This window comes from Opisthocomus hoazin, chromosome 2, assembly GCF_030867145.1.
Source record: "Opisthocomus hoazin isolate bOpiHoa1 chromosome 2, bOpiHoa1.hap1, whole genome shotgun sequence".
NCBI classification, from domain to species: domain Eukaryota; kingdom Metazoa; phylum Chordata; class Aves; order Opisthocomiformes; family Opisthocomidae; genus Opisthocomus; species Opisthocomus hoazin.
The window spans coordinates 74153189-74441546 of NC_134415.1; the positions used below are offsets into that span (position 1 = coordinate 74153189).

At 40.8% G+C, this 288358-nt stretch overlaps 1 protein-coding gene across 1 annotated transcript; it reads left to right on the forward strand.

Moving 5' to 3' along the window:
• The first annotated feature begins 73532 nt into the window (after positions 1 to 73532).
• On the forward strand, positions 73533 to 229566 carry MAN1A1 (mannosidase alpha class 1A member 1). Its single transcript, XM_075414151.1, has 12 exons — positions 73533 to 74360; positions 113453 to 113549; positions 124057 to 124172; positions 136489 to 136569; positions 162011 to 162105; positions 197503 to 197626; positions 199974 to 200067; positions 204255 to 204370; positions 217365 to 217584; positions 218395 to 218567; positions 223968 to 224083; positions 225422 to 229566. Exons 1-12 carry the CDS (start codon positions 73755 to 73757, stop codon positions 225546 to 225548), a joined length of 1965 nt encoding a protein of 654 aa, XP_075270266.1. The 5' UTR covers positions 73533 to 73754; the 3' UTR covers positions 225549 to 229566.
• The last annotated feature ends 58792 nt before the right edge of the window (positions 229567 to 288358 follow it).

Sequence of the window (288358 nt, forward strand, 5' to 3'; positions counted from 1 at the left end):
AAGTTTTGGTTAATCTGGGTCTTCTAAAAGTCTGCTGAAATCTGCTTCAAATGAGTGCTCAAGAAACAAGGAATAACCAACTGTTTGTGGACAGAATTGCCTAATAATAGGGGAAGAAAAATGGTGATAATTAAGCAGGAAAAAATGTTTTGAACAAATAATAACTAAAAAAATGTCTAAGAAAAGAGTAGAACTCTGGAGGGAAACTTTAGTCTACTCTGTTTAGTTAATGCATTTTGGCACTGATTTATAGCGCCTTCTTCTCGGTCAGCACTAATATTTAAACTAGTATAATTCATTAAGCTATGGGTAAAAGCTGAGTAATGCTCATTATTTGGACCGGAAAACTGGTTCAAATATTTTTCATACAGAGATTGTTTTGTCCCGTGGCATAACCTGCCTTTTTTTTTTCATCATCTGTGTTCTAAATTTGCAGTGCCTTCCTCTCTTTATTTCATCATTGTAATTATTCTTGTTCTGGAACTGTGTTATTGTTAAAAAAAATACTGACCCTAATTTGCTTTCAAAGTAATTTTGCTTTTAAACACAGAGATATTCTTTAAAAGGGGTTATATTTCACTGTGTCACATCTTAATCCAATCTACTGGTTTAAAACCTGTCACGTTCAACACAACACCTTGCTCACATTTTTCGAAGCGCTTCAGACACCATGAGAACTTTTAAGTATGCCATACTTACTAAAATAGGCACATTTCTTTACATAATTCTTAACCTCTTCATATATCCTACACCACCTTGATGTCCAAAAGCCATGTCTGAGCTTAAACTTTTATATGTACCCCTGCATACAATATAGTAAGAAGGCTTTTTGCAACTTATCTCAACCCAATTTTTAAAAAGACTCAGCATTGCTATTCCTCTTTTGTAGACAGTGAAACATGGTCAGAGGGTGCAATGTCATAACTGGTTAAGCCACAATAAATTCATGCTTCCCAGGAACGGAGGGCTCCTTCACTTCTTCCTTCACTCCAGGTTGCGTGTTCCTGGCCTCTGGGGGTCACAGAGGGGCAGAGCAGCTAACACATCTGGCTGAAAAGTAGGCAAGAAAAAAACTGAGAGTGAACAAAAATTGAGACAGGAAGTATCTTTTTAGCATATATTGATGCTTTATACAATGAAACGTCTAAGAGATATAGATTCCCCAAGGTCTTACAGCGTAGAATCGTGTCCCATGATACACACTCCCTGCACACCACTGCTGCGCCCGGGCTTGTGTGCCAGCTGTACTATGCAAATATTACCACAGCATAAATGTTTGATAATGGAGTGAGACAATGTGATTGATACAACTAGAAAGCAAATCCAGTCGTGTATTGACTGCACTATTCCACTTCCCTTGCAGCCTAACTCTGGGACTTAATGAAACAAAAGGAGTACATTAAATTTGTGCTGACAACAAAAAAACAAAGCAGGGATCTTTTAGCTAGTCTAGGAATCCTCTGTAAAGGTTAGCTGTCTTACAGCAGCAGTAAGCCAAAACCTTTATGGGGAAAACATGTGATGATGTAATGTGGTCATCCCAAAAGCACAACACATCATGCAAGGCACTATAAAGACTTTATGGCCATTCATTTGGGATGAGTGTTTTGCTCATGAGTGATGGAGACACCAGTGAGTTATGCAAGTCTTTGCCAGAGGAATGGCACAGAACATGAACATATTTGTAGCACTTCACACCATCTCATGTAATAATTTGGGGATGGACCCTTTCAGTTTCCCTTTTACATTATTTTTTTGTCCTTGTTGGAAGAGCTCTGATAAGAAACAATGTTATATGAGGAAAGACAGAACTCATTTCCACCAACAGCACCCTTCAGCAGCCATTTACATAATAAAGTTCTGTCAATTCTGTTTGTAAAGTTGAAATGTGACTTACAGATGCCTGTGCTATTGCCATCACCACAAATGTGGTGGGAATGTGCTCAGGAGGAGTAAGGAAGACAGCAGTGACCATGGTCCTGGCAGACTTAACCTCCCTCTTCTCCCATACTCTGTACCTCTGTGAACACATTGCATTGTCCTTTTTACAAGCTCTGTGCTTTGTGGGGTTTCTGTATATCAAGTTATCCAGTCAATATACAGCACAGTCCCTAAGATAAAATTGCCCCTGTACAAATTTGGGCACCATAGCTACACAGTGATTTTAATAGAAGGAAATTAATCTCTGTCCCCTTCCCCACCTTACACTGGGCAATGTTATCCAACAGCCACTTCCTCAGAGACCTACTTGAAAGAAAGTGCTGCTAAATATACCCAGGAATTCACCTCACAGGCTAAAGGGAGCCTGAATGCACCTTCAAAGAAGTTCTTGGGAAGTTATCCAGTCTGGAGGCCACCACAGAGGGTCTGCAGACGATTCTTCAAAGCAAACAAAACTAAACCTCTAAAATTCAAAGCAAGCACAATTTTCTGAAATTACTTCATTTATTCTTTTATGCTTGTAAGTTGTATTTGTCTCTCTTTTGTGCAAGCATGCTGGTGGGCTGCTTCGGGGGCCAGAATTCAGGGTGCATTTGGCTGTTTCTTCCATGCGTCCTTAGGTACAGGCAGCTTGGCAAAGAGCTAGGCAGCACACATTAGTCTAGGTGGCCATCCTGAATGGGGAAATTCATCAGCCAGACAAGGTCTACTGTACCCTTTTTTCAAAAATGGAGTTTACTTGATTTTTAAGAGTTTTGTATTCTTTCTTCTCCACAGTCTGGTCAAACTATCCACCAATAAAGAAAGACTACTTCAAATTGCATGCATTTCCTGTCATATCACTCTCTTTGACAGCTGAAGTACTACTGCTGGGAAGTGCCATCAGTTTTACTGTTGCTGAATGTTGGGAAACTGGTTTGTGAAAACAACTATTTGAAAAAGACGTTGCAACATGCACACTTCTGCTACATCTATAATATATGTGTTGCTTTACATATACATGTATAAAACATATTTTAGTTCTTCAAGTCAGGGAATAGAGTGCAGAACAATATGAACAGCAAATGTTTTCAACCTACAGAGAGATGGGAGGGTGCATTCATCAAATGGGGTGTATATTCTGTGACAAGATTACAGGGGGCTACAAAAGAATGTAAACAAAAGTACAAAAGAACAACAGGAAAAACAAGACCAAGTAGTTCATACTGAGCAAGAAAGACATGCAAAATATCAAACAAGCAAAGCACAGTAGTTAAGACTGTGTCATATGGGGAGTATTATTCCTCTTCTGCAGTGTACAATTTTGATCTGAAAAATACTACATGAAAATCCATGACATTTTCCCCCACAGACCTGAAACCTGTGCATCCTACTTTAGAGAGGAAAAAAATAAAATTTCTGCTTTCCACCTTTGTTCACGTACCAAAAGTGGCAAAAAACACAGAGCTGATTTGTATTTCCTGTTGCCATGCATCAACAGGGCTGTTTAATAGGTTCCAGCAACCTAAGCAAAACTGTGGAAACCATGGGGCTTTACAGGTGCCAGCGAGGGCCAGTTTAAAGACAGTAGACTTACTACAGTATAACTGAAGGCTTAATTTGGCCTGTCAAGCGCTCCATTACCAGCAATTACAGGGAAGAAGAAAAGAATCTGGTGTGAACTACAAGCCCAGGTTATGTTCAGTGGGGCTGACAGACAGGAACAAAATTAAGTGTCTTTTTCATTGCTCACAGAAGACATCTGATATGGAAATAATTTAGAGATGATAGGCACGGAATTCTGCAGTGCCTTTTTTAGAATCATTTTTCAGCATAGAACTGCACTTTAGACTACTGCCAGATAATCAAAGGATTTGGGAGCTTCAGATGATACTACTACTACCTGGTGCTATTACCTTTCTGCCAGAGACCATCAATTTATGTCACTGAAGAGGAGGAAAAGCAAACAAACAGAAGAAGACAGATAAAAAGATGAACCAACTGCTTTCCCTTTTCACCCAGCAGCATGATCTAAGGGGCACCCTCAACACCTGGCTTCACAAAATAAGGTTAGTGGAGTCCAGAGCCACCCTCACTGGCAACGTATGTCTATCAAATGCTTTGGGACGCATTCCTGAAAACTGTATGTGTGTCTTGCACAACACAGAAACCAGTGCTTCATGCCTCACCTTCGACACTTTGCTGAATGTCTAATATCCCTCCATAACAACCTTAAAGCATCAGCACTGGGAGACAACTCAATCAGAGTTGAAGAAGTAATTTGGGGGGAAGATGTCCTTTAATCACTAGCCATAAGGCTTTCAGAGCTGCATATGGCCTGTGCATGGGTCTTATATAGCAGACTCTAGTGTAAAAAGGGTGAACCTCAGTCATACAGTTCATTGCCAGCACATGGGTAAACTGAGCAATACAATATGTAGAAACATATTCGGAGGGCAAATAATGGAAGGGCACAGAGTCTTTCAAAAAACACAGAAGAGTCAGGCTCTCACACCCATAAGACACCCTTTCTCAGCAGCTGGCAGCAGGTTCTGCTCTGCCGCTTTGAGGGAAGCTTATCTAGCTTCACTTGCAGTGAAGCGTGAGATTAGATTAGACAAAATATTCACATGGCTGTTTCAAAAACCTTTCTCTGCTGCTTTTCTCTATTGCTGAATGACAATGGCTCTCTATGAAGAAGGATGCTGGTCAAATATCCCAGTGTTTCAGAAGTGAGGTATTGCAGGTGCCTGGAACATAGAATGTATAGGATGTGAGGAACCCACTGAGGTACAGCAGTAACCTTATATTCTTGTCCTGAAGATGAGAGCAAGGGGCTTGGTTTGGGTTGGATTTTCACCTTAGCATAACTTGAGTGCATTAGTTCCTTTCAGGTCACAAAAACACACACACACACCTTTTCAGCTATGCAGACAAGCCTACAGAAAGGAAACAGAGATATAGCACTGAAAACACAAACAGATCTGAGAGCTCCTTCCACAGCAATGAGCATGGCAGTAAATCAGTCATCTCTAGGGGCCCAAGCATATGACGACAAGAGGTGAGAACATCATGTATGCCAGCACTCAGAGACTTGGTGCCCACCAACAGTTTTTTTCAAAGTGAGCATTTAACATTTAATATTTTCAAGCCCTGTTGCATATAAAAAAAACCCCAGATACCCACAGCTTATTACCATGCTTTTAGCAATACGTGGGTCAACATGGAGCACCTCGGCTTGCCACTGGGAGTTTGCAAATGCTCTAAAACAGACTTGGCAAATTAAGCACAACACTAAAAGAGATTGACTAGTTCTCAAAAAGGAAATGTTAAGTGCTTTGATTGTTCAAGCCCCATCTTCTGTCATCAGACTTCTGGTGAAAACTAAAACTCTGAGCTCTGCAATGGGATTGGTGGTGCTCAGTGCACACCTTCCTTGATGTTCAAGGTGGACGACTTGCTACCTCTCCATGCAGGCCTCTGCCTTTCCACTACCCTTGCACTTCAGTTTAAACTGATCATTTCTCTGTTAACACCCTGCTTACCTTGTCAACTGGGGAGAGGTTTGTCTATTATTACCTTTGCCATTCAGAAATATGCACTTAAAAGAAGAAAAAAGACTGACAGATAAAACGGACAGTGTGCAGAATCCAAATTTGAAAACTTCTGTAAAACTTCCCATTAATCTCATGATTTAAACCAATGTGTTTTCTTTGCACATGAAGTCAAATTAAAATACTTTCAAACTTGCTTGAGCAGATCTAACATCCTGTGTGTTCTATCTTCTTGTTGTACGTGATAGGGAACTGAAAAAGATTAGGAATATGACAAAGAGTTAACTATGAGTTGCTAGGCTGAGTGATGACACAGTTAGGGCGCAACTGCATCCCAACACTTCAAACTAGCCTGTGAAGTTTGGATGTTGTATTGAGTCCAGATTTGAGATATGGCTGGTTTGAGATCTATTGTTTCCCTTTTGGAGGGCATGAAGTAGAAAGAGTTATGGAGGATAACATGAGGGCAAAGAGGAAAAGCAAACTAATATTTTAAAAGATCAAAATAAATTTATCAGGAAAATTCTTCTGACAATGGAAAATCTCCCAAAGGGACGGGGTAGAAGCCCTTTTATTCGAGTCAGCTGATTTGCTCGAGGTGGATGTTCAAGAGATATAAGCTTCCATTGACAGAGCAACAGGCTACATGACCCAAAGCTTTTGTGTTTGCTTTAGGCCAGTTTTTTTCCTTCTACTCACTAGTCCTGAAATTTCAGATTGACTCTGTTGTACCTGAGGAGAACGGGGCCTTGTAATCTGATCAGCTGAGATTCTCCTAGATAGGAGTTTTATGTAGGGCTCACTTCAGTTTTCCACAGCTCTCCCTCCACTGTGGAATGAGCTAGGCCAAAGTGTCCTCCGTCCAGCACATCCCCCATCAGCTTCAAGCAACAAGGACAAACCCCTCCAGTGCCTACAGGAAGATGGTCCTGAACACCCCCCAGGCTGCTGGGATTGATGTTGCTCTCCAAACATCCACATGATATTACACAAACTAACTCAAATTTGCAGTGAAATACCAAAGGTGAATTTCAATCTGCCTGCCCCACTTCCTCACCATAAATACTAAAGCTTAACATTAGTGGGTATTGGGCTTTAAAAACAGTTCTTTCATGAGATCTTTCAGAAAAGTGGTTATATTCATTTTGGAATTGAATATCCTATGAAAACAACAAATAGTGGGCACAGAATTGAACAAAAGAGAATCAAACAGAATTTTTCATTGGGCTACCACCCTTCTAATATGGCAAATCACCCTGAAATGTGGACAACCAAACAGTAACAGCATTTTGGTTAAAGATAAGTAGTTGTCATTTCAAATACTACTAACCAAGACAAAAAACATAACCTAGGACGTGTGGGCTCTTCCTGTTTTTCTGTTGCAAAGCATCATAAGATCTTTAGCTTCTAACCAGTTCCAAGTCACGAACGAACAGATAAACTGATTCATCTTGCTGTCTTATCCAAAGGAAAACATTTTCCAACAAATAACAGAGCCAAAGATGAAAATCCTGAGGCTATATCTGTATCTATACTAGTAATAGAAACTTGCCAGGGCCTGTTTTCTGGCTCTGAGATCAGCTGGCACAATGGGGCCATGCCTCTGCTACTAAGTTCTCTTAGCCTCCAAGATGGTGTCATCCAAACTGCCATAGCAAGTACAGACCCTGGTGTATGCTAAGCCCCATGCTGTGCCTGGAAACTGTCTGAGAAAATGCTAGTTATTCTGGGTGAAAATAGTGCCAGGGACTATTCAAGTAAGTGCCTGGATGTGTTGTGGTGGTGTTTAATTCAGCAGCATAGGTGCAGCTTAAGTATCAGTTATTAGAGCTAGATTTAAATCTGTTTAAGTAACAGCAAGGCAGGGAGTTAGATCTGGGTCTTTTATCTACAGGAATATTTTTTAACTGACTATGACTCATTATGAAAAGGAGACTCACTGTGAAAGTCACAGTAGGATTAAAAATCCTGACATTTGAGAGATGTTCAGATCTAGGTTACCTAGATCAGAGATTATGGTTAAAGTACATCTCAAATTGAAACCGTCTGCTGATGTGTCTTGAGTAATGAGTATAAGGTACTTTCCCCCTGTAACCACAACCGTAAATATTAATGCTAAGAGACTATTTTTACAGTGTTGCTTTGGTAGAATGAACTGATACAGAATTTATTGTACCTGGAGAACGGCCTCCGAAAATCTCAAAAGAAGCATGAAACTGACCTTAAATAGCCTCTTGCTTATGAATGACAACACCACCAAGTCCTTGTATTCTGGTCTGCAAGATTATAGAGGGAGACTGCAGCGCATAGCACCAGTAGAGAGCTATTGCAAACAGCCTCTGATTAGGTAGTCCAGTCTACATCCAAACATTTAATCAAATGCTGAGCAAAAGATCAAAGGGAATTAGCGATGTATAGGTCTGAAAGGAAGACCAGATTGCTTTCCTCTTTGCCTCCTGTGATCCCCAATTCCTTTTAAACCAGTAGGAATTCCAGAAGACTCTGGCCAGCAACAAAAGTTGGTTATGTCTGTGCTCCTGAGCTTCAAAAAGGAGCCACTCTCAAAGTTCAAAATCTGCACAGTTCTTAGAAATCTGTATATTTACCATGTTCTTAAAGTTAAACCTACTCAGTGGGCAAAGCACTTCACTCGGCTACTCAAGAGAAAAGCAGCTCACACAGGGTAAGTAACCACAGGCAAAGTGAACAGTGGAGCATGTCAGCTGCTAAACACAGTCCCAGTCAGGGCGCCAGATTGGTTTTGTCTCTGAAGCTGGTTTTGCCTCTCTGAAGCCCTGTGGCTCCCCTTAATTCCAGGATGCATCTACATCTCATATTGCTCCCACAGCTGTTGCAGTCACAGGCATCATCCCTGCAACTCATTCTATTTCTGCAAAAGGTTATGCATGAGCAAGAGGCTGCAAGGCCATCTGCTTCTCCCTTCGGACGAATGCAATCTCACTTCTCCTTAATGCAATGGCATTAGCATAATCTTTGAGAGAGGGCTGTCAATAAGTATAGGAGAAAGCACCCTGATCAAGCCTATATTATGCAAGGTAAAAGTAATGCCTGTGTGACAAAAAGCCCAGAGGAAGAACACCGGCTGAAGGACAGACCGTGGTCTCAAGAGCACAGCAGTTGGAAAGCTTAGGAGAAGTCTCATAAAAGTTCTTCTCATTCACTGGGATATCTGCATTAGGGACACACTGACGCCCTTGCTTTTTCCTCTCTGCCTATTTGCACTGTAAATCCAAGGTCTGAAATTTAAATGGCTACTTGACACATCTATTTTAAGCAATTTCACCTCAATGGACTTCCTTTGGCTTTGGTTGTTTACCAAAACTCTGACCCTTGAACTTTATTTCCTTACTAATCTTATCTTTTACAGAACTTTGGAAGGCTGACATATGGATCAGTGTCACCAGATGACTGAACAAGGTAAACTTAATAATCCAGTCTGTGGTTTTACATATTTACATAGAGGGGTGAAGCAAATGCAGGAGACTAATCTGTGTTTGATCTTAAAGGAGAGGAGAGCATTGTGTCCTGATTTTGTTAGATAGAGTCCTTCTAATTTCTCTAACAGACTCCTTATTGCAAAATCCTAAAAGTGCTTTTAATAAACATTGTTTGCAAGAGAAATAAATAGTCCATTTCAATGCAATAGCTGTATCCTGGGCTAAATAAAAACTTGGTAACAAAAGGCTGAGAAGTTATTTACTCAGGTTAAAGTTACTGGCAGGTTGAAGTAAGTATCTTTGAGATGATTTTTATTTATTTTGAAATATTTCTGCCTCCAAATATGCCTTCTTTGCTTCTGCTTCACAAACATTGAAATAATCTTGTTTCTGCTTCTGATCACAGATGATATAAGTAGCGGAAAGAGAGAAAATGTTCCTATAGACCTAATTTCTGTTCTTTTCCCATTTACTGAAGGTTAAAATGAGAGAAGTCAACACCCATTACCAAAAATAAAGTGTCAGGAAAACACTGGAAGCTCTCTCTGTATTTGTAAGAAATTCAGATTAAGAAGTCAAGGTGGGAAGGCAGGGAGGCACTTTCCTCCAAGGCAAAACTTAAATGTCAGTATAGATTATCAGTTAAAGCTCTGTTATTTTGTGCTCATTCCCATTCCGAAAAGTCCAAGCACAAGCTTAATTATAGTAACAAAAACATGGAGAGAGGACAGGTTTCCAGAATTATTTTCTTCAGGGAATTGGTATAAGCAGTATAAGCAACCTCCCTTTGCTGATAAATCTGCACCTACATTGGAACATTTTGTCAGCATAGTTATAACAGCCAACCTTTCCCAGCACTGGGTAGGATCTAGTTTGGAAATCAGAGGACAGAGAAATCCTCTGAGATCAGAGAAAGAGAAGAGGAAATACTTGTGTTGATCCCTGCTTTTAAAAAAATGTTCAGCCCTTACATCATGTACATGAGTTATATTTGCAATCAGTATTTACATATGTTAACACACACCCTCTGCCTCTTTTCCTGCAGCCATATTCTCTAAATTCAATGTTAGTCCTGTAATCAGGCAGACACCAAGGCTCAGGTTGCGCAGCTAAGAGTTTTACATGCTATGCTATAGGCTTATACTGAAGAATCTCGTAATTTTATAGATGTCCCTAATCTGCAACAATCTGCTGGGCATGATGCTGTAGGTACAAGGGTCTGCTGTGAAACACTCTCTGTGCTTTATGTTCACCAAGTCCTCTAATAACTGACATTTCCTAAACCAGGCAGCATGGAGAGAGTTGATACCATGTCTAAATCACAACCAGGCACTTCTTTTTCTAAATTATGTCATTCCCTATACTCTCACTGAGAAGTGTTATCAAACCATAAATAAAGGACATGCATAATCACCACCACACATATTTCCAAATAAGTGTATAATGTTTGTGCAAATCATTACCATACATTGTTTTTTATAATGTCTTTCCTAAAGAGTATCCCTGTATCCACTAATACCTCTTTCTAACTGCTACTACAAACAGTGCTTCCACTGTCCACCTCCTCAGTTCTTCTCCATTTTTCTCACCATGTGAGAAATTGTCTCCCAACCCCCAAAATCATGAACTACTTCCTTGTAAATGTTCCCTACTTTCATAATGAGGGTAATACACTCTGACAGCATAGGAAAAGGAGCAACAAACTGAGAGCATGCAAAATGCCAAGCTTAAGTCTTCATCCGAAACTAAAAAAGAGCTTTGGGTTTCGGTTCTGTTTTTCAAAAAGCTCCCACCTTCAGCTTTTAATATCATTTGATTTCCAATATTTTCTGGTGTTGGAAAAATACACAAAATCAAAGACAAAATAAAGCAGTAGCTGGTCCTAATGGTATGTTCAGCATGTTTGGAAAGGGAAAGTGCCAAGAATTTGGGTTTGCAGTCAGCCTAGGTGGTTGGAAAATACATTCATATTCTTTAGGTGTTTTTCCAAACTGAACTTTCAATGCTTTTGACAAGTAAGCTTTAGCAAAATAGGTATCTTCATGTTTTACTGGACCCCTAATCAACCCATACGCAGCTTTTTTCATCATTACACAGTATTGTGGTGTTCACAACGCTTTTGCCTTTAGAGACACAGTCCTCCAACACTTCCATAACAGACATTAACGTAAGTGCAAAATTAAATGCCCAGTTCTACCACTTTAATGCACATCCCATACAATAAACTGTTGGGCTTCAATCCCACCAACTTTTACACACCTAAGAAAAACAGTTTCCTTGAGTTATATGGAAGAAATGAGGTACTTAAAAGTTTCCCCTTCATGTTTTCAGAACCAGGTTGTTAGCCACACACTAACACGTGCTCTTTATAGATTTTATCAGTAAGGAGACGGCCATTTATCACTGACTTTTGCAGTGACAGGATGTCAATCATTTGCAGTAATATCTCCTTTCATGATCTTCTCTCCGCAGGGAGGCTTGATTTGAATCTCTCATTAGCTTTAAACAAAAGATCATGTTCCACTGCATTTCCTGCCCCACCTCGGCACGTCTCCGCCCACAGTGGGGCACGAAGGAGCCGAACGCCTTCCCTCCTGGCTGCAGTTGGGCCTGACATGCCAGTGCACACTTGTCTCTCCTGGGATGTGAACAGCGGCAGGCAGGTGTCATCACAGATCCATCCCAGCACTTGGCCACTGCTGAGAGCAGGATGTGGAGACAGCCAGACCTCTAGTCAGACACAGAGCGACTGCCTTTACCTGCATTTCTTGCTCCCGTGCCTCACATGTCCTATCACTCCACACCCTTGTCACAGCCCCTCTCCAGCTCTCTCGCAGCCCCTCCAGGCACTGGCAGCTGCTCTAAGGTCTCCCCACAGCCTCTTTCTGCGGAGAGGGACCTGGGTGTCCTGGTGGATGACAGGTTAACCATGAGCCAGCAGTGTGCCCTGGCTGCCAAGAAGGCCAATGGGATCCCGGGGTGCATCAAGAAGAGTGTGGCCAGCAGGACGAGGGAGGTTCTCCTTCCCCTCTACACTGCCCTGGTGAGGCCCCATCTGGAGTACTGTGTCCAGTTCTGGGCTCCCCAGTTCAAGAAAGATGAAGAGCTACTGGAGAGAGTCCAGCGGAGGGCTACGAGGATGGTGAGGGGACTGGAGCATCTCTCCTACGAGGAGAGGTTGAGGGAACTGGGCTTGTTCAGCCTGAAGAAGAGAAGGCTGCGAGGGGACCTTATAAATGACTACAAATATCTGAAGGGTGGATGTCAGGAGGATGGGGCCAAGCTCTTTTCAGTGGTGCCCAGTGACAGGACAAAGGGCAACGGGCACAAACTGAAGCACAGGAAGTTCCGTCTGAACATCAGGAAGAACTTCTTCCCTCTGAGGGTGACGGAGCCCTGGAACAGGCTGCCCATGGAGGTTGTGGATTCTCCTTCTCTGGAGATATTCAAGACCCGCCTGGACAAGGTCCTGTGCAGCCTGCTGTAGGTGACCCTGCTTCGGCAGTAGGGTTGGACTAGATGACCCACAGAGGTCCCTTCCAACCCCTACTATTCTGTGATTCTATGATTCTGTGAACAGCTCGCAGAGGAGCAGAGGGCTTGGCAACAGTGATGTCTTAAACCATTTCAATTAGGTCTGCCCCACCCAATCCATCACAGCACTGAGCTCCCTACTTGACAGAATATCACTGTTCTGGAGAGGGAAATAAAGGCAAGCCACACAAACCAAGCAATTAGAGCTAAAGTTTTCAAATCTGTTTGAATCTCAAAGCAACATCTATCAAGGATTATTAGTGTCACAGTGAAGAATTAAGAACCTTACTACTAGGATTTCTCAGCCGCTGCTGTCCTACTTCCTTCTGTCCATTGCCCTGTCCTAATACTTTAGTTTTGCAATTATAAAGCCTTGCCTCATTAACCACATCCCACCTATCAAATCATTTTACCTTCCTAGTACAGTATTTCGTCTTCCTAATTCTATTGTCCTGTGTTATATTCCTTACCATCTTTTATCAGATTTGATGGTTTTTATCCTAGTTCCCTGCATTTCATTTCTATTACATCACAATGTTTATGCACTGCACATGTATTTGCATTGTCTCTGTAGACTATCTTGCAAAAACAGAATATATAAATGAGAAAAAATTCAAAGACAAGTTGAGTTTACACAAAGTTACTCTACAGATTCAGTCATTTTTGCTGAGCTAACTGAACAGTTGTTACTAGTTTACAGCATCAAGAAGATTCCCATACAAAACACAAAGGAAGGCTTGTTCCTTGCCATGGAAAATTATCTTTTAAATTATTAATCAACAATGTAGTTAGGATATACTAAGTATATATTATAATTACACATAGTAAAAAAATTGCAGTTAAATCAGGTGGTTTCTCATGAGCCTCATACCCAGTTGTGCCACTCATATTTAATTCTTCAATTTTTCTTTTATAATGTTTTTGATGATTAGCAAGAGAATGATTCTTTCTGGAAATGTCTAAAATGTTTCCATACCGCAACAAAATTACCTATTTTTAAATTATTATCTAAACTAACATACTGATGCTGTGGTACAGACCGCTTGATAATAAAGACGTAGGCTTCAGGCTACTGGAAGAAGTCTTACACTCACAGACCCTTGTTCTCGTGGGGGACTTGAACCACCCCAATATCTGCTGGAGGGACAGTACAGCAGGAAACAAGCAACCCAGGAGGTTTCTGGAGTGCAGTGGTGATAGCTTCCAGACACAGAAGAGAGGCTTTGCTGGACACTGTGCACTAGCAGATGCTGGGGACCAACCGGTTGGAAAGCAGCTTTGCAGAGAAAGACCTTGGGGTCCTGGTGGAAAACAAGCTGGACATGAGCTAGTAAAGTGCCCTTACAACAAGGAAGGTCAATGTCCTCCCAGGCTGCATGAGAAAGAGCATCACCACCTGGTTGAGGAACATGATCCTTCCCCTCTGCTCAGCACTGATGAGATGCACCTGGAGTGCTGGGTCCAATTCTGGGCTCCCCAGTACAAGAGAGATGTGGAAGTACTGGAGTGAGTCCAGTGAAGAGCAACAAAGGTGACTAAATGACTGGACCATCTGTCATATAAGGAGAGGCTGAGAGAGCTGGAACTGTTTAGCCAGGAGAAGAGAAGGCTTACAGAGAGCTTATGAGCGAGGTGTAGAAGCACCTGATGGGGAAGTGTAAAGAAAACAGAGCAGACTGTTCTCAGTGGTGCCCAGTAAAAGGACATGAGTCAATGGGCACACACTGAAGTACAAGAAAGTCTATTTAAAAATAAGAAAAATGTTCTTAATTGTAAGAGTAATTGAACATTGAAACAGATTACCCAGAGAGGTTGTAGTGTCACCATCCTGGGAGATATTCAAAACCTGACACAGCCCTGACCTGCTCTAGTTGACTCTGCCCTGAGCAGCAATTTTGGACTAAGCAGTTTCCAGAGTTGCCTTCCAGCCTCAGCCTTTCTCTGTTTCTGTGAACTATCTTTATTTGAATGCTTAGCGAGTAGACTCCAATCACCCAGCCTTAGGCATCTAGTTTGCACTTCCTTCAGAGCTGTAAATATAAAGGTCAAAGTTCCTTCTCTAATCAATGGAAAGAGGCTAATGTCTCCAGTGGCAAATTTTATCTGTCTAAGCATGAGGGTCACCTAAGTTAAAGCACAAGGTTGTTAGATGAATTTCATAGACTGGAATTTATCCGTTGATTTTTCTGCTGTCCGAAGGCTACAACTCCAAATACCAAACCAGCAAATTTGACCAAAGTTCAAGTGTTGTGTCTATCAGAGAGTTATTATTCAAATAACTGGAGCTAGCACAAAGGTCTCATCCATGGCCGAGTTTATTGTACCTTACTGACATTTTGCTGATGCACTGTAATGTCTTACCTTAAGTAAACTGTGAGTGTGTCTGAGTCAGTTCTGCATTTGGGGTTACATGGTGCAGATGAGCCCATTTAATATTTGCCATGATCAGAAAGGAAATCCAAGTCACCATGCAAACATGCATTCCTGCCTACATAATCTTTCCTGCCCCCACCATGATACCTCTAGAGCCTATCTGACCAAGCAGTAACCAACTCGCTAACATGATAGAAAAAAATTCTCTTTTTCACTAGATGACTGATTTTCTGCTAGTTCAGCAAGTTTGCATTGGCTTGGAACAAGATCAGAGGAAGCACAGAGACAGCTCAACAGAGAGGTCAGGATTGCAAGACAAAGAACTATAGGTAAAAGGGAGGAAAATGGGACAGAGATTGAGGGGGTCGAACTGCCCTGGAGGCATCACTGAACCTCCAGATTGGCTCAAGCCCTGTCACATAGCTTTACCCTTAGCAACCAGCAATTGTAATTCATAATGCCCCCAGGTATAAACAGGTGACAAAAATGAGATTCTCAGTCACAGACAAAGAAGAATATGGCATTGGAAAAATGAAACCACAATGTGTTTTAAGCACGTGGACAGTGCAGCACAACGTACACAAGTATTTATATCCAGAGGGACACAGGAGAAAGGATGATCAAGACTGACATCACTTATATGAGGCAGAGCCCCATGTCAATTTGACAGTGGAAAAAGGCTGACCAGGACCAAACAGGAGATAACTTTTTTTATCTACACAAATGAGTTGGCTTGATATACCACAAGAGAAAGAGCCAAACCAGGGGAAGAAGCTGTTCCTACAGCTAGTGCTTCATTTCAGACTTGCACTCATTTCCATGAATATTGTTAAACTTTAGACAAAGTCCCACATAATCAAAACAATTGCTGACAGTGGAATGCTACACTAGGCAATACGTAGCCCTGGGCTATATCTCCCAGGCCCTCCTGCAATAAAAATTATCCTTCTAGTGGTATCATGGCAAAAGCATAAATGTTTTCTATCTGAAAATATGAAATGATAAATAATTTAAAAAAAAATCCAGAAAAATACCATATCTGTTCATTTAAATCTACTTATAACCTTTTTTTATCCCAAATCTGAGAGTTGAATCACTCAAGTTAAAGAGATAGAAATGCAAAATCTAATATGTCATTTTTATTTCACTGCCCTGTGTAAACAGAACAGCATATTTTTTAGTGTTTTGTCTATTCTTGTTTAAAACGTGGCCTGGGAAGAAACTGACAGCTGTCTCCATTTTTCTTTCGGTATTCAGCTGTTGTTCTAAACATAAATTGTTCTTTGAACACTTATTTGTTCACCGTGATGAAATACATAGTTGTTACTGTTTAATTTTACTAAAAAAATCGCAACTTGTCATTAAATTTTTCACTCTTCTAAGAAAATCATTGTCTTCCAATTACATGTTACATAACTTTTGGAAAACTGGAGGTTTAAAATTTATGCAAAATTAAGTTTTGATTTATAACAATGAAAGAAGCTTTCCCATTCAGCAAGGATGTCACTGAATAACTAACAACATCTGGAGGAGATACATTTTCTTGGATTTGTATATGCAAAAAAAGCAGTGGGTGTAGAAGTAGTTTCCTAGCCCATATGTCTGTTTTGTTTAACTATTTGAATGCCCCTAGCATGGCTTTCTCTCACACCAGTCTGTACTCTCCTAGGTAACACACAGGCATGATTTGGAGGACGGGACATGCTTGGGGCTAGTCCACATAGATACTTTGAACACAACAAACTCATCTTGGGGCAGAAGTGAGGTTAAATATGGCAAGAAGAACAACACTGTGAGGGACAGAGAACAGTCCTTGTCCTGTTTCATTAAAAACATTAGAACTGGCCAGAGTGTCCCTGGAAAATATTTTGAAAAACTAACAGCCTGCTCAGTGATAGTTGTTTGAAACCTACATGAAGCAAGTAATTTCACCATAGTGGGCCTTGCAGATCAGCCAGTGCCTGTGCCCTGTGGCAGGTAGTGCAGACATACTACATAAAGATTATCTCCAGCTAAAAATTATGGGGTTTTTGGTCTTGATCTTCTTGTTGTCACGGTTTATTTGTTTTACGCATTTAGTCTAGCATCTGTTGGGGAGAGGGGGCTCCAGCTAAAGTTCACTTTCCTGAATTTATGATTAGCAAACAAGAAAACAATCAAGGCAAAGATAGATAAGACAACTGCAAGTAAGAAAACACCAGATAGCTATAATTATATTTGTTTGCTTGATTAGATTGCAAATAGGTGGTTTTCTCTCACTCAGTAATTCTGTGAAGTGAGTGAATCAATAAAAATAAATAAATGATGGTACGGTAGAAAGGCATTATCTGCAGCATGAGCACGGGAGGGGTAAATGAACTTATTTAGCTAGATGACATCAAACAAGTGCTAAGAAAACTTTTAATAGCTCTCCTGCCTCTTTAACTGTTAGTAATTATGTGCTGCTAGACAGCAGAATCTCGGGATTTAAAAAATATTTTCATGATTTTTAAGATACTTTTGCAATCTATGTGTCAGTTTTCTATATTTGTAAACCTAGGTAGTCTCATTACAGCCTCAGAGAGCTCCTGAGATCCATGAGTTCAATGCAGCTCGCACCAAGGTAGCAGGTTTCTTAGAGACTTGGTCATGTCATTTCATGGAAACCTCACTTTGCATTTGGATAAAGGCTCCAGGATCCACATTTTAAAGAGCATAGACACACTGTGCCATGCTCCTTTCCAAAGAAAAGAAGGTAAAAAGAAAGGACTTCAGCTCTGGAACTCTCAGCACTGGAAACACATGGACCTGTTAGAGCGGGTCCAGCGAGGCTACGAGAGTTGAGGTTGTTCAGCCCGGAGAACTGAAGGCTCCAGGGAGACCTTATTGGGTAGATTTAGGCTAGAAATAAAGAATTTATTTATTTATAAAGAAGAAATTTTTCACAATGAGAGTGGTGAAACACTGGAATGGGTTGCTCAGAGAGGTGGTATATGCCCCATCCCTGGAAACATTCAAGGTCAGGTTGGACGGGGCCGAGAAACCTGATCTAGTGGAAGATGTCCCTGCTCATTGCAGAGGGGTTGGACCAGATGACCTTTAAAGGTCCCTTCCAACCCAAACCATTCAATGATTCTAAGTGCAGTTTCTACAGGAGAAGTGAACAGGGAGAAAGAGCAGTAGGTATTACCTTGTGTTGGAAACGCAAGTTGGGTGGCAGCATATACAAAATAATAGATAAGCAGAACTGTCCAGCTAATTAAGAACAACAGACTTGAAAAATGCAAATTTTAAGAAATTCTGAGAACTGACAGCTACGATCCAATAAATCTAAAGTTCCTTGAAGAAAAGGAAGCTATGTCGGTGTAGAAAACAGAAGAAACCAAGGAAGGGTAGGTGAATAAACAGTCAGCCCTTCAGTGATCTTAAGATCCAATCACACAGAAAATATAAATTAGGCAGAACTGACATAGAGGAGTTTGAAAGAGCATATGCAGACAAAAGAATACAAGTACAAAGACCAAGGTCTAAAATGAGATATCACAAGCAAGAGAAAACAAGCATTTTGGAACGGAAGCCCCTGGAAATGTTTCTTGCTCTGTGGTAAGTAGGCACTTACGGTCTAATGTTGCCAAGGAAGAAAAAAAATGCCACTCTCCTGCCAGGCAGTTAGTATAACTAGCATCAGTGAGAAAGGTGTAAGAACTCAGATGTAGCAGGGGTTGGAACAGACCAGAAAATACTTTAATAGATTAGCTATTTTCATATCAGTTGACCTCAATGAATTTTGCTCTCGTGTGAAAAAGAAGTATCTAAACAACCTCCAAAGCATTAGCAGTTGTTACTGAAAGCTCATGGAGGATGGAGAGATATTCAAGGAAATAATACAAATGCAATGCTGGCATTCTTCTAAGAAAAAGACCAAAGAAAATAGTCAGTGTGTAAGCCCCTAGAAAATAACAATAAGATAAATAGCAGTGAAGAACAAGTCAAGTCAAGATAATCTCCCCTCTTCATGTGACAGAGTAATGGTTCTCACAGACAGGGAACAAGCACAATCTTTGAAATACTTTGATTTTAGTATGGCTTTTGACACTCACTTGCATGACTCTTACGAGCAAGCACGGATTAGAAGGTGCAGTACTACACCAAAGAGCTGCATCTAATGGATTCCCTAGGGTTCTGCCCTGGTACTCATGTTTGCAAAACTTAATGCTTCCACCAATGGTTTGGCTAAAGGAATACATACTACCTGTGTCATAGGACAGGTTGCACACACACCAGAGAATGGAAACAGAATTCTAATCTAAAGTCTCATACCAAATATGAAAAGTGGCCAGAAAGAGATAAGAGGCACTGCAGTCAGGACAAATAAATAAAGGTCTGTGCTAAAGTAGGAATAATCCACTACGTAAATACAGAGTATACAATAAGCACTTCAGCGGTTGCCATTGAGTAAAGGATTTGGCATTATGAATTACCATCTGAACTTGAGTCAACAATGTCACGAAGTTGCAAAAAGAGGCAAATAGCAAGTATAAACTAAGGGCAAATAAGACCTGTAAGCATGAGTATCAGCTATCAGCAGAGATGAATGCTTCAGTTAAGACATTGTAGTACAGTAAAACACAAGTACAGCACAGGGGAGGACCTTGTCGTGTCTTTCCACTGGAGGCTTAAAGCGTAAGTTAGATAAGAACCTGTTGGGACCTGTACAGCTAAGGCGGATCCCACAGAATCACAGAATCACAGAATGTTAGGGGTTGGAGGGGACCTCTGTGGGTCATCTAGTCCAACCCCCCTGCCGAAGCAGGAGCACCTAGAGCAGGCTGCACAGGACCCCGTCCAGGCGGGTTTTGAATATCTCCGGAGAAGGAGATATATATACCATATATACCTTGATTTCTTAAAAAAATACTTTTCTTGTATTTTATCTCAGGATTTGGGAGGGAGGAGGGAGCGAAGCTGAGCAGCCTGGCATCTGTTCAAAGACACCAATGAAACACCTGCACAGATGAGGTGGTTAAAGCAAACAGAGTAAAATCAGCACTTGTAGGCTGTGCGGACAAGTTTGACTCCCATCCTCCAAAGAAAATGACAAGATAAATTCAAAATTCACTTCAACATTAGTGCTAGCATGAGTTGGGTGGACAAGACATTTTGAAGACTTTGGACAAAAGAGGTGATGAGAGTTCCGGGAAGTCCCAGGGCGCTGCAGGTGAAAGCTCTTCTCTTTCTCTGACCCCAGGTCAGCAGACATCTCTCTTCCTTCCCCAGGAGGGACTGAACCCCTGCGTCCCCTACATTTCACCTGGCCTCCGAAACCCAGTCATGCCCAAATGACTCTCTATCTTCCTCCTTACCCAGGAGCTTCCCTCCCGCTCCCACTATGCAGCCCCTTTACCTCCACCCCCAGTTTTTCAGATGGGTCCCCCTTGCACCTCTCCGGACAAGGGCAGGCAGGGGCTGGCATGGCCCCCATTGTAAGCAGGAGGCAGGGAAAGGAGCAGGGCATCAGGGCAATCTGTGTTGCCCGCAGGGGCCTCTCACTTGCACCATCCCAGCAGCAGCAGCAACGGCAGCAGCAGGGATCTCTTCAGATGAGGAAAGAAATGAGGAAAGAAATTGCTACCTTCAGCACCCTGCTCCTGCAGGCAGCTGCCTACGTTGATTTTATAGAAAGCCTGTCCTGGCTTGTCTGTGGGGGAGACGTACAGCAGTGCCTGCTGCCTAAATAATCTTTTGTAACAGCTTTGCACCCTTTCCTTTGTCCTCGTGGAGCAGCTCGTCCTTCTCATCCCCAAAACTCTCAGTTTGGGTTGATTTGGTTATTTACCATAAAAGAATTACAGTCTGTAGCAAAGCCTGTACAATGGACCTCCTGATGCTATAGAAATCGTCATCATACAAAGCAAAGCAAACAGAAAGAATCTGAACAAAACCATTAAGAAGAATATGATGCTTCTTTGAAATTGTTACTGAAGAAAATCCCAAGGAAAATAAATTAAAAATTCCCAAATTCCTATTTAATGAAACTGCATAAATAGTACCTGAAGCAACAGGTACCGGAACAGAGCTGTTAGAGCTAAAATAGATAGCTTACATGCATTTTATATATAGACATTAGAATTCTTCCCATCATTGCATTCTTGAGTCCTACACACTAATTTAGCTACAATGCAGCAGAGCTCACGCTGCAGTAATAGACTATTGATTGTACAATGTTCAGAGACAAAGAACTCATGTTGTTGAACTTTATACACATGCATGTTGTTGCAGCAAGAAATCTACATCAATATTCCTTGCCAAATATATCCAACCACCACTGTGCCTGCTGGTGATTTAATTGCAAAATATACAATTTTTGGTGGAACACAGTCAATTTCGCATTAAACTAAAATGTCAGTAATGGAAATGACCCTGAGTAAAGAAAAAGATTAACTGTTCAAACCCAGCAAAGTGTGATGTTCATTTAGTCCTACGTCTTAGCTAGTTTATTAATACATAGGAATATAGTTTGGAGTTGCCAGGAACTTTCATAAAGATGAGTAATGTCCCTGTAGTGCAGACTTTACATCCGAATTCAAAATAGCTTGCATTTTTGTAGGTCGTCATTGTTTTGAAGCCCACTGCTAAACGAGGGATAATGAACTAGTGGTCGCTATGCATGCATTATTCCTCAGAACATCTTCTCGATACACTTCTTCAAAACAAATCAGCCATAATACGGGAGCAATTTGAGAGTAATGCAGGCTGCTCACCTCACACTCCTTGCTCCTACCTCTCCCACAGGCCACATATTCTACCCCACAGCTGGGCAGCACCTCCAGCATCCACCACTGCTCAGTTCATTGCTTCTGTTTCACCGCTGAATCTAACCATCCTTCAGAAGATTCTTTCTGAAGTCCTCTGTGGGATTTCCTCATAGTGCCAATGTTACATGTACTTTAATGAAATTTCTATGTAGCGGTAGTTATACCAAAATGTATGCATAGTCAAATTTTTCTTTGAGGTTTTACTTCATTGTTGACGGTAGAGAGAGGATTAGGCATTTAATCACCTAACACTGACAACTCCTAGACAAAATACTGGACTGATTGTCTGATCCCCTAAGGCATTTTCCATATTTCTGTTTTCTCATTTGGAAGAGAATAGCATTATTCTATTTTGTTCACTGAGCAATATCCTACCACTGATGCATTATGAATGTACATATCCGTTGAGCATTCTCTGGGTTCCTCCAAAAAGTCTTTACACTGTTAAAATCACCGGAAATAACTTCCAGACATTCAGAATACGTGCAGTAATTTTTTGACTGTGCAATGCACACATCTTTATAAGCAAACATCTTGCATATTCCCACATTTTTGACTCCTAGATGTATTTCAGTGCCCCATGGAATAGTGTCTACTGATAAAATAATAACATAGAAATAGAGTGAGATCCTGCCCCCATCCATTTGCTTCTCTCCCATTATGGTTTTAACACCCTTTCATCCTGCAGAGACAGATGTTGACTTCTAGGTCATGTGTACTGTTCCCCACCAATTACCATTTCCCACTACAATATACAGCGGGGAAGCAAAAAATATCACATCCTATGGATTTGTAGTCTCTTCTGTGTTCCCATTAACTGCTAACTACAAAATTTGACTTATGATTAATTTTAATCCGTTAGAGGAAAGCTCAGTACCATTAGCTGTTCAACTTCAACCTTCCACCAATAAAAAATATTTCCTTTAAAATGGTTATGGTTATTTAGAATCTAAACATGTCTTAATCTTACCTGAGAGGAAAAACACAGTATCTGCCTTTTTGATTGGTATTCATTATGGTCTACCATGTAATTACCTTAAAAATGTTTACAGAAGATACTGCTTGCAACCAGCTTTGCATCCCTTTGTACTGTCCCTTCAAGGCATTAGTTTCATATACTATAAAGCACAAGAAAGATGCCTTTATTACCACGATTCATTAGAATGTGCTAAACAGTGCCAAATGAAGAAGCATTTTTTCACAGACAATTGTTATTACCTAGTGCAATTTACATTTTGCTGAATAGAAAAAAAGTTATCTTTTAAAATTAAGCTTTTGTGCAAAATAAGTTTGAATTGAAACCATAGTGCAGAAAAAGCCTGAAGGCTCATTAAATTTGCTACTTTGTATTTGAAATCCATTAACCTGCAGCAGGACCAGCTTAAGTAATCTTGAACATATTTGCAACAAAATGGTGCCAGCTTTATCTACCATCTAGGACACCTACATACAAATATAAAAGGACTTCTGCTGGAAGAGCTAATTTCCAAAAAATATCTTCCGGCAGTTGGAAATATTTTTTTAGTGGATGGACAAAGGACACTAAGAGAGTTTTCATTTTGCATCCCACACTGTAATAGCTGTCAGTATTCAAAAGGCAGATGGACAAACTCCCTCACAAATTGTTGTTGAGCTACTTCTGAGGGAAGAATAATCTGTAGAAGGGCCTACCTGGTGTAGTTCTCTTAGGATTTTGGTTACTGGAAGAGGAAGTCCTGCTGCTACACAGAGAGCTAAGGAGGCCTCACGCGGGATAGTGTTCTTACACTCACTGAGCCAGATTCCCCACCACCTGGCTAAATGAGGGGATACCTCCTTTCACCAGTCTGAACGCTTGTACCTGAGGAAGATGACTTCTGGTAAACAGCAGGCTGTCTCTTTTTGTATCTTCCTGGGGGGACTACAGAAGGAACAAGCTGCAGGACAAGAGATTTAGTCCCAATTACCCAGCACGATCAGATTTTTTGAGCCATGTTCCCCACATGCACATAGTCCGTTGAGCCCAGCATTTGTTGCCAGGCCTCTTCTCCAGCACAGAGAAAAGGTCTGTCTGAAAGACTCTACATTTGCACAGGCAGAGTATAAGGTTGAGAGATGAGCATCGTAAGACTTCAGTAAAAGGAACAGAGCAAAGTCATCACCCTTGCATACTGCACATAAAATCAAGAAACTTTGTCCCAATCATAGAATCATTGAATGCTTTGGGTTGGAATGGACCTTTAGAGGTCATCTGGCCCACCCCCCCTGCAATGAGCAGGGACATCTTCAACTAGACCAGGTTGCTCAGAGCCCCGTCCAACCTGGTCTTGAATGTTTCCAGGGATGGAGCATCTACTACCTCTCTGGGCAACCTGGTTCAGTGTTTCACCACCTTCATAGTAAAAAGTTTCATCCTTGTATCTAGTCTAAATCTACCCTCGCTTAGCTTAAAGCCATTACTCCTTGTCCTGTCACAACTGGCCTCGCTAAAAAGATTCTCCCCATCTTTCCTACAGGCCCCCTTCGGATACTGGAAGGCTGCTATAAGGTCTCCCCGGAGCCTTCTCTTCTCCAGGCTGAACAGCCTCAACTCTCTCAGCCTTTCCTCATAGGAGAGGTGTTCTAGACCTTTCATCATTTTTGTGGCCCTCTGGACCCACTCCAACATGTCCGTGTCTTTCCTGTGCTGGGGGCTGCAGAGCTAGACACAGGACTCCCAGTGGGGTCTCACTACAATGGAGTAGAGCGGCAGAATCACCTCCCTCGACCTGCTGGCCACGCTGCTTGTGATGCAGCCAGGGATACAGTTGGCCTACTGGGCTGCAAGCGCACATTGGTGGCTCATGTCCAGCTTTTTGTCCACCAGTACCCTCAAGTCCTTTTCAGCAGGGCGGCTCTCAATCCCTTCAGCCCCCAGCCTGTACTGATACTGAGGGTTGCCCTGACTCAGGTGCAGGACTTTATAGAATCATAGAATCATAGAAAGTTTTGGGTCGGAAGGGACCCCTAGAGGTCATCTAGTCCAATCACCCCGCCGCGAGCAGGGACACCACTAACTAGATCAGGTTGCTCAGAGCCCTGTCCAACCTGGTCTTGAATGTTTCCAGGGATGGGGCCTCCACTACCTCTCTGGGCAACCCATTCCAGTGTTTCACAACCCTCACTGTAAAGAATTTCTTCCTTATATCTAGCCAAAACCTACCCTGTTTTAGTTTAAAACCATTACCCCTCGTCCTGTCACTGCCGTCTCTACTAAAAAGATTGTCCCCATCTTTCCTATAGGCTCCCTGTAAGTAATGAAAGGCTGCAATCAGGTCTCCCCGCAGCCTTCTCTTCTCCAGGCTGAACAAGCCCAACTCTCTCAGCCTGTCCTCATGGGAGAGGTGCTCCAGCCCTCGGATCATTTTTGTAGCCCTCCTTCAGACCCGCTCCAACAGTTCCATGTCCTTCTTGTGCTGAGGGCTCCAGAGCTGAACACAGTACTCCAGGTGAGGTCTCACCAGAGCAGAGTAGGGGGGGCAGAATCACCTCTCTCGACCTGCTGGCCACGCTTCTCTTGATGCAGCCCAGGACACGGTTGGCCCTCTGGGCTGCCAGCGCACATTGTCGGCTCATGTCCAGCCTTTCGTCTATCAGTACCCCCAAGTCCCTCTCAGCAGAGCTGCTCTTGATCCTTTCCTCCCCCAGCCTGTATTGATAGCGGGGATTACCCTGACCCAGGTGTAGGACCTTGCACTTGGCCTTGTTGAACCTCATGAGGTTCACACAGGCCCACCTCTCCAGCTTGTCCAGGTCTCTCCAGATGGCGTCCCATCCTTCTGGTGTCTCAACCGTACCACTCAGCTTGGAGTCATCTTCAGACTTGCTGAGGGTACACTCGATGTCGCTGTCCATGTCATTGATAAATATATTGAACAACACCGGTCCCAGTACGGACCCCTGAGGGACTCCACACGTCACAGGTCTCCATCTGGACATTGAGCCGTTGACAACTACCCTTTGGCTGCGACCATCCAACCAATTCCTTATCCACTGAACGGTCCACCCGTCAAATCCATGGCTTTCCAATGTAGAGAGAAGGATGTTGTGGGGGACCATGTCAAAGGCTTTACAAAAATCCAGATAGATGACATCCATTGGTTTTCCCTTGTCCACCCTTGTTGTTACACCATCATAGAAAACCACTAGGTTGGTGAGGCAGGACTTGCCCTTAGTGAAGCCATGCTGGGTGTCTCAAATGACCTCCCTGTCCTCCATGTGCCTTAGCATAGCTTCTAGGAGGGTCTGTTCCATGATCTTCCCAGGCACAGAGGTGAGGCTGACAGGTCGGTAGTTCCCAGGGTCTTCCTTTCTACCCTTTTTGAAAAGGGGCACAATGTTTCCCTTTTTCCAGTCACTGGGGAGTTCCCCTGACTGTCATGACTTTTTAAATATCATGGAGAGTGGCTTGGCAACTACATCAGCCAGTTCCCTCAGGACTCTGGAATGCATCTCATCAGGTCCCATGGACTTCTGTACGTTTAGGTTCCTCAGGAGGTCCCGAGCCTGGTCTTCACTTAAAGCTGGAGGGATTTTACCCCCCTGGTCTTCTTCATGCCATCCATCAACTCGGGAGGGGTGAGGAGAGAGGTTGCCAGTGAAGACTGAGGCAAAAAAGTTGTTGAGTACCTCAGCTTTCTCCTCATCTGCTGTTACCAGTTTCCCGGTCTCGCTCATGAGCGAGGGTACGCTTTCTTTGACCTTCTTTTTCTGGCATGCCTGTAGAAGCCCTTCGTGTTATTTTTTTCGCATACCTTGCCAAGTTCAGCTCCAGCTGTGCCTTGGCCTTCTTGACCCATCCCTACACAACCAGGCAGCCTCCCTATACTCTTCCCAGGAAGCCAGTCCCTGCTTCCACCGCCTGTGCAGTTTCCTCTTCTTCCTTAGTTTGACCAGCATCTCTTGCCTCAGCCATGCCGGTCTCTTCCCTTCTCTGCCTGTCTTCTTACACTTGGGGATCGAGAGCTCTTGCGCTCTCTGGAATACATCCTTAAAGAGCTGCCAGCTCTGTTCTGTTCCCCTGTTCCTGAGGACCATTTCCCAGGGAGTCCTTCTGACTATCTCCTTGAAGAGCTGGAAATTTGCCCTCCTAAAATTTAGGGTCCTGACTATGCTCTTCATTATTCCCATTTCCCTCAGTAGCGTTAGTTCCACCAGTGCGTGGTCACTGCAGCCCAGGCTACCTCCAATCTTGACTTCCCCAAGGAGGAGATCACTCGCACTGGTGACCACCAGGTCTAGTATCGCATCCCCTCAGGTAGGGGTGCTTATTACCCGGCTTAAGAAGTTGTCCTCAATGCATTCTAGGAACCTGCTGGATTGCCTACAGCTTGCCGTGTTGCCGTGTTGCTTTGCACTTGGCCTTGTTCAACCTCATAAGGTTCACACAGGCCCACTTCTCCAGCGTGTCCAGGTCCCTCTGGACGTCATCCCGTCATTCTGGCATGACAACTGCACCACTCAGCTTGGTGTCATGTGCAAATTTGCTGAGGCTGCACTCGACGCTGCTGTCTCTGTCACTCATGAAAATATAAAACACCACCAGTCTCAGTAAGGACCCCTAAGGGACACCATTTGTTATCGATCTCCATTTGGACATCGAGCTGTTGACTACTACCCTCTGGCTGTGACCTTCCAACCAATGCCTTAGCCACTGAACAATCCAACCATCAAATCCATATTTCTCCGATTTAGAGAGCAGGTTGTTGTGAGGGACTATGTCGAAGGCTTTACAAAAGTCCAGATAGATTACATCCATAGCTCTTCCCTTGTCCACTGACCTACTCATGCCATCACAGAATGACAAGAAGAAGTCCCAATAAGAATGATAAAAGCTGGAGAAGGCTCTGGGGAAGCTGACTCAAGGAGTTCTGAAAAAATATAAAAGAAATAATGAAAACAGCTTCCTGTGTCTAGAAAACAATGGCTGCAGTGCAGATAGTGGAAGAACCAGATAAAACAAATTTCAGAAGTCTTTAGGACAAGTGAATAACAGCAATTCACAAATAAAAGTAACACAGACCCAAGGAGCCGAGATGCTGTGACATGATGCTTCTTGAGGACTCCCAAAGCAGAGAGATGATATTCACACTGGGAAACAATCAGTTGCTTTTAGCTACATCTCAAACAAAATAAATTAAAATTATGAATCTGCAGTATGAAATATCATCTGTCAGCTATGATGGCATCATCAGAACTGAAAGGGCAGTGAACTGTAGCACTGACTGCATTCTTTAACCTATGCTCAGTCGTAAGGGTCTTTTATGGAATGAGGCATGGAAATCACTGTGCTTAGAGAGCACTGGCTCACCCTTACAGATGCTCTTGCTGCACTAAGGTGTCTGAGAAGTTGGTTACATTTTCCAGTGTGATTTCCCCTGGAGCCACATTGATCCTTTGTGTATTCGGTGGACATCTATATCATCTCCAGAAGCTCAGAGAAAAGAAAAACTCTGACATTAGAGGAGACCGCAATCTATGTGAGGGAAGAAGTTAAAACAATACCAAAGAAATACGAGTTAAGAGATGCCTGTGTCCAGTGAGGTATTACTCCCTTTTCAGTGACAAACAAAGCCTTCTGCAGTTGGCTCATGAATAGAACAAAGGAGGTAATTGAGGCAAACCAATGAGATGAACAGGCTGGATTTAGACCCAAAAGATGATGTGTCAATCACATTTTTGCTCTAAAAACACAGGAAAAAATGTCCAATAGCAAAAAACACATGCCACAAATGTCAAAGATTTTAAAAAACATTTGGCAACATGTGCTGCGATTGACTCTGGACCATTTAAAGTAAAGTAGCATGCCAATGAAAACAATTACCTTATTAAGGGTTTTATGTTAAGGTGCAGTTTATGTAGTCAAAGAAAATGCAGACTTGATCATTTTTTAAAATGGTGTTAAACAGAGTGCATTTCTGTTTAGCCATGATGCTAGCTGCACTGTTAAAACAAGCATGTACACAGGGTAGGCAAAAACAGCACCAGCACTGCCTATCTTGACTGCACATTAGAAGAAATACATTTTAAATAAAGACATTGCTCTTTCCAGTAAGAGAGGAACTGATTTGCAAGCTGTGGTAAAAAAAAAAAGGGGAAAAAAAAAAAAAAGATAGGGTTAAAGCTACAACAACGTTTAATTTAAAAGGTCTGGAAAGATTCATGAGGACTGATTTTCCCCTCTCCTCTTTCCCTGAGTGGACATTTTGCCAGGCCGCTAATAGTTTAACCTGAATAAGGCTCCTCTCTCCTGGGGGTGCAGAAGAGGGCAGCTCCCTTGCTCTTTGAAGTCCCCTCACACAAAAGAGAGGCCCTAGACCTTGACTACCTCTTCCACTCTGACATCCCAAAATAAAGTGCTCCATTAAGACAAACCCACATAACAGAAGAAATCAGATTACATACTTTGAAAGTGACAAAATTTTTCTTCCCCAGACAGGAAAACCATTACTAATAGGTAAGACTGAAACACAGGCCCTCAATTCTACTTCCAATCTAACATACTGTTGGGAAGCCTGGAAATATACCCATGCACAAAAAGGCAGCAAAATGCCTTCAGAAATACATAAATCAGGAAAATACCAGGCAAGTAGGCAATTAATTTTTAATGAATGTTATAGCTGGCCACACAGTTCAACAGCACTCTATTGCCAAAGATATTTAGAAGGAAAACACCTGGGATGTGTTAAAAATGAATGCAGAGTCTGTCAATGTCAGTGTATCATTGGGCAGATAAAGGCACGTTGAGGAGGTTGATGGGCAGTCATCTGTTAAAGAGCGCTTTAAGAGAAAAACTTTTAACAACAGATAACAGCTAAAGGATGCAAAAGAGTGAAGAAACCTAGACAACGCAGGTGGAGCTCTACCTGTGCTTAAAGCAATGTTTGGCCATGCAGGAAAGATTCAGAGCTGCCTATCGGCATTTAGGATAAATGAAGATTTAATTCAACACACTGCAGTAACTGATGCAATACACTGACTTGTAGTCAATTCTAGGAAGCTTCTGGGTGTAGTTTGTAATGAAATCACTGAAAAATGGAATTCAGGAGTAGTCAAAGGGAGAATACTTGAGCAGACAATCTACTTATCCGTCTGCCGAGATAGGAGCAAACAGATTCCAGCCTCATGAGATGTAACAGAAATTCCATTAATTTTGAAAGCATGCAATTGTCTTACAGTTGCAAAGCAGTCTCTTAGGGACAGAAACAGAAATAAGACTCTGAACAAACAACTCAAGATCATTTTTCCTTTTTTTTTTTTAAATTTTAATCACCAGCTACTTTAGTCATGCAAAAATACCACTTGCAACTTAGTACAATTCCTTACCAAGGAAAGCAGTCCTCCCTTTTCAAATATTTATAAAACACACCTTTCTAAAATACTCAAGATTCACTTTGTATGCAAATCTCTGCATATTATTTGATATGCGCTAACACAAAGTTAATCATATTGTGGTTCTTAATTATTTCGAATAATTTTAGAAAATAATATTTTCTGTGTGCTGCTGTACTTCCTACTTTGTTGTGGTTTTTTCTATAGGTCTGAATAAACAAGAACTGCAAATACAACATTGGACTGACACCTTTACTGAACCATTCTTTTCATGTGTTTTTGTAAAGGTTGCAGATGTACATTTTTCTGATGGATTTCAGTAGGTTTTGATCTCTTTTTATTAGCAACTTATCTCAATGACACATTCATAAAAAAGCATTTTTTCTGGTTTTGCAGATTGTGTAAATTTAAAGATAATGTATTCTGTACCAGCTCCCCAATAAGATAAAACATATAATGACATTATACAGTAATTTGGGTATTTTACTGACTTGATATTCTGGCAGTATGTTTCATGCCTCATTTGGTGGAAAACTCGTTAGACTAGTGCAAACCATGTTTTAATGAAATAGGTTGAGATATCTTTCCCAACTAACTTGAGTCTCTGCCTGTTTTCTGTACTTTCATGCTCGAGTTAATAAATTGCAAACTTTTAACTCTTCAGTTTGCTCTGGTCTCCTTTACATATCATTTATTGGTATCTCTATATTTTGAGAGAGAAGGAAGAGATGAAAAGCGAATTATCCCCTTGGGTGCATGGAATAAATTTTGCCTTCATATAATCTGTATTCTTATGGGGCATTATATTTTATTGAGCTCTCAATTTGTGACAAGAGCATTCACTGAAACACAGAAATATCAATAGGGAAGAACACCGAAGAGCAAACAGCTGAGAAGTTTCAAACCCAAACCGAGTTTTAGCCATGATTTTGGAATTGATAGCTGAAAACAATTGGAAGTTCTGCTGCTAGGATCCAGTGTATTCTAACCTCAGACTTAAGTAGATTGCTAAAGTGCTTATAAAGACAACTGATTAATTATAAGTGGTGCATATGCATGCATATAGGTACGCATGTGCAGTGTTATTTGTCCTACACTACGTTTCCTGGTTAATCGAGTGACTATCCAACTAGTGGGAATGCAGGAGTGGGCCCTTCAGCAACACCATGTTGCAAGCTCCAAGATAACCAAGATAGGAGTGTGCCACAGCCCTGGCTCCAGTGTTCAGAGAACTTACCGAGTCTAGACCTGAAAGTACATACTGTAACTGGCAGAACAATCCTGAAATCTTATTCAGGTTATCAATCATGAGTCCCCAGTCAGCAACATATTATTTGTGATTACAAAGCAAGAGCTGACAGGACTGTGGTGGTTGCATCATGCAAATAGTAAGAGGTGGAAAACACCAGTTCTAGTCTTGCAATGTAATTACTTGTGAACAATTCTTGAAATTTTTGGAAGAGGATAAAACTAGTCTCAAGGACCTGACTAGGTTAAAGGATCTAGAACACACAGAATAAAAGCCTCTCTAATATTATATTTTTTCCAAAATTACATCCTTATATAGGATCATAGAATCAGAGAATCACAGAATAGTTGAGATTGGAAGGGACTTCTGGAGGTCATCTTCTCCAGCCTGCTAAAGCAGCGTTACCTAAAGCAGGCTGCCAGATCCGTGTCCAGATGGCTTTTGAATATCTCCAAGGATGGAGGCTCCACAACCTCTCTGGGCAACCTATGCCTGTGCTCAGTCAATTATCACGGGATAATTCTGGCTAGACGGAGGGGTTGCCCTGCCAGCCTAATGGTGAAAAGCCTTTTCCTCACATCCCATCTGAACCTCTCTTGCTTGTTTCAGCCAATGCCTCTTATCTGTCCAGCTCCTTCTCAATCACCTCCTGGTCCCTCAGCCTCTCCTTGCATGGCAATCCTTTTCCAGGGGTTATTGACTATGCAGTTGTCCCCACTGAATTTCATAAAGTTACTGTTGGCCTGTTCTTACAGCCTGTCTTGGTCCCTGTGAATAGCAGCCCTGCCCTCGAGCTCATTAACTGATTGTCCTATTTGCTGTCACTTTCAGACTTGATGAGAGTGCAGTCCATCATCTCCAGATCATTGATAAAGATATTACATCAGACAGGTCCCAGGACAGACCCCTGCAGTACCCCACTTGTTATCAGCCTTCAGGCAGAGCACAGTCCATTAACCACAGCGGCCAATTGTGCAAAATGTCCCATCACATCTCAGCAACTCCCACAACATTGTAGGTTTGAGATGGTTTGAGTTTGAACATGGTGCTTGAGATCCTCCTACTTGTTTCCCTGGCTATGTGCATTTGCATGCATACAGTTAAGGGGGTGTCTCCCTACCTAAATTCTGGAGCAGCCACTGGACCTCCACAGCCATTGGAATCTCTTACTGGAACTCTTTGGCAAGGGTGGAGTAAGTTAGCCACATTTCAATCCATCCCTGAGAAGTACTGAGAAAGCTTTATGAGGAAAAGTATATGTAACTATCTTTGCCGACTTTACCAGGATTTGATACATCATCACTTCTCACGCAAGTCATACTTTTGCCTTGGGTTCACATGTACACAGGACAAATTACTGTCAGTTATTAGGGAGATTATTGTCACCAAAAGGTGCTGTCACATCAGCACAAGTAGAGAAACAAAATTATAGGAGTAATTTATAGGCCAATAAATATCACAGTTGAAGGAAAAGGAAAATGAGCTTGTAGTTACTCAGCATTGTCTATAAAAATTAGAGTTCAAACAATAATGTAAGCATGCATAGAGGTGATAGCCAGGAGGTAATTTCACTCTGTGCCTGTGATACCACCCACATTCTTTTTGTTAATCATTTCAGAACAAAACAACAGAGCTACATTAAAAAAAACAAAAACAAAACCAAAACAAAAAAAACAAAATAAACAAAAAAAAAAAAAAAAACACAAAATGATCTGACAATTAAACACTTCCTTCTTCTTCCCTCAAAGAATACGTATCTCCCAGGACAGAATCATTCAGTTCTGGATCAGCTGCAAACTTCGGAGATATACAGATATCCAATGATTCAAAAACCAAGTGGTTCTGCTAGGCATTGTCTTTTCACTTCACTCACAATGAATTATTCTGGCTCCTTTGGCTTTGAATTCCAAAATTTTGGTTCTCCCACATCATGGCATATGGTTTGTTTGGGTCTACATCATTGCTTATGTTGATCTAAAAATAATATCATGTTGCATCTAGACATAAACCTTATTGTAAATAAAATATCAACTTCTATGTACAAGTAGAAACAAAAAGTCTCAGTAATGAATGCAGAAAATTTTTGTGTATCACATAACAAAGCACTGTCTGCATAAGGTTTGTTTGGTATTTGTTGGGATAACCTACATAATTCAGGTTTGGCTTTTGCTTCTCTTGAGTAATGCAAGCATCTCATACATATGCTGATAAATTCTTTATATTACACCACCATGTCTTCCCTTTATGCAATGCATCACGTGTGGTTTGGATTTTTTTGTTGTGTGTTTTACACACAGGTCCATGCACTTCTGCTTTCCTGAGGGAGATGGACTGAAGAAAATACGTGCACAGAAAAGAGAAAGTGTTGGCACAGAATAGCACGCACTTATGCAGGCACACACAGCACATGTTCTTTTTAACTTAAGTTGTGCAACAGTTGAATAATTCTGGCCCAGCACATCTGGTTTAAAACACTGGAACCACTTAAAAAGTTGTACATTCAGCAGGAGAGGAAGAAATTAAAACAATACTTACTCCAGGGTCTTCAAACACTGCACATATCTTTTTGAGAAATACGTATTCTACCAACTTGATTCTCCTTAACTTACTTCTTCAAACTCAAAAATTACAGGTGAAGGTCACATCTGTAAAATTCTATCAGGATTTTTGAGTGAAAAGTCGTTAAAGAGAAATTGTGCCCCCAGAATATGACAATATGAAAAGCCAAGTTTATGTGCTTTTCTCAGTGTCCCTCTTGTATAATCATTTTACTTCCCTATCATGGACAATGTTTTTCAAGAGCCTTTAAGGTACTGTGACCAAGCTGCAGTAATCTGAAACTAATTAATCTGTGGCGCATTTGTAAGAAGCAACTGCATCTCATTATAGATATATATTGCTGTAGTGAAAGCGCAGCTTAATCTTTCTAATATCTAGTCTTACAGGGTTTATTACACAGCCTCTGGCATGCTAATTTTTCACTTTTTTGACAATTTATCTAATGATTGATAAACATTCTTACAAAGGTACTCAGGTGAGCCCATTACTCTGTTCCAAGCTATTTAAATTGTGATTATTCATGCCTGCGAAGGGTAACGGAGACTAATGTGCAGGTGTGAGGCCCGGATTGGAATCAGAGGACGTGGCACTACCTGGTGTACGTGTCACTACCACGGTGCCCCACAGCTTACTGGGCGCTTGTCAGCTTCACTGAAACATTGCAGGTAAGGGTTCCAAAAATAGTAAGAAAGGGAGAAATAGGACTGTGGTAACAAACATTACGTGGCTGAGACAAATATTAAAACAGTATCACAAATTACTCTGATTTAAGGTACGACAACCAGCCATTTGTGACTGTTGTGCAGATCAGGTGTTAAAATCTCGTATTAAAGAACAATAAAGCAGTACTGAGTTGCACTCCATTAATCTCACTGAAGATAAATGCTTCTCCTTCCTATATCCTCTCTTCCATGCACTAGTATTTTTCCAGTGGTACACGTTAGTACCTAAAGAACAGAGTTCTTCGCAGATGAAGTGGAAATCTTAATTTAAAAAAATGGGACTCTACGGTTAGGTTCTGAAATCTTTTTTTTTTAAATGTTGACCTTTTGGTATTGCTGTGAAAACCCAAAGCTCTGATTCTTCAATGCAGGCAGTGCCTGGATAATTTATATCCTATATTTATGTTCATCTCTTCATAATTTAAACAGATTTTGTAAGTGACTCATGTTACCTATGGCACCTGTTTCACAAAAATATCCTGAAAATCCTGAAAATAATTCTCAGTAGACTTAAATGTTTGGAAGGTAGCTACTTACACAGAAATACCTACAACTATCTGCACACATGATTATCAGTGTGTGAACAATATTTGTTTTGCACTGCTTATAATTTTGTGGTTTGATTTTTGTTGGGTTTTTTTTCCTCTACTTGTTTTGTTTCAGTTACTCTATTAAAGGCTGGATCCAACACCACATGATATTTTGAACAATGTAAATATTCATCGCAAGAAATTGCAGACAACCTTTGTACCTAACAACTACTCAATGAATTTGGCAACTAATTATTGCTAATAAATACTTGCACAGAAACTAATATACAAATCATACACAGAGAAGAAGACCAGTTATAGCCATAACATATTTGCAAGCAGTAAAATACCCAGGTCTGATCCCTACACAAATATCTGCCCCAAATAGAGTTCCCCCACGACACTTATTATTTCTTAAGTTATTTTTGTTTTGCTATCAGCAATAGCAGTATTCATAGTGCATAGCAGAAAATAGCTAATTTAGGAGAACGAATCACCAAACCGTTTCACAGCCTCTCAATATGATTTCAATAATTATAATTGCTATTGTTTATGTCATTAACAACCCATTCAGATAAAGTTGTGTAACCAAGATACATTCTCAGCTGTGATAGGTTGCCGTGACACATTCATTCTGGATTCCAGGAGAGAATTCTGAGGGAAATCTCTCCTTACTCACTTATCAAGCAGAGCTGTTGAAACCTTGACATTTCCAATTTGCAGAGATCTATGCAAACCTCTCCCTTGGCACAGATTCAAGCCTCCTGAATTTCACTGTGAGCTTTAGGTTTGAATTAGTCCAAACCCCACAGTAACACTCAGCCAAAATTGTTAATTTCTGCCAAATTCACAGAGCTTTGAATGGTTTCCATTGCCTGTTAAATCACTGCTACACAGCTGGCTTAAAAATTGGTTCAGGTTTGGCAGTAAACTCGGAAATTAAATCTGACTCAGTTCTGTACCCACACTAAATCATGCCTAGCAAGGGCAAACCTGCACGGGGAGGGGAGAGCAGAGCTTCCACCGTGGGGAAGCTCTCAGAGGAGCAGCCCAAGGGCAGGTAGGAAGAGCACACAGCCCCTTCAGCTGCAGCAAGTGTCCCCTTCCAGCCTGTTTTGTACTGAAATAACTTACTGGGTGCTACTAAGAGGCACTCATCAGGGCAAACATACCCTGCTTTCTGCACATAGATTGCTCCTCCCCAAGCAGTGTCATGTTTTCATTTCTTACATTTCACATAGCTGTTCTGTCCTCATTATGACAGCAATCAATATACCCCTGTCATCTAATGCTGAGTAAATTTCAAGGACAAAAACCTCCAGATACCACTTTTCATCTGGATTAGAGCTGCCTGAGGCAGATTCATAGCTGTGCAAACTACCTGGGATTCAGGGCTCTGACTGACAAATGAGGGCTGTTTACCTTAGGACGCTGGTCATGGTTCCCACATCCAGCTCTCCATTGCCCCTCTCTTCCCCCACAGTACGGGTGACAAAGATGTTCAGGTTGAGGTTACGTGCCAAGGTGAGCTGGTACTCACCCCACATTGCCTCAGTACAACAGGCTATAAGCTATGGGAGCCAAGCAAACAGCGGAGCCATACAACAGGAGGGGTGAGAAGCTCTAAAAAAGAGTGGGCTGAGCAGAGAGAGCCAGGAGCAACTGTGGCTTTCCTCCTGTTGTAAATCTGCATAATTTCTGAAGGGAGCAAGTCAAGGGTCAGGAACATTAAATCACTTCTGCTGGATCTGGGCTTTTTTCCACAGACTGTAAGGTGGGACTTGCTAAAAATCAGACACAATTTCAAAAAATGAAGATTTTCCAATTTTCCAGTAATAGATTTCCCAGTAATATTCTCCAATATAAAACAAAGTACAGTCAACTAATAAATTTAGTTTTCTGACCCCAAATGAAGCCGTTTTTCTTGCTCTCAAAAGGCTGTGATCTATGTATGTAAGTTTCAACACCATGAAAAAAAACTTATTAAAATGTTTGCTTGTCAAAATAAAAGTGGACTCCTAAAACCGTTTCAAAAACACTCTAGCTGTAATTTCTATTAACATTTTATTTCAAAAAGAACATTGCAATAAATATCTCCTATTCTACACAAACTCATTTGAAATATATTCCCTTATTTGACAACATTCACAACTCCTCAAAAAAAGCATATTTAGCTGTATCATAAGGGTAGATGGTTTAGAAAACTCCAGCTGATGCTTAGATTATATCTACTGTCAGTGGCAACCAACTTGAAGACAGTGTGCACTAAAATCTAAGCTGTAAAATCATTTGACGTAAAACAGCAACAAAGTAATACAAAAGGAAAACAGACATTGAAAAACTGTTTAATCTTTCAGCTTCCTTTACAGGATTACCTGGGCAAAGCACACAGCCTCTGTTTCCAGATGCGCTTACCACAAGCCGTGCACCTGCTCTTTGTGTCAGAGCAGTGCAATGCAGATGAACATCAGCAAGTGGTCTGAAATTCTTATAATTTTTAATAAAAAGAAAACCCAAATCTTTTCCTCACAACGGATGTCTTTGCTAACAAGCTCAGCAGGCAAATCAGTGAGGAAAGAGCCTTGGAAGGACACCTGCCCCCCACCTCAGCAGGGTTGTGCTTTGCCTCGCTGGGTAAGTGGGGCTGGTAGGGGCACCTGCAGGACCAGCCTCATGTGGCCTCCACATGGCAAGAGTTTCTCAGCAGGAAGATGTCAGAGGACGATGTTTAACACAGGAGATCTCAGCCTGTGTATGGCTGCTAAGTGCTGCCTTAGTCAAAAGAGCTATTGCTGATAATGTTGGTAGTGATGAGCAGAATGATCAATTTTATTAGCGAAAAAGCAGCCTACGTCTAGGAATAGGGTGAGGAGGGAAGAAAAGCCAGGTGGCAGAGAGCTGACGGAAGATGAGAGATCCCTTCACAGGAGGAGCCATCCCTATCTCTGCGGCAGCAGAACGGGGACCAGTGAAGACTTTCTATTCCCGTGCTCCTTTGCCTTACTCTTATCCTCCTCCCTTTCCCTTTTCTGTCAGTACTCTCCCCTTCCTTTCTCTCACGCTCTGCCCCGTTACTTCGCGCTTCATCCTCACTCTCCTATCTTCTTGGTTCTTTTTTTCCTTCCCACTTTCCGTGTCTTGGATATCTAATGTTCCTCACAGTCGAAACGCCTATCATCCCCTTCAAGATAAGTATGGATGAAATTTCCCTACCTGAGCTGCCCTGTTGTTCCCCCAGACCTGCCTCAACAGCTCTGGAGGGATCTCTCGGCACAGGAGTGTCCTGCTCCAGCAGATGGGCTCCCCGAGAGGCTCCCCCGCAGGCAGTGGCAGCAGATGCTTGTCTTGTTGGGGCGCAATGGGCTGCCCAGGGGCTGTGCTTGCAGCCAGCCACCACACAGGCAATTTCACTGCAATGGTGGGCAGCAGCCTCCAAGGAGCCTCAGCTTCCGAGATCTGCAGATGTTAGAGCGAATCTCCAGTTTGTGTTGCTGGGATGAAAACTGGTGGAGATGGAGTGTTGGGCCCTGAAACTGGCACACATTCCCAGGTACTAGAGATACATCTTTTCCTTTGCGGTGCCTCCACGCACATCCCCTCATGGACAGTACCAAAGGAACTTCACAGAAAGAGCCCAGCAGGGCAGCACGGATCACACAAGAGTGAGCATCAAGGAGCAAATATGTGATGATTTCTAAAGGGACACTGTGTTCCTCCGCCTGCCTGCCTTTTGCTGCTTACAAGAAAGTATTCCGTAATCAAATGCTTGCATTGAACAGATCCAAATCATCCTAATGGAGAAGTAGTGCATTTACTATGTTCTTGGTATGCTAGGATGGTTTCCATTAATCCTTCACATAGTATTACGATTTCAGCCAACCGTCATTCATTGTATTAACACATCCTGGATTTTCTAGTCTTTATCTGCTACTGTTTAACATGCCACCAAGCATTTTCCAGTTCTGCCCTAGGATCTTTTTCCTGCTTTATGCTAAACTTAAATCTTTGTCACACTTATTTTATAAATTCTTATTCTTTTCATAGAATTATTATGCTAATTCCAAGTCAATTTATTTAAGCATGCGGTTGTAATAATATAACAAAATGTTATTGTTTTCACTGAGTTGTAGCATTTATAATACTTTATGAGAGATTAAACACCTCCAAATTTATGAAAGCTACTACATTTTTAACGACAAAATTAAATGATAGTGAGAAGAGATAGAAATCAATATATTCAGAGAAAGAGTAGACAAAATTTTTGATAGAGAGAAACAGAAAACTGATTTTCTACAGTGCTGCACAAGCTTTACATCAGGATAAGCAATGCATGTCATCCAACAGAGACATTTCTGGATTTTCCTGTCGTTACATTTGAGACAAATCAGTGAGAAACCAGCCCAAGAATTTTCTTCAAGATTTGAGGACATAGTGCATAGCTTTGGAAAAAGGACAATTACTCTGTAATAGTCTGGAAAGCTGTTTGTGCAGCAAATTATTCCAGAATAGCTTGGTTTACCATACCCTCATGTTGGTCAGTTAGTACATGTTGACTGTCCCTTACGAACAAGACAAAAATAATAAATGGGTGGAGAGAAACAGGAAAAGAGCACAAGGGGAAGAGAGGCACAGATCTGTGAAACTGAGAGGTTTTGAAGCAAGAAGAGTAAATTTTACATTAAAATGGTGAGCAAAATCATCTGATCATGCAGGAGAGATTATGACCATCTGTGCAGCTGTGCAAAGGGATGTACGTTCCACGTATGCTGCAGTAGGGAAAATTGTGGAAAAGGGGAAACTGTGCTGTCCTCTAGCAACCTGTAGAAGAAATGAACTAGTGTGTTGCTCTTTGCACAGTCACTGATACCAGTACTCTCCCAGCAGAAAAGAGGAAAGGGACCAGTTGAGCCAGAGCTGGGTTACAAGCGAAAATGAAAAACCCTGACTCGAAAACTCAACAGGAGCAGCAAGACCCTGCCACTCACACAGGTCATGCCTTGCTTCAAGCAGGGGCAAAGGGGCAGCCCCTGAGCACTGAGCATAGCCGAGGCTGGGGACCCTGCGCAGACAGAGGCCAGGCCAAGCAGCAGGATTCTCCAGGGCTTTCTGCCACAAGCCCCGAGGCTTTGATTCTCAAAGAGAGAAGAGCATGGAAGATATACTACCCCCAGAGAGCTCTCGGAGGTAGTGAAGAGGGAGTTTCCTTCCTTCCTTCCTGCAAAAACCAAAGGATTTGTTGATTTTTCATACTTCAGCAAGAGATAGTATGTTTTGCTTTCCCTCCAGCATTGGGTGTATGAGCTATCCCAAGAGAAATGCCCTTGCATCGTTTCCCTTTTTTTTTCTGCTGTTTTTCTTACTCTGGTCACACAAAGGTAAATTAGTATGCAAGGTGGAAGGCAGAGGGGAATGAGGCAGGCATAGCAGATTTATAAGAGGAGACTTTGGCATCAGGGATAATGTGATGCAAACAAGAATTCTGAAGTGCAGAAAGAAACTAGAGAGGTACCCTGCCCAAGAAGAGCACAAAGGTAACAAGTCAAAGGCGAAATGAGTTTCCTCAACACCAACCAAAGGCAGGGATATGGATAAAAGACCTTTACATCTTCTTACGGGTGGTACTATGAGTGTACAGTTGAGAACCACCAGCATTAAAGAATGAGATATGAAGGTCACTTATCTAAACTTCCATCCAGCCCTAAGCAATGTAGATTTTAATGTACACTCATTACTTTGAAAGCTCAGATGACTCATAAAATAGGAGCTAAAATCTTCATTTCCCGGCATTATTGTAACATTTTATTAGTTAAGGCTATAATACAGAGCAAATTCTCCCCATCATCAACGTAACTTTTTTTTTTTCCACTTTATTTAAGAAACAAGGAGTTAGCAACAAAAGGTCCATTTCATTATTGTTAATTTTTTTAATTAGCTGCCATGGTTTTAGGCTGCCCCATCATCCAATTTCCATCAGTTTATTAGCAAAGAGCCATGCAACAACAACTGCTTTCTAAAATTCCACAACTGTTACTTGGACCTTCTTAGCAACACTGAGGATCAAGCTTTGGTTGCTTTGTCTCAGAGCTGAAGGAGCAGGACTTGTCTCCAGGTTAAGACACCTAAAGGCAGATACTTTACCTACCAAGTTCACATGCTGAAATCTTCAGTTAGATATCTCACTCTGGAGCTGAATCCCACTCTAAACCTTCACCAGGGGGATTACATGGGATTTTGTTAATATTTCAACAGTATGTATGGCAAATTCCAGCAAGTCTTCTGTTTTCTAGGGGAAGGCAATTGTACACAAGCGCATATGAGGGTCCACATGTTGACTGTGCACAAGTACATATACACACTATAGGGTAACAGTTCTCTCTGTAATGATAAAATTAATTGAGTTTGTACGAGTGCTTTTCTTATTTTCACCCATGAGAGCAAAACCATAGTAGTAGATACCTTCTGTATGGCAACAGAGCTTTTTCTCTTCAGTTGCCACTTTTTGTCTGTGCTGTTTTATCCTTATCGCTGATGTCTGTAGCCACCTCTCTTGCAAAAACCCACTGGCACCACTAGAAGCAAGGTTGTAACAGGTTGATTTATCACTGTCAGAGGTATTTTATTTCATTCTGCCTGAAATGGCTGTTATTATTTAAGTACTTTTCTGATTACAAACTATTTACATGTTCACTATTTGATACTAAGGAAATCATTTGTGTTTTTGCAAGAGAAAATTACAAGGGTCATGTAACTTTTTCACATCTTATTTTGTGTTGTTAGGTAGAAACACAGCACTCCCTTTCTCCATACAGAATAACTGCTGCCTGTAAACGGGAACATTTGCTGCTCCCACTGAAAAGGCCATGTTTTCCATATTGATTTATCATTTTCTGTGGGCCAGTTACCTCAGTGACTTGTAGCTCCTGTGATTCTCTTAATGTGACCCAACAAAGCAGGTAACCTTCCCTCGCAAGGTGCCCCTTGACTGAAAATCCACAAATCCAGCTCCATTTCCCGACACTGAACACTCAGACCTCCCACAGATGCCTGTCAAATCACTCTGGATTGCACTGACAGCTTGCTTTCAAGTTTTCATATCTTCAGGAGATACTTGTAGCCCCACTTCTCCATATACAAAAAAAACATTACCTACACAGAGATCTTCATGGAGCTCCCTTAATACCTTACTTCACCATCAAACACACAAACTAGAGATATATGAAGCATATATGAGTTCTCCACGGAGACTGATTTAAACACAAACAAAACCAAAGAACATTCAGCAACACTGTGAGACCTCAGCTTACCTGATCAACCAATGCAATTAATATCCAGTTGATATTTGTCAGACTTTGAATACCAAGTCCTTTGAATGGAGGGTCTTTGTGAATAAGTTAGGCTATGTCCTGGCAACAAATGGAGAAAGTAATTTCTTCTGTACTACCATGATTATAACTGCATAAACCAAATGCCCAGCCCTTTTGGAGAGCAAACTAACACACTTTATCGCTCAGGGCTTTCCACCAAACTGACTTCCTCTTGATGTGCTAGGGGAAAGGTTCCCTCTGTCCTCTCCTTTCCCAGACCCCCTGTGCAAGGTGAAAGTGATGGGAGCACCAACACAACCACAGCAAACATTGATATTGCCAAAGCTCACAGCCCCCTCCTACCCCCCTCCAGGCCCAGGCAGAGGACTATCAAGGTCCACAAATTTAAGTCTGGTCCTTACAGTTTTACCAGGTCAGGACCACTGTGCTTAGTACTGCGCTGGATTCAGCTGCAAGCCTGGCTGATCTCTCTGGGTCGGCTCTCACCTTGAGCAAGGATGCCTCCGGGAAGTTTCAGCTCCAGTTCACACTCACACCAAGAAAACATGCTGAAGATCCAAACTGAATTATTTTGCCTCTAACAATCACCTTCTGACTACAAAGCTGCTTTGATGTTGTTCTGCTTTTTTCTGATTTGACCCTCCTGCTCAAAAGTAGTCTTCTACCAGCATATAACCTTGTGCCTGCTGACAACACAACAACAGTTAAAGCTGGCTCAGTACTGTCATTAAACTGTCATCTAGTACAGCCGAATTTGAGGACACACTCTTTGCATCTATAATACATTGGCTTATCTGTACCACCCAGAGGGTCCTCGTAACACTTTCTTCTTCATTCCTCAGATGGCAATCCCTCTGCCCCCACCTTCCCACCTGGGCATGCACTGCAAACACAGTGAGTATCTGTAACAACTTGTATCATAATGGGGGTTCTGAATTTCTGGGTAATATTTTTTTTTTTTTTGTCAAACAGAGCCAACACAGGCATATAATAATGTAATTTTCGGTCGAATAAAGCATAAGTGATGTAAGAACTCTGACAGAGTTCACCTGTAAGTCAAAGTATTTCTTTGAGCCACATCTGCCTACATTGGCAGGTGATGGGAAAATTGCACTTACTTGGCACACGTAAGAACAGCGACTGAATCGGTCTCTCTGCGCAGAGGTCGTCTCTCAAGTCCAGAAACTGTGGAGCCATATTTACAGCAGGAAAAATAAATAGCATTGAGGTGATGAGTAATGGCAAAAAAATAAAAGGAAAGCATTGTGCTCTCCGTTCCTTGATGTCTTCTAGAAGTTATTCATTAATCAAAGTTATGAACCTGGCTAAAGAACTGTAAGAAACTCACAACTTGACTTTCATATGAGGTGAAACTAAATGACCTACTGGTTTACTTTTGGCCTTAAAATCTAAGGCTACTTGTCCATCTAAAGCTTTGTGCAAGATCAAATTCATATTGAGGGCTTTTTATATGTGAAGATGCAAAAAAATAAGCAAACTCCTTAACCTGCCCTTGTGCTCTGAAAGAGCAGCAGAGTCCAGCTTGATGCCTTCAGTAACTCGTTGGTTCAATCTGCAAGTAAAAGCGAAAGCACAGAGCAGACAGCTTTCCTGCCTGCCAGCCCAGCACAGTTTTGTCCTTTCCATCACACACAGCGGTAACAATGCAAAGGTTACCAGGCCAAAGTATGCACATGCAGGAAAAAACAGGATCTGGTCCTTTTGCCAGGTGTCCTGTCACAGCAGGGGGAACAGATGGGAAAATCAGCAAAATCTGGATGCACAAAAAAGCTGCACAATCAGGCAGCATGCTACCTATTTGAAAATATGACCTTCCAGAAGAGAGCTTCCCACTAAAACCAGTAGCTTAACTTTGCTTTACACCAAAAGCTAACGTCAATAAAAGAATTTGAAGTAAGTAACAAGTCTGATATTTCCAAGTTTGTTCTTGAAAAGGCAAATTTATAACTGAATCAGTCATCAGAAAGTCAATTTGCAGCTGTGACAAACAAGAACCTTCAAGTCATAGTATCGCCGATGGTATTAATGATCTTGGTAATGAAAAGCTGATGACTTTTAACAAGTGTTATCTGACACACAAGATAAATACTATTTAATATGAAAAGTCTCTAATTACACACGGAGTTTAGAGGCTTGTAAAAACTAAGCAAATTGATATGCCGCCATCTCCTTCACCTGTCACTGGGCAGAATAATGCCATCACTCAATTACTGCCAGCGCCACCGAGGCCTGAGCCCTGGCTTCCCGCAATACGTGGAGGCACAGGCTTCTGTTCTGGATCTTTCCATCAGGAAACCGTAGGTTCGAGGCAATTGCAAAACCAGTACTGAGTAGTTCTGTACAATTGGGTAGTAGAGGTGCTGCAGGTTCCCAGCTAACAAAAATGTTATCACATTTAAATGGTTTTACCTGTGTATTTGTTTTTCCTGTGCAAGAACCTTACAGAGCTGCCTGTGTCGTGTTTTCCTCTGAGACACTGATAGTCATGAAGACATGCTGTATCTCTTGAAGAAGAGTTAAAAAGGCACAGTCCGACAGTCAGCTCCTGACCAGGTTTGTCCTTTGGAATTCCACAGGTTTTTATTTCAGTGCCCATGATAAACACTCTGCTTAAATGCTTTTAAATGCCTGTCCTGCTTTTTACTAAGATGGCAAATGTCTCTTTAAGAAAAAACATCTTTCCCAACCTTCACACTTCTTTACACCTGTATTTCCATACCAAAATCTAAAACAGCAAATAAAAGATGAGTCTTTTTCATTTTAGTATGTTATACACTTTCTTAATAATACCAGTGATTCTATTAATTTCTTTTAATGAATGAAGTTTAACCTACCCTTGTGAATAACAGAGCCACTTCCTACTATTTCTACTCTATAGCAGAAGCGCTGGAGAGAAATATAATTCTATAAAATTGCACCTCTGGCTGCATATTGTACTCCATCCCATCAACAGCCCCATGTAAGAAGTTTCATCTCTGACCTAAAAATGCTAAGTCATCTTCACACTACTTTGGAGGCTAGGCCTAGGGTGCAAGGCTTCTCTTGCTGGGAGTCGGAGGAACCCTCCAGCCACAGATGGATTAAAATCTTGGATGAATGATTTTCTGTGCAGTATTTTCTTAAATAAATCAAATTTCAGTTTTGATTAAATTAGACCCTTGGTCCATTTATGTCTGAAAGACATGAATAACAATGTGATTTGTCAAAAATACGACATTTATAAATTAAATTTCAACTGCATATACACAGTTATCATTGACTTATTAAAAACCTCAGTTTCATTTAACAGAGAACTAAAGTAAAAATACTCCCTAAGTGAGGTCCTCTGAACTCCTGCTATCCAACCTCCTTTTTCCGTTTTCTGAGGAAGAAGAAATGAGCTCCTGTCAGGTATGTATATAAGATGCATATAAAAATATATGGGGTGAGTTTGTATGTATGTCCTCCCAGACTTCCTAGATTCACTCAGCTAGAAAATAATATTTCCTATATGATTTTTTTAACTGTGTTTTTTTTAATTAAAAGGTTAATTCATACTTGACTGAAAACAAATTCTAGCCATGGCTAGAAGAAGGAGGAATAGAAGAGAGGGAATAAGGTAGAGAACAAATTCATGAAGTATCTTCATTTCACTTACCGGTTGTTTGAAAACAGAAGTAAAACCCACTTCTCCTTCCTGTCCTGAAAGGCACTTTAGCTGTAATTCCTATCCTGCTCATTTTCAGTTCTCTGCCACCAGCATTGAAATGCTTTTGTGGGGATCATTTAGCGATGCCTTGAGTAGTAATTTGGGTGTCATACTGGTAAGCATCTAAGCTGACAAACACTAACCGTGCAAACTCCAGTAGGAACTGAGACTCTGTCGTACCTCATAGGATTGATGTTTTACCTTTCATGCTGCCACTTGGTGTGGAGTCACATGTGGTTGCTTTTAATAGGATTATGCAGTACTATACAGCAGACTGTACTCCTAATTGGCAAAAGTTGCAAGACATGACCCTGCAAAATGCAGTGGTTTTCCTTTGAGATGTTCCTGTCTGATGTTGCTGGGAGCTGAGGGCCCTCAGTCCTTCCAGGAGCTACTCAGCTCACTGCAAGATCCAGTGTGTTTGAGCCTGTTACCATTCCCTGTGTAATAATTATCATCGCCATAGAAACAGACAAAAAGTGCCTTTGACTTTAGGAGGAAGCAGGATTAATATTTTGTAGTTCCAATTTAAAATGTCATTAACCTTTCATAATCAGAACCAGATACTCTCAAATTTTGAAATGATACAGTATTTTATTAAGTTTTGAAGCTGCCTCCATTAAAGTCACTGGAGGTGTTAAAGACATGTCTTTGACTTTTAATGGGAACAATGTAAACTCCTAAGTACCTGAACTAACCACAGGAATTTTTTATGAATTATGGTGTATGATGCCCCCATGAGAACACAGAAAGAGTTTCACATCTTTACAATACTAAAGAGCTTTGCTGTGTTTATTACTCACTCTCTCCTGGCCTTAGCATTTAAGATGCCAAAAGGGGATGCTGAAAGGAGGTAGGTCAGCAAAACGACACAGTATGAAAAGGGTGTAAGGATTGTCAGACTATCAAAAGGGGACAAAAATTTTAACATATTTAATTACAGAATTTTTATGGAATTTGTAATCCAAACCATTGGCCACCTTTATTTTGCCAAGCAGAACTGAACGCTGTAACTTGTGATGCCTGTGGGACTGACGACACAGCAGCACTTTGTTAAAAACAACACATAACAGTGCGTCCAAACGGGCCAACCATACAGTCAGACCTTTCTGCCGATACCCATCTGGGTCTACCAGAGGAGGCAATTCATTGCATTACCAGAACTGTCTTTGCCCAGTGCTTCTGGGTAGGAAGATAGATTAAACTTTTTTTCCTCAGTGCACAGCTCATGGGCAGCTCAGAAGCACTGTGGGAAGGAAAGGAGACACCAGACTGCACGATGAGTAGCTACAGCTAACGTGGCTTTAGCATCTCATTATGAGCTCACCATCTTCCTTGGGGAAAATCACAGCTTAAAGGCAACATGGTCCGTGGTATGTTACTGTGCACCAGATCTTTGGGTGCCTTCAGCTCCCTGCCAGCTTAAATCACCAGCATGAACACACGTGCACATATGGGATACACGACACGTGAGTTGTCCCGAGACTGCTGCAGCAACTCGGCTGACATCCTCGATGCAGTGAGTAAAGCCAGGGAAAACCTGATAATATCCCGGTATCTCAGTTCCCTTCACCTGTCGTAAAGCTACACCCTATCAGTTTAGGAGGCTTTTGCTCTGCCCAGAAGGCACAGTTGGAGGACCAGCGGAGCAACGTCTGCACTTAATTCCATCTCTATGTCTATGCTTCTTCAAAGGCAAAACTCCTTCTGACTCCAATGGTGCAGTATCAGACAGAAGGCACTTCTCAGTATCCTCTGGGGATCTGGCCATGTTTGTTAGGTATAATACCATAGACTCCTGAAAAAGATTTTCTCTCTCAGGGAATGGAACTGTAAGAACAAAGTATTAATGTTGCATCTGGTAAAAGCTTCACAACATGTTTGATCACATAGCAGTCAGAAACTGCCTTAACTTTCTCTCTTCTTTTAGTGCAAAATAGAACATAATGCCTCCAAATGCAATAAAGCCTCATGAACAGAGACATGCCTCATACATAGTTGCATTGTAATTCACACAGACGTTGTTATGGTTCAGTTTTTGTACAACCCTGCCTTAAAAATCACACCTTAAAGTCATGGGTAGATATGTAACTCTGAGTAAATGAGACAAATATCTGTAAGCTGCATTGCAAACAGTGAGAAAAATCACCCAAAACTTAATACCTCGAATTATACACTGCAGGAATATTAAGATCTTATGTGGTAACAACTTCATAGTATGCCATCTGGGAAATAAACACAAATGATTGTGAGTGTTTATTTTTCCCAGTCTAAAATAACCCATCGCATTTTTCTTTGTGAAAAAGAAAACTACTCAGAAAACCCTGCAAGGAACCATCAAAAGTTTAACATACACACAAACACTTATGTGAATCTCTCTCTCTCTCTCTCTCTCTCTCTCTACCTGTATGATATATGACGTAGTTTCACTATCTTTACTCCACTATAGAAAGCAAAGTCACAAAAAGCAATAAATACATGCTTATGTAAAATGGAATTAAATTCATTCCAGAACCTGTTGGCATACCTATAGCTGTACTCTTCATTTTGAGGGATATTTCGCATTCTTCCATCTATTTATAAGCTTACATCAAAATGCAGCTGCTACAATCATTGTAAAACATCCCGGAGAAACTGAGGGTGTCTTGCTCCTGGCAGACAGCACTGACAGAAATGTATCAAGCAACAGTCCGTAGGCACAGGATGAACCAGTATTAGAGGCAGAAACCAAATTCAGAGACCTGACTGGGGGAAAATAAGGCATAAAATCTTGATTAGTCAAAACTGCATCTGTTATAGAAACACATTGGGAAAGATCTCCCATATCTCTCAGGGAGCAGGGGGAGAAATGAGTTTTTCATTGTCAGACTCAGAGCTAGAAGAGACCTCTGCTCCAGAATGGCCAAGCAGTTCTGTACTCTTATCGGATGCAAGTAGAAAAGGGTTTTTTCCCCGGGCTAAAGCAGATTATTAGGGTTTTCGGTATCCATGGTTAATTCCCCAAACACTCAACTACTACTCACTGCTAGTGCCTTCACTCCAAATAAATAAATAAACAAAATAAACACAAAAAGGTCTCATTTTCCTCTCAGTATAAACCAGGAAAAATGAAAAAAGTCTCAAAAATTTGCATGGGAGTTAAAATATCCAGGGAGCTATGTCTGGGAAGTGTGAACTACCGAAGAGGTATTTCTTTCTCCAAACCATGCTACTTCTGTATGCTATTACTTCTATATCTTCCTATCAGAGAAACATGGAAGCAGTAGGGCTGGGAGATGCAGCCAAGCGCAGCCACCTGCAGATACTATGAGAAATAGAAAATATTTCCTGGAGCAGCAGATGCCAATGTTTATCTTGCTACAGAGACTGAGGAGAAACAGGGAAGGGAGGGCTCAAGCAGGAAAAAACATGAGAAAAGCTTCTGTTCTTAACTTCGTAAAGGATGGAGAGATTAAATTAAAAGATGGCTAAATAAAAATGTAAATCTGGGTTCATATGTCTTTTCTGGGAGGTATAAAATGTGCAGAATAAGCACGAATGTATAAATTGTTGTTTTCCCTTGATTCAGGTCCATATTAATATTTCTGGTCTCAGAAATCTTCTCTCTCATTGAAACTGAGGTGCTCCTGACAGAAGGAGTTTCACATTTAGAAGTGTTTAGCCTAAGGGTCTGAGCTGAAGTGAGTATGAGTCAATAATGCAAAGCGAAACAAAGTAAATAATGAAATCAATGGAAAAACTCCCACGGAGTCTAGCTCCCAGTGGACTACAGATCAGACCATAAGGCAGTAGGAATACATCCTGTGGAACAGAAATCCTGAGAGGAAAATGTATTTAGGAAAAAATGTCTCTACATTTCTTAGTACAATTAAGGTCTATGGAAGAAATTCATCCATTTGGCACTACGATGCTCCTCATGAGGATGCAATGAACTACCTCACCAAGGGCCCAGGCACTGCCAAGGCTAGTAGCGATGTGTGACATTTGTGCAAGAGAGCAAATTGTTACTGGGGAGAGAAGCTATATTCCTTGATTGTTGTGCATATTGTCAATAAACCCATATTTCTGTCAATGAAGACTTTTAAACTTAGTTTTCAAGGTAAAATGAAAAGAAAATGTTCAGCATGAGATATACGCTAGGAGGAATGAACAGACAGTACTGTAAATAGGAAGAGGTCAGACCTTTTCTTCTACTTGCTGATTTCTTCTCAAAGGTTTGTTAGAACAATGCCTGAAAAAGCTGAACAATTTGTAATGGCTGATTAAAGAGCAATACGGAGTCATTTGAGAAAAGTTGGGTTATGTGCGACCACAGAAAAGGAAATGAAATGTGCTAGGACTGTAAAAATATTTCTGCCTGTCATTTAAAAAAATACATCTGATTGATTACCTCCTTTTTCATCATTTGCCTTTTCCTGTTTTCCAGTTTCGTGGAACTAAAGGAGCTTAATGGGTCCCTTCAGCTCCCTTGTTTCCTGGTTGGCCCCAGGTATTTTTCTGGACAAGCACTACAAGCCGGGGGTTGCTTATCTTCCAGGTTTCTTAGACAAAGCAGTAAAGCACAGACTGATTAAATGACTTGAACACAGCAATACGGGAATTGTGAAGCAGAGCTGAATAGGAAACCCATACCTCCCCAGGCAGGATTCAGCACTGTAACACCTAGACCACGCTTTTGTCACTACTTCAGTGCTATCAAAAAAACAAAACAGGAATTAAATTCTCACAAATAATCAATCACGTAAGCAAGGCAATCTGTCCTGGGGAAGGTCTATTTTAATAACCAGTTTCCCTCAGTCTTCAGCCAAAGGCCTGATGGCTATGGTATTGTGAATCAAGATCTCAGATCTGGCAGAATAAAAAAGATACAAGTTCTTCAAAGTTATGACGTACCTGCACTTCACTGAGGGCAAAAAAATAAAATAATTGTCCTCTGCATAACTGAAAGGCTACAAGGCTCATTAGAAATTCAGGGGATGATTTCTGATTTCTGATTTCTAACTGCTTATTGCTTCCCAGTTCCTGGCATCCTGTTAAGGACAGGAGAAACACTGCTAGCTGGTCACTCTGTTGAAATCACAATGAAAAAGTTAATTCTCTTGGAACTAATCAGATGCTACACACCGTTCTACAATTACTCTATTGAACAAAGGTCCGTCTAAAGCAAAATTAGTCTAACACCTCTAAATGATGCAGTCACATGTATTTTCAGTTGTCACAAATAAGAGATGTAGTCACCCTCTTAGCATCAATTTTTGCTGCATGGCTTTGTGGAAATAGTTCTCTTCAAAACTCGTAAGATCTCTGTATTCTTTTAATTGCACCCATTCTGAAGAAAGATATTAATACTTTGGCAAAGATAGAGAACTTATTGTTTGTAATGAGGGCTGCCCAATAGCTGGATGAGTTCAAAGAGTCTCTGCCTTTTTTAATTCAAGACTGAATAGCATTATATCTTCTTTTGAATGCTGGGCTATAAAACCATCTGCCCGTACAGTTGTTCTAGATTTCTCATTATTTTAGACTGCATACTGTGTGTTTGTTATTTTAAATTACAGTGTTGTAATTCATACCCATTAGCATGAGAGATGGAAACTGAAAAATCTTAATGCCTACTAAAGGCTGATGCACTTAAGGGAGAGCAAGAAGCATAAACAAGTTGGCATTAATGCCCTTGACGGTGATTTTTTTACAGCAGGTGGGTTGAAACTTGTTCTGGCTGATGATAAATACATTAAATCATCGTATCTAGAAGCCTTCACTCAACACGTCCTAGTTGTAAGGTTCTGCTAACCCATCTTGTGGCTCTAACACAGTGTGCAGAATACTTACACTGTGCTGCAATGCACCCAAAGATGGAGGACCCGGTATCAGGCACTCTCCTGGTGATGGACACCAGCACAGGCACTTTGTGAATCAAGCCCCCAGAATTTTCCAGGCTTACCAGAATAATGCAACATCTGATAAATATACAAAAAACTGACATTCTGTGATGTTCCTGCTAATATCTCCTTCACACAGTCCCACCACATTCATGAATTAGTATGAAACAGCATAGGAAGGAAAGGAAACACATATTAAAAGACAAACAGACTCCTTGTTGGGAATCCCAGAAGTCCATATCTGGCATAGCAATTTCCTTTGAGATTTCCGACACAGATAAAAGGCCACTACCTTTATCTTTCTCTCCTGCATCCTATCGAGACCCACAAAAGCATCTGCCTACAACCTTGCCACATGCTGCTAAGAATTTTTCATAACTCTAGTGCATTAAGATAACCTGCATCAGAAACCTGATGGCCTGCTGCAACTTTCTGTTACCCCTTCCTACAAATAGTGTTGACTGTCTACACCGGGCATCTAGGTACAATAGCTATCCCATTTGTAAAGTTGCAGCCTAAGCTGTTCTATATGTATTTCCTTGTGTGGTCAAACCTCTAATTCAAGAAAGTTTATACAGCCTCCCTAAATAATTGTCTCCCTAAATAACTTAAACATCATACTTCTGACAAATCGCTAATAAGCCACTAGTGTTAGCATAAACTTTTTCCTAACAAGAATAAACCAAGTGTGAGAGAGACATGGGAACTGGATGAATTAAATCATAGAATACCAGCTTTATTTAAACAAAGTTAATGCTGCCTGTAAAAAGTTTTCAGTGTTTAAAAGCTGGAGAGATTGGTGAGGGGTTCAGTAAACTACTTGTTGCTTCTGTTACTGGACTCTCCAGGGAGAAATCTGGGAAAAAAAAATACATATCTATGCAACACGTCACTACGCTCAATCAATAGTATGCTCTGCTTTAAAAGTGGTATGGAAGAACTCAGCTGGAAATTGACTGTTGGTGTTCTCCTGCATTGACCACAATAACATATTTGTCTCAGTGCTCTGACAGTCGAACAAGCAGGCATGCATGAATGATGCTTAGGGATGGCACTTGTATATGTAATGCTTCCCAAAACCTGTTCAAGGACACGTTATCCTTGGAACAGGCAATTCCTAATTCTGTCAAGTTTGGTGCCTCCACAGGTTATCTGCCAAGTAATTGTCAGTTCTTTAACCTAAAAGTGTCTGGGGACAACTTCAGAGATCAATGGAAATGGAAATATTTTGTCTTTCTCCTGTCTGCACACTCGCCTCCCTTCAGCTGCAGGTTTTCCCCACATCACACCCTGCTTTCATACACCTACGTCCTCCTCAAAGAGTGATGCAGCCGTAACGTGGAGCCGTATAGGGCAGACCTGAGCTACCCTACACTGAGCACTGCATGGCCAAGGTGACCATGGTGCAAGACCTGTTACAACAAGGGAATGCTTGCGAGCACTCTCGGCCCTCACCCTCACTGTCTCCGCACTCCTGCCACCGTGCCATCACACTTCCACTGCTGCTCTCACCTCCGGCTGCAGATGACCTGCCTGCACACACCCCTGCTCAGCCTCCTCCACCCCATCCTGCTTTGCCTGGAGGGTTCCTGTCTTCACCCCAACACCGTGCTCAATGCTGCGCCGCAGCTCCTGGCAGCCCAACCTGTGGGCACCTCGCCCAAGGCTCTGACCCGGTTCTCGCTACAGCTTTGGGGAGAGGTATGCAAAACGTATCTATTACATCCTCACAGTACAGCACCGCACCTCACCAGCTGCTGCCCAGTCACAGGACCAGACAGACCACAAAACACCAAGCATGCACACTGAGGGTGTGGGAGGCCACTGGCAAAATACGGGGACTCAAAGCTGCCCTGACATCCATAAACTGACCCGGCTTATGAGCAGTGCCCCACGCATACATGCATGAACTTGCCAGCAGGAGCACACATGCAGACCCCAGGGGTGAGCAGACCTCCTCCATCCCCTTTTCACTCCAGAAAGGGACGACACTCATCCCAGAAGGATCTGTAGCCCTGAATAACCACCTCTTCTCCTTGGACTGATTCAGCACACAGCAAAGTGAAGATGATCTGCATGAAGGAACGGAGAGAGAGCTAAGCCTGTCAGCAGGGCAAGGTATTATTATGCATGATTTGGGTGAGGATTTACCCTCTAATTTCAGCTATGACTTCATGAGAGCACAAATGGTACTTTGTCAGCTTGCTTCTAGTTGTCTGCTTCACTCACCTCACCCCTACTTTGAGGATGCAGACGAACAAAGGTAAAAATGTTGTGCCACAACTGTAGCCTTATGGTGTTCAAACAGAATGTCATTTTTCTTATGGCAGAGAAGCAAAAATAACAAGCTTTATGCTTGTTGTAAAAAGTAATATACCATAAAATGTTATTAAGTGCACCTCTATCCAAATACCATTTCATCTAAGTCTCTCTCTTCACAAAAAGAAGCTGAGATTAGTTTGATCCACTACTGGAAAGTGAGAAAATAGCATGTGTTTTGCTCAGTAAAAATTATAGGTGATCTCTGAAATTTCTTGTTAAGACTAGTCTCCCCGTACTATCTTTGTAATTTGTCATTTTTACCCTGTCACTAACCCAGCTATCTGCTGAAGATGCAGAAAATTCCCCCTTACACTGAGAGAAAAGTGTTTGTCTGCACAGCCTTGATCCTGCTTCACTGCCGAGGTGAGAGAGCAAGGAGAATGCCGCCCGGGCGGTGGAAATCAGGTGGTCTGTAGCCAGCTTCTGCCCCAGCCTTTCGAGGAGGAGGAGGCTGCAGGAGCAAAAGACAGACCACTTGGCCTGACTCTGGTCACTTGGGCGAAGGGGACCTGCTCCTATGGCACCTTCCCATTCCCTCCCGCTGCCTGCAAGCTCACAGGCTCGCCCACAGCGCTGCCGAAGGCACTGTCTGAAGGCACTGAGGTGCCACAGGGTGAACCACAGGGTTCTCTGTACTGTGTACCCCGCAATCATATGCAGGATAAGGTGATTATATGATGGGGTAGCTATGCCACAGTGCACTGACAAGTGAGTTCACTGGCACGCTGTTGCTGACCTGTGAGCAGACAGTAATAAAGACCTGGCTTTCAGCCTTATTTTCTGACCTGTGGCTGCAAGAAAATAATCATTCTAACTTCATTTAGGAAAGGGGATTCTGTTCTTCCCACAGGTGCTGCCAGAAATAAAGCATTTATTGGAAAAGAGTTATGTCATATAGCTAAAAGCATATGGATTTTTTTTACAGCAAAAAAGACATAGTATCCCTTCAGCCTGCAAAAATAAAACATAATTGATCGATAGTCTCAATTATTAAGACCTTCTTATGTAAAAATCTTGAGACTCGGGAGTAAGGAACATGACTATGCTCTTTATGGAATGTGCCCATACTGGATATAAGCATAGCACCTACAAGGCCCTCCAGATGGTGTCCCTTCATGCACTGGAAACAACCTAACATGAATGAAAATCTCTCTTAAGTTGCTCCAAAGTTTGGGTTAAAATGAAGACTGAATGTCTAGAGGGCATTCTGTAAGCTCATTCAAGTTTGTTAATAAATGGTACATATTCCAATTTCTGTCTCCTTCCAAAAAAGCTGTAGAGTCATTCTGCCATCTCCCACTGTTCTCTAGAATTACCTTTAAATTTATGGCAGATTGGGAAGGTTGAAAAATTAATTTGGCAACAGATTTTACTTGCATTAAAATAAAAAAATGCATTCAAAACAAGTTAGGAAAACAAGGAATGTGGATTTTTTTATGAATCAGCTTTTTCTGACTTGAGCCAGATTGTGCTGCTACTGGGGGGGTATTGTACAGTGGCAACACAGTAAACAAAATCCATGAAACATAGGTGAAAAAATCTGTAGCTGGGACTAGAATTGTGGTCTCAGATAAAATATATTAAGTAATAAAAAGATAAAATCTCATGAGACATTCAGAGAAACACTTTTACTTATTCTTTTTCTAGAAATATATCAGCACTGACCTCTATTTCCCCTGTCTGAAAGTCAGAAGACAATTTCACTCTACAGCTTCTAGATCAGCAAGTGCCTTCTCACTTCAATTCTGGTGCCATCTTGTTTCCCTTGTACTCTGCTTCTTTGAAGTAACTCTTTTTTAGCCATCTGGCCAAGCATTTTTTTTCTGTTTAAGGAACCCATGTGAAAAAAAAAGAATGCCTGCTGATTTTAAACTATGCAAATGAGGCATCCATCACCTTATTTTCTGGCTATTCTATATATGCTGACACAGAGTTGGCTCTTGTAGGATATAAGTTATTCACAAAGACAGTCTGATCTGCCCTAAACAATGCTCTGCTTTTAATTACATTGTCAGAGAAAAGCTGAACAACTCTCAGGAGTCCAGCTGAAATTCTAAAAAAATATTACTCGGCTCAGACAGGACTTCCTTTTACTGCAAGGTTGTATTTAAACTGTACATATTATATACAGATAGATACATAGTTAAAGATACAGATAATCACCGTGGTAGTGCTGCCCCTTCTTAGCTGGTGTTGCATTAAAGATGCAGTTGCCTCAGTGCACTCCTTCCTGCAAAGCAGAAGCAAAAGAACAGGATAGAGTTGAAAATAAAATCTTGAGAACTTAGACTTTGCTCCTTCCCGGGCACTTCAACGGCAAACCCTATTCACTTGGACCATATAAGTCCCACTGCTATACAGGGTGTTCAAATCTTCTGCTTCTGTTTGCACCAGTTTGTTTTCTCCTAGATCTTTATTTAGATATATAAATGGTGCACCTTAATGATACAATGATATGTCCTGGCTCTACCTGTATAGCACAGCAGAGCTCTTTGCTCTGTGCTCCATAGTCCTGTTGCTCTGATAACGCAGATACACTGTAGCTGTGATTCCCTTGGAAACTAAACTACAGAAAAGAGGGGTAAAGTGTGTGCCCAAGTATAGTGTGCCTGCAGCTCATACCTGAATCACTGAGCTGGGAAGAGCTCCTGGGTGGTACATGTGCTTGCTCTTTCCAAAGGTTTCACAGTGATTTAGGATAGCAAGGAAAAATAAACAATAATATATTAGGTAAAGGTGTTTCTAACCTCTGTGAGACTGTGGTACTGTTCAGGCTACATTAAGCCTGACAGTGAAAAACCTGTTCACTGTAATTGCAGATATGTAAACCATAAAAAGCTAACTTAAATGGCTTTTCTTAGCTGAAAGCTGTGACCTAAGTCTTACTAGAATATTTTCATAACAAGAAGCTTCATTATAATTCGTTTAGAATGGTAATGTAATGAACAGTAAATTAAAATAAACAGAAGACTGAGCTGTTTGAGTCTTAAACACCCATTAAAAGCCGTTCTAGAAAAAGTCTATTTTCTTCTCATAAATCTATTATGCAAGAGAAAAACTGGACCGATCAATTAGTTACAAGTTTAAAAACTGACACTAAAACTGCCCTTAGGTTTTTTTCCCGGCACATCACTTCAGCTGTAGAATCAGCTCTGCAAAGCTATCTTCTGGTTATAACTTGCCAGGATGAAATTAAGTTACTTTTCATGAATATGGTACCTAGAATCTTCACACGAGGCACTATGTTTATTCCTAAAGAATTTCTGAGTTTTAAAAGTCTTATTTTTAAACTGTGTTTTTAAATACATTGCTTCACAAACATTGCATCCATTATAATATAAAAAAATAAATATTACACTATAAAGTAAAGATTTTATTACAGAGTGCAAACATGCTGAACTTTGCCAATGAAATATTTACACGGGATTACAATTCAGTCCTCAGAGATTTAGCTGTCTGGTTCTTTCAATCACTGTTGATATAGAGAAAAAGGAATTGCATAGTTCTACTAATCTACTTTTAACATCCAAACAGTATTTTCTAATCACTTACGCCACCAACATTTGGATGCCTGAGCTTCCTTATTATACTATAGGTGGGGTTATTCACTTTTAAATCAAACCTTCAGCCCAAACCACTTTAGCTGTTCATTGGTTTCCAGTGAAATAGTGTCAGATATTCCCACAAGCAGAAGTTTTCTGCTGTTTGATCATCTCCTGTGTTAGAAAAATAATTTCTTCCACTGAAAAACTACACTTTGTGTTTCGTACAAAGCTGTTATAATTACAAATAAGCAAAGACACATTTTACTAATATCTATTCTACCTTTTCACATCTATTGCAAAACTAGAATATAGCACTTGTCCAGGGGAAGACTTGGGAGGCAGAGCTCAGCCCGATAAATTCCTGCCTCAGCACAGCCTTCAGGAACACAACTCTGTTTTTAAAAAGCAGAACATGACTGTCGGTTTGCAGACATCAGGACCGGGATGACTAGTGCCCATCAATGTGAAGTGATGAATAAGCATGCTATATTTACTCTGCAATAACCGGTAGCTTTCAAATCACAAAAGACACGTGAAAATCACCTTTGTGAAATGAAAGAAGAAAATATCTAAGTCTGGGTACTAAATAATAAATCCTTCAGGGATTCAAATGACTCTGTTAATTAGTAACAGAGTCTGAAATTTTAACCTTTAGGTCACTGATTCAAATCCAGATAAATTCAGTAATAAAAGGTTATTGCTGTTTAACGACAGCTTCCTGAACAAGCGCAAATAGTGTGTCTAAAGGTAGCCTTAAAGGAAGCCCGAGGACAGAGAGAGCCCTTCTATTGCCAATCCCGTGCTTTGAAAGAAAAGAGATTTAAGTTAACGCCAGCTGCAACACATCAGTATTTTTCCCCACACTAATGGGAAAACTACAACAATATTATATGTGAGTAAGCTGGCAAATTTTTCTCTTTGATGCTGTTAAACTATCTCAGTTCTTCATGGCGATACATAAGGAAGGAGCTTTCCCTTGTGCAACACTTCTGTTTGCCTGAGTCACTGCACAGGAGAGGTTTTACATGGAGATAGCTTTTATAAGAAAGAAATAATTTTGTGAGGGTAATATAACAAGCAGTCGCTCGAGGGGAATGGAAAACATCCAAGGTATCCGGAGCCTGACTATTATTTCTTACTTCAGTTTTAAAAAAGCTTAACTGCACAGGCTTTCAGTACCTCTCGTGAACATCTCAGAGCGCAGGGGCACTGCCAAGCCAGACTATGGATACTCTGTTGCTTCCGTACAGGGTAAAAAGCCTTGCAAAGGTGAAAGGCAAAGGATGGTCAGGACTATAGGATTCACCCCAAATAAGGGATAGATGTACACCCTTGGGGGGAAGAAAAAGATCACCTATCAGCATTATGGTCTAGAACACTGATAATGAACTGAAGCTCAGTGCATCTCACCACAGCTTTTGAACCAGCTCTGTGATGGGAACCTGTCAGAGTGTAATTTAGTTACTTTTCATTAAAGTAGTGACTGGAAACTGCATAGGAGACCTACTGTTTTACTCAGTGCTGTGAGAGGACTGTAAGAAAGGAAAGCGTGTTTTCACTAATACTTCATGCTTTATGAACAAGGATACAGAGCTACCAGCATGTATTGCTGTTAGGCAAAAGTGGTGTTGCTCTTGATGTTATATACCAGTTCATTCACTTGCCTGCTTCCCCATCTGATTCAGAAAACAAAATCTTCAGAGCTTTCCTACACCTCCGGAAGAAACCACTGGTGCTTGTCTGCTGCTCCTGGGTGATTATCACAGGCATTACTCTATAAGCTCCAGGAGTTTTCTCTGTTGCTGATGGAGAGAGAGCATCTCTTCCAGAAGAGATACAGAACAAAACGCCAAAGCAGCTGTATTTTATCACATCTGAAAGGCCTTATCTTTCTCCACCAACTACAGAGCCCATGGAAATGGCCCTTACTAGACTAATGATAGCCTTGCAAAATACTAGTTTTCTTCCTCCAGAGTATATCCTTCCCAATTACTTTGTCTTTGTTTATAAGCAGCCAGAAAAGGAAAGAGAAAGCTTACCTACATTATATCTTGCTTCACAGGCTTTTTTTGTTTTATAATGTTTATTAATAACAAACCATGTTGAAAAAATATTCGTAACACATATTTACTGAACTATTTAGTGTCTTGACCTCTTAAATTATAGGCAAGAAGAGCAACAAAGAACAATAGAAGAAAAGAAGCATAAACTGATCTTAATGCTCATACTAAAAGCTAGTAATATCGCCTTTGGAAAGAGATTCTTCTAACATACCAAGACCCAGACCATTTATGAAATCAAGGCATCTGTACCAATAGTTTGCATTTCATCTAAAAATAGCTAGTAGCTATTCCAGACCATGGAGTATGGTAGAATATGTTCTGATACCTAGCTTTGATTGCATCCCACATTGACTGAAATTTCTCAGTAACCTTTTAGTGTATTTTAGTCTAACAAGGACACAACTAGAGTGAGGTAAAAGAGAGGAGGAAGCAGTGTTCTTGACTACCCATATCTGGGCACAAAGAAGAAGCTGGAGATTTAGTGGGATCACAGATCAGGACTTGGTTAAGAACCACTCAAAAAAGTGTCAAGCATAAATTTTCCTCTTCTTGATGTGCTTCTTTACTTATCAGCATTAATTCAGTCTTGTGTTTCACCACATCCTGAAAATTCATATTCACCAAGGCCCAAACAGAGCCAGACCCCTCTGACTTAGTACTTGAGACTGGGTGAAACTAAGACACATTTTATCAGTCTACAGAGCACTACAGCCTGACCTCACGATCCCTTTTGATGACTACAGTCAACCTGAGTATAACTGACTGCAGGATTAGATTTAGGTTTGTAAACATCTGAGTTCTGCACTTAGAAAACAAAACAGACAAGCATATTTGCTTGTCCATTCATTGCAGTTTTATGTCTTTGAATAATGTTCACAACACATTTTTTAGTGACAAGGTACAACTAATAGATTTCTATACAGGGTGAGATAACTTACTTAAAACCTTCATTAATTTGTTTCATTAAAAGCAAACAAAACCAAATGATAATAAATTTTTGTGTTTTATTGCTTTATTGTTGGACCTGTGGGAGAAGAAAGGAAAAAAGTGACTAAAAATGACACATTTTGAGTGAGAGACAAGGCAATCTAGAGTACTTTACTTATGGTCATGCAAGATTCGTGTATTTAATCCTACAAAGCTGTTTTAAGGAAAAGCCTAAACTGAACCAAAACTTATTCAAGTCTCTTCAGTGATACCTTGCTGAGCAAATAGTTCAGTCAGGGAACTCTGTTTTTTCCTACTTCTTTAGGTTTGCTCCTGTGGGAAACATTTAGGCAGGCCATACTGTCTCTGTCAGGTTTGTACAGATAGTATGAGAGAGAAATTTTAGTACCGTCCAGTTGCCATCTCATGAGTCTTTCACTAGCATCAATCTAACCAACAATAAAGGAAAAAACACTGGCAATGGTGTGGTAAACATCAGAAATATCATATAAATGGGTTAGTAATAGCCCTTCAAATGAAATTTATCTTTGTAATTTTTTTAAAGATTATTCATATAATATTTTATTACTATTATAAATATATCTGGCTGGTATTTATTAATTTTAAAGCTGGTTACTTCCCATATACCCAAATGCTTAGACTCTCTTTGGTACCCCGTCTTGTTCTCCATCTCAATGACAGGCAGCTCAGATTAAATCTCCACAGCTAAAAATTGAAGGAAATCAAAGGATAAGGAGCACTAGACAGGTCTGACATAGGACGCAACTCAGCAACTTCTATTTATGGATCCACTTTCCATATCCACCCATCCTGTTTTGGGAAGGACAGTACAGTAACTTATTTTAGACTAATTAAACTAAAGCAACCCATCCAGATTTCCCAGTTCTTAACATTATGCCTGCTTTACTTATGTGTTTAGGCACCCATCTTAGTCTTTAGTTCACTGCATTAACAATTCATGGGCCACTTCATAGGTGAGCATGTCAGCAACCTGCTGCCCTGGTGGCTTAACCTCCAAGCCATGCTTGTAAACAGAACAAGCTGCAGGGAACAGCACTGCTTCTATGAAGAATTTGTTGGTCAAGGCTTCAGAGCACATGGCTGACACTCCATTACACAGATTATTTCCACATCATTGTAAGTAATCTAATTGACTAAAATAGGATGGAATTAGACAGTATCTAACAGTAGTAATGGTAAAAAACTCGCTTTAAGAAAGACCTCATCCATAATTTTGAAAGGCTTATATCGTGTCTGTATTTTCCCTTGTCACTGTGCATCACCCTGGTCAACATCTGGATGATCACAGATCAGTAAGGCAAAGAAATGATAGTGTGTAGAGGAGGTGAGGGGTAGCTGTATTAAGGTCTCCTTCTTGCCTCTGGCTAACTCAAGAGACAACTATAAAGATATCTTGTCCTGGACAACAACTATGTGTTGTGACTTTAGCTGGCAATAAATAATGTCTAGTGACAACATCTGGTTTCCTGACACAGTGCCTCAGGGACAGACTTTTGATCCCAAATGCCGGCTTTCTATTCCGTACTTTACTTTCCACACACATACAGCTCTAAGAACTGCTCTCTACCGTCACCCTTCCAGCAATCCGTGTACCATACGGTCCACATTCCATGGACAACTCATCCACATTCGTGTTGTCAGTCTTGAATTATTCTGGGTCAGGCCTCTTGTTTCCCCTCATGGAAGAGAACTACCGGACAAATGACCCATGCAGGATAGGCCAAGGGGGCCAGCTCCAGGCTGGGAGTGTGTGTGTGTGTCTTCTGTGCAGGCTACAAAAGGATGGGAGAGTGCCAGCTGGTTGGTCCTGCAGGACAACTGGATATAGGCACACAATGTAGGAAAGTCTGTAGCCTGAAAGTCTGGCACCAGCCCATGTTTCTAATCTCTCACTTTTGCTATGAGCTGCTGATAGGCAATGGCTTGAATGAAGCTATTGCCTTTCTACAAGACCACAGGGTGGCTACATGTAGCACAAAAACATCAGTGGTGGAGTGAACAGCCAGAGGTGCAAAAAGACGCTTGGTCCTAAAGGTGTGGCCCCTGAGATGCCTTGTGGAGGCCTCTCTTCAGCCCCACTAGGACTACTAATAGGACAGGACTGGTGGGAGGACAAGTCAACACGAGCCTTCCCCTGTGAAACAGCCCGTCTTGAGAGACCGAACAGGGCAGCACAGTGTCGGTCAGAAAGTAATTTCTCAAGTTGCCTTCCGCTACATTCAGAGCTCTCTGCAATTTTTTCAAACATTCTGATACAACTTTGGCAAATGAGGTGTTACGTTTTAGTAGTGTTGTATAAATGGTTTTCCACTAACACACTGCAGGCAAACACTTAACTACTAATTTTTCTGGCCACCTGAGTTCTGCACTTTCAGATTGTCACTATGAACTGAAACAGAGGAGTAAACGTGAGGCAACACAAGACAGAAAATGTTTCCTTGCAGAGAGATGGTGAGGTTTTAGTAAAAGACAACACGGCACCAAACCACTTCTGATAAAAATCTTCAGAGACAATCCCATCTGTTTTTTCAACAGCAGGATGTTCCAGCTTTTGCAGAAGGCATGGGATAGGTCATGCCAGCCCAAACCGCTAGAGAAACACGACTTTTCCCTACCTGCTAGGTAGGATGGATTTATTCTTTCTTCCACTCCAAGTAAAGAGAAGAATAAACTACCTGCAGCTGCTTAAATGCTAAGTGGTGAACTACCACATACCAGGAAACACTCCTTATTGAAAGAGAAAAAAAATTCCTAATTATAAAGGACTGTTTCAGAGCAGTTTGAAAATCAATGTCTTCCCAATATGGATCAAACAATAAGCTTCACGCCCACAAAGAGAAACTGGCTCTGCGCTAAGCTTTGGGGGAAAAAGGTGGAACAAGGTAAACCTATATTTAACTGGTGATTTTAGGAGCATGACAACCTTACCTAGATGCCTCTTTCTGTTCTGTTTGGAATTTGTCCTCTGTGTTCATGTACATATGTTAACAATTAACTTATTTTGCCATCTCTCATCTGCTGATTCAAATACATAAAGGGAAAGACACAGCAAATTGTTTTCATTTGAGCAAAACAGCTGATGCCACTATGAGCCAAAAATAAGGACCAGGCCATGAATAATTTTCAAATGTAGCCAGTTACTAGATAACTTGAGAAAATACCAGGTATTACCTCCTAAAATAGATATATTATCTAAATACATTGATTTTCAACTACTGTTACAAAAACTAACTATTGACTTTCCACGTTTGCAATTGCCCTGTAGGTTTATTCCAGACAAAGGCAGGTTCCAACCCTGCTGGCAGGGACATTAAAGGAACAAACTGTATAAAAGAGAACTAGAGAAACATACAAAGAGGTATGAAACTATGAAAAGCTTAGAGGACCTCCGCCCACTTGTCCCCTACTTTGCATATTTGATTTACATATAAACATTTACCCTTTTCTCCAGACAACACTCTTCATGCTTGAGGACCTTCATGCTACTGATACCAGTCCAAAAGTGAAAAATATGTTCTTCAGTCTCTAACATCTTCTTTCAGTCAGGAGGGTTTCCCTAAGAAACACTTGCTTCTGATTCAATAATTATCTTCCCTTTGCAGCCTTGGATATTTTCTTGAGTCTCATCCTAAATAGAAATCTGCCTGTCCCAAAGCTGCTCCCCACTAATTCACTCTCATCATTCTTCAGTCTGTGATCCCATACTGCCTGGTGCTTTTGGAGGACATAAAGCGCTCAGAGATGCCTCGAATTCAGGAAACTGTTACACGTTGCTAGCTCAGGGTTGCAGCAATGGACCAGAGCATCAAACGACATTAAAGCAATACAGCTGTCAATAAAGCAGAAGGCTCAGGGACAATTGGACATATGTGGAGGAGAAAGGAGACCTGTGTTTCAGGAAGATAGCCAAAAAAAGTGAAATGAACTAGAACTGGTCTAGGACAGATTGTCAGTGGTGTGCTACAAGTCCTTGGATTAGTAATTGAGCATTCAGAACTAGGAAGAATTCAATTTCTAATGAAAACAAAGCAAAACTTTGCACCCCAAATCAACATGTCATCTAAGGATATCAAAGCAAATTCCATACATTAGGTCTCACTGTGAAATAGGTCAGCTCTTCTTTTACAGCTGAGGAAACTAAGGCTCACTATCACACCGAGAAAAAATGGCAAAGTGATTTCTCTTATCTAGGTTTTCAATAAGGTCCTGGTTTAGCCAAACAGCAAGAGCAAAGGTCAGATTAGCTCTGTTTTTTCCTGCATCATTTAGCCCAAGCAGTAAATCAAACAAGGGAGTTTCAGCAGGATAAAAGATCAGATTGGAACAGAGGCTGAAACTCCTGGATTTCATTTAGAGAAGACAAATAATTCACAACTGTATAGAATCTGAGCAGGCACGTGTGTGCCATGCGCGCACACACCAGCTGGCATTATGCAGCTGAGAGCCACTACTCTGGGAGTGATTTCAGAAAAAAAAAACAATCCACACAGCCCGTGCGGTGGTAGCTGGACACATTTGACGCATTATCACTATGCGTCAAGGTGAGTCAGAAAACACGTGGCATGGCCAGGAAAAGAAAAAAGATTAACTCTCCATCATCAAAGGCTTCTGTGGCTTAGGGTAAGAGAATCCATCGAGGACTGTTGGAACCAGCCACAACAATTTTGAACAAAAGTCTGTGAAGAGGAAATGTGTAGTGGTCCTAATTAGAACCACTGGAAAAAGGTGCACCACTTTTTTCCAGATTAGAGAGCCAGTAAAAAGAAGAATATTTCCAACAGGAAAGATTAAAAAAGAAAATAACTAAATACATAACCTCTGTTGCTTATAATCACAAAGCCATGTAAGACCTACAGAAAGAGAAAGCAGCTTTAAAATAGACTCAAAAATAAAGTTGGAGTAATGCCTCTGTCTTTCAGGGTACAGTCAGTAAGCCACGTCTGTACTTGTTCTAAAAACTGTGCTGCTGAGCAGAATTAACTCACCTAGTTAGGGAAATAACCACTGGGAAGAGAGGCACAAGAACATCACTTCAACTATTACACAAGAGCAATTTACATAATCCACGTGGCATCACATGTGGCTGGGGTGATAAAAGCTCGGGAACATTTTCAGCTTTGTTTTTTATGAAATAGCCAAGGAGTCATTAAATATGGAATTAAAATCTTGTACAAATCAAGCACTCCTAATGTAAAGAGACAGATGAATAGCTCACTCTGCCCTTTGGTTTTAAGATCTTCTGTTTATACTTTCAGTCATCTATTATTAGTATACTTCTACTCCTTAGCACGATTATCAGGTTAGTAATCTCCGCTCTAACCACTTTTCTTTGGGAGCTTTGGTTGGCAACCAAGATGTCCCATTATTCCCATCATCTGACTGCTAAACACAGCTGTTGAATGGCTGTGAAACCCAGCTCCAATGGCCATGTCTTGCTTTCTGCCAACACTTCCCCCTTCTGGTTCAGGAAAATGATGCCACCTTGGAAAGGAAAGTAAGTCTGTTTTCCAAGGGTCCTCTTACAAATTTTCTGCCACCTCATCTTGATCTAATTATACCAGAATAAACTCTAAGTTCATACCTGTAAATGGGGGACAGCAGTGAATGTTGTCTACCTCGACTTCAGCAAGGCTTTCGACACAGTCTCCCATAACATCCTCCTTAGGAAAGCTCAGGAAGTGTGGGCTGGATGAGTGGTCAGTGAAGTGAATTGAGAACTGGCTGAATGGCAGAACTCAGAGGGTTGTCATCAGTGGCACTGAGTCTAGTTGGAAGCCTGTAACTAGTGGTGTCCCCCAGGGGTCAGTACTGGGCCCAGTCTTGTTCATCTTCTTCATCAATGACCTGGAAGAAGAGTTAGAGTGTACCCTCAGCAGGTTTGCTGATGACACCAAACCGGGAGGAGTGGTGGATACACCAGAAGGCTGTGCTGCCATTCAGCTTGACCTGGAGAGGCTGGAGAGTTGGGCACAGAGGAACGTGAAGAAGTTCAACAAGGGCAAGTACAGGGTCCTGCACCTCGGGAGGAACAACCCCATGCATCAGTACAGGCTCGGCGCGGACCTGCTGGGGAGCAGCTCTGCGGAGAGGCACCTGGGTGTGCTGCTGGATGACAAGATGACCATGAGCCAGCAGTGTGCCCTGCCTGCCAAGAAGGCAAATGGGATCCCGGGGTGCATCAAGAAGAGTGTGGCCAGTAGGTCAAGGGAGGTTCTCCCCCTCTACACTGCCCTAGTGAGGCCCCATCTGGAGTACTCTGTCCAGTTCTGGGCTCCCCAGTTCAAGAAAGATGAGGAGCTACTGGAGAGAGTTCAGCGGAGGGCTATGAGGATGGTGAGGGGACTGGAGCATCTCTCCTATGAGGAAAGGCTGAGGGAGCTGGGCTTGTTTAGCCTGAAGAAGAGAAGGCTGAGAGGGAACTTTATAAACGCTTCTAAATATCTTAAGGGTGGGTGTCAGGAGGATGGGGTCAGACTCTTTTCAGTGGTGCCCAGTGACAGGACAAGGGGCAATGGGCACAAACAGAAGCACAGGAAGTTCCGTCTGAACATGAGGAAGAACTTCTTCCCTCTGAGGGTGATGGAGCATTGGAACAGGTTGCCCAGGGAGGTTGTGGAGTCTCCCTCTCTGGAGATACTCAAGACCCGCCTAGACGTGGTCCTGTGCAGCCTGCTGTAGGTGACCCCGCTTCAGCAGGGGGGTTGGACTAGATGACCCAAGGAGGTCCCTTCCAAATCCTAACATTCTGTGATTCTGTGAATCTGTGAAAGGCTGAGGCAGCTGGGCTTGTTTAGCCTGAAGAAGAGAAGGCTGAGAGGGGACCTTACAAATATCTTAAGGGTGCGTGTCAAGAGGAGGGGATCAGACTCATTTCAGTGGTGCCCAGCGACAGGACAAGGGGCAATGGGCACAAACTGAAGCACAGGAAGTTCCGTCTGAACATCAGGAAGAACTTCTTCACTCTCAGGGTGATGGAGCACTTGAACAGGTTGCCCAGGGAGGTTGTGGATTCTCCTTCTCTGGATATATTCAAGACCTGCCTGGAAGATATGCTGTGCAGCCTGCTGTAGGTGACCCTGCTTTGGCAGGGGGGTTGGACTAGGTGATCCACAGAGTTCCCTTCCAACCCCTAACATTCTGTGATTCTGTGACTCTGTGAAATGCAATATAGAAACTTAATGACAATGAAGAAAGTGCTGCTGGGAGAAAACAGTTGCTGCAGTCATAGTGCTGGCATAGGGTATCTTAGTGTTATTGGACATAATTATGACTAAAAGAAAGCACAGTAGTAAATGGTTTTCAGTCACTCACAATCCACTGAGGTTTGTCTCTTAAACATATGCCGTATCTGGTGGTTTTCGACCTTTGCTGAGGATTCTGGGTACAGAATGGGAGACTGGAAGTGAAAGAACATATCAACATCTACGTAACAGCAATCTCTTCAACATTGACGGACAAGGGAAGAGAACAGAGGGTCCTGTCATGACTTTTAATAATCTCTTAAAGATCTAAGGTCCAGATGGAATTTCCTGGGATCTCTCAAAGCAGCTTCATCCTTAATTGCTATGAGAATAATTATATGAGATGCCTACCTGAATCTTAAATGGTGAAATAACATAAATGCTAACTTCCAGTTCTTAGCTCTGTAGCTAAAATTCTCTTCAAGGATGTGAGCATTGATAAACTGTCCTGGAAAGAGGGACAGCAGTTTGTAGTTCTTTTTCTTTCCTTTTTTTTCCCTCCTCTGCCTTGCACACATAACACCATGGCCTTGTTTGCTTGCTCTGAGGGACTGCAAAGACTCTATAACAGAAGCAACAAAATAAAGATGAAAAGCAAGGAGTAACTTCAGTGAGATGTTCTCAAAGATGCTGTCTGGGGTTGAGTATGACAGCTTTATGCTAGTACTAAACACGATCCTGGAAGTGGTCAGAGTTCAAATTCTAGACTCAGGTTTCTTGCGACATTGAAGAAAATGCTTTTAATCTTTCATATTTTTACAGAACAAGAGTCAAATATTTTCTTCAGGCAGCATTTCCTGCAGTTCGTCTTCTGTGCCTTCTGAAATCTTGGGGAAGAGAGAAAGGGCAGAGCTTTTCTGCCCTGAGCTGGATGCTTAGCTGGACACTTTCAGTGAACCCTCACAATAAGCACTGAAAGCCGCATGCATTACAGAGCCCACATTTTTAGAAATGAACGATCCCCTCCCTCAGGTGGGGATGGAAGGAGCTATGAAGCATAATTCCAAAGATATAGGTAGGAAAGAGACCTTTCATAGCATTGATAGGCCATGCCAGAAGAGGGTTGATGGAGTGGAGTGTGAAGTTCTGCAAGCTTACATCTTCATACTCCTGGTACATTTCTACGGTATTTATAAAGTTTGGATATTAGCCACATTCATCTCTTGTTTAATTAGAGGAAATGTCTGAGAAAGGCTATCATAGAATTCCATTTTCTTTCTTCTGTTTTTCATACCCAAATAGGAGACCAGTCTTCAACACCCATTTCATTGGGACAGGAATAAACTGCTGCCTCCCACCTCCCAGATTAGTGCCCTATCTCTTAGGCTGTGGGCTTCTCTGGGAGTGGAGTGTTCTCACTTCAGGGCTGTCGAGCAACACTCCTTACAGAAAGCTTTTCTCCTCTTTGCCCTCAGAGTCCTGCACTCCTCTCTGAGTCGTAGCATTGCTTCAAAAGGAAAAGTGGGGAATGTACACATTCTCCAGGATATTACTGCAAGGCAAAAGAGGATAACTGTTATTCCCTGAGGCTACGAAGCGTGTTGAACTCAGATCTCCAACTTCCTGAGCAAGTGCTCTAATCACAGGATTCCTAAACAAGTGATCAACACTTCTGACCTCTCAAAGAAAAGCGTGAGGCAGTTCCTTATTCTCAAAGCACTGAAGATCAGGCAAAGTTTTTGCGGCTGTGAATCACACTTTCCTCACATACTGAACTCAGAACTGCAGCCAAGCACCAAACCTGGAGAGACAGAGAACATTTCATACACATCTGGTCGTCAAATGGCTGAAGCCTCCTCCCAAACAGCACGCCGGGTGTCACAAAACCAGCTTGTAAGCCCTGGGAACCCTAAGTCTATGTCACACTGCTTACTTACTCTATGAAGAGCTGAATGTCTAACTTGGGTTTGTTAATCACATTCCCAAAGGCAAGCCTGTTAAAAGTATCTCTGAAGAGCGGGGCAAAAGTATTGTATTTTGAAAGGAACTTGTCGCGTCATTTTTTACAGTAGTCTTAACCAGAACGTAACACTGGGAACCCCTTGTAAGGGAGTGGTACCGTTACAAACACCCTATCCAAACAGAGGTATCAGCCAGTATCTCTGCTTCAGCTGAACGCGTCTAAAAACGGGCCAACTGTTAATACCCTGCTTATCTGTCACGTGTATCTTTTACACCGTACAGGCTAATTGCCTATCACTAGGCAAAATCTAAAGGTAGAGCCATGACAAATTAGGTGTAGCTGATTAAAAAAAAAAATAAAAATAGGAAAAGAAGCAGTAGAGTTATTTTTTCCCAGGCCTTTCAGTCAATATGCAGCAAATTTGCCCATTAAGAACATTTATTATAGAAAAGTGTCTTGCCCCTTGATTATGCAAATCTCCCTCTCACCACCTCTCATGAATCAGTTCTACCTTTCTATAAATGCCTGACCTGTGCATGATTGCTGGAAAATGATTCCTGATCCAGCAGCTGAACCTGCAGTAGAGGCATTCCCTCTGCAGGAGAGATGCAGTTTCAGTGTTTTGTTGGCACAACCAAACTGGATCAGACCCAGCCTTATCCAGCATATGAAAACAACAACAACCTAAAGACTTGGGGTTTTTTCCCATTTAGTTTACGTCATCCAGGAAGTAATGCAGCTCAATTAGTTTAAAAAAAAAAAAAAAAGAGAAAAAAAAAAAAGCCCCAAACAGAGTGTCAGCCAGCTCGATGTTTGCACTCGGTGGATATGCTGACAAAGCTGTGTCGAAAGAGGGTCTTCCAGCGCAAGCCCTGGTGCAGGTGGGTGGGCTTTCCACTACTGTCACTAGATTACTGCAAACACCAGGCTCCATTTGTTCATGCTTTATTTGGATTTTTTGACACTGTTTGAGCCCCTGTCAACGTGGTTTAACTTTACAGCTGCAGTGCAGGCTGGACACGGCCAGTCGAAACTGAGCATGTACAACCCTTGGTTCTACTACTTGCATTTGAGGTCTTTTTTTCCAAGATAATCACTGTATTTTCATGTACTTCGGAATATCCTGTACAGTTCTGTATTGTGCCTAAAGTAAACTATTGATGAAAAAACAAGGGACTTGTATAGCAACGTTGGGTTGAGGCAGGTTTGTTTTTTTTTCTCGGTCTCTATTGCCCTCACCTTGTGACCAGCTCTGAGCGCCCGTAACTTTACATGCATCAATAGTCCCGCTGAATAGCTCCCACATGACTTTGCTCATAATGTTAGGTGTTAACAGCAGGGAAGTTCTGCGTACAAAATTTAGGGTCCTGTTCAGAGAAGAAGTCCTGTGTTAGGGCCTAGATGACTGTTGTCCTTGGAATTATCATCTCGTCACACAGGCTAGAGAATTTAACAACTTCTGTCTTCGCACAGAAAACACTGGTTGTTGCTTCCCACTCACTCAGGAAACGAGCGGGATGATCCAAAGACAGTGATGAGGGTGGCAGCGAAACCCCTGGCCTGGATTCACATTCGACCCCTAGCACTTAAGAAGGACACCAAAGGAAGGCAAGAGGCTGGTGAGTTCAGAGGGCCTCAGCTTAGGAAGGCGAGACACAGGAGCAGAACCCCGCATGACGGTGTTTCCAACTCTTGCGTCCGTTCACGAAGTGCTACAGAAATACAGCAACCTCAGGAATGACTTCAGAATACTGAGGAAAGGCACTTCTTCCAGCAATAAATCCTGCCCCCAAATATTATCACATAAGTAGTCATGAGTTTTGAGGGCAATCTGTGAAAAAAATCCTATGCCCACATACACAGCCATTGAAACAGGATATGCTCGCTGAAGCTGGGAGTGGTATTTCACCACTTAGGAACCTTTTCGTTAGTCAACTGTCTTTCAACAGCTAAACTCCACATTTGCTACTTTCAATGATGCACTAAAAAAAAAAGGCAAAAAAAAAAGAGCAGCATAGATTCTTATCTCCTTTGCCAAGCAGGCTGAATTCTTCAGTCGTAAAGTTTTGTCTTGGCACAGCTGTCAGTTACATGTTTCTGGGAAATGTATGTCAAAATCAGAGCACTTATTGTTTAGTTTAAGGAACAGTTTCACTTCTAAATGTGGGGAAATGCAACTCAGGAAAAAATAGGATTTAAAACAAAACCAGAGTAAAAACTGAAGGAAATTACTGATTTTGCCGGGTGCAAAACTGGGCCCCTGATCTTTCAGTTTCACATATAATCCTGAAATTCTACAGAAGCATTTGCTTGTGTGCTTCTGGGAGTTTTGCAGGACTCAGTCCAGCGTTTCTATGTAACTGTCTTCTCTAAACCTGTTTCTAATTAATCTGTTACATATCCTAACTTCTAAAGAATGGGATTTAGAAAAGCGCTGGGCAGCAGCCTCACTTTATTCCTATTAAGTCAATGGTAAAACTCCCCTTAATGCCACTGGGAGCAGAGTAAGGCCCACGCCGAGCCCGTTTCCAAAATCCCGCCCGTCCTTGCGGCTTATGCAATGCTCTCTCCCTGCCCTCGTTCAAAGCACGGACTTCCCTCTAGTCTTTACTTCCCCCCCCGCCCTGCAAAATAAAGTCACGCAAACGCGCCCTCGGCATCGCAGCTCCCGCGAACAACGTCCCGCGCTGTTCTCCTTGAGGAAGCCTTGACGTTCACGGTGCTGAGCCCGCCGCAAGAGCCTCGGTGGGCTTCACGTGCCTTCCAAAGGAGCTGAAGCCAAACCTCTGGGTGTTGGCCGGATTCCCTTTCCCACTCAAAGCGACCCAGCGTTTCGTTGTGTGTTTGCTTCTCACACCCTCGCTGTTTATCGCATTGCTCTGGAACAGGAGCAAAATCACAAATAAATTTGTGTTGTTTTTTGTGAAACTTTTCCTCTCACGGAGAGCTCGGGGCGCTCGGTCTGCTCGCCCGCCGAACACAGCGCTTCCTTGCGCCAGCGCACGCCGGTTGTTCCACTCGCCCCGACGAAAACAAATTTTCCTTCGCACCCCGCGCTCGGCCCAGCTCCCGGCGGCAGAGGTACCCCCGCCCGCGGCACAGGCAGTCGAGCCCAGCGCCCCACTGCTCCGACCGGGAGCGGGGCTCCGCAGGGGACCGCGCCGGGGATGCTGCGCCGCCTGCCCCGCTCCGCTCGCCGGGAGGGCCCCGCCGCCTCCCCCCACGTGCGACCGTGTGCACACGCGTGGGCTTGCAAGCACCTGTGCCGCCGTGCGTGCATGTGTGCCTGCGTGTGCGCGCACGCCCGGGGGGGGGGGGGGGGGGAAGGGGGGTGGCTTGCGCGTGTGCGCGCCCGGGGAAGCCCTTCCCCGCGGCCGACTCACGGGACCCCGCGCGGTCGGGGTGGAGCGGCACCGCCCGCGCCCCGCCCAGCCCCGCCCCGCCCCCCTCGCCATTGGGCCCTCGGGGGCCCCGCCCCGCCCCGCCGCGCCCCGCCCCCGGCCGCCCGGCAGTTCCGCGCGGGCGGAGCGGGGAGCGGCACCCGCGGCAGCGGCCCGGCAGCATGGGCTGGAGCTGACGGCGCCCGCCCCGCAGACGCCGAGCGCCGCCGGCGGGGAAGGGAAAAGTTGCCGCGTCCGCCCGGGGAAACTTTCCGCCGCCGAGGCGCGGAGGGGGCGGCGGCGCCCAGCCCGGCCGTCTGGAGCGGTGCGGTCGCTGCGCGGCGGCGGGGCGCGGTGAGACGGCGCGGGGGCCATGCCCGCCGCCAGCCTGCTACCGCTCTTCGGTAGCGCGGCGGGGCCGGGGGCGCTGGGCGGCCCCGCGGGCGGCGGCGCGGGCGGCGGGGGCAGGAAGGCGGCGGGGCCCGGCGCGTTCCGGCTGACGGAGAAGTTCGTGCTGCTGCTGGTGTTCAGCGCCTTCATCACCCTCTGCTTCGGGGCCATCTTCTTCCTGCCCGACTCCTCCAAGCTCCTCAGCGGCGTCTTCTTCCACTCGGCCGCCCTGCAGCCGCCGCCGCCGCCGCCGGGCGGGCAGCCCCGCGCCCCGCCGCAGCCCGGGGCCGGCCCGGCGGGGGGGGGAGCGGCGGGGGCGGCGGCGGCGGGCGGGGCGGGCAGCCTGGAGCGGATCCGCGCGGACCACGAGCGGGCTCTGCGGGAGGCGAAGGAGACGCTGCAGAAGCTGCCCGAGGAGATCCGCAGGGACATCCGCCAGGACAAGGAGAAACTTCTGCAGGACGCCCGCGGCAGGAAGGAGGCGGCCTCCGCCGGGCTGCCCCGGCGCCCCTTCCGCCAGCCCGCCGGCGCCGTGGGGCAGGAGCCCGCCGACCCCGCCGTCCGGCAGAGGAGGGACAAGATCAAGGAGGTGGGTGGCGGCGGCGGCCGGTCCCGGGGACGCGCCTCGGCACACCCGCGCGGGGCAACAGGTCGCTGCCGGGGCCGGCGGTGGGGGGGGCGCTGCCCTGCACCCTCCTGCCGCCGCCTCCTCCTCCTCCTCCTCCTCCCTGCGGGAGGGGTCCCTCGGCCCAGCCGGCTTCGTCTTCCGCGGTTCCGCGGCCGCGGAGCCAGCGCTGCCCGGGGACCGGGGGGGAGGAGAAGCCACGCCGCGCCCGGGGAGCCCCATCGCGAGGGGCGGCCTGGCCGTGCGGCGGGGCCGGACTTACCGCAGCGCCCGGGAGATGTGGCGACCTGGCTCGGGGTCGGCGCGGCTCGCTGCCCCCGCCATACCGGCGGGCTGAAGGGCTGGGGGGCGTTCGGCGGAACGCGGGCGGTGCGGGCTGTGGCGGCGCGGCGTCCGGGCTGCGGTGGGTCCCGACAGATTCCCGCCACTGCCGTCTCCCTTCGTGCCGCTCGGGCGGTCCGGGTCCCGTTCCGAACCACCCCCCCACCTCCCCCGCAGAAGTTCCCCAAAGTGCGCTTGTCAGGGTGCTCTAATCTCCTTGATAACGCAGTTCAGCTTCCCGCCGTTACCGGGCGGTTTGCGGATTGAACTGGCCGATCCGGCTGCCCGCGGGGCTGAGGGTTTACCGATTAGTTAGTCGCGTACGTGTCCCGCTCTGCGGCGATGGAGGTGAGAACGGAGAGAGACTGGAGCCGCTGCTGAGCGTTTCTGTGTCCGTGAAACGCCGTTATCCCGGTCCGGGCTGGTTCGGTTTTACTGCGTGCCTGTGCGGGGCGGTCGGAACAGCGAGCCCGGACAGCAACGCGGAGCGCCGGGTAATGAGCTCCCGCAAGTCTCAAGTTGTGGTCTGTGCTCTGGAGCCCTTGCGTCGGTTTTAACCATGTTTGCAAATCGTGCAGCAGTCATAAGCAGCAAATACCAACGCAAAGGATTTTTGGGGGGGGAAACTCTCTGGTGCGGACAGTACAGACCGCATCTCGGCGTGCAGAGGCGATGTTCCCTGCTGGGTTAGTCACACAGCCTCCCTGAGCCGCACAGAACCACTGGAGATACCAGGAAACTCTCTTCCCAGTTATCCTGAACTGCCGTCTGGATGTATTTAGAAGTAATCGGGCTCCACACCTGATGTACGCGGTTTTGTGGTAGAGAAGACCGCAACAAGTAAATAAACAGGAGGAGGAAGAAGATAAAACTCGAGTATCCTGCTTTTAGGGGTCCTGCTCTGTGCCGGCTGGTCCAAGTTATCTTATATTATGTATGGATACACGTGTGTATGTGTGCATATATTTGTATGGTTGTGTATATATGTACGTGTACACACATGCGTACCCCAGTATCCCTTAGATTTTTCTTCCTCCCGTTCCTTTCCATCATTCTTCTTTCTCCTCCACTCCTACGCAGGAGCCACCGACAACACAGTAACTCCCCAACCCAGGTTTTTGTCTGTGTAGGCACAAGAGATGGCAGAGAGACTGCACTTAGTTTCCAGATCTTTATTTTTCCTTCACATGTCAGTTTAATTTCTCAGTTCTGTGTGTGGTTTCTGGGCATTTCTTTTCCTCCTGATTCAGTGTGTGATGGTAACATGTTGTTTACTTAAATGCTCTTGCAGTTTTACAGTGCTTTGATGTGGTGGTTCGATTTTCCTTTTTTAAAGAATGAGTGTTGTTTTTTTTTTTTCCCTTCCCTGACTGTAAAACATTGTTTCCTATTCTGTTTTAACTTGCTTCACATTGTTTCTTGTGTTGGCCTTTATGTTGCTTTTCTCTCTCTCTTTGCAAGCTGTTACCTACTTCTTTTATGTTGATGCTTTACTGTCAAGCTGGAGTTCTAATCTGCAGTCTTTTTAGAAATAGTTTTAAACTGTAACATTTTGAAGTGTGAACTTTTGTACTACACTGTAAATGCACAGAAACTGGAATTATCCCCTACAGCTCCTTTCCCTGTGCATGGTGGCTGCATGCTGGAGCTGCAAAGGTAAAGCAGCTTTCTGCTTTTGTACCCTTTTGAGCCTGCAATTTCAGTGTGCATTATGTGATGTATGTTGTATACCTAGAACTCAAAATTTAAAGCTATTCCCGTGGGTACTTCTCGCTGAAGGAAGCGAGCTACTTTAAAGGAAAAGAATGCCAAGAAATTAGGTTGTTCTTCCCTGCATTTCTATCCTGGAAGAGCTCTGTATCACCAACATGCTGATAAAAAGCTGAGGGGAGAGAGAGATTAGAGATGCCGCCGCCTTTTACTGTTTTAAATTTCAAGTTAAAATAAGTGTTTAGAAGTCTAGCCAGTACTAATATGGTTTATGATTACAAAGCAGTAAAATGCCTTGACTGTATAACATTTCTTAACAAGGTTTTGTTATAGAAATTTTAACTACTTTTTTCTATGGCATACTTTTTTGTATGTAAAAAAAAAAGTGAAACTTGAAAAAGGTGGGAATATAAAAGTTCTTGAACTTCATTTAGTATCAAAACCAGCATCATATGACAAATAACTAGAAATATAAGTTGCTAGAAGCTTATCAATCAAGTAAAAGACTTGAGGAGACACGGAGAAGTGGGGTCTGTGTTGCCATCCCTGCCTTCCACCCCACCAGAAAAGCAAGATGGTCTGGCAGTACTGCCGGCAGTGGGGTTTGCCCAGTACTTCCTGCTGTAGAACAGCCGTCGGTTGCTTGTGGCTGCTGAATTTTTTACTGGCTGACCTGATGTTGCCCACTGTCTTCCTCATGCTGGCTGCTTCAGGAAGCCTTGAGCAAAGAGACAAACCTTCTTTTGAGCCTACAAGCATATTCATATTTTGTCAGAACCTGAGTTCTTCGGACAGTTCCAGTGATGCTCTGGTGTCTCCAGGACTCGGGGCAGGGTCTGGGTACCTAGTCCAGCTCACACTGGTCTCTGTTTCGGTGTCCTGATAGGAAGTTGTGGTTTGTATTCCTGCTCTTCCACTCACTGATGTGAGAGGTGGCCCCTCTTCTGAGCAAGGACCTCCTGTGATGTCTGTTCCCCATCTGTAAAATATGGGGAGTGGAAGGCAACAACGACTCTGTTCCACTTAAACTGAACATCTTTCAATCTCTGCTCTTGTCACAGGGGGTTGTGGCTGGACATCATTATTTCTGATCTCCAGGGAAGACTTGCTGGTGCATAGGCAGTGTGGAACAGGTGGCAGCTTGATGTGAACAAAAGAAGTGATTAGAAGAGGACAGTAATAGTAGGGACAGGCTGTGGAGGCAGGAGACACAAAGCTTCGACTAGGCAAATCTGATTTTGAATCTTTTTCAAGTCTCATTCCTCTCTCTTCCAAAAAAAAAAAAAAAAAACTGATTGATTTATTTAGATGTTAAGAAAATGGCAAAATCTGAACTCTTTTTATTTCAGAGGAAAGAAATAAAAAACAACGAATGAGCTAGCTCAGGTACTAGAAGCAATATAATCACATTAGTGCAGTGCTCTGCCCAGGCTAATTAATCCTGCTGGACAGCAAGCTATTGGTGTTGGTGGAGCACCATACTAATGCCACTGTGCTGCTCTTGTACAAGGTAGCTAGCTTGGAAACTGTAGACATTACTGTTCAGAGCTGTTTGGACAGGTTTTCAGGATAAAAGCCTCCTTGGTAAACTGGAATTGATGTCCGAAGAGCACAATCATGCAGTGCTCCAACTGCTTGCACAGCTCTTGATTGTTACAGTCATCTAGTAGAAGTCCTGGAGAGGAGAATGTTACTCAGTGATTCTGCGGTTGTTCCTGAGCAATAGTCCGTTGAGGTCAATGGGGCAATGTTCGCAAGTCTGCAAAACAGACTCCACAGCTGAAGATTGCTTCATGCTGTCTTTCTATGAAGAACTGAACTGAGGTTACACTGCAGGTGTGAATTCTGGAGCTTCCTAAGTCCTCAGCATTCATTTTGTTTGTTTAATTGTTTTCTGTGGTGGCTTTTATGCAGTTTAGTTGAAAGTCATTAGGTTAAGCAAGAAGTCTTGGTAATGTTGCAGGGAAGTTCAGAAGTATCTGGAGGAAAGAAAGCTTGTGAGCATGGAAATAAAGCACTAATCAGAGATGTAATATGCACTTGACATAGCAGCACTTGGGGGTAATCAGAACTCTCCAGTAACAAGGAGCAGTAACGGCAAAATTATAGGAGGTGTCTGGCTGCTGAAGGAGGGCAGTTGGCCCCTGGTGCCTTCCAGCATGCTTCCACTGCTTGCCCTCCTGCTGCCTGCTGTCCTGGTGCTGCTGCTCAGCGGGGTCTGGTGCCGGGTTGAGAGGAGACTTCTTTCATTTTCTTAACTTTTACAAGACAAGGTGAGCTCATTAATACTTGTTGCTGTCAAAAGAGGAGGCGACGTCTCTTCTTACCACTTTGGACTGCCTTTTCCCACTGTCTGCTTTGTGTTAATAACACCATAGCCCTCCATAAGCTGCTTCAGCTTGCGAAATCAGCAGAAAACTGCTAGAACAGAGAAGTTGGATAGTTTTCTGCCACGTTGGTGAGTTGAAGGCCTTAATGGAAGGGTTGACTTGGTGCTAGTTTTGGCTGTGGTGAGGGAACAGTACTATGTGGATTAAAGAGGTATGAAACCTCTCTCAGTGGCCTTGTTTTAGGAGCTGGTGTCTGATCTTCTGGGCTAGCTTCTCCATTAAAATTGAATCTGTACAACGTGACGTTTGCAGAGTAAAGGTTCAGCCTGCTGCAATAATCTTCTATAGCAGGCTGAAGTGCTGTGCTTCAGGAGACTGTTACCTCCCAACCCCTTTTCTCAAAACAGAAAAGGGGAAAAGAAACACAGTGACAGGAATTACTGAAGCCCCAGCTCATCTAGACCAAAATTCAGAGTGCTTCTACTGGGAGGAAGGTTGTGGAGGCCTTCATAGGAAGGGCAAGGAAAGAGTTAAAATACAGCTGGGGAAGTGTTGAGTGTTTTGGGTTTCAAACAGAAAAAGCCACCTTCCCTGATGATACATTTCTTTAAGAACAAGATACAGTGAAAGGAAAGGAATTGACATGTAATGAGTAAGCAATGTGGCGATGCATTGCACCATCAGCATGTTGCCAGGAATTTCGAAAGAAGTTTTCTTCAAGTACTTTGTGATGTTAATGCTGACATCTTGTAGCTGTCATTCAGTTTGTGGAAGGAGTTTAAAATGAATCCTGCCCTTTTATTTTTTCCTCCCAAAGCTTTATTTACCTACCTATAATCTTCAGTATTTTTGTATCTCTAGTTCTTTTTGAGTGTTTTGCAGTGCTTTACTTCATGATAAATACTGCTGGGGTTTGGTGTCTTTTTTTTTCGCGTTTTTTTGGAAATGGTTTTATAAAAGACACTAAGGAGGAGAATAAAGTGCCTAAATACAGGGAATCAGATAGGGGTGTAAGCTACCTACGCAGCAGAAGCTAAGGTCATCCTTACAGAGCTCGCAGACATTTTCCCTGGGTTTGTTGGAACATTTGTACTCTTGTGAAGTGGCAGCTGGAGGTGGCAGGGGTTATCTTATGGTGTCTAAAGTGTCACTTAAACAGTTAAATTGCTTGCTTAGGGATAACGGCACTACAAGATGCAGAGAATCATAGAATAGTTTGGGTTGGAGAGGACCTTTAAAGGTCATCTAGTCCAACCCCCAGAGAAGTTTAATTGGAGTTACTAAGGGTATGATTCAGTGACTCCTGTTAAGAAACCTCTTGTTTCTGTCACTTGCCAGTCCCTATGCAGAGGCAGTTCAACCTGCCAGGCGGACAGAATGCTACCCCCACTTTTGTTGGGTTCATGGCCTGGTGGGGTAGGGAGCCAAAGTGGCTCGGTGGAGGTCTGAGCACAGTGGAAGCAGTGGACCTCCACTAAGCCGATGCATCTGAAAGGAGAGCGAAGTGGAGGAGAATGGGACTGAGGCATTTTTTTGTCCACAAGATATGAAATAGGGTATGCCTTTGCCAAATTAATGTTCTTGCTGCTGGGAGCCCTTCAGGTCTTTTTAGTGGAGGTCATTGTTGCAGGTGAGTTGCTTCAGATGCCTTTTTTTGAGAACCTGGCAGCCTCTTCTCGAGTCAAACGACTTGAAGTTTCTGCCATGCAGGCAATTGCCTGTCTGACTTGAACATCAGTCATGAGATGGAGGGATGTCTCGTGTGTGTGGCTGTGTGCATATTTGACCGGAATAGTATCTGTTCCTGTTGCTACTTCATGTTTTTTTCAGCCTTCCACCTGTTTTCTGTGAGCTAAGAAGAATATTTAGTTTTCTTACATTCGGACTTGGTCTACGTTCTCAGTAGGTAATTTTACCAAAACCAACGGAATATCCTATGTAACTGGATCCTGAGAATTGTGGGGAAAATTAAAAGGCTTTAAATGTTCAGTCAAAAACATCTGGCTTTCACAAAAATATCAAGCACATGATTGATTCTTTAGCTGAAAACCAAAGTGTGCATTTTATGTAAAGGCAAAAACGAAGTTCCAGACACAGAGGACTCTTGTAATGAAAACTAGGTAAGGTGATATAAAGACATGAGGTAAAGCTTAAAATGGAATGTCTCCTGTGTTTTGGCAAAAGTTATATTCTCATGGTGATGGTTTTGTATTTAATGTTAGTATAGAAGCCTATGGCAGCCGTTTAATATAAAGAAATAGAGTAAATCATAATGTTGGGGAGTACAGTTGCTTAAGGCTGTAGTTCTGTGGGCGAACTGAAGCAGGAAAATTCCACCAGTTTATTAAAATCTACCGTTAAGGCCAAAAAATGCCTTATCTCATTCAGAGGGAAAATAAGAGTGGTAGACAGCCAGGCTTTGACAGCTTCTTTGAATGTTAATGAGAGCACAGGACTATGAAAAGGAAATCATGGACAGACAGTCGACAGCACTTCTTGTGGAAGGTAATTAACATTGTTACAGAAGCACTTGTATGACTGTTGGATGGACAGACCTTTTCTTAAAGCTGTCTGAAAAATGCTGCTGTAAAGAACTGTTCAGCGTGTTAACTTTGTTTCATTGCTTTGTTTTTGTTTTTTTTTTTTCTTTTTCTAGCTTGGGGAGCCAGCATAGATGTAAATTTGTCTGCTTTTCCTCTAAGAGTATCTTAACAAGTAGTTCCTTTATTTACAAATGAGAAATTTGTCTTCTAACTTGTTTGGCAGGATAAGAGTCTAATACTTCAGGAAAGTGGCTTTGATTCAGTGTTTGCTGCTGTCTAACGGTGCAGCACTTCTCTGGCAGTGAACTGCTGCCTGAGATAGTACAGAGATGATGAAACACTCCGGTTGTGTGCTTCTCTGGTAACACACTCAGCTGTATGGGTGTGTCTGTATAAAGTACTTTTTAGACATTCAGTTTTGAAGGATTTTGTGGTCTAAGTTATTCCTAGAACTGTCATTTTACAAGTGAAGGAAATAATTGTTTAGGTGGGCCTCTGAATTAAGCAATATGGGCAGTGTACCAGATACTCAGTGTACTGGTTCCTTCTTCTGTGTGAGAATTTCCGTTATACACAAAATTTGTTCAGGGTTGGTTTTTTTTTGCTTTTTTTTTAAGCATGTGACAGAAAGAATGTGTGCACGCTTCTAAGAAGCATATCTGTTTTTCCATTTTCCATGTCTCTTTATAATCAGGTCTGCAAGTCTGTCATGAAAACATAATTGGTGAGCAATAAAGCGCATGCTTGCCTGAACCAGATTAAATGAAACCTTTTACAGAATTGTGGTTAAGTCACTGTTGCATCGCGGTGCTCGGCAGCGTTGCCTGCAGAGTCCAGAAGACTTTACCATTGTGGGAAAACAGTTTGGTTTCCCAGGGCTGAGAGGGGTCTGGTGACTTGTGCAAGGTCACGCAGGTTGATGGTGAAGAGCAGAGCTTGACTACCTGGCTCTGGTTTGGTTTTTTCCCCTCTAAACCGGGGCTGTTGCTGTGTGCTGGGCGAAGGCTGCTACACGCACTGCAGGTCTCTAGTCTGGGCACGTCAGGTCACTAGGGTCTGTTTAAACCGGGATTTTTGGAACCTGGTTCATAGCTGCACATGGGCAGCTGTGGTTTGCCACCGAACTGCTGCTGATCATGCTATTTATTACAGGGGGAGGCTAAAGCTGAGACTCCCTGGTTCTGTGTTTCGATCACTAGCTGTAAGCTTTTTAAGCAATACTTGAAATCAAATGCTCTGGTCCAGTGCTGTTTTGAAGGCAGGCAAGCAGGGCAGTAAAACTCCCAGTTTGCCTTTCTTGCATCTTGAAATGTTCAGCTTGAATTCTGTTGTAACCAAGAAATGCTTGTACGAAATAATATGACAACTTGCTATAACTCTCTGCAGTAAGCTGATTGGATTTTATAGCTGGTGTTTATGAAGATACAGGTATTGCTCATTCTGATGCCTCTAATTTTAAAAGCTTTTCAAACAGATTGGATGAGCACATAACCTGCTGTTATATTCTTATAACTGTTAAAGTTAAACATTCACAGCCCTTGTGGGAACAATCAGATATGCAGTCTCTTATGCAAAGGTAACTACAAGTGTAAAATCTTTCATTTGTCCTCCCACTCCCTCTTGGAAGCTATATGTACCTTGGCTTTTAAATTGTCTTGGGAGTAAAGCAAGTGAATGGAAGCCTGGCTTCTAAGAAACTTGAGTCCTTTTTTATTTTTAAATGCAGATCTCTAATAAGATTAGACATGAAGATCAGAAGAGATGGTAGGCGTTATTGAGCAGAGGACCAAAATGACGCTGTGCAATGGATGAGCTGATGAGCTACGGAACATCTGGCTGTTACAAGACTTCCAGTGCACAGCTCAAGAATTATTTCAGAAGAATCAACGGTTTTCTCTGATGCTGGGCAGAAGCAGAAGTTGCAATTTTAATGTAAAAACATGCAGCTTTGCACTTCTCATGTGAAGATATATATTGCTGGCATTTAGGCTAAAGGCATTACAGTGTATTGTTTATATGAGTAAAGTATAAAGGAAAGAAGGTCTGATACTTTTTTCCAGAATTTTGTATCATCTGACTTGTGTAGGGGTGATCTTATTGCTTAGCAACGTAAACCCTCTTTTTCAATTGTTTGTTCAAAGTCAGTATGTGTTTTTAAAACATTTCAGTAAAATTGCATTAGATCAGTGTGGCTGGTTTCTTTAATCAGTATTCAGACCACTGTGAGGCTATTTTTTTGAAGTATCTGCATATTTTTCTGTCGCTTAGTCCACTGCATAGTAAACATCTCTGTGCCTTTTGAAATTTCTTTTGTTTGGGGACTGCTTTCTTCCAAGGAAATAGGAAGTAGCTCATGTAAAAGAATACCAAGTGAAAAACATTTTACTTTCAAAGTGTAGTGCTTAAGGAGATAGTAATTTTGCTATTCACTGATACACACACGCAGATGCAGACCCAGTCTTTAACTCCACTGTCAGTTTTCTCGCTGCCTTTGAGCGCTGACATCTGTTGGTGCACTGAATGGCGATACTAATGATAAAGCTTTTTCCATACTGCTGTCTGTAGGGAAATCTGCTGTTTGTTACTGTGGTTAGAGTTCTCCACCCATCTGTGATTTTGAGAATTGCACTTAAAATTTTGTGTTCGACCTAGACAGTAATACTAGATTCTTTAAACTGGAGCTTAAAGAAGAGAAATAGATGTTAATCATTTGCAGTGATGGGTTTCCACCCCCCCTCTCCCCCCATGGAACAGAAAACCTAATGACCATTTAGAGAGTAGAAGAGTTATACACGTTACATATTTTAAAAGTCTTAATACTTCAAAGCTGCGTGCTGCTTTCTTTGTTCTGGTGAGATTGTCTGAAGAATCACCACGGGAAAAACTATGCTATGTAAACACAAACTGCAAGTTGACTGATATTTTTATGTCTTATTCTGTAAAGCTCTGGAGTAAGCATGGCACTGAACCTGAACTGACTCTTCATAGAAATGTGTGTGATCTTGTCAAGGGCTGAAGTGACATCACAGATCAAGAAGGGCGTTTCAAAAATGACCTTGCTAGAGAAAAGCCCATAGGTCTCTTCATGCAGTTTCTTTAAAAAAGTCACTCTAGTCATATATGGAGACAGATGTATTTGTATCTCTCTTCATATAAGTTTTACGTAAGAGCCAAATATATTGTACAGTTGGTAAATGATAAATTCTGTTGTCTGTAGCTGAAGATGTAGTTTGTTGGGGGCAAGCTCTGATCTAAATAAACACCTTGAAAACAGTAAAAGGCATAATTGTTTTGGTTTGCTTTTAAATAGTCATCTAAATTGAAAAGATAATTATACATAAGCTGCAAGCAAATCCAGAAAATTAGGATGAAGCAAAGAAATCCTTGTATTTCAATTATTTCCATAATCAGTTCTGCTCGAGTTGTTTTTTATTATATAAGTCTAAACCTTGTAGAAAGTAAATGCTTCATGAGAATGTTTTCAGACTTCGCGGAAACAGTTTTCATATGCCGCCTGATCATCTGAAAGCGTTAGAGACATGGTTGATCTGCATTTCTGCACACTGTAGTCCTGTTTGTTCTTTCTCCCAAACTTCTGCTTACCATACGGTTTTGTTGTTTAGGAGAGAGATTCAGACTTACCAGTGGAACTCTGGAGGTCTTACCTCTTGCTTGGGGCAGGGCTGACTTCAAAATTAAATCAGGTTGCTCAGTGTCTTGTGCACTCAAGTGTGGAAAATCTCTGTGGAGGGAGATTCTGCAGTCCCTCTGGACAAACATTCTAGTGTTTGAAGACCCTTTTTGTAGGTTTTTTTAATTATTATTGTATCTAGTTAGAATTTCTCTTGCTGCAACTTGTGACCACTGCCTTTTCTCCTTTCATTATGTACCGCTGAGAAGATCTTCGCTACCATTTCTCTGTGGACACCCACTAAGTCTATAGGAAGCCTTTTCTTCTCTAGTCAGAACAAACCCAGTTCCATCTATCTCTGCTTGTATGTCATAAAACCAAGAACAGGGCTCCCATTTGAGGCATCAGAAAAGTTGCATAGTAAGTGTTGATTGCTTCCCATCACTAGCAAGCACTCTTTCTAACTCAGCCGACTATGCAGTTAGCCTTTGTCATTGCAAGGCCCTGCTTACTTCTGTTCAACAGGTTCTTCACAGGACTCCCAGGACACCTGTCACAAAGCTGTTTTCTAGCCTGTAAGTCCCCATCATGTACTGTGGCATGGGATTATTCCACATTAGGTGTAAGATTTTTGCGTTTGCTTTTGTTGGGCTTCACAAGGCTTGTCAGCTCACTTCTCCAGCTTGTGGAGGTCCTTCAGGTTGGAGTCCGACTCTCCAGCTTCTTGATCATTGGAGTTTGGTGTTACCCATGGAGTTGGTGAGGGTGTGTTCTGCTGTTGTTCAGATTAACCCCAGAGAAATGTCACTCATAGCCAGTTGCCGTTTAGACTTTGACCTGTTTACTTCTGTCTTGAGCTTGTCAGGCCAGCCACTTTTTTCATCAACCTTGTTGACCAGCTATCTAGTCCATGCCTTTTTGGCTGCTGTAGTGGTAAGGAGGACTGCATCAAAAAGCATGCTAAAGTCAAGGTAAATGGTGTCTACTGCTCTGTCCTCATCCACAGAGTCAGTGGCTCATCATAATAAGTAACTGGGTTCGTTGAGCGCATTTTGCCTTTGGGAAATTATGCTTGCTGTTCGCAGAGGTGTTTCTGTCCTTCGTGTTCCTGGAAATAGATTCAAGGAGGATTTGCTCTGTTTTCTTCTCGGGGTTTGGAACAAGACTAACTGCCTTGTAGTTCCCTGGATCTTCCTTCTTGCTTTTTCTCTGTTAGCAGGGACTTCCCTTGATCACTACAACCTTTCAAAGGTGATCTAGAGAGGCCTTGCAATGACATCAGCCAAATTCCTCAGCACCGTCAGAGGCATCTCATCTGATCCCATGGACTTGTGTACATAGATTTTGCTTAAGTACTCCATCTCCATCTTTGTCTTCATTTACCTGACAGCTTTCCCCAGGCCCTTGCCACTAAGACCCATGAGTATGCCTGGCTGATAAAGACCAAAGCAAAAAAGGTAGACTGCTTGAGTCTTTCCATGTCCTTTGCCACTGTTTTTCTCAACCTGTTGAGCAGCAAGTCCCTGTTCTGTTTGGTTCTGCTGCTGATGTACCTGTAGAGGCCACTCCTGTCGTGGGGCGGTTTCTAGCTGATCTGTGGCCTTGTGTTCCCTCGTGTCTGGGCAGCCCTTCAGTACTGCTGTGGGGCAGCCCCTGTCTGCTCCCTCTCCATGAACTTTCTTGGGGGGTTGGGTTCAGCCAGGTGCTCCCCGTGCAGCCACCCTGGTCTCCTGCCATGGGTCATTCTTGTGCCTGAAGATCAATGAGGTCTCCTGGGCGCCTTTGCCCTCTGGGGAACTCTCCCATGGGATCCTGCAGATCAGGTCCCTGAAGAGTCTGAGCTTGTTCGCTGGAAGCCTGGGGTCTTTATTACTTGTCTTCCTCAGTTTCTTCAGGATCTTAAACTCTCCTGTCTAGCATTTCGGTAGGCTTGGGGTTTAGGCATTTCTCATGCGTGTGTTTATTGTTTTGAAGTGAGCTGTTATTATGGGAGGTGGGGTGATGGAGGAAAAGGACATGTGGCCTTTTGTGACTAATATGCATCTGTGCTATCTTCCTCTGTTTCGTTAGGGGAGCACAGCAGGCAACTGCATGTTAGCTCAGCAGGTGTTTTGAAACTTTTGAAAATGAGGAAATGTTTACTGGACAAACAGGTTAATATAAAGAATTCCAATCTGAATTTTTGGAATACAAACTATTGATGGACAACAAAACTCTTAGCTGCAGCGTTTGCCGTGTTTGTGAGTGTACATGGGTTACTAGCACAGTGACATGGGCTGGGAGACATGCTGTCGAAGAAGCATAATGCTGTTTTGAAGCTTCTTCTGTCTACATACCTCTGATCAAAACATCAGTCATCTGATGTTTGTACACTGCAAATATGAAACTAAGGACGTGAAAGCTAATAGAGTGTCAGTTTTAGCTGAGAAGTTCAGAGTTTGAATTGCAACCAAAATGGATACCACTGAATTAGATCTAAATCACAGTTCTGTTTGATTTTTTTCTTAGGGGTCTAACTTCATTTGTAAACACTTAAAATTAGCAAATGCTCATTGCTGGCTTACGAACTTGTGTTTTTCGATTAAATGTCCATCTGTTTTGTGTAACTTACTATGTGGTTTACAGCAGGCACTGTAAATATTTTTACAGTAGGGCTGTGCTATTCCACTGCACTGCCAGTTCATGAAGGTCCAACTCTTCAGCATTTGATTTTCTGTCACTTTAGACATCACAGAGAGGTCTGACTTTACAGAAGCTTGATTTTGAAAATGAAGTCTGTCTTTATACTGCCTCATGCTCAGCATCCAAACTCAGTAGTCACTTCTAAAGCGGTAGGTTTCCAACGTGATAGCAATACATGAGCATCCCTTCAATTTGACATGCCTAGTCGTATTTTGTGGTGTGAGAAGCAAAGCTCTTTCCAGCTATAGCATGAGCTATCTAGCCTTCCTTTTGCCCCAGCTTTACGTTCCTTTGTTGTGGGAACAGTGATCACTCATAGTTTTTATTTGGCACTTAAAGCAGAAGTGTGAAAAGGTAGCTGTAAAACCTGCATGAGTACTTTTGTTGGGAATAAGCTTGAGGAAAGGACCTCTGAGTTTTGGAAAGGAGTCAAGGGTTCTTTTAACTTTCGTTAGACCTTTTTTCCTTAAATTTTCCACTAAGTCTGTGTATGGAGGTTTCATTTCACCAGGAAATTGTTTTTTGACTCTTGTTAGCAATCCAAAGTGTGACCAGTGACTGCGTCTCCACTTTGATGTTTTTGATCTGTGACTTGGAGTAAAAATTCAGCATTTAATTTTTGGATGTAAAGCAGGTCCTGTAGTCTAAGCTATTGAAGGTCACACCACCTGGGTCCCTTGCATGTGAAAAGAAACTTTGGATGAATGGTCTTCTGACCTGTATGTGCTGGGCATTGGAAAAACATGTGTTTTGTTAGCTGTAGTCTTGATCAAGAGACCCTAGAAGGACACAACTACTACGAGGTTATTTTAAACACATAATAGTGCATTGCAAGATATTAAGTGTGTTCATTTCAAAGTGACTTTATAGTAGCTTCCTGGTGTGCGAATTACCCATCGCTGTGTTCTGTGATGAGGGGATTTTTTGGAGTTTTTTCTTCCCTTCTGTTTGAACACGATATTTTGTGATGCCTATTTTATTCTTTATTTGCCATGAGGACTGTTACCGATTTCAGATTCATGCCACTGTTTGAAAAACGCACTTTTTATTTTCTGAGGAAGGAGCAAGGCCAGGGCTGATGCCAAAGACAAGTCTCAAAAACAGCTTTAAAAGTCCTCTGTGTTCATGTGAACACTGCAGTGCAAGTAAATGGGGGCATGATCTACTATGTCAAGCATACCAAGTGTCTGTTTTACCAGCCCGAATGTCCATGTGCAGAAACGTTTCCCTAAGAACTTTGTGACTGGTTTTACTGCAGCTTCACCAATAATGATTCTCTTATACTTGGTAATTCCATGTTGCTGTTAGCACTGTGTTATGTGGGGAACTTTTGCAGGCTGTGAAATGAGCTGTGAATGTGCTATAATCAGAAAGAAAATAACTTCTTATAATTTCTCTTAGATATTCCTGCTGTGCTTTAATATCCAGTTTCAAATAGGCTGTTTATAGGAAACATCCTGGCTGACATTGTATGTGCTCTAATCAAAACAACTGGGAATTTGTTGTGTTATCTTTTCTGCTCCCCTCCCTCCCCCACAAAAACACCACTCAAATTCCAACTTCTCTCTGTTCCTTAAAGTAGTTAAGGTTTTGACTGAATTCCCCAGAGATGTAATATAGAAGGAGGAGAGAAACTTTGTGGGTTTTCTGATGGGATAAGGAACAATGAAAGTATGTGAAGGAAAACTTGCTTGTTTTTAATTTGAAAACTAGTAACTGGGAACATCACAGATGTGCTACACTTTGCAAAAGAATCTAGTGTATAAAAGTGTATTTGGAGCAAAGTGGAGGAAGCTTTGTGTGTGTGTGTGTATATGTATATACACACATATGTGTTAATGAAAAAAAACCAAAGAAAAAGCTCATACCTTAATAAGTGGAATTATTGCCAAAGCAGCAGAGCCACACTACAATTTTTACTATCTTTTTAAAAATGATAAAGATAGGCTTGTAGCATATTTTTCTATCTATATTTTCTCTTACTGGAATTAGCATGAAAGTTTCACTGTCATTATGGCTTGTATCTGAGACTGAAACCTGGGAAGGGCCTATGTTTGGGCTGATAAGTAGGGAGGAAGTGTTTGGCAGCTGGGATGATGAAAGGTAGTTCTTGAAACTTACTGTATAGCTGTATGTGAAGGTGTACAAATGACTTGATTGTATGAAGTCTGATTAAATGTCCCTTTTATTCATGTTTTTTGCCTTTTGCCTTTTGGACTACTGGGGAGAAATAACATTTTTGACCTTCAGAAATGCTACTGCTAATTAAATATAGACGTCTTTGGGTAAAAACAATATTCGCTTGCAAGTCGCAACGTGTTTGAAAACAAATTTTATTCACTATTTTATAGCTTACTGAAAATCCTAATCAGCAGTTCTTGGTCAGCTTTTTATACAAGGAATTTTATAAAAATTAATTTGTACAGTTAATCCACGTAGTTAATCCCTCTAACTTTGGGACATCACTCAGTTTCATTCATGCTTTCCAGCTTTGGTGATATGGTTAGTGTTACTGAAGTAGCTAGGACCTCAGTAAAACCTCTCAGTGAATCTAAAAATATTTTGGGTTTTTCTTAACAGGATTTTTGTTCATTTTAGCATCTATCCCTAAAACTATTTGATTCTGTTTCTACAGACTAATACTGAAAATATGTATTTTGAAGAAAACCAAATAATTTTTACGTCTTCATAACCTTTTAACATCCATACGGTCAACCACTTTCCCAAAATCAGCACAAGCCCATGTTGCATTTTCTCCCTCAGGCTTTGGCAGTGTACTTAAAATCTAACCTGCCTTGGCTCTGCCAGATCAAAGCTGGAGGCAAATTCACAAAGAAAAACAGAGTTTTTTTGGCACACACCTTGCCACTGAAAAGTCCTCTTCCCTGAAGGCAGAGTGCACGTGCTAGTGTTGATCATAGAAGACAATCGTGACCTTTTGGACTTCAGGGGCCAAATGTATCTGGAAATGAATGCGGGTTGTGGACTACTGGCACTTTTTCTTGAAGCTTTGGTCATATGATGAACATGATTCCTTTATTTGCTTTATAATGTGGATGAAAGCCAAACTAACCACAACTCTAGTGTACTTGGAGTGATCTGTCAAAACATACCTCGCATGAACAAATTGATTTATAGTAGTTTGTTCCTGAGGAGAACACTAATGTGCACATACAGAATCACCAGCAGATTCCTCTAGCTGGGGCAAGGGATTAAACTCTTCTACTGTGTCTACCTTTTAAGTATACCTATGACGTGATGGCATGAAACTGTTTTTTCCCAATGCTTCCTTAAAACATTCCAGTATATTTTCTTCCATTCTAATATACCTTTTTCAATACTGAGAATTGAAACAGATAAGAACTGGGGCATTGCAGTGGAGGAGTGCTGCTTTTTGTTATGGCCGTGTCTGTCAGTTTCAAACAAGGCGAATGCTGCTCCTCAGGGACTGCTGTTTTCGTCTAGAGAATGAAAGCAGTAAGCAACTTCTCTGAAGATCAATGAAAAAACCACGAGACTGCAAATATCAAACGTGTTTTTCAAGGCACGTGTTTTGGGTGACTGTAATTTTTGAATGTGGGTTTATTTAACGCTGTCAGGAAGCTTCAGATGCAGATGTGTTTCTGATGTGTTGCCTCTCTTGCAGACCCTTCTTTTTCCGTTCTGCTTCACCCCCCCTCAGGTTCAGTTTGCAGTCTGATTACAGCACTAGCTTGCACCAGCAGGCATTATTGACTTTTAGAAGCAGGTGTGTACATTTCATGCTGACTTTAAAACTTTCTCAAATAATGTAAAATGCTTGCTAAGTAGTGAAGCTTGATAGTTTCTTGCTGTGGCTTCTGATTATTACCGATCAGCAAATAGCAGTAGCATCATATATAAAGTAGACATGGACTCAGCTAGAGAAATTGGAAGTCTGAGCTGCTGCATATTTTAATTACAGCGATGTGTTTGTCGGACCAGCAACGGGCCTGCTCTCTGGCTTTCAGTCATTGGCCAGAGGCCCTGATATGAGACCACCTGCATTAGCACCACGCACCAGAGCAAAGCCTTCTCTCCTGTGCTGCCCAGCCAAAAGGCTTTCCTGCTGCATCTCGCTGCTCTTGGTTGGGACGTGAAAAGCTCCAGGCTTCAGCACTTCAGCTGTGGGCTCTGACTGGTGTGACACTGTTGGAGGGGTCTGCTGTGATTTATCTGGGGCAATGATTAGTGACCTATTTCAGAGTCAGTCGCAGATGAACACACTGCCTGGTAGCTTTTGTCAAAGCTGCTGTGCTAGTACGCGTAAAAGGACTAAACTCAAAGCTAATCTCTCCTTAAAGAAATGACAGCCTTAAAAGAATATAGGCTATTAATGGGTATAAGTAGAATTCAAGGAAATGAGTCTCTTCTGTTCCGTAGGGTAAGGCAGTGACTGAGTTGGCTTCTTTGTTTTTATGACTGACAGATGGGACAATAAGATTTCCCCTTCAATATCTACATCAGCACTTCACTGACTTCCTTGTATAGTGCAGGTAAATTTTAACTCTCAGTTAACCATGCCAGCTAAAAATTTGTAAATACAATTAACCTAGCCTGGTTGTAACTACATGTAAATTGTTTTGGGGACTGGAATAAGTTCCACTTCTCTCTTAGTGAGTAGCACCTTAATTGTACAGAGGTGTCAAATTCTGATTTTGGCACACATTTCTTTCTACTGCCCTCAGCTTATGTTTCAAATACATACAGGTGTGCTGTTTCATGAAACGCTTATCAGAAAAGTGTATGAAAAAGGTCGAAGTGAAAGTCGGTGGACTTTTGAATGAAATCTGCTGCTGTCTGTCCATAGTGGACTGTAGGTTGCTTTGGTTCTAAATTAATACCATGCCTTTTAAAGAAAAAGACTTCCTTTTACTTCTCCAAAATGGTGTATGTATAAATATGTCCTGGCAATACTACACTGCTAAAAATTAAGAGCAGTGAGGCATTTTAAGGTGTTGTGCAGTAGCTCTGAAAAACATGCTCCAAATGAAGAAAGAATTGTTAAAATTAATTTGGGATATGCCAGAACAGAAATCTGCAAGTTGCTTCTGTAAGTCTTAACAAACAGATTCTTGAAATTTTCCATGTGCTTGGCAGACCTAAATGACGGGATGTAGAGGGTGATGGGGCTTGCTTTTTATTTTTAACAGGAAGCAACTAGGATACATTGTGTCCTACTGTAAACAAGTGATGTCAGGACCTTCCAAAGTATCTTGGTTTTAAACAAAGAAACAAACAAAAAAATTACTGTTACGAATCCAAGCCATGATATGCAGACAAGCTGTCTATGTGTGGTCAATCATCTCCTGTGCATGTGGAAAATATAATTCAGTATTTTGTGAAAGTGAGCAGACAAGACGGACTTACGGATGTGTTGGGAGGTTTTTTTTGTGATGGTTTTCTTTTCAAGTGGTCATTGTGGGATGGAAACCTTGGAATGAGAAACTGACATAGCTTTTCTGTGTTAGTCTCAAGCACAGCAGCAGGGGAGAATTTGGAAGAAATTAAATCTCTCTCTCAAATTCTTTGATGACAGAGTGAAACATTTCATATTTTTTGTGAAAATGTAGTATTAGAATAAACAATTGTTTCTTCCCCTTTCATTTTTGAAGGGTGTCATTATGAAAGAATACGTTCTAGGAATTAAACATATTCCAGTTTTGAGAAGACTATAAGAAGCCATCTGAACAGATAGTATAGTTGACTTTGTTGCTCAAAAAGGGAGCTTTGTGTAGTTCTGGAGAAATGTAATATGCTTAGAAGGACTGAAACCTCTGTTGCCCTAAACTGGCATCTCTAAGGCATGTTTGTTTAATGTGCTAAATGTTACCTTTAAATCCTTAAAAGTTAAAAGGTCTGGATTTCTGTAATTTAATTCTGAAGTCAAGAAGTGTATGGAAACAGCGAGATCATAGGCAGGTAACCTGCCTGTCAGTGTGACTAAAAGGGTGCTGCTTATGAGCATGGTGTAGAAACTGGATGCTATGATAGCACATGGCTATTTTATGTAAGGTTTTAATGGATGAATCTTGTGAAGCATTTTAGAGAAGAACAGAACTGCTTCCCCATTTTAGAATGCAATAACTAAGGTAGATTTAAAGCACTTTAGCTCCTTCTGATAGACAAATCATAATCACAGAATGGTAGGGGTTGGAAGGGACCTCTGTGGGTCATCTAGTCTATCACCCCTGCCAGAGCAGGAGAGCAGCCTGTACAGGACTGTGTCCAGGTGGGTTTTGAGTATCTCCAGAGAAGGAGACTCCACAACCCGCCTGGGCAACCTGTTCCAGTGCTCCATCACCCTCAGAGTGAAGTTCTTCCTCATGTTCAGCTGGAACTTCCTGTGCTTCAGTTTGTACCCGTTGCCCCTTGTCCTGTTGCTGGGTGTTTTGGTTCGGCCTGGATAAATGCCAGGTGCCCACCAAAACCGCTCTATCACTCCCTCTCCTCAGCTGGACAGGGGAGAGGAAATATGATGAAAGGTTCAAGGGTCTAGATAAGGATGGGGAGAGATCACTCACCAGTTGCCGTCATGGACAACACAGACTGAACTTGGGGAGAAAAGGGAGTTTAATTCATCACCAATCAAAGGAGGATAGTGAGAAATAAATCCAGATCTTTAAACACCTTCCCCCCCCGCCTCCCTTCTTCCCGGGCTCAGCTTCACTCCCGTTTCTCTGCCTCCTGCCCCTGAGCGGCACCAGGGGATGGGGAGTGGGGGTTACGGTCAATTCATCATATGTGGTCTCTGCCGCTACTTCCTCCTCAGGGGGAGGACTCCTCACACTCTTCACCTACTGCAGCACGAGAGCTCCTCTCACAGGAGACAGTTCTAAATGAACTTCTCCAACATGAGTCCTTCCCACCGGCTGCAGCTCTTCACGAACTACCCCAGCGTGGGTCCTTCCCATGGGGTGCATTCCTTCAGGAACAGGCTGATCCAGCGTGGGTCCCCACAGGGTCACAAGCCCTGCCAGCAAATCTGCTCCGGCGTGGGCTCCTCTCTCCACTGGTCCACAGGTCCTGGCAGGAGCCTGCTCCACCACAGGGCTCCCCATGGTGTCACAGCTTTCTTCAGGCATCCACCTGCTCCGATGTGGGGTCCCTTTCATAGGCTACAGGTGGATATCTGCTCCACTGTGGACCTCCTTGAACTGCAGGGGGACAACCTGCCTAACCATAGTCTTTCATCACGAGTTGCAAGGGAAGGCTCTCTGCTCCAGCATATTGAGCATCTCCTCCACCCTGCTTCTTCACTGAGTTTGGTGTCTGCAGAGTTGTTCCTTTCACATCGCCTCATTCCTCTCTCTCTACTGCCGTTTCACCACAGAGTTTTTTTTCTTCCCTGTCTTAAATATGTTATCCCAGAGGCGCTACCACCATTGCTGTTTGGCTTGGCCTTGGCCAGTGGCGGGTCCGTCTTAGAGCCAGCTGGCACTGGCTTCATCAGACATGGGGGAAGCTTCTCTCAGCTTCTCACAGAAGCCACCCCTATAGCCCCCCCACTATCAAAACCTTGCCACGCAAACCCATAACACTGGGCAACACTGAAAAGAGTTTTGCCCCATCCTCTTGACACCTGCCCTTAAGATATTTATAAGCATTTATAAGGTCCCCTCTCAGCCTTCTCTTCTTCAGGCGAAACAAGGCCAGCTCTCTCACACTTTCCTCATAGCACAGATGTTCCAGTCCCCTCATCATCCTCGTAGCCCTCTGCTGGACTTTCTCCAGTAGTTCCTCATATTTCTTGAACTGGGGAGCCCAGAACGGGATGCAGTACCCCAGATGGGGCCTCACTAGGGCAGAGGGGGAGGAGAACCTCCCTCGACCTAGTGGCCACGTTCCTCTTAATGCACCCCAGGATACCATTGGCCTTCTTGGCAACCAGGGCACACTGCTGGCTCATGGTTAACCACTTGCATCAAAAAGTTATCACCAATGCTCTGTGGGAACCTTCTGGACTGCCTCTGGCTGGCTATGTGGTCTTTCCAGCAGATGTCAGGGTGGTTGAAGTCCCACAGGAGAACCAGGGCCTGTGACTGTGAGGCTACTTTCAGCAGTCTGTGGAAATTGACTTCGTTGAATTCCTTTTCCTGGTCAGGTGGCCTGTAGTAAACACCCACAGCAGTGTCACCCGTATGAGCATGTCCCTTAATTCTTATCCATAAGCTCTGGACTCATTCTTCATCTGCCCCCAGGCAGAGCTCAATACATTCCAGTTGCTCCCTCACATACAGAACAACTCCACCACCTCACCTTGTTGGCCTGTCTTTCCTAAAGAGTGTGTAGCAATCCATGACATCATGCCAGTCATGCGAGCTCTCCTACCATGTCTCTCTAATTGCAATGAGATCGTGGCCCTGTGACTGCACACAGACCTCTAGTTCTTCCTGTTTATTCCCCATGCTGCATGCCTTGGTGTACAGACATTTCAGGGATGAACTCGAGCATGCTGGTTTCCCTGGAGGGGGTGTAAGAGGATCCACCATAGCCATACCCACCCTAAAGGTGGTTGGTCTTCTGGTTCTCGATTTGGGAGGCAGCTAAGGAACACTTGTCACTGCGCTGGGTGGCCACACTTACTCCCCAGCTGCATGTGATGGCTTGAGCATTGTGACTTTGGACTCCACCCCCCAAGTACTTCATAGATAATTAGAAGAAAGCTAAATCACATACCTCTGACAGTCAGTTTATTCTCTACTACAACGATCTTTACCAAAATACATAATAAAAGCATACTTAGTTTCAAAATTTTAAGGTTAAATAGATTCAGTGTTTTCCAGGAAAGTAATGTAACTGGATAATAAGACATCAATTTTCATGGTGTGTTTAGTGGTGTTCTGAGAAATATTCCTGTTTGTCAAATGTAGGGCACATCAAATGAAACTACTGGGTTACAACATGAGAACAAACGTATTCTTTACACATTATGTTGTAGAGCTGTGGAGTTCTTCCTGCAGGATGTGTGAATAATCAAAAATTTACACAAGTTGAGAAAACAGTTGAGTAATCTCATGAAATAGTTCAAGAAATTCTACTGGGGATTATTAATCATACAAGCATCACATCTGGCTCTGAAAGTCCCTGACTCTCAAGCTGTGAACACTTCTGTTACTCATAGGAAGTATTTCTTGTTTGCTTGTCCTGTTCCTAAACTTCTGTTAGGGATAAGAAGCTGTAGTAGATGCATCTTTTAGACTCTCATCTAGCAGTCATTTTTTGCGTTGAGTATCTGCTGAGAACTGGAGTGGTGGTTGCCTGGCTTGTACTGAGAGAAATCTATTTTTGAGAGAGGAACAGCAACCAAAAAAAGGCCCTGAAGACAGAGGCTGGAATTATTTTGGAATCGCGCAAATGGAATTCCTACCTGTTGTAAGTAAAATTAGATTACTATTACCAAAATGCTTAGTTAATGAGCTATAAGCATGGGAAAGGATTTTTCCATCCTCTACATTGTGAAGACATCAGGAGGTCTCCTGTAGCTGTTTCCTTACTGGCAGGAATTACAGCACCCATGTTCCCCCTCACTGCATAAGCTGGATGCAGATGTGACAGAACATCAACAGATTTATTATCCTGTTCTAGATTGTGTTGATAATGTGCCCCCAAACACCTGATTTGCTTCCCCTTGTATTCCCTTCTCCCATTTTCCCCTTTACACGTTCTTTCCATTTACCATCTTCATCGCTTCCCAATTAAGCATCTCAGCCCTGTTTCCCTTTCCCCAGTGGCCTCAATTCAGTTGACTGGTAAATTCTGTTAAGCTAGCGCTCCCCTTCTGTTATCTCTAGTGCCTGCCTGCCCTTTCTCATGTTGCTATCTTAGTGGTGCCACAGAACAGGATGAGCCATTTGCATATATGCTACTCCTGCTCTGTTATCTGTAGCATCTCGCATTTGTCGGTGTTGTTACCTCCTTAGAGGCACCACAAGCCTGGGCGTGCCACTCGCACGCTACCCTGACGTGCAGAAAGTCTTGTAGTCTGTAATTCTTTGTGTCTGTGCCCTAGAAAAGATTGCAGAATAATGCAGTTTACATATACATCAACATTTACATAACTATACATGTGACTGGGGGTTTACTAAAGTCTTTGTATCAAGATAACCACCGCTGTTTGCATTGGAGATTAGGGTAGCTGAAAAAGGGATCAAGCCCAGAGCTGAACAGAGAACATTTCTTGTGGAAAATTTTGAGATATAGGGAAGAAAAGTGAGACGAAAATAAAATTTGTTTACTTCCCAAAAGTGTTTCACCCAAAAATAGAATCTTCAGAATTTACAAAATTTGCTCATGAGCAGCCAGTAATCCATAAATGAAAATTGACAGGACCTGTCAAGCAGGCTGCTGGGGAAGCTCAGTCCCTGCCTGATTTGCTCCTCACCCATCAGCCTGCCTGGAAGGGACTTGTCAAATTCAGCTTTTGATCCACAGAAAGTGAAGTTGATGTGATTTTGTTTTTTTGGTTGGTTGGTTTTGGTGGGACAAGGGGGAGCTGGTTTTGAAACATGGACAGCTGGGTTTTCAGCAGGGAACTTCTCCACCAGCTCCACTCTACCAGACACTTTGTAGCTCAGTGGCTTGATACAGGTGTTATTTTTTGGAAGCTATTATGACGATTTCAATGTTTTGTTTTCACTTTTGCCATGTAATTGGGCTTATCTTTGAAGTATTTCTTGGCAACAGCGGCAGCAAACTTCCGAGATTATTTTGGATAGTTTCGGCTGAACTGTGCAAAACAGTTTGAGGGAGAGCAAAGACTTTGTCTCTTCTGTATTGAAGTTTTTGATTGATTTCCTTTGGGGAGCTTGAAATAAAACGTGGAACCAGCAGAGCTGATGCAGGAAACTTGAATGGTTTTACATGCCTGCCTGAAAAAAGCAAGAAAATTAAATGAGAGTGTGTGCTGGAAAACAAGTCCCAGCCATGGTCTTTCCTTTCTCCAAGCTTGCAGCTGTGTTAACTCTACAGCTGACTTCCCCATTCCTGCTTAGGAAGGGACAGACATTTCAGATAGTTGTTTGACTGCGTCATATTATGGAGGAGCAGCCCAGCTTCTGTATTCTTTAGAGATACCTTATGTATTTGTATGAGACACCGTATATGCTGAGAAACTGTTAAGTTTAGATGCCAGTGAAAAGCTAAAATTTTTGCTCTTTGTGGGAATAAGTCTCTGCTGGGTGAGTGGGGTGGAAGGTGTCTCCTCCTAATAACACTAAACTGCATGAAAGGCATCACGCCATTAGCTGTGCGACAGATAGCGCAAACTGGTGTTATGCTCCATTTGTGCTGTGAAAGCTATAAGGCATTTGAAGCACTTTTTGTGAACAGCTTAGGAAGTGCTGTATGAAATTCGGGCCACTAGAACCATCCGCTCCCTCAAATCCCTCAGTATCCCATGAAGTTGTCACTGTCTGTATCTTCTGGCAATGATTCCTGAGGGTTTGTCTTTTCAGTAACAAACCTAACGTTTCTGTGTTTCATTTTATCCTTTTCTCTTGTACAAAGATGTTCAGGAGGAGCCCTTACTTTCTGTATGCCTTTACTTTTATCTTGTTCTCTTTTTGTCTATTTACAAATAAATAGAGCTAATTTTTCAGCCTTTCCATTAAGGAAAATATCTCACCTCTTGATTGAATTTTTTCTATTTCTTCTGTATCCTCTACTGCCAGAAGGTGATTGGAAGAGACCACTAGTATTCATCTCGGCTGTTTTAATTGCGTATCAGTTTATGGTTTTCCATTCATTTCTTTGTACAACTGAGCATCTGATTTCTTCTGCCTGTCATGAATGCATGAGCACAGATGTTCTCCATAAGCCTGTGACAGCTATTCTGAAATCCACGTAGAACTGATGAAATATTAATAGTACTATAATTTGCTATCTCATGTATCTTCTTGTGAAGAACACTTGGATATATAAGAAAAATATTGTGTGAAGCATTGATATGCTATGAATAGCACTGGAAGAGATGCTACCTAAAGGTTAATTTACTTCTAGTACATAAAAGCAGATTTGTAAAGATTTTTAAGGTTGTTTTTAAATTGTATTCTTCCTCAAAAGGATTCACTGCATATATATATATACACACACATATATGTGTATATATATATATATGCACCTTTCGGTATAAGGGTGTCATTTCCAAGCTGTCATCCTTAACTCCAGTTTGAATGAAGGAAATTATAGATACCAGTAGGTACATTTCATCTGTTGGGCATGAGGGCAAGTGTCCTATTACTTTTTTGCAGATGTGTTTGTGTGAACTGGAAAGCTAACTTACAGATCTGGTCACTGGGCTGTAACGTATATACTGTGGCAGTGGAAGCAATCAAAAAGTGTAAGGTCTGAGTGTCATGTGTTTTGGGAACTACACCAGAACTGGTTGCATCAGGATTCACAGGCCAGGTAATCACATAAATGAGGAAAACAAATGCCACACAAAGAATGGTAATGTTTGGGTTTACAATATCAATTTTGAGTGCTGTGATAAAACTGCTAAAGGAAAATAACTGATACGCATTTTTTGTTGTGGTGGTTCTTTCACTGTTCATACAAAGAGATGTAATAACTAATTTACAATAACAAATTTTCACTTCAGAAAATTTGCTACAATGTAGCCCATGTTTCCTGGAGATAGTTTGAGGGCTGCAGAAATAACTCTTTCTTAAAATATTTGTCTTCTGAAATCGAATGCTGCCCTGGGTAAGCTGTTTGATCAGTCCTGACCAAGATAAGTAGATGTAAATGTGAAATGGGCAGAAATCATAAATTTGTAAAGGACACCAGATCTTCTTCATGTTTCGCATGGGTATGATTATCTTAATTGTTCTTCTTGAATCTTTCTATACTGAGGCAGTAGGTAGATAGCTGTTAAGTTCCTGTGAGAAAGGAGCTGGCAGTGTTTTGTATAGCTGAGTAGTTTATTCAATATAGAAAATACCTTGAAACATTTCTGAAGGCTGAGAGAAACCTTTAACAATTTATAATTCTCATCTGGAATTTTTTAAACAGCTGCAGTCTTGGGCTTGAATTTGAGTTGTGTCCTTGTTGTTGATGGGGAGGAGCAAGTCAATTTACTTGCTCTGTAAAGTTCAGCTAAGTATGTGCAATACATACGGAACATAATGGGATCGCAGCGTAGCTCTGTCTGGAGGTGGGAGGAGGTCCCTGGCCTGGCCGTACCACAGCAGACTCGGTGCTGAGATCGAGCTCGGCTGCTCTGGGTTGCGACCCCTCAGGGCTGGAACCCCCCAGAGCCAGCCAGCACAGCCTCCCTGGGCAGCCTGCGCCTCTGACCCCCCCGGCCCAGGGACAGCCTTTTCCTTCTGCAGCACCCGAACCTGTTTCGCTTGGTCCAGCCAATGCCCCTTGTCTCTCTGGCTCCCTCTTCTCGACCACCTCCCTGTGGGTACCGGGGGCTGCTGCCAGCCCCCCTTGAGCCCTCGCTCTCCAGGCTGAGTCAGCCCCATCTCTCAGCCTCTCCTCACAGGGAAACTGCTCCAGCTGTGACCAGCTTGGGCCGCCTCCCACTGGATTCATACCAGTTTATTGATATCTTTCCTGTACTGGGAGGCCCAGAACTGGACGCAGTATCTAGATGTGGTCTCCTGAGTGCTGAGAACAGGGAAATAATCCCATCCCTTGATGGGTGGGCTGTGGTTCTGCTGGCCAGGCGCTGCTGGCTCGTGCGCAGCTCCCTGAGCACCAGCGCCCCAGCGCCTTCCCCATAGAGCTACTCCCCAGCCTGAACCATCGTCAGGAGTCAGGGGTTATGGACTTCGCATTTGCCCCTACTGAATTTCATGACGTTCCCGCTGGCCTGTTCCTCCAGCCTATCTTGGCCTCCATGTATGGCAGCTCTGACTCCCAGATGAGATTTTGCTTCCCCACCCCAGTTTGATGTTATTTGCAAATTTGATAAGGGTGCACAGCATCACATCCTCCAAGTCACTGACAAAGATGTTAAAAGGAGGAAAAAAAAAAGTCATAAATTAGTATCATCTGCTTTTGACCTCTGTGTAACTGGTTTTCAGCTGTTGGGAAACAGTCCAATCCTTTTGCTCTAATTTTGGGCTATTAGACTGAAGATACTATTCTAAGGGTGGTGGTAATGATGCAAACTTAGCCCTTGATCCATGCAGTAACTGTATATCACATTAATCTATGTAAATACTTTTCGGTGAACAGGCTCTCTGGCTTCTGAAAGTGCAGTTTCACTGTGGCCACAATAATGAGCTTTAACAGTGGAGTACTTCGGCTGCTTTAACTGGATGGTGGAGAGAGGAGAGGGCAGTGAAAAAAAATATCTCATTTGTGGCAGGGGAAGAGGAGAAAAATACTTACAGCTGACAATTAGTGGCACATGGATAAGGGTTTGATTTGGTATGGTCTGGCCTCTTGTCAAAAGCTGACGGCCTGAGGATGAGGAGAGTATGTATTGCCAGTACGCAGTATTTTGGAAAGCTGAAAGTGCCTTGAACTTTGTGAATTCAGTGACAGCATCAAGCTTAGTGAATTTCTCATTAACTGATATCTAATAGTTTTTATAACTGGCTTGTTTTTTTACTTGCTGTTATTAGCTTCTTAACTAGGTTGATGATAGTCCGAAATCTACTAATAATGCATGGGTCACTGTTTAACTTTTTTCCTTAAGGAAAAATCTACTATGAAAAAAAAGTTTAAAAATGCTTGCTTCCATAGAATTAAATAAAAGGAAACGCAATTAAAGAAATTTTGCGCTTAGAAAATACATGTGAAGTTTTGCCCTTCAGTGCCAGTCTGGCATTCCTATCACAGCTAGAACCTCTTACCAGCGAGGATACTTTCTTGTCCCTCACAATTTCTGACATGTGTTCTGGTAGGGAAGCGGGATTGTAGGATGAATGTAGACTCCGTCTGCAAATGAGAGAAACTTCTAGTGGGTTGTTGCTGTTTTTATGGTTGTTGTTCCTGTTCGGTTTTTCTTTTGAAAGAGATCCTGGAGAGGCCTGGATATACCAACACTTTTCATGTAACGGGGTAGACAAAAGTTTGTTACTTACTGACTTTAGCAGTGGAGTAAAACTTAGAAGCATGAGAAGGGAGACAGAGTTCAAAACGTGGGAAAGAAAAATAAACAGGTTCTTGAAATCAACCTTACTTCCTTATTGTGGATTTTAATCGGGCTCTGAAACAGCAGCTTGCATCACCTTGATGTTAATCGCTTCACCTGGATGTGTTGTACTGCATAGCACTGTGCTTATTTTTTATTTGCAGTACATCTGCTCAGATTGGGAATGTCAGTAGCACCACAGCGATGTAGTGCCAGGTACCCAACGAACAAGTAGGAGATACGGTCCATGCCATGAATAATTTATAATCTAATTAGAAGCAAACCTTATCAAATAACTGTTTAAAGAACAGTAGGAAAAAATAGAGAACAAAAGCATGATTGTATCATGCAGTTGTGGGAGCCTAGCTGTTCACACCGTTCAGCTTGGTAGTTCTTGGAAACTGTAGGAAATCATAAGTAGACCAGGAAAAAAGAAAACTACACTGAGTGGGAGAAGTCTATGTATACCATTATTTTTCATAAGAGTAGTATTTCCACAAATTGCTTTCTTTTTTCTTTCCCTTTTATGACATTAGTCAAATTATGCATGAACTTCAGAGGCTCCTACTAATTCTGCGTAAGATCAAAGAAATAAATTAGGTTTTTGTACAACTCTGCAATGCTTTTCTGCTTTAAGTGAAAATACTTCAGCTTGCTTTCTGCTTACTGTGAGTAATGAACAATGACTTGAGTTTTTGCACATTACCTTATGATGTGGTATGTTTCTCTTTTAGTGGATGTTTCACGCAAAACATCTGTGTGATTTGGTTCTTTACAAATTAGCCATCAGTGACTCTCCTTAGAAAAAAAACATTGGAGCATCACTGATTTGTTCCATCACAGAGGCTGAAAAAAGTAAATAATCTGCTGAAATCATAGATTGACTGAAGAAACATCACCTACCCCTTGTGCTAGTAATAAGGAAATAATTTCAGTTATCTGTTAAAAAATCCATCTGACTTTTTTGTTAAGCGTTTGAAGAGGACTTATCTTTGGAGAAATACAGCGGTCTTGAGTGACAAGCTGTGTAGGCTTCAATTTTTTTCTGAAATGCAGATCTTGGTAACAGTTGCTAAGTAGTAAGATAAGGGCTGTATGGCTTATTCTTTAGACTGCTCTTTTGTTTGTAACTGGATGACTTGGATGGTTCTTTTAAGATTTCCAACTGGTGTATGTGTACAGATGTAAATGGCAACTGAAACAAGCTGAAAATAGAGCATCTTCAAAATTAATGTCAACTCTGCTCAATTTCATAATGTTTATTTTCATTGCTTTTTCCACTGGTGTAGTTAGTGAGAACGTGTCATTGGTTCTCCCACTAGTAACTGAGAGTTGGAGGCCAAAGCAGTTCGAGAGCATCTTAATTGCTGCTTTCAAGGCAGATCTTTTGAGGAAAAATTCTTAAAATGCCTATGGAATGTAGTCAAATCCTAGCTTACCTAGGAGGAGAAACAAACATATATCTCATCCAAACATCCAAATTCCTCAGTTTTAAAAGGAAATAGTGATTTCTTTCACATCTGTTTTCTTTCTGTATGTTGGGTGAAAGACAACTGAAGTTGAGCAAATGAACATAAAACTGAGCTAAAACTGATCTATTTTGGATGGTTCAAGGTAGGATGAATGCTGTTGTAACAGATTTGAGTAACTGCATGGGTAAGATTTTTGAACCACACTGTTTTGCCCTGAAATTGATAATTTCATTTGGCTGAAATTAGCCAGATCTTTGGCTTCAGAAAGTGCAAGGACAGTGTTCTTTGTGGGTAGGGTCGCGTGTTGCTCTTGCCTTCCTCATATTTGTTCAGCCAAGGAAAGGGTCTCAGCTACGATGCTTCTGTGCCGCACCACATATTTTGGTTTTCTTATCTGTGGTGTTGGGATGGCCAGGTAAGAGGCAAACTTTAGATACCAGCTTGTACTGAATATATTTGAAGTATGGAGGTGAACTCTGCTCTTCTTTCAAGTTTCTCTGCCTTATCACTCCATGACTTCTACTAAAAGGAACTGTGCAATAGTTCATAGAATCATAGAATGGTTTGGGTTGGAAGGGACCTTATAGATCATCTAGTTCCAACCCCTCTGCCATGGGCAGGGACATCTTCCACTAGACCTGGTTGCTCAAAGCTCCATCCAACCTGGCCGTGAACACTGCCAGGGAGGGGGCATCCACACCTTCTCTGGGAAACCTGTTCCAGTGTCTCACCACTCTCATAGTAAAGAATTTCTTCCTTGTATCTAATCTAAATCTACCCTCTTTGAGTTTAAAGCCATTACCCCTTGTCCTATCACTACACACCCTTGTGAAAAGTCCCTCTCCATCCTTCCTGTAGGCCCCCTTCATGTAGTGGAACGCTGCTAGATGGTCTCTGTGGAGCCTTCTCTTCTCCAGGCTGAACTCCCAGCTCCCTCAGCCTGTCCTCGTAGGAGGGTTACTCCAGCCCTCTGATCATCTTCATGGCCTTCCTCTGGACCTGCTCCAACAGGTCCATGTCCTTCCTGTGCTGAGGGCTCCAGAGCTAGACACAGGACTCCAGGTGGGGTCTCATGAGAGCGGAGTAGAAAAGCGCTGTGGCCCAGCTTTCACTTAGAAACTAACTGTGAAGCATTCTGGTATCTCCAGTTTTTTGATAAATTTGTACTTCTAGAAGTGCTTTACAGTTCAGCAAAGAGATATGTCTGACAAATGATTAAAACATAGCTTGTTATCATTGAGTAGTTTCGTATGTTGTACAATATTTTTCAAACAAACTTTTTTTTATGCAGTCATATCAAAGCATCAGGGCTGCTGTTCTTATTAGTTATTTCTTACATAAAAAATGATAATTTTTCTAGTGTGCTTGTGCATTGGATAAAATATGCAGTAATAGAATAAGCGTGGAAAGTACCTGCAGATTTCCTGTTAATGAGAAATCTTGTTACAGAAGTAATAGGATAATTTATTCCTTTTAAAATGTGTAACAGAATGAAGCACTATGCAACTTCTGTCCCTGGTTAACCAATGATGCCCAGAACAGCACATGATGAATATTAGTTGGATAGTTTAATACACTACTGAAAAGGCTTACAAGATACTGTGAGGAGCAGAAAATATAAGAATAGAAGCTTATCTGTAACTTAACATAGCATATGTGGGAATATTACTTAGCATTTGTGTCAGGCTTTCTGTTTGAGGGTTTTGAAGTGCTTTGCAATACAAATGGCAAATTAATCCTCAGGATAGTCCTTGATGATTTATTTTCCCTCTTAGTTCATATATGCCGATCTTAGATTTTTGGTTTTAATTTGTTTTTGCAGGCAAGAAGTTAATTATATGTAGGGTCCTGAAATGCTGAGGAATAGCAGGCGTTTGCTCACATATCCCGTTAATACAGATCATTAAATACAAAGCCATATAAAATATTTTGTGGTAAGACGTGTATGTTTAATATTAATGGAGAATCCTGTAAATTGGTGTGGCTACCTTAGCTCTATTGGCACCGTAAGAGTTGTAGGCATTTCCCCTGCTCGGTGTGCGGCAGCGCCCTGTGCTGTGGGCAGCACTCTCAGACGGACTCGTGAGTTGTTACGAGTCCTTCGTTCCTATCACAATGCAAAATGAAGCCGTGAGCTAAATGGCAAGTGCCTAAATGTTCCCGAAATCTCTAGCTGCTGCTTAGTGGAAAACAGCAACTGGGAATTCTTGTTGCTGGCCCATTAACTAATACAAAAGTCTGCACTGGGGTTTTACTTGGCGAAGTGGAAGTCCCATCAGGAAGCCCCCACAGGAGCTCCTCCAGCCTATGTGTGCTTTGGAGCGTGGTTATCATCCACCTGCTAAATTAGACACGGTGACACGTTGGCAGTGACTGTTAAACAAACATTGACAGTGTGTAGCTGGCTTTTAACTCAGGATGATGCCATTAGGAAATGAGGTTATAAACACCAGAAATTGTCAAGCTCCTGATTTCCAATAATCTTCCTGCTGACAGCTAAGAAGTGGTTATGTATATATGAAGGTTCATAGTGACAGGAGCTAGTTTACTTGTCTTGAAGGAGAAAAACAAATTTCTATTGCCGGCAGAGAAAGGGAGCATGTTGTCATGTGTGTCGTCTTCTGTCAGATTCGAGCAAAAAATATAAACAGTATCAAATGAGATGAACCTTCTTTGGATATTTGAGATTTTTTTTTTTTTTACAGCTTTGTTTCTGAAGTAAGAAGTACTAACTAAACGTGAAGAGCTTAGGATAAAATTCTGTCAACTAATTGGTAATTTTTCATTTGATATCAAACTCAAGACACAGTTCTACCTACAGAAAAGCTGCTCTGAATATAAACCAGTTTTGTCTAGTTTTCTAATGACTCTCTTGGTCTTCAATCGAGAAGTTAACTTTGAGCTTTTGTTTTATAAAAAGTTGCTAAAAATTTAATGTTGTCAGTGGTCTAGCATAACAGCAGACAGTGTAACTGAAAAAAAACAAAAGCAGACATGTATCGCTCTTAGTTATATTTGGGTGTCTGCTTAGATAAGGTTATGAACTAATTAGTGAAGAAGTAATTGCAGTAGAACACCCTACACCTTTACCTAGAATTTCCACTATAGAGCAAGTTTGAACAGGGTAAAAAGCTGCAAATACTGATGAAAACTTTAAAAACACAATTAAATTTTTTTAAGGCAATTCAAGGCAGTTATTAGTGATCGAAACAGTTCCAGATAGAAAAGACATTGGAATGTGTTATGATTACGTACAGAACTGCAAGAAAAAATTCAAGTAAAGGCTTTGGAGTACTACTAAAGCAATAATAGTGAATAATGACAAAAGTAACAAAGATCATGCTCTGAAACAAGGGAAATTGTAAAATGATTTCACAATGTAGTTGTGGTTCCTAATCCTAGGAAGAAAGTGTTCTGTATTGAGATCTAGGGAAAAATTAACCTATTACTTCATGTTTCCAAGATGCAAATTATTCAAGACAGGATCAATAAACTCACTTAATAATTTCTGTTTCTTTAGAAGTGCAATATTACATTAAGTATCATTATGAAGATGATGAAACACGAATGTAACCCTTTTGATAACTCAAATAAAAAAGACAGACTGTGTATTGCCAAAAATTATTCACCGTGATAATCAGTAGATTCTGCAAGAGCATTTTAAGCAGAGCATGATTTTATGAAAGCTGATAGTGATTCAGCTGAAGCAGACCATACAATTTTTCACCAAGAAATCCTGATTGATGACACTGCCTTCAAAGATACGGTTATGTTTACTAATAACAGACTTCTGGAATGATTGTGAAGTTTTTCAGATGTACTGCAATTCGGCTGGAACTTGGGGACTGTGAAAACCATTGAGAATGGTCTTTCAATAAGGGCTGCGCAAGAGGACTCCAGAGTCCCTTCCAACCTCAACCCTTCTGTGATTCTGATTGAGTCTCATTTCGGTTCAGTTGTTCATTAACAGTAATGGGAATGAAAAGTAAAAAACTAAGGCTTTCTAAAGCTTGAGTTTTTGCTAATGGTTAATGTAATATTGTCATCAGAGTGAAGAAACCAGCTGGGGGTTGCGTTGTGGTCACAACCTTTCTGCACTGGAGATATTATGAGACATTGTGGTGGGTTCACTTGGACCAGCAGCCAAGCACCCAAACAGCTGTTGGCCCAGCTGATGGGCTGCGGGGGAGAAATGAAGAACAGAAGTGAGAAAACTGTTGGGTCAAGATAAAGGCCGTTTATTAGGTGAAGGAAGGAGGGGGCAGGGACAAATGATGCAAAGGCAATCGCTCACCACCTCCCACAAGCAGACTGATGCCCAGTCTCTGAGCAACAGCTGCTTTGGAAAACCACTCCTTCTGCCTCAGTTTTTATTGCTAAACATGATGCTGGATGGTAGGGAGTATCCCTTTGACCAGCTGGAGTCAGCTGTCCCAGCTTTGTGCCCTCCCAACCTCTTCACCACCCCCCCTCCTACTTGTTGGGGAGAGCGGGAAAGGGGCAGGAGCTGGAAAAAGAGAAAGCCTTGATGTTGTACAAGTACTGTTCAGCAATAGCCAAAATATGGCTGTGTTATCAACGTTATTTCAGCCACAAATTCAAAACTCCATATGGGCGTCTGTGAAGGATGCTAACTCCATCCTGGCCAGACCCAGGACAGACATCAACCATGCAAGTTGTGCAGGATTTGTACAGGAGGAAAGATTAAGTGGAGCATGTATGGAGGTTTCTTACTAATTCTAGGGACTCCATTTCGCTTGCTGATACTGTGAAAGAATGAAGTTTTAGTTACAGCAACAGGAAGGAGAGAAGATTCAGGAAGACCAGACTGAGTGAACATGTTCTGGTAAACAGAAGTTTAAAAGGTGTGAACAACTTAAATGTGTAAAAAGTTCAGAGTAAACTGAGAAGGAGATTATTTAATCTAGCAAAGAGAGTTAGACAAGCAAACTCAGGTTTTGTTCAGAGTTTTGTTTTTGGTTTATTTCTCTTTTTCTTTAACTTATCTCTTCATTTCTTGGGCTTCCAGTACCTTAGTTTTCTGCCTTCCTCCCTTGTCTTGGCATGGTTTGGATGGCTCTGTTGAAGGTCAGGATGACACTATTTCAAGCAATGATTTTTTTTTTCCTTTTTCCCAATCTAGAAGGTGCTTGAATTCTTTTCCTGATGTCCTCTTTGACATCTCCCCAGCTTGTATTAACTGCTAAAAATAAATATATGAACTTGAGGTTCAGTGAACGTATCTTTGTAAAGCCAGAAGGACTGAGGAATACATCTGTGCAAATATAACTCTTGCCTATTGACATCCTGGAGGACTAAAAAGGAATTATTTGAAAGCATTCAGTTGAAATAATTTTATTAGTTACACTGTAGAGGAGTTTGGGAGTATCTGGAATCATCTGGACAAAAGCTGTTAGACTCTTCGTCATTAGGAATTTCTCTTTTTAAAAGGATCCATAATGTGCTGAAATACAGATGTTCTCAGTAATCGTGATGTTTAGACATTTCAAGTGCAGTGCTTGTACAAGTAGTCAGAGAGGTGATCAGAAGGGCCTTTGTGAATTAAAAAAATCTGGAGATACTGGTTTGGGTATGTCTCATGCAAACAAATGGTGAAGACTGCAAAGATAGATTTATTTCTCAAAAAAATCTGTTAAAATTCATGCCTGAGCTACCAGTGCTAGGAGTTTTGCCTAAGCAAAGGCTTAATTATCAGTGAGCTGGGTCTATTCAAATTGCTGCGCAGTATTTTAGAACTTTTTCATTCTTACATAGAAAGTAAAGCTATTAAACATAGGAAATTCATTTAGTAGGAAACTTAATAGAGTTTTGTAATTTCCACAGGGGGGGAAAGCATGTAGAGTATTTCTGATGTACTGAATTACACAAATTGAGACTTCTTGCTAGGTTACAAGCACAAACTCAATTGTCCAGCAGGCAGTGTTGGCTAAGGTGGGTGGGTTTTTAGGCCACCATGTCTGTGGGCCATTCGCACTGTAAATACAGTAACACTGAGTCCTAGTAACTTTTTGCTCAATAGCTATTCATGTTTGTGTCCAGCTGGACTCACTCCTGTCCTCTTCCAACACCAGAGAGCTCACTGACTGCTTTTGGAGTTGCATTTTGCTTTCAATGTTATGTCCATAAACCTCCAAATGTCTGAAACAAGGATGTTCTACAAGTGCCTTTTCTTAGGAGGAATCTTATTACTAAGCTGGGTGTTTTTGTCTAAATCTAGACTTTCTGGAAGAGATTTAAATTAAAACTTTGATTATTCAAAAGAGATTAATTAAATGTTTTGCTCAGTAGATTCTGGTGGGTTTTTTTCCCCACTGAAATATTTCTTAAGCTTTCAGGGATTTTTTTCAAATTACTTGTTTTGTCTGCTTGGGTTTTTTCATTCATGGATTACAATTTCCTGAGAAGCATTTAGACACAGGTACCTGAGTAGTTAGACTCAACAAAATGGGAGGAAAACAAAAAAACAACAACAAAAAGTTGTTCTTTAACACGTAATAATAATTATTATTAGATGGTGATGTCTAGTGTGTGGGTTATCTTCCTGTCTTACTATCTAGGGGTTGACTAGCACCAAGGTAATCGGAGTGGTTCTTCTTAATGGAAGTTAGGAACACATGCATGCATTTACAGTGCAATATGATCAAAATGTTAATCTTTTGGAAAAACTAAAGGCAAATGAGTACATATGGGCCCTCTTGTACTGTTGTGGGCTTTGTGACTGTTTTGGTTGAACTGAACTGGGTCTGGAGCTGTTCCTGCCTTTCTGGCTTGGTAACTCTTGATACTCGTGGCGATCTGACTTGTGGAACAAGACAGGGCAAAAATGATCCTCAAAATAAAAATTTCACTTGCAAAAGTTTCTGTTCCCTGAACGGACTTGGTGTGGGGATAGATGAACACTGCATCTCTTATGGGAGAGAAGGAGCGGGGATGTGCTAGGAGAGAAAGGGGGGGAAAAGGGAAAGACCACGGCAGTACTGGCTTCAGCAATTTTAATTTTGTTGAAATACCACATCTTTAGGCACTTTGATTCAGACCACTTAATTACAAATTTTTTTTTTTTTTTTTTTTTAAAAGAGCCCTTCTGTGTGGTGTTTCCAGATTAAGATTCTGATGTGATTTTATGAGAAAATAAGCTTTGACACAGCGTAGCAAATGTCAGGTTCTGTTCAGGGCAGGATTTAGCCTGCTGAAATCTTTGAGAATTTGTGCTATAATATTCTAAAGCTGAGCTTGCAGGTCTGTCACATGATGGCAGGGCAGAATAAACCTTTCATCTGTAATACACAAAAATTACTGGAAAACTTCAGCTGGTAAATTAGAAAATATTCTGTGGCCAAATGATTAGTTGCATATGATCTTGGTCCCTGTAGCCAGGGACTGGGAATGTCCCATAGACATGAAGTCTGCTACTTGGCTGCCTCTTACGGGTTCTGCGCTGGGACAAAAGACCCTGTCCTTGGAGAGCTGCTACACCGAAGTCGAGCAAAGGATGCCGCTCCTGGCATCCAGCGTGTGGGTGCCATCCATGGCCAAAGAGCGTTTCCACACAGCCTGTTGCTCGCTGCCTTGCAGCCGAGGTCTGGCACCAGGCTAACCCTCTGGCTGAAAATGGTCATGTATTAAATGCAGATACCAAATTTTACATTTGTGAAGATGGGCTTGTAAGGGCTCTAGAGTAAATTAGCATCCCTGAATTTTCCTGAAGGTTAGATGCACATTTATGCTTCTGTAAATAGCAAAGAAACATTTGTTGTCACAAGTGTAGCAGTACTCTAGAAAATCTGTTGTCATTTATTATAGTCTGGCTTAATGCAGATTTTTAGTTAACATAATATCTCTATGTGATTTGCGCAAAGGAAAGAGGAAGGAAAAAAGTGCAGGATTACTATTATCAGTAAGTCCCAAGGCTGTTGCTTTTGAATTTAGGACTATAACTGATATTTAACAGAATTATCCTTGACACACATGGTCTCAAGAAGAGGTCTGAAAGCAAGGGCAGAGCAGTGTTGTCAGCTGACAGCCTGAAGCAATATCTTTGAAAAGGTCTGAAACTGTCACTTTTTATCTAGAAGATGACCTTTGGCGTTCCCAGCGCTGCTCTCCCTTGTGGAAGAGAGGAGGAGGGACAGTGGAGGGAAAGTCTTTCCTTCTTTCCTTCTGTTACGTGAAGTCAGGCTGCTCGTGGTGGCCCTTGAAGAAATGCTCTTCCTGAGAGGGCGTTAAATAAAGGTGATGGTGGTTGGTGAAGGGAGGCATTGGACCCGCCGGAGTGACAGTGGCTCTTCCCCAGGCCTGCAAAGCTGTGTGCGTTGTCCTCGCTGCGTGCTCGGGGAGGGACAGGCGGGGTCCTGGCCACGCACCTGGACCACCCCGAAAAGGGCAGTTCAGGCTAGGTCTGGCTGATCGTTGTGGTAGAGAGTGTGAGATGTCCTTGAGTCAATCTGCTGTCCCAGCTTCTGACATGGATGTCCTCTGAGTGCAGAGCCGCTGTGCTGGGTTCCTCAAGGCAGTTTCCCAAAGCAGTGTTTGTCTGTGCTGTGCTGCACCTCTTTATGCAAAGCACGGTTTTGTAGCGATACGCTTAGTTGTAAAAGTTCTCGGCTATTTGTGCAAAATGACATGTGAAAGTAGCTACAGATGCATACAGTAGCATTTATAGTCATAGAAGGCTATATCATAATAACCTCAAAACCTTTCCGAAGTGTTATGCCTGCCCACTTTAGCTTTCTTCTGTTATTAGCCATACTGGGTTTGAACCAGCTAGTTTTATGCAAGAAAGTCTCTGCCAGAATCTGAAAACTACTGTGAGCTTAATTTTGACCTTAAAAATTCCTGCTCTAGGAGAAAAAACTTCTTTAAAAATGTTTACTTTCCTCAGGTTCAGAGGTGTATGCAGAAGGGAAATAATATCTTGCTTGAACTGATGTATAACACAGTAAATTAGCTTCGTAAAAATTAATTATTTTTGAGCGTGTCATGATCATAAGCATGCAGATAACAGTAGAGGTAGATGGGACAGACATGGAATTGTTATGGTAACCATCCCACTGCCACCCGGAAAACAGTGTCAGTGTTATTATGTATTGAGTATTTCATAGTTCTAGCGCATACAACATGAATTTCATTAAGCATTGAATTAAATATGTTTAATATTGAGAATATTCTCAAGTCAGTATTTGCTATGGCTTCTTGCTAAATCAACATTATAATCCTGCTTTTGTTTCCCTACAGATGATGAAACATGCCTGGGATAATTATAAGCGTTACGCATGGGGATTAAATGAACTGAAACCCATATCTAAGCAAGGACATTCAAGCAATTTATTTGGTGAGTAGAGTGTATTTTTGTGCTCAGTGACGTCAGCATAAAACAGTAAATCAGCTGAAAAGCTTATAGGTGATAAACGTGTTCTTTCTACCCTCTGTCATGCAGTGTGATGCTTCTTGCTTATATTACATATAAAAAGTAACAGTAAATGAAGGTGATGCTTTCTATGACTTTCATAGATTCTCTTCTCAATGAGAATCAATGAAGCATGTCATTGCCGGATGATAAAGATGTAGTTTTGTTGCATTAAATACTGCCCTGCCTTAAACTTTTCCTGTGAAGTGAAACTCACTGACACCACGTTCAATAAGCAGGAAACAAAAACTATAAGGAGGTGAAAAAAATAAATCCTGTACAAGGAACAAAAGATACTCTCTTCAGTCATGAAGGTAGCTGAGGCTGTCTACAGCTCTCAGGAATTTATTTCCATTCCTTAAAAAAAATTGTTAATCTATATCAGTCAGGCTCCCATGTCAGGCTTTCTTGTTAATAACTATAACCATTATTTGCACCTCTGAGTGTTGCACAGCACATGTTTAAATAATGACGAAGTTGTTATCAGCATTGAACAAATATGGGACTGAAAAGTTCTAGCAGGAGAGGCACACTGCAGAAATCCAGTGTAATGAGGCAAGATTTTTCAGTGTCCAAGTGGGACATAGGACTGGATAAATAGCAGCTGAAGAGCAACAGCTTTCTGAGGAAGCAAGTGAAACCAGTCCTATGAACTGTCATCATCTTTAGTTTTTCAGAAAAATGAACAATTAAACTGTTTGACAGCAATCTTTGTATTCAAATAGCCTCTGTTTTACAAACAAAAAGCTGTAAAATGAACTGATTTCTGGAGCTGAGACAAAATCAATACATTATTTTGATTTTAACAGGAACTTATTTTGTTGAATGTTTGCAAAAGATAGTTTGAAGTGGAAACAGTTCCTAAGAAGTTCTAAATAGAGCACTTATCAAATCCTCAACTATATTTGGAAGTTGCTAAGAGACAGCAGTTGTGATTACAAAAATAATTTTGAAAATACATCTACATTGATCTTGCTGCACTGCTTGTCTACCCAAGTTACATCAAAAATGTTACTAGGTAATTATTATATACTTAGTTGTTGGACTTCAAACATTGTTGGGTGCTTGAAACCAAAATAATGTGGATGAACTTCAGGGTTAACTTGGGCTTCTGTTTTCTTGAAAACTTAATATTTTTTATTATCTTCATTCAGAGGATTGATAGTTGTGCAATTTAATATATTTGAAGAACTGTTTAATGCAATCCTGTTGTCTTTGTTTTCTTGGAGGACAACAAAATGGCACACGATGTCTTGAAATTTAAAATGCTTATGCTGGTTTCATTTGGAATCAGAAATTGTATAAAAATTTACAAAGTTTCTGTTCTTAATTATATTTTGTGTATTGGCAGAAAAAAGCTGTAGACGTGTTGACTTGCAAAATTCTTAGGCAGGAGTTCTGTGGATGTTGCGTACGAATAAGTCACTGCAGGCACTATTCAGTGTGGAACAGGACAAGTGTTGAATTTGAAAATAAAACTGCATTTAAAGGAGTAAAAGCCAGAGTCAGTCTAAATGCAGATCACTTTCTCATCATGGTCATCTAGTATAAGATCTTATTGCTGAGGAGATTTCCTTAGGAACATCTTCACTTTTATTGATCTTGGTGGCAAATCAAAATAAGCATTAGGTCTCTTTTTGCTGAATTGCTTTACAGAATACTAAAGAGCAGCGTATCTGCAAGCAGTCGTGTTTCACAAGCTACCCTTTCCTAAATCCATAAGCTCCTTTTGCTTTTTTAGAAACAAATCCTTGTTTCTGTAGTAGTGTCCGCAGATCATTAGATCTGGTCTGTACCTTCATGTCTGAATTCAAAAAATGCCTTCTTTTTCATAAGGCAAGAAAAGGATGATCTGTTTTTTGCCTTATTTTTTGTTTTTATCAAATAGTTGAACCTCTTTTGTCTCGTGAAAGGACAACTTTCCTTATGTTCTTTGTTTCTGGTTCTTTTTTTTTTCTTACATGCAATGGTTGCATTTTTAAGAAATTGCAAATTGTTGGCTACTTTTAAGGTTATTCGGAATTAAATTATTTGAGAACAGGTTACCTCCAGCTCTGAGTCCCACAAATCTCCTCGCAACCTTCAGAAATCAAGTAAGAGCTTCAGTTCACTGTCATTGTAACTATTTCGAGTTTGCCATGATCGTCTTTTCTTCTTGCTTCTAAGTCTCAGTTTTTCAAAAATACAAGTTTCCGATTGTCCTAATAGCAGTAAGATGTAGCATATTTCATTAGCCAGCTATTTAATTTTGGACACTTCCCCTTCTACTAATTAATTGGTGCAGTTATGGTAATTTGCATATATTGGAAGTGTCTGCTATGGGATAGAGACTTTAAGTACCTCACTGTGAGGAAGAACAGATTCCAATGCTGTGGTTCGCTGGTGCTTAGTGTTCTGTATGTTACAGACAGTGTAGCTCTCCTGACACAGAAGGGGAGGGTTGTTTTCAAATGAAATTGTTTCTATGCTTAATTTTGAAACTATACATGCTTCAATCCTTGGTAACATGATAAGGCATTTTGTAGATAGATTATAATGACAAGTGTTGTCTTGAAGGCAAGACACAACCGTCATGATGTGTTTCTCTGAAACACAAAAATAAGGTGGGCTTCTAAGAACTGTAATTACGCATGGATGCGACTGTTGGGCAATACCATCATGAATGTAGCTGACGCTATTGTTAGGCTATGAGTAGAGGAATACGGCCGGTGGGATGACGACGGGAGAAAGGTTGATGACGATGGGAGAAAGGGTAGTGACAACTGGTGGTTCTGGCCTCAGGCGAAGGAAGAGCATCCTGCTTTAGTACCTCGTACAAATTAAGAATAGTAGAGCTCTTCTGTAGCTGAGGACTGCTTGACCAACTTTGAAATGACATTTTACTTGTCCTAAACCCAGGCCATGAAGCCAACTTTTGAAGGACCTGCCTTGATCTTGCTGGTATTCTGTGAGCAGTGTGTGGAGGGTGTATCTGATAAGTTGAGCGAGTCTTAAGACTGGTAGACTGTAGGCATATTCATGGTATGACCAGAAGTTGCTTCCTGTGCACACTAAAAATTATTAACTATTAGAGAAAGGCTGAAACACATGTAAACTGAAATATTTCTGTTTCAAGCCAGAGCCACATACTTGCCTCTGACCATTGCAAAGTCTTTTCAACACATCCATGGAATGTTTTGATTCCCTTTTTATTTGCCACTTTAGCTTTTGCCATGTTGTCTTGGCAAGTAACCAACATTATTGTGAGTTTTTTATAGTTTACTCCAACTACAAAGAATTTGTTTGCAGTAACAACTGTTTGAAAAGGCAGAAGGGAAAAGTCATCAGTTGTTGTCTCTGTAGCATTCTTATTAGTTTAATTTCATGAAGTGTACAACTGTTTCTAGGCTAATCAAGTAAACTGGAATTGCTAAATATCTGTTTGCAACCGTACCTGTGCATCAGCAGAACAAGGCATGTCTCGTGTGCTGGTATGACTTCTGCTCCAAGCACTGGTCACTCTCTGCCCATACCTGGTAGAGAGTGGGCCCTGAATAAGTGCTGTTAGTTTTTAATACTTTAACCTTTAAAGTTTCTGATTACTGTTAACAATGTTTGCTAAAATAGAGCTTTATCCATGTACCCTCCTAGTGTGGGGGAAAGTGGCAAAATCACAATTTTGCCAATTTTTTTTCACAGCACCCCACCACCAGCCTCCCAACCCAGGAGCTATTCCTCTCCAAGCCTTCTGTACTAATTTGAAAACTAATGAACATTGCTGCACTGGTGGAGAGCTTTTTCTAGAAGTATTTGTGCACTTCAGTTGAGTGTTGCTGAAGGGCTTTTTTAATTATCTGTAACTGTACTTCATGTGCAGTATTGCAAGTTTAATAATATTGCAACTTGTGGGCATAGTATAATTAGTCTCTGCAAGTGAAAAAGGACCTTTTCTGTAGGGCAAAAGGGAAGCATTTAATAAATACAGTCTGCAAAGCCAATGTACGATAGTTTAGCAAGATCCTGTTCCTCCCACTTTGAACTGATGTTTGTAGCTTCTTGTACAGAGTATTTAGGTGTATGAAGATTTTTAAAGCTTGACATAATTCATATTCAAAACTCTCTTGCAGTGTGCACCAATATGTATTTTTCAACTGGAAGTTTATTAATATAGCGCTAGAAAATTAATTTTACATGTGTTTAAATAAGAAGTTAATTTAAATTGAAATGCGTCAACATCTTGCCCCCCCCTCCCCAATCTTGTTTCTCTTCACTTTTGCTGCTGGATTCCTTGGAATTTTGAATCCCAGTATGTGCTCAATTTTGGAAGTAAGCCTGATATCTTTCCCAACTAAATTGATAGAAACTCATCTAAAGAATAACATTAGCAGATATGTGGATGAATGACTCAGCACAGCATTTGTGAAAGGAGGTCATGCTGCACAACTGCTTTTTTTTCAAAGTTGGTCAGTACTGAGACAAGGAAGTTTATTGTCTTTTTATATTTCCAAAAAAGCATGTTGGGAGGTTATTACTGGCCTCTTGTAGGGATGCATTGCTGCTGAGGCCATGCCCTCAAATTATTTATCACAGCGCTGGAAAATCAAATGAGCAGAGTGACAGTTTGACAGCACTAACAAGTTACTCGAGGTAGCTACGGCACTGGCAAACTGCAAGCAACTCCATGAACTGAGAAGGATTCCCTGACAGATGAGAATTGCTCTTTAAAATAGCAAATGAGGTCTAACATACCTAAATTTAAACTGGCACATAGTGGCGTGGGAGATACAATTCAAAGTTAATAGACAGAACTAGGAGACTTGAACTCAAGGTAGTAAAGATCGAAAACTTTTCAGTATAACATATGGAAGTACATAGAAGGTAGCAGAGAGTGGGTGAACAGGGATTTATTGTTCCTAGTGGAGAACAGTAGCCTTTGTAAGGGGTGGAAATATCAAATCAGCAGGCAGCATGTTCAGAGAAACAAAAGAAGGCGGTTCGTAAGGAAATGTGTACCTGAGCCACATGGGTGACTGAAGCGTGGTAGGTGCTAAAGGCTTCCACGGAAAGCTGAGATGGGCAATGGAGGAAAAATTCATCAAGCTCTATTAAATACAAAGACACCAGAGCTGGCTCTAACGTGCACAAATGTACAAAATATTAGAGATTAGAAGAGTATTCTAGAAATATCACAGCATTGTTTCATGTTGCACATATGAAAAGCTAGATCTGTAAAAAATTGAAAGTATTGTTTCTTTTCCCACTCTTACCAGCTGGTAATAGTGACTGAAATTAAAAATGTCAGTGTTGCTGAGGGTTTGCCAGTACTTGAGTAAGAGTTTCATGTTTTGGCGTAGCATACTTTAATAATTAATCACTCTTGAAACTTTAAATTGCTAATGATATTGGATAGGAACCTTTTCAGTGAACTTTATATAAAGAAAAACACTGTTTTAAAATCTAAATCAGCTTTTGAAACAATGCTCTAAGAAATCTACAGATTAATCAAAACGTTAATTTTCTCAAACCTATATCAAACCTGTATGTATTCTTGAGTATATTGAGAATAATGTATTTCAGAGTCGTTACTGTACAATGTATATGCATATAGAGCTGAAAAAAATTGGATGCTTGATTTTTTAATTTGCATTTTTGATGTTACAAAATGTATGGTCTTATTCCCCATGTTAAGAAAATCTGAACTATTCTTAATGGGCAGATTAAGAAAAAATTCTGACAGTTTATATTTCTGTGTTTTTGGCTGGAATTAAGATTCTGAAATGACAGACTGGAGGAAGATTTCATAGAATACGTCTGCTTTGACTGAGCTTCTTCAACTTACAATAACTGGAAGGTGACAAGACAAATTTGCCTCACTGGCTGAAAACACTAAAGATTCTAAGACCAGGGTGCGTCTTAAGTGCAATTCAAATACAGCTACCTATAAAATTTTCTTTTCCATAGTAGTACAAAGTAGCCCTAATAAGCAGTTCTTCTGACAATAATAGAGGAAATAAATTTTTGAAAATTTGCACTGTTTTTAAAGGGATATCCATTATTATTTGTATGCACTGAATTCCCATCACACTAAAAAAATGCAAATATGAATGTCCTATATTAATTTTCATACTTTATATCAGAAACACAAAACTGTCTTTTTCTTCCAGAAAAAGACAACATTCTACTGATCCTCCACAGACACACAAGAACAAGAAATCCTAGTTTTATGATTCTTGTGGGACGGTGAACTTTTATAGGTGAGGGACCTGATGTATAGCAGGACCTGAGGCCATTTCGTAGTTCATCTTTCATTATCTTCCATTTTTGTCGTGTGCATTGCTACAATTTCCTTCCAGTCAGAATATGACACATAATCAGAAAAAGCAGTTTAATTCGAGAAGAGTGAGGGACCTGGCTTCCTTCCTGTTATAGACAGTGCATAAGGACACATCTGAAACTTTTCTCCAGGTAATGTTCTGTAGGATATGCTTGCAGATCACAGATCTTCATCTGTTTCACACGTATGTATGAATATATACATATGCGCGTGTGTGTGTGTATGTATATCTCCAAGTATATTTGACAGCAAGGAATGTGGATGTTCTGAAGAACAAAACCCCAAAGTTTGTATACAAAGGATGGGAGGAAAGTGGTAAACAAATTATGAAGTGCACCAACATACATTGATTCTGTCATCCTGGCTGTATTTTATTGCAGTTTCTTTTGGGAAAAATATAAGCCATGTCTAAAAGCCTGGACTAGACAAATAAAAGCTTCTTTTGGCCCACCCTCCAAACAGTTTGGCCATAAGCCAATTGTGGTCCTTAAACCATATGGCCACATAAGTTCAGTCACAGAGCTGTGCTAATAAGCTTGTCATCCATAGCAGTTCTCCATGCAGTGACACTGTGGAAACTCAGAAGACGTTATTCATCTTCTGATCACTTTTTTTTTTATTCTGCTCTGCCCCCCTGCCCCTGAGGCCCTACTCTAACATTATCTCCTCTTCTTTTTTGTGTGCACATACCTTTGTCAGATATTAAAAAGTATGCTGCTTAAATGAAGCCACTGTGTACCCAGGGGTGATCTAGACTGCTCTGTGCTTTATATCACACTATTCTGAAATGCTGTGTAGTCAGCCATCTTCATTAATCATCCACAAATCTTGTTAGCAGTAGGTTCTTTTTATTTTCTTCCAGATCATTGCTAAAGATTTCAAGTGTTAAACTGGAAATGATGCTCTGCAGATGCTACTAGATAGTCCACTTGAAGTTTCATCCTGACTGATTTCTTTTGCTGTCTCTTCAGTTAAATAGCTTGTAGGCTATTTTAAGTGTTCTCTATTAATCACTTACATGGAATAAATGATGCTGTTAGTAAAGAAGAGAGAGAAAAACAGAAGCAGGTTTAACAAAGTAGGTAAAATGGAGCATATAGGTGCTCCTGCACACAGGGTGGGGCAAACCCAAGCACAGATACAGGCTGGGCGGGAAATGGATTGAGAGCAGCCAGGAAGAAGGACTTGGGGGTGTTAGCTGATGAGCAGCTCAACATGACCCAGCAATGTGCACTCACAACCCAGAAGGTCAACCCTATCCTGGGCTGCATCAAAAGCAGCGTGGCCAGCAGGTCGAGGGAGGTGATTCTGCTCCTCTGCTCTGCTCTGGTGAGACCTCACCTGGAGTCCTGCGTCCAGCTCTGGAGCCCTCAGCACAGGAAAGATATAGACCTGTTGGAGCGGGTCCAGATAAGGGCCACAAAAATGGTCAGAGGGCTGGAGCACCTCTCCTGTGAGAAAAGGCTGAGAGAGTTGGGGCTGTTCAGCCTGTAGAAGAGAAGGCTGCAGGGAGACCTTCTAGCAGCCTTCCAGTAGCTCCCCCCTGTTTATCTGACTGGTTATAAATGAGCTGTTCAGCTACACAATTTCCTTTATGCTCTTCAGTATGGATTATCCTGTTGGCTAACTTAGCATAAACTGTAATTCTTCACAAGTCATAGTTCTTGCCTCTAAACTGACACTTTAAAACTGCATTCTGTGTTCTTTTGTGAAGAATTTTGAAGTATAACTGTTTGAGACAAACTTGTCTATTTAATTGTCACATTAATTGCCTTATTCTGTTTTCTGGAGCCTTCAGAAAAATAGCAAAAGTTGTTTCAAATAAAGTAAGATCTACTGGAGATTCTTCCATTTTCTTCTGCCTGTCTGCAGGGAGAGATCTATGCTCTAAGTAGGCCATATAGACCAGATTCCGGGGGGAGTATTTTAGGAAGTGGATGACTCTAAGTGAGATTTCTCAATAAGGTTGAATTTTCCTCTTTTTCTTCTGACTCAGTAGTGAGTGGCAGATCAAGTACGAATTCTTAAAATTGAAAGCTCAAATGTTTAGAGGTGGTGGTAGCCGTATTACAAGAGGATTATCACAAAGAATGTCATTGCATTGTGAGCCTATTGCAGTCCAGTGAGCCTATTGCAGTCCAGTCAAAGAAATCGGGTTATAGATGACTTTTCCGTAAGTAGAGCTCAGTTGTAAAAGTTCACCAGGAGCTGCTTTTGTGGTGAGGGTTGCTAAACATCTCCAGAGCCTTTACAGTAGTGTTCTTGAGCACTTGTCCTCCAGCATTTTTCCACAATCACTCTCACTTTCACATGAGCTCAGGAAAAATACAAGTTACTTAGCCAAGTTTAAAGGAATGCTTTTCATATAATGTGATAGAAGGGCAGCCAAGTTCCAAATAAACTCTGGGAAAATATGATGTCCTTCATACCAAAGTAGGCTGCAGTTTTATTAGTGAAATATCTGGGGGGAAACATATAGATTACTTTCTTCAGAGTAAGAAAGGGGCATTCCAAAAAGGATGGTATAAGCAATTAGCAGCTGCTAAAACAGAGAGCATCTGGTTCTGTTAAATGTACCAAGTAACTGTTATAATAATCTGAAGTATTATTTTGTTTAAGATGATACAAATGGAAAATTATATTCTACCTGGAAACTTAAGAAAATTATGCCAGTCCTGCAAATCTCCAATCACTCCTCCATTTCATTGCAAGGTAGAAAACCTTGATGGTAGTAAACACAAAACTTGACTGAAATAGTGGATTTCCTACTTAAATGTGAATATTTGTTCTGATACTTCTAAATCTATGAAACTAAGTTTACTTTTGGGTTTCCTACTTAAATATGAATAATTCAGTTCTGATACTTCTAAATCTACGAAACTAAGTTTACTTTTTCATGAGGTATTTCAGAGGCAAGATGATAATAAAGTTCTGTAAAGTTAATTGTAGCTACTGTCTTGTGCAATTGATTCCAGAATGACAAGTGGATTATCCACCCCAGTCGTTAGCCCTGATGGGCGAGAGAGAGATTGGACCTAGTGACTTCCTCTGCTCCTTGCTACCTAAAATATTTTGCAATTCTAAATCTTTACTTCTGTATCTAGGGTCTTCTCTAAAGAATATCTTAACAGTAGTTTGCGTTCATAATGAAGATTGCTGGAGCCAAATTCTTAGATATAAAATTGAGTAAAGTGGCCAAAATTGAATTTTTGACACTCTTCAGTAAATAGGAATTCAAACTCTTCTTAGACAAAATGGCGTTTTAAATAGGTCATTGTAAATTTGAAGGAAGCATGGCAAAGTCATCTGGATGGCTTTATTTTCTCCCCGACCCTCCACATTACCCTTTCAGTACAGGATCATGAACATTTAATCCATGCCAAATTGAACATACTGATGATATTTCATCTTTCAATGTTAGGTGAAGGCTAGTAATCTGAGTCTTCTCCTTCTCCGTAACAGAGGCAGAAGGATGCCGCTTTTGCAAACAACCAGAACTTGGGCTGAAAATCAATGTCTGGCAGTTTGTCAGAGCTGAGAAATTCAGATGTGTGCGAGTTTGTCTTTGGTTCCCCAGTGCTATCTTGTGCAGGTTACATGGTGATGCACAGTATCAGAAAAAATGTTTTTCAGAGAGGGTAGGTCTTAAAGGGGTTGCTTGACTGAAATGTAATTGCTACTTATCAGCTTCTTAAAGCTTTACGTATGGTACTCAGTATAAAACCAAAAAAGCAAATTATTTGCTTCGCTCCAAACTGGAAGAAACAGTTATTTCTCCATTTATTGAGATATATTGTCTTCTGTGAATTACATTTTACAGTGAACTGTTCTATCAGTGTTTAAAAATGCAAAAGCATGGCTGAAAATGAAGCGTATCAGAACCGCTCTTCAAAACTTCATTAGTCGAAGAAATACTTAAATATTATGATGCTGTGTTGTGACATGGGAATCAAAGTTAAGGCTGTGAATTACTAGTTGCCCACTTGAATGGTTATATGCCAAATTTTTAATTGGATTAACTGAAATTGGATTTTGAAATTAGAATTCATTTAAATTAATTAGATCTAACTAAAAAGCCTGCTGTTGGAAAGGAAATCACTGGCTCTTCATGTATTTCAGGTAACATTCAAGGAGCAACAATAGTGGATGCCCTTGATACACTATACATCATGGAAATGAAAGAGGAATTCAAGGAAGCCAAGGAGTGGGTTGAAAAAAACTTAGATTTCAATGTGGTAAGTAGTGTTGCTGATTCACATTTAACGCTCTGTTTAGTCTTCAGGGGCCGGTTGAGGACTGGGTTCTAGTACTGCAAGCATGATACAAGGCTACAGAATTTAGATCATTGACAGATAAAGCAAGCCAGGAAGCAGAAACATAATAAACTTACTGCTCTGCATATATGCTGTTTTTCAGTCTGAGAGATTTAGGTAGACAGGAGTCAACAAGCTGGGCTGATGGAAGCGGAAAGGAATAGAGTGTTTACCGCTGCAAAGTAAACAACAAACTTTTCAGCCCCTTTGGATAGAAGAATCAGAACACTTCAAGCATTAATTTTTTAGTTATGTAAACACTTTCCATTTTTGCTTTGTGAAATCTTCCACAAATTAGACTTGCGTTTAAGGAAAGCTGCATGTCATACATACCATTTAAGTTCCTTTGTGTATTCTAGTAAAGTTGAATCCCATGAGTTAGGCTGAACAGTTGGCACAAACTGAGCTACTTTAGTCTTTTGAGGCACCAGGTCGTCACAACTGCACATACAAATCATGCTATTAACTGGTAAATATGCAGCTGACAGCAAAGTTCATTATTAAAATTTCTATTCTAGAAAGACCCTGAACAGGCAAGGACCTCTGTAAAACTTCAATTAAATTGAGAAGTCCTGGGATTGGTCTTTTTTTTTTTTTTTCTTTGGTGGGGCAGAGTGTATATTGTAATTGCTGGGTACAGAGAGCTGATGGAATACCTCTGCTGATTGGTGTAGTAAAGTAGGAGGGCATTATAGGCACAGTACGCTGAGCACTTAAAAGCTCCGATCGTTGACATGCGTAATGGTAGAAACACTTTCTGAAAACAAAGTACTCTTTCTAATATGTTGTGCAAAAGTCAGGATTAATTAGCTTCTCTTACATGCTTGAGAATTAATTACCATTTTAAGGAGGAGTTAATAAGAGTGGATATTATGTAGTTTATATAAGCATCAATTTAGTGTGCGTTTATGTTTACATTAGTAACATAAATACAGGATATTAAACTGTGCTTCCGAGCAGTGTCAGATGTGTGAATGACATGTTAACTTTTATCTTGTGCATAAGATATTTTTTTCTAAAGGAATTTTTGTAATATTAAATTCCTGTCTTATTAGCTTAGCATTATTAACATGTTTAAAAATGTAAGAACAAAACATATAGAAAATAGCAAGCTCCACTTCAAAGAAAGAGCTGAGCTCTGCTTGGAGGAACATCATAAAGCACTGTAGAGTGATTTACATTAATAACACTAAAATCTTTGGGTTTACATAAATCTTACTATGATCTGTACTGGAAAATTCTAGATGTTATTGCCTATAATTTCATCTCCTCTTGTTAATTTATGTACTTTTTAAAATTATTTTTTTTCAGTAGTGCTTAAAAGCCATGAAGTCTTTCAAAATGTCTGAAATTTTGTGTTGCATTAGTCGGTCAAGGCAGCAATCCAGCAGATTTACCAAAGCTACAGATAATACTAATGTGCATCAGGAACAATATCTTGTTCCTGATATTCCTATAAATAGCTGCCTTGAGTTCAACACCTCACAAAGATTTTTGTAGTACTTCATAGTCATATAGTATTGAATTTTACATTGGCATCAGTAATGAGTAGATGAATTTTCCCAAAGTGGAATGAGGAAATGAAAATAAATAACCACAACACGAACTTTAATAACAGACGTCAGTTTGTTTAATGGCTGAATTGTTTGAAGTTACCCAGCTTGTATTCTTATTTAGTTTTCCACTTTAAATACAAATTCTAGTTTCAAATGCCACTTTGTATTTGTGTCTTATAGTATAAATTTGGAAACTACTTGATACAAAGAACAGCAGGGCCCTCTCTTTTGTGCTTAAGCATTTATCATGTATCAGGCATGACTTGACATTTTCTGCATTGAAGTTTTGTACAATTTTATTTGCTCCTGTTTTAGAAACCTTTCTCCCATGAAAGTGATTTAGTTTTTAATAGCCGACACACTGACCTGTCCTTAAAAATTATTTCTTCTGAGTAGTATCAAACATGTTTCTGTTTGATGTTTCTGGTCATTTCCTGGGCAGTGACTGCTTAATCAACTTTTGGGAAAGCATGTTTGGCCTTTGTTTGTATAAATAGGATCAGTTTTTATTTTGATTTAATCTTAGAACTGTGCTTTTTAAATCTTAAATTTTCTTTAAGATGTTCTTTACAAAAATATCTGTGATATTCTCTTTATATTCCTCGTCAATATGGCTGGATAAAGCAAGTTTTCCTCTCTAGAAGTTTGTAATACGTCAGATACTCATTGTAAGTGTTGAACTATTTGGCCAGCACTCAATCATTCTCATCACCTGATCATAAAAGTTTCCAAATGTCTCTTTGTAACGTAGGCATTAGTTTATCCACATAAAAGGATTTGCAGAATAAAGACGACTCAATGGGAAATGGCATCATCTCTCACATGTTGGATTTTAGTCCCTCAATTCAGTGAATTAGTTGTTCGGGTTACTCTTGTTTACCTCTCTGAAGAAAGCAAACTGGTTTTTATTTTGAAGGAAAATTCTAGAAAAGTGCCACCTTTCTCGGCAAACTTTTGGATTTTGGTAAGCTTGTGAGTGGACGTGTTTGGAAGCTTTCCCTTTTGGAGTAGAACAAGCTTAGGCTATTTTTATTATAGCTGGAGCTGGCAGCCCTGTGATTTTATAACCGAGATATCCACATTGAGATGCTTGGAGTTTTTTTCTCTCATAACTGCTGAAATTCCTCGTAATTGCTACCTTGCTAAAGTGTCAGCCAAAGTGAGTGGTCCTTCAGGCATTAAGTTGCATTTTCTGATTCTGTCAGTATTTTAAGAGGTTTAGACATACCTTTGGCAAGAGTTGACATTTAGCAGTGGCTAAATCCGTGGTCTTTGCATCATGGGTGCGTGTTCTGTTTTCTATTAGATGACTTCATCTCCGTGGGGCTGTGTCTTTGCTCTGCAGTTGATGGAGCTGAAGGTTTGCTCTAGCCTCCCCATGCGTTCTGCTGCCTGCACACTCTGCTCGCAGCGCTCGTGCACAGCCCTGCCCAAGGCTGCACGGGGCCAGGCTGTGTGTCAACATGTTGCAACGGTGGAAGAAGGAGCCAGTCTTTCACGGGATCGCTAGGGAGCCTGGCTGTTTCCTAGCTACAACTGCGTGTTGCTGTATGCTTCTCTGTTTTTATTTTTTTCATTATTTGCCTTAGGACCTGCTCACACACAGACCATTCATAGCTTTCTGAAAGAGTTTCTGTACCACCACCCAACTTCTGCTTCACGCTGGGGAGGTAGAAGCTATTGGTCTCTGCAGTGCAAGAGATGAACCGCAAAGAATCCATGCTTGGGAAGAGAGATTGAAAGAGAGGGATCTTGATGAGACGGTGGAGGGGTCAGGAGTCGAGGAGTAATGGTGCAGGAGCTGAGCCACTTGGCACAGCAGTGAAAAGTTGGGAGTTGTTTTAGTTGATGGTGGTTTGCTGGAATTGATGGTGCTTCGCTTCTACACCCAGACACACTTCAGCTTCTTTAGGATGAGAGACTAACTGACCCATCACCCTCTTCTCCAGCCCTGCTGAACTCCTTCCCTGCAGAAGGATAGTGTTGCCCATATTGCGTACTGGGAACAGTCCTTGGCTTACCTGGTGTCCTAAAGCATGCCTAGACATTGGCTGGAGCAACAAGGGCCCATGCCAGACCAGAAGGTGTTAGCCAATAAGTGGTCTGTGGGACAGTGCTTGGATTCATGCTCCGGCCCACTGACCAGCCGTCTGATGTGGTGTAGGCAGGCAGGACCAGAATGGGAACAAGGTACGGAGCAGGAAACCATGCGCTTGTTGGGAGGAGAGGAAAGTGGTTTCTTCTACCAGAAGATTTCTCAAAGGTGAATTTGGATTCAAATTCCTGTTGGTTATTAGTGGATTTTGCTTTGTTTGCCTCATTGCTCTCTATTTTTGGTCAACATGAAGGATGGCAGGAAGTTATGATTGCTGGGTCAGATGAGAGTGGCAGCAGTCCGTGCAATAGCTCTGTCTATGGGGATATAATTTAATTGACTTCAGCTGACATTTTGTGCAAGCGTTGACTCCTCGTCCATTATCCGCCTCATCACAGATACCTTCCCTTGTTAACTGCACAGGGTGGGTCAACCTAGGAAAGAGCTGATGTTGTGCTGTGGGGAAAGTAGAAAGTGTGTTCATTAGTTGCTTTTGAAGTTAGGTACTAAATGAGTTGAGGAACTGCAGAAAGAGGAGGGAGTGAGTAAGGCAGCAATGATGCTTTGAGGATTGTGTCCTGCCAGCACTCCTAAGCAAAGCTGTTGACAGAGGTCAGTCAGTTACTGTGTCTGATTTTATAAGCCACCTTGAAGCCTGTAGGCTTACTTACCGGTTCTGATTTTTGTCTTTGTACTTAGCTTTGCAAATTCGAGTGTCTTTTGAAGTAGCATTCTGTGCAGCTTCATGCAACATAGAAGTTTTTCATGTAATATGTCTACTATTTTGGGAAAGAATGGAAAAAGTATAGAAACTTGAAATTTTGTTTATCTCTATTGCCATATATAGATTGACATACCCCTGTTCCAAGACCCCAGAACAGCAAATATTTGGATTTAACTGTTAATGCTTCCAGAATTTAGTTTTAGCTCAAATCTATCTGTGGTGTGGCAGTCAGTAACAGGACAGACTTTTAGAATCCAGGTTATTTATTTCAAACTTCAACATTTACAAATCTAAGTCCTACTTCTCTCGAACTGTAGATATTATGATTGACTTGTAATTATTTTTAACAGTCTATAACCTAATGTTCTGGCTTCTGGCTTGGAGGCAGATGGTTTTTGACGCTTTATTCTTGTGGGGTTTTTTTTTTCTTTTTAAGTGAGAAAATCAGAAGGTTTCCTAATATAACAATTTGCAACAGGATAACTTTCCTATTAAAAAAAAAAAAAGAGGAAGAAAAAAAAAGGTGTGTGGGAGGTGGGAGTAAATGGACTTCAAGTAAATGTGTAATGGGTCCGTGAGGAAGCTTAAGAAAGCCAGCAGTTGAAAATTATTCTTTAATTTGTGGGACTATTTGTTTACTAGTTTGCCACATAACTTGTTAGTACACTCTAAATGCCAGACTTCAAAGTGACTTGATTTTGTTTTGATTATGAATAAGAAATTATTTTGATGGGCTAAAAGGAGATCCTGCAAATTTATTATTAAATGCAGTTCTTTTGCTGCTAGAGTTTGTTAATGCCTTCAGCAACATTTTATTTTTGTGCCTGTTTAAGATCTTACAGTTTGCCACGTGGGGACTTCAGCAAGGTTAAATAGCATGTTATGCAATAACCAGGCTTTGACACTTGCAATAAAAAGGTGGCCAGAATTGTTTCCCTTGTCTATGAGAACTGAGTATTTTAGCAAGCTGCACTGAATTTCATTTGTGGAATGTGAATGAAACTTTTTTTCCCCCACAACTGCAAGGAATTAAAATGTTGTTTAATTACAGTAGCTTAAAGTGAGCTGTTGTAGTATTCTTTGTGTCTTTATCTTACTTTCTGGACTGCTTGAAAACGCTAAGATTTGTTGTTGTTCCCAACCTTTGTGCTTCAACGGGAGAATATTATTGTTTAATAGTAATAATATTTGCAAATCCCTCTCATTTCACTTGACATGTGGGCCCTTCATGTCCATTTTTTTAGTCTCTGTTCTAGACTATAAAGCTGTACATTATTCAGCTTTGTTCAGTGTAGGGTCCCTGGCATTCTCTTGCACAGCCTGTTAACCTGCAGGATACAGGCTGTTTGTGATGGTACGGTATGGTATGTGGGCGTGGGGGGAGTCGCTGTGTTCCTTGTACATAGGCACAATAGATGGAAATGTGATGACTGAAGTTTTATCTTGATGAGACAAGAACAGGAGAACTGAAGGTAAGAAAGTTTTGGAAAGAATCTGTGCAATAAAGAAGACTGAAACAAATTATTTCATAGGATTTGTGGCCTTATTTGAATCTTTATAAAAACTAAGAGAGTAAGCTCTTTGTCAAATAAAAATTAAGGTGAATTGATCATTGTGAATACATTCATCCACATAAAGAGCGCACAGTATTTTCTACAATTGAATTGTGAATGGCAGAGCAAGTACCATTGCTGATGAGTGCCAGGTGGAAGCTGGTGCTAGACAAAGAAAATTGGGTTGTATTTCAAATGTTGTGTTTGTAAGTGAGGGTGACTTCCTATGAGAAAACATAGACGGAAATTGTATTGGCCTTAGTCTATGAATTTGTGGACAGGAAGACTTTCAGGAAAGAGATGCATGAAGGAAATGATCCAGAAGGATGTGGATACTGATATTTGGGAAGCTGGAGGAGTCCAATAGGAGAAGGGCTTCAGAAGAACCCTGCTGACTGTAGTTTTGCTGTCTGAACAGTGCTTTCAACATTAAATTCAACCACAGCTGGTTGAAGCTTCAGCAGTTTACCAGTTGTAGACTTAATCCTCCAGTTTACGGAAGGGTGAGGCAAGCAAAGTGCTGAGGTGCAGCTGAGACCAGACTGGCCCTGTCATAGGTTTGCAAATATAATACAAATGCAGAGTAACGCAAATTAGCTAATGTCACTCTTGGCACTTCTTGATTATTTTTTCCCCACCCTCCCGTTTGGTAATTTTTGTTGTTTTTTGAAGATGGTATAGTCAGCCTCCCTTTCTTTCAAAGGAGATAGTTTAACGGGTTTAGTAGATAAAACCATCAGGTTCTGCAGCTTCTTGAGTGTTTCTGAGTATTGAACAATCATTCTTCTCTTGCTTAAAAAACCTTATTTTAGCATTTCTCTTATCAAGACAAAATGTGGTAACACTTGGCGGTTTCGTCCTTTGATTATGGAGACCTGCTTATTTGCGTAGCCGGAGTTTAAGAAAGAGCGGTCTCCACCATATAGAAATACGTTCTCTTTGGTGTTGCATCTCTAGCCAGCAATGTAAAGGATGTTACATCTCTTTGTGAAAAAAATAATTTTGTCTTTAGAAGCTAATCATGAATCACAGAATCCCAGAATGGTAGGGGTTGGAAGGGACCTCTGTGGGTCATCTAGTCCAACCCTCCTGCCGAAGCAGGATCACCTACAGTAGGCTGCACAGGACCTTGTCCAGGCGGGTCTTGAATATCTCCAGGGAAGGAGACTCCACAGCCTCCCTGGGCAGCCTGTTCCAGTGCTCCGTTGCCCTCAGAGGGAAGAAGTTCTTCCTCATGTTCAGATGGAACTTCCTGTGCCTCAGTTGGTGCCCATTGCCCCTTGTCCTGTCGCTGGGCACTACTGAAAAGAGCTTGGCCCCATCCTCCTGACACCCACCCTTCAGATATTTGTAGAGCATATATTAGGTCTGCTCGCAGCCTTCTCTTCTTCAGGCTGAACAAGCCCAGCCCCCTCAACCTCTCCTCATAGGGGAGATGCTCCAGTCCCCTCACCATCCTTGTAGCCCTCTGCTGGACTTCCTCCAGTAGCTCTTCATCTTTCTTGAACAGGGGAGCCCAGAACTGGACACAGTACTCCAGATGAGGCCTCACTAAGGCAATGTAGAGGGGAAGGAGAACCTCCCTCGACCTGCTGGCCACAGTCTTCTTGATGCATCCCAGGATCCCATTAGCTTTCTTGGCAGCCAGGGCACACTGCTGGCTCATGGTTAGCCTGTCGTCCACCAGGACACCCAGGTCCCTCTCTACAGAGCTGCTCTCCAGCAGGTCCACCCCAAGCCTGTACTGATGCATGGGGTTGTTCCTCCCCAGGTGCAGGACCCTGCATTTGCCCTTGTTGAACCTCATCAGGTTCCTCTCTGCCCAACTTTCCAGCCTATCCAGGTCAAGCTGAATGGCAGCACAGCCTTCCGGTGTGTCTACCACACCTCCCAGTTTGGTGTCATCAGCAAACTTGCTGAGGGTACATTCTAACTCTTCATCCAGGTTGTTGATGAAGAAGTTAAATAAGGCTGAGCCCAGTACTGACCCCTGAGGGACACCACTAGTTACCAGCCTCCAACTAGACTCAGCGCCACTGACGACAACCCTCTAAGTTCTGCCATTCAGCCAGTTCTCAATCCACTTCACCGACCACTCATCCAGCCCACACTTCCTGAGCTTCCCTAGGAGGATATTATGGGAGACTGTGTCGAAAGCCTTGCTGAAGTCTAGGTAGACAACATCCACGGCTCTCCCTTCATCTACCCAGCCAGTCATGTCAAGAAAACCAGATGAAATTCCATGACATCACAGTTTTGGTCTTGCACCACATAATTAACACATACATTGCTTTTGGTTTTCTGTTTCTCAAAGTACAGTGGGCAGCGGTCACAGTCTCTCTGGATTTTGTGCAGTACTTGGACTATCCCATTTATGATCCACTTAGCAGAAGATCAAATAGTGAATGATAAATTATTGATCAAATGTAAGATGAAAGACCAAATTACTCTCATACTTCAATTAACATAAAAGCCCTGAAAGTAAAACAAAAATACGTTGTTCCCAATCTGCGTATCACTTTCTCAAGCATCTACACGTTTTCAGAATCCTTTATAAAAGGGAGGCCTCCAAAACTAGCAGGTAGGGCAAGATGATACTGCATAGGAACAACAGAGCTTTGCACAGAACATGTACTAGCAAAGGTGTTTCAGATATCGTTGTACACAGCACATGGCCATGCAGTCTAATTCAGGTACTAATGAGAAGACTGTAAAATTAGAGTTTGTATCTATCCAGTTGGTCAGAGCCATCTTATATACTTGGGATCTTACAAAAGGACATTGTAGTCATTTTAAAATAAGCATAGCCAGTCACTTCTCCTTGCAGAAGTTCCATTAGATATTAATGGAATTAATTCAGCCACCTCTCGGACCTGCTATGCAATGATACAATGAAGGTTTGAAAGAGAAGGCTAAACTTAAAAGTAATAAAGCAAGATGAAATAATTCTGCCCTATTCAGCTGATGAAGTAGAAACTTTGGGAAGTGCAGATGAAGGTATTTGCTATATATTTTAGCACCATTAAATGTAACATAAGGTATTTGTGCACAGCTGGATCTGAGAGCAAATTAAAAAAACCCCATTACTTAGGATTTGACTGCTGAGTAGAAATATACGGACTTATTTGTGCAAACTGTATGTGTAAGATGATTAAAATTATGAAAAGAGGGTAATGATCAGGGTGTGGCATCTTAAATATGTAATACAAAAAGATAAAAAACAAATAAGTATTCAAAAATCAAACCAGAATGAAAGCTAAAGTTGATGTAGCAGACATCTACTACTTTAGGACAAGTTCACTTTTTTTAACAGACTACTTCACACAAACTTTCCATGTAGAGATGAATGTTGCTTTGACATGAAATTATAAAACTTCTTTAACTGTTTTGCAACTTGCTGTAATTCTTGTGCTTTATGAGAACACTACTAGCCTGATATAATGAGTTTAAGAATAACTATGTATTTAAGCATACAGCTTTCAAATCGACTGTTAATGAACAGTCTGTCCATGTTGTTAACTGCATCTGCTTCAGTGGCTTGTATAAAGATTTTACGAAGAGATGAGGATTTTGAACAAAGGTTCAGAGATGTGAGCAAGTGGAGTACTGGAAATGTGATAACGTTAAAGCAATGGTTAGCTTCAAGAAATGTCCGGAAAGATCACTAGTTCCAGCAAACATTCAGGTTTACAGTGCAATCAGTCTCTGGTGTTCAATAGTAAAATCTTTATTCACATTACTTCAAAGTCTTCTTTTCGTCTATAGTTGAATTCCAGAAGCAGATGACAGTGCATACATACTGCGCTTTTCTTAAAGGATTTTTGCATTCATTGAAAGATAGCAATGATTTATGAGTTAAGTGGCCATATTAAATGCAGAAAGGCAAAATGTAAGGTTCTGGAGACAAATATTCAGTTCATACATCACTCAATTTACTTCAAGCAATCCAAATTCAAAAAGTAATTTGATTCAATCCTTACAGGACACACAAGTGTCTGGTATATCTGATATAATTCCTTGCCTCGTCTAATACCTACCTCTTTACAGCTTCAACTTTCGCACATCAAAGAAAAGTTCTTGGCATGTGCCGAGGCCCATGACTGAAATGGAAAGAACCTGAACTTCTGAGAAGGTTCTCTGGTAAAATACGATTTGTAGGAGTTTCGGCTAGCTCAAGTTCCGGGGAAGAGAAGCTGCCCACTCCTTTAGTCATCCTTTCTTCAGTCAGATCAGATCAGATCATCCTTCCTGAAGTCAGATCTATTCTCTGGAAGCTGTTTCGTGCATTGGATTTAGTTAAGGTAGACTTCTTTAGTTATTGTAGAGTACTTACATAGGTAGTCTGCTTAGCAGGTGAACAGCTGAACTGGCTAGTTCAGATTTATGTCCATCTCCCCAGGTTAACCGTATACCATGCTATATTAAAAAGAAATGCACAGAAATGCTACTAGTTGGAGTACCTGTTTCCAGTTACTTAATTCTCATTCTTTCTGGGTTCACTGAAACAATGACTGAACATTCGTCAGCAGAAATATCAGATTTATTTTGGAAGCAGAAATTAAGCCTCTTTTTCTTTTGTAGTTTCTTTCAGAAAGAGTAAGAGTAGACCAATATTGGGAGAGCAGTGAGTGAGGAGAAACGGCCAAGTTTTAGTACAATTAAAGTAAACTTGGAAAAATGTTATGTTCTGAACAGTGCAAGACAACAAGATAACTTTCCCAGTTTACAGTCTTAACACGTGATGCCAGGTGTGAGTTTTCAATAGGCAGATGTGTGTAATGGCCATTTGAAGTGTACTCATGTGTATAAAAAAAACTACACAGGCATATACATATATGCTATATGAATGATACATTAATCAGAGCAATTCTGTGAATGAAATTATGTCCTCAGTTTTTAGAGCAGGAGGTGCAGAACAGATTTTAGAGGAGAAAAGTTAAATGCCTGAGGGTAAGTAAGCAAGAATTGTGTTTTTTGAAGTCTGTGCCTTTACAACTGATGAAACACTGAACTACTCTCTGCAGTGTGTGTAGGTACCTGTCGTTAATCAGGGTGCCTTGCAAACTGAAAAGCATGAAGTAGTATTTCTAATAAGTAACCTACTGCTGTTTGCGTCTGCAAAGGCAGTTTACCGGAATTTAAAATCTTTAGAAAACAGGGAGCAACTTCTTCCCTCCTGCATAAACTGAGATCTGAACATTTAAACTGGAAAAGTTCAAAAATTAGCTGAATGAGAAAAGCCTGCAAGCCCTTTAGAAGAAAATCCCACAGCTCCACTATGCATTGATTTAAATTCAATATAGCTGTAGTGTATGTCAGCAAATAGAAGACGGAAAAACAACTGGACAGAAGCAAAAGCAATCTGGAACACACAGAAGATAAACATCTTATCTACATGCCCAAAAGTTTGTAAGTTTGACTGCTGGGTGCCATTTTCTACAGAAATACAAAAGTATAAAAAGTAGTATTATGTTAAAAAGCAAAAATTAAGAAACTTCAGTACATCAGCTTTTCAGCCGAATGCTTCTTGAGTGGATTGAATGTGATGTGTTGGGGTAAAATTGGAATTGAGTTGGTGAAGAACAAGAGAAGGTAGTGGTTATGAGACTCAGATTCTTCATTTAGGTTTGAATTTAAACAGGCAGAGAAGAATGTGTTTTGAATTTTGAAATAGAGAATGGCTATATCTATACTGCTCAGTACAACAAACCTAGTCTCTGTCACTGGTGAAGACCAGGCCAGCTTGGGAAAGGCTGTCACTATAATAGTGAAAGATCATCTGCTTCCTAATGAGTACACACCATGATTACATTTTTATTGTGCACATATAACTGACTCATTCTAATGTTACCTCTCATTTTACAATAACCTGCATTTAGACTTGAGGTAGGAAAATTCTTGTTATGACATTCTGATCAAGAACTTCTTATAAGATGTCTGAGAAACGATGGTGTGAGGTGAGGTAATGCAGGACATAGGATGTGAGAGCGCATAGTGCGTGTGAGTGCAAAATCTGCAGGGAGTTGCAAAGACATGTAGATTTATAGAATTCTTTATGTCCAAGTGGAGATGCAAAGTTAAACAGAATGAAGTTAATAGAAGGGATATTTTGTTAACGTGAGGAAGAGAAGGAAATACTTTAAAATGCTCTAAGTTCACTTATGTTGACTTTTCCTACATCATCTGTGTTTTGCCATTTACAGCTGTTGTAACTTAATAACTGCATGTGTATAAAAAACCACAAAACCAACCAAACGAAACTGTACAGAAAAGCATCAGGGAATAAAACTATGTTTGCTTATTTCAACAGAACGCTGAAATTTCGGTATTTGAAGTGAACATCCGTTTTGTTGGTGGACTGCTTTCAGCTTATTATCTTTCAGGAGAAGAGGTAAGAGAGTTCCACGTGGTTTATCTGAAATATCATCATCTAGATAAGTAGTTAAATTTTAGTTTAATAATTTTATTTCCAAGAATTAAACTTGTTGTAGAAGTCTTAAAATGTTGAATTATTTTTTTTTTTCTGACTTGAAACCCTACCCAGTACATTCTTACTGGGCTTCGTGTTGGAGTGTGTAATTATGGAGTTCCTCTGCCATGGTAGTGGTAGATTTTGTGCATCAGGTACCTGCTTCACAAATTATTTTGGAGCATATTCTTTAACTGCTATGAACAATACTTCTGTTGGCCTTCCTGAAGATGAAGCTTCAACTCACATGGAAAAGACATATTAAGAACAAAAGCATAACTGGTAAACCTATACATGTGAATGTCTTTAAAGCATTGGTATGCCATTGATCTCTATTGCCTGTCATGGTTTATGGAGAGGATGAAGAAGCAACTTCATCCAAGAGCTTTGACTAATGCAATTATTTCTGTCATATATTTAGAGAAGGCTATGCTAAGTCACAGGTACTGTGATATTTTAAATTTTTAGTTCAGCACTTGAAAAGTCTTTAATCTTACTGGTTTAAATTCTTGTTCCTATCTCTGCATTACAGCAGTATTTTATTGTAGGATTAACACAAGTTAATACTCTTTAGCCATAAGTTAAATTTATCACTGGATTTCTTTAAATTCAAAACAATTACTGCCGGAAACTCTGCAAAACACTAAAGAAGTATAATTTCCTTTCATATGTAAATTTCCCAAATGCTGGCTAAAGCTCTGTTTTGAACTTGTCACTTTAACTTAAGTTCTATGGTGTACATTGTGGGTTTTGTTAAAATTTATCATTAAGTTAAAGCTGTCTTAGCAGGTAATGTTGGGCCATGTACCTGACAAAGCAGTTATAAGAAGACAATATTCCTCTGACATTTTTACGTCTTAAGTAGACTTACCTATTTATTTCCCATGGCCTGGTCCTGAGTGTAGGTGGTATTGAAAAGACATTAATGTTTTAAAAGATGCAGTTTTTCATATTTTAACTCTTATAATTTTCTGGGAAAAAAATTGCACTTAGACCCATTGCTTAATAGTAATGAAAATAATTGAGAGGTGCTTAGTAGCTGGCTTCTTCATCTTTACTAAATATTGTTTTACTTAATGTTTCATCTCTGACTCTTGAAGGAAATCACTTGTCCTACAGTAACTCAGCAACCAGAAATAAGTTTATCTAAGGGTTTCTTGAATTGAAAGCCCTTCATTCTGCGATTTAAATGATTGTATCTTTCAGTGCCGATCTGGTTCTCGCAAACAGGAGTGAACTTTTCCAGTATAACCTATTGCTACATTTTAATTAACTGGTTCTGACAGAAGGACAGAGGATGCTTCTTGGCAGACAACGAGCTGCTAGAGGACTGCACATAAGCCTTTACATCAAGCGGCGTTTGTCTGCCAAGAAATGCCTGAACCATTTGTCACCGGTACCGTTGATTTCATATATATGTTGATGGTTTATAGCTTATGTCTGTTAATGTGCAGTCTCGCTTTCAATCAGCGCATATAGTTTCTACTAAATAACACCTAGTTGTTGCTTCTGCACCATTCCTTCACCTTTACAGAGGCAGTTTTACCACTACCTCTTGGACTAGATTGATAGCAACACTGGTGTTCAAATAAGACTCTTTTGTACAGATTAAATGAGGAAGCGTTTAAAACAAAGTGAAGTGTTTCATGCAATGGATAATGAAGTGGAATTCTTTGCAGTGGAATAGTGGTGATACTGGATGCTGATGTCCATGGACAGACTCATTAGTGAAAATAAAATGGGCTCCTAAATGTAAAGCTGACGTGTATGGTTGAGGAGGGTCCTGAGCTCTTGCAGGCTGGGAAAGACACTGTCACTGCTTGTCACTGGTTTTCATACTCTTTGGCAGACATCTGCTGTCCAAGATAGAATGATGTTGTCCTAGTGGCTTAGCGAGTGCAACTCAGCATGCTCTGCCTTACTTGGATCTGGGGAAACTTCCCGATTTGTCTCCTAAATCCCAGGCGCTGAAGCAGTAGCCAGCCGCTGGCGGTGGGAGGAGCAGAGTGCTGCGCTTCGGAGGACAGAGCGGCCATGCAGCAGTGTGAGGTTTCCCGCATTGCGTGGGTCTGTCCTTCACTGGTGCTGCTGGCAGGTGTGGAAAGCACTGAGGTCCTCAGAGGCTGGCCACCACCACAGAAAATATATCTTCCGTCATCCTCTAGTCTGCTACATTAGTGGGCACTCCTAAGGAGGTGGAACAACCTGTATGCAGGCTGTTTGGAGGATTAAGCTTTCTCAGTTAAAATCTCATTTTATTCTTAATCAGATTAATTATTTGAAAAGATTATATTTGCTGTACTCACTTATCAGTATCTCAATTAAAGAAAGCTATGTTTCAGTAAAAGGAGTGACAGAAATAATTATTGTTTGTACTTCTGAATTACATTTCCATGGGTAATGATCCAAAGCTGCAACATATTGTGTGTTCTATAATCATTTGTAAGTCTAACTAATCATGATTAAAGAATATCCTATCATACTGAGTAGTTCCTAAAACATCCTACTCACATAATAGTTCATTTAGATAAAGGCACCAATGTGAATAATTTTAAAAATTAACAAACTGAATACTTTGCCTCTTGATAACTGTGTGGTGCTTACTTGCAAATAGAGCTACGAGACATATTATATTAAACTTCCTAGTATTTTTGCCTTACTAGAATTAATATGAAATGCCTAAAAGTGCTAGAACAGTGTTATACACTTTCTCACATTTTTTTTGTATTTTACAATTGTTGTTTAAACCCAAGCTAGAAAGAATTCCAGTCAAATATCAAACTTCATTTGTAAAACAGCTACAAATACCAGAAAATTTGATTTCAAGGTAAGTAACTTTTTAACAACTGCTCTTTCTTTTACTTTGAAGTCCCTCAGAGTAATATTACATGTGAATGCTTCCTTGGTATTTTTACATCAGTCAATGGCTATAAGGGATAATAAAAAATAAACCTGGCTCCTTTAAAGCAGTGCTAGTACTGATTTTTTGTTTGTTTATTTATTTATATGAAAGCATCTGGAGGAGCCTGTAATATGGTAGGTTTAGACCATAAGAAGGGGACAGATTTATTTGCAAACTTCCTTGTTTGTTTTGTTTAAATTAAATCTGATTCCTCTTCTAAGTGACTTGGTGTGTGATGTCTTTTTGTTTTGTACAGGAAAATAGGATATCTAGTAAGTGAGAAATTTGTTTTTATAAATGCTTTGTGGTACTTACTAGTCTGATGTAAAATTCAGGTATACCAAGGTTTGGGAGTATTGCATGCAACAGGATCCCCTGGTGCGCAGACCCAGATTTTTTTTTTTTTCCTCTTCTTTAAAGCACACTTCCAAATATAGTCATACAGGGAGATAGTTTGTTAACTTCTGGATGGGGGGCAACACTGTGCCCTCTGTGCAGCTAAGACCTTTCTTGGAATTCACGGAGATGACAAACGTTATTTCTGAGCACTGTAACCTTCACTGTTGGGAATAACTGTGATACTGGTGCTGAAAGTCATGGCACTGTGAGGCACTCAACAACAGTGTGAGGCACTGCTTGTAGAGCACATACAAGCCTAAAGACTGATCTGACTAGCACTTCTGCTTTACTGATCGCTGATTCTTACAGGTACTGCTAAAGCTGTGTACTAAGGGGACTGTTTTACTTAAAGGTTGATTCTGCAGTCAGGGAATACGTTGCATAGACAGAAACAGGAGGAGCTTTTAGTAATTGCTGTTTGTATGAGTAGCAGAAAAGTAAATCCAGAATGACCTGAACTGAATAAGGAGCACGTGAGTTTCAGATGCAGCTGGTCACTTCCCAGATTCCTTTGAAGATTTTCCATTTTTTGAATGAGATGAGTAATTGCGCCCCACCACCCCCCAGAGTTAAAATATTTTGGATTCAGCAGCTGTCCTTCCTGCATAAGATAACCTTCTCTTTTCTAGGACTAAAGATAGTTATCTTCACTGGAGGAAGACAAAATAGAGTTGATAATGATGTTCATATTGCCATTTCTTTTCATGACATGAAGCAGATTTTTTTTTTTTTGTTGTTCCTCTGGCAGTATATCCTGTTTGAAGGAACACAAATGTATCCTCATCAAGATGAAGGAATAAAAGACCCACAACAAACTGTTTTTCATTGTGATAAATGTTGGACTTTGAGTTTCATCTATTACTCTCTACCAACTATTAATTAGAAGTAAAAAATAAAAAAAAGAGGAAAAAGCAATGGCATATTACCTAATTAATTTATATCTGCATTTAGAATAGGAGTTACAATGCCAGTATTCAACCTCACTTGATGATCTTGGCCTCCTGTCTGACTTCAGGCCTAGTCATTGCCCACTTAAAACAACCATCCATCGGTGATGGTAGTGCTGTCTTATTAATGAGGAGCAGACATGAAATAATGATGCAGATGCTATTGATCTAGAGCTGCCTTTGCCAGGCTGACCACAAAACATTGCTGACTTCATATAGTGCTAAGATATTCTCCAGAACTTAGCTGTAGCTATTTTTATCTGGCTTTCCCTCTCTTGTAGAGGTCTCCCTTCATAAAGAGTGTTTAAATTCCATAAATACAACAAAATATAATTCATCATTTAGCAATCTTGAATAGTAGGAGGAGGAAGTTTGCCACCAATACAACGGTAATGGCCTATTTCTGCAAGTCAGGAATGTAAGTTCCAGTATAGATCCCTTGGGGATCTAACCTCATGAGTGTGAGAATTGACCCCATGTTTTATCTCCCACTTCCTTTCACTTAATTTGACACTAATTAACAATAGACCATCTCCTTTTATGTCTTGGAAGCTTGATTTCTAATGCTGTTTGAAACTCCGGGCATGCTGCATGAGCTTGATCACTTCTGTGTGAATGCCACTTAAACTCCTCCTTAAGGATCTTCACAGACTGGCAGCAGAATTCCCTGTTTGGTAGAAATTAGAAGACTGCAATTGCCTGTAGTTTTCTGCAGCCCAGTTTTCAGATTTGGGTGCTGTTTGCCACCTACCATCCATCTGCTGCCACTTTAAGTGATACATCAGTACTTCAGAGGTGTGATGTTTTAGTTCCTTTAGAGCTCTGAAATGATCTTGATGATTTGTTTCATCTTTATTGATTTATGAATTTTTTTAACTTCTGTATTTCATAGAATTCTGGAGTCAGTCAACTTGGAAAGGACCTCAAAAGGTCATCTAATCCAGCCTTGATACTGGGACAGTGCATCAGGCTTGTACTTTTAAGAATCTCCTTGCATGGGAACCTGCTGAGGCTCTTCCAGACTGAACACTGGGGCAAATTTAGCTTTTCTACAACGGCTTGCTTTCACGCACAGTACTCTTTTACACAGACATCTCTTAATTGTTCCTCCTGGCTTTCTAGCAGGCCTCATGTTTCTCTTATTGTTTTTTAACTTTAAAAACTTGTTCTTCAGAAGTTAATTTTAGCCTGACTTAGTAGTTTTTCGTTTAACTTCTCAGACATTATCAGTGTCTGTATTCCTTAATTGGACTTAATATACTTTTGCTTTTAATTGTCTTCTTTACAGTCACACCAAAGAAGACAGAAGTCATCTGAGCCTTTTAATCTGAGAAGCTCATGACTCTGAACCTCATCTTTTATCCTTCAAGTCATCTCTAAGCATTTTACCCTTTTGGCTGTTCCTTTCTAAGTTCATTTCAGCTGGTGTTCTTGATTCTCTTTCTGCACTTAAACATTACCGAAGTGAACCTTTTGTTTATAACACCATGTTGAGTTGGAGCATGTGGTCCGTATTAGGCAGTAAAATGTCAACCTAAGTCAAGAGCTATTTTTTCTCTTACAGAATCTGTGAGTTTCTGCAAGAAGCTGTCATTACAGTGTGTAAAAGCATGTTTTATATCTGCTCTGATGTAACACTTAACAGCCTACTCAGGGACAGAGAAGGATTTAAAATCTCTGTTTCCCACAGTCACAGTCTGTAATCTCCATTAGTATTTCAGTCTCTTCACCACCTTTAATAGATCTAACGCTTTCTCTTTCTGTGCTAGCTGCATCAAAATGTACTATAGAATCCCTGTGGATTCACATTCTGGAGATAACCTTGACTCCTAAGATTTTCTTTGATATAAACTGTTCTTCTGCTGTTCCAAGCAGACTGCCCTTCAGTCTTCTATTTCTATCTCTTAAGTTCCTGCAGTGCAATTACACAGTCACTGTTGATGAAAACCATCTCTCTTAAATAGGTTCCCTGAGCTCTGAAAGCTTCCTCATTCCTAATCCTGCTGTCCCCTTTCTCACGATGCTACTTGCTCGGCTGCTCTGTGCAACTCTGCCTCTCAAGCTGGCCCCACACATAATGCTGAGGGAACTTCAAAGAACGGTAACTGATGAGGTAGCTTTGAAGAATGGTAACTGAGATGCTGATTTCCAGTCTTGCATGTAATTCAAATTTTGCTTCTTGGTTTTCCTTCTCTTTCCTCTCTGCTTTGGAGTTACTGACACCACGTATACATACCACGGCCAGGCACTCTTACTCAGCAGCAAGTACCTGAAGCCTTGTGGAGCCTCTGCCACCTGTACACCAAGCATGCAATAAGCTGCCATCACCAACAATTTTTGTGCCTCATAATAAAGACCCTCAGGCTGCTCTACTGAAGTAAAGTGATAATAGTGGCAATTTACATTAAATCAGTGAATTGCTGTCTGCTGGAGTTCAGCAGTGGGTATATTTCTCTTTCAGATGTCTGTCATCAGCATGAATATCCACAGCAGGGGGCCAGAGCAGCTATGGTGATAGCCTGCTGCAGCTTCCATACCTCAGCCTAGTAGCCTACTATGAAACCAGGAGCCAGAGCCATGATTTTCATCCGAGAAACATGAGTTTAGAACTCTGACCTGTGTATAACCACATTCTTCACTTGGGGATTTTTTTCAAAACAACAAAAAAATTAGTTTATTTGCACGGCAATCTTACTTGACATGTTTTTGCATTCATGCATTGACTTGAGAAATAACTGAACAGAAATGCTTTATTGCTCATTACATTACACAGAAATCCCTGCTTACCTCCAGACTACTATAGTCTGATGCTAAAGCTGGTAAACTGTTAGAAAGAAGAATGGATGATAATGAGAGCTAAGTAATATCTGTTTGTGATTGTAACAGCTGGTGTGTTTGACATGAGCTTGTGAGCTTTATTATTAAGTAGAATTCAAGCAGCTGAGAGAGAGCTGGTTTGTTTGTTCTGAAGATTTGGCTCTCAACCAGATCCTGCAGTTTCACTTGATTGTGGTTCTACAGAACAGTTGGAGAGGGCACATCTACCAGAAATACTGGAGTGGGTGTTTTCCTTTTGAGCAGCAGCTCTAGGTAGACCCGAAAGAGGAATTCTTTGCATGTGGGTTATTATGCTATACAGAAGAAATTATATGCTATTAACAGTCTGTCCAGAGTCACCATGCATCTGCAAAGAAATTCAGTCTCCAAGATATGTCTCTTTCATTTATCTCAGTGTTCAGTTCTGTCATTTTGCAGCATCACATGCAATTGCAGTAATAAAGCAGAATAAAAGGAAAGTGAAAACATACTGCCTGAACAGTTAGTGGGATTGTCTTGTTCTGCAAATTTAATAGGCAATGTACAACATATGGTTAAATATGTGGTTCTGTGGAGCCATTTGCAAACAGTGTTGAAAATGTTGCAAATACACTATCTAAAGAATAATCCTGGTACATAATTTTACAGCCAAGAATCTGTTTTATTTCTGCAAATGAAAGCAATATAAAAACTAATGAATTGGTGCTGACAGTGGGAATAGTTCAGCATTAATTCATCCTCCTTTAATTCTAGGCTATATAAAATATTTGGGAAAGTATACTCTCTGTGGATGTATTATGAAAGTTCAATTAGGTGATAGGTAATAAATGTTATTGAATCATCATACTGATTTTTTTTCCCCAAAAAAAGTACAAGTAAAAAACGTATGTACCTGCATTTCTTTGTCTAAATCTTTCATAGTGTTTAGCTAGTTTATGTAAGATTCCATTCTGTGCTTTGTCTCCATAGACTGAGTCTGATCCAGAGGTTATTTTTCCTTAACTTGGGAGTAAAGTAGATAATAAGGAGAAGACGTTATTAGCTTAGAGAAGATAAAAGCATAAACCTTCCAGTAGAAAATTCCCATGTTTTTCATCGTATTGGCAACCTGCAAGGCATTCCATCAGATTCCTGAATCTGACTTTAGCAAATAATCCTTCTACTTTTGTATCATTTTGCAAACATTTAAATTATTTCTATTGAAGGATGTGTTAACATTAATTAATTCGAAGTATTTTAAATACCAAATCAAGTGATTAGAGGTTTATGATGAAATTGGGAAAGCTCCTCATCCAGCTTGCTGTTTGAAGGATCAGATTAGGGATTTGTTACAAAACACCACTTTGTGCCACGTACAAGTCCTGCTGCTTCAAGCTAACTGAAAATCATTGAGAAAATTAAATGCCTGAAATCAGAATCATCATTTCTGTTCTTGTATGCCCTTCAATCCTTCAGCAATAGCATGGCATCTTTGCTGCAGAAGAATCCAATATTTTTTTAGCCTCCTTTGGATTTAGCAATACATCTTGTTCAGCAGATCAAACCTGAAACGGATACAAACCAGGTTCACTGGGTTTAAGTTAGCATGAACTCTTGGGATCAATTTGTGGAGAGTGCTAATTGGCTTGTGTATTTTTTTGGCAGGATCTATTGTTTGTGCTTTTCAAATGACAGAAATCTGAAAGTTTTAAAAGGAAAGATAAGGAGCAATCTTTTTACCAGGTCATTTGGAAATTGCAGGAATCCGCATGCTATTTGTTTGCCATTTGTTTGTAAAAATGCAACAGTTGAATAATGTTGATAAATGTTGTGGTTGAAAAATGAGTGCAGTTCCTGTCCCTCCTGTGCCAGAAGCTTCCCTCTGCCATTCACAGACTGTATTTGCACCCTATGTGGAAATGATTGAGAAGGAATTTGGAAAAGATGTTCACATGAAAAATCCTGTGTCACTTCCAGCACAAAGCACAACATATGCCAAGGGGAATTTGGGTTTTTGGCAAGTGATTGTCCCTAAACTGAGCTGTCATGAAGCATTTTAAAGACAAATCTTTGTTCTCCTCAAATCAATGAATATAAGGCTCATTTTGCATAGGCCTAAGTGCACAGAAGTAGGCAAACTGCAAACTTTTCTTAAGCCAGAGACTGAGAAGAGGATGAACAAAGTCACTTCCATGAAGATTTGCAAGGCAAAAAAGAGGACTAATATGTAGTGCCAGTGTTTCATATAAGTCTTACTTGCTTTCCTCAAGGAAAAATAGTTTGGGATGTATTTAAACAGCAGATCCAGTTTCTTAGCTCACTGTTTACGTTGCAGGTCTTTCGTCAACAAGTATTATACTTCTGTATTCCCACAGGTGTTAGCTGGTCAGCTATCTCACCGTTTAATTTTCTAGTAAAGCATAAGATATAAGGGAGGTCAGGAGCTGGCAAGATATTCTGAAGAACTTGCATTTTGTTTGATGTGTTCAGCTCTGATATTCTTCACTCAAGACCTGTGATTACATACCATAACCCACATTTACCTTGATGACTCCTTCAAGTAGTAGCCAGTTAAGACAGTACGTTATGAGAAGACTCTTGTCATTCAGCTCCGTGAAGGCTCAAAACCTTCATCAAAAAAAAATACAACGCTATGTAAACTGACAAAACTCTGAAGCAAACAAGGAAGATCATTCCAGCAGCAGTGTTACTGGAGTAGAGTCAACATTCAATAACAGAAAGCAATCTTTCTTTTGGCATTAAGGGCCAGTTCCTTTGTTTCTTACGATTCAGATGCGTTGAACTACCAAAAAGGCTCTGTAACAAGTTAATCTGAAGAACTAGATATGTTTGGTTTGTTTCTCTGCTTCAGTCTTTAGGCAGTCATCTGCTTTTGCAGGCTAAGCAAAATAACCACACTAGTTGTTTTTGGAAACTAGTTCAGTCCAGTTAGTGCTTTAAAGTCATGTTGTCCCTTGGGGGCCAAGTTGTCCTTAAGTTTTGCAAGCATGACTAGATAATTTTACAGTCCAGTAGATCCTCAGGATCATCATGTGAAAAGGACATGCTGTGAAATTCATTCTCTTCCATTTTTCTTTGAAAATTCTTTTTTTGTTTTCCTCAAACCAACAGCTGCAGAACAAAGTCAGCAGCTCACAATGCTGTTTCTTAAAGGATGCTATTTCCCCCAACTTGTTCTTAAAAACAAGTATACAGACAATTTCAATCTTTTTCCTTTTATCATGCAAAACCAGTGAATAACTCAAACCTTCTCATCAGCATTTGCTGCTTGTAGGGTATCTCTTACAAACATCGTCCAGTCTGTGCTCAGTCTTCTCTCTCCAAAGTTGCTTTTATTTCCATTTGTATTCTAAAGGGAAGAACAAATAATCTTCCTGATTCCAGGCAAGATCAATAACTGCTGAGATGCTCTGGGCAAATATTGCCAGACTGCTGCAGGAGACTATGGAGATGGTGCTTGCGTATTGGGGCAGACCTACTCCGATGTTAAATGTCATCAGCCTTTTTGATTTGCTTGAAGGCTGTGTGTTAAGTTAATGTGGTTATTGACTGATCCAAGGCCAAAAGTAAACACTTACTGAGACAGCAAGAAGAACTCCTTGCTCAACCATTTTTTTCTTGACGGACTATGACAGTTGGTGATAGAAGCAAGGAATGTAGCTGGTGCTAAGATGTCCCTTTTCTATATCATACTTTTAATAGTTTTTTATATCTAGTTCCAACTTGAAATTGCAGTTAAGGTACTGTAATGTTTTAATTTACCTACCATAAAAGATAAAAATAATTTAGTGAAAGGTGCAAAGTATTGTCTATAGGAATGGCTATGTGAAGTGTTCAGTCCAACAGTAAAATAAAACAATAAAGCCATGTCATGAGCTTTGGTAAAACAGAAAGAGTTTACATGACTGCCATGCCATTTTTTCTTTCCCCTTGCTTCAAGCAGGGGGACAAAAAGCAGTGTAATGTTACATACGTATGCTGATATGCATACTTAAAATCTTTATGAATACTTCTAACCATTATTTCCTCCAAATATATATTGTATTCAAAAATAATGTTAATCTTTGGAGAGAACATTTTATGGCTGTTTAATTATAGGAATTATTTTGAGGTTTAACTGTAAAAAAAGGTTTAACTGCAGAGAATTCAGAGAAGCGGTTTGATTGCTCATAAATTTATGACTTGCTGGCAGTACTGCTCTTCAGTCTTCAGTCAGAGCATTTGTTTCTGACTCTTAAGAACTGGAAATGTCTGCTTGCCTCCTTATATTTTAGTCACTTTAGTTTTATGGCTTGTCCAGTAAGAGAAATAGTCTTACAGTAAACAGAAAGGAATTGAATTAGTCTGCCGGATGATTTAACTTACAACATAAAAACAGCTTCTTAAATCATAGTTCTTCTCTTTTGAAACTTGCTGTTTGGCTTACACAAAAAAAACTACAAGAGAGTTCACATTTCTTATATTTAATTTAACGTAAATACACAAGCACTTTATTTAGGCTCATTTTGGATGTGCCCGTTATTCATCAGACAATTCAGTGACTGTTGTCTTTCAGAGAAATCTCAACAGTAAGAAAGAAAACACTGAGTTAAGAAACCATCGTCTTCTTTTTCCTGCTGTACAAGAGAATTCTTTTTCTTGTTACATTACTTATATAAAAAGCCAGCTAGATGGTGTGTCAGAGGTCTTGTGGAGGAAGGAACCTGCAGAGTATGCTAAATTTGAACAATTTGCTAATTTCCTCTCCCCTGAAAAATAACTTCTTAGGAATGCATCATCAGTGCAAGAGCTAGTGCTACAAAACTCATCTGTCAGGGAGTCAAGCTAAGCTTTTTGCACAGTTGCTGAATTTACCCTAATGGCACCTTCTCAATCCCATTGTTTTTAATGGAATTTACCAAAACAAATCAAAGAAGTGGTTTCTGTGATGTTGGTGGCTGTGACAGTAATCAACATATACTTGTAACCTGAGAAACCGCTGAAACATTAGGGCTGGAACAGATAAAACTCTTGGTTCCTTTTCCGTATATATATATGAGTGAAACAGAAGTAGTCTGTACATACTAGTGGCAGAGAAAGACAAATGAGAGAGTTTTATGATCAAATGGCTTGTTCCTAAGTGATCCATGGTGTAAATCTAACAGAGTGACAGTTGGCACTGTCTTTGTACTGGTGATCATTTTACTTTTCAAGATATTTATGATGTTTCCAGTATCTGAGATCACAAACTCTGGAAATTCCTGTGTCCGCTTCAATCCTAGTACAATGATTAAAAAAAGCACTTTACTGTTTAAACGTGGGACAGCCTTAATATACAACATTAATTTTCAGCAAATACTCATTATGTTTGATATAAATTTAAAGAGTAGAATAAACACTCTAAAAGAGTAGTTTTTAATTTATTCTTCTTGTATCCGTGAAGACACCAAATTTATGGTCAGTGGAATTGCGCATGTGTGAAGAGGAACCGCGGAAGATCTCTGGTGAAGGACGTTAGAGTAAATTTTAATGCAAATAAGACTTCTTAAGCATTTTGTGTTTAATGAAGACTGCGGAAAGTCTGGAACTCTATAATTCTGTGCCCAGCATCAGGAGTTGTTTTTAAACTTGGGTATTCAAACTTGTCAGTTTGGATTCTCATCCTGCTTTGTTCCTCGCCCTAATGCTTTTGTCAACTACTTTGCACGTAGTTCACTACTTATTAGTTGTTCTTATTATTGTTATTATTATTAGTTTCCTGCTTGCTTCTTTCTAAAGCACGCCATTACTACCTTACAAAAGGACACTTGCGTTGGTAAATAGCTTGTTCCAGCTTCTACTGAAGCTATAGCTTGGACAAAAGTCACTTAGGACTATACTGTGACACTGCCCTGTACATGCCCTAAGGTGGTGCCGCAATATATATATATAAAACATAGAAATTGAAACATGGGAAGTTCACTTTGAATATCAGGAAACATGTTTTTACTGTGAGGGTGACCGAGCACTGCATGGGTTGCCTAGAGAGATTGTGGAGTCTCCATCCTTGGAGATATTCAAAAGCTGTCTGGACATGGTCCTGGGCAACTGTCTCTAGGTAGCCCTGCATGAGCCAGGGGTCTTGGATCGGATGACTTCCAGAGGTCCCTCCAGAATCAGCCATTCTGTGATTTTGTGAACTTTCACTCACAGCTTCATGAAAACACAGCCTCTTGGCTGTCTGGAGCACTTTGCATGAAAACAACAGGGAAAAGGAAAACTTGCCTTTTTCAGGCCATGGCACTATGACTACCATAGACCCACAACAATTACTCTACAGCAAAAGGAGCAACTCCTTCAAGAAGAAACAAACCCTGAGCTGGCTGGAGAAGAGCTACTCTGTGCTACCTGATCTAAGGACATTGTCAGTATAAATTTTAACCGTCTGAGGACTGGTCTCTGAGTGTTATAAATACCTGACTTAAAATAGCTGCGATGGTGTCAGATTGAGACTATGTGGGGATTCAGGAAGACTTACCCTTTTGACAGGGACCAGAGCAAAAAGACAGTAGTTAGTTTTTTTCATTGGCATGGCAAGCTGACCAGGTTTACTCTGCAGGTACCCATTAGCTAGTGGTTGGTTCAAGGAAGGTGGAAGAATATGGGAGATCCTGAGCCTTGGACCTTTTGTCCAAGGACCGTTTTGATTCCAACTGTTGAGAGTTGTTTCATTAAGCTATTATTCTGATGTTGAGTAAAATATTAAAGTGAGTAAATGAAGTTAGAAAAAACAAGTGAGCAGAAGGAAAGTTGAAGTAGACATACTTGATATCCTGTTCACGTTGTTATACTGGTATATTTGGTAAGCATCATTTAAAACTCTTCATTAACAACTGGAACAAACACGTAACACTGGCGGAAACAAAGAGCTCTCCACTTGCTGTTGAGTTAACACTGAAAAGCAAATAGAGTATCCTTTATGTACACAGAGTAATTTTAGCCTTTTCTGTGCCTGCCACCGTGGTCTAGGAGCCTACTTCAGAGTGAAGGCATCACTCTAAATCACTTAACAGTATCAGAACTAAAAGACACAGTCGAATTTACAAGGACAAGAATGAATCTTCTGTTAGCACTTCATGCTACATTAAGTATGTAATTATTGATTCACCATGCAAAGTTTATTAGGCTCTTCCACCCCACCCCCTGTTTTCACACAGATGGTGTTGCAAATCACCTCTCAACGGTCACCTGCTTGAAAGGAGAGTTTCATATGCAAAGTGCTATTCTTTGTTTAGATATGATAGCTTGCAAGATGTAAAATGAGACAGCTATTTAAATTTGTTGTTACAGCATTTGGGCTGGGTACACAAGATTAAATAAAAAGAAAATTAGGAAGCAGATGCTTGTGGCTTAACAGAGGAATTTTGCTAAAATATACTCTTCATTACTGGTGGATAGGAGTAATTTTACTAAGGCAGCTGTCTTCTTAATCAGGAAAACCACAAACCTCTAAGATGACATCCAGATGTTTTCTGTATTGCTTCACAATATAATGAGTTTCCATTGTATATGCCATATTTTTAATTCCATTCATATTTGGTTACATCCAATATATTCTCAAATACATGTATCATCTTCCTTAGCTGTAGAAGACCTGAGCACTAAATACGTGACATATTTTGTGCTCTTGACATCCTTGCGTGGTATTAGTCTACACGTTGCTTCTAGGGCTGACAGTGTCTCCCATCAGCATCCAAGCGCTTGGATATCGGACTTCTGCAGGTTTGAGGAGGGTTTGTTTTGTTGGGGATGGAGGGGTCTTGGGAAAGAGATCTTTAGTGATAGTGTCTGTTCAGCCTTTAGTTGTGTAGTTGTATGGTGCCTCTTACAGTGCTGCCTGGTGTTCAGAGCAGGACATACCATAACATTAATACATATATAGTAGGTTAATATCCTATTACAGTTACATGAATATCAGGTAAAACCAGAGATTTAAAACTTTCACTAGCTCTTAGATGTGGGCTCGGTCCTCCATCATGGGCTGCTGACAGTTTTAGTGCCTGCTAGCTTGCCATCTGCCCTGGCTAGAAACACATGCTTTATTTGACTGGAGACCTGGGATTCCAGGCTTTCCATTGCTGGCAGGACACAAGACTGGCATCCCGAATCTTTGACACTGATTTACTGACACTGAGCTGTTTCATGATTTATTTATTTGGAGTGGTGTGGGATTTCAGAATCCTAAGATTTGAGCGCAGTTTTGTAGGCGTGAGTCTTGTTACCTGTGGTTTGGGCCTCGGGAGCCAGCTGCCAGCGCACAGTTGATCTGCACATATGCAGCAAATCCAACTCATTACTCATTGTGCATGCTGTACGTCGCACCTCTTGAAAAATTAAGGCTGCTCTGAGTTTAGGGTGAGGAATTCTCAAAGGCTTTTATACCTAACAAATTCCTTTTATTACAGGCAATCATTAAAGTTTATTTACTACATTCATCACCACCTTATCTTGAATTATCACAACAGAGATAATATTAAATGGTCAGTTCATGAGCTTTCCAGTACTAATGGGTTGTAGCTAAGCTTTTAATTGTGCAAGTATTCATAACCTTTAAAAAAACTAATGTGTTCTTGACATTAATAGATAATTTAGCAGTTGCTTTTTCTCTTGTGCTCTAAAAGTTCTTCCTGTTAAATAGTTCTTGGACTTTATGTCTGTGTAAGCAATCTTAAATACATATGAATAGCACAAAAGGAAATAACTAAATATAACTGGAACAAACTCTTTATGATTTTTTAATTCTGCAGGAATTTAGCAATCCCTTCATTCCAATTTTAAAGTGCAAGTCAGATGAGTATAAGTTCCTGTACATTAATATTTCTTTGTGTTATGCCTTGCCTTCTTTCTGCCAGTTTGTACTGTTTATTACTGGCCTTCTTGAAATAAGATTTTCAAATGCAATATGTCTACTTAGAAATTCTTTAGTTAAAAAGCAACTGAAGCAATTACATGTTTTTGCTACTGCTGATAACTTGAGGGGTTTTGTGCTTGTTGCTACGTACATTTGGATTAAATCTGGAAATCTCTTACTAATCCAGTTACTTCCATTTGATTAAGTTCTCTACAGTCTTTTCTACGGGGGGGGACTCTTCATGGTACTATGTCACTTCTCTGGTACAATAATCTGCTAGAGAAGAAAATTATTTTTATTGCCATCAGTGAAACCATAACAAAAAAGGCTAATTGAATAAAAGAAGGTATTTTAAATATTTGTTTTCCTCAAAAATATAATCCAACTTTTGTAGTAAGCATCTTTTAAAGTGGATTTTCTTCTATGAGCTGGTGACCAGCATACTGGAGTATTCTGGAAACGTCAGTACAAATCTAAAAGCCTACTGGTGTTTCTCATCTCCTCAGTCATGAAAAAGACACGTACTGCTCTAGCAGTTTGCAGGTGAGGTAGAGTTGCTGCTCACAGATACCACAAGCTGCCTGAATCCCTCCAGTAAGGTTATTTGCATGCTTCTACCATCACGATTTTTGAAAGCTGGAAACTTATGTGCACCTTCCCAAATCGCCACGTCATCTTAGGTGCCAAGAGCTTCCACAAGGTTTGAGCTCTCTGATGCCTGCCGCTGTCACAGGTGTGTCAAATGTAAGCTTTGGGTTCCCATACTGAAGATCTGATTGTAAATGCTACCCTGTGGCTGTTTCAGCCTTGGATCTGGGTAGAAAGTCCCCTTTTACTACAGGATCTATATTTTCCGGTCTCTCTCCACTGAAAACCGTTTGTCTTTTCACACGTTCCAGCCCAGCTCTGTATGTAGCTGCTGAGCAAGATTGTGGGAATGGCTGCAGATTGTCACAGTTTTTGAACGAAACATTCCTTCTGCTTTATACAGCTGTGATATTGCTTATATGTGCGAGGGAGAGATTTGTGAATTTTAATGAGAGGGGAGCATCTGAGATTATTTACCAAACGAAGGGGTTTTTCCACATTTAGCCCTTTTCCTGGGATTTCTGATGCCTAACCCCAAGATGTCCCTGCGCTGTGCTGCGCATCAGCTTAACTTGCGCTCCCTCTGCTGGCATCCCAATGGGGTGGACACCCGGCCGGTTGCGTTTCGCTCATCCCCAGGGAGAGGGGGACTTGTTTAAATTCGCAATAAAATAAAACACTGCTCTGTCTGCTCAAAATTCTCGGGTGGAGGTGTGACAAACCGTGCTTTGTAAAGGAGCTAAAGCAGGCTTTGTTTCCTTCACTGTGCTTTGATGGAGGCAGTGTGGATTGAAATTTCCAGCACGTAGTCAGCTCCCCACTCTGTGGGCTGAGTGTGCCTTGGGTGACCCTACTGGGGGATTGGCTCAGGCAGCGCAGGCAGTGTGGGGTTCTTTGGGGTGTTTAGTGCAGAAGCACGTCCTTGCTTCTCTAGGGAAACTTCTCAGATCCAGCTAAGCCTCTGAGCTCCAGGTTGATACAACCCCAGGAGAGCCAGGCCATCTCTGCTCGGCCACGAGTGACCCTCTGGTCTTGGGGACTGAGGGGAGGCTTATTAGCTCTGAGCAAAGTAGCACAGGTGGACAAAGGCGCTTTGGGTCTGATGCTCCGCTTGCAAACCAGAAAGCCTTCCCAAAGAGTGCCGAAGAGCATGATGCCAACTCTGGCGTCAGCGTGTGCAATCATGCTGATGAGCTCTGCCTTGTCTTTGAACACTGTACGTGTAGCCTCGAGCAGAGCTGCTCATTTTTAGTGCACTGTTTTCTTCTGTATCCTGGTGAGAAGACATGAATTTGGGTGCAGCCCTAGGCTGGAGGTGGGCTCATGCGCTGGTGCGTGGTATTTCACGTGTGCTCCACTTAGGTCCAGCAGGACCAGGGCTGTCCCAGAGCTAGCAAGCTGGTCTTGGACCCAGTCTGTTTCTTGGGGAGAATGCTCAAAACATGCTCTTGGCACTTCTGGATCTGGGTGTGCAGTAGAGACTGCTACAGCTCTGAAGGTCCTAATTGAAGTCCATTGGGCTCCTTCTGTCGGTAGTGGCTACCACACTAACATGACTCGTTACAGTGCTTGTTTCCAGAAATGTTATTAACTGTCTCCTCACCTTGTAGCACAGGTAATTCATTACTAACTTGGCTTGGCCAGGAGTAAGTGAAGACTGAATGACATTAAACTCAAAACCACCTGTCTAGTGTCAAGGTGACAGGAATTGTAAAAGCAGTAATCGCGGCTGAATTAATGGCAGCAGCTAGGTAACTTATCTAGGTGTCATCAACACTGAAAATATGTTATAGGAAATGGTTTCAAATAACGACAGTTAGGTGTGGAATCACTTGGTATTGAAGATAGTGGGAGAATTCAGCTTACGGTATTTCACGTATTCTGGTATGTCGGCTGGAGTGCCACAATTTTTGTAGCATTTCTTATCTTTCATCATAAAAATAAAACAAATGCACACATAGCAAAAATCCTGAATCATCTTTCAGCAAAGAAGGTATTGGAACAAGTTCTTCTAAGAGAGTTCTCTTTTGTTAGCAGATCACTTTAAGCCTAAATCAACATTTGTTACATTGAAAGGATTTGTATTCAGTGTTCTGAAGAGCAGCAACGCTGCCTGTCCCTGTTCATTTTTCTGCTCTTGTTTCCTGTTTTTGCATGGAAATATTCATTCCTTACCCTGCTGGGAAACGCAGTCAGGTACAGGAAAGCAAGCAATAAATCTTACTTAGTGGCTTGTCAGTTTCTATCTGTAAATATAAAACAAAAATGAAAAATGCTTAATTTGACAGAATTAGAAATGTGGAGAAAATGTCTTTGTCAATTAAAAAAAATTAAAAATAGGACTGTTTTCTCTAGTGTTAAAAATTAACTTCTGTTTTCCCTTGTACGGAGCACTTTTTAAGGCAGAATTCTGGCTGTTCTTTATTTATGACATTGTACCATGTTATGCTCTTTTTGAATTGTACGTGCCTCATATGCAATTCTAAGATACTTCTTTGTTTCCTGTGTTTTCTTTTCTTCCTGATTAGCAACAGCAATTAAATCTATGATGAGGTAATCTAACATTTTCCAAGGGGTTTGTCATTCCAGCTAGAGGAAATGGTTTTGTTTATCCAGAGGAGATAACGTTCTTGCACTATGATGAAAGCCAGTGCTCTGGTCTCAGCCCTGCCATTGCATCTTTGCAGGCAGATCCTCATTTCTGTGTAGCAACACTGTTGTCCCTAATAAGGTTTGATAATGGACACAAGGGTGTGAAAAATGTGATTGATTATAGGATTGGGTCTTCTAACATGAACAACACAGTTCTGAATGTGTGACCTCTTTTAACAATCCCTTTTAAAAGAAAGTCTATTTGTCTAAATCCATTTTAAAAGATCACAAAACACACTTTGACATCTGCAAGCTACAAGTTTGCGTAGAGAATGTGAGTAGTGGCTTTAAATGAAGCGAGTATTTGGAAAACTTAGTTTGTTCTGTTCACGAGTTCTTTTCATCCAAAGTTTGTCCCACTGTCCTAATGCATGCCCCAAAACCTCTGCATTTGCATCAGTGGCACAAAGTAAGCAGAACTAAAAAAAAAAAAAAAGCCATGCTCGAGCTGCTTTTCTAAGCAAGAGTGCCTCACTGTATTAAGGTCACATTTGAGATAAATAAGGAACTTTTTGTTAGAAAAACAATTACTGTGGGAAAACTGCTGATGGAAATACTGTATATATAAATGGGGTTACTTTCCTTACCTTTTTCAGTGACAGTGCTAGCAGTTCTACTAAAATGAAAGATGCAGATTATAGTTGCTGAGGAAGTGGATGAGTCTTGGCATTGGGAATCACGACGTGCACAGGTACGGTGCTGTGCCAAAGCATACCTCCGAGCAGCTCGTGCACTGGTGGAGTAGTAGGGGAAGTTCCCAAGTTAGTTTGTTCTCTCTTATGACAACCAAAAAATATTTATATGTATTTCAAAAATAATTAAAAACATCAAATGGAGTGAGAAAAGAAGTGTGTTACTCCCTGGCTCAGTATGCGTGCTGTCCGTGGAATGAACAGACAAGAACAGGAAAGCTGCGCATGTGCAGCAGTGAGGTGCATTTCTTGTTTACGTGTTACTGCGTACTCAAACGTTGTTCGAAGAATTGCTGGCTTGGAGTAATGGTGACAGGGTTTGGTGTTTGTAAGGCACTGGAGATTGGTAACTCGAAAGACAACAAAGGTACTGCTTTCCTGAGCAATGAGCTTATTTTAAGTAACAATTCATAGCCTCCTAGTATAAACAGAGCTCTCAACAGAAAACGTAGTAATTCTGTCTTCTGTATAATCTATTATATGATTGTGGCAAGTATCTAATTTGCTTTAGTGCTAGTTTTAATTGTGACTAGGATTACAGAGTGTGAAGGATTCTGTGTATTTATTCCATGGAGGGGACTTTCTTATGCAAGACCTCCACACAGCGAGAATCATTATTATACAAGTTTGCTAGAGATCTTACACGCACCTTTTTACAATGTTAATAAGACTTTGAGTTTAAAAAGAAGGATTATCTCGTGTCCAAAATCTGTCATCTTACAAAATTTAAGTTAGAGAGAAATGCTTGAGAAAGCTTTTAGTATCCTGTCTAACTTTATAGTGTTGCATAGTGATCATGTATTTCTTACTGGTTTCAATTATCATTCTTTCCTGAATCACAGTCCTTTACTTAGAATAATTTTCTTTCTTGTAGTATAGTATCTAGCTGAGTTAAATGTCAGCACAATTTTCAGTGGCATGGTTTCTTTTAAAGGTAGCCACAACACTTTACTCTGAATCCTCAATTTAGAAGAAGGGATAGATGATGGTGTGGCTTATTGATTGCATCACCTGATGAAGGGACAGTTGATATGTCACTGAAATAACTCCACAGTTCCTGTTCCATAATAAGTATGCAGTCTAGATATGATGGAGCAGCAAGCAAGCCATGGAGGTTTTGGGAGTGTTTTGTAGATTTTTAGGCTGGTGGGTATATATTGAAACCATGAGAACTAAGTGTGAGCTGGTTGCCGGCATGGGACTGTGACAGCTTCTTCCAGGACTGATCCAGTTGCAGTACTTTGTGTAAGTAAGCCTTCGTTGCTGCTGGCTGAGCATCTGTGAGAAGAGTCCCAGGAAAAGTCCTTGAGCCTCTCAAGATAACCACCGGGATGGGAAATTTTGCTGAAAATCTTTTCTATTAGCATGTATAATATCTCTCATTTTTGTGCTCTGTCATTTCTGCCTTTACTGCGTGCATCTCAGTAAGGTTTGTCATACATTTTGCTTACCAAAAAATGACTTTACTGAGTGACAGTGGGGAGATATTAGGCAAAAAGTTGAAATTCATGTCAGCAATAGAGATATTAAGTAGGAGTTTCTATTGTTTATTTACTTTTATTATCCAAAAAAATATCTTGTGCTCTACAGTATTTATATCTTGTCCAATATTAGAAGTTTCTGCCAAAGAAAAATATGCTGAACATTGTGGACAATGTGCAATAATTGTAACACTCGCTTTTCCTGTTATTAATTTTTAACTGTTAAAGCTGGAAATTGAAAAATAAAGTGGTTTCTTTATTAATCTTCACCCTTTTACCATTGCTGGAAGAGCATAATTTTGCTGCCTAAAGTTGCTGTTTATGGTGTTCAGTCATTCAGAGTGTTGTTGTATTCTTGTCATTCTTGCCTATACTGTTCTACTTAATAGATAGTGATTTAGCAGTCAGTTGTTCAGCCATGTTAAATTAGCCCTAGAGATAAAATTGGATAATGTCCATAGCTGACATTTTTAAATATGAAAGGGGAAAGAAAATCACTAGCATGCATTAGTAATACCCTATAAAAATTCTCTTGTAAACACGAAGTGCATCTTCACCTCAAGACATGTTCTAAAATTGTGTCGTGGTTTAAAAATAATTTTTTAGTTCTCTTTTCTAGTTGCTTGCTAGGAAAATTGTTTAGTACATTGGAAGAGGTTCATTTTGGACAAGAAAGAAGTTAGAATGCCTGGCTTCACTGTGTATTCTAATGTTGGTGTTCAGAGCACTGTCCTTATCAGGAGTGAATTACTTTTTCCTTGCATGTCCATATGTGGAACAGTATTTCTTTACTGCTTTGTGGCAGATGTGTTTATTTTTGACATTTCTGTGATTTAAGCAATTTTATTTTGAAAGACATCAGGTTGTTAATTTATAAAAGAAATACAATAGAAGTGAAAAAATACATGAGTGTTGGTAGAAATATATGAAAGTAAAGCATTATTGCTGTACATCAGATCTTTAATTAAGATCCTAAAATGTTACTTTTTTGTCCAGAAGCGGTTATTTTAACAGACCTCTTTATGGGCTTGCATGTTTTCTTTTTAATGATGAAGGATTAATGCAGCCTGTAAGGTACAGCAGTTACTGAGCCTTGCTGCCACTGCTATGGTTCAATACATATGTGCTTTTTGAAAGGGAGATCTCCTCTTGTCTTTAAATACACATCTAAAAGTGTACGTATGGCACCTGTAACCACAATCCATAAAGTAAAATATCTACACCCTCTACATATGGCAAAAGAAAAGGTTTTATCCTGCGCAGCAGATGCTTCTACAGAAATTCAGGGGGCTTGTGTGCCCGTTGCTTTGGAGGGCCATCGTAACCGCTCTCCTGTTAGTACTTCAGTGTTTCAGGGCAGGGATGCTAAGGTTGATCGCACCATATGTTGCGAAAGGCTGATGAGACCTCTCTTGTGGTGAAAGAGCAAAGCATAGGTTTGGGCTCAGAAGATGAATGTGAAAAAATGTGGCTGCGTAGTGTAACGAGGGGAAAGCTTGTGTGCTCCTGGTGGGGTTACTGTCGCTGGCTCCGCTCAAGCAAATCTACTAAGAGATAATTATGTTCTGCACCAACTGTTTCTGAGTGTCCCTCAAGGTTTTAACCCTTGGGGAGGCTGAATTATGTGCTGAATATAGATCACAAATCCATAACTAATTCTCATCAGAATCCACACAATTGGTAAACTAGGAAAGAAGAATTAACATGGATTATGAAGGGATTTCCAAGCAAATTGTTTTCCCTGCTGCCTTTCGTCAAGTTTCTCCCAGCACTCACATGCAATCCACTCGAAAAAGTTTTCTGACTCCAGCCATAATATGACTTCAAATTATTTAACCTCCCTCAAAATATCTTGTACTGTAATTCTAAATCTTGGACTGTTTTCACAGAAATCTTGCAGTCTGTGTCATATGAAGAGACTCTGGGGTACTCTGGAGCCTCTTTATTGTAATGTGATTATCCCAGAGTTTTACATTTTCTCCTGATCACATATTTTTCAATAATAAAAACATTTACTCAAAGTGGCATTTAGAAAGTGGGATTTTATGAATTGTATTTTATTTATGTGGAAAGAAATTTCTTCATTACCTGGGTTTGACTAGCAAAAGACTTTACGTGTTCATATAAACATATAACCATTTTTTTCCTTCTCCAAAAATTTGCTGTACCATACTTTGCTACACCACGAGATGCATCATATGTACACATTGATTTCTAATACATAAATAAAAATTCATCATAAGTATATCTGAAGGGGAAAATATGCAGTAAAGGGAGCCATTGTTAGAAAGAGAATGATGAAGGTGACTTTGCTGTTTTGGCTACTACACCTGGGATAATCCCTTTCAGTGTTGTGCAGGATCCCAGTGTAATTCCAAGCAAATAGGCCTTGAACATCCACATATTGAAATCACTAAATAGGTTTCTATATTTAAGTTGTAACAATATTGCTTCTAATTAAAAACTCTCTTACTAGAGCACTCAATGCTTGAAAAGTCAGGTTAATGTAACCTGAGTTGAGCTGGCAGTTGAAGGAGAGCAAAATCCGCTTTGTTCTAGATTTGTAACTATTTCTCTGAACATAGAAGTTCCTGAGCTTAAATTGTCATTCTTGTGGGCACATGTTAAGCAATTGGGGTCTTTCCGCTTCTTGTTTTGAAGATGAAATCTGAAACTCTTTACATGCTAAAGACCAGTTAAGTCTCTGTTATCTGTAGGAGTATATTTCAATTTTTTGATCTCCTTCTATGACCAGGTGACCCATGTAGTGGATGAGGGAAAGGCTGTGGATGTCATCTATCCGCACTTTAGTAAGGCCTTTTACACTGTTTCCCACAGCATCCTCCTGGAGAAACTAGCTGCCCATGGTTTGGATGGGTGTATGCTTCGCTGGGTAAAAAACTGACTGGATGGCCGAGCTCAGAGAGTGGTGGTGAATGGAGTTAAATCCAACTGGTGGCCGGTCACAAGTGGTGTTCCCCAGGGCTCAGTTTTGGGTCCAGTCTTGTTTAACATCTTTATCAATGATCTGGATGAGGGGATTGAACCTGAAAGGAGGTTGTAGTGAGGCGGGTGTTGGTCTCTTCTCCCAAGTAACTAGTGATACGAGCAGATGGCCTCAAGTTGCATCAGGGGAGGTTTACATTGGATATTAGGAAAAATTCCTTTCCTGAAGGAGTGGTCAGACATTGGAACAGGCTGCCCAGGGAAATGGTGGAGTCACCATACCTGGAGGTGTCAAAAAAACATGTAGATTTGGTACTTCAGGACATGGTTTAGCAGGAACGGTCGTGTTGGGTTGACAGTTGGACTTGGTGATCTTAGGTCTTTTCCAACCTTAATGATTCTATGATTAATCATGGCATTGATGCCCATCTGGGTATGAGCCAGCTGAGTCCATAAGACTGTGCTGCTGCAAAAATATCATTTTTCTTCTCTTTTTTTTGAGGAGGGGCAGGGAGAGGGTTGGTTTCGCTGCAGGTTGCCCGTGCATCACATTCGCAGGGCAGCAGGTGCACGGCGATCCATCCCCGGTTCCCACGGCATGCTGAGCCACTGTTGTTAAACCTCGCACAGAGCAAAGGCAGCATTTCTGTGGCAGCATCACTGGCGCTCCAGGAGGTGATGTAGGTTAGGGCAGGGAGCTGCCTGCGAGCCAGCCTGGCTCCAGCAGCGTTCCCAGCTGATGGCCGCCCTTTCCGAGCCCGGAGCACGGGGCAGGCACGCAGGCGGCTCTGCGCAAACTGGAGCCGCTCTGACCGCACTGGTGTCTCTGGCATGGTGCTGGTCATGCCAGACGCAGGTCTTCCAGGCATCATCGCTGTGTGATCCTGCTCCTGTTACTGCGTGTGGTGGAAAATGGGTCGTGCTGTTTTGCCCCTTTGACGTCACTCTTAAAAAAACAGGAGTGCTTTGTGAGATGACTTAGACTGTACGCTCAGTAATGGTATTATCTGAAGGAATTCAGTAGGAGCAACAATGCGTTTTCCAACACTTTCTTTCTTCTTCACTTCCAGGTTTTCCGAAAAAAGGCCGTGGAGCTTGGAGAGAAATTGCTACCTGCTTTCAACACTCCCACTGGGATTCCTTGGGCGTTGCTTAATATCAAGAGGTAAAACAACTTCTTTTTGGTGACTAGAGCATACAAAAAAGTTATGTTGAAACCATCTTCACCACAGAACCATTAGAATTGCTTCACACTTTTGTCTTTCCAGCTAGGTAATAGTTGATATAAGATCCTTGGTTCTACAGTTTAAATTGGGAATTTTAAGTAGATATATGTTGTACACACAAGAACACATCTAGAATTACATTTATTCACCTCAGAACTGGCTGCTTTTTTTGTCAGTTAGTGTGTGGCTCATCACTTCTCCTGAAGTGTTCCACTGCTTTTAGTGTTGTTGTATGTAGGGTAAGGGCCAAAGGACGTGTGCTACTCTGAAAGGGTAAAGTTTCCAGCCACTTTGTACTCTTATTTTTACCTGCTGTCAAGCATAGCATCAGCAAGTCCTTCAGTAGCACACCAAGAAACAAGAGTAATACCTGCTAGAAGTGACTCGCTGTTCTGCACCCTCGCCCGCGGAGTGGTTTTGCTTTGGCCAGTTGTGCTTTGAAGACAGCTGCGTGTTTGCTGCAGGAGACGCATGCTCTCCTAAAGTCACTCTGGTCTCCAGTATCTGACTCCAGACAGATGTCAGCAACTCCTTGGTCTGCCTGTTAGGAGAGGTACTGTGCTGGTAATGATAACGTTTTCTTTGCACTTCCTGGGGAAGAATACTGAAAGCTACACCTGCGGGGTGTATTTGTGTATTTGTAGGGACACATCAGCTTTCCTCATACTTTAGTGAGTTCTGCACAAGCTGAGTAGCACAACAGCTTGAGGTTCGTTTGTTATTTTTTTTTAAGCTGTTACAAAAACTTCTGAGGACAAAACCCTAGCATACGTTTGTAATTGCAACACAACAGTACCTTATTCTGCGTAGTATATGTAAACACGTTTAAGGTACTTAGGTTGAAAATTTGTCTTATTTGTAGCCCTTATCCATATCCTTGCTTATCTACTAAGTATTTCAGTGGTTTTTGCCAATAGTTCGAATTCTGTGGTCAGTTTTTATTGTTCTGTTGCTGGCTTTTCACAACAATTACTGTGGTGCACTACAAATGTCAGCCACAGACACTACAAGGTGGTAATGCAAAAGAGATTCACTTATTATCTGGCACCAAAGTGGAAGAGGGTCTCCAGTGAGGTATCTTCCTTTGCTATGGCAGAAAAGGATACATTAAAAGCTGGGTTCTTGGTTATTCATTCCAAATCCTTGCACATCTGTCTAGATTTGACCTTCAATAGGTGTCTCCTCCATAATAGTGTGTGTAAACAAATATGCTGTCATCCAGGCTTAGAGAATGCTAAGCCACTGAAGCCTGCATATATTACAGATATAATACGCCTCATTTCTGATTAGTATTTTATTTGATTTTATTTTGATTATTCTTCAAATTGGAGAACACTCACAATAGATTGTGGGTGTCAGTGGTTATTTTTAAATGACCATTTTTGGATTAGCAGATGAGCTGGTTATTTGTTTCACTATGCAAATGTTCTTCACAAAGTAGTTTGTTTTCTCTGCTCGTCCTATATCATCATACCCAGATTTGCTCTCTTCTTGGGTGCCTCTGTATCTAAATGTATATATGTGCTCTCATCTGAGTGTGTCCTTGCATACCAAAGGCATCCACCTGAAGTCTTGGACTCTTCTCCATTGTTTTTCTTCATCCTGCTTCTTTCTTCACAACTTGATGACCAGGGGACACTTACTGTCTATTTGTGGAACCCAAATTATCAAATATATTAAAAAGTTCACTTTTAGTTCAGCTAAAATTATTAGCCAGATCTTGAGTGTGTTTGTAAAATTTCCTTTTGCCTCTGAAGTATGTTTAAAGTAACTAGATTGGTAGCTTCTACGGGGATTTCCTGTTCTTTCTTTCTAAATGTTTCAGTTACATTTCCGTATTTCTGATGTTCTTGATATTGCCCTGGATCTTCAGTTCATCTTCAGCATCTGGTTTTGCTTCTGCTTATTATCCCACATTTGAAGTTCCTTTTACATCTCACTTGCTTATTTGAGTAACCAGTGTTGTGTAACACTTGTTGACTATTCTGGCTGAAAACACTGATACGAAGAGAGGCCGCAGAGGGAGAAGGTGTACAAGGTTGTTTTGGCTTGGCAGATGGGTTTGAGTCTGCTTTTGGGGGTAAGGAGTGCAAGCTGGAAAAGCTGCTTTTATTTAGTTAGTTATTTACTTATTTACTTACTATTTTCCGTCCTCACCCAAATCCTTTGTTCAGATATTTCGTCTTCAGTACTTATAAAATGGCAGCTTCTTAAAATACTCTAGTTCAAAATCCTTTATTTTTCTCCTGTAAGCCATGACAATCTGGCTTCTTCATGCTAAAATTTTCATTTCCCTTTCTCTCTAAAAACTTCAAGTAATTTATGACTGAGCAATCGGATTGCTTGTGTATTTCTGTAGTATGCTTCTCAGATTTATAGAAATAAAAAAAAAAATCTGAAATTATGTCTCTCTTAGTGAGTTAAGCAATCTTAACAAATGTCCAGTTTGCATCATGTTCACAGGATCAAGTAACCTTTTAAATGTATCTGTTTATTTTTACCCCTGTAACTGTTAAAAAGGAAGCTGCATGGGACTTGTATTTATGGGATGACGCTCAGCTGTGAAATACAGAGAAGAACCCAGATGTTATTAGTCTATTGGATCAGTCAGAAATAAACTTCTGAGCATAAGATCCTGTACAATATTTTTTCTCTTTTGTATGGAAATTGTCTCTTTATGTCACTTTTTCCCCCTTTGAAAGCAGACCTGTATTTTTTTTTAGTCACTATTAGTTCCAGTAAGACCACATTACTACTTTCTAATAAGCAACCCAGAAGCATTCTTATATGAAAGAGTGTATTTTCCATTAAATGTTTGCTCTCTTGACGTTGACCAGTTGAATAGTTGTTTTAAGGTTATTTATTATCCCTTATGTGCTACTATGCAGCAATACTGTTATACATTAAGTTGCCTGGCTTTTTACGAAGAATCAATGTATGATATAACCTTTAAGTGCATTTGAAACTTTGAAAAATAGTTATGCCTTACCTTAATGAAAAAGTTTTTGACTGGGCTAAGTAATATTTTTATTTCTGGAAACAAAACAAACTGGAAATAGGTTTTTTGGACAACCAGCCTGTTTGCAAAGGTTGTGGCTAATACTGTGCTTGTTCCCCTGGCTCAGTGGCAAAAGCAAATAATGTAAGCATTTGCTTACAAATGCCCAGACCATGGGCAGTTCTATGTAGAAGGAAAATCTATGAGGTATGGGTGGAGTGAGTCAGAGCAGGGAAGCTTAACAGAAGCCAGAAAGGAGGAAGTTGAAGTAAATTTGGTTAATTTGTATGACTATCAAACCACAGGGAGTGATAAGATTTACTCAGCATAAATGCCAAGCATTTGCTGTGTCTGATGTCAGCCTAGGATTTTTTGCCTTTTATACTTTAGCACTGATTATATGTAAATAGTGCACGTGACCTGAATTCAGTGTTACATATTTCATGAAGTGAGATAGCAGAGGCCTTACTAAATTGTTTGAACAAAGTGGTTACTCATTTGTAGGTAACTGAGGATGGAAGTAACAAAACTGCAATATTTATGCTATTGGGATGTTGTCAGCATGATGTTAAAGCAAGGTCCTCTTTTGATTTTTTAATTATTATTATTATTGTTTTTTAAATTGCCACATTTTGTACAGAATATTTAAGTTATGCCACAGGCTTTTCCAGGCCTTAAAGTGTTCAGGTTTAGAATAAAAGTTTCTTACAGCTACCAAGCCCTCAGAGCTACTGCATGGATTCAGAACAAGAAGATACACCCACCGCGCAGCTTCAAAAACAATCTTTTTTCTCTCACCTTACTTGGAAAAAAGAAAATAATAATGAAAGATGTGCCCTTAATTTTTTTTATTCTGAATGCTTTAGTTTTTACCACCAGCTAAGATTCCTGTTCCATGACAACTGGGCCGAGCAGGATGGCTCTCCCCCACCAGTCTTGCATGCCCAACAGAGCTTGGCAGCTTTTGCGAGGGATTTGATGCTAAAATGCCACAGTGTCTGCCAGGGTGACACAGGCACAGGTCTTGCTCTTTTCTGTGGCACAAGCTCTGGTATTTCAGAGTACTGCCAGTATTTTAGGTTGTGGGCATTTCACAGAATCACAGAATCACACAGAATAGTCGGGGTTGGAAGGGACCTCTGTGGGTTATCTAGTCCAACCCTACTGCCGAAGCAGGGTCACCTACAGCAGGCTGCACAGGACCTTGTCCAGGCGGGTCTTGAATATCTCCAGAGAAGGAGACTCAACAACCTCCCTGGGCAGCCTGTTCCAGGGCTCCGTCACCCTCAGAGGGAAGAAGTTCTTCCTCATGTTCAGATGGAACTTCCTGTGCTTCAGTTTGTGCCCATTGCCCCTTGTCCTGTCGCTGGGCACTACTGAAAAGAGCTTGGCCCCATCCTCCTGACACCCACCCTTCAGATATTTATAAGCATTTATTAGGTCCCCTCGTAGCCTTCTCTTCTTCAGGCTGAACAAGCCCAGCTCCCTCAGCCTCTCCTCGTAGGGGAGATGTTCCAGTCCCCTCATCATCCTTGTAGCCCTCCACTGGACTCTCTCCAGTAGCTCCTCATCTTTCTTGAACTGGGGAGCCCAGAACTGGACAGAGTACTCCAGGTGAGGCCTCACTAGGGCAGTGTAGAGGGGAAGGACAACCTCCCTCGTCCTCCTGGCCACACTCCTCCTAATGCACCCCAGAATGCCATTGGCCTTCTTGGCAGCCAGGACACACTGCTGGCTCATGGTTAACCTGTCGTCCACCAGGACACCCAGGTCCCTCTCCGCAGAGCTGCTCTCCAGCAGGTCCACCCCAAGCCTGTACTGATGCATGGGGTTGTTCCTCCCCAGGTGCAGGACCCTGCATTTGCCTTTGTTCAACCTCATCAGGTTCCTCTCTGCCCAACTCTCCAGCCTGTCCAGGTCACGCTGAATGGCAGCACAGCCTTCCGGTGTGTCTACCACACCTCCCAGTTTGGTGTCATCAGCAAACTTGCTGAGGGTACATTCTAACTCTTCATCCAGGTCGTTGATGAAGAAGTTAAACAAGACTGGGCCCAGTACTGACCCCTGGGGGACACCACTAGTTACCAGCCTCCAACTGGACTCAGCGCCACTGATGACAACCCTCTGAGTTCTGCCATTCAACCAGTTCTCAATCCACTTCACTGACCACTCATCCAGCCCACACTTCCTGAGCTTCCCTAGGAGTATATCATGGGAGGCTGTGTCGAAAGCCTTACTGAAGTCGAGGTAGACAACATCCACGGCTCTCCCTTCGTCTACCCAGCCAGTCATGTCATCGTAGAAAGCTATCAGATTGGTCAGGTATGATTTCCCCTTGGTGAATCCACGCTGACTACTCCTGATAACCTTCTTTTCTTCCACTTGCTTGGTGATGGCCTCCAGGATAAGCTGCTCATTCACCTTTCCCGGGATGGAGGTGAGGCTGACCGGCCTGTAGTTCCCTGGGTCCTCCTTCTTGCCCTTTTTGAAGATTGGAGTGACATTGGCCTTTCTCCAGTCCTCGGGCACCTCTCCTGTCCTCCAGGACCTCTCAAAGATGATTGGAGAGTGGCTCAGCAATGACATCCGCCAGCTCTCTCAGCACTCGTGGGTGCATTCCATGGGGGCCCATGGATTTGTGGACGTCCAGATCGCTTAAGCGATCCCTCACAGAGTCCTCCTCGACCAAGGGAAAGTCGTCCTCTCTGTAGGCTTCCTCTCTTACCTCCGGGGCCTGGGATTCCTGAGGGCCAGTCTTAGCATTTAGCATTTAGAGGAGCTTTTCTGTCAGCACCTTCCACCTAGGAGGAAGTGTGGCTGATAAACGAACCACCAAGGCGTGAAATGTTGGTCTTCAGACAACAGGCCTTGCTTGAGAATATTTTAACATTTCAAAGTAATTCCCCATTTCAGAACATGTTTAAGCTCTCATGTGCCTAACTCACTTAAGGAATAGATAGCCTTCAAAATGTCTTTAGTGTCCTACCTCATTGGAAGAACTCTAGTATTCTTAAGAAAAGATGTAGATTTTAGTGTGTAACAGAATGGTTCTCTCTGAGTTCTGGGACTTCTAAAACATCATAATCAATGCACTGAAGGGTATATTCCTTTACTAGTTTTAAAGGAATCTTAATGCATTAGGAAAGTTTGAAAGTATAAAGAAGAAAGGATCCAGACACATAAATTCAGTAAACCCCTTTGGACAGCTTAATTGCCTCACACTATCAGAAATGCCTGAAATGTGAATGTTGAATGATTTTGCAAAATTTTCTAAGCATCAAGTTGTCTGTATGATATTATCTTCTTTAACAGAATTAGTGATCCATGCTTTTACTTGTCCTGGTGACTCAACAAGCACACTCTTGCAGAGATTCAGTTAGAATGGCTAATTTAAATTTTCTGGTTTGCACGATTAATTTTAGTGTCTAAATTAAACAAACAAAAAAATGCTTCAGAGTTAAATAAAGTTTATTCTTCAAATCTGACTGTCTTTGGCAAAAATAAACCTGTTTTTTAAACAGGTTGTAAAGAGGAAAAATTTACAGCTTGTCATTGTAGGACCATGCAGAAGTTGTGTTTAGATGGAATCTTTAATTTTATCCCTTCTGTCTAACTTGGGCATAATTTTAGAGGAAGGAATCAAAACTACCTCTAGAAACCACTAAAAGTAGTCTAGTTTGCATGCTTAATAAAGGCTTTGTGTGTGTGGTTTTGGCAAATGCTCCACTGATGTTATAAATTAAAGCGGTAATAGTAACAAAAAGGTTTTGGAAATTGAGTTAAACATTGAGATTTCCCCTGTAGCAAAACAGACCAATTGAAACCAGACTTTTCCCTTCAGGCATTTGGATCACAGTGTGGATTTGTATTAGCACTGGATGCAAAGAGATAAATCCTAGCTGAACTTTACCTGTCTAAAAATTATTTGTCTGGTGTTTAACATGTTTTGGCATAGAATGACTTGCCTTCAAGAGATACTGATCTCTTTCCATTGACTAAAAAAAAGACTATAGGCAAATAATTGGAAGAATTAACTTTCTGAATTGAGGAAATGAATTCCATTCTAATTTGTAAGTAACCAGTGACAAGAATTATTTCAGCAAAGGGTACATTTTTTCAGCACTGCCATTTTGGGTGGTGGTTAACCCACTGATTCATTGCATGATTCATAAACAACTTTACATTTCTTGAGTCAGTACTGGATGCAAAATAAACTTGAAAAAGTAGTTTTGTGTTTGGGGCATTTTGATATCACCATGTTATGTGCTGTCCGATTAGCAATTTCATTGTTTTAGAATGTCACACTAAGCAAAGTGCTTGCCATGTCTTTGCCTTATTTGAAAGGAGTAACCTGTTCTACATTGCATGAATAGTGCTGTGTATTCAACAAGAACCAAATGAACTGTTGTAAAATCAGATTTCATTTAAAAGAAAAATCAGATTTCCTTTTTTCCTTTAAGTTTCTATAAATAATTCTTTCATGGTCATACATAAAATTAAAACAATTGGTCTGAGAGTGTTAAAAAAATTAAGATTTTCTGACTGGAGGTGTCAGTAGACATCAGTGCAGTTTTCAGGACAGATACTTTTGACCTGTGGTGGTGTCTGATTTGCCATTGAGAAATGCAAAAAATCTCATTATAAAAATATCAGAAAAATTCCGTGAGATAGTTCAAGGTACATATCTGTTTTCTGGGGAAAAAAAAAGAATGAAGAAAAATACTATTTTGGTGAAAACCCATAATGTTAAGCTGTATTATTCACACAGCAGTTTCAATTCAGTATTGTAATGCTGAATGTGTGTGGGAGGCAGCCCTCTGGCAATAACACAGGAAGGATTTGGGACCTATTATTGCTTCTGCAAAATATCTGTCTCAGTTCAAGTGCTTCCTTTATAGCCAAAGGAAAGAGATTCTGGTCCCAAATTCTAAGTTTAAACACTAACTCTTTCCCCTCAGTTTATTAGTGCACTGTAATAGGAGTATAAATACTTACAAGTTTGTAATTTTCATACTATTTGTCTGTTTAGAACCCTGTGTGAAATTAGTAATGTGATTCCTCAGCATAAAATGTGTGACTGCAAACACTTTATAGATCTCTGTGGTGCTAACAATAGGCAGTGTTCTTTTGTGCAACAAAAAAAACCTTGTGCCAGACAGTCCCATCGAAGCCAGCTGGTTACAGGAGGGTCTTGGTCTTCACTTCATGGGGTTTGCCCGCCTCCACAGCAGACGCTTTCTTCAGAGTATCAAAACGTTCCCCAGCTATCACAAATTTTTGTCTTGATGGCTTAAAAAGAATGGGAAATGGCTTTTTTTGTGTTTTAGTTATAAAGGAAATATGAAAATTTTCTGTGCTGGAAGGGCGGGAGGGGTGGTGGTGGCGATGGAGATGACACAACTCGAGTCCAGATAAGCAGGTTGCACTATTTTGTGTTTTGCCATAGAAGATATCAGGAATAGGAAGTTCACCCTGGTCACCTATGGTATGTGCCAACCAGGTGCTTCAAATTTTCTACTAGTCTGGCTGTGAATTAACCAGGCCGTGGCTGAAACACAGTGACGTAGGGTGGATAGTGATGGGCATGGGAAAGTTGCATCAGATCCTAGATTTGCTTCCAGATAGTTAAAACTGCTCTTGCTCCCCAACAAAATCTGCCTTCAAGATTTTGAAATTGCATTTAGTAAAATTAAATTTATAAATTAGTATATAGATGTTAGTGTCGCTTGTAGTCTTGCTTCAGCTGGGTAACTGCTGCTGTCACCTGGATGTTGGCAGATAATTACGAGTTATTTGTATGATGTACTTTCCCACTGCCTAGGAGGTGCAAGAAAACACTCAGTATTGAGTTGCCAAACATATTTCAGAGTTGAAGCTGTACATGAAGATGTGCAGGATGAGGCTCAGTTCAAGATGAGACATGTTTGTACATTTTGCCAGCACAGCAGGACCTAGCTCCTGTTACAGTCATCAGGGAGCCAGGCACTACAAAGTAGCTCCAGAAGCAGTTGTCTTGCCCTGAAATAAATGCCCAGAGCCTGGCCCGCTGAGCTGCCCTTCGCTGACCATATCGACTGTGCTGGGAACTCCAACACATGACTGTAGGCACATTAATCTTTGTACTGGTTCAAGATCATTTCCCTTTCAATTGCTTGTGTCGTGTATGTCCTAATTTTAATCTGTGTCCGGTAAATGGTAATCTTATAATAGACAAAATATGACTGTTGGAAGAGGCTTCCTTCAGAGGGAAGGGAATCAATTTGTACAGGCTTCAGGTTTCATTAAATAAACAAAATAAGCACAAGCACATCTCAGTCACTTCCACAACAATTCAAGTCACCTCAGGGAAACATTTCATCTAAGAATAATAGTTGCTGTAGGGTTGTTTCTTCTAAGAATTTTCTAAATGAGAAATTGTGAAAACACTTATGAATTATTCACTTTGTGTATTTGATAAAATGTATGTACATTTGCAGGATTTTGCCTGCAAAATGCATCGCTTCTTAAGTCATTAGGGAACTCTTTAAATGGCCATGAGAGAGGGAATTTGCTGAGTGTTCTCCTTGTGTCTTTTAGCTCAAATTGTTTTAAGACTTCTACTTGGATAAATTCTAAAAATTAGCATGTCATTCTTAAAAATAGTAATTTCAAAATGGAAAGATGGTGGTTGCTTTTTTCCCTACTCTAAGCATCTTTATGATGTGGTGGAAAATAAGGATTGAGATCTACTGGGCACTATACTTTGACTTTCTGACTAAATGGTTGGTGATAGTATGCATAAGGGTATGATACCTGTTCAGCATTACAGGACTGGGGGAACAAGATTTTTACCTAGCATCAAACGTAAGGACTATTTTAGATTCTAAAATAAGCACTAGTTTAAATAGGTGACTAATACTTGTAGTTATTCTGTATTCTTGTCCTAAAATAATGTGTGTGAAGAAGAGTTGCTATGTTTTTTCAGAAATCATTACTGAAAACAGATTCTATTGTCCTCTTCACAGAAGACTACTTTTTTCCTCACTAAAAAGACATTTTTCCCCTTCAATACTTAGCTCTAAGTACATTAACCTTTTCATATATCTTTCATTGTCGATATGCACACACACATGTAATGGAAGGTATATGAAAAGGTTAATGTACTTTAAAAGTACATGTGTACGTGTGTGTGTATATATAGGTAAATCTTTGTTCATCATTATATGGTTTCTCGTTGCTGCCGATATGAGAGGATCTCTCCTTAACCTCCTCCAAACTCTAACCTCCCAGCTGGACAGCTGAAATCCTGTCTGTAACTGGTGAAGTTGTGATGCGTCATGTATATCACAAATAACTATTCCACTTAATCTGAATGTTAAACTAATCTTTATAGTACTTCATAATCCTATTAATACCGTGAAACTTAAATTCTGTGGTTTTCGTTTTCACTATACCAATGTTGATGGGTGTTTTTTATGCCATTTTTGTAAGCGTGTTTAATTTTAAGTTGACTAGTCATAACTGTTTAGGACATCCTTTGTTCTTCTGGAATTTGTGGCATATCCATTTTCATGGATACATCAGATACTGTTTCAGTGCAGTTTTCCATTTAATCTTTTAGAATTACCTTAAAATAACAAATCAGCATAGAATAGGTTATCTTTTCCTCTATAAATCAGTCTATTATGTCAGAATAATAAGAACATTCATGCAGACTGATTTTTAGCTTTAGTTTTGGGGTTCTTTTAAAAGAAACTAAATTTTATTATTTATTAATTGTTCAGTTAGGTTTAGCATATGGAGAGATATGCGGAGTTTCTTTTCTTTTCAGGAATCTTAAACTGATGGAAGGATTATTGGCTTCCTTGCTTGCATAATTGCTGATGATTAGTTGGATTTTCTCAGGTTTGTGACCAGCTTCATACATCCAGCTGAATACAGAACACATCCCTGTTTCTAAAAAGTAATCTCAGCATTAAATACAGATACCTGAAGTGCTGTACTTGTTACTCTTAGTTGTCTCAGTGTTAGTCAACATAATGTCACAATTTGGTTGGAAAGCAGCTACGTTGTTTCTCGCAGTGTCTTTTCAGTATCCAGATTTTGTTCGAATTCTCAATCTAAACTGCAAGTTTTTATTACAAGCTTCTGAGATTATCCAGTGCCTTTTAGTTGTAAGTTTTCTGTAAATCAAGAACTATTGCAATCTGTCTTCGATCCTGTTCTAATTTATGTATTTTTCTAACCCTGCTTCTCTTCCATGCTTGCTGCCCTCTGCTAATTCATTTTTACTTTGGAGGAGAAGCACACCAGTGGTGATTTTCAGCTCTGATGGATGTTTTTTTCAACTGAACTGTTATTCTGCCATTGCCCCACGTCTTCCATAAGAGGAATCTGAATCCTGGATGCATGAAGTTTTCCAGATCTATGGGTTGCTTCTCTTATTTCAGATGTTTCCGTTTCATATCTTGTGAACATTAGTGTTTGGGAACTGCGCTCGGTATCGTCCCACATATGTCTTCTGAAGCTCCTGGGCTGACTGTTTTTCAGCCCCTCCCTCCTGTGTTTGAGGTTCTCTATCTGCTTCTCTGCTTCTGTGCAGTACGCAAAATGGAACATATGCTAGAGTTGCTGCCTTAAGGTAAGATGCTTTATGGAAGAGTTGATCTATAAATCCTACTCCTCCTGGTGTATTATCACATAATACACTGTTCCTTAAGGTCTTGTTCAAGCTCTTCTTAGGCACATTTTAGTATACATTTGGGGGGCAGTATATATGTCTACACACATATAGATATTTTATGTAGATATAACATTTAGATTTTTATATGTATATATAACATTTAGCAGTGTAAAGCAAATTGAGCTGCTTTAGGGAAGTTTGGGAGAAATGATAGCTAAAAAATAGGTTGTGCTTGGCTGTGCTGCTGAAGGCTATATAGTCTTCAGAAATGTCTTTTCCTATCTCCAGTTTCTCTCAAATACAGAATTATGTAGTTTTTACCATCCCCTGGAAGACTTTAGAGAAGTTAAAAAAAAAAAAAAAAAAAAAAAAAAAAAAATTTCAGCCTTCATTTGATACCAAATATCCAGTCTTCCCTTTCTGACACCTAAGCTGACCATGCGAAAACTTCTGTTAGATGAGAATAAAACAGGTTACTGCACTTCGGAAGCGAGGATGTTATAATTGTCGTATTTCTGACCATGTGAAAACTTCTATTAGATCAGAATACAACAGGTTACTGCACTTTGGAAGCCAGAATGTTATAATTGTGGTATTTCTACACTCATTCCTATCTTTTATAAAGGAGGGGAAGCAAGGAGAGAAAAAAAATAATTTTTAAGCAGCAATGAGGCTGGAGAAATAAAACATCTTTCAGGCATAAAAGGAAAATGAAAAAAAGGTGCACTGATTTTACTTGGTTCTCCTTTCCTCCCACGAGAATCCTTGAATAATCCTTTCCATCTTATGAAAATGCCTTTTGATACTAAATACAGATATGGGTGCAGGACAACGTATGCTGCTTGAATGCTGCGCTGTTATCTTTGCAGTATTTATAACTGAATGCTCTTGATCAGAACTCTGATGAACTTTAGTCTATATTGCTATAAAGTTGTTTTCCTTTACTAGTACTGAAAATTTGTTGCAATTTGTCCTCTGCAAAGGCCAGACAGGTATGGAGCACTTTTAATGGTTTCTAATAACAAAGTCAGCTGATCAAGAAATTTAAAAAGTCTCAGCAGTGAAGTCTTTCAACATTGCAACTGCAAGTAGAACCTCTTTTCTATTTGAAAATATGTTGCAATACCATCCACTTCTGAATTTTGTCATTAAGAGGATTCTTTAAAAATTCATTTTTAAGCTTATGTAGTTTTTCTACTAACTCTATTAAGTCAAATTATAATTTATAATATATTTGCCTTATTACAACACTTCATTAAAATGTCAGAAGATACAGCTTCTAGGCAGGGTATTACACCAAGAGCTATGCATGCGGTGCTTTTCACATATGGAAATAGCTACAGCAGTTCTGTTCTGCAGTGTGAATTAACAAAGATTGATTGCAATCTGTTTTTATTAACTGAAGGAAGAAAAGCAGTGTAGTGATATTAAGAAAATTAATTATAACTTTCTTATCTGGTAATTAATGTGCAGCTGGGCATGAGTGCAGTTAGTGCAATTCGGTAATTTGGCAGTCCTGACAAATTATCATCATCTGTTTTAAGGTAGACAACTGTTCTTTAATCTTTGCTCAAATTTTTATAATCTTCTCCATTTCAGAGTGTTTTTAACAATTTAGATGTTAGATATGGCCTTTTACTATAATAATGTGAACGAAAGTTCAGTTGTATCTTTCAGGACTGAAGAGCAGTTCATCTTTTAGAACCCTCTTTATTCTTTTCCAGTGTTGTACTGAAGTTTCTTATGAAGCAGTTGAATGAAACAGTGATTGCTGGTAATTGACCTGCATACGTTGAATAATCCTAAAATGCTACTGAGAATTTAATGTACCCTGTAAATTGAGATGCTTCCAATTAAACAGAGTTCTTAGAATAATCACTTTCAAAACTAATCAAGTAATAATATAACAGTGTTACTAAGACGCTTATTCACTTAATTGTGACAAATTAATAAACCTAACCAATGCAATTACTGTGATGATCATATTAGTCTGCATTTTTCATAACCTATCCGTAAATGTTTTTCGGAAACACAAAGGGAAAATAGAAATTGCCTAGGTGTATTGAATTAGTGTGACAGGGTGACAACTGGGGGAGTGTTTGTGCCCTTCTTGCCTTCTTTATGAGGTGTGAAGGTTATTGTGGATCACCCCGTGCTCAGTGCCGCTCATCTATTAGGAAATCCGATGCTACTGAACAAAAATTAGAACTGGGATCCTAGCACTGGGTTGATAAGAGAAAATGCTCATAAGCAGTCTGGCTGGTTTTGCTACTATAAAATTTGACCTCCTGACATATATCAGTGAACAAAGTATTGTCATCTTGTCCGTGAGGTTTATCTTTTGTGTTACTTTTAACAGTGGAATTGGAAAAAGCACAAAGTATCCATGTAAATCAGGCCCTGAAAACTGTCCAAAACTATTCAATGTCCTTACACTGTCAGTGAACAGAACATTAAAAGAACCTGCCTTGTTTACATAAGACTTTCGGGGGGGCTTGCTGGTCTTCTTTAAGGGTTTTGTTGGTGGTGTTTAAGCATTCATTAGGACTGCATTAGAGAAGGTGTTCTGGGAGACCAAAAGCCAGGAGTTTTCAGCCCAGTGAATCTGTCCTTTTGGTTGTTTTGTGACACAAATTCAACAGGAGAAAAGGAGGGCAGCCTTTCCCAGAACAGCTTCTTGCCTAGTACTGAAGACATTCCCCAGGAATTTAGCAGGTGTGGGTTTGAAGCTCCTCAGCTGACGGAGGATTGAACTGAGGTTTTTCACTTCTTGGACATTTGCTTTAGCTCCCTAGGCTATTGCTTCCTTTAAAGGAAATCATTAGCTATAGAGTTTAAATCAGACTGATCTTACTGGTAGATGGATGGTGCGTATGTTATGGTTTAAGGGCTTGTGAAGAATGAAGATCAAGGAATCAATGTGGATGTCTTCATTAGCAGGTTAGTTCAGCTCAGCACTGAGCTTCTGAAGTATTTCTCCCAGTCTTCCCTACTTGCTGTGCTGTGGCTTAGGTTTAAACACAAAAGTGCCTAAAAGTGGGTATTTGCTCAGCACCTTGACTCACTTGCTCTCGGACATGTGGGGATGACAAACCTGGTCTTAGATACCTAAAGTAAAGCAAAGCCTTCCATGCCTTGTGTTTGATCCAGTTCAAGCTGAGCAGAGAGCCAGTCAAGATTTTAAGCAGAAATTAAAAGACTTGATTATTCCCTAGTGAAAATAAATACATAAGGGATTGGGGGGAGGGGGGTGGAAGGGGTGTGTTACTGAGGCTCTAATTAAATAAAGGACTTGGAATTTTATAAAGGACCTCCTAGGAGATTCGGTTGGTTTAGTGGTATAGAGTAAGATTCAGGCAGATCTCATTCTGGGTTTGCTTTATGAATAATGTCTGGAGGCATAAAAAATAAAAAAAAAAACCCACCCAAAAAAACCTCAAGCACAAAGAGTGGAACCTGAAAATCAACAGAGGTTTGTTAGTTGTCATTAATGACTGTACATACTGCATAGTGGTGTTCACTATCTTGTGCCTTCTTCTAATTGTGTTTCACAGCCAGTGTCCTATCAGTGGGTTTTCGATCCTGAAATATTCCATATTGTTCCCCATATCAAAAAATTTTCATTTAATAAATTAGCTTCTATTTCAAAATAAAAAATAGGCAGCAATGCAGTTTATTGCATTAGTCATATTGAACAATTCATTTTGGAACAAATGAAATGAAGAAAGAATATAGCAAATTTGGTGGTTTTTTCTTTCTGTTTAGACATGTGGTTGTGAACAATTCATTTTTTCATTACTTTTGTCTGCTTCAAACCATTTTGTCAGTATCTTCAGTTTTTGTGTTATTTTATTTTGAAGTTTGACAAGTATTTTCTTTGCACTCACCGATGTAACAACTTTCGTGAGCAATTGTAGTAATAAAGCTTAGTCTGCACATGGCAAAACAAGAACAGTTACGTGAAATGCAGCTATTTGGAGAAAGAGATATTTTGAATTGTCTTATGTATTCTTTGAAGTCATTCTGTGGTGGATTAAGTCATTCCAGTACTGTAAATCAGTTTGATCACGCTGTAACTTTCGGTTAGACCAGCTATACTTTCATTACATGCTTTCATGTGCTACCAGATATTACAACTGACAAAAAGCACACATTACAGAGTTAGTTTGTAGACATGTAGGACAAAATATAACCCTAAGTGATATCCAGTGGTATAATTCATTCAGCTGTGCTGACAAAATGGATGGCTGCAGCTGACGCTGGTAGTGGAGTCCAAGAGATCCTCCAAAAGCAAATTCAGTCATATGTCTGAATGCCTCAAAGCTTTTTGTAGCTATCTGTGGTTTTTTCTCATAGTATTAAAAAGTATGGAACATTCACAGAACCACAGAACGTTAGGGATTGGAAGGGACCTCCTTGGGTCGTCTAGTCCAACCCTCCTGCCGAAGCAGGGTCACCTACAGCAGGCTACACAGGACCTTGTCCAGGCGGGTCTTGAATATCTCCAGAGAAGGAGACTCCACAACCTCCCTGGGCATCCTGTTCCAGGGCTCCATCACATTAACCACAACACTTCAGTCTTTCTGTCTAATTTTGATAGATAGGTTGGCTTTTAATTTTTTTTTCTTTTAAAGAAAAGGATTTAACTTTTTGCTTTTTAGTCTCCTGATTGCTGATCAGTTGCGTATACATAGAACTTTGTAAGCTGATCCTCTGTCATATCGTTGGGTTTCTGCTATGATGGCCAGCATGATACTCATATTGAGAAAAAAACTGTAAAAGAATATGCTGAATTCTTCCATCAGGAGAAAGAAGGATTACCAAAGAACCTCTATCTGCTGAGATTGTTCTGGATTTTCTCTATGCTGTTTTGCAATGAGTTGTTGCAAAAATTCCAGTACGCGTTCATACTAACTGTGTAGCATTATCATATCAATGTTATGGCTGGGTGAGCGTTTTCAAGTGGGTGTGCCTCTTGCTACTGACGCCTGCCAGTGTTATGGTGATTATGGGGTTCCATGTAGGCTGAATCTCTGCTATTTATTTATTTATTTCCTAATATTGCCATATAATCTGGAATTATATGTAGATTATAGCAGAGAGCTTTATACAATTATATGTAAATATAATTTGTAATATGTAAATTATAGTGGAGAGCTAAAGCTTGGCTAGTCAACCTTAAGAATGAATGACCCAGCGAGCAATACTTCCATGAGCATATTCTTCTCTGACCGACCGTTAACTCATTACAGTCTGACTTCTGTAAAGGTAGAGAAGAGTAGGAGTTCACAAGCATATCTCTGTGTTGCAGAAAATGGGCAATGTGACTTTTTACTCCTTAGTCCAGCAGGCTGATGTGGACTGTCTTGTTTGTGTTGGATTAGATGGGTGCATCTAGCCAACATCCAAAATACATGGTGTTCTCCCATGTTCTCACTGTAATCTCACATTAAAAAATGAGTGACTTCGTGTTTACTGCTTTTTGATGAGCAGACTTTGCTCACTGCAGTACACCATAACCTAACTGAGTGGACCTGGCTTGGAGGATGTGGTGTAACTGAATGTAATTTTTAAAGACTTATCAGAAGAGTCAGTTTGTTTTATATTAAACAATCCGCTGCCCACCAACAATCAGTAATAAAATCCCAGCGGTAAGTGCCGTAGACACATGGATTGCACTGTGGGAATCCAGATAGCAGAGGGTAGAGACAAAATGAGACTTGTACAATGATGGGATAGTTTGGGAGCTATTAAGAAGGAAATAGAAAGAGGCTAGTGAGCCAACTAAGCAGTTTGTTCCAGAAATTTGCCTTCATTGGTTTAAACTTCACGTTAAAATTACATTTTTATTGTTACAACACCGACACATCTTTACGAGGAAGTTAATAGGAGGGAACAATCTTTCAGCAAATTAAATGAAAGGCTACTATTTCCAGCTGACATCTGTAAAACTCCTGCTATGTTCCTTGCAGTAGTGCTCAGAGAAATAAATGAGCAAGTATTCATTATAATCGAGCTTTAATGGTATCCATATGCTATATATCTTGCAATGGTGCTCATGTTGTGTGGTTTCTGTGTAGTATAAAACAATTGACTATTAGTCTGTCAAAGGCCCATTAATCTAAATTTCTTGATTCAATACTTAGCCTTGGTGAGGCTTGTGTGTTTCAAGTATATCCCAGCAAATTGTGGCTGGTGCAGCAAATCTGACAGTCTTTCTGGTTGACCTTTCAGGTTGTCCATTTCATGTCATACATCATACTTTCTAGATAATGAAATCTGTTGGAGCAAAGGAGATTTTAAAAGCATTTGATTTTGATGTTAATTCTTTTGAGATTAATATTTTCTAGTGGATGTTAGAATGTACAGTCTTTCAGCAATGTTGTTTCACATCACATCCTGATAGTCTACAGAGGACTTTAACAACATATTTTCCTTCTACCCAGAATTGAGAAGTAAATTAATTCAGTTTTGCTTTACTGTGTTTTAGTCAGCATTTTTTAACAGCTAATAGCTTTTAGACCTGTCTTTGAAGGCTTAAATCTGTCATTTTAATATTCATCCTGTTGTATGGTTAAGGTGTACTAGCACCCAAGGTTTTCATGAGCAGTACAAGTTCACAAGCCTGCTTTTGAGTAACTACTCTTTGGACAGTGGTTCAAACTCACTTCTTTTTCTCCACGTAAAGAAGTCTAAACTGTCCAGTTTTTGCATGATAGACTGGTTCTTCTGAATGACGTACCTCAGATGCTTTGATAAGGCCCACCTTAAAAATTAGAAAAGGACTATGGGCTTTACTTGCTTCCTTCCTCCTCTGATAATGCACAGGGAAGGGATGCTGTAAAATTTTTATTACTACTTTTAAACAAGCTTAATTCATCAAGAATGTATGATTTAGCTTTCTATTGCTTTATCAGATGCTTTTTGGGAGGTTTCAGAAATGAAATAATCACAGGAAATAAGGCAGAAGTCATGTCATTAGTCCATACGTTCCAGTACAGAACACCTAAGCTGCACCTAAGTTAACCTGGACAGATGTTTGTCTAGCCATTTCTTCAAGACCTGCAACATGGAGATTCCATGCTTTTCCAAGGAAGCTAATTCCAGTGCTTTGGTGTCTGCATTATTGGGAGTTTTTCTGGGGGGGTGTTATTTTCTCTGATGTCTGTCCTGGAACTTAAATACTTCACTGTATCAGTGGAACATGTATTTTCTTCTATGTGTTGGAAGAAGGCTATTGCCACGTCTAATCTATTATCCATTAACAATATCACTCTTTCTCCCCTCAGCCCTGGGGCAATGCTTTCTGTGTTTCTGGTAATTCTTGTTACTCTTCTCTAAGCTTTCTAAAATTTGTCCCTGTCTCTCTTGAAGTGTGGTTGGTGTCCAGTATTGGATGCAGGTCAAGGAAGGCCTCTCCATGAGTAAATAACATAGGCCCTTCAGCACCCTTATTCTCCAGTTCACATTTAAGCCGCATCATACACCCCACAACGTGCCTTGTTAGCATTTCCATTTAACAGCCCACTCATTCCTAAAACCTCCTTCCGCACACCTGCTTATCCAAGCTTTCTGGAATGCTTCTGTAGCAAATTCTCATCCTAGGTAGCAGCTTCATGAATTCTTCAGACCTCTTTTCCATATACAATTTTTGAGTCAGCAAAACACTTGTCTTCTCAGAGCAGCTCTGGTATATTCTCAGCATCACTTATATTTATTTCCCCTCACGCAAGGACAACAGAAAGAGAAAAAAAACACTGGACGAAACCATGGCATCACAGTCAGTTTTATGTGTTTTTTGTGTTATTCTATACCATAGCAGTACTTGATCCTCTGATATGGGAGACTTTATGTTTCAGTATCTCTTGAACCCCTTCGAAATCAACAACTGATTTTTTCCTCTTTTCCTTTTATGATCCTTTGTAATTGCATAGCTTTTTGTGTGTGAACCAGATTGGTTTGTTGATAATCAGTCATGTATTGACAAAACACATCTTAGGTACTTCAGAGAATTAGAAGAAGAGCCATTGCTGCCCACAGAGATAGCAGCTGTAGCAGAGGTTGCTCTTCATGCTTGCCTGTTCGGGAGGAGAAGGGAGCCTGGCCTTTTGTATTCCATCCCTGCAATCACCCACACATCAAAGACAATTTGAACTCTGGTTGCTGGCCCTTGAAGACACCTTTTGGAAATCAGCATACCTGGAAGAGATGGGAGTGAGAAAGCAGAGCCATCTCTACTTCTGTCTTTACTCTGATCATTTTGACTTGGACCAGGGTGTTGCTCTCATACTCCCGTATTTGTAATATAATCAGAGTCCAGAAATAAATCATTTTGACAGAATAGACAGATAGTATTTTAACTTACTCATAAGAGACCTAAAAATAGTTTATTTTGATGGCTTTTGAATTCTAAGTCTCTCTGATACCCAAAAGACAATGGTGCACCTTACCAAAAATGCTTATTTTGACTGACATTATCTTTCAAAAGTGTCAAGAAGACTACCCAGTATGCTATATCTATCCAGAATACACTCCATTCCTGACAAGGTCTTCATTTTAGTTGAAGAGCAAGTATGGCACTTCTTGCGTGATGATCCTTGCAAGATACTCCATGCTTTACTATTCCAGTCTACAGCTGGAAATACAAGAAGAAAAAAAAAAAGCTTACAATACAGATTCTTGCACTGAAGCTATTAAAAGCAGTGAGAGATTACAAACAAATTTAAAACCGTTAAATGTTTTGCTGGAATTGGGACAGAAAACTGATTTTGTTAAATGCTTCATCAAAGGATAGTATCATTGTTCTGACTGATAATTTAAAAAAGAAAAATAGCAAAGTACTTTCCTTGTGTACATTGTTTAACATGCAGAAGCTTTTTCGACGTGGTTAATGAAACAGTCGTGTGCTGGTGCAGGAACAAAAAGTACACATACTGTCTCCAGCAGAAGTGTGGGGGTTTTTTGTGAGCCTTTGATTCTTCTATCATTTGAAATAGTAATCTTTTCATGCTGATTTCACTTCATCCTTTATTACCTTATTTTCATTGTATTGATTAAAATCCCATTACTGTTAAGAAAAGCTTATTTGACTACTTGATACCAGCCCCTTTATTATCTGATAATCTGGTTTACAAAATCCTCCAAGGACTGTTTTAAGTGTGGTCATGAGTATTAGTGTGTGGATTGTGATTATTTTTTTTAAGAAGTACTTCTAGAAGAAATGTTTGGGACTTTTCATTTTTCTCCTCTGCCAAGACAGCATAGGCCTTTCAGGCTTTTTCAACTCTACTGAATTATTAGGTAGTTGAATGGAAAGCTCCTTTCCTTCTTCAGGATATTCACTACTTTATAGCATCATTGCATTGTAGTTTAAAACATAGATTACTGCCAAAAGATTATGGAACAGAATTACTTTTTCTTTAAAAACACAAATCTTGCCTAATGTGAATTTACTGAGTTTTCAAGGTAATGTTTGTCCTTTTTTTCTTCTCTTTGTAGTATAATCAGATTGTCCTGGATCATAATTTTTAGTGCATATCTGAGAAGTAAGCTGTATTGTGCTGTGCCTTGCCATCTGAGATAGTCAGCATCATTGGTTTCTTGTAAATAGCTCATCTATAAAATGAGCAGCAGCTGTGTAAAAGTGTTTGTTCCTTGAAGTAATAACTATATTAAAAGTGAAGTTCTGGGTTTGGTGGAACACAGTTGAATAACTGATAATAGAGACTCTGCCACAGGAAAAGTGTAATGAGGATATTTTCCTCAGGTGGAAAATCAAGTGCATATTAGATTATGTAAGGGTTTTTTTTCCATCTACCTGCCAAACAGTAGGAAAAATTTGTATTTAATCATGCTTTAGTTAATGAATTTGATCATATTTTAGCCATTGGTTGATCTTCCTTGAGGACACAAAGAATGAGGGACTTGATTCATTTATAAATATGTGATCCAGTGAAATCACATTTAATGTTTATTAAACCATGTTGCATTATGTTTGGAGCTCAAGCATAACATTCAGAATCAGAAACTGATAAATAGCATGGATATCTTCCACTAGACTAATGATATGACTGAAACTAATGTCGTTTAAGAAAAACAGGGATAGCTCTTTATTGTTAAATTGGCTGGATTATACTGGATAATACATATCTTCTATAAATGTATAAAGTGGGGGAAAAGTAATCTGCAAATTGCATGTAAATAAGTACTTGTTTTCTTTAAAGTATTTTACTTTAATCTTGATTTTCAAATAGGTAAGAGGCATTGAAAGTTAAAACTGTGCATAAGCAAATTGTGTCACGTGCTGGGAAAAGAAACCAGAACAGACTTTTTTTACATTATATTACTGATGTCCAAAAGGAGAAGCAGATCCCTGTTCCCAAATCTGAATGGTGTTAATGGAAAGGATTTATACAGCGATACTGGTGTTTCAGTCAGGCTGCAGGGATTCCTTGTATTCGTATTAACCTGTCATCTCTGCAGTAATTTTAATGACAGCTACAGGATTTTAATGCCTGATCAGTGCCTGTTGAAGCCACCAGGAGTTTTTCGGTTGGCTGTAAGGATCAAGCCCTTAGTGACAGGCACTGAGAAAAACAAATGTTTATCTGATCGCAGAACAAATGGTTATATATGACACCGCAATGTGTGGGTAAAGAGGAAGGAGAAGATTGAAGCAGACTGGAAAAAAGGGCATTTATACTTTTCTTCAAGCATTTGTCAAAACAGATTATGTCTTTAGCAACAGTAGTCTGAAAAAGACTACTTCAGGGGATTTTATCTGGAAAAGCTGTTCCTTTCAGTGAACCAGAATGCCATTTCAGTAGTGTTTCGTACAGCTGTCAGGGCATCTGTGAAAGCAGATACTGAATAGAGCGGTTTCCCTCGACAACAGTGGTGTCTCTTTATTGTGTGTTTAGATTGATGCACGTATCTGTAAATGCATATGCAAGTGTAATTTATGCCATGTGTAAGTTTATCTTATATCAGATGAGTATCGCAGTTGCAAGTCTTGTGACATGCTGTCCCGTGTCTGAAACCACTGTTGATCCAACAGCTGTATTAAAAGGAGAAATAATTGACTGTCAGTCAGAAAGCCTTTGGTGTAGGGTCCTTGCAATGAATAGTCACTACAAAACTGCTTAAAACAGACCTTTACAACTTGTCAGCCAATTATTTTTAATAACAGAGCCATGCAGTTAGTGTAATGATTTTGATTCTCACTTCAAACGTTTAATGGTACCACATGCAATGTCAAGCACAACAAATGTGACTAAATGCTTTGAAAGACTTTTTAACTTAAATGACTGTGAATCCACTTAAAAGATTTTCTTGACATGAGACGCTAATAAAAGCTAATTGAGTTCAGAAAAGTAAAAGATTAAAAACACTTTTTAAAGTTACCATCTGGTGGTAATGAATGAATATGATCTGGATAAACAAGAGCAATACAGATATATTTAAATGACCAAGATGGAGATTAGGACAACATAGATTATTACAAAATAAATGTTGGGAAGTGGGAAAGTGGGAATTAGTGACTGGGAAGTTTCATATAGCCTATCACTTGCCATCCGTTGCTTTTATGCTTTGAATCTTTACCTTCTCTGAAAATTCTTTATCAGACTGAAAAGACTGAATACTCGGATTTCGTCCTGTCCAGAAGATCAGTAGTAGCTTTCCTTGAAAAAGCGACTCCTGCTTTTCTGATAGAGAAGCCACTGTTTTCACAGTATTTCAGTACACTAATGATCTTGATTGGGTTGTGAATGTCTTTAAACTGAACTGGAGGTGACTGCTGTTGCAGGATCTCCATCATAGAAATGCATCTTGCTGTTTTCCATCTGAGGCTGTGGGGAGACAACTTAAAGATCTCTAGTGACTGGCAACAGAGGGAGGAATATCTGGTAACACTGAAGGCAATTGGGAGAGTCAGAGGAGAGTTGTGGGGCCAGAAAGAAAGAGCAGCAGCAAAAAAAACCTGCAACAAACACGTCAAGAAGGAAAAAAAAATGGGGAAGTTCTAGGTTCTAGCACCAATTCTCCACAATGTTTCTGTGTTGCCTAGTCACCTCCAAATGCAAACTTGTCAACACTCATCCTTATAACAAATTATTTTACCAACAAAATAAATTAATAACATTTATTTGGGCTTGGACAATGCAATTGATATGACACAAGAATAATTTTGCAAAGCTCAAATATCCTGTTATTAGTAGAGGAATTCTGATGTGGGACAGAAGGTCACTGAAGTCAGAAGTTAATGAATTAGTCAAGGTGGAGGAGGGATTTATAGCAAATCCTCAGCAGAAAAAAGAAAAGATAACCTGAAAGCTGAATGTTGGAAAAGTGTTATAAAACTGGGAGCAGAGTTTTACAGAGAGATGTACTGAGCAAAGGACATCAACAGTGCAGATTGTCATGGCTATGGTGGTTTAAGGTAGCGAGCAGTCTTATTTAATGTGAAGTATAAAGTTCTGAAATAAGCCTTAGACTTAAACAAAGTTAGTTCACCTTTTAGTATTAAAAGGCATGGCAGAGAGGAAGAGAACATACATAAATGGTGTTTCTCATGGACTCTTCCAAAATTCTTGTTTTTCTTCCCAGTGAATCTGTTAAGAAGGTGTTTTCCACTGGCTTCTCAGAACCAGTTTTTGGAGTTTTTCTTGCTTTGATTCTCTTTTTGGGGGTGGAGGGGCTTTTTGTTTGGTTGAGTTTGGTTTTGGGAGGTTTTTTTAAACTGTTGCTGACACTGAGTTATACCAGTTGCTACAGCAGGGAATTTTATTCTAATACCTTCTTCTTTTACACTGTCCAACTTATTTCCGCATGGATGACAGCACTGTAGACTTCCATTCATGACTTCTCCTATTATTTTCACTTTTCTTTGGGGACCTGATTAAAAGTAGTCTATGCTGGTTCTTATTATCTCTAGCCTTGCTCTGTTGTGTGGTACTCTCTTGCTTTTTTAGCCCGTGGAATTAATTAATAAAACCTTTAGTGCATAAAGTAATAGGAAAGAGTAATTGTTTCGTTTATTCGTTAGTGTGTTGTGGGAGACGTGTAGGTCTGTGCTGTGCTCAGATAACTTTTATAAGAAATGGTTATGGTAACAAGTACGGTTTCAGATGGTGACACTGAAAATTATCTTTAAACACTTGACATGGCTCACGGTGACATTTCAAATGATGTACTGCTTGGCTACTAATTGTCTCTCCCCTTCGCACACTCCTCCATGTGGGTGCGTACGTGTGAGCTTACTGCTCTGTTGGTTTGCTGCAGGGTGCCAGTTCCACAAGCTTTGATGCCCCTGTAGAGCACCAGTAATATGAGAAGTGTCACAGGGCAGACAGCCATAAGGAAAGCATTGTACAAACACTGCCGGTAAAGTCCTAAAGAAATTCAGTCTTTTTCCACAGAGAAATGCTATGGGAATTCAACATAAACAAAGCAGCCAAACAGTCTGAATGGACTGGTAAGAATAAGATGCTCTGATTATTTTAAGCATCAATAGACATGGTATCACTAGATCCAGATGTTCAAAAGCCATGTATCGGATCACAAAAGAAGTATCCAATGGTGTCTGGTGGTTTTCAGAGCGCATGGAGGAGGTGTTTTATTTTTATTCTCAGCAGCTGTCATAATTCAATGCATACAGTAAAGCATGATCTTCCCACAGGCAATTTCACTGGCCTTTGCTTATTCTCTGCTGCTCTCCAGAGGCGGATGAGATTGTCTTCTCTTCATCATGGTTCTCTCTGACATTTTGGTCTCTACCTGTGTCTTGGCTCCTCCTGCTCCCTCTGCCGCTGTTTCCATTCACTTCAGTGCCCACTCACTTCAATACTCCCCCAGATGCCATCATTACTCTTACCTAGTCATGAGCAAGTCCATATTGCCGTAGAGGGGCTGGTCCTGTTGCCGTGACAGTAAGCTTGATGGTGGTATTGAACAGTGTCTTTTTTCACTGAGTGAAAAGTACTTACTGGAGTTTCATGGACTGTGTGTTTCTATGGACACTCCTCCACTGCTGACTTGATCCTTCTGGGAGGTGGGGACCTGGCCTTTCAGAGGCTACAGCACAGGCTGATACTGGGAATTTCATACTTTGTGCACCTTCTGCTCCCTTCCTGCTTTTACATTAACAGTGCTCTTTAGTCTCTTTTGCTGTTCTGTCCAGTTTCAAGAGAAATTGCCTGTCAGACCCTCACCTTGAGGAAGATCTGCTCACTTGATTGTGTTTCATGATTACTGAGCATTTTAACCTTTTGCCTGCAAGTACAGTAAGGACTCAGTGACCATTCTAGGGCAGCTTTAAAGGTCACTGGGTAGGTTTCCTTAAAAAAGTGAAAGGCAAAAGTGTTGGGAGAAGGATGACTTTTGTTCTTGAAAAATTTAGCCACAGACAGTGCAACTGATGTGCCTAGGTACTGTAGGGTCCCTAAAACAACTGCTGATCTTTAAGAACCACCAAACTATTCTGACTGGTCCCACTTTCCTAAAATTGACAAAGGGTGCAAGGAGATTGTCTCCTCCTGCCCTTTTACAGATGAACATCTCTGTAATGTTTGGGTTGGGAAGTGTGCAGCATACGTCTCCTTTGAAGGACCTGATGAACCTCATGGAGAAAAGCAGGGATCTTGTTTTAAGGTCTGTTTCATTTTAGCATCTTTTTGGAGCTGTGGTGGTAGTTCTCACACGATGAATGGTCAGCCACAGTAATCTGACTTTTCCTACTCGCATTTCCAGCCAGATGATGATGTGCATGTGCCTCCAATACAAATGGATGCATCTCCTGTACTGGCAGGACTGAAGTGGCCAGGAGAGCAGCATATGTTAATACTGACACTGCATATGACTAGGCAAATAGACAAAGTTCATATTCTCAAACTAATAGCTCTTGAGGCTGTACCTCTTCATTGTCTCACTGGTTATAGTAAAAAAACCATTCGTGTTCTGTCTGACATTACAGCATAGACATTTTTTTATTCCCCTTCGTACAGCAAAATTGAGTAACCACTTCTGTTGTTAGTCTTCGTGCTGCAGTTGCTGATGGTACTGATTCACTGTCTGCCTCCTCCTGCTAAGTCAGCATCCCTAGAAATCACCTCTTCAGGTAATTGCTGGTATCAGTCAGCCCTCAGAGAGGGCAGCTCAGGTGGCAGGAGGCTGCCAGCTGGGCAGCGATTAGGCGAGGGCAGTAGTTACACAGTCCTGGTCACAGCTGAAAAACTAACCAGCTGTTAGCGTTTGCCTAAAAGAGTTTCCGAACAAAGAGGAATAAAACAGACACCAGAAACTACCACAGGCTAGCTGGCTGATTTCAGTTTCTTCTTCTGCCATCTCCAGCTGTTGAGACGTTGTGTGAGAGATGCTTGACTGGATTCTAACCATTTTCCTTTCTCGGAAAAGAGGTACTGTGGAAAAGTCAGAGCCCCAGCAGGAGTCTGTCTGCTTTGGTTGATACCGTCTGGGGGGAGACAGGGACTACAGAAACATGCAAAAAGTTAGTTGTCGTTTATTGGAAGTTGGACAGGAAGGTGTTTCACGCTTGCTACTGGGACTAGAAATGCACAAGTACCGTGCTAGCCCTGTCACGCGTTCCCCTATCTGACTTTGCCCACAAGGTGCTGTCCTGGCAGCGTCTGCCACTACATGTCGGTGGAAGAGTTGGGTACCAGTGCTGTAGGCAAACCTGGGATTTCTGTGTTCCTGTCTTTCTTCTGTCAAACAGGGGCACGGATGATTTGCCAGGTATGGGGAAAACAAAAACATTAAATATCTTTGGACTGTTAACAATAAATCTATCAATTTCAGTGCTTGTGAAGACAGGCTCTTACACCAAGACCCCATATGTTGTACCCTTGGGTGTGTGAAGGAAATTACAAAAAAAAAAAAGAAATATCTTTTGAGCATGTAATTTATCAAATACAGTAGTTGAAACTCTAGCAAGCATTGCCTATGTGCTCCGTGATTGGGTTTTTTTGTGTGTTTTAAAATGTATAAACCTACAATAAAACAATTTCGTTCTTTGTCATAGCTTCTTTGTAAATTAAATCACAAGCCATAGTTGATTAACATTGTTAGTTAGCTGCAATACTGAAAGGGGAAAGATGCAGCAGAGCAGTTTGAAGGGAAGATCTTCTGAAAAAGTATCAACAACGAATCAGCCTTTAACTTCCCCAGTTTGGTCTATGGGATTGGATTCAGCTTCTCTCTCAGCAAGTTGTTAGCAAGGGATGGGTGTCTAATGATCGGCATTGGTTTCTGAGAAGAGAATAAGCCGCTCTTCATTTATTTTGGTGACACTTTGAAAAATTATTCTATTCAGGGCAAAATAAAAAATCGTTCTTATGAAAGCATTTTCAGATGTGGCAATCCTAAATAATGCATGACATTTTAGATATTCTATGGAAATGACCTCTGAAGATCATCCTTTTGGCTGCCATAGTGACTCCTTTAGCTAGAGGATCACAGCATGCAACTATAGTGGAATATTTTTTCCCATTATTTGCTTTTTTTTATGTTGGGTTGTGTGTCATAAAATATATTTAGAGCATATTAATTGTTTGGGTTTGAGTTCATGCATTTGCCTAGGAAATGCTGAAAGCAATTAAGTTTTATTTAGCATTTTGACATATTTTGTGACCTGTGTGCCTCTATAGCAACTTAATCTTTTAGATATATTTTGTTTAAAATGAGGAATAGATACTGAGTATGTAAATGAAAACCTGACCCTTTACTGACCTCTCTTCATTTGTTCTAAGGAGACTTAGTTGACTTAACTAAATTAAAATATTATTATGAAAGACTGGTAGTGGCAGAAAAGAAATAGACTGAAGCTTTTGCAATGTATAAACACTTTATTAGAAATGCAGTGACTGGCCATTAAGTAGTTATGCTGACTTTTTATAAAAGGAAGACATTTGTTTAAAAAAAAAAACCTCATCCAGAGAAATAACGGCCATTTCTGCCAAAATGCAATGTGCCCTTGGAAATTTTTCTCAGTAGATTGAAATATGTCAGAGAACACAATAATAAATTGACACGTATTACATCTGTTAGAGAAATTTTGGACATAATGCATTGTGTTAACTTGTTTGTTTTACTAATTCACAATATGTGGCACCATCTGTGTGGCTTCACCTGGATAGGTATTGAAGATTCATGGACTTTGAGATATCCTTTTCAAGTCACAGTACTGCAGAAAGGTTTTCTGTATTTATTTTTGTAGTTTAGTCTGTCAAAATTTACCTTGCGATATTTTGTTAAAATGTCATGCAAACGTACCCAGTGCAAACAAGGACCATTAAAAATAAATTGTGAGGCAGGAAAACCCTTATTTTATAATTAAAGAATTACAAATATAACATTACAAAGCATTTATCTCCAGTCCTACTTTCTGTTATATATATTAGCCTGCAGAGAGTTAAAAAATTCTTCTGATACCTGTGAAGCTAATTGAAACCTCGAGGAGATCTGGGCACCTGGCAAGGAATAAGTGTAGGTGAGACTGGTCTCTCCGGGTTTGCTCTGTAAAGAGAGAGACTCCATCTTTAGCTTAATCTCCTTTGTGCAGTGATTTAGTTCTGTTATCTCCCTGTAGAGATTATCGGGGGAGCCCCGAAGGGATTCATTTCTGTGAATATCCTCTCTGGACTTGCCCTGCTCCCGCATTCCCCCGTCTCTGCTCACGGCCGGTCCCGTAGCTGGCACTGGGGGTGGCAGCGGTGCACAGCGTGCTGCGAATGAGCACACGCTGGGTGCTGAATGATGCACTCTGGGCTATGAGCTGGGCAGCCCCATCTCGTGTTGTCATAATCTTAAGGCTAAAACATGGAAAAATGATCTCGTATTATGCTTTCAAAATTGTCTGAGCTCCACAGGCTTCCTTTGGGGCAAAAAAGCAGGGGATGATGTTTTCTTTCACAAAAAAGCTAATAATTCTACTTTATTTATCATGTGTGTATGCTTGGGGGTTGAGACTCAAGGAGAAGCATGCTGGGGAACTGGGAGGGGGAAGAAGAAGAAAAAATCTGCAGGAAAGCTTGCGTGTCCTTTGCATCACCCTCCGCCTTTTTCTTGACCTCCGTTTGGGAAGGTGCCTCTCCCTGGTGGGTGTCGGAGGGGTGGCTGGAGGTGCAGAGCCAGGGGCTGCGGGTTGGGATGGGCAACGCTCTGCTCCTGCAGGCTCCTGTTAAAACAGGGTAAAGCCCAGCCAATTCCAGTCGTAAGTCATATTCCCCAGGCAGATCCCCTTGTCCCCTCCGCACTCCTGGAAGTACCAGGCACAACTTCTACGCTCCAGCTTCAGTCTCGTGGCACTGGTGGGTTTAAATGGACCCTTCCTAGTGCCGTGTTCTCATTTCTTTGTCATAGCATGTTGTGTTTTCACCCACCGTCATAGCTGGGGTAGCTTTTTTGCAAAAAAGATCAGCATTAGTAAAGTCCAAAGGGGCTATAGGGAGTTATTTTCGTATTTAATCTTAAAACCTTTCTCAACAGCAGCTCTTGGACACTTCACATTGTTGGTGCTGGATCTCTTTTATTCTGGCCTTTCACCTTTTATACTGGCTAAGTCTGCAGGAGGGTACTGACTGTTAGATTGTGCTTTTGCATTTTGCATTAAATATTGAAATTCTGAAGTCTTGCTCTGCCTCCAGCTTGTGGAGTTGTCCTGGCACCCCCCAGGAAAGGTTGGGGGATAATAAACAAACTGTCTGCAGAGACTGAAACAGTTCTGCTCACTGATGGCAAGAATTTGATTTGGTAAGTGGCAGTAAATAAAAAATACTTTGAAGTATTTGTGCACTTTCCCTGAGGACTTGCTGTTCCTTTCAGCTGAAAATTAGCTGCTGCTTTATTTATATTGGGGAAGTAATATAATTTTTTAAAAAATCTTGTCAATATTATTGTGCCTCTGAATTTCAGTAATTAAAAAAAAAAATCTTTGAATGTTTATCTTTCCTCTTTGGTTCCATCTCCTGGTACGTTCTATACATTTTAGAAGAGATACTGATTTCATACTTTCTGTTCCTATGCACAGAAGGACCAACAGTGGAAAAATACTGAGTTGAGTTACCAGCAGCCCAGGTCAGTCAGGATCATATTTCCTGAGAATGAGGGACAACAGAATTGCAAACACTGTGTTTCAGATTCTGTGACACTCCATGTTCAGTAACAACATTTATAAAATAAATGGGCAGTATCATAAACCAGTGATCGTCCTGTTTTAATACAGTTTTCTGATCCAGATTCTCACTTTAAATTTCACTTAATCCCATAGTACTAGTTACAACAATAGTTAATATAGAAATAAGTTATAAAGTTTTGTGAATAATTTACAGAATTTTTTAATGGGTTTTAAATAGTATAAACAATATGATTTTACACACAGTGATTTGAGATGCATTAAAATAGTGTCCTGTAAACTGAAAATATCTTAGCACTGGTCTGGGCTTCAAAGAAGTTTAAGTAGTGTGGCTTTTTCCTTCCTGAAGTGTAGAAGGAATTTTGTTTCTGTCTCTGTTTCAGTACGTGACTGACACTGAGTACAGGTTGTAGTGAGTATCAACACAGGAAAACTGAAAAATACAAAGTCAAAGTAAATTACAGAAAGAGAGCAATATAAAGGGATGCAGCTAATAGAAAGGGTGAGCATCGTACCTGGGCCCCTTTTGCTGTCCTCTGCCAGTGGGGGTATGTATCTATCTCAGTGCATTTGTCAGCTTACAAGGAATTTGGGACATTAAACCTTTTTGGAAGAATAACTGAAAATAAGCTGCAAAAAGTTTTCAGTGCTTTACAGATTTTGCTTTGGTTGAGACGAGTGATCTGCACATAAGTTTGTGCAGCTCACAAACAGAGCCTTAAGCCACCTTTTGAAAATCCCCCAAATGCCCTGATCATTCTTTGGGTTCAGATTGCTGCTGTGGTTTCTTGACCTGAGTAATGGGTTCCCTTGGAAGAAAGACTGTAGGAAATTGCAATGTTATACACAGTTTTGCTGAAACTTGGAGGACAAATAAAACCTTTCACCAGAGCCCCAGGCTTGTGTCTCAAGCCTTCAAGAACACAGCCCATAACTTCACAACTGACGAGTAAATAGATACCCAGCATTGACTGTACGGCTGAAGAGTAAATAGGTACCTAGCATTGACTTTTTTAACATCGGAGGGTTTTTTTGTTACCCCAGTAATAATATCGCTGAAGAGCTTGAGAAATGTCTGAGTTGCGAGCACTGGATGTGTTTGTCGTCTTATGCATGGACAGAAATCGATATTTTACTATGCCTGGTTATTAAGATTTACTGAGTTATTACACTTATTTATTGCATGTTATTTTCTAAGGCAACTCTTGTCATTCATAAATGTACTCGTTTATAATCCTTGACACAGAAGCCTTTTTCCGTTTCACCATATCCCTTAATGTGTTCAAGTTCTCTCTTGCTTAAGGCCTGTTCTGTTTAAAGGTATGCAATATTTAGGAAAAATTTTTGGGGGGTGGGTAGGAAAAGAACACCATCTTCAGTTTCCGTTTTTTAAAGTCAAGAGACTGTAAAACAAAAAGCAAAGTCTACTTTCCATGGTAAAAAAGGGTCAGAGAGTACGAAATCTCATTCCTTCTGTATGCTGAGAGCTTTGATGAGTATCTGCCAGGCTCTTCAGGAGCGGTCTGTCTGTACAGCCGTGCACACTGGACCATCGCCTTAAAATAAGGATAGAGTTAATGGAACCTGAAGCAATACTGTGGCTGCTCCAGTTAGCATGAGGGAATGTGGAAAACTTAGCTGTTTCGTTGCCCCCAGAGATGAAATACATGAGAGCATATATTTCATCCACGGCTGAAAGTTGCACGAAAAATAGTTAAGGCGCTGAACTGCAGTTCTTGGGTTCTTCCACTTGTTGAAGCGAACTTGTCAGTTTTGACTTAGAGCACCCATCTGAGATTAAACCAACAGATATCCTCATTATTTTGCAGATTTGGCGGAAATATGTTGATGCCTTTTTTTTTTTCCTAACCAGCTGTCCCAACTGAAAACAATAAAAGCTACATAAATGGTACATAGATGCAACATAGATGTTTCCTTCTATTTTTCTTGCATTAAGAGTAAAGAATGCAAGTTTACAGTTTTCAAATTATCATAAGCAAGAAGAACTTTCCAGTCATGGTAAGACACATTGCTGCGTGCAGAAAACCTCTTGATGGCCATGCTTGGAAATTTTTCTGATCAACAAAATGTAGTACATCAAAATGTTCTGACAGGTTGTGTTGATATCAGCAGACGTTGTGGTGGAGTGCAAGTAGGGACTTTTATTACATTTCCTGCCAAGTTTGGTTGATGCCTTGAGATTTATTGAGAAGCTCAATAGAAAAAAACATGGGCTTTTGCCAGTTGCACCGTAAGACGGTAACTTTTCAAAACCTTGAAATATTTCACTTCTTTTTTCTGGCGAGCTTTATTGACCAGTAGTGCCTTATGTCATCTCTTTTAATCTGGGTTAAAATATTTTCATCTAGAAGTCAGCAGTTAGGCAGGACTTGGGCCAGTGTGTCCCAGAAATGGTGGCTGTTTCTGGGGTGAATAACCAGTCTGTAGGTGTAAGCTCTTCAATCTGTGGAGAAGAGGTTTCCAGACGTGTTGTCTGCAGTACTCAGATCTTATTTTCTGTGATATCTGATGCTTTTATGTCACCATTTGGAAAAATTCTGACCTACAGTAGATTGAAGTGCAGCCAGCTTGTAAGCCAGGTGGGTTATTCTCTTCACTTTTGTTTTCATCAAATGTAAAAAGCACTCCAATCTTTGTAAGATGGCTCTTAAAATGAGATATTCAGATCCCTTAAAACTTGTGTTCTGTTTCTGTCATACAAATATGATATCAAAGTTGGATTGCGTGCATTCCTGATTTCATTACATCATTGATTTTGTCTGCAGCTATGAAGATTAGAAACATTTTTCTCCTCTGGAGTTTTGGGCAATCATTTACATCAGAGGACTTCCACGTGTCCCAGTCTCTTGCACCTTTATGGTTAGCCAGGGGAGCCTCATCTGATCTCTCTGCTTTCGCTCTGCCAAGTTCTCCCTCCACTCCACACTCAGATAAGCTTAGTCACTTCAATGCTTTATGGTCTGAGAAAAACAAAATGTATAGCATACCTATGGGGAATATTTGACAGATGCTACAGTACTTCAGATACGGCACAATATAAGTCTGCCTGTCAGTAGGTAATATCCTGGGTTTATTTCTGGTGGCACTGGAGTGAGTTCCAGCAGTGCCTTCAGCTCAAGGCCAGGCACCCAAAGGTGTTGCATGGTTTAGAGACGTGACATTTAAGTGGAACACTAATGTGCTCTTTATTTGTAGCCTTTACTCGGCTTTTAAAGTTTAATTATTTGTTTTTATTTTGTGTGTGTGGCAGAAATCTCAAAATAATATGTCAATATCGCTAGTGGGGGAATTAATTTAATGGAGTCTTAATTTCATTATATTGGTTAAACTTCAGTTATAGATACTTGACCTTTTGAAGAAGAAATTTTAATACAACTGAGGACTTCCATCGTGATGAACTAAACATAGAATTTCTTGGTTTTTTGCTTTGTTTTGTTCTTTCATAATATAAGTCACATTTTAACTCGGGTAGAATACCTGATTTTCATGGTTGTGGAAGTGCTAACTGGTGACTGTAGTGGCTGCTTATGTGTAAAAGTAAAATTAAATTTTTATTTGTATATATGTGTGTGTATGTAATACTGTTTGCAGCTTGAAAATAGGGAAGACATTCCAGTACCTGATAAGTTTATTTACATCTAACATTCCTACTAATAATATGTCAGTCTAATATGTCATTATTCACCTAGATGCTCCAGAAAGTTGGCTAGCTTTTCTTTAATTTCAGCGGTTTTTCTGAATATTGCTGCTGGAAATTTCAAGGGGAAAACCCCCACCTTTTTGTAATGAAACTTTAACAGACTTTCCATCCTGAATCTCAACCAGCATTAGTTCCTAGCGGGGATTTAGCAATAAATGTGCTTTTGTCTACTCTCAGCACAAAACCTGAGATAAATTTTGCTGTGAAGTATCTTTAGGTCTTAATTAAAACTGAAGTTACTTAAGCTGGTAAAAGTGCCTGGACACACAATGCCTACATATCCTACCCTATTAAATTCTCAGGTATTAAGAGGGACATACTGCACATAGTGCTTTTAACTCAAAGCCTAAACTGTATATACGCAGTATTTTAAGTTGAGAAACAATTGCACTGTAGAAGGAAGAGGTAGAATTGGAGAATGTTGTGTTAAATACAGGGAAAACAGGTGAAGTATGAGAATGTTTTCTTATAGTCAGGGGTTTTTGTGATGTCTTTAAACATGATAGCGTACAGTGAAACAGTGGTACAGTGATATGTGTAATGGATCTATTCACGATCTCAAAGCCTGGCTTGTTGCAAGAAGCAATTTTACAAGCCTGAGCAGAACTGGACTGAAGTAATTCAGGGTCCTGTGGTGAAGTCATGGAAAGCTGCCGAAGCACAGTTTCTTACGCAGATATTAAGTACCTTTTACAGTAATTGTCTTCTCTTGATAACAGTATATCTACTACCTGTTCAATTTTATTACCACTGCCTTATAGATGCTTATCGTTATTTTCTGTATTTCTCTTCCCCCTCATCTTAGTGGAATCGGTCGAAATTGGCCATGGGCCTCTGGTGGCAGCAGCATTTTGGCAGAATTTGGGACTTTGCATCTGGAGTTCGTACACTTGAGCCACCTGTCTGGTAACCCTGTCTTTGCTGAAAAGGTTAGACTGTTCAGTCAAAATCATGTTGTAAAAGATAAATCATGTGTTGGGAGACTAATATCCCTGGGGAGAGATTTGGATTTTCCTCAGCTGTAAGCATCTGTCACAGGAGGTAGATATTTCCTAGCTGTTTCCCTAGTCACCTTTACATGTTTTTGTACTATAAAGTCAAAAGTCTGTTCCAAAATCATTGTGATGCATCTTCTTGTACATAGCAGTTACCTGGCCCCACAAAGCATATCATTTCTGTTTATGTTCTAAATTAATATCACATTAAACAATCAGACTTTCTTAAGTACTTCACCTGAATGTGGTGAAAACAAAAATTGACATTGCATAGGGGATAATATGTGATGCCTATGGAAAGCAAAGCACCATGGCCACCTTGTGTGATTTCAGCAAGTTTAGTCTTCAAAACGCTGTATATTATCACTGCTGTCAGTGAGGCCAGAAAGCCCTTCCATTGCACTGACCTTTAAGAAATGTGCTTTAAACCTTCCTGGGAGGAAGAAAAAAACCCAGAAAAAACATCCTTTGACAAAACAGTTGTGCATACTAATTCTTCCAAAATCTGCTAACGTTGTCTTCTGGATATGTTTTATTTACATGAGCCATGGAAAACCACTGCTCTTCCCCTTCCCTTGATTCCCACCTAAGCAGTTTTGCTTTGCTTCGTGGTGTGTAAACAGTCAGCAAGTCCTGTTATTTAAAATACGCTGTAGCATTTATCTTTTTTTTTTTTCCTAATTAAAACTTCCTCTTGTTTTGCTTTTGTATTCTATTGCATCTGCCCCAGGTTAGCTAAAACCTATATTATCAACCTAATAATCTAATTAATAATGAGATTCCAAAAGTTTAGCAGTAGGTTTAAAACCAATGGTCAAATCTAAAATGAACACTAGTTTACCAGTCTTAAAGGACTGAATGATTTGCTGAAATACCATTGTCAGAACTGGAATAAATTTTGTGAAACAGACTCGTAGAAAATTTGATGTATTTAGGGGTGAATTTAAAGACAGAGTTTCTCTTAAACAAATCTGAGCTGAGGGGGGGATGGGGAGGGTGGTAGCACCCAGCAACAGCCAGAAACAAACATACTAGGTAATTTAATTATCTTTTGACATTTATGGTAATTTAATGTATACCATCTGTTCTACTAAGAGACAATTAAAGTGTGATGAAAATGCGTGCGTTAAAAATCCTCGCCTATGGTTCTTTTCCAAAGTGGCATCGAGCTATAGCTGCAAGATGCTGGAAATCTGTTTATGTAAGCTGCTCTTAAAACCCTTTAGAGATTGCGATTCCACAGCCCTCCAAGGCAAGCCGTTCCAGGGCTGGTACGCTTGATAAAGAAGAAACAACACTGGAATAAGCTTTGCATGGAAGTATTGACAGAAGAATTCATTAAATGAGGTCTAGGACTCGTCGCAGCCTGCTTTTGGGCAATGACTGTTAGCAATGTAGTGTCAAGATGCAGAAGGCAGTTTGTATGCCACAACAGAATTCCTTCTGCGGCTTGGTGTAAGCTAATTTATCTTCTTTCTCAGCAACTAGTTCACTTGATCGCTAGGCATTCAGGGTGTTATAATGAAGCTGTCAGTACCTTTTTGTTAGGATTTCTGGGCTGTGGTGCTCAGGATCTTCATTCTCCCAAGTTGCTACGTTTGCTTTTTCTGTGAATGTTAAAATTCAGTAGAAATTATTTCATGTGCTCTGCAATGGATTGTGCTGCTGGATGACTCCAGCTGCAGAGCATCTGGACTGTAATTGTTTCCCCGGGCCTCTCATTTGTAGCGAGCTCCTTAACGGTGCCGGCGGAGCGCTCAGGGCTGCGTGGGATTCTGCTGGGCAAGCTGGTTGTATAGAGCTCAGTTCCAGCAGTGCTCTCCTTTCCAGGCAAAACTGCTTTGCCATTCACTTCTGCATCTGCACTAGGTGATAGGCTTAATATTTAATACCATTTCTGATTTGGGTATATGAGGAATACAGTGCTGAAGCAGCTGAGCCTAGTTAAGGCAACTAGCCTCCGTGAATTTCCGAGTCCTGTGGAGGGGCGAGATGTTCTGTATGGCAAGTCCTGAACTTCTCAGAGCTTGCTTCTGTTGTGTTGTTTCATTGCCAACACTTGACACACAAACTCCAGAGGTCTTGTGGAGCTCATTTACGAAGATCTTTTTTGACAGTAATGTAATTGTACAGAGGTATTCAAACATAAGAGTATATGTGTTGAATAAGATTACTTTTTTATTTTCAGGGATATTTTCACTTTAAGACTTTTGTACCAACACTGTTCTATTTTGGAGGGGAAAAATGGATCGGTGCTTAGTGTTTTGTATGCTTCCTGTAGGTAATGAATATTCGAAAAGTTCTAAATCGACTGGATAAACCAGAGGGCCTTTACCCCAACTATCTGAATCCCAGCAGTGGCCAGTGGGGCCAACGTAAGTAGATCACTTCTTTGATGCTATGACCTGTCTATCGGTGTGCTGTTGGCAGTCACTAACTTCTCTCAACCACTGTTACATGTTTTATGTATATGTAAAAAATGTTTATAAAGTATAAAAACTCACATTATATCTGAGGTTCTATACAATGTAAAAAATACTACAAATATAAAAATAATCATGCGACTTGCTGTATTTTAATGTACTTTTCTTTGACCTTTCAGTATGGTTTGTGCAAGCGGGGAAATGTCTGAATATGTATCATTTTGCAAAGGAATTTGTAGACTACAAAAGTCTTTTATTCAAAAATCTAAAGTGCTCTCTGTAGCTGTTTAAGGAAACATTATCAGCTTGTTTGAATCAAATTCCATATTTTTAGAGTGATGTGGCTCCACTGAAGATAAAAAATAAAAATGTCCTTCCAGTTAATACCAGCTGTGATTTCTGTTGAAGTTTAATGCCAACAACTGAGGAAACAAACTAAACAGAACTGTGTCATGGCATTAATTCCCTTGGAACCATTACTGGAGACACTAAAATTAGAAGGGAAAGAGTATAATAAAATGTTTGAAACATTTGAACTTCTTAGCTCCTTCCGGATGACTGAGTCTTTTCTTGTTATATGTTGCCCTCTCCAATCTTCATAACACGTTCAAAGCGTACAACTGAAAACATCAGTGTTATCAACATTCTTCTTGTACTAAAGCCAAAACACCGCAGCTAATGGGAAGAAAATTAACTCTATCCCAGCTGAAAACAGGACAGTAGTGTACAGGATCACAGTTCTAGAGACTCTACTTCTTCTCTTTCCACTTTTCATACTCGGGTTCAGTCTCCCACCATGTGACTCAATGTTCTCGTATTTTTTCCTCCCTACATTATTGAAAGAAAAAAAGCAAGACATGCTGTCCTGGTCTGAAAAGACTCAGGCAGATGAGATGGTCCTGTAGATTATCAGTGTTGGAGCTGGTTAGCCAATACAAGAGAGGGAAAGGACTGGAGAAGTTATTGAATATAGTAGTTTGTTAAGGATGCAGCTACCGTACAAGTGAGGTACTGGAGTCCTTATGGGGCTGGCCACAGTCTGGATAGATGGTACTCTTTGCAAAGGCAAAGAATGAGCATTTTATTGAATAAAATATATTTTTGAATGCTCTGTATCACTTTCTGAATTAAAAAGATGTCCAAAAAGGTTGTGCTGCTCAGCTGTATTGTCCCATCAAGACGCAGGCCATTTCCTTTTATGAATTAGAAGTATGCCTGTCATTATAGAAAGCCGCCTAGTCTGCTACGCTGAGAGGTTTCCTTCAGGTCACCGTGCCACAAGGCCAGTGGCAGCTCAGAGTGCATAACCATTGACTCTGGCTGGCATGTTTGTGTAAACTGACATCCTTCTACACATCTGAGACATGTGTGCCCACTTGTTGCCCATGTCGGTTTAGCACAGCTCTGTAAAACATTAAAACTTCCCTCTGGGAGTGTTGGTCCTACAGCAATAGGCTCTGGGTTTGGTTAGAAGGCCACCTCAGCATCTGTGAGCCAGGTCCAGTTACCTCCTTCCTCAGCTTCAGTCAGCCACACAAACTCAACTTTTTGGTGAGCTGCATGAGAGCAGATCATTCTAGGGGCTGATGCCATTAGTGGCTCTACCTTATTTATTTTAAAGCAGTCAAATACTTACTCTGCCTTACGGCCTTTGCCATTTCCCTATTTTTAATAAAACTGTCTCTTGTGTACTCCTCGTTCACATTAAATGCCAGATTTTGTTGCTGTGCACAGGAAAACTTACAGTTTTATATACCAGCTTTGCTTTTGAATAGCTTGTGGCATTGGCCAGGAAACGGCCTCCTGCACATGCAAGCGATGGACACCGATGTTGATGCAGGTCAGCCCCTAGCATGCTGAAGCAGCAAAAGCAAATTTGATCTTGTTGCGTCTCTTCCAATTCAGTTGCCTCCATTCGCAGACACTGATTTATTAATTTTCTTTCCCATAGCAGAAGATCAGAATGTAAGACTTGAGAGATTTTTTTGTCTGAGATTGCTTTTCTAGGCTGTTTTCAGCTGATTACAACGGGAGGAAAAAACCCAGCCTAGACTCTTAAATCGTAGAAGTATTACCTCTCAAACATCAAGTGGGGAGGGAGGAACAGTTTCTGAACATTTCTTCTCTAGCAGTGCTGTAACTGTGAGGGACACTGCTGGACCACTGCCATTGTTCCTGTCAATTCATCTAGCCCTTGTTATTTTGACAGTAAACTGACAGTGATTTGCTGCAGCATGTGTCAATTCGATTTGCCTACTGCAATAATGTATGTAATAACAGGGCTTATTATTGATGAAACTGTGCTTGTGCTATTTAGTTTGCAAATGTCAGAGGTTTCTATGGTAATTTATTTAGGAAACCATAAAGGTCATTTAAATGCTGCTGTTCAAAGATCAGACTTTGATCATAGAAGATGTTTTCCTTTTTTTAAGAAGCCTCTTCTGCTTTTGGATCATGAACATTTAATTAAATAAATGGTGTATTCTTTCCAGAAAGTTAATAATCTCATTCAAAAAGGAGGGGGTGGGAAAAGCCACTTATAGCCCAGGTTTGATGGTACAAAGTATTCGTTAGGCAAAGGGACAGGATACATTTGGAAAACTAAATTATTTTCTGTATGTCACAGGCTAGTGGAGGAAAAAGACACTGTTAACAAAGTTTGAGCAGAAAAAAGTATGTCTTCTACATTTGCATGGCTTTGCAACCTGTTCAGCAGGTGAAAGGAGGCATTCCATTAAGAGAAGATACAAAGGAGTTTAAAAATAAATTCCCTGTCTTCTTTTGAATTCCACCAACAGAGGCATAGCTTTGAAGCTAAGATCAGTTAAGTGTTGGGAAGCATGAGCTCTGTCCCAGCAACCCTTCTGCATCTCGCCTTATGAGCCTGGGTTACCCCATGTGTGTTCTGCTTTTCTCATGCCCAGGATTTTGTGGTATGACTCACGGACTTGCTGCATCATACATGTACCCACATCTCCATCCTGGATGTCTCTGGTGGAATTAGCAGACCCCTTCCCTGCTGCAAAAATTGACAGTCATAAATGAGTAGTCCTGGTAAAGCACTTTGTAATCCTTTCACTGAAGACTCAATAAATACCAAATCCCTTAATGTTACCGGGCAGCACCAAGTTAAAGAAGGAAACATCTAGTTAGTGTTCTTAGTTTAATGGAGCTGAAACACCTTTTTTTTTTTTTTTTTTTTGTAGTATTTGGTGTGTTTAGGGGATCTATGCTGAAATCATACCATAGCCTATTAAAATTTTGCCAGGAATCTTTTAGGCTCTTGGGCAGCGAGTGAGTGCAGCCTTGTGTGAGCAGCTGAGACCATCACTGACTTTCATGTCGGCGGTGCAACCAGCGTCGAACGGTCTGACTCAGTTGGTGTTAGTGTTTGCAGGGTCACGTCCTAAACATGTGCAGTTGAATAATCACAGCATCTGTAGTACCAGATGGTTTCACACAGGAAACATTCGGCAAAATAAAGCAGTGTGATAGCAAGAATCATCTGTAGATGGGGCAAAGTCTTTTTTTTTTCCTTCCAGAACCACTGCTGAGTTCTGAGAGCAGCCAGGTGTTCCAAATGTAATATTATTTTTAAACATATGGGTTGGCATTTTGAAATACCATAAAATAACCTGAAATTCAACTCTGCAGTAAGGAGCTAAAACATTCTGGCCTTTTTTATGGAGTGACGTAAATGGAGCATTAGTAAATAAAAAAGCAAATAAAAACAATGCCTGCATGTTAAGAGAGGAAAGCCTTTATTAAATTAAAGAGCACTTTCTAATTTTTTTTCCTGGTTTTAAAATAAAAAAGAACATAGGTTAACACATTTTTGTATGGGATAGACTACATGAATTAGATGTTAAACATAAATTCTTGTTTCTTTGCCATGAACTCCTATGGCACACTGTGGATATTAAATACCTGTTGTGCTTTAGCCTGATGAAGAAGTTAGCAATTGAAGAAATGATTATCTGTATATACCAGTTAAGTTTTTTCTGAGGTTCCAGGCTTACATTTATTAAAGATTGTTTTACGAAGAGATGTTCAAATGCATTAAATGCACAGTTTCAAACTGTAAGGGTATTTTATTGCCAAGGCTGCATTGCTGTTAAATCTCTTTCTTTCTTTTTTAGATCACGTCTCCATTGGAGGGCTTGGGGATAGCTTTTATGAATATTTGCTCAAGGCATGGCTGATGTCGGACAAGACAGATGAAGAAGGCAAAAAAATGTATTATGATGCTGTTCAGGTAAATAAAATATTTAAATCTTCCTTTCCATAACAATCTAACCTATAATAATCCCAAAGAGACAGGATCTGAAGACAATGTGAGGGATTTATGGCTTGGCCACCACCACAGTCTGTTTTTTTTAAAGAATTACTCTCTTTTAAAAAGCCTTCATCAAATATAAATGCTAGAGGAATACATATACTGTGGGAAAGGGCAGAGTCTTGAAGTAAAGCAATTTTTTTTTCCCAACTGAAAGATAGTCAGTTCTCTCTAACACTGGAGGAGAAAAGTATAAAATATGCAACAAAAAATGCATCTACAGTAGCTCTCGGATAGAAGTTCAGTTTTTTTCTCTTTGGTTTTCCCTATATTTATTCCTTCTGTCGTTTTTCCTTATATCCGGGAGGGAGTTCCTTTCTTGTGTTTTGACCTGATATTTCAGCCATTAGAGTACTTTGATTGTCATCAACACAGGGATCAATATATTATGATAGATAATTATAAATGACAATATACATTTTTGTTGCACAATGACATTTGTTACAAGAGGCATATATTTGCCAGCTTCTGTGAAACAGCCAATTATTCAAATTGCACACAAGAGAAAGATTTCAAAAATCAGAATTGTTCATACTCACACTTCTATGTGGTATTTTATTTATGATCCTTCTAGTCTGCAATTTGCTTTGTTATTGATGGTATTTCCTTAATATACTGGTTTGAGAGAAATAATGGTTTTGTAACACTGGATTGAGACTCGGGAGGTATTAAATTAAAATCCATGTTTATGGGTTTTCCTTGCAGTCTTGGGCAAATTACGTATTTTCTCAGTTCTTTGCTTTCAAATATATATAAAAATGAAGATAATATTACTTCTTTTTTCCCCATCTTTTCATCTGTTTTGACTGGAAGCTCTCTAGGGCCAGGACTTTTATTAACTGTAGGTATGTACAGTGCCTCTGTAGACAAGGCTTCAAGATGCTAAGCAATATCTGCTTATTCTTTCATACATCTGGAAACGCGCTATCACTAGGGAAGAGACATAAGTCTCCTTTTACTTCCCATACCAAAAAAAGTGGTGGCATTAAAAAAAATACAGCCCTGGCTCAGTGCAGATTTTTTTTTTTTTCATTAGAGAGAAAAGTCATACGTGGTGATTTGAGGGAGGGTGTGATCTCTGGTGGTAGTAAATTTGACGACCAAGTATCCTCTGCTAAGAAAATCCTTTAATTTTGTAAGTGCAGATTTGGATGCAGTCAGCCTCATTTTCACCGCTAACGTGGTTTCAGCTTCAGAGCAAAAGGTGGATTTTAAATTAGGTTTGAGTGCATTTGAGGCTATAACGTAAGAACAGTGATACTGTAATAGCTTAGCCATTAGGTTGACAGCCAAAAAGAGAGAACAAAGTGTCTGATAATATGATATCAATTCATCTTTACCATGAAAGGCATTTTGAAGCACCTCAAAGCTGCTTCAGTCTTCTACTTCCACTGGTTTAATAAAGTCACGTTTTTCTTTTAAATACATTCTTACACAGGGTAAGCGCTAGTGCATAGACGCGTGTGGTAAAAAATGCGCTTTTGCTCGTCCAGCTGTTCTGGAAGCCGCTGCAGGTAGAACACCCCAACCATGGGGTGACAGTCACCCATGCCAGTGGGGCTGTGAGCACATTGCCTCCCCTCCACCCGGAGTGCAGTGGGGGCACGTCGATCCCCTCCAAAACCAGAGAGTCCGAGCGAGCCCAGTGCCTTGATGGCTGGCACTGGGCTGCTCCTGCTAAGGCTGAAAGTTCGCCTCCCGCCGACGTGAGCAGAGCTGGAGTGAGGCACGCTGGGAGGTCTCCCTTGCCTTACACCGCCCCGTGTCAGCTGCACGGTGGTGGGGTGCCTGGGTGCTCCTGACCCCACCCGAAAGCCCCGCGGGTGAAGAGCTGCCAGCTGCTGGCTCATCATCGGGGCCGAGGGCCAGAGGCGCTCCGAGGTGCCTGCGTGCGGGGTGCGGCAGCGTGGCTGTGTTCAAACTCACGCCTTGGCTACCCCGGGGTAACGACCTGCTCGGGTGCAAAGGCTGTCGCAGGCATCCTGAGGTCCCAGCGGGGAGCAGAAGTGGTGATGGCCACCATGCTGCTCGGCTGGTGCTCCCTGCTCGGGACGGGGCTGTGCGAGCAGGATTGCCTGGTCAGCAGCAGCTCCAAATGCGGCAGTATCGATGACGGGGTCTGAGCTCTGCGCTATATGACTAGATTTAAATGACTAGATTTAAAGTACCTATCATCTTAATATTTTTTAGTAGTACTAGTTCTTAAGCAGTCCAAGCATCTTATCTCTCGAGAGTATCAGTTTGAGAGGGCCAAATGATCACTAAATAGGTGCTGGATTTCGCCATGCTGCTGCTTGAATGCTACGTCCGGCGTTTTCTGAGCAATGGCATTCGTGCTTTCTGTTTTCTATACCGAAGTACATCTGTGCCAAAGCTGAAAGTGTACATGCAGCGTGTGGAGGTACAGCTCGATGTTGCAATGTAGCTTGCTCAGAAAACAGCAGGGAAGTTGCAGTCTCACAGAAACTGCAGACTGTTTGGGCCCCATTGAGATGCCAGGTTCTTCACCGGAGTAACTAGCCTGTTTTGAAATCCATCCTGATGTTGGCTTTATTGCTATCGATCCCTTACTTATCTAAATTAAAGCTAATTTAAGTGTCTGCACAAGCTGCAGTCTTTCTTTATGAGTAAGCCTACACGATTTGGGCATTCTGAGTCTGCTTCATATTTTTGTAGATTAATTTCCCCCGATGTTTTCAGAATCTTTTTAAGACTATGCCAAAGGGAATGGCATGATTATCCCTGGCCGTTCGGTCCAGCATATACCCACCAAATTCTGAAAGAGCGATGTGCAGGTTTGATGCCTAATTCAATATCTACCGCTATCCAGAAACCACAAATGAAAATATATGGCAAATTATAGTTCATTGTGAAAAGCTGAAATTTGTTTATCTAAAGCTTCGGGTTATTTCTTACATTGTTCTGCAACTCGTATTAAAAACAAAGAGTTCTTTCTATTAGAATTTTTGTAGCAGCTTACATTGTTTTATGGCTTAAGTTAAAAGCAATGACTAAGATGTCAAACTAGATTTAAAAACTTTTTCTGCTTGCCATGAATAAGATGCGCATTTGGCTGACGCCATTTAAAGAAGAGTTTATTTCTAATGGGATAAGGGACAGAGATAGTCTTGAGTACCAGAGCATAATACAGATGTATTTATAAGGCCATCAGAGAGATTTATAAACTCTAGAATTTGCACAAAAAGGCAAGTGAATGTATTTTTAATGCAAGTTATTTTTCTCTTTTGAAAAGCAGTGCATAAAATGTCCTGTTTCACATAATGCAGGAAGTAAGAGATCTTCTTAAACTGGTTTCAATGGACAGAATGCAACATTTAGTTACAGAACAAATGTGTACTCAGCTTTTAGTCATATTTTGAGGATGCAGTTGCCCACAGAATAATCCATCAGTCGTTGGAAGTATCCAGGGCAGGAACCATCCCACTCTTTTCAGTTGCCACAGTTGATCTCGGAGATGCAACTGAGTAGGTTTAGTAAGAGAAGATGATAATTTAGAGCAAAAATGGACCTTGTGAGTTCACTTACATCTAGTCTAGCAACAGTAGTGTCACAAGCAACCGCATCAAATCCTCCCCTCTTGAATGTGTCAGCCCCCATTTTCTATGTTGAAGGGCAGTTTTCCCACTGCTCGTGTTAACAGGTTGTCTCACACTTGATGTCCAGTGGTCAGGTGTCTTTTCCAAATTTTCCCATTACATTTTTTTATGGCCATTGCTGCAAGCTTTCTGCATCTTAAATATTTCTTCTCTCTCTTTCTGACTCTGCCTTCGTGCCCTCCTCATTGTATATCTAGAGAAGCGGCATATCTGAAGGCTGTAAAGAGAGCAGTGATTCTGCCCAGAAGAAGTTCACAGCAAGAAGGAGAATCCCTCACCAGCACTTCCCAAGCACTCTGGTTCAGTGTAGCCCGCGGTGGCCCCATGCTATCGGAGAGGTAAAGCTGCTGCCATCTGCAGTTTTACCTGTAGACAGGGTAGTTCACTTTTAGAAACTTAAACTGTTTATTTTTCTTACTTGGTAACAACTGCTCGGAAGATTGTACCAAGAAAACTAGTGATCTCTGGAGAACCTAGCAGGTGGAAATAGAAACAACAGAAACAGCAATCAGAAGAATATGTGTTACGAAGCAGTGCCACGGCTGTTCTCTGCCAGATTTCAACAGCGCTTCTGAAAGTCAGCCTGCTGCTAGGCTGGATTGCGCAATGAAGGAGAGCAGTAACCTTTTGTGGGTATGAAAAGGCGAAAAAGTCAATTTTGGCCTCAGGATTTTGAGTATTCAGACAGAAAATATCTAGGATCACTTAATTTTTTTTTTTTTGGCACATTGCGAACTTTTGAGACTAACCTTGATATACTCAACTATATGGTTTTGATTTTGTTTTCACTTTGCTTTTGATATATTAATTGTCAGCATTACGCAGTGAATATTTTTAAGAGCTGTGGAGATTTCAGCCTTTCGGATAAATAAAACAAATCCACGTAGACTCCTTTCTCATTGAAATGAGGGAAAGAACAAAGTGTTGTTAGCAAACTGAAAACATGATATTGGCAGGCAGACCCTTCTCCTCTCCAGAGCTTCGTGAGGGTCAGTTTAGCTGTGGCGACAGTCTGGTGGCTGATCTGCGCTGATTGCAGTTTCCATTAAGTTGCTTGAAGTGGTTTGCTTTGTGATCGTAGCGATCTTAAAAACTGCATAACCGATGTGGACAATGACAGAACTGCAGCAACTGAGAACAGTTTGTCATACTGGGTAAAGCCAAAAGTATATTAATGAATTGAACATTCAATATTTGAGCACTTCTTGGCATTGAAGGAAATACGTAAATAGGGCAGGCGGTGTGGTGCAAGAGGAGCCCGTCTTCAGAATGAAACAGTTGGTGCAGGGGACCCAGCATTCCCACTGCAAACTTTTTTTTTTTTTTTTTTTTTTGAGGGAGAGGAGGTATTGTCCATAACTTCAATGTGTAAAAATGAAGAAATATGCAGTTTGTTTACATATTTTGTCAGCTGTCATGTTGAAAATATTTATCACCCAGCTGCACTGGTGTTCTGCATGTAGTGATAGTATAGCTGGATTGTGTAGGAACACAAGATTTATCACACTTAACAGTCGAGAATGTCCAGAGGACTCGCTGCTCCTTTTTATTCTCTTTGCTGTATTTCCCCTCTTGACAGAAGTTTTGAGGCTCTCTACAACCGCTTACAGAAAGCGGCAAGACTGGAGACAGGCTTCTGCAGGTTTTTAAGTTGTTAATGATTTACTTATAACTGCACAATGTCTGTATTTTGGGCTATAGAAAGTACTTATTGAAATGTTTGCCTGTTTATGGACTGTCAGGAGAAGCGGCAAGTTATAATGTTGTTAGAACTCTTCAAGGAGGATTTTGACTAGAAAAGTCCTGCGAGAGAAATTGTCCCCTTTTTGCTCGTGGCTTTGCTCTTGTTGTCAGAGCAGCCATGTCCTTCTTACTTGTACTATTTTTGACAGCAAAAAAGCTTGTGAGAAGCAATAAATATTCTAGAATATGCAGGAAATACATAAAGTAACATTTTGAGAGTGACTTGCTTTGATTCACGCCATTCCATTAATACCGTTTTAAGACTATGAATAAATCTAGCCTTCTGGTAGCAGACAGCATTAAGTACATATTTACTGCAAGAGCACTGGGGCTCTTAGAGACACTAATAGATCTATACAAGGGGAAAAAAAGCATAAATAGGTTTTCAGACAAAAGAAAATTATCGGCTTTCCCCTGGAACTTAGTCATCTTTTTAGTGATCAGATGGGTAGTTATCATAGCAGTTAAATGCTTGCCAGGGTTTCAGTTTTGAAAACTTGGGCATCTCCATTATATGTATTCACATTTCGTTTCACATGTAAGCAGTAAGTGCCTTACTGCTTTCAAAATGTTTCTTATGTATTGTGTTTAAACAAGTGAAAGTTATTCTGTGTTCAGATTTCAGTTCTGATTTTTAAAGTGCAGTTTAGTAAGCAGTGAGGACCTCAGGATAAGAAGACGCCACTTTTCTTTGGCAGAAGTATTTAAATTAATTGTAACAAGGGCTTGAATTTCCTACTCCATCCTAGTTTTTCTGACTGCGTGCTTTCACATAATTCATGCATCTTGTAATACATATTTAAAACCTGCATGAACGACATTTAAGAAAATAGAATCAATTAATAAATATAAAGTTTTAAAAAAAAAATTTGATGTTTTTCTGCCATCTCCAGAATAGCTGTAATAATCTTCAACTTTTTATAATAAACTCTTCAGAATTTTGGATAAAGGATAAATTTGACGAATTATGACAATTGCTGAGGAAAAGTATCTATTGCATCAGCTCGACTCAACAGAGGGAAGTAACTTAAAGTCAAGAAAACAGGCAATTGACTTATAAACTCACAGCATGCAAACCCGCAATAATCTTGACCTGCCTGTGTGTGCTGTTTCAAAGCAATTAAATGTATTGGTGCAAGCTGTAAATATTAAAACAAACAGGTAAGCAATAGACATTATACATCTTTGAATTACTGGAAATATCACATGGTAGAATTCTCTTTCGTACTCAGTATTGCTTCAAATCGTCAAAATACTGTTTATGAGGAACATTCCTAGGGGAAGAAAAACATATTAAAAGTTTGGACTGAGATAATTTATAGTGCTTTGTTGTAAAAAAGCCTGCAGAGTTGTAATTATCCCCAAAACAAACATTATAAAGCCTGGAAATTTAGAACTAGGATCATATTTTTGAAGTTTCGTATTTATGAAGTTATGGAAATACTAACTGTGACTTGCAAGACAGTTTTATCTCCAGCTACAGTGACATCTTGAGGTGGGAGATGAAACACCTGGGTTTTGTTGTGAAAACAGTAGTCATTTAAATTCATTAATCATAATTGAAGAGTTATTGCAAAAGGAGAGGTAAAATGCCTCAGTGCTAGAGGAAATAGAACTGCAGTTTTGTATTGCATTTTGAGGTTTGTAATTTGTTGTCCCTGCTCCTTTAGCAGAGTTAACTTTTCTGTGGTCTGTGTTTATTTTGAACATTTTTCCTAAGGAGCCTCCATCTGTGCTCTGTAGGCATCTCTGTTAATATTTTTATTACCTGACAGCATAACCCACCAAGAGAATACCCTCTATTAAAAATATGCTTGTTGACTGGGGTTTTTTTACTCATTTGAACAGTGGGATGACTGCAGTTCTGTATACTCTGTGCTTCTCTAGAAGCGCTCCAGTTCAACGTCTGAAACAACTGACAGGGTAGATGCAGGCCTTCCCAATCACAAAATCAGGCCGGCGGTTGAGGAAGGGGGGTGGTGAAGACAGTGTTTAAGCTGTGTGAAAAGCTTACAGGAGTGAAGAAATGAATGAAGGACAGTGGGTATTTGTTAGGAGGGTCCAGTGCTGCTTCATCTTGCAAGAGTAAGGACTGGCAATGTCATGTAAAGGTTAAGGAACAGGCTGATAAGCAAAGAACGCGAAACGTATCGCCGTAAAAAAGGGAGCAGGAGGGGGAGGAAATCAGGTTGGGAAAAAATGAGGAGTTTCTCTTTTGTACTGTCAATAACAGAGATTACACACATGCCATGTGCAGTCCTGTAACCTAAACAACTCATAACGTCTCATTCACTGCAGTTCTTCCAGTGTGACAGATAGGCAAGGGCATAATTTTAACATGCAAACTCATGAGAATGATGCCAGGAGTAATAGGAGGTGCACTTGAGTCACAATTCAAACTGTAATAGGGACCGTTAGTGTTTCTAATTGAGTGCTCAAGCATTTTTACAGTTGTTGTATAGAAGGAATAATTTCCCACAAGATGGGGAAAAAAGTAATTTAGCTGAAGGCTTTATTGCAGGGAGGACTGTAAACAGAGCCTTACATAAAAGCACGAAAAAAAAAATTGCCAGGAACTGTATCGGCCGTAAAAGTTAGTCTGACTGTAAGAGCTGACAGGTACACTACCAACCGTATGCCGTATCAGCATTACATGCAGTAAATTTATTTCTTTAGATATCTGGCAAATGTTGTTTATTTTCCTTTATTTTCCCTTCCTTCCTCTCCTGTTTTGTCCACTGCAGGCTAAAGGCAGGTTGTCTCAATTTTTATTTTTTCTATTTTTTATTTTTAGTCACTCCCAGGTAGCATCTGCTCTTGCTCCGTTTGGGAACATACGTTTGCAGCCACTTCTTCTTTGCAATCTTTTATGTTGCACAGTCTCTGTGCTTTACCTCGATGGAAAGAAAGAAATTGCTATTTGAATTGCAGAAATACATTCTGGAAAACAGTAAATTGAAATTTCCATTTACTTAAGAGAAAAACTGTACCAGTTACAATTATCCATCAATCATGTATTTGCAGCTAATCAAAGACTACATTCTTCTAGCTTTATGGATTATTTGCAGATACGATATATTGGCTGATATTGAGAATAATCATTACAGTAAAATTAAATAGTAGTCTCTATAGTGATAAATATGACATCACCTGATCCATAAGCAGTGCAGGAAGGAATAATTTGTAGGTAGGGACCAAGCTGTAATAGAGCTGCAATTCAAATAAATGTGTAGATCATTACATCAAAATAAGAGTAAATTGATTCTAAGTATGAAATTCAGAATTAATTCTACCAAACAGAGCTTTTCACTTGGGTGGATCTTTGCCACCAATCTACCTATTCTCCTGCTATAATAACTTGTTTAGTAGCTTGATTTCCCTGCCAGAACTGCACGCACAGCGCTGCAGACAGCATTTCCCTGTGGGATTGTAACCCTACCTTTCCATCCTACTGCTCACGTTTGGAGACCCTTATTATATCTTCATTTAAAGTGATGATGGTATTTCTTCCTCATCCTAGTACTTTCTCAATTTTGCGTTCAGGTTTTTTTATACCTAAAACAGTTGCCCATGTGTTCCAGCTAGTGATTTAGTCCTGATCAAGCTTATTTAAAAAACGAATGTCTTTTGGAAAGTTCAGTCCAACCTGATGGCACTTACAGCCTTTGTGGAACTCACTGAAAAATATTTTGATGTGCTGCTCACAGAAGTACGTACCATTATATTATAACAAAAAAAAAAATTAAAAATGTGAATGGCAGTTGTATGAATTTCCAATAGATGGATGATAGATGACACTTTGGCAGTTTGGATATAGATTCAGAACTGATAATTGAAAGAGAACTGATTTTTGTTTATTGTTTACTGTGAAAATATTTTATTGTACAAATGCATAATATAAGCATACGTTCCAGAATTGGTACTTTGGCAATATATGGAAGTAAATTCTGAGATTAAACTATAGTTAGGTTAGACTTGTGGGGAAAAGGAAGGTTTTACTATGTCTGAATGCTGCAAATACTGTTACCGATTCAGGAGTTCAAAATTTCAATGGATGCATGCATCAATAGTTAATGTTGGGGAGTTTCTTTTATGTTCTACTCATGCAGGTTATACTTTTTTTGTTTTAATCAAAAAGCATTTGCATTTTTGAGTGCTTCTAAATATGCTGATTTTTTATTAGGTGGTGTTTTTTTTTTATGTTGAGTTCCTGAAAGAACTGGAACAAACCTAACAAATTCACTATAATCTGACACTTGGATGCCGTGCTGGAATTATTCCAAATTTCGTACAATTTTGATACTGCAAATTTGTTAGCAAGCCTTTGGAGGATGTTGTTTCAGGCAAGTGGTGGTGTCTCTGTTCTCAGTCAGAGGGTGGATGAATAGTGCTGAGAGAAGGGAAACCTATTTCTGCTGAAAACAGTTTGTCTAGCTCAGACCAAAAATGGCCTATGAAGTAACTTCTCAGAATTAGTTGAAGCTTTTGACAGTCCCACTGTAAGCTCCCTGGCCGTGGTTCTGTGAGCTCTGCTTTTGCACCACCCAGTACCACGAAAAGAGCTGCTGGCCCTCGGGGAAGAGGTGCTCCTCTGCCTCTTCACGCCTTACAGAGCTCTTCAGTTGAGGTCAGTTTGCCTAAATCATCCAACTTCTACAAACTGTGACTTCAAAAGCACGTAACTTCAAATGAAGTTTGGGCTTAATGAAGACAGTATTTGCTTTCCTGTCTTCCAGAATAAGAGTGTGTTGTGTGCCAATAGACTTGCAAGGTCTACACACTTGGGCTTATGGCTTCTAAAGGTTATTTGGATTTTCTGTCTAGATAGAAATAGTTACCTAGCATGCCATTAATAAAGGCGTAGGTATTATCTACCACTCAGGGACCCATGATTCTACAAAGTACGACGAGACAATTTGAGAGTCTGTAATATATCTAATAACTACCTAATAAAAATAGCTTTAAATAAGACGTTTACATAATAAAAATAACTTTTAATAGGCATATGTACTAGCTCTTAATAGGTCCCATTTATAAAACCAAGATGATTTGCTTTACTAAATATGAATCATTAATTTGGAAATATATTTTTATTTTGTGACATTCTTAGCATCAATTAACATAAATTTGTTCGTTTCTTAGCACCAGTTTGTTCACATAATTCAAAATTTCCCAAGCGGAAGTCATCTTTTTTCAGCCTGAACTTTAATCTTGAGCCAAAAGAGGGGAAAAAAAAACTCTAAAAGACTAATTGGTATCCCAAAATCTATTTTCATACTACAAGAATCAACTCTGGTCTAGTTACTATAGTTCTGAAGGTGCCTGATTACTGTTATTTCTGTCAGGTACAGTAAAGCTTCATTCTGTCGTTCATTAGTTCTTTACTTAAGAAAAATGCAATCTAGGTAAATTTAGTTATCAATCTATTTTTACGTTTGTTTATTTTTTAAATAAATTCTGACTCAACAGCTAAGTGACCAGTAGAGTTATCAACTATTGCCACAATTGTTGATTTGGTGAGATGGGGATATCATGCTGAAAGGTTTAATGAAATATCATTAAATTAAAAATTTTTCATTTCTGAACTCGCTTTTAGGTAGCTTAGTTTTTAGAATGCCTAAGTAGTCAAAAAGCTATTTCCCACAAAATTGTTGTGTGTTTTTAAAAATGTGGCATCCTATTACAAAGTATAAACCATTTAATAAAAATGCAGACTGAACCTGAAAGGTTCTGGAAGTTTTCTGATTATTTCTATCTTCTCATAAATTTTGCCTGTTTATGTATTAATGCATTTGTAGCAGATTCTTTGAACCCTGTTCTGTCAGTTCTTTAATTATAAGTTCAAATATTCTATACCCAAATGAGCATAAAATGCACATTTTAAAGAGCATGATTTCTTAAAAAAGTACCTAGATATTCCTCTACTAGGTTCCCAATCTGACAGAAAAGCTTTTTTATATGCACTTGGAATACACGACCACCAATTAGCTTGACAGCAACTCAGCCTCTGTAGTTCTTTCATCTTCCACAGTGGGGTCTGTGGTTTGGATGCTTAAGGAAATTGTTTTCCCACCTTTCCCCTTTCATATTTAATTCCTCTTTTTATAGGTTAAATTATGCAGGATTTGTTTAAAGTACGGGTATTTTCATTGTTTACTGCTGCTTTAAAATTTAGGTATGCTTTTCGGTAGGTACTAATGCTAAAAACATACAATCAGGAAGGAAAGACAGGGATAGAGGAGCTTTCCTGAGCCAATAATGGGTCTGGAGGTGGGCAGAAAACATCCTTACTAAGTGCTTTGCACTAATATTAGTGGAAAAGAAAGTGTAATTTTCAATCTGACATTCTTGGCACAAAAAACTACTTAGTAAGTAAAACTTGTATGATTACTCTGCTGATGCTTCTAATTTAGAGAAGATTTTTCATACTTATAAAAACAACCTTTACAAATGTTCAAGTGAGAAGAAATAACCGCAATCAATATCTTCTCTTTATAACACTTTTTTTTTTTTTAAATCCTGGCTTTTTTTTAATGGTTATCTATACTGATATTTTATTCATGTATTTACTCTTGTATAATGCATGTTGAGTACTGTTTCTGGATCTCATGATTTCAATAGAATAAACCAGAGCACTGCTGGATAACTGAATGTGTGATAGCATTGTTCATCTCCTCTGCATTACCCTTTAAAGACTAGTAGCTTACTTTCTGTGTGGTCTTCTAATTTCTGTGCTCTGCTGCATCTCCTCTATTATGTTAATTCTGTTCCTCTCTAAGGGAAGGTTGTTTTCCTGGATCTCGTAATCACTGACTGTAAATTGCTAACAGCACCAACTTCTAATTCTCTGTAGCAGATTTTTATGTTTTTATTCTGCTTACGTTTTTTCCAAACCCTATTCTTGATTGATAACTACAGAGGAATTCAGTCGGGGGGGGGAAACTCATCGGACTTTGGGAATACCTTATAGACTCAGAGGCCTAACATCATTCAGTGCACTCACTGAGCCACGTGTTTTGAGTATGAGCTATGTCTGTGTATAATTGACATGAAATTATATGGATAACCACATGCTCTAAGTCAGAAGTACAATAGGAAGTATAGAAGCTGAAGCAATGTCTAATCACCATTAAAAGTGAAATTACCTGAAATTGCTCAGAGTAGAAAGGGAAAGAAATAAATAATTTTAAAATGGAATTGTATTTTTTAGGGAATTCCAATATTTTTATGAAACGCACTGTGTAAATTGCTCAAAGTTGTAGCAAAATTAATCTTTGTTACTGAGGTATGCTAATCTGTATTGGCTTGGCTGCACTTTGAGGTTATGCTAGCTCATATTGTCCATTTTACTTTATAAGCAAGGCTATATGGAGAAAACCCAACCAACATACAACTTTGTGTTTGTCCTTCATACTTTACCAAATGGTACCAAAGGGTTTGATATCTTGTTGAAGATGCCCCTGCACACTGCAAGGGGTTGGGCTAGATGACCTTTAAAGGTCCCTTCCGACCCCAGCTATTCTATGATTCTGTGAAATCATTTACTTTTGCAGGCCATGGAGACCCACCTCATTCGCAAATCAAGCGGGGGGCTGACATACATTGCCGAGTGGAAGGGCGGACTGCTGGAACACAAGATGGGACATCTCACTTGTTTTGCTGGAGGCATGTTCGCTCTTGGAGCAGACGGAGCACCTAAAGACAAGACGGGCCATCACATCGAGCTTGGTGCTGAAATGGCTAGGACTTGCCATGAATCCTATGACCGTACCAGTAAGTACTGCATTGCATTGTTTCGTTTCAGAGCTTGACTTCATGAAGGCAGCCAGCAGTATTTTTGTGTAATGCTGAATGAAAGTTGTATGATGGTGTGAACTCTTCATCCTTTCTGAGCACATGCTGCTTTGCTCTAAAAGTAACTTTAAGAATGGCTGCTGTGTATTATAAATAATTTCTGTGCAACTGAATCATATCTGTTCACTCTAGTGTTTAACATGACAGCTTTTTTTTCACTTTGCCGATTCCTGTATAGCCTAACAGAAATAAGAGAGGGAACCTGTTCATTTATGCATCAATATAGCTATTAATCATGTTTTATGCATAAAAATGTATTTTCTTCTCAGTTCCGTTGGTACAATGCTGCAAAGAATAGAATTGCACAAAGAAAGTGGGTTTCTGTGCAGGAAATTTCTTTGGATTTTTTCATCTTCTTATAAAAATAATCCTGGCAGCATTTCAGGTCCCATAGTGTATTTTCCAGTTTGATGTAGAAAAGTAAATAGCCTTGTCTTTTAAGCAAAATTTCACATGTTGCTAGTTATGTGAAGTCTTCCAGAATGCAAATGTTAGCATCACTGTTCAAACTGGATCTGCTCTTTAAGGCATTGATGAAGAACAGCTCTCCTACTCTGAATTATTTACAAGCTATTAAAAACAGGAGCTGCTGCAGTATCTCTCAGAAATTATATACTTTTTGGGTAACCTGACTTTGTGCCACGTGAAATGATAGTTCATTTGGTAGGTTACATAATTTGAAACCTCTTTTAAGGCCTTTATTTTAGCATGTGTTTTTATATCGGCTAGGCATGAAACTGGGACCAGAAGCCTTCAGATTTGACGGTGGTGTTGAGGCCATTGCTACAAGACAAAATGAGAAATACTACATCCTCCGACCAGAAGTCATAGAGACCTACATGTACATGTGGCGGCTCACTCATGACCCAAAGTACAGGCAGTGGGGATGGGAAGCTGTAGAGGTAATGTTGTAATGGGACTCTTTTCTTATTAAATCCTAGTGTCTTGTGAAGTGAGCTATTGAGTGATATCTGGATATTGTTTAGCAGTTGGAGGGCAAATATTTATTTTAAATGGATAATATCAACTCAAATTTCCAGAAATTCATTTACTAAATAGATGAACTAAGATCATTTTGACAAAACCAAATACTGCTGATATTTTACATTAGAAAAATACCTTGTGATTTATCCTTCTTAAATACTTCTCAGATCAGGGTCATAATTTGATGTCCTGCTCAAGATGTTAAATATTGCTGCTTATGAATGGAAAGTGCAAACGTGTGAAATGTGATCCTTGGACATGGAAATAAGTTTTGTGAAGTGTATTTTCAACAGTAATTGCACAAAGCTGATTTTAATCAAGGTGATGAAGGCCAAGATGAAGTAGTAGATAGTATTAAGCATTTTAAAAGTGGGTCGCATTCAGAAAGCATAGGTTATCTGGACTGAACTCCATTAACGATAACAATCTCTTCTAGATTTAAATTTCTGCGTCCCACTAGCCTTTAAGCTTCAGCCAGTCATGCTGAATCTAGTTGTGTTTGTATAGCACGAGCCTTCCAAGGGGGCAGCCAGTCTATACTGCAGAAATTGGCTTGTCAATTCGATCGTTTCCCTTGTTTCAGTGGTTAATCACTCTTACAGTTAGAGATCAGAGCCTTTGGATTTACCAGGTTTCATCTGCCATGTATAGGTCCTTATTACACTTCTAGAGTTCACTTATTTTCTCCTCACATTGATGTTGCTCTTCTACATTATCTGCCTTTCACTCTTACTTTGGGATTTCTAAGCAGACTGAGATCTTACAGGAGATACAGGAGGCTGAAGAACATTATTTTTGTGGCTCTGTAGACTTAAGAAAAATGCAAATAAAAGAAGAAAACAAAACTCTGTGCAGTATTTTGTTCACAGTGACCTCTCCTTTGCAGAGTTATTGCTTTCCAGGATTTGAAAAATGTCCAGTTTGTGCATTTGCCCAACCCCTCTGGTTTCTAGGCCTGTATGATTATAACTGTCTTGGAGGGGCATACACCGCTAGTTGTAGAAGGTTGCTCTGTACTAAGGGAAGAACATGTAAACTTGTGTCATGCAATTTCTTATGCCTACCAGGGATGAGTCCCTGAGGGACCCTACAAGAGAGCTGTTACTGGGTTATGACTCCATATACCTGGCTGTGACATGACATCTGCAAGTTACCTGGCTCACCCAACAGCAGCCAAGATCTGTAATTGTATTCAGTATTCACTGTGTGAGATACTGAGCATATTTCAAATGTTGTGCAAATGTTGTTGAGTGTTGTGGAAAAAGAACATTTCAAGTTTGGTAATTAGATAGTCTTGAAGACTGAGATTTATCATAAAATCTATTTTCCATAAAAAAATAGCTGCTAGCGTTAACTATACTTCTACTCTCTAGCTCCTCCTTGTCTGAATATTCACAGCAATTCTAGATCTGCAGTCAACGCTGTATTCAGCTGGGTAGACTATAGTTATTTAGGACATTTTATTTGCCTCCCTCAGGTCTTGGCTCTATTGGCCCTGAAACAATATGCTTCGGAGTTAATGATTCCAAAGCAATTTAAAAAAAAACCACCTCTAATTTAGAGTGCTGTTCACTTACTTTCTTCTTCGCTAACACCACCCATAGCCACACGTTTTACTATCGGAATCTTCCCAGGCAGATTATAATTGGAATATTTACAATGGCTGTTTGTGGAAGTTATCCCACCAGGCTTCAGCAATGCCAAGTGTTCCTTCTCCAGGAGGTGTTTTTCCTGACTCATTGTTGCTGCCCACACTGATAACATTGTTATAAACAATTGAAATGTTTTCCTTATTATTATACTTTACCCTGTTGGTTCAGTTTGTTTGTGTTTATTTCAAGTTTGTACACTCATTTAGCGCTCCCCATGTGTTTCTTGTTTAACATTCTTGTGGTTGTTCTTGTCTGGCTCTAACGTGGTGGATTACAGCCCATGTGTGGGAGATGCTGCTGGTCCCAGTCTGCACAGACCCGTCTTCTTCTGTCCTAAGGTGCATCTGAGAGTTTCACAAAAAAAAAAAATCTTACAGCTTCACAGAAGTTATACAGTCCGTTGTAGGTTTCAATTTTTTTTTCTTTCTTCTTCCTTGCTGTTTATAGCCCATACAGCTCCACCTGATACTGCATTTTTGTTGTTCCAGCATGTGTCAGGATAGCTTACACAACTGTTTCATAAATTCTGCTCCCTCTTGTACCAGAGGGCACGGCCCTTCATCCACTGTTCTTGGGGAAGTCCCCAGCCGCTGCTTGTGGTTGGTTTCATTACCAACACCTGTTGTACAAGGAGGAACCTGAGACTGGAACAAGAAAAAAGGGGGAACAGTGAGACCATTCGATGGTGCCCAAAAAAAGTTGTTCTTCAGGTGTTTCGTGTCCATTTTCAGCTCATGACGCTGGCAATAAGAACTCAGTAGGGTTGTTTTCCAGTGCCCTTTTCTAGACTAAAATCTGTGCTTTAGCCTCTCCCTTTTTTCTTTGGAAACTTGCTTTGCTGCTTTGAGTCCAAGATCATTCTGTATGTACTTCAGCAGTTGGAGAAAATGCAGTTATGACCAACAGCAATATTCACTGTTACTAAGTCAGAAAGGTTTTATCAGCTTAGCTCTTGAAAGTCTCCCTTTCTGCATTATAAATGCGACACATATTTTCAATTCACAGCACTTCCTTTGTTTTTTTCCCTTTATGATACTTTGAGACTGTCAGCCAGTTTTCACTCTGCTTGATGTTTTCCATTACTATAGCATAACTGATCTTAGCCACCCTCATTTCCTGAGAGCTGCTAATTTAAAATGTATTGGATTGTTTCTTCCCACCCACCCCTACCCCCCTGTCAGTGGGAACATTACTGTCCTCTGAAACTGCAGGTGTGGGCACAAAAGGCCATTGCTGCCAGTTAAGGGAGAGTGACAACCGGGAGACTTTTTGTCGTACTAATGCCACACACAGATGTCCTGTTCCTTTAGTTAAGTGGAAAGTAGCTTTGAGGGGCAAGATGCTTCACATTTGCATTGAGTAGATACCACCAGATGGCTAACATGGTGAAAGTCAACCTCGTAGTCTATATCATAGCAGTGTGTTTGGGTACCTATACCGTATCTCCCAACAATGAACTCATAAAGAAGGCTCTAACTACATGTTAGAGCACATAAACCCCAAATGCAACTTGCTTTTATTTTACCTCACCCTGTTTTGAATGCAGATGTTTCCTTGAATAATAGCCTTATTCTTCAAGTTTAAGTTCTCCTTCTGCTGTGCTTTGGAAAACATAATCTTGTGTTTGACATTGAAAATCCAGACACAGATTCAGCATTTTGAATTCACCGCAGGTTGAAGTAGACAAGAGGGAAGGAGTACCAGCCAGGGGAAATTACGTGTTTCAACTTAAGTATATTTGTCACTTAGTAAAAGTGTCCAGGAAAATTAAAGAACCTAAAGACACATAACAAAAGACAAATAGGCCTGTTATATTTTAAAGGATCTCTCCTGGAGAAAAATCCCTTTTAAATATACATTAGGCAGCTTACTCTCCAGTGAAAACTATGGAGAGCCTGACATGCAAGCTAAATATATGCAGATAGCTACAGGGACTCCAGCAAAAACAAGGACGTTTAGGATATCTGCTCACAGCAAAACACAGAACTTGAACAGCCTTTAGAGCAGGTGGAGGTGATGGATACCTTGATAATTATTGGTGACGGTTAGTCCCATCTCTCATCAGAAAATGCTTATTCTGCCTGTTTGCTTGTTTCTTCTGCCATTTCATAGTGCTTTGCTGTATGTGGTTTGCAATGCAGCATCTTTCCCTAAATTAAATCTGCATGTCCTGTAATCACTTGAGTGATATTTGTAATAACTTCAGAAGCAGGAACTAATTGTCTGATGGGGTTGGAACCTTTCGTCTCTCCATCAGCATTTTGATAAAGCTCCAGGCGTTTCTGCCTGAAAGTTGTTGCTCCAGTACCTGTCGTCACAGCAAGCCCTGTGTTTCAGAGCACTGTGGTCCTGAGTAAATGTAGTAATCCTTCATGCTTACCATCATTTTCATTGTGAGAAGTTATTTAGGGCTAAAGATAATTTTCTGGATCTGTTTTTGAATAATGAGTTGTGTTCTCGATGTAATCATCTTAGATTCTCTTCACTCCTTTATTACACTGCGTCATACCAGAGAGTTATCATAAAACAGGATAAGAAAAATGAAGAGGCTAAGAATACTTTTGACCTTGTTAAATAGGTCAATTATAAAAAAAAATAATGAAGTAATATTTTAAAAAGAATTGATAAAAGAACTACTATTCAAATAAGATATTGGATAGCAGTATATTTAAAGAAATTATGGCTCATACATAGACATACAGGTACCACATTTCTAATGCAAACACCTGTCAAAAATAAAGAAAAGCAGCAAAGTTTATTAAATAGTGTAACCGTGTATACCTTCTACACTTCCAGCACCAGGTACATGTTTTTTGCCCTTCTGTATACACCCTTCATCTGATCGTTTTTCTCCTTCAGTATTGGCTGGTCACATAGAAAATTCCTGTGGGCAGAAAAAAATTATATTTTTAGGTGGTCTGTGTGCTCTTTTTCATCGTAAAACAGGAATCAGTCATCTGGTTTACACCTTTTGACTGAATACACAGTCTGGAAAGTAGTTAGAGAAAAAAATATTCTTGCATCTAAAACATGTTGCATTAAGTCCAGCCACATACTACCTTTCTATCTACTCCTGTGCAACAGATAAACCTTTTTCAGAAAAGTATCAAGGAAAAATAGTACCTACTGCAGAAAAGAAATTCAGTCATAGCACAATATCAGAGGTTTCCTATTGAAAAATAAAATAATTGTAAAGAGAAGCTAAACAACTTATACAGAAAATGCAGAGTTGCCTTTCCAAGCACCTTACCGGAAGTAAGGAAAAGATTGGTCTTTATCATGGCATTCAATTCTAGCACAATAGTTTTAAGCACTAAAACATGACCAAGAAAGGTATATGTGACTGGATCTCTGAAGGATCTATAGACAAACCTGTGACAGAGAGGTTATTGTTATTCCTGTTAAAAAGAGGAAAAAGAAATTATACAAAAATCCAGAAAACTGCTTTGTGTTCACTTCTTTTGTTATAATTTTGCTTCTCTTCCTAAATAGACATGTGTGCCTGTCTTTAAAAAAAATGAGATTTCTATCGAGATCTTTATCTAGTTTTCAAGTCTATCGCAAATTTTGGATAATTGTTTTTTCAGCTAGTTTTATTGTCAAAGAAAAACTGACAGATGATTAATTTTGACCATCCCACTTTTTTTTTTTCTTCCCCCTCTTTAGGCACTGGAAAAACATTGCAGAGTAGATGGTGGCTATTCTGGCATTAGGGATGTTTACAACAATCATGAAAGCCATGATGATGTGCAGCAAAGTTTCTTCCTTTCAGAGACACTCAAGTAAGTTAAGAAAGTTGACTTTCATTAATATGAAGTAGTTCTATGTATCATCTTTACAGATAAATATTTATCGTTAGTACCCTTGACATTCACATAACAAAATCTGACAGAAGTAGCAGAGCTTTTCTTAGGTGACAAGAAGGCAAATTGCCTTTTTTTTCCTTCTAAATCAATAAAATAAATTTTAGGACATCTGGAAATTATCTTTTCTTCTCTTAAAGATACTTGGTAGTCTTTGTTGAGAAATTACATCTCCTAGCTCTGATGGGATCTAATTATATATGCCAACACTAGTGAAACAAATTGAGTAGACAGACGACTTATCAGGCTCGTATTGCATACTTTTATTTTTAAAACTACAGAAAAAGAAAAACAAAGTCAACTGGCATGGTAAGCTTGCATGGCAAGAGACGAAACCAAAGCTTTCATTATCTATCACCATCTCCTAAGTTTTAATGAAATAAAGGAAGTTTTGTCTTGGTCCCTTCAGTTTTTCTTTGCTGCGCAAGAGAGTTGTAAAGACTAGAAAGAAGCCATCATGCCATTACATCAGAAAGTGTAATGCTGAAGTAAATGAAACATCACAAATACATTTATGTACATCCTGGTACTTTTTTGAAATAGTGTGCTGCCTCTTCTATAGCTTTTAAATTGGTCTATCAAAATTAGAGCAGCCTTCAGGAAAGGATGGTAATGGAGGAAAAAATAAAATTTCATTTGCTAAGCAGACTTTATCTCTAAGCAGACTTCAATAATCATGCTACAATAGCTACTACCCTGTATCAGGACAATAAATAAAATGTTGGATTTGTTCATTGTTTAATGCTGGTTTTAGTGGACCCTATCTTTATAAATGGCTGCCCAAGCTCCTGCTCTAGCGCTAGTTTTCTTTTTTGAAAATCCGAAGACAGACGTTGTTCTCAGAAGTAAGACAGGATTGGACTACAATAGTTTCATTCCTACACCTTGATACATATGGCCATTCAGGATACAAAAATTACTGTGGTTGTATATTATCAAAACAATATGTAATAAAATTACCAAGGATGAAACGGAAGTGAACTGACATTTAACCTTGACAGCCTAAACTTCTTTGTCCTCTATCAGGACAGAGGCCTTCATTTGTTGGTCTCCAGTTGCTGTTGCCCTTGTGTCCAATCTGATTTGAGTAGCTCCAAAGCTTGGTGCTAACCATTGTGATGCTGGGACTTACTGGTGTTTTGTGTCTGCTCAGCTGTTTCCATTGATGCATTCATCTAAGGAAATCATGTTTTCCTGAAAACTACTGTAGTTTCACTTCCCTGATGCGGTCACTTTTCCTTCTTTTTTTCTTGCCAGGTACTTGTATTTGCTGTTTTCTGAAGATGATCTTCTTCCATTCGAACACTGGGTCTTCAACACAGAGGCTCATCCTCTCCCTGTTCTTCACAAAGACGATGGAAATACAGAAGAAAACCAGAAATAGATGAAGATTAAGTTATACTTTGTTTCATTCCTTATGTTTCTTTCCAGGACTTGGGCACATTATTTGATTTAAATTCCTGAGTTAAATTTTTAAATCAAGTGTTTTGCAGTCTATTTTATTTAACAGTAAATATTTATGAGTGGAGCCCAACTGATTACGATAAAACTTCATTCCTCTTATCCAGCTGAATCACTTCGAGGAGAAATAGGACATCTCGTCAGATTTTGTTAGGCTGCAGTGTCATCTTGGCCAAAAAGAGCAGGGGGTCTGCACATTACTTGTTTCCTGTTATGCTTTTAATTTGACTGCAAAATTCTTTTCTCCTCTGTGAGGAGATGTCTGCTTTAAGCTGTAATATTTTGCCATGTTGCAAAAAGCCATATTGAATTAAGTATAAAAAGCTTTCTTCCTTTTTTTTTTTTTTGTTCTATGTTAATTTGTTTTATGTGTCATCCAAGACAAATCTTGTGACTGTGACAGCCTCTTCTTATGCGGGTCTATCGTTACTTGGTAAAGTATCTGATGTGTTTCATTGCCAATGAAGTCTACATAGGAATATTTTCATCTCATGCAGACACAACTCTGAAACTGCAGTATGCGTTGAAGTTAGTCTAAACTTAGTTTTTATGTATTTAGCACATTAGTTAGCAGACCTTAGTTTTTCAAGTTTTGATTAGAATGTTGTACTAGAATAAATTGTTTCCTCCCTTTTCCAAGTGGTGTTATTATCCCGTCTTTAGTCAGGCTAATACAGAGTAAAATAAGATAGTTTATATTAAGAAAGGGAGTCTTGCCTTCTTTATACATTTAGTCCAATAGCTTTCATTTGGTTGGATGGTTAAATGACAAAAAAAAATACTCAATGACATTTTCCTTGCAGCTGAAAATTATACCAGAGACAGTTTGTTTGGTTTTCTGAGACTTTCTCAAACATTCAGATAGGTTCAGACTTGACGGTTTATTGTCACAAAACAATTCAATGTATCTACATGAATAACATTAGATGTTCAGATGCCTTCAAAGAAAACTTGTCTCCTTAAAAGAAGATAATCATTCAGAGAGGACATCATCCAGTGTACAGCTGAAACTTTCTGAAAGCACGGAGTCTGTCTTTTCTAAGTGACAGAAACACAGTGCGCTTAAAACTACTCCCTAGATTAGAGGCCTGGCTTACTAAGAGAGGTAACAGCTCTGCCAAAAATGTTTTACTTCGTAGCATCACCAAAGGGAAAAAAATTAGGCATGATTAATTCTTGTTTCTACTTCAGCATAGTCTGGAGTGGTTTACATGATTATTAAGTCTACCTATGTTTTCATTTAATGACAGGATGACTTTCATATATTCTGAGCAGGCTGTAACACCTGGCTTCCCATTCTGAGAAAGCACGTTATTCACTGATTTGACTGCAGCAAAACAAATAAAATTAAAATAAAACAGTAATCTTCTGTAAAGGTATTTAGTAAGATAGCTCACGTGTCCAGCATAGCTTATCACAGCTGCGGAAGCACGTTTAGGCATTACAGACTACCTTTTTTCCATACTGACAGAGGCATGCAATGTCATTTTTCTTAGGTAGAGGCCAAGAGCAAAGAAAATAGAGAGCCTATGGCAGCAGTGCCACAGGAGCTGCCCAAGGCATCTGGGTAGGGGGCAAGGCAAGAGGCTTGTCAGCACTGCTGACCCTTCCATCGCAGGACTGGCGGCGCTGCGGGTTCATGCATGGGTGTTAGTAGGGGTGCCCTGCTGAGCACCCCCAGGGGAACCCAGAGCTGGGAGAACAGATACCAGCGTGGGTGCATCTGCCTCAGACAAAGCCTGCTTATGTGGAACCGGTGCAGTAAGGCAAGACTTTTTGCTTTACTGTTTGTTCATTGGGGTTTTTCAATTATTATTATTGTCTTTTTTTTTTTTTTTAAGTGTGGATTCCCTCGTGTCACAGTAACAGTTGTGTGAAACTGAACAAGCAAGGATGAAGTCTTGGCTCTCCTCTGTTGAAAAGCAGAACTCCTGCTGATTTTGGTACTCCAGAATCTGTATCGTTGAAGGACTATAATATTTCATTGTATTTCTTCAGAAACAGTATTTAGAAGGGAGCTCCCCGCCCCCCCCCCCCCCCCCAAGTAGCACAGAGAAATTATAGCTGTGGAATAAAACCAAAAATTCTTTTCCCTCTTTAACCAAGAAGTAATAATAATTACTTTTGTCTTAATTATCTTTTTTGGATCATCTGCTGCTGCCCACCACATGGTTGTGCATGTGCTGCTATGGGCCTCATATCAGTTAAATAACTACAATTAACTCAGACAAAAACCATCTTTAAGAAATGTGTTTTGTAAGCCTCTTTCTACCTGGTTTTCTTAACCACACTATGCTTTTCCCAGACGCATCTAGTGATCTTGCCATTACTTAGCAAGCTGCAGAAAAACAGTGGAGAAACAGACAGCTCTTCTCTACGTTTCAAAAGGCAGGCTACAAACACAAAACTCCTATATGCATTAGGTCCTGCGTACTTAAATATAACCATCATGACTGTTTCCTTGTATACAGACATTTAGTATGAATATTTTTCTTTTTTCTAGCTTGGGAGTTACAATGATTTCAAAGAGCACAAATTTGATGTGACTGGTATTGGTATTCAGGTTGTATGTACAAACTGCACTATACTGTACTTTTTGTAAACTAATGTAAGTAGACGAGAAGATTGTACAACGTGTAGATCTGCCAACTGTAAGAAAAAAACCCTTTTCATAAAAGCTGAGAATATATTGACTTTTCTTCCTTGCTTTTTTTTAGATAACCCCAAAACACCAAAGTTAGAGCAATCATTTTGAAAGTCAGTACTTGCCACTGCCACTGCTTGTTAGATTGCCGAGATGACGCGTTGTGTTTCACGCTCACTGAACTAGCTGCGTGGAAGTGGCTAGTGAGGGTCGCTTTGTGTTCCTAGTCATTCATAAGAGCAAAAGAGTTTGTGGGGAGGGGGAGCAATATCTTTGCATAAACACACTGCCTATACCGCTTCCATTTCTTTGTAGCATAACAATGCATTTAAATCCGCATATGTTAAGTCCTAAGAGGTAGATCACTTTCAATGGCACCCACATTGTTTCATGGGGAAAAAAAATGTTTTGATTGTTTGTGAGATAAGTATTGCATATGTGTTGGTTATACACAGATTTTTGAAATGCCCAATGGCTCACTGTTTCTATGGTGACTTCATCATACATATTATCCATTTCTATCACGCATTTAAATTGTTTTTGATTTGTACATAGTCCATTTAGTCTTTTCATCTTTATATAAACTGAAATTATGGAATACATAATAGATCAAGATGCTTAATTTTTAAGAACTTATATTTGTAAAAATTTCTCTATTGTGAATAAAGTCTTTTAATATATCTGTTCAATTTGTTAATAGTTTTTCCTGAGTGTGTTGCAGAAGTAACTACAGGAATCTGCTGCATAGTCTGGTTTGGCTGCTATACTGATGAATTTTTGTCAGCAGATTGGTTTGATATGAATTGGTACTCTGTGTACTTGTTACTGTACTATAGTTAATCAATGTTAGTCAGTGTATAGAATTGCTAACCACAGAAATAAATTCCTGGAAATTTTTGTCAATAAAATGTATTTTGGTAGAAAGTGAGCTTACTAATGAAGAGTGGGAAGCTGGGAAGTCAGAGGCAGCAGGCAGTAAGCGCAGTGAAGGTCAGTCACTCCAATTCACGTTCTGCACCATACAAGCAGGCTCCAGCTAAATGCCATTTAGGAGCAAACACGGGAGCGGAGATGACAAGGCTGTCACAGTGCCCAGCGTTACATGATCGTGTAATGAAAGATTATCGTTAGCCCATGCTCCAGAGCAGAGAGGAACAGTTGTCATAGGAACTGTAACTACATTTTGTGTCAGAAGGATGTGGCGGTAAGATCTCCAATCTAAATATTGAAATAGCAGCTACACCTCAGAGGTAACCTTGTTTTCTCTGTTTAGTAGAACACCTCGTCGAAAGGTGATAGTGAAATAAACTGCGATGATTTTACAGAACAGTCTCAGTAGTATCAATTTCTGTCAATGGACTTACTCATTAGACCTGCTTAAGAAGTCATTTTTGAGGGTGGCTCTTGGTTCTGGTGTCTCTTTTTCCCCCCCAGCATCGCTGCGAGTGTGCAGCTCTACAGTGCAATCCTTGGGGTCGTCAGCAGACAGTCCCCTCCCCTAGCTGATGCCAGGGCCACACAAAGCGCTGCTCAACAAGTTAAACACGAACTAATGCAAACCTTAGCACAGCACATTAGTCACAAGAGATGTAAATACAAGCATGGGTTAGAATTTCAACCGATTTGGCGTCTTAATTGGATGCTTGGTGCGATTTGTTTTCTGCAGGGGAAAAAGGAACTAGGACTCAGCTGACAATTAGTCAAGACAAACAGGATTTGCCCCGCCATCTGCATTGCCCTATGGCCTTGCTCTATCACAAGAGAAACTCACACTTGTATAAGAGCATCCGCTACAGAAACAGTCCTTCATCTGATCCACCTTAATCTTGGGATTAGTCTGTCCTCGTTGATCTCAAATGCAGGAGGAAAGATTACGCATCAAAAAGCAGTCTGCCGAACCCAGGAACTGGTCAGTGAGACTCAGAGTTCCTGTCTGAATGCTGCGAGAAGAGATGAAACACTGGGTTTTTCTCTCTCCTGCTTTTATGCACTCATACATGCACAAAGTTGTGGATGGAGCAAGTGGTGGCTGCAGACTCCAGTGAGAGCCCAGCAGGCTGTTAGCATTCAACAGTACCTCAAAAGCCAGCAGTTTGACCCTCCTTCCTCAGCTATCTGCTCTGCTATCTGCGCCAGCTCTCACCCTGCAATTAAAATCACCAAAATCAACCTTCCCTTTGCAAGCCTCTCTCTAAAACTTTCACATGCTCTCCAAGCTTTCTGTGCACACTTGGTAGCTGATTTGTGGCAGGTTGTCTGACTTTCACCGTTCCCATACTGACATTTTACAGGACATTAAAGACACCACTCACTATTGATATTTTATGCCTTCCCTTCAATTGTGCGTTGCTTTCACACCATCAATCAGAGTAGCACAGAGCTGCTATTAGTCTTGAGCACTTGAATTTAAAAAAAAAAAATAAAGTTGTCAGTGTGACTTTATAATACTGTCACATTCTGGCCACTGATTGATCTGCCAAGGAGCATCACCCTGTGACAAGGGGGACTTGCTGGTACTCCAGAAGCTCCAAGAGGTGCTATGGTTGGCAACACGTCTGACAGAAGAGCCCAAAGACCTTTCACTGCTTATCTCAGCCATGGAGGAGAGCTGAAGGATTCCGACACTGCAAACAGCAACCCTACAGTAGCAGCAGGTTAGGTGACGTTAAAAAGTTCATCAGCACATATCCAAAGAAGCACACAGGCAACATAATAGCCTGTCCCAGCTACTCACAGAGCCATGTGAGTGAGCCCATGAGAGGCCCACCTCCACAGTTCCAGAGGAGCACAGGAACAGGTGGGAACCCCAAGCAAAGGACTGGGAGGAAAGAGAGACTGCAGACCCCCTCACGGGGCTGTCCCAGGAGACTCTCAGCCCGGGGGTGCTGGCATCCACCCATCAGGGCGAGTCAATAGCAGCAAATCTCAAGAGCACCTTGGGGAGGGGAGGGCGTTGCCAAGGGGTATGCAGGGGAACAGCATTTTGGCGTTGCACAAGACTTATGGAGTGTTTAGAGAAGGCGTCAAAGGTGGGCAATGCAAGGGACATAGACAATTTCCCAAGCATGAGAAAACAGAGGAATAAGGGTCTTGCATGAGTGCCGAGAACATCTGCAGTGATTTCTGTCACCAGCCATGTACAGACACAGATGTGTTCTGTATGGGTCTGTCTGTGTGCACATGTGCCTACTGGGAACATGTGCTAAGCCCAGCTACTGGCTGGACCCGGGGCACGGAGCTGTGGCAGCCTCACCGCTGCCAAGCTGCTGGGTTCAGCTGCCCCAACCACAACACGGCCCAGCAGCTACAGCTAAGGACGAGGCTTTGGAGGGCCTGCACTGTCGGCAGCCATCACCTCCGCTGGCTTGAATTTTGCTTACTAAAATACATGGTCAAAGTGGCCCTGCTGTAAGATCTCACAGTTGTGATCCTGCTGCTCTTACCTGACAGTTCAGATGTTACAATCCCTCTTTTATCTCTAGCTAGAGGCTACTACTAACCTCTACCTGCTAAATACTTGCTATTTAATAACCAGCACATTCCCTCCTGAACAACTTTCTATTTTGATGGTTGTTCCTTGAGGAACCTCAGTTGTGAGAAACATTTCTGTGCTTCGGTCCTACTTCTCCCCATCCAGCGCTTTACGCTTGCGCCTGGGGGCACCTCTGCTTCCCTCAGCTCCAAAAGCGCTTGTCCTGGGGGCACCTCTGCTTCCCTCAGCTCCGAGTACCTCAGGTCCCCCCAGCCCCTCTCACAGGGGGAGACTGTTCTCACAGAGGTGCATTGTCAGAGCTCGCTCCTCTGCTGCTGCTGGAAACCTACAAGCCACTGTTGCTTGCTCCTAGGATGTTAAATCCCTCAACTTAAAAAAAACCTCAGGAAAAAAAGGAGGCTCATAGCAAATGTGAAAGCAGCAAGGTTACATCCAATTCTATATTCAAACCCAGGTGAAGAACTGCTGCTATGCACTGTGAAGAGCTACACCTGCAAGATTTGTCCTCTTCCCTCACTTTCAAATATTGCAACGGTCTCTTTCAAAAGTACACTGCAAGGACTTGTATAGCATGGGGACAAAGAAAGGGATGAGCAAAACTATATCAAATGCTGTATTTACAAGAGGCCTTAATGCTAATTTGATTATCTTTCAGCTACAGCTAAGTGTTCAGCCATAGTTGCTTTCTATTCCATTTGCTTCTGGGTTTGATGTAATTGCCAGCTCCTCTTGTATGCGCTTCAAATGCTTTTCCTCAGACATTTGTATTTAGCCTTCCGGTGGTAATAACTAGCCAGAAGTGCTCCACATTTAAAAAAAAAAAAAAAGAAAACACAACCAAAAACATCCCAACAAAACACCCACTGCAAAACTTTATGCTAGTTTAAATATTGAGATAAAATTCCATGGTTGACAAGTGAGCAGAAAGAGAACTTATTTTAAAAAACTTATTTTTCATGTGCAGTTTCAAATCACTACATTTTACACAACACCTTTTAATCTACAGCTGCACAACAGTTTCAGGAGTTGCCTCAGCCATCCTCAGCGAGGCCACCCAGAGCTAAGAAGGGCTGCGGCGGCAACGAATTAATACTGCGACACTCCACAGCCCTTCCGGGCAGGAGCTGACAAACGCCAAATCACAGGAGAAACCCAGGGAAAGCAGAACATGGTGGCTCATAATACCACTGAAAGACTTTAACATCCAGACACATTTACTGTGCGGTTCCCTGGAAGGGCAGATAGCGGAGACTCAAACCACCAGCTCAGGCATCACAGAGCTGCTTCTTTGCAGTTCAAGGAGCCAGAGGACTGATCCATGATGTTTTCCCTGTGTCAGGAGCAGTTTGCCACCCACCTCCTTCACCGCCTGTCCACGTGTAGCCAGTGTCCCTCAGTGTGGGTGTCCCTCAGTGCCGGCCCCCCACAGTCCTGCAGACCTCCAGGCATGCTACAGCTGAGTTGCTGGTGGTGCCCCAAAGGTCTCTGCTCCCAGCCCCCCACTTGTAATCCAGAGGAACACTGACTAACAACTCTAACAAGTGGTTTTGACCACTTCTGACCTTTCCCTGAGGAATTTAAGGCTGTGGCACCTTCCAGTCAATGAGTGGCTTCTACTGTGTCCAGAGTGAACTGAAGCCTACTGAGACATATAACACAAGGCACAAGGAAAAATCCTCCATTCCCTGCTGCTACATGAAAACCTGAGGGCAGAGCTAATTAGGGGACTAGTTTTCCTAGTTGTGAAAAGCCCTAGTTCTTTGCAAATATACCAATTTCAATGAACCTTTCTGTTACAGATGTTTTTTCTAACCCCCACTGTTGTCTGCTGACCAGAAATGCCAGTCAGATAGCCAGATGCTCAGGTACTCACCCAGGCAGCAAAAGATGCAGCCCAAGTGTCTGGTCCAAAGTGCAAAGAGCCCCAAAACCCATCCTGTGGGGTCACTGAGATCTCGCTGCCCACACAGACACCTCCTCGGTCCCACTGAGGTTCCCCCTGATGTACCAGAACGGGACCCGGCGAGGAGAGCGAGGCCTTTGGAAGCGCCCAGCTGCAGCAAAGCCAGATATTGCTCACCACATCCCAGCCAAGAAATGCTACTGAGCCGTGCACTGCTGGCACTGTACGGGAAGCAAGGTTACCCTAACAGTTTGACTCATTCTGGAGTCATTTCTCCAGAAACTCCGTGGCCCAAGAAAGACTGCTTCTTTATTTCGTTTTAACATTAATCAGTGAAATGCCACAGAGTAGCTTCAGACATGCTTTTTCCACTGCTAGTTGTGGTGTGAAACCCACTCTCACCACCGCGATCCCTGTGTTTGCGAGTGACCGCACAGACCAGAAGTGAGCACAAAGAAATTAAACCTTGCCTAAGAGCAAACAGAATCTACCTCACCAGCAGTCAGCGGCACCAAGGGCTCGCAACAAAACACCAGCTGAGCGTTACTCAACCACCACCCCTGGAAGCTGGGAACAGAGTGCTCTGCTCGCCTCTCCGCAGTGCCAAATGCCCTTCCTCAGGTCTCCGGGCATAGAAAAGCACAAGAGCAAAAGTCCTAAATGCAGGAGCAGTGATTTCTCACAGCACAGCCCAGCTGCTGCTCGGATAGCCCAGGAAGCTAATTCCGATGACTTGGCTCCAGTGCAACCCATGCCAGCGAAAGAACGAAAAGCAAAGGAGAAGGAGACTCAGCAGGCTGAGAGAGCAGGAGCTTAAAAGAAAGATACTAGAAAAACCTGAGTCTCTAAAGAATAAAAAAAAAAAAAAAAACCTTGTTGTTTCCTTCTTTTCTTGTGAAGCCTGTTTCTACTGTAAATGTCATTGCAAGATTACAGATAGACAGAAAACCAATTAAAGCACACCTTCACAGTCCGATGGGATGGAGACAGGGAAAGGGAGTTTATCATCTTATTGATCACCTCTCTCCTGACACCCATGGACACAAACAAGGGGGAGATGATAAGCCAGGACCTACACAGTGAGCAATTATCTGGGAGGTCTCCCCAGGGTCTCCTGGCAAGACCGGCACAGAGCAATGCAAGAGTGCCTCTCGCAATTCCTGCAAGGGCCCTCGGCTGCAACCACAACCATTTCCACCCCGAGAGCTTCAGAGAAAGTAACTTTATGAGCAAAGCCAGTTGGTGTTGCACCCACATCTAAAGACCTGAAAAACTACATTAAATTCCAGGAAATTGAGGCTATACAGAAAAATAATCCTATTCTTCAATTTGCTGATTTTGTCTCATGCTGATCTCTGACCAAACAACCAATGAAGTGTTCTTTGATTTTTTTTTTCTTGGATCCAAAATTGAATACATTTGTCCAGTAAAATGCTATTGTCCACATCTTACTTTAATCCAAAACCTGAACACTTCTCAATCAAAAAAGAAAAAGTGAGAGTACATGTAGACTGTGTCAGTGTCTAAGATATATACTAAGATATATTTACAGATATAAGCAATCCTTATAACTATCCACTTCTGCCATAGGATTTGATAGACTGTAACACAGATCTCGGCAGCTAATTCTCATTTCTTTCTGTTCCAAGGCAAAAAGGAGGAAGAAAGACACTCACGTTGAAGTACATGAACATTTTCCGACTAGAGGATTAATTGACTGCTCATGGTCACAACTTGTTTGGGACACTAAATCTTCTACCTTTATACCCGTGCTATCACCAACAAGGGCTAACTGGGGAAAATATCTTGCATCAGTGGGCATTTTTCTTTCTAAAAAAAAAAAAAACTTACACAGCCAGAAAACCAGCTCCACTTAAGTCAACGGCGAAGTCCCATTTATTTTAGTGAAGTCAGTTTTTCACTCTAAAAAAACAATTTCATAGAATTTTACATGGAGATTTATGGAGCAGATACAGTCTAAGGAACATTCAAGGAAAAGACAGCATAGGTGCTGTGTCTCTTCTTTTTTAATATCTTATGGATGAACTATTTTTCAAATATGGTTATTTTAGACAATAAACACTATGTCTGGATTTATTCTCGCTGCGCAAACTACCCATTTTCTTATCTTTCAGAGCTATGTTCTACCTGGTGAAAACAAATCAGTGCCTTCAATTCAGCTGATGTTTGGCTTCTTTAATTACATTGTGCATGTCTTAACATGAATAGGTTCAGCAAAAATTTGAAGCTTTTTTTTCTCTACCATTCTCAAAATTATTAACGTATCACATCTCAGATACTTTTTCTCTCCCTCTCCCAACACTGGCTGCCAACATACATAAAGCTGAATCTCCACCTTTCATAATTTGCATACCAAATCCTGCAGCCTCTTTCCATTTCTCAGCAAAAATTTAACAGCCAGACAGAGCAGTGAGCTCCCATTTTGTGGGACTCCATTAATTTTATAAAATATGCTGTAGAACACTTACAAGCGTGCCATAAATATTATATATTAAAATAAAAGAACACTTGTCAAATAAGAGACCATTTTGAGCTGTATTATTAATAACAACCATTTATACTCTATAATGCCATAAAGGTGGAGCAAGCTATACAGTCACATTCTTTCCTGAAAATTTTTACAATAGAAGATAAGATAAATGTAAGTCACTGGGAAATTATTCAAATAAGAACAGGGCATAGGGAGATCAGTGGTGAAAAGAATAAGGCAAAATGAGTTGCTGAAAGCATTGGGTTGAAAGCAAGGCAGCGAAGAGACAACGGGTGTAATATTTACAGGCAGAAGCCACTAAACCAGGCAAGGTGAACTGTGATAATAGCGAGACACTTCAGAAGGCAGGAGGAGAAGGAGGCAGAGATAACAGGTGTGTCTCTCTCACACACCCAAACTTCAAAAAGATCATCTTCAGGCAGGCCAGGAATTGAATTGTGGTGAAAATGGCACTGCTGTCTCAGAGACGCCTCCTCCTTTCCAGGTCTGAGACGTAGAGAGCAGACACATGAAGAGGGGCAGCTGGAGCCCACCCGCTCTGCATCTGCGGGGGCACCAGTTCTGGAGAGTCAACCATTGAGAACATGACCTGCTAACTACAACCAGGAAAAAAAAGAAATCCTTACCCTGACAAGACCCTGCACTGCAGAGTAGCCTCCAGTCCTCTCAACTCTAAAATTCCCCTCCCTCATCCTGGTGTGTCCACAGGGTCTGTGCTTCTCCGCAGCACAGGCAGGGGCTGATAGTACGAAAGGAGCCAGCTGCCAGGAAGGGTTGAAAAGATTTCTGCATAACTTTCCTTCCCTGGCTTATTAAAATGCAGTATGTATTACATCCACCTCATCTTGCTCTGTGTTAAAACAACAAAAACCTCCAAGTTGATAATTTTTTCCCCTGTTGCAGAGATGCCAGTCACAGGTTGTTGGTTGCTCATCAACACAAACATCACCCAGCAGCTTCCACTGATCACCCCAGCTCTCTGCTTAGCCTTCTTCACTCCAGCCGCTCACTGGATTTGCCCCTTCGCCAGAAGGTAGGCATCTATAGACCTTCTTCAAGTAAATCTCCTAGACAGATGCACAGAGACCTTTGAAAGGTGAGCACAGACAGAGATGTCCCCAAAATCATACGGCTCTTTCCTGCTTCCCCAGACTTCAAGCATTTGTACAGCTTCCTAAATTTTAATAGGCCTTTCAAATCCAAGTGGCAAATCACCGCCTAGGCTGCAAAGCGCTAGGATTAGTACTCAGTCTAGAGAGATCACCACAGACCTCAGCAAGTCCCAGGCCAAAGCTGTTTGTAGTGTTCAGCAAAGGACCCCAAACTATTGTAAACAACATTATTCACAGATTTGCAACACAATGAGCTGATTAAAAGCAAAGCAGTGGTGTGTACGGTACTATGGCCACAGTAGCATCTTCAGGGTAATTTAGAGGAACATTTTAAAGAGGCACAAGTCATCTTACCGTCTCCAGCTACCAGCAATAACGTGTAAATAATTCATTAAGAAAGGGCAGCCTGCACATCATCACCACTCAGAGGAACCAGAAAGTCCACAGAAACGAAAACAGAAACATGATCATCATATTAATTACTGATAATGTAAGGTTTAGCAACTCCATTTTACACTATAATATCCCAGCTTCAGAAAGGCTGATAGCAAAGACTTCTTATGAACTAAAATGCCAGTAGAAATTAGCCAGTCTCATTGTTCAGCTTTCTTAAGAGTCTAAAAATGCTGAAAGCTACTTGGTCAGGCAGTAATCAGATATTTTTGGGGTTTAATCCATTCACACCACCAAGCAAACACTGTTTTGCACTGTGGAACCAATGCATTTTTGATAGTCCCATGGATTTTTATACCGCATACTCTCACGCCTTCAAAAACCAGAGGCCATGTCAGAGCCAATCCAGCTTACCTTCACACCTCCCCTTCTCTCTCTGCCCCATCTTCAAAAACAGAATACATGCCACAACAAAATCTGTTGGCCTTCCTCACTGTGAGAAAACAAATAGCTCCAAAGCAAATTTCTGCAAAATCTTTATCTCATTTCATGCCTTTTCTTTTTTCCCCTCTTCTTTTTTGCACCTAGCCACCTCTCTCATTTCAGGCCATCTCCAGACCTTGAGAGGGAGCCACCGTTCAGCCCTCACCACAGAGCAGCCCTGACCATCCTTTAACTCAGGGGCTTTCACAACGTTTTCATGAGTAACAAGGGGAATTTTTTCTTCCATAGTTTTACTCAGTCTTCTTTTTGCTTTGTGTTTTTAATAGGGAAGGCCTGGGAAAGAACTTCCCAGGCATACTTCATCTGTGCCTTCAGTCCAGCTTTTTTTTTCCAGGTAGGTACCTTAGAAGATCTTATACTTCATCCAAGTCTCCTAATGCCTAGTCCCACAGGCCCTAATCTTTTTATCTTACTATTATACATCTTTAACACCAAAGGATATTTGCTTTTCTTTCAGGATTACATTCCGCTCTCTCTGTCCCCAGGAAAGATGTGAAGGCTGAAATACACTTACGGAGCAAACATATCAGCCACAGGAGCAGAAAAGAGGGGAGGAAAAGCTCTTATTCAAAGCATGGCAATAAAGCAGCACCACACTGGAGTCCTATTTTCTGGTGCTTCACATGGGGAGAACAAAACCCTCTACAAACCAGCCAAGAATTAGATCTGTATTTACAGACAGGAGCACATACACCAGGCACACAGAATGACTCACCCAAGGCTACAGAGCCAGGCAAACCCCCTCAGCAGAGCTGCCAATTCTCAACTCCACGCTGCTTTTCAGCCGCTAAACAATATTCTTCCTCCCACCCCCATGTAAGACATGAGCCAATTTTACTTTTATGAGTCTAAATTACCTCTATTCATCTCCTGTCACAGTAAATGAGTTACTAGCGAACTCTCTCATTTCTCAAGATTTTATTCAAAGTCTTGTCTTCATAATTCCATTTACCTGTATGTGAAGAAACACATGCTGTTTATACAAGCATGAATAAATCAGATATGATTTCCTTCACATTAAGCTGCTGCTTCTGTTACTGCAGGGGAAAGAGATAAGTAGTAAAAAAAAAAAAAAAAAAAATCAGAAGTGGAGAGATTATGGCTAATACGCCTTAACCGGGAAAAAGTATTCCCAGTTTCAGAAGGCAGACTCAAAGAGTCACCATGAAGTAACAACCACAGCACGCGGCTCTCGACATGCGGGAGCTGACTCGGGATGCCTCCTGCATCCTCTGTCTGCCCTCCTGTAAGGGAAGGAGGAAAAGCCACACACCATACAGATCAATCCACAGGCAGTTGGGTGCAGTCAGGAGTCTGCAACACAAGAGTGCAAAAATAAAACTGAGTAAATGAAAAGGTCTAAAAATATACCCAAAGGCATACCAGGAGATACTTGTCTTCATCTTTCACTATTTTACTTTCTACTATAAGACATGGCCACATGTAAATGATCATGGCCCGACAACACTCCTGGAAAAACAGTAAATTTCAAGCTATAATCCATTTCTAAATGGTCCTTTAGCCCGCCCACGTTAGTCTGAATCTCTCTAAGGGCTTTCTAACCTGTCAGGGTGATTTCAACCAAATTTTTCTCCAAAGATGAAGCACTCGAGTCCCACTAACGATTGCATGCCTGTAAGTTCTTAAAAATACATAGTTAAGAAAAGGAGAGGGTATTTAAAATAGCTACAGACTTCAAATCCTATCAAAGGTGGTAGTGGTGAATCAGTTTGGAACGTGGAGCTACCAGTTTTAGGAAAAACAGGGACCATGCCGCCAGACATCAGTAGCGCAGGGCCCAGCACTGCTGGCTGCTCTGAGCAGGAGGGACGCCAGAAAGGGGGCAGCTGCACCCCAGAGGCAGACCGCAGTGGTTCGGAAGCAGCAAGGAGGGCAATTTGCAGTGTTGGGGCCCTGGCTGCGCCATGCGAGGTCGCATCTAGAAAGAAGCATCTTTGAGCAAAGGCTCTTTTCTTCACACTAAAGAGAGGACAGGGAGCTCCTCAGCATCTGCACCTGCAACCCAGTTGTTTTCCCCTTGTGAGAGTGCTCAAAAGATGCCAGGTCCTTCTTCTAGCCCAAGGGAAGGGTAATTCCTTCCACTGAGGGTTTAAAATTTAGTAAAATTAAATCAAAATCTCAAGTACTAAATAAGCATCTTTTGTGCCTGCAAGAATTTTGTTTTCCTGTCTCGTGACCTTTTTCTGATTTTTTTTGTTTGTTTGTTTTCTGGTGACTTGGAAACTGTAGTCACATCAGCATCTCTGTAGCCAAAAGTTAAAAAAAAAAAAAAAAATCATTGTAAGAACCACATAAAGGGGATGAATATTTAACAAATCTTTCTCCTTCACTAAACAGAAATAAGCAAGGCCCTGGGAGGTATTTGAGTTTGAGTTTTCTTTTAAGGCAGGGAAGAGAGGAAGAGAAGGGTTTTTTAGTAAAAAGTAAGTCTACTACAGTTCAATGGACTTTGAATTCCCAAGTTTTTAATTAAAACGTGGATCAAAGTAACAACGAATGCCAGTTGGAAAGCCTGCACTCATCTGAATACAGAGACCAACCAGTCCAGAGCTTTCCAAGCCCATCACACTGAGCAGCCCCACAAGGGATGGAAGGGAACAGCACAGACCTACTCTGCCAGCTGGGCTGTCAAGTGACTTTTATTTCCCCATGTGAAGGAGCAGCAAAGGTGTTGAGCAGAGAGATGACGAAAAGATGGAGGGGAGGAGGGCAAAACATCAGAGGAAATAGACTCATAAGAATAATTTAATTTAAAATGTAAAATTAATCCTACAAAATAGAGGAACAGATGTGAAGGGATTTGAAACTCCTTCTTGGATCACAGCCCCTTAACTTTACTATACTCACAATCTGAATGTGATCTTATTTATTCATAATATTGAAACCATATTAATTAAGCAATAAAATACTCCAGACAGCTTATTGTTAGGATTATTTACATAATGTGAGTATTAAAGGGGGAGGAGGAGAAATTAGTGTCTCCATCCTGAGAGGTGACTAAATGCTGGAGGAAACAATTTCCAGCTTTTTATAGCATGAAGGATTCCTCTTGCTGTTGGAGCACTTGCCACAGACAGTTTTTCAAGGAATTTTGCTAATAAAGACATGTACTCATACAAGCAAATATTTGGCTATCTCAGTATTGCTGTTATCTCCCCTGTGAAGCTGAGAAAACCAAGGCAAACAGAGAGGCATAGGGGGAGCTGAAATATTTCCCATCTCTGAGCCCACTAAGTAGGCTAAGTCAGTCATCTGCTTTAAGCACGAGGTGATCAGTAATGCAACAACAAACACATACAGATCTGGATGAGCCCTCTGTGAAGCCTGCCAAGGAAAACACTGCCTTTCCAAGTGGAAGATGTGCCACCCTTCACTCTGCCATACAACTGATGTACAGCCTCAGGCAGCAAACTACAGAGCTCAATGACTCTAGTTTTACCTCCAAGGTACCAGAACAGAGGTCAAATCGCTAACATCTTCTGCTAGCTTCTGGAAGCCAGACCTGCCTGTTATTACAGAGCTATGGCATGCAGGACCTGGCTGAATTTTGCCTGTACAAACAAACTTGACAAATAGAAATTAACTAAGAGCAGGAAGGAGAGGACAGAGTTCATCAACAGATGCTTACCTGAACATCTGGAGCAACAGGCAATACAAAAGTCATTTGTTCTCTTACTTTACAACCCTTGAACTACCTCGAAGCTTAGCAGGGGTGGTTCCACAATTTCTTCCAGCAAGGATTACCATAGACCCTACTCACTTCAAAGCTGGTTTCAATTTTAAGGGACACTGCTGATCTCCCAAGTACTTAGCAAGTACAGGTCAGGCCATCATGCCTGTGTAATTTATTAATGAGACACCTGCATCTGTACTCCAGGTGCCTTCACTAATTCTCAATTGTTTTCCTTTGGAGAGGGATGAACCATTACCACCTGAGCTTTTCTTCATAGATTTAGTCTTCCTAACCCTGTATGGCTGCCATTCCTCACTGCTCTGCAGGGAACGATATCTAACTGATGCCCAAGCAAGTACAGCTGAGGGAGGAAGCTGGAACATGATGTCTCTCCTGGGCACAGGTTCACTGTCCATGACCAGCATCAGCACAACAATGCCTGAGACAGCTCAAGTTTTTAATAACTTAGCTGACTAACTTCACAGAACTTTAGGGCTGAGTGAAAGGAAAAGAATACGTCTGCAAAAAAATACCCTTCCTTGTTTTAAACACTTCCCTTTTCCAAATATAAAAGTTTGCCCTCATCTTGGGACTGCAGATAGTAAAATGTTTCTCCCCAACATCACTGCTTTTACCAATCCTCTTTAGTTTGTTTGAAAGTGACTGAAGAGAAAACTTATTTTTTTGTGTCGATGAAAGCACCTTGTATGAAGAAGACCCAGTCATGCTGGGAGCCCTATGTATGTATTAGGGTAGTCAAGAGCAGAGACTTCATCACTGCTGTGCACAAACTGTTACTTTCTCCATTGTAAAGTCTAGACACATCTTTAATCTTGGAAGAGAAAACTATTTTATTGAACTCCCTTCAGAGACTAATTGAAGGAAGAAGATTTCAAAGGGTTGGTAAGAAAAAAAGTGGTTCAGCCACCAGGCCATTACTGACAATATGCTAGGATGCCGCAACTCTTCTGTCCAGCTTTTGATACAGCTGCTCAAAGAGATCTTCCTCCCCTGAATCATTTCTAAAGATTTAGTTTTTCTTCCCCAACCAAAATATTTCTATTGAAAGCTGTATTCTACCTTACTCTCAAATAAACATCTTGTCTATACATACAGCAACAAAGGAAAGTCTCATAGTCCATTTGGTATACTGAAACCCAGAAAGTCTATGTTCAGTCAGCCACAAAAAGACATGGCTCTGAGGAATGAGTAGAAGAGTTTCTAGCAGAGCAGGGGAATTACTGTTCTAACCCAGTTACCTAGGAAGCCTGAGTCTGAAATGTTATTTTAAATTGTGTCATTAGACAATAAAGAATTAGAATTCTTCATTGTGTCTAACCTAACCTCATTACAGCCTCCACCGGGAATAATTATTTCAAAATGTTTCTTGCTCTTCAGAACCTAAAGGCACAATTTTTGAGTCTTCCTGAGCCTGGCTTAAATCAATTCTCTAAATTCTGGGGAGCTGCTCCCAGCACAAACTGAACCCACCTAGGAACTAATCTTTTCTGCAGTCAAGAAATACAGGTGGATGCTGCTGCATTCGCCTGTCTGCCTGACCCCGGCCAAGGTCACCACAGCGCAGCCCCTGGCTGCGTCCCTTACACCCCTTTCCATCACAAAGGTTCGTTTCCCCAGGTGGGGGAATCCCACCTTACACATCAGGGCGATGTTCTTGCTGCCAAAAGGTTACAAAGCAAACCTGCCAAAAATCAAGTGCTGTCCTGCACAAACGGAAGTGTGTGTCATTATGTGCAATTTGCAACTTTCTGTATGTTTTGGAGAAACACCTCACATATCCAACCGCTGGCAGATGAAGCTTTTCTAAAACAATGATTCACAGGGAGCACAATACTTCATTTGCAGAAAATGGGTCATTGCAAATATTTCTTTCAACATCTTGTCTGATCTGTGAAGATCAGAGTGTACTTAACAAGAAATGTGATGTGAGTGAAATAAACTACATAAAGTTCTGGCAATAATGTTAGCAAAGCTGCAGGAGACTATCAAACTGCTGTTAAAAGAAGTAACTAGAAAGACTCTCTCAGTAATATTTCAGATTCTTTTCACAAATATAAAGTACAGTTCCAATGAAAATGTGTGCTGGGACTTCTATCAGTCAGGCCTTGACTTGTCTAACACCACGTTCTTTTTTACTTGTGTAAATTAGCCTGATCAGAGCTGACCTTTGCCCTTTCAAGGAATTTTAATGCCTTTATAAAAAGATCTAGAGAGCTACCATCCAAAAGGGGATGAGATGGAAGATGCTTTCCTCTGTTTTTGTAGATTCAGATGCACACACACACACACACAAAGAAGTAGTGATGAAGTTAGAAAAAACTTCTGAAGACTGACTGAAATCAGAAAGAGAAGTGAAAGTCAACTGGAAGAGACAATCTTTTCTCTCCGTTCTTCTGAGTCATGCTGGACTCCAGTGCAGTTAGTCTACCAAGCTCTTCTACTGTTCAAGTGTGGGAATAATTATTCCATAACTAAAAAGCTTTAAAATTTTCCAGAATATTACACCTTCACCTCAGGGATGTTCTTTTGCACTGTTCTGATCTAAAATCACGACTGGTATTAAATAGGTATAAACATTGGTCCTGTTTCCCAGTAAGCTACTTTGTCTCCTGGAGACGATTCAGAACTGAAATAATCTCTCCTGGGATTATCAGACATAAAATAATTTCATCTGCACAAATAAACAGATTGTGGTGCATTTCCTGATTAGCCAAAAGAGCACAGCAAGATGAGATTAAGTAAACCAGCTGACGTAAAAGCAAGATATAACATTTCATCTAAGTGGATTGTTGAAGTGCTAAACAAAATGAATGAGGAAAAAGGCATTTGTGAAAGTGGCCCTGTGTTTGAGTGTATGTTTTTTCTTTTTCAAAGAAGCTCTTATTATAACACAAGTCATAAATAAATTATATTTTACTTCTATAGAGTTCCAGTAAGCACCATTTGGTAGTTACATTTGTTATCTCAGATTTACAGGGATTTTCAAACTACATCATTAATGCATAACACATGTCCAAATCATGTCACCAATTTACAACAGTATAAACAATCACAATATAAACAATATAAAGAAGATAATAAAGTCGCCAATTTAAAACCATACAAAACTTTTCAGTTTGAGCTTTAACCAGTGTGGTTCCAAAACTTTGGTCTGCCATCTGAAAGCTGACCTCTCATTCAAAAAACAGGACACAAAGACTATTCCTGTTAACAGAGGAAAAGGGCAAGGCTTCCTTTCAATGCTCAGCTGGCTTCTTTTAAAAAAGCTAATTTTTGACACTCACTCAGGAAACCTTTTATTAGTACTAAGAATGCTGGATGATCCTTCAGTAATTCTACTTACTTATTGTTTTCTTCAAAGAACACAGAGGGTTCATGAATAATGTTTTGGACATATGTATATCCTTATAGCATGTTATCAACAGCCTAGCAGCTTCATTTCACTTAATTGGCAATGTGAGAGAGGGATAAATATTATATCAGTTTTTCAATGGGGGATGTAGATCCAGTTTTGGTTTAGAGTGCTTGTGGGCTGGTGGGTTTTGGTTTTGGGGTTGGTTTTACAAGTTTTAGTCCTCTACTCAGCACCATAAAATCCCAACTTGTTCCAGTAGCACATTAAGTAATTTGTTACCTCAGTTTCTCTGTGGGGGGAAAATGCAAAATGAAGCATTTTAAAGCCCCTGGAAGCATGCCTCCTTCTACACTCCCGGTCCATTCCTCCCTACTGTGATTCATACCAAAGATTCTTCACTCTTCCCCCAAGCTAGAGCTGGTTATAACCTCAGTACCACAGTCACTTGTTTACCCTTCCTTACACCAAGAAATGGCCTGTTTGTTGTTGTCAGAACAAGCAGCAATCTTAAAGTATTTAATAAGTGAAAGATCAGTGACTGACCTCTTAGAGGCAAGTTTTGTCTCAGCATACATACACTATACACGACTCATGGTTTTAAACTTCATTGTCTAAGCTTAAGTCAAACAACAAGATACGGTTTAAAAACATACCAAAACACACCAGGCAAGCAGAAGTTATCTTTGCCTTGTTGTGAAGCAAAACAACAAAATATGTACATTTAATTAGAAGCAATTGTGTGTGAGATGTTTTACACCCACCCAGCACTGCCACAGCCTCCACAATGTGTGCAGACGAGCTCCGACAGTACTGTGCTGCCATCCTCTGTCCTCAGACCTCTGGAGCATCAGCAATCAATACATTAACGTTATTCTCTTCAATCTGGCAATCCATGAAGGTTAAAGTCTACATCATACCAGCAGATGATGAGTTATCAGAGCATAAGAGAGAGCTTGTTTTGCCTCCCGACCATATTAAGCCTTGCCAAGCATCCTGTGCTAAACACTAACATTGTGGTTACAGGACCTTTTGGGAAGCCTGTGGTAAAAGGTCTTGGCTTGGAGGAAGAGTGTCAGTGAGGCAGCTCGTGTGTAGCTGCAGCTGCACTCAGCACATCAAAAAAGAAACAAAACCTGACTTCTTCTGCTCTGGTGATTTTGTTCAGGTTTTTATGGTCACCAGGTCCACATTTACTCTACCATAGTCTTTAGAAACAAATAAAGTTGAGCATTATTACATGTGTACATTACCTGTATTTCAGCATATGTTTATTCAATATTACTCATGTTTGAAACAACTGGAGAAACATGCTTTCCCTTGCATGTCCCAAAACATCCCAAAGGACCACTGTTTTGCAAGGCTTGTCAGCACGAAGAGAGGCTCAGGATCTTCCCCACCACAGTGACAGGCACTGACTAGCCCTGGGTATTTTTTACGTAGTTGAGAACTGGGATTATTTTATCCACAGAATCATCTCCCAGGCTGGACTTCTTTAAGCATTTCAGTTGAAGTCACTTTTTGAGGGAGGGAGGAGCACTTAATATAGCCAGAGTACTGAAAACCAACACAGAACCCTCAACCATAAAGGCAGAGGGGCAATATCTTAACAACCAAGCAGAATGGCAAAACAATTTCCAGCTTCCTGGCTAGAGTGTGTCTGGTTCCAGTCCTTCAACTCAATGGCAAGTAACTCTTCCACCCTTATGTTTAGGCAGATTCCATCGAGAAATCAAGAATTATGACAAGAGAGATTATATTAATAAACTCTGAGCAGTAATTCAGTCAAATACACACATTTCTAGCCTAGCTATATAACAGCAAGGAAAAGAGCCCTGTTGCTGGTGGCATGGGAGATCTGAACAGAACATAAACAGCCCAAAAGTGTCCTTGGTCTGTTGATCCCAACTTTCCATAAGAACTGCCAATGCTGTTTTTGAAGGCTTCTGTCTACTCTGGAAGGAAGGCATAAAGCAGAACACACAGCTCAGAGCAAGGATAAATGCCAATAAGACCTTATCTTCTGTGTGCTTTTTCCACAGGAAGGGAAAAATATGAACCATAATCTGCTAAAATGAGCTGGAGTCCAAAGAAAGTGAACTATTTCTCTAGAAGTTGCCAACTATTAATAACATTCCACCGCAGAGCAGCAAGCTTACATGGAAAGGATTTTGCACAGTGCTAGCATGCACCAATGCTTTGTGAAGCCTAGCTTTAGGCACACTTGAAATAATTAGACAGAGCTTTACAAACCACAGTGGGGGAAAAAGAAAAGCTAGATCTTCAGGGTGAGGCAAAGTCATTTCAGGGCATGTAGATATTTCAAGATGGCTTTGCACCATCCTGCTCACCCTTCAGTGTTCTGCTACTCTGGTTCATTTTTAGACTGTCTCCCTTATGGCACTATTATGCCTTCCAATGTTTGGAAGTCGTACGTGCCCTTTTGCACTCATTAAGCTCTCAGCAGAAAGTTGCTGTAAGTGTAAAACAAGTCAGGGTGTCAAAGTGTCTGGCAAGACAAGAAAGCAGAAAGCGTGGCAGGAGTGCAAGGAAAACACAAGGGCATGTGTCAGCCCCTCCTTTCCAGGGCAGGGGAGAGTTCATAAATTGGCCAGGGGTCACTACACAATTCTAATGCCAACCTCCCGTTAGCAGGCTGCTCAGCCCTGCGTGGGCAGGGAGCGAAAGGGAAGGACAGAAAAGCAGACATTCCTCCCTTTTACAGTTACAGCTCCCAGACATGCCAAGCAGAGGGGTAAAAACAATGTCATTTGGCATTTAGGAAGGTCACTTTTGCTGGCTTTATCACAAGCTGTGAGAGGCTCAGCGAGCAGTAGACAACTGTGTGCACACTTGCATGTACCCACATACACAGGGAAAGGTGAGATCTAAATAAAGACATTCTAGCTATGCATGGACTTTTGACGCTGAAGGAACTCTGTAGAAACTGTAATAGGTGTGAGTCCACTTGGAGACCTTGAAATCACAGTCCTTAGAAACCCCCATGAGATACGAGTAATGCATGTATTCACACGCATTCCCACTGGTACATAAAATTTACTGCAGAAGAGAATCCCCAATTTCACTTGCATCAATGACAGCCATTTTACCAGAGAAAAAAAGAAAAACAAACACCCCTGTATAAAAATAGCCTCTGCTCATGGATCCTGAGAAAGAAGGCAAGTACTGCATTTCTCCTCCTGTTGCTCAACAGCAGCTTCAAAATAGCTTTTAGCAGACAAGAACTTTCCTAGCCCTCTGGTCCAGAACCTCTCTTTCACTTTTTCTCCCTGCAGATGTATCGGTTTTCCAAATCAAACCACAAACTACACCACCAGCATGAAGACAGCCTCTTGACTTTATACTCCTTCCCCTCTGGCTCTCAACACAAGCATGCCTGAGGCTCCACTGTTCTCAAAAAGGTTTTACTAAAGACTGAACTGAAGGAAATTCTACCCCGCAACTACTACCTCAACGCCACTTTTCTATTACACTTACTATCTAATTTTCTCTAGTTCAGCTATCACCCTTTTTAGTACTAAAATCCCTCCTGAAGTTCCAGATGGCATCTTGCTTAGCAAAGTCTGTATTGTTATACTTTAGCTTATTTGCCTTCACTCAATTTTTTGATGCAGTTACATCCTTACTCACAAAATCTGCACAGACCTGGTCATGGCAGTTGAGTACATTGCTCCCCATGGTCCAAAACTCTGTTCACAACCTCCTATCTCCCACAAACATATTAAAAAAAAAAAAAACACAAACAAAAAAATGCCCATCCATGCAAAATTATTTGTATTTTTAGCTTCTACAACATCTATAGCAATGAGGCCTCCATCTTCACCATACACTGCGTGAAAGACAACTATTTCCTCTGCTCCAAAGCCACTGACTGTGTTCTGTGGCGTGCCTCTTACTCCTGTTGTAGATGACAAAGTCACATGAGCGAGTAACAGTTTACTACAGGAGATACACACGCAACCCATAGATGCTGAAATAAAAGGACATTGCTCTTTCTAACCAACTTTGGCAATTTACAAGGCCAATTAAGCACCACTGTTGCTTGAATACAGTAAGGTGAGTGCTTCCCTCTCTCCCAATCTGCCATCCTATACTTTGCTGTTGTTCAGAGGGAACTTGTCAGTGGCTGTAGCTTCTAAGCCCGGACTTTAATTTTCTCCTAGCAGTCAGAGTTAGCCAGTAGAGAAGGTAACAGCCTGACAGCCTTCTGTTAGTACTAAACCACTGTCTAATGCACCTGCTATCAGAGGTAATTTTACAGAGAAGCCTAGAGATAATTTTTCAATTTGCTGTCTAGTGAATCAATTGCAGCTCAGTAATCAAGACAATGGCTGTAAAATGCAATGTGTGGAGTGTGTAAGTGGAGTGACGGTTTCACACTGCAAATCTGAAGAAGAGCAGAGTAATAGTATTTTCCCTTAAGCCTATGGAAACCCCAGAAGCACCTCTGAATTTAAATGGGTAGAAGCAAATTACAGCTGCTGATACTCTTCAAGATTCTTCTTGCTTCTGATAAAACTAGCAGGGAAATCAGTGTAGGCAGGCTTCAATAAAAGCAGTGTGCTGTGGAAAGGCATAATTGAGATCATACCATTCTTATAGAATGACTGAAGGAAAATTTAGGACTGTTATAAATTGAGCAATACCTCCAATTCGTAGATATCACTGCTGCTTTTCATTTAAAAAGATCTTTAAATGAAACACAGCATTCTAAAGGCAGCTATGTCATTGTCATGTCAGTAAGTCTCATGTGAACAGTTTGGAACAAGGTTCTGGCTGGATTTTTGTTCTGATTTTTAATATATGTTTGCTTGAGGAAGGAGGAAAACTAGAAGAAATATAACAGGAAAAGAAATAAAGACAAGGTGCTCAATACCATGACCTTAAAATGTAACAAAAAAATTTTTGTACAAAGTCCTATTGGGTAGCAAGGGATTTCGGTTATAAGCAAAGCAAATCATTCCTGTTTCCTCACATTTCCTGTTTCCCGAGAAACAGGATTTCATCTAAGATTGTCAAACTTCTGAAAGATCATTTGCGAGGCCCCAGAGTTTGGCTGATTCAAAGAAAGTTTCAATTTCACATGAAATTAGACGGAAAGTTCTATACACTGCACTTCTAGAGACAGAGAAGTCCTCCTGTATGCACCCATTTTTAATTCATTAATCATTTATGTTTTTAAGTTTACATTCAAAAGGTTTAGAACAAAAAAGGCTGATGATGTCACAGCAATATTCTGTTTCCTTTATTCTGAATTACATGGCTAGGATAGGAAATTACATGTCTTGCTAAAGAAGAGAGATGAAAAAAGATAAAAAGGAATAGACAACCAATTTCGATACTAATCTCAGAGTACAGGTAACTGAAAAAAGTTCCCCTAGTGAGCATAACTTCTCCCAGAGGCAAAGACCATACCACAAAAAAAAAAAAAAAAATTAATAAAAGGACATAATTTGTCACTGTTTACACACATAACTACTCCAGGCTTGGGCAAAGCAATTCCTCACTCTGAAGGGAACAGAATTCTGACAGGCTGCACTATGTTCATATGTTCAAAAGATTTTACCTTAAGGAATCTTAAATGCTGAACAGTTATAAAAATACAAGAAAAGGAACAGCAGCAGAAACAAGCTAGTTTGTTGCCTGCCTAGAAATTGGCATCAGTGTATCTTGCACAGACCCTGTAAGAGACGGTTTCTGTCTCAAACAGTTTATAGCCTACTTGGGGAAGACAGAAAGGAAGCAGTTGTCCATAGTAACATAGGATGGCTACAGCCAAGTGAACAATTCTCCAACGAGTGCTTTACCCACAAGCCTATCCTTCATTTTAGCTCCTAAAGGAAGTTAAATATCTAAAGGGTGCTTAAATATTTTTCTTTTATGCTGCCAAAATGAAGCTGAAAAACTATCTGCAATTTCTTGTGGAATAGTGTAAAACTTAGCAAATCAGGATAGATGCAGGTAATACTACAGTTACACACAACTTACTTTGCCCATGAACATTTACAAAAAAAGAAACCAGATGTTTCACCACTTTGGACAGCTGCACCATTTTTAGCGGCAATAATTTAAATTCATTGTCGGAATAAGCGTACTTGCACTTTAGCCTGGTAATTTCTCTGTCTGGGAAAACAGCTTTTGCATAGCGAGCACTGCCTCCATTGTTATCAAATGCGTAACTGAATTCACACTGCAGGCTGTTCAAGTCCAGTTTATGAGCACACAAGATCGAGACAAATAGTTTGGAGACTCTTCTGGTTTTATTAGTACATTGATTTGTAGAACAGCTTTTAAAATCAGACCCTTATTCTAAGAGACAAATTAAGACTACTCAATCTAAAACCACCTATTGGATTGCTGGAGCTATCTTAGCACTGGATATTTGCTCAGGTATATAAACCTGAAAAAAAGTTGTACATCGAATTTAAACAGTTTGTTGGCTTTGTTAACCATTTGCAAACAAGCATGTGGGCCAGCTGTCCATCCATTTGTGTAAGTCCCATGCCTAAATATATGTCTGTGGCAAAGTTATTTATGGCAAAAGGTTTTTGCAAATTAAGAAAAGCATTTCTAGGAAAGGTTGTTCCACGCATCTCCCAAGACCTCCATTTTCTCACAGTCATCGTCTGATCCATGAGAAGTGCCACCTCAGGGACCTGTGGGAGAATACAGGCGTGGTAGACTCGAGCTGGGAATAATAAGTAGCACCTAAAGTACCCACAATCAGACAAAAAACAGCAAGACTACATGGGACCGCAATTTAGGCCAGTGCATGAGACATCATGAGTCAGTTTTGGTTTTCCAGTAGTCCTGTACTTTCTCTCCAGTCCAGCCTAACCTGTGCTTACTCACACACAATACTAAAACCTGAAGTCAGAGCTTGTCTCTGCAGCAGGGATACAAAGCTTAGTCTCTCACACAGCAGGGGATGTCTCCCTGTTTCTCCAGTATAACTCTCTCATTTTCTCCCTTTATATAGACGGGGCAATATGGAATCAGCCAAATAGTTTGCTTCTATGGTCCAGCATTTCTGACATGTCTGACATGACAAAAAAAAAAAACCATACAAAAAAAAAAAAAAGAACGGGGAGAGGAGAGAGAGAAAGTCACTTACTGTATTTATACAAATCCATAAATCCAGAAGACAGAGCAGTCATCTAGTGTGAGAGTTCACGGTATCTAGGAAATTCCTCTGGCAGGTTTCCTATACCACTGGGGAAAGCTTAGACCATTGCCAGATTTGCTGCAATGAACCCCAGTTTGCTCTTGCCATGCTCTGAGAGAGACAAGCCAGCCTTCTTTCCAAAAAAGAGTGTGCAGCTGTGAGTTACATGTGGAATTAGGTACCCATTTATCTTTGGCATTTCCTGATGCCTTGCTTCTCTGGTCCCCAACAATCCCTTTCTTAAGCATCTACCACGACGCATTACCTGGGAGGACCAGGAACCTAGTTCTAGGTTGAATATTCCAGATTTTTTTGTCAAAAGGTCACTAACAGCAGCTCCTGAACATGTTAGATTATATGAGCCAAATCCCACAAGTCTTATCAGCATACAAACAATAATCTGACAGTTTACCAAGAATTTGTTTTCACTCCTGGAGACTAAAACCAGGCTAGTTAAAAAATTAAGCTGGAACACCACATATAGAAGATGCTGCTAAAAATGCATCCATGTGAAGTACAGGTGACTGACCTGTGCAGTACCCATGCAGTATTTCTAGACTTTTAGGTTGGTTACTTTTTACCCTGGAGGAGTTATTAACATTTTATTGGACCAAGTATTTCACTGTGTCAAGTTCAAACAGAAAAATCAAAATAAAATGGTTTGCTCGCTATCAGGTCAGGAAGTATCACTGCTTCTTCACTCGGTATTTTAAACAGAACTGCAAGCTGCTCTGCAGTTAAAACAGCAGCTCAGGTTATTTCCCATTTTGCCTGATCAAGGCAAGAACCTCTAAAAAAAAGAATTTTCAGGTACTTAAGCAACTTTCACGCAGTAAGTTAATGGTCTTCACACTGAAGACCAAGTGCTCTGCTTTGCCAAGATCCCTTTCAGGCAATAACTTGGACTTTACGGGCACTAATAGCCTCTCTGGTTTCCACAGAAAAAATCTCCACAGATCACTGAAGACTATCTCCTTCACTGACAGAACAGTGGGAGCAAGTTTAACTCCTTTGTAAAGATGCAGTTTTAATGCAAAAGAGAGAATAACAAACAGCGTCTCAGAAAAAGATAGGTCCTAGCCAGAGATCTCTAAATAGAACGACTGGCTGATAAGAAAGGCACAAATTCTAAGAACTCTTTTCATCATTTTTTTAAGAGATGGGAATTGAAGATTAAACTCACTAAGCACTGCCCTCCTCACTCCCAGAACAATCCCACAAAGAGGGCAAGAGCACAGCACAAAGCACAACAATGAATTAGCTGGACAAGTTCCTAGCCAGCAGCACCCACAAAACCCCCTTCACCAAAGTTACAGTGATTATTTAGAAGGTAAAGCAGAAGATAGGACAGATGAAAATTACAGCAACACACCACCGACACCACCACAGCTTTGTACATGAAATGTTCAAGGAGGGTACACCAAAGGAGCAAAGCAGGGAAAACTTTTTGTTTTGGTACCCATACTATTCTGAGTATGAGCACTGTTTACCTTGCAGTATTTGATGTCTGGAAAGGCAGTAGCCATCAACCACCATTTCTCAATAGACAAGACTGATAACTTCTGGCAGCATCACACCAGAAGTGGGATTTGCCATAACAAATGGCATTCACAGTGTACTTGCTTATACAAGTAACTCATGGGTCTGGCTGTAGGCCTCCTGCATCAGCTATCTGTCCTCAATCAAACCACAGAACACTGAACTTTCAAACTGATCAATATAATCTTGGCCTAAACATCCAGTAGTTTCATCCTCACCCTTCATACCCCTCAAGGCAATTTGTCAGAGTTAGATGCACAAATATGAATAAATTGTAAATCCTTGTTTCTCACCTTCCACACAAGTGCCCGTGTCACCAGGGTAGGGGATGGGTGTAAAGACACAGTCTGTCATTCTTGGTCAAGCCACTCAATGTATAATAAAGGGGAATGAAGATTAATTGAGCCAAAAGAAGAGCACAGAAGACTGTGACTCTACATTGACTGTAAGCCACAGTTACAGTCTGCTGGGGGAAGAATTAATTCTCTTCATCTTCTCCACTAATTGTTTAATTTCAATACAGAATTGTCCTCAAAGCAAGGACCAGAGCCTAGACCATCACTTTGCGAGTGACCTCACCACTGTACACATTAGGAAACAGCTGAAAGAAATTGTTATTACCATCAGCTTCATCTTGTCTCCTGTTTTCTAGAAGCGTGCTCTGAGCAGAGATGATGGCTGCTTCTACACAGAAAGCTAAACAGTGCCAGAGCCTATTCTCTGGCCCTGATAGCAGCTGTTACAGACCAGCCCCATCCATAGCATCAGACCTCTTTTTGTCTGGAATAGCTGTGGCCATTCCGATTACACATTGGGAACACTCCTTGGCCTGTGCTGGGAGAGCACTTTTTGACCCACCCAAGGAACTAGACACCATACTAACAAATGAACATCCACAAACCATTTGATTTGCTGGTATAGGAACAATTTCTGAATCCTGTTCACTTATTTCTCTGCCATTCAGATAGGCAGCAACAAAGAGTGCTTCGGCAGACACCCGCTCTGAGCTGCTGGAAGTCTTAACTTTAGATAGGTGGTGACTACAAGCTAGGTATTTCTGCTGTTGAGTAACAATACAGTAAACATTGCAAAGGTTCCTTTTTAACTCATTTTTCGTATTCATGTCTCTTTTTTGGAGTGATTAGGAGAAATACATCTGGTTTGGCATCAACATAATTACTTAGCTTTGTCATGCAGTTCTTGATGCTTTTTTTTCTTGGCTAGTTAGCTGTTCAGAGCCTACTGATATAAGCAAAAGACTAAAATAAAACACCATATATAGATGTGCTTGTTGGGAAAAGAGTGAAGAAGGCAGGGAAGGCTCTGAAAATAGGATTCACTCTCCCCTGTAACCAAATACTGAAAACGCCATACTACGTGAAAACTTCTCAGAGGTGACTCAGGAGCGCTGTCTCTGTCTCAGGTGGCACTCTCTCAACCTACATATTATTTGCTATTTTGCATCACTCCTCATAACTGGGCTTCAACATTGAAAAACACACTTTCAACCATAACAATTTCACCTCTCTGTACTCTTCCACACTTCTCTACCGGCAAGGCAACAGCTGACGGAGGATCACGGGAACAGACTGCTGCATCAGCATCCCACAGAGAGCATGAACCTTGCAGCACTGTATCACCTATTCTGATTGGATGCGCTCACAGCCATCACCAACTCTTACCAACACCAGTGAGGGCACTTTTGGGGTTTCTAAGGTGATGTTATTTAGCTTTGATTTTGAGCCAAAATAGACCAGGAAAACAACTACAGAAAATCCAGTTTATCTGTAAAACTTCCACCTCAGAGAGCCATTTTCAGTTGCCTCAGTTGTTCATCCCCTGAGATCAGCTATCATAAATTCATACCACCAATGTTTTAGAAAGAAGAAAGGTTTGATTTTGAGAAAGATACAGCCAATTTTAAAAAAGTAAAGTCAAAGGACAGACAAGTGGTTGGAAGTTACCTCAGCCTTAACTAAAAAGACAGGAAAGCCTCTTCATAAAACAAAGCTGTCAACCTCCATGTTTTCATAACCTGTTCCGGCTCTCCTGAAGTACACCCTCTCTGCGAGGTGCCAGCTCGTTGCAGTCACTTCCCTATCGATCCATCTGCTGCATCTCTGGAAAGGTCAAGTAGGATGAGAGCCCTTTCCAGCGCTCTTTCAAAGCACTTCATTCCCTTCCAGAAAGGGCGAAAGCTCTCAGGTGATAGGATAATTAATTCAGTCTTTTCAGCTGTGCAGAAATGTGACATTTATAATTTATTCTGAAAGGAAAATAAATATGATTTAATCCTGTTGAAGACACCACCACCATCCCTTACCAAAATCTTGTATGGCACTGTTTTATTCAGACGACACTTCAAATGTGTCAGATTAACACTTTGTACATATTTATAGTCTACCCTTGTCTCTTTCAAAGATGGCTCCAGTGCTACCACATACAAATAATGTAAGTATTTATATATATAAAAAAATTACAGTATTTCACAGCAGTGGCTACAAACTCTTAAGCAAAGCTACTATAAACTATTATTTTAGGACTTTTACTGTAGTATTTTCCATAAAACAAGGGTTTTGATTTCTACCCATGAGACTGCTGCTTAAAAAACTGTTACAGTAACATATTTCAGTCAGCCATGTTATAGGTTTATTTTATATCAAAACAAGAATTATTTGTGTGTTCAGACAGAGAACAGAAATTTTCCTTCAGGACATGTGAAGGTCATCTTTGCAAACAAGAGATGTATATAAGAACACAAGCATTGCAGAGCAGTTAAGTTTATGGAAACTTTAAACACAGTAAATATTTAGTATAATTTCTGATAGATTCCCAGAGCCTAAACTAAATGAAAACAAGCGAAACGCAGACAATGTCTTTTGTCGTGTTCAAAAGTGCCTTTGCTTTCCTTAGGTGCAGAAACATACACCAGGGCTCACTATCCCCTTAGCAGGATGGGACCCCTGTAATAGCTTTAAATGGACAAGGCTGAGTCAACTATTAAAACAGGTCTAGTTCAGATGCAGCCTGTCCTTCAGATAAAGGGATTCCTGCATACAGTCTGCCTTCTGTCAAAACCAGCAACCAGAGCAATTTTTCAGCTGAAGGTAACTTTCCCTTAGGCCAAGGCAGAACATAACCATTCAACATGCAGCTCCTCATGATAGAAGGCCATGACAGCTGCATGGACGCTGGTGCAGACAGTTCTTGAGTCAAAGCCTCCTTGATAATAAATACCTCTTATTTTTTTCAGTGGCTTAAGATGTCCTAGATCCTTTGGAGAAATAACAACCCTTTAATATTAATGGCATTTAAGAATCAGAGTGATTTACTGCAGCTTTTCATCAAACTGCTCTCCTTATATTTCTAGAAAGATAATGTCCTTTCCAGTCTTATGTTCTAAAGTCATCAGCTCTTGTCCTCTGCTGTGCCCACAGCCATATCAAATAATTTATTTTAACAGCAAATCAAGCATCAGCCAAGGCCTACGTAATTTTTAATCCCTATTACTCCTGCTGTAAAGCTGTTTCAGAACTATAATCCTGTGATGATTTGTAACTTTCTTTGGTGTTTACTAACCTTATATCCATCCGTTCTGGTGCAAACATCACACCCTGTATCTTAAACAGGCTTTCTTCCATCATGATGCTTACCACCTTGATGTACTTTAAATTGTTAAATGTTCTGGTTTTCAGTCTAATCATCTAAACTAAGTAAGTCAAGTCCTTTCAAGGAAATGAGCTCTTCTTGAGTTCCTGAGGAAGTTATTCAGGTTTGAACTCATCTTTCCTGATAATGGGTACAGGAAGTGCCTGTCAGTCACCTTACAACTGTGTCTGTCTTTCCCATGGTACTGATCACCTAGTCATGTGGCAACTGGCTAATACATCCTCATTCAATTATTTTATTCCCTGCAAAACATTTATTATCTCCAGGTGTTTTTACATAACAACACACAAAGTTGTTTCACTGCTACAACTCCAGCCTTATTTGTTTCTGGTCTGTATGTTAATCTTACTACACGTAAGCAGTATTTCCCAAATTTTCTCAGATTTCTCCAATGGGAATTAGTGAAAATAGTTTAAGAGTACCAAAAATCCATTCTTGAAAAATTACACTGCTAACATTTAATTAGAATTTCTCTTATTGCAATGTGTTTAAAGGCTTCTATACTTTGACAGTCAAGAGGTTCTGTAGCATTCTGGATCACATTTCTTTGTTCAGTAGCATATGTGCTATTTTCCTATTATTTTAGGATCAGATCTGAGCTTTTTAAATCAGGTAAAATTCTGTCTCCAAACACTCTCACATTTCTGATTTTAGCCTCATTTAACTGCTTTCTAACTGCATTACTGTACTTAGCTGCATTACTTTACCAAAAACTGAGGCAAACTGCTTCCTTTGTTCTGGTGTCATACTAACACCACCTCTAATTGCTAGCCCATTTCTGCTGTGCAGTGCCACTCCATCATCCCTCATTCTCTTTATTTGCTGTTCCCTCAAAGCCAGTCAGTAACGACTTTTGGCTAACTGTCAGTCCACTTAATAGGCTGCATTAGTTGTTTACACTTCAAGTTTAATCCCTTTTACCTAGTTCAGCTCTGCCCCTTCTTTTTACCCAGCAAGTCCTGCAACTATTGTCAAAGACAAAATCCCTCCATATGCCCTCAGCTGCAAAGCCTCCATCTTCACTCCAACACACAGCTCTCAAATGGTGTGCAAATTATCACCAAACCAAGCAAGCCGCCACACAGATAAATTAGTGTACCCTCTAGAAAGTGTAATTACCTCTTCAGCAAGAACAAGTTTCAACTAAACATCCTGATTTACTGCTTTCTATTCCTCAGTCACCGCAGTAACAGCCAGCTCTTCGGCTTTCTAAAGCTTTTTGCTCAGCTGGCTCTGCCCCATTTACCCTCAGCAGCTCTGAGCTGTCATCAAAAGCAGGGAGTTGCATCATGTCAGCTGCAAGGTTATCAGTTTATTTAGCTCCTAAAAGGGAGATAAATTGCAATCAAACCCACAACAAATGAGTAAAGTCTCTTCCCCCAGACAGAGGGGGATGGCTCCTTCCTCATGCAGTGACAACCCCCGGGCAGACTCCTGGGCTCACCATGGCTTGCTCACCATATGCACCCACCCTGGAGAGCAGAAGAAGGCAATGACCAGCCTGGCAAGCCTGATCCACGTGGAGGCCCACAAAGCTGGCAGGGCTGCCGGGAGGTGGCTGGGCCACTGCCGAGGCCTCGGCCGACCAAGGAGATGGTGGGGAGCTGCTGGTGAGACATGGCTGGAGGTGGCTATAGCAGTGCAAGACACAGCCATGTGTGATGGAGAGGGCTGCTGTGGGTGGTGGGATGCTGCAGGAGGCTACGGGGGAGATGTGTGAGCTACAGGTGGACCTCACAGAGAACTGGGGAACTAGAGGGAAGTAATAAGGGCATTTTGGGGAGTCCATATATTTCCATAAAAGGCCAAGATCAAACAGGTATCAGAAATATCAAGTTTGGGTACAGATACAGCAAAACAAAGACCAGTGTGAGAAAAGCAATTAGGGGTATGTTGCTTTTTCAGAAGGACACTGAGGTGTAGAAGAGAGAATCCAGGGGCAGCGAAGCGGGGGACCAGGGATAATGCAGCATGCTGACCGTGTCTCTGCTGCTGTCAGGGGGTACCTGAAAGGCAGTCCTGTGCTTGATCGCTACAGCTGGAGCAGAATAATAAACCAAACATTTTGTGCTGATCATACTGTAAGGGTCAGGCCTGCTCCCATGATTGGGAATGCCAGGGAAGGTGCCAGGTGGGTGCTGCCCCTGCTTGCCTGGGGAGCAGCCGGACAGATGGACTGAACATCCTGGTATCACCACATCGTTGCCCGATCCAGGCCTGATGGCATCAGCAGTACCCACCACTTTACATTATTAACGTAATTCTTGCTGGGGTATCTCTGTGGAAGTACACCCATCACTTCTCCAGTGCTCTTCACAGAAATTACTTCTATCTGTTTACTCACTTGCACGTTTTCTCCCCAGATCACAAGGATAGTTTCAACAGCGCCCACTACTTTTGCCTCCTAATCTTGCAAGTTAGATGACACTTCAAGATTTTTTAGTTTCCTCCTCTCATCCCTTCTTTTCCCTGGTCAAGTACTATAGTGTTAAAGGAGTGGGAGCAAACTCGCCTCTTTCTCAAAAGAGTTAATAATTTTTGTTCCCCATTTCTCTCACTTCTCATGAACCTTATCAACTGCACCTGATCATAAAGGAAGGAGAGTTTTGCTTGATTTCTGAGGCTGTCTTTATTGACAGCATTCCAGAAGAAAGGTAAGTGGGCTCAGGCAGAAGCAAAGCTTTAAGTTTTCCAGAAACTGTCTCTCCTAAGTTACAAATAGCGCCAGACAAATTCTGATACAGGCTTTAGTTTTAAGCTCCTGTGAAAACTTCTGCCTGTAATGCTCAGGCCTACAACACACCCTAATGCTATCTTAGCTAATGATTTTTTAATTGATGTCACTGTGTTGGACACAAAGACTCTTTAAGTACTTTTTCCTATATGAAAGAACAGTCACTGAGCTCTCCTTATGCAAGGAATTTTTCCCCAATCAAAAATCAGAGAACATGGTCAAAACCTAAAACTTGGATCTAAGTGAAGTTGAAGTTTTAAAAGACATATGCTGGGCTTATGGCAGATGCAATACCTTGAACTAAGTTACAAATTATATCTTTGTGATCTCTCTCAGAAAGTTCATAAATTATTTTTTTTAATACAGAACCAGCCAAAACATCAGCTTTAGTCAGTAAGAAGTGTAACACAGAATGTAAGGTATTTCCTCATATTTTTCTTTTACTGATGGATTGTTGCAAGGCACTCTGAAGTATACAAATAACTTAAGAAACCAGGTACCTAGATTTTATTTCAGTATTTTTTTTGGTTATACTCTTTACTAATGCAGTCGGGGGAAATGGTTGGTACTATCACTTTTTCAAGACACAATCTGAATGCCTTCCAATAAAAACTTAAATTGACTAGCATCGTTCTACAGAAGATAATTTTTATAGCTACAGTATTTATGAATTCTGAATGTGCTCATCATTAGCTAAATCACATAATACATAATAAGAGCTTTTAAAGGACACTAAGTCAAAAGTCTCAGAACATTTTCATCAACTAAACCTTGTAATACACTTGTCACTCAGGTATTACTGACTCTCTAGTGTGAAAATTAACACCTAAATTTAAACACTAAAAAGAGGTTATAAGTGACTTGCTCAAGGTCCTGCAGTGGATATAACAGCACAGACAAACCCTGAGCTCCATCATTCCCCATGTGCTGAACAAGAAGCCTGAGCGCTTCTGCGTATCTGGGGATTGTGAAATCTTCCCATGAACAGGACGGGGAGAAAATAAACGCGAACAAGATGATGTCCAGTTCCCTAGTGAACAGAAACACTCCCAGATTCCCTGAAATGCCTTACCGGAACTTCTCGACCATATAGAGAATTCATTGAAACTTGATTGACAGTGGCTACAATTTCTGACCTTGATCTCAGCACAGAAACAGTTCTCTATTATGTGAACTTTAGGATTGCTGCGTTAAGCACTCTTTAGAAAAAGACAAGCTGGCAAAATTTAACCACTTGTTTTTCATCTATGCACCATCTGCATACACAACAATCTCCACTTGTCAGAAGAAATTAAGACATTGCTTTTGTGTGACTGCAAAAACAAGCTGGCAGTTGACTTCATGATTAAACTATAGTAATTTGATGCACTTCATGCTGATCACTGTTATATTGTACTTTTATTATATTTGTTGATACTTTAAGTACTCCAAATTGGGCAAAAGAGCATAAACTATAATATGCAGAAAGCAAACTATTATTTGAATCATCATGTATGTTTCTCAGTTTGAGCAAAGTGTTTATGAAACACTTCAAATCTAGGGCTGGATCCTCTGTTTCTAGAAATCAGTGCTGCTCCATTGGCTTCCATGAAGAAACAGTGATATACAATCCTTGAGGATCAGACTTACAAAACTTGTTCATTTTGCTGTAGTTGGCAGAGATGGAAAAATCAAACGAGATGATTGTCATATTAGATCCTTACAAGTACAGATACTTTTAGTGTGAAATATGCTGTATTAGAGGAGTTAGAACCACTACCTTTGAAATAGGATGCAGTTCACTTACTAGAGTACAGGAAAAACTTTTAAATATTATAGAAACTAACATTTTGCTTTCTTACACAGACAGTCAAAAATAATTTCTAATCATAACACCTCAGTAAAGTTGCCTGGCTAGATTGAAATGAAAAAAATATTATAAAACTGTCCAGCCATATTTTAAAAATGTTCATGCCATAACAATTTTACTAGCTGTACTCAATTCTCTTGTGCCATTGTCATTCTTTTATGTAATTATTTACTTATTTCTGTATTTGTTTGCAGGATGTATGAAGAACAACATGAACTTTCTCCTACTATTTTATATGCATTATCTATAGAATGGTAAAATATATAGAAATATTAACTGTATTTTTTGTAAATTAGCCCAAACTTCCCTTGATGCATCTAAATTTTTCCAGATATTTTGGTGCCTATTTGTTGATGGCCTTGGGCTATGGGGACAATAATTGCAGTACTGTAGAAGTAAATCTTAAAAACTAAAATTACTTTTGTTATTCTGTACTACAACAGCCTGATACATGAAGTCTTTAATGCCCTTCTGTTCTGTACTAGGATCCACCATATACCTCCATGAGAAAACCCACTACAGTAATACAGGGACAGCTGTGTTACATCACCAGCTGTCCTCCTACTTTCTTTTAGAGATGAAACAAGGAGACAAGCGTGGCTGAGTCAAGGTCTACTGCTCAAACTAAAGGGCAAGAAGAAACTGCACATGCAGTGGAGGCAGGGACAGCTATCCTGAGAAGAGTATAGGGACACTGTCTGGTTGTGTAGGGATGCCGTCAGGAAGGCCAAGGCGCAGCTGGAGTTGAACTTGGCAAGGGATGCAAAGAAAAAGAAGAAGGGCTTCTACAGGTATGTCAGCCAGAGGAGGAAGCTCAAAGAAAGCGTACCCACCTTGATGAGCAATTCTGGCAAACTGGTAACGACAGACTAGGAGAAGGCTGAGGTACTCAGCAACTGTCTTGCTTCAGTCTTCACTGGCAACCTCTCTTCCCAAACCTCTCAAGTGGATGGACCACAAGATGGGGACCGGGGGAGCAAAGTCCCTTCCACTGTAAGAGAAGATCAGGTTTGTGACCACCCAAGGAACCTGAACGCACATAAGTCTATGAGACCTGACGAGATGCATCCCAGAGTCCTGAGGGCTGATGTAGTTGCCAAGCCACTCTTCATGATACTTGAAAAGTCACAGCAGATAGGTGAAGTCGCCGGTGACTAGAAAAAGGGAAATATTGCACCCATTTTTACAAAGCTTAGAAAGGAGGACCCTGGGAATTACCGACCTGTCAGCCTCACCTTTGTGCCTCAGAAAATCATGGAACAGATCCTCCTAGAAGCTATGCTAAGGCACATGGAGGACAGGGAGGTGATTTGAGATGGCCAGCATGGCTTCACCAAGGGCAGCTCCTGCCTGACCAATGTAGTGGCTTTCTGTGATGGTATGACTAAATCAGTGGACGTGGGAAGTGCTATGGATTCATCTCTCTGGAATTCTGCAAGGCCTTTGACATGGTCCCCCCACAACGTCCTTATTTCTAAATTGGGGCAATATGGATTTGATGAGTGGACTATTCAGTGGATGAGGAATTGGTTGGAAGGTCGCAGCCAGAGGGTCAGTGACTCAGTGTCCAGATGGAGATCAGTGACAAGTGGTGTCCCTCAGGGGTCCGTGCAGGGACCAGTACTGTTTAATATCTTCGTCAGTGACTTAGTAGGATCGAGTGCACCCTCATCAAGTTTGCCAATGACACCAAGCTGAGTGGACTAGTCAACACACCTGAGGGATGGGATGCAGTCCACAGGGACCTGGACAAGCTCAAGAAGTTGGTTCATGTGAATGTCATAAGGTTCAACAAGGCCAAGTGCAAGGTCCTGCACATGGGTCGGGGCAATCCCAAGCACAAATACAGGCTGGTGGATGAAGGGATCGAGAACAGCCCTGCCAAGAAGGACTCGCAGGTACTGGTGGACAAAAAGCTGGACGTGAGCCACCAATGTGCACTCGCAGCCCAGAAGGCCAACTGCATCCCGGGCTGCATCACAAGCAGTGTGGCCAGCAGGTCAAGGGAGGGGATTCTGCCCCTCTACTCCGCTTTGGTGAGACCCCACTGGGAGTCCTGTGTCCAGCTCTGGAGCTCTCAGCACAGTAAACACATGGACCTGTTGGAGCAGGTCCAGAGGAGGCCACAAAAATGATTAAAGGGCTGGAGCACCTCTCCTATGAGGAAAGGCTGTTCAGTCTGGAGAAGAGAAGGCTGATTGCAGCCTTTCAGTACTTAAAGGGGGCTTATAAGAATGATAGAAATAAAGTTTTTAGCAGGGCCTGTTGCAACAGAACCAGGGGTAATCACTTTAAACTAAGAGAGGGTAAATTTAGACTGGATATAAGGAGGAAATTTTTTACAATGAGGGTGGTGAAACACTGGACCAGGTTGCCCAGAGAGGTGGTAGATGCCCCATCCCTGGAAAAGTTCAAGGCCAGATTGGACAGGGCTCTGAGCAACCTGGTCTAGTTGAAGATGTCCCTGCTCACTGCAGGGGGTGTTGGACTAGATGACCTCTAAAGGTCCCTTCCAGCCCAAACCATTCTATGATTGTCAGAAAATGCAGATGTTCAACTCTCCCTCTCAAGCCACTCAACTTCTGTGTTAAGGCTAGAAAGTTTCTGAAAAGTTCCTGCTCAAAGTTTAAATAGGGCGATTGTGTCACGAGTGCATATAGACTGGAAACTGAACAAATAAACCAAAAGGAGAGCTGAAGAGATGACTGAGGGTGTTTACTGTCTATCTGGATTGTCAATGAACTTTACAGCCAGAAGAAGTTAAGTAATTTTGTGTAAACACTTCTTCCTCCTTCTGGTAGAGCAGGAACTTGGTAGTGAGGACAGAATGATCCTCATTAATGCATGTCTTATCTCTTACCTGAGATCTGAAGGTCTCTGAAGACGCTGGGAAGTAGGAAACACTCGTAAACTGGGATTAATATTAGATTTCAACTGCAGATGGCAGCAAACCCCCGAATATATCCGCAGTCTCACCCAGGTAATCTTTGATCCCTATACAAAGAAGAAAAATCATGCTTTAGCATATTAGAAGTAAACAAAAGTGTATTTAAAAATGAGAACACATTTGTCAAATTAGAGGGTGACATAGCTCACAGAAACATGCAGGATTTTTTAGAACCATCCAAATGCCAGTGAATGATGAGAGATGACAGCTCCCCCAGTGAACATGCCAATGAATTGCATCAAGAGTCCCAGAAAAAATGACAGTGACCATGGGCTGTAGATTCTCCCTGCCTTCTGTCAGGCCCTCTAGCAGTCCCTGCAACTCTGCAGTTAACAGCAGAAGGAGGGAAGTCTGGTAAAACAGGACACTTACATGTCCTTGTCTCATAATTTAATTCAAGATAATCAGGGGACATCCACTGAGGACACTGTTATTGAAACAGTTAAAATGGAGCCAGCAAAATTTCCAGCCAGGATACTGGCCTCAATACCTGCATAACGGGAGCAAACCAAGGGGAGGAGATGAAACTAAAAGAGCAAAAACTATAAAAGGTAATCCACATCTGCCTTCAGAGAGGAAATAGATGATGTGGCACAGTGCATGAACCCTAGCGAGGGATGGGCTTGTAATGAAATCGCTGAGTTGGGAGTGTGCTGCAAGTAGCGCTGGCAGGACCCTGAAAACAGAGGGGGAGGATGATCATCTGAACGCACCTGAACCCAGCAACTGAGCAGGTACATCGGTGATCTTGAAGAACAAGCAATAGATTCACCCCTGGACACAGCCTAACTGGTGCTTTTCTAGACTGTATTTCCAGGAAGCCTGAAGTTGGTTGATGGCCTTGGGCTATGGGGACAAGCTTGTCTTGTCAGTTAAACATCTGGCTCTTTATTTCTGCGCTTGCCTGAGACAACTTACAGGAGTAGAGACATGACATTCAATTTCTCATGGAAACAAGGAGCAGTGAGACAACGCAGCTGCAGACAGTGATCAGATCAGCTCTCATATTTTAACCCACACGAGGGGAATTCAGGGCTCATTTTTATTAGCCTCTCGCCAAGGGGGAGCCCTGGGCCCATGCATCACTGAAAAGTAGGCCAACAACTTCTCTTCATCCATGCTATTGACTAAACTTTCTTCATATTCAGACAGGCCTATACAGATTAAAGATGTATATCCACTCTTCTAAACCGTTAGATGAGTACTAGTTATAGGTAATTATTATTAAAGTTAATTGCTGTAGATTATTTGATAATGTTTCTTTATTGTCTTTTCTATTCCCTTTTACCTCAGCTCCTACCTCTGTCATTTATATATACACTGACCTCTTTCCCTAATATCATGGGTATTTCTATTTAAACTTCCTTTAGTTTTTATTTCCTTTTCTTTCTTACTGGCTGGGAGATCACAGGGGCTGTATTTTAATGCACCTTATCCACGGTGCAAAGCTTTATTAAAGGCAAGTCGTGAATCGAGAATGCAGTTTGATTCCAGAAATCATGTAACTGTGGACTTTAAATCCATCAGCTGAAAAACAGGCCTATGGGCTGATTCTTGGCACTTACATACGGTTTCTTCATAGGTTCCTCAGCACCAAACACACCCTGTTCGGTATAAGAAGGCAACAGGTGGAAAAAACCATTGAAGTCAATACCAGGATTGCTACTCAAGTTAGTGGAGCGAGGATTTTGTACTAAATCTGCAACCCAGTGTCCCTCTGACGATCGGTGTAATAGCTTACATTTTTGTTCCTCCCCAAATGAAGGGAGAGCGTGCTGGTAGCAGCTCAGCAGGACTGTGGAGTTGCTGCTTCCCAGAGAAGCTTTCTGCTTTTAATCCACTTCTTGCTGTCATCCCACCCCAGCGAGCCCGCGGAGGATTGAGCCCAGCAGGAACTGCGACCTAAGAGCTCTGTCCGAACATGCCTGCCCCAGGGCTCTCCCCGCAGCCAACCCAACGTTTCAGCGCTGCTTCTGTAACAGGAGCGGGGCAAGAGACAGAGCAGCCACGTCTTTGGGAAACCCAGACGTGGGGTCTGGCAGTCTTTCCTCTAGGAGTGATGGGAAGAACAATTCAGAAAGGTTTCCTTTGGAAATGTCAGGGCCCTGAGGGCACCCATAGGCCTTAATGGCCCTGACCAGCCTCATCCAGGGCCTCCTCCCACCCCTGCTCATGGGCCCAGGCGCCCCATTTCAGCTGTGCCTGGGGCTGTCAGTCCCTGCCTGGGCTGTGCCGGAGCAGGGAGATTGCCGGAGCAGTGCCGATCTCCCACCTCTGCCTCTAGCCCTGCCTCCTGGGTGCTCACAGACCTACGCTGTGGGCAGCCTGTCTCCTGGGTGGACCTGGTGGTCACACCTCGCAGCTTGTTTCCAGTCCTGCCTCTGGCCCTGCCACTTGGATAAACTTCAGACCCATGTCGTAGCCTCCAGCCCCTCTGCTTTACCTCCTGACGGGACCCCTTGGATGGTCTCTGGCCCTAGTTATTCACTTTCAATATTGGGGCCATGAACCCTGTTACGGGTCCCCGTTCTGTCCACCATGGTCAAACACATCCACTAGTGAGGGCATGGCCAGCACTCGGGTCCTTCGGCTCCCAGCTCATCCTCCTACAGGGAGCAAGCAGCTCTCATTGAGCCCCATCAAGAAAAAAAGCAGGAAAACTATTTATATTTGATCACAAAGAGCTAGCAATTTTGCTTCCTTATGAGCTCTCTGAGGAAAGGCAAGGGGAGCTTACTCTTAGCACTGGAGTAGCAAGACTGTTGTAGGAAGGACTTGAAGTGAGAGCGTAATGAGAAACAAGAAGCTCTGAAGTCTCACTGGCATCTTTGCAGGTCATCTAGTCTAGTCTTCAGTCATCACTGTTTGATATGGCACTTCTCAAGCACAACTAATTCTGCATCTTGAGAACGTCTTTAAGATTCATTTGGGGAAAGTTGATTTTATTGCCATTTGCATGTGTAAAGTTGAACAAATTTGTTGAACTCTAGAGTAGTGACAACTGTCTGTACTCACTGGATGGTACTGTGAGTCTACAGCTTCCTGAGGTTCATTAATGCTATTGTCTCTACGTCAAACTTGCACTATCTTGTTTTACAGTCTTTATCATTCTGCAAGTTACAGACTTCAGCTTATTCAGTAAACACCAAGGTTTTTGGAAGGAAGGAAAATCACATGTTATAACTTCCACCAAACCTTCACACTGAACGCTGGCAATCTTCAGATATGTAGCTTTCCCTCAGTCTGTGCTGACAACAAATTTTTTTATATATTTCTTTCTCTTCCCCAGTATGTGTTTTAGCAACAATGACCTTTTCTGTGTCTCTAAATACTGCCTTCAAACTGCTAGGGGCCAGCACATGAAACAATGTGGCTTTTTGGGTGCAGAACTCTTCCAGAGGGCATTCATTAGGTTGATGTGCTTTGCATTTTGAAAAGTAACTCTAAAATGTATTCTGCTTAAAATACCTTTCCCTAAACTGAATGAGGTGAGCAGATGCAATGCAAACACACAACACAACATTCCCTGGGAAAACAAAACAAAACCAGAATAAAATCTCTATTAAAACTGAGCAGAGCTGATGCAAGGTTTTTTGCTGCCCTAGGCAGATAAAAATTGCTGTCCTCTTTCCTTATCGGTACTCGCTCTTTTCAAAAATTTCGCACCCTGCCCTGTGCAGCTGTTACCTCTTTGGGCTCTGGCAGATGTACTCTGGCAAATCTTGCAGGGAGATCTAAATCCTCAGATACATGCACTATCCCTGTGCCAGGGGATGCTGCTCCAGCAGCAGCAGTGGGAGAAGGGAAAGTGTGTCTACGTTTCTACTGCTCTGACCCATAGTCTGAGCTACTAGCGCCAACCCAAGCAGTGGGCACCCTAACTAAATGCTATTAACAACAAAGGAAAAAATCATGCCTCAAAACCAATAATATCCCCAAAACACTGTTAAAAACTACAGTCTTGCTCTTACTGTGTCAGTCCTTGTCCCTTTAGCTTTCGGCCCTCAGTCACCTCGTTTACCGCATACGTCTCTGACATGATAGTTAGGCAGTGCCAGCCTTTGAACTGATGAAAGGAAAGATCTCCTGACACACATAGGACACATACAGTTGTCAGATTTATGTCACTTTTGTCACATATAGCAGATTCTGGATGTAAAAAACAGGTTCTCACTTGCAGATTTGCAGATTCAAAATACAATGACTTTTTTTTCTGAGTTGCCAGAGACTCCTGAGAAAAGTTCCTTAAAGTTGCTTGAAAACAAAACAGCTGTTTCCTTCTGAAGCCTCCAGGATCTTCATCAGAGGCTCATTACAACACTAATTAAGGTGTTTAAGCACAGGTATTACCAGCTGTGAAGAGCAGCAGAAGGGCAGCACATGCCTTCCCCAGGCAACATATTTTGAAAAAAAGTCAATTCTGATACTCCCACGTTTGTAACTTCAGTATTATCTTACATTCTAAATATAGTCTGTGAGACTGGGTAGCTTAAAAGGTAATTGCAGGCTTTATTTTACTGTATTTCCTGTGAAAATGTCAGGGGATTTTTTCTTATTCTTACCACATCTTGCAAATTTGTTAGAGTAACTCTACGGAAATTATTTATAAGTATGAATTTATAAATAAAACCACCTTAGGGAAAGCTGTGTTTTAGTGTGAAACAGTAAATACAATGAAAATATTTTCTCGTACAATTCAGTATCTCTTATATGCTTTTCATGCAAAATGCACAACTCTCTTAGAGACACATAATCAGATAAATTTTAAGCATTATTTTATACCAGAAGTACACATAACAAGGCAGAATTTTCCATTTCCTTTTCTTTCTGTTTTGTGCTTATTTTGTACTTATGTACAGTTAATTTGCTGTATATGCAATTTATTTATGTCAGTTTAGCATGAACATGTTTATGCATATCCATTGGCTCTTTTTAAAAGGAGGCCTTAGAGCACCAGGAAGCCCCGTTGCTCACAAGACAGCTTTTCAGAAAAATCTGCAGCTGTCAGCATTTGTATGTTCAAGGCTGCATCTAGTGAGGCAGAAGTACAGCCAGGCCTGCAGCCTGAGAGAAGGTGCACAGGTCACAGAACGCTCTCCCTCCCGGGACAACCAAACCTCTCCTTTTCCTGTCACGCTACTCAGCGGCTGGCAGCAATAATGTCTCACAGATCGGGGTGACAGAGCTCAGGAAGGCAGGAACACGCTGGGAGGTTTTGGTGTGAACATTAACCTGTGCAGGCTTCAGTCCTCTTTGCATTTCAGTAGGCAACTGAGGAACACGCTTCTCCTGGGTTGCCTTTCGAGCTCGGTGGGCATGTATCGGAGGCCCACTAAGACTGCCTCTGGGACGAGAAAGCACCTAGCAGGGGGAACAGAGCAATCCACACATTGCAGAGCTCTTGCTTTTGGCAACTTCCATACTCTTTCATCCAAAGAGAAGATCTCTAGGTGAATAAACCACATCACTCTGACATGCAATTCCTTGGCAGCTTAAACCAACCTAAACTGGGTGCTTATGTGACCAGAAAGAGAGCTGGTTCAGGAGCTGGATCAGTTTAAAATTGACCTTACTTAACAAAAAATAGTAGTTATTTTTTGGCTGATCCCTGTACCAGCTTCCTATGCAATTTCCACAGATGTGAATGCCTACAGGAAGAAAGTGCAGGAACATGCAGCCAGGAAAGAGAAGAAAGGACGGCAGCAGCTTAGCCTAGGTAAGCTTTAACTGCCACAAAAGTTGTACTTTCAGAATAATTTAAGCCAATGCAAGTCAGATGCTGCAACCCTGCCCACAGCTTTGCATTGCTCTCATACTGCTGCCCCTAGTGTTCACACCGACATTCTGATGAGTCAGTTGGAAGCCTCACTTAGAGAAAATTAAATCAGAAAGAAAAATGTACAGTTCTCTGCCCCTTTCACTACTCAGACTAGCTCACAATGAGATAAGTGAAAATCCTGTGCCAAAGAAAAGAAAGGTAAGAGCGTGCAGCTGAGGGAAAGAAGGAAATGCCATGGGACTGTAACATCAAATGAGCCTGACTTCAGTCACTATAGAGTTGCTTACCCAAGCTGTTGCTAAATAAACACCTTAAGCCAGCAGAAACTGGCACAGAAAATAAGCAGCTCTGTCCACCACCCGGGCCCTGTCCTGGTGGTGGCACAGCCAGTTGCGCTGCCCTGCTGCAAGTCTTATCAGATAATTGATCCAGGTTAAAAAAGACATCTTTTCCAATGCAAGGTTTCAGTTGGATCTGTGCTCTGATCTGGTGTGCAAATTCTGAGAAAAATAATTTTGCACTCAATATTAAGAGCACTAATTATGAAGAGGATGTGCTGTGTTTTTCGTAATAAAGTGCAAATTCAGCACTGAGCTGTGGAATCTTTGGTACCTCTCTAATTTTGCACTAGCATCTCTGAAATGAGTACATTTAAATGGCCTCCACAGCAAGAACTCTGTGAATAGAGTTGATAACAAAACTACACACAGAAGTAGTACCTTACTGTCCTGTGCAAGGAATATCTTTTGAAGATTTTTTTTAACATCCATTTCCTAAAATTTAACAGCAACAAAAAATCCATTTGGGCTTCTACATTCGAATGCAGTATTAAAAGATATGACCACATGGCATTTATCAAATAATGCAACTATGTATTTGCTATAACCGTAAGAATACTTGGGGGATTTTATACTGATTACTTAATCCTGTACACTTAATTTCAGTGTGTTAATGGTCCAGTACAATTCTTATTACTTAGCTGTATTACTCTCAGTTTCATTCCTCAAGAATGTATTTGAATAACATTAACAGTCTATGTACCACATATTTGCTTTATGTTAGCTATACAACCCTCCTTAGGTAAAAAAGCAGGAGCGTTAGGCATTGAACTGTGAAATTAACTTGCACACATAGGTGACCTACATTTGCCAGAAAATTTTCGTTGCTCTTCTTTCCCTACAGACACTTTTAATGTGTTCTGCATTTCTACCTATGCAACTTCCATGAGCACAGTCCCAGCTAGCATCACAAGACATCATACTTTGTCTGAGATGTGAGAAAAGATGAGCATGATATCACTTAATAGAAAGTGCATAAATCAAAGGGTGCATGATTATATGTACTGACAACAGGATGTGCTTTTGTTGATATCTTCGTATGTAAATACACATCCTTCCATTTACTGATGCAAAGTATTTCCCAGCAGAACTTTTTTCCCCTGTTGCCAAAGGCAACTCCAAGGAGCTCTGTAAACTTCAAACTTTGACATGTGAACTCAGCACGGCTAGAGCTACCTGCTGCCCACGGGAACTGAAGTCACCTCAAGACAGCTGACACGTGAGCACAGGGCCTGGCATACCTGACCAGTCTGCCCAGCAGCAACCCCCAAGCAAGCCGCAAGCTGATGGTCAGGCAGCTGGGTGGTGAGATGGGAAGCACAGCACACTTGGTCTTCAGCCATGCCAGAGACCACTCTTTCTGCAGAATACAGAAGAACTTCACGTTGATACAGGTAGACATATAAATATGTAATTCCATAATTATGGAACTTCACCTTGAAGTTCTGTATCTCAGCTCCTCAGAGTTCCAATACGCTTTGTAAAAGTCACTAGGTATTTCCCAAAGTTCTCAGAAAAATCTTCTAAGCCTCCTAACTCCTGTGATTTATAGCTGTATGCTTGCCCTTTCTTTCTCTAAGCATCTGAACTCCAAATGCACAAACAACTAATATTTTTTTTAAACTGTGTGCTTTATTAGTTTGAGTAAACAGTGAAAACTGCATAAGTAATGTAATTTTTGAAGTCTCATAGTTATTACCAAATAGAAATGCATGTTTCCTTTAACACGAAAATACATTCACTGACCATTTCATGTCACATTTTACTTTGCAATTTGAGCATCTTAACTGCATCTATACAGTCTGACATGCTTTTTACCTTCTAGTTTTCAGAAGCTGTAGGTTAGTTACAGTCAAAATCGTTTTACCTATGATTGTATATCTATGTCCACTTGTTGGCATTTCAGCCATTCATAAACTCAGAAAGTTACTGACATGTTACTGAATAGTGCAGCTGAAGCTTTCCGTTTGTTTTTATTGTTCAGGCAAAATGTATACACACATTAACTTAAGCCATTGCCTCTTTTTTTCCAGTAGTATGTCAGAAATCAAGTTGAAGGCCTTTTGCATTATCAGCTTCTCTCTCTATACCAGATGTGCAATTATCAGAAGACACAAATTACGTGCATCCACGGGAAAGGACGTTATTTTCTATAAGAATAGCTGTAAGTGGGTGGATGGTTTTAGCCATGACTGAATAAACTAAAAACTAATTTGTAGTATGGTACAGCAATGAGCAATCAAAGAGCAAATTTGGGAAGCCTCCGACTGTTTGTGCTAAACCCGAGTGGGCTGCCTCAGACTTGGGAGAGAAACAGTCTCGAATTCATAAAAAATTTGTTTCTCTTCTTTTCTCCATTTGGCCACTACTTGCAGATTTCAGACGGACCTGGCGGTTACCAGGCCTGACATAAACCATTTTAGAAATAACACATGCGGGAAAGGCTTGGCGACTGTCACAGTGGGAAGAAGCCACAGCCAGAGAGGGACTTCGCTTCAGCCTTTCCAGCCGCCGCGTTCGAGCGGTGCTACCTGTACCCTGACAGGCATCAGCAGGACGCGCACACCTTGCTGCGGTGCTCAGGTAAAGCACCTGAACTTCTATGAAAAATCAGACAAAAATCCCCCTGAAAACCCGTTACTGGTGAGTGTGGGTGTATCAGAGTATTCCAAGAACCTCTGAGGCTCCTGGTCGGGGAGCAACCACAGCAGCAGTGGCAGGCGGGCGACTGTGACAATGGAGACCCCGGGATGCTGCAGCCCTGGGTCTCCTCCTGGCTTGTCCCGGCCAGCTGCAGCCCTGGGTAGGGCTGGCCCCGTGGCCGGGAAGGGGTGGCGGCGGTTGTGGCTTGCCGTTGTGCTGGGAGAGCACAGAGCCTGGCCCGCTCCCCTCGCGTGCCGTTGGAGCGCTTCCTTGGAGAGGGCTGTGTTAGAATAGGATGCAGAGGGAGCAAACAGCACCAAGACTAGAACGTTTACAAGGAAAGGCTTGCTTAACGTGGTGCCAGAGATGTGTTTCAGGTGATGAAACTGTTAGCTTGAGTGGGATCTTATGATCTATGCTCCCCCTGTGCAACCAAACCTCACACAGGTCAGTGCGGCATCTCCAGGGAGGCCCGTGGGAAGGCAAACTTTCATTTTACTGCAGGTGATGGGAAACGGCCTGTCCCTCCCACACGGGCTGGCAATGCTTGTTAGGAACGTAACTCCTGCGTGGAAGCTTTTCCATCACCCCGGCTCAGCCTGGAAGGAATACAGGCAGGAGAAAGCACTAAGGTTTTGACGTGGTGCTAGGAAATTGCTTTTAAAGTCTTTTTTTTAAGTCTGGCTGAGAACTTTCATGTTGACAAGCATCTTCTGAATATAAGCACCTTGAAAATAAGGACTGAATCCCTACTCTTTCCTTCAGAAAGGAAGCCAGCGTCAGGAATAGAGAAAGGTTACTTTTGCTCATAGTAGTCACTGCCATGGATCTGTGTTTCAGATCAGGCTGTTTCCTAAATTGCTGGCTTCAAGTACGATGCAACGCTGCAGGCCTGCGGGGACATAACAAAGTTGTTTCCTAAATGAAGTCAGTCCTGTAACCCCAGATGCCATCATTATTTCTACAGTGAATATAAAATGTTATTCATGGGTGTCATGTGCAAAGAGCTTATTCTGGGTAAAAACTTACTCCATTTGCTTCCTTTTGTCCTCTTGATGGCAGTCATATAGCTGTGTTGTTATGGTAGAGGAACCCAAGAGTTACCTCTATATCTGTCTACTTGTTCACATAAAAATGATGCAAAAGTAGACAATGAACAGAACTAGAACAAAGATTGATCTTTCTGGGACTCTCACAGGTAGTCTTTACTGTGAAATGCCAACTGTATTCCACTCCTGTCTCCAAAGTCTTAGAGGACTACATATTAATATCTAACCAGTCTAAAATGGGCATAAAATTTCCTAAAATCATCTCTTCTATTGTCAGTCAAGGAAAGAAATAATTCATTCACCATGGCCCAACAATGTTCACTGAGACAGAGCAAAGAGAGCCCCAGGTTACTGAAGTGACCTAGTTTCATCCTATATGTTCACCACAGAACAGCATTAAAAATTCTCTTGACAAGTCAAAGAAAGACTGAAATTTGAAAGTGGTAAATAGGAAGTTTTACAGCAGGAAGAGGCAGCCAAATAACGCGGTTACTTTTTTTAAAAATATTTTAATAATTACCTTGAAAAAAAGTGAGTAGGTTTTATCACTTCATGTGTTTGCAGTGGACAGTTCATTGGTAAACAACAGTTCCGTCACGTCCCTAAATGAATGAATTCTTGCTTGTATGGGAATCAGGAATGCGAGGCTGAAAGGGTGCCTCAGCCAACCTTATCAGAGTAATCCCAGCTACTTTGTGTCAATATTTGTCCTGTGAATTTCCTCTGCCAAAACTTTACAAAAAGAATGGAGAAAATTTATGACAAGCTGTAACCTTTTTTGTAGTGTATCAATACTGTATTTAATATGTTAGAAAAACACCATTTCTGATACCACTTGGGGCAACCTGAAAAATATTTTTTTCTCGTGATTCTGTTTGTAATGGTAACATTACCATCCTCCGAGCCTTGTGAGCAGCTGAGACATGTTCTTGGTATAACCCTGAGCGTAGCTGACATGCTTCATGGCTGTAGAATCATAGAATCATAGAAAGTTTTGGGTCGGAAGGGACCCCTAGAGGTCATCTAGTCCAACCCCCCCACAGCGAGCAGGGACACCGCTAACTAGATCAGGTTGCTCAGAGCCCCGTCCAACCTGGTCTTGAATGTTTCCAGGGATGGGGCCTATTGTTGAGTATCTCAGCTTTCTCCTCATCTGCTGTTACCAGTTTGCCAATCTCGCTCATGAGCGAGGGTATGCTTTCTTTGACCATCTTTTTCCGGCTGACATACCTGTAGAAGCCCTTCTTGTTATTTTTCGCATCCCTTGCCAAGTTCAGCTCCAGGTGTGCCTCGGCCTTCCTGACCCCACCCCTACACAACCGGACAGCTTCCCTATACTCTTCCCAGGAAGCCAGTCCCTCCTTCCACTGCCTGTGCAGTTCCCTCTTCTTCCTTAGTTTCACAGAATCACAGAATCACAGAATGGTAGAGGTTGGAAGGGACCTCTGTGGGTCATCTAGTCCAGCCCTCCAGCATCTCTTGTCTCAGCCATGCCGGTCTCTTCCCTTCTCTGCCCGACTTCTTACATTTGGGGATCGAGAGCTCTTGTGCTCTGTGGAATACATCCTTAAAGAGCTGCCAGCTCTGTTCTGTTCCCCTGTTCCTGAGGACCGTTTCCCAGGGAGTCCTTCTGACTATCTCATTGAAGAGCTGGAAATCTGCTTTCCTAAAATTTAGGGTCCTGGCTATGCTCTTCGTTATTCCCATTTCCCTCAGTAGCATTAGTTCCACCAGCGCGTGGTCACTGCAGCCCAGGCTGCCTCCGATCTTGACATCCCCAACAAGCTCACTCGCACTGGTGACCACCAGGTCTAGTATCGCATCCCCTCAGGTAGGGGTGCTTATTACCTGGCTTGAACCTCTCTTGTTTCAGTTTAGGCCACTGTCATAAAAGCTTCTGCCATGCATCACTATGAGGCTCCATCTTCTTCATAGCCCCCTTGTAGGTATTAGCACATTGCTGTTAGGTCCCCCCTAAGCCTGCTCTTCTCCAGGCTGAACACACTCCAGCAATACATTTGCAAATCCATTCTGCCTAGCTTCAAAAAAAAGCATTAGCAACAGGTGCTAGCTTGCATTTATGGGGTTTGTATTGGTTTGATTAGAGGGTTATCTGATGTGTCCTTCCCTCTGGTGCCTTCCTTTTGATAGAACCCCACTTTTGGCAAGTAGCTATTAGGTGAACCAGCAGTATAGATGATATCTATCCTGCAGCCTTTAGCACATCTCGTACTACCTGACTCATCCTCCTTAGTGATAAACATGCCCTTTTCCTAGCAAACGACAATATCCGAAACAACAAATAATATTCTTAGTAATTTAACAAAACACAGCTATTTAAGGATATTGATACTTTTCCATACATTTGCTTCTCTTAATTTAAGAACTAAGGTAATACTAATGTAATTCTACTGCCAGTGTTTGAGGAACAAGAGAAGGAGGAGAGCAAAGAGGAAAAGATGGATTGCTCTCAATTAAATCAAGTTTTACAGAAAGTTTTTTTCCTTTAAGTCCATCTGTGTGGGAGGTGGAAAGATGATGGGAAGAGTTCTTGCTGAGACGCATTTCTTTCTGTATGTATAACAGAAAAGAATTTTGTATAACAAAAAGAAGTGCTTCCCTTCCAGACCTGCAGGATGATACCAAAGTGAAGCTGACCAGGTCAGAAGAAATGCTTTTGTGTACACACATCATATAAGATGAAAGATACCACTTTCTGTAGAGATCTTGCTTCATAGCTCTCTATGATGCTTGCCAGACAGCCCAGAATCTACAAGATTAAACCAGGCCTTTAAATTAATGTTTCCAACATACAACCTTTCTCATCATGAAAATACAGTCTTAAACAATCCTTCACAACAGAGGTACCGGGAAAGTCACCTGCTCTGCTCTCTCTTGGTGACAGATAAGTGCAGGACAGAACTAAAAGAGGGCTCCTCGCTACAACCTCACCTGTGTACAGGTCAAAGAAAGCGTAAAAACTGGTAACAGCAGATGAGGAGAAAGCTGAGGTACTCAACAACTTTTTTGCCTCAGTCTTCACTGGCAACCTCTCTCCTCACCCCTCCCGACTCGATGGATGGCATGAAGGAGACCAGGAGGGTAAAATCCCTCCAGCTGTAAGTGAAGACCAGGTTCGGGACCTCCTGAGGAACCTAAACATACAGAAGTCCATGGGACCTGATGAGATGCATCCCAGAGTCCTGAGGGAACTGGCTGATGTAGTTGCCAAGCCACTCTTCATGATATTTGAAAAGTCATGGCAGTCAGGGGAAGTCCTCAGTGACTGGAAAAAGGGAAACATTGTGCCCCTTTTCAAAAAGGGTAGAAAGGAAGACCCTGGGAACTACCGACCTGTCAGCCTCACCTCTGTGCCTGGGAAGATCATGGAACAGATCCTCCTAGAAGCTATGCTAAGGCACATGGAGGACAGGGAGGTGATTCGAGACAGCCAGCATGGCTTCACCAAGGGCAAGTCCTGCCTGACCAACCTAGTGGTTTTCTATGATGGTGTAACAACAAGGGTGGACAAGGGAAAACCAATGGATGTCATCTATCTGGATTTTTGTAAAGCCTTTGACACGGTCCCCCACAACATCCTTCTCTCTAAATTGGAGAGCCATGGATTTGATGGGTGGACCGTTCAGTGGATAAGGAATTGGTTGGATGGTCACAGCCAAAGAGTAGAGGTCAACAGCTCAGTGTCCAGATGGAGACCAGTGATGAGTGGAGTCCCTCAGGGGACTGGGACCGGTGCTGTTCAATATATTTATCAATGACATGGACAGCGACATCGAGTGTACCCTCAGCAAGTTTGCAGATGACACCAAGCTGAGTGGTACAGTTGATACACCAGAAGGACGGGATGCCATCCAGAGAGACCTGGACAAGCTGGAGAGGTGGACCTGTGTGAACCTCATGAGGTTCAACAAGGCCAAGTGCAAGGTCCTACACCTGGGTCGGGGTAATCCCCGCTATCAATACAGGCTGGGGGATGAAAGGATCGAGAGCAGCTCTGCTGAGAGGGACTTGGGGGTACTGATAGACGAAAGGCTGGACATGAGCCAGCAATGTGCGCTGGCAGCCCAGAGGGCCAACCGTGTCCTGGGCTGCATCAAGAGAAGCGTGGCCAGCAGGTCGAGAGAGGTGATTCAGCCCCTCTACTCTGCTCTGGTGAGACCTCACCTGGAGTACTGTGTTCAGCTCTGGAGCCCTCAGCACAAGAAGGACATGGAACTGTTGGAGCGGGTCCAAAGGAGGGCTACAAAAATGATCCGAGGGCTGGAGCACCTCTCCCATGAGGACAGGCTGAGAGAGTTGGGCTTGTTCAGCCTGGAGAAGAGAAGGCTGCGGGGAGACCTGATTGCAGCCTTTCATTACTTAAAGGGAGCCTATAGGAAAGATGGGGACAATCTTTTTAGTAGAGACAACAGTGACAGGACGACGGGTAATGGTTTTAAACTAAAACAGGGTAGGTTTAGGCTAGATATAAGAAAGAAATTCTTTACAATGAGGGTGGTGAAACACTGGAACGGGTTGCCCAGAGAGGTAGTGGAGGCCCCATCCCTGGAAACATTCAAGACCAGGTTGGACAGGGCTCTGAGCAACCTGATCTAGTTAGTGGTGTCCCTGCTCGCTGCAGGGGGGTTGGACTAGATGACCTCTAGGGGTCCCTTCCGACCCAAAACTTTCTATGATTCTATGATTAAACCGGATAGAAGGAAAAACAGGCTGCCTGAAGTTGTGCTGCCTCCATCATTGCAGGTTTTCCAGCTCTGACCAGGCAAAGCCTGGCCACACAGCTGAGCCTGTTTGGGGCAGGAGGTTGGACTAGAGACCTCCCGAGGTCCCTCCTAACCTGAATTATTCTAGGAATGCTTAGAATTACAAACCTGTCTGGATATGATTATTTTGTGCCGTATCTACTTAGCAGAAACATACTTCAAGTAAATTGTCTTTTGGTTTAATAAAGGGATTTTTAGTGGACGTGGTCTATTGACTACATGTCTAATGTTAAGATTCCACAAGAGCTGTTCCACATTGTAAGAGCTATTAGGCAGTGGAACTGTCATCAGCCAAAAAGGGCCTTGCTCTGATGCCTGGCCTTCCATGTGAAACCCTGGCTTTTCCTTGCAAGTGGCATCGGGAAATACAATCCATGAAATGAGTTTTGCACGTAATAATGCATGAAATTGCTTTCATTCTTAGACACGTTTATTGCCTTGAAAAAGAACTATTGAAAGGTAAGTTATGCTAAAATGGATTAACACATATATCAATTATTTCTGTGAGTTATATGTATTCCTGCTTTTTACCAGTCATTTTACCAGAAAACATTAGAAGTATAATTTCTCAAGTGATTTGGAGTATAACTTTGGATACATTTCTTTAAAGCTGGTCCATGAATTTTAAGTTTAAATTTTTAGTATTTGTGTGAAGTACATTAGTTCTTAAGTGGACATAGTGGCACTAAAGCAGAAGTGTTGCAGAGGAGAAAAACAGCTTACGAAGAAAACAATAATGAAAGAAATATTTCAGAAGAAAATTATGTAAGATTTGTTCTTTACCACTGAGATTTTTTTTAAATATATGTGTGCAAGACTGAAAAGGGATGAGTGACATTCTGCAGTACAGAGGCGCTGCTGTACAGAGGCACTGTTCATACTCAAAGTATATGGGAAGTACAGAAAATATCTCAGAGAATGAAAGGATCCAAGAAAAGAGAGAAACCTTTGCTTCATTATATAATACTGATGTAATAATACTTGGTGAACAAGTAATGTAAAATTATTACAGAGATTTCTCACTTGTTAAGAAGTCAAGAAGTCAAATCTTGATTAAATTAATATTATGTAATTAGACTCCTAGATCCGTTCTTCCTCTATACAATTGTCTTGGGACCATAACATGAACTTCTAACGGCCAGCACTGTAAAAATAGTTTTCTCTAGGTGATACAGATTGAACAGAAGACCTGAAACCGCCTTTGAAAGAGAAGTATGTTAAATCCCACTAGCTACCCTGGTATTCTGCCAGATAAAAAATAACTGTTTCACCCATACTCTAAATTAGCTCTACACTATTACAACTAGTGGTTCTTTGAAGTGCTAGGTGTCAGCTGAAGGGAGTTGTCTGTGGTATTCTGTATCAGCACTGTATCGAAAACAATGCTGATAGTTTATTTGTTCCTCCTCTAGGAAGAAATGACGTTTGGCTAAGTTTGGATCCTCTAGCCCAGGACCAGTATCTGGTGAAGCCGGCTTCACCACTGTACTCACTGCAGAGGAATAAAATGCAGAAGCGGCAGGAATTCAAGCAGAGGTTAATGTTCTTCTTTTCAGCCATGTCAAACCCATTCCATTTTTCATACTTAGTTTCTCAAATATGGAAATAATTGCAGCTGCAGAAATAATCATCTCTCCTGAGTAAACATGCATCTTTTTTGCATATGGCTTTCTACTCTCTATTTTTATAAAAATGGCATGACAGAAGAACATGTTTTCAAAAGCACACTACATAAAATATTTAAAGTAATTTTTTATAAATGGATTTTTAAATTATTTGATGTTTGGCATAATGTTCGTTTCTTTAGCATGGATCTCCTACCTGATACTGAGAAAGACAGAAGCGTGCTACGTAGCACACTGTAGAAATTCTAAGATATATGCATAGAAATGAATTTGTATTTATACACAGGTACAAATGTATAATCAGCTGTAAATCTTATTATTAAGAAAGAAATAAATCTAATTCAGCTCATAATTGAAGGTATTGGTAGCCTATCAATGGCATAATATTTTTTTTAAGAACTCTTTTCCAGCCGTCACACTTGCATAAGAGAAACAGTCGACAAAAAGCATCTTTATATTCTTTTTAGTGTAAGTTCATTGATTTTTTTTTCCTAAATATTTTACCTGACAAGGCTAAGCAAGTTCTCTCAGCTGCAATTTGGAATTAGATTTTTCTTTTTCCAAGGGGAAGTTTGGCATGGAAATAAATACCATCGTGTTTTCCCATTGAAATGGATTTTTCTTTTTCCACCACTGAAGGGATGCAACTGTACACTAATTTGGACTCTCTTAGCTATTGTGTAGCTCTTTGAATGACACCAAAATATTTACAGCCAACCAACAAGAAATATCCAATTTAAGTAAATATTTATGGACTAGCCGAAGTAATTGAGGGCTAGAATCAAAAATAGGCAGTATAGTTTGCTTCATTCTTCATCATTGGAAAGGAAAAAAAATGGAAGGTAATTTACAAAGCAAACACAATGAGAAGGGCATGATAATCCTGTAAGGCTGACTGATAATTCTGAAAAAGCTGTTTTGTGATGAAAATTGAGTTTGAGTGGTGGGCACTATTTCGGAATCAGACACCATTATCCCTGAGTGATGTTAGATGAGAGTTAAGCAGCTGAATAATGTATTATTATCAAATAAATATTAATTTCCTGCATGAAGAATTAAAATATGCCTTTAATTAAAAAACAGCTATGTGTAGCTCTTCCAGTAGTTTTCATACTTTGCATATCTACCAGACGACATCAAACTTTCTATATTCTTTCCCTAAATATAAACTACATCTTTTACTAGACTTATATGTTCCAGATATCTCAAAAACAGAATAAGGATTGTGACACAGCCTTTTTACTACAATAATTTTATTTTAATGTGTGAGTATCATATTCCTGTGCATGTCAAGTAGGTTGTAATGTAAACTGGAAATCTGCATTTACTTACTGTACTTACGAGCAATAATATAAATTAATGTTTTATTAAAGTGACCTTCCATCTAGGCAAGCACAAGTTAGTATTCTTCCCCCATATATATGGGTCACATGTGGCCCTGAAGGTCTTCTGTAACATGAGGATATTATAGAGATTTATCTTTTAGAATCAAGGCTTTTTCCTCTGTTTCTGCAGGAGATGATCTGAGCCTATTTTTATTACAATTCCTGCTCTGGCAAATCTGACATCTCTCCAGAGTACACACTGTATGACAGCTACACGGAGTAGAATCAGTCCCTTACTTCTCAATAGCTGCTTGGCCTTGCTCTCTGTTTTGGGTGGATGCCAAACTGAGAGCTACTTGCTTCTACGATGGACCCATTTGTGCTGCACCAGAAGCTCTGGCTCATAAAAAAGTTTCTGAAAGGCAAATGATTTTGGCCTGAATTAAAACCAAGTGTTAGAGATTTAAGATGTCTTTATGAATGTTGATTTATGATATAAATATAGGAAGCCACCATACAACCTTTTTCCCCAGGTAATTTCCCAAGATCCTCTCTACGTAGTCATTAAGTAAGGAAGTATAGTTGGCATCAAAAACGTTTTGTGGCAAATAGTGCAGAAGCCGGCTGCACAGCGTATGGGAAGATAAAGCTTTCCATAGACGTGGAGTTTACTCATTATAGCGCCCGTGCAAACCTAATGAAGTTCAACGAGACCAAGTGCAAGGTCCTGCACATGGGTCGGGGCAATCCCAAGCACAAATACAGGCTGGGGGATGAAGGGACTGAGAGCAGCCCTGCTGAGAAGGACTTGGGGGTACTGGTGGATGAAAAGCTGGACGTGAGCCAACAATGTGCACTCGCAGCCCAGAATCATAGAGTCATAGGATCATAGAATGGTAAGGGTTGAAAGGGACCTTAAAGATCATCTGGTTCCAATCCCCCTGCCATGAGCAGGGACATCTTCCAATAGACCAGGTTGCTCAGAGCTCCATCCAACCTGGCCTTGAACACTGCCAGGCAGGGGGCAGCCACAGCTTCTCTGGGCAACCTGTGCCAGTGCCTCACCACCCTCGCGGTGAAGAACTTCTTCCTAATATCTAATCTAAATCTGCCCTCTTTTAGTTTACAGACAGAAGGCCAACCGTATCCTGGGCCGCATCAAGAGAAGCGTGGCCAGCAGGTCGAGGGAGGGGATTCTGCCCCTCTACTCTGCTCTGGTGAGAACCCACCTGGAGTCCTGCGTTCAGCTCTGACACCCTCAGCACATAAAGGGCATGGAGCTGTTGCAGTGGGTCCAGAGGAGGCCACAAAAATGATCAGAGGGCTGGAGCACCTCTTCTATGAGGAAAGGCTGAGAGAGTTGGGGCTGTTCAGCCTGGAGAAGAGAAGCCTGCAGGAATATCTTACAGTAGCCTTCCAGTACCTGAAGGAGGCTTACATGAAAGCTGGAGAGTGACTTTTTACAAGGGTATGTAGGGACAGGACAAGGGGTAATGGCTTTAAACTGAAAGAGAGTAGATTTAGATTAGATACAAGGAAGAAATCCTTTACTCTGAGGGTGGTGAGGCCCTGGAACAGGTTGCCCAGAGAAGCTGTGGCTGCCCCCTCCCTGGCAGTGTTCAAGACCAGGCTGGATGGAGCTTTGAGCAACCTGGTCTAGTGGAAGGTGTGCCCGTGGCAGGGAGGTTGGAACTAGGTGATCTATAAGGTCCTTTCAACCCAAACCATTCTACGATTCCGTGATCTTTAAAACAGCGATCTGGTTTTAGTGACTGAAAGGTTATCCACAGTTACTACTGCATATGCACTACACTTAGTTTTAAAATCTCATAAGCAGAAACCCGGCACTTGAAATTACGCAGATATACTTCCTAAAGTACTTTAAAAGAAGTGAGGGAGTTTTAAAGATAAACTGGACTGTCAAAAACATTACTGGATTTTCTTCAAAGTTGGGTTTGAATATTAAGTTTCAAAAGCCCACAGATTTTAGATTCCAAAAGATTAAGGTGTAATTATTCCTAGTAGCTTTATTGTGCTTTTTGGATTTTCAGTCTCAAATAATTTGACTGGTTCTGATAAGCTTGACAAGGAAAAAAAACACCAAATACCTTTAAACTAAGATTAAGCCCTATAAATGTCATACCTGAATGATGTTAGAGAAAGCCACAGATAACTTAACTGTAGCGAAATAACACCTCTAATTAAAAGAAAATAAAAAAAGTTTTACCGTTCTGTAAAAGGTTGATAAATGGGATCTCTTCTGCTTAACTAGATCAGCTGGGAAGAGGGCTCCTTGTTACTAAAAAAATGAATTATTTTTTTATCTCTCTGACTGAATTCCATTCTAAAATTCTGTGAAAGTTATAGGAGGCTTAAAACTAGAGTGCAAAAATACCTAGTAGAAAGTACATTTCTGTATTTGGCTGGTAGAGTGTGTGGGAAGACTTTTCATCAAGTGAAAGCTGATCTCAAAGAGATTACTTGAATACTCAAAGCTAAGTATGCACCGGCTGGACTGAGGCTCTAATCACCAAGCTTACTCTAACTGGATGAAGACTTGGAGTGAATTTCCTACTTCAGAGACACCACATCACTTCATCACAATCTTTGACTTTAAGAAATTCTTTGTGGAGTAACTCTTGATATTCAAATACTGGGTTTTATTACTTTCCTTGCTAAATGTTGTAAATATTATGTTTAGTTTAATTTAGTTTTATCTAGTTCTAAAAGTTTCCTGATCTGTAAGATTAATGTTCAAAACATTGATTTATGTGAAAGCTGATAAACTCTGTTGTGAGTAACTAGCTCAGCATACAAAGAGTGGTAATAATGATTTAAAAATTATTCTCTTAATATCTAACAGGATATACTTACCAGCAAATAAACTAGATTTTATTACAGTAATTAGGGGCAATAAGAAATAAAGTAAAAATGAACAATGATGTAAAAAATTACTATCAGTGATATGTAATCTTTACAATTTTGCCCCAGTGTTCACAAATTTCAAAAGATGCTCAAGAGCATTTTATGTGCTCAGTGTGGAAAAACACAGCTCTTACTCCCTTAGTCTGAAATGACTGTTCTTAAACTTCATAAGAAATAATTTGTAAATTTAAGGACAATCTGGTCATAGAAATCATCTCTATCTTTTCTCTCACTCTCAAGAACATTTTTCAATAAATTATTTATGACCTTTTTCCATAATCATTAAAAATACTCACATTTCTGTGCTCATAAACTAGCTTGATTATGCACCAAACAGGATATTATGCCCTTTATGACATCTATATGCATGATATACTGAAACACAAGTTTATGCTGATGTGGGGAAAAATGTATTTTAGCTTTCAAAGTTAGCCTGTTCTCAAAGCAAATCTCTTACCTTGGTCCAGAACCAGGCCTGTGCAACACTAATCCTAATCCCTTTGAAAATTTTAAATATTGTTGAGGGAGCTGGGTTCCTGTCAAGAACTGGGAACCCAGCATTCTGCTGAATGCAAGCCGTGTGGTGTTGATCTGAGTGTTGTGGGACATTTTCAGGCCCAATGCACTTTAATCCAGCTAGCTGATGATCCTGTAGCCTTTGTTATTCAAGTCGAAGCTGGATGTTGAGCAAGCACGTCTCAAAACATCACCTTTGTGAATAATAACAGTACAGTCACCAGATAATAAGCAGCCTCACCAGAACTTACAGTTATAGCAGGTTATCTTATTCAGGGCAGATAAACTTTGCTCTTTTCCCCCTGCCCCTGATGGTTCTAGTTACTGTATCAGTTTCAATAGACTACGCCACAGTCAAGAGGTATACCTCTTGATTTTGACAGGTTAATTGAAGATCAGTAATAAACTCAAAGTGCTCTCTTTAACCCCCCCTTAACCACAGTTTTTATGGAACAATTCTATAAATTGGAACTTTCAGTCAGCAACCCGCATATGCAAATTCAATTTAAAATATTGCAGTTTTCAATACATTTAATGTCAAAAGAAGCCTTCAACTATTTGAAGGTAATAAAAACTTTACAAAAAACACTTTTATTTTAATATTGACACTCGTGCAAAGCTTTTGGGGCTTTGACATAATTTTAACAAAACCATGAATACACCACTCTTAATTTTCTGGACAGATGCCAGCCTATCTTTCTTCCTTCTTGAAGCATAACCAAAATCCCCTCTAGTCTCCAAAACTGTATGCTAAAATCCCCTAAAATATGGCAACAAGATGCAGCAATTTGAATTCATATGTGTCAGGAAATAGACTGGTGATAACTATGTGGACCGGATCAGAAAATCCGGAACCAATGTTGGAGATTAATTAGCCACATTCAAAGTAAAACCCTTCAAGCAAGCAATCTCTCCATTTCCAATACCGTCACAGTGAGAAATACAGATGACAAATGTTTTCTGTGTTGCTCTGCAGAATGGCCCTGAGGGCAGGATCAGAGCTATGGCAGCCATCTGTTTGAACTTTCCTACTGGAGCATTTCTATGGCTGCTTCCAAGTGATCCTGTTGGTACTGAGGGAGAAGGAAAACCTGAGCAGTCCTGGTGCTTTTGGTGCCCTTACCTGCACTGTAGATAAGACATGCCACTCAGTGCAGCTTTCAGCTGTCCCATCCAACCTTCCACTGATGACCTCGAGAAGAAAAAAAATCTACATTTCATCCATTGTGCCTATTGCAAGATAGCATAATCGATGGCAAGATCGAATTCACAGAAAAGGGTTCCTGCCCTCCAGCCAACCCCGATTTATAGACTGAGTATGATGTCCATGGTATGGAATATTTCCATTGCCCATCTTGGCTATCTCACTGGCTGTGCTCCCTCCCAGCTCCTGCACACCTGCTCATCAGTCGAACTTGGGAAACTGTAAAAAGTCCTTAATTTCTCAGCAACAACTAAAACCATCACTGTACTATCAACATTCTTCTCATAGTAAATCCAAAACACAGCAGCTACTGGGAGGAAAATTAACTCTATCACAGTCAAAACCAGGACACTACTGATGATTTTTTCCCCAAAGATGCATAACAGATGTGATAAATACCAGCTGGCAATAACTGTGCCAAAACCAAACAAACCTCATCAACCAGCCAGATTTTCCCAGGAAGGTCAGTGTTGTAAGTTTTCTCAATCACAGTTGTACAGTGTTGTTTACCATATATTAATAATCTGAATAATATTTTTATCAGTCAGAATTATTTTTATATTTGAGCCTATAAAGCTTCTTTTGCTCCGTAAAGAAAACAAGTGCATTACATTTCTGTACAAGTCCAGCGTATGTTAATAATATCAGGACCGAGCTAAGCAATTCATACTAATATACCAAAACAATCTTTATCGATTACTACCAAAAGGCCCTGGCAGATGTCCTTGTATTTGTCTCCTTTTTGAGTACATTGTAACACCTTCATTAGAAACAACACAGCCCAACTCACAGCACTCCCTTCCATTTAATTCTGTCCTTAAAGGAACATTGCAGAAGTTAGCAAGGTTACTCAATGCATATCTGGAAGAAGCTCCAATAACATACCAAAGGTCACTGATTCTTTCAATAGGAATGGTTTCATCCCAATGAAGATAAATATGAATGTATTAATTGAATTAACTGAAACGTATTCAATTTTTACTCTGAACAGTC

Coding starts and splice junctions, on each gene's coding strand:
- MAN1A1 (XM_075414151.1), top strand. CDS start 73,755: ATGCCCGCCGCCAGCCTGCTACCGCTCTTCGGTAGCGCGGCGGGGCCG. Junction 113,550..124,056: donor ACATTCAAGCAATTTATTTG/GTGAGTAGAGTG, acceptor CATGTATTTCAG/GTAACATTCAAGGAGCAACA. Junction 224,084..225,421: donor TTCCTTTCAGAGACACTCAA/GTAAGTTAAGAA, acceptor TTTTCTTGCCAG/GTACTTGTATTTGCTGTTTT.